The sequence below is a fragment of the Emydura macquarii genome, unplaced genomic scaffold (assembly GCF_026122565.2).
Source record: "Emydura macquarii macquarii isolate MOO-44397 ecotype Brisbane River unplaced genomic scaffold, CSIRO-AGI_Emac_v2 contig_2205, whole genome shotgun sequence".
Classification (NCBI taxonomy): Eukaryota; Metazoa; Chordata; order Testudines; family Chelidae; genus Emydura; species Emydura macquarii.
Window position 1 is genome coordinate 19,982,423 of NW_027132342.1, and position 288,358 is coordinate 20,270,780.

Sequence of the window (288,358 nt, forward strand, 5' to 3'; positions counted from 1 at the left end):
CATATTACATGGAAATCACTTCCACCCACTACTGACATTCATCTCAAGGTCGGTTGTAACATCAAAGTCTAAAGGTGCATAGCAATGTAACAGAACAGTTTTGGATGAGGTGAAATATACTGGAACCATCTGAACCTTCAGGAAGAATTTCACAGATGAAGTAATTATTCAACACATTTATACAGCTGGGTTTAATATTTTCCCACATAAAGAACTTGAACTAATAGGCCCTTTGTCACCTCGAAAGAACACCCTTCAATTATAAATTTACTGAAAACATACTGAGACGATCCCAGGAGCTAGTGAGGAGAACAGATAAGGGTGTCTTATGTGCTGAAGAAAGTTCTAGAAGAGCATGGAGCTAGTCAGAATGGTAGTTAGTGAAATCACAAAGCACTTGGGGAAGCATCTAGAAAAAAAGGGAGCTGCTCAAAGAGAAACTTGCTGTCAGGTATGAAGGCAGAAGTAATTAATCTGTACTAGACCATGGTAAATAAGTCAGAACTGATGCAGCATCAAAAGCCAATGAAATGACATACCAGAAGACTATGTTCAGAAACAACAGAACTGTATGCGGGAATCAAGCTGCCAGCAAAGAAAAGAAAACCAACCCCCAGTGATTCAGTTCCAGTCCCTGCTTTTTGTTTCAACATACATACAGATTTTAATAAATCTTTAATTACAACACTTGAAATGAAAAAAGATAACACTGATAGTGACTGCCAATTTGTTCAAGTAGAGAACGCAGGCTTGTAGTCCACAAATCAAATTCATTTGACTAGCTGTGCTGAAACCCAGCAAACCGTCCCAGTTTAATGGATTTATTTTGTTGTATTTAATTCAATGTTCTGAGCTTTGGTATCACCTTGTATCCCCTTATGAGGCAGCAGAAGCTGGCCAGGGTCCCTTTAATGGTTGCCAGGAGTGAGCAACCAACCAGTCTTGACATCAATGCCAGTGTCACACTAAATTGTCCAGTAGGAGCTATTCAGATGATAAGCAGCTGATACTGTTTCTTCCCCTAAGAATCACCTGCCTAAAACAGCTTGGTTCCATTACAGATTATGGAGAAGGGAAGGAGGGTAGTTATTTGTAGGGGCACAACTGTGCCGTCTCCCAACTTGCTAGAGTTTAGGTGAGCCCAGCGCTAAAGGAGAGGAAGAATGGCTTTGTAGTTAAGGCAGTGGTAATCAGATTTAGGTTGTACTCCTGTCTCTACCCCAATCCTCCTGTTGGTCTAGGAGCATGTGTAATTCCACGGGCAAGTTAATGATAGAAAGATAAAAGGTGTCATTTGATTCATAAAAATCTACAATCATATTTTCAATGGTGTCACCCTCTGCAGCATAGTGGAAGCTGAATCTTTGGAGAACACCACTACAGTAAAACAACGCTCAGTGGTGTCACCAGTTCCCTTCTGTGCACTTGATTCAGACAAAGCCCTAGAACATGAAAACAAAGCAACGAAAATCATTGGGGCGTTGGTGGGTATAACAGCATCCAAATGTTCCTTTCTGATTTTTCCTGATAACTGCAGAACACCATCAAATTTCCAACAAAACATTGCATGTGGCTAGAATGACATCCCCAGAAGTAACCAAGTACCATGTGAAGTCATTAGGTACTGCTAAATGCCAAGAAGGGATCATTTTAAAGTTACAGGATGAGCTTACTCGCACTGATAATCCATTCACATGAGGGACCATAGCTCATTAATATGACGAAAGCAGTCTTTAGTGATGAGATAACTAAAGGTGTTGAATGGATATTTTAGGTCATGCCTTCACAACCCAAAGAATTATCCTAGGCTGTGTCAGTTTATGGGCTCCAATCAAGACTAAAGTTGTGCTCAAATGCAAAGAAAGTCAAGGTGGCAAGGACTGTCAGAGAACCACAAACAGCTCACTGTTTCCTCATCTTTTGGTCATGTCCAGATCTCAGCACGATATTGATCTATGTGAGATTTTGGGAAAGTATGAGTTCTCTGCAGTACCATGATCGATGTTTGAATGTGATGGAACAATGCACGTATGCTGGGCGAAAAGCAAACTAATGTACACCTTGTATGACCTTCCTAAAGCAGGACCTACTGACAATATGATCGGTACTTTATGCCAGCAGGGGCCTTTCAGCATAGCAATTCTAGATGGTACAGCTGAGGCACAAGTTCTTGGCAAACAAGAAACTTAACACTTGCCAAGATTTGGCTGAACACTTCATTATGAGGCTAGAGAAAATAATAGACCTATGACAAAGTGGACCTTGTGTCTGCAATGTACATAGAGGAAACAATTAAAAATATCAGAAAGAAGAGACTCCAGGGTATTGCACCTGTCTAATACTAAATCATTGACTGCACAAACATCTCCAATGTCACAGTGAAAAAGCTATCATCTCATACTTGCACAAAGAACAAGTTAAATGCATACTTTGCAGGAAAAACGCTCTAGTATGTGAATAATTTCATCATCACATGGCATAATGAAGCTGTTGTCTTGCACTGTACAGTGGAGTTTCTTTGTAGTTCCCATGAGGCTGACACTAAAATTAACTTGCATGCCTTCAATGCCACAGATACTACTAAACTCCAAATTTTTCCACTAGGCATAGATGTTTTCTAGTGCTCTGAGATGCTACCCAAGACTTACACAGGATTCTGGTTTTGTGCCTGCTGCTAGGGACAGCATTACTATATATCCCTAAGAAATGTGTTCCCATCACCCGGACCATTAAAAGCTGCTCCACTGCCAGGTTTCCATGCCCTTTCAGCATGCGACTCTCCTGGAAGGTGGGCTAGAAAGTCCAAGTTACCTTACTGGAAGACATTTGATTCAGCCTCCAAAAGATTCTCTCCTCACTCTGAAGGTGCTCATAATGACTGAGACAATCACAGATGAGGTCATAAATGCACTGGAGGCATTCATATGCCAACTTTACCATTTGAAGACCAACATTACAACACTTGCAGAATTACACTTGTGAATGTTTTCCTAGCAGACAAATGGAGAAAGAATTACCACAAACAAGGGTGCATTTATACCTACTATCAAGAAGGAAAATCATCAAGCAATGGAATGGCTCTGTGATGATCGAGCACATCCAAAACTACTCTCCCCAACTGGGCAAGGATGAGCCTTGGAAGATGGACTGATCACACCAGTTGAGTGTGAAATGCCATGTGATCTTGAATCAATCCTTCCGCTAATCAAATGCTCATTTGCAAAGACCAGATGTTCACCGCCCTGCATAAGTCTGGCCAGCACTCTGCTTTGTTCATAAGTGTGAGAGTTGCATGGACAAGCACCAGCATGACATGTCTAGCAGAAGTGCCCTAGATGGACACAGATGATGACTTGAATAAATGTTTTCAGTCCTACATATCAAGGTTAATTTCTCTAGGATTACCAAAGATCAAAGTCTTCTTTATGTACACAACGTATCCCTGTGTTAAAGTATAATTTAAAAAAAAATGTATTTTTAATCATTTTCTCAAATATATATCTACATAATTGTTCTAGGATTTTCATGTTTGGCACCATTGCGTTTGTGGGAGAAAGAGCTTTCAAATTATTCCCAACTCAACCCATTTCTGATGACACTATTATCAAAATTTCCACTAACTGGAGGAGCTAGAGCTAGGGAAGGAGTGAGTCCCTGCTGCTACGCCAGGTGACACCATTGGAATTATGATTCTGTAGATTTTTACAAATCTAATTACATCTCCCCTATCTTTCTCTCACTAACTTACCCAGACAATGAGATTTTCTTACATTATGCTCCAAGATGTATGAGATCCTGGAGAAGTCATACAACCTCCCTTTACTTCATGCTCCTTAGCAGTAAAATGGAGATAATACTTACCCTACCTCACAGGGATGTTGCAAGGATAAATCCTTTAATGTCTGTGAGGTGTTCAGATACTACACTGATGAACTCCATAGTAAAGCCTATAAACAATAAATAAATATATAAGGAAGAGCCCGAGTTCAATCACCCCTTCACCCTTCCCATCAGAATCATCTGCATAGTTTATAATGTAATGTTTCCCCTTGGTCTCTATTACTGGTGGATCTAAGCCAGCGGCTTCCAACCTTTTTGGCTCGAGGGCCACAAACATGATTTTTATAACCCTGAAGTGCCACCAGTCTCTGCCAGCAGCCCCCATCCCCCTGCAGCCAGCGGAAAGGAGTTCAGCAAGGAGGAACTCCCATCCTCCTGGCTGCAGCAGGGAACCCTGCGCTCCACCTGGTCCCTAGACAGCGGTTCCCTTCTGCCACCATAGAGATGGAGGAACAGTGCTCCCCTCTGACTCCAGCAGGGACCCAGTGCCTAGGGACCCAAGCAGTGCGCTTTGCTCTCTGCTGGAGCCAGGAGAGGAGAGCGCTGATCTCTCATCCCCCTGGCTGCAGCAGGGACCCCAGCACCTAGGGTCCCAGGCAGAGCGCTTTGCGGTGCTCCCTACTACAGCCGAGGGGAGCACTGATCTCCCCCTCCCCTTGACTGCAGAAATGAGCCTGCACTGTCTTTCAGCCCTGCAGGAACATGCTGCGCCTGGGTCCTCAGACAGCAGCAGCTCCCTTCTGCAGCTGGCTGGAGGGGAGTGTGGGCCATTTTGAAAGCCCCCGTGGGGCCACAGGTTTGGGAACCGCTGACCTAAGCAGCTAAAGTGTTTCGTTACATTAAACAGAAGTACTACTGTGAGCTAAAATCAGTGAGATAAGAATGAAGTCAGTCTCTACAAGCCATAAAACCAGAGACCCTCCTTCACCTTATAAGAAAGTAACATCTCAGAAGCCAAAGGACATTCCACTAACGTGGAGTGCTGCTGTACAAGATGCAATTCAAACTATCTTATCTGGGTGATGATAGGAGTTGTTTATACCATTACCAATATTGCAGATCTTTAACAAGGATTTAAGGACAGTTATGTTTCTGTGCTAGAGGGACAGATGTTGGTGATTTTGTTTTTACAGTGCACTTGACAGTATAAGCAATTTCACAAAACATTTCTGGAGAAAAATGTATGCTCCAGATTTAAGACTGGTTTTGTGGCATTTTGAAAATTGTCCACTAAACTGCTGTAAAATCTTTAAGTTCCTGAAGTCATTGACTGGAAAAGGAGGGAATGTGCCATGCAGGGCACAAAAACAAATGTCAGTTCCTTCTGAGCATCTATAAAGCTTCTACATATAGTTTAAAATGTACATGTGCCCTGCCCATACTATGTATCTTAGGCTAAAATAGTGCTAGAACTACACTGGGATACTTGGTTAGTACAGAGCAGCTGTGCCGCTCCTTTCAGGATGGAGTATAAATTGAATGATACAGTAATCCAGTAACAGTCACAAGTATGAGGGGGCAAAGACATGCTATATGTCTATGTTGCAAGGGCTCATACGTGCCCTCAGCTTACAGGGTACAAAGGACACACTGGACTTGTTGAACAATGACAGTGTCTCACTACATCACTGTGTAGTTCATGGGTGAGGAAATTCAAACTAAATTCAAATAAATATAAATATAACTTACATTTCTAAAGCACCTTTCATTGTGCAGGATCACTCACTCACTCACAAATGAAATGCAGCTGCCTCTGGGATGGACCATGGATAACATTCTGAATCAGCAACACAATGTTCATTTTAAGGAGGAGAAGTAAAGACTAACTTTTCCAAGTTGAAGCTGCTAGAGGTATGTGTTGGTAACAGCCAGGACACTATGATTTTAAGAGCGTTTGTCTCTTTATGAACTTGGAGTAGTCAGGGTCTGTTTTATGTCTCAGTAGAAAGACAGCACTTCCAGTGGTAAAGAGTTGTACATTTAAAATTTTTTCCTCCAAATGAGAAAGTTCTGTACTGTTTAGTCTTCTCATATAACTGACCTACTAAAGAACATACACAAATAATTAGCCACATTCACCTTGAGAGACCAAGGTGCTCAGTGTTAATTTACCAACAATGCCATTTACTTTTTAATTTTTTTATTTTATTTATTTATTTTTACAATTAAGGATGTACAGTTTACACCCCACAAGAAAAAGCAGAAAAAGTCCTTATGGAAAAAAACCCAAATATACTGAACACATACCAATCGAATGGTACAGATATGGGACTGGCTTTGATTTCAAAATTTCAATAAAAATAAAAAAAAAGATGTAATGCAACAGCTGTTCAATTCCCAAGTCTAAATAGGCACTGTAAAAAACGACATTTTAGCTTTCTCTGGCACACATTCCAGTCTAAATGCTGACTGTAACCAACGCCTAGGTTCCCATACAATCATTGGGAAACATAACCTTAGAATAAAAGTTTAGTACCCACCCGCCCTCTTAAAAAAACCCTGAATGCTGCTGTTTGGACTGGAACAGAATTAGAGAATTTTATAAAGGTCTGAGAGCACCCAAGGCAAGTAGTACAATATAATTTGTTCACTATTTAACTTGTTTTGGAAAGGAGAGTAAAACATTGAGATCTGCACCTTGGTACATAAAACTGTCATCCTGGATAAAGATAAATCGTTCAGAAAAGTTTTACAGTTTGGTCGAAGTCAAGGACACAGCTTTAGGCATCATCAATTGAAGGGGTTCAATTCAGACTTAGTTATAAACACTTTTATATACTGTACATCTACCCTAGTTGGATCAGTGTCTGGAATTGCTCACTGGTGTCCCTTTGAACAACTGTAAACTAAACCATAGTATGCAACTCCATAGGAAGCTAGAGGATCAGGTGAATGTACAGCAGTTATATCTCCCCTGCTTCACGCTCTTCTGAGCTCCTCCGATCTTCTGATCGGCCATTAGCACTTTCATATGATCGTTTCCTGTCTTTGCAATCACGGGGTGATCTCTCTCTTGAGCTCCTGTCTTTGTCACGCGATGTTCTATCATGATCTCTTGACCGTTCTTTGTCTCGGGAAGATCTTTCTTTTGAGGATCTGTGAAGTGCAAAACATTTGAGAATTCAGATTAGTCATGAATTTGTCACTGCCAAAGAACATGTTTTGCTAAAATTTTGTATTTATCCTTTGCAGACAGATCCGAATTGGGTTCAATATAGACAAATATATGAGAAGCCATCAGGAGACACAGCCCCCCGTCTCCAACTTCAAAACAGTAGACTAGCTAGAGGCAGCATTTTTTAAGTACATTTATTATGGAGCTTAGCGTAAGGTCTTTAGCCCAAACAAGAGAATTTTCTAGCACACACTGAGGTAAATAAGACAGGGCAATTTTCAAGTGAGTTTGATATATGAGGTGTTTTTATTTTCTTCTTTTTATGAATAGAAAGCAAACTACTGAATCTTCTAATTTTTAGAATGTCATCCCTCAAGAACAGCTTGGTTTATAGATATCAGAATTGTTTTATTCATTTGTCCTCTCAGGAAAATTGGCATTTTTGAATAATTTTAGGAAGGTTGCATGGTTTTTAATTTTTTTAGATAATTTTACTATGATTATTTGAACATCCAAGAACTCTGCCAGACAGCCACAGGAATTTTCTGGTGCAGATCTGTGGTACAGCTTTAATCAAGTAAAAATCTGTGTCTCAGATTCCCAGTCCTGTACAATGGGGTTAAATACTTACTCCCCTTTGTAAAGCACTTTGAATCTATAGATGAAAAAGCTTTGTAAGTGATATTACCAGTGAAGCTTTCCAATGTTATAAAAAACTAAATGATGGAAGGGGTAGTAGATGTAGTGGTCAAGAAATTGTGTGTAAGTTAAAGTTAAAGAAGTATGGGTTGGATGAATGGACTATAAAATGGATAGAGAACTGGCTAGAGCATAGGGCTCAACAAGTAGTGATCAATGGCTCCATGTCTAGCTGGCAACCGGTCACAAGCGGAGTTCCCCAGGGGTCGGTCCTGGGGCCGGTTTTGTTCAACATCTTTATTAATGATCTGGAGGATGGGGTAGATTGCACCCTCAGCAAGTTTGCGGATGACACTAAGCTGGGGGGAGTGGTAGATACCCTGCAAGGTAGGGATAGGATACAGAGTGACCTAAACAAACTGGAGGATTGGGCCAAAAGAAATCTAATGAGGTTCAACAAAGATAAGTTCAGAGTCCTCCACTTAGGAAGGAAGAATCCCATGCACAGCTATAGACTAGGGACCAACGAACTGGGCAGCAGCTCTGCAGAAAGGGACCTGGGGGTAACGGTGGATAAAAAGCTGGATATGAGTCAGCAGTGTGCCCTGGTTGTCAAGAAGGCTAATGGCATATTGGGCTGCATTAGGAGGGGCATTTCCAGCAGGTCACGGGAAGTGATTATTCCCCTCTATTCGGCATTGGTGAGGCCGCATTTAGAATATTGTGTCCAGTTTTGGGCCCCCCACTACAAAAAAGGATGTGGACAAGTTGGAGAGAGTGCAGCGGAGGGCAACCAAAATGATTAGGGGGCTGGAGCACAGGACTTATGAGGAGAGGCTGAGGGAACTGGGCTTGTTTAGTCTGCAAAAGAGAAGAGTGAGGGGGGATTTGATAGCGGCCTTTAACTACCTGAAAGGGGGTTCCACGGAGGATGGGGCTAGGCTATTCTCGGTGGTGGCAGATGACAGAACAAGGAGCAACGGTCTCAAGTTGCAGGGCAGGAGGTCTAGGTTGGACATTAGGAAAAAGTTTTTTACTAGGAGGGTGGTGAAGCACTGGAATAGGTTACCTAGGGAGGTGGTGGAATCTCCATCCTTAGAGGTTTTTAAGCTGAGGCTTGACAAAGCCCTGGTTGGGATGATATAGCTGAGGTTAGTCCTGCTTTGAGCAGGGGGTTGGACTAGATGACCTCCTGAGGTCCCTTCCAACTCTAATATTCTATCATTCTATGATTCTACTTAACACTAAAATATGAGGTTGCCCTCTTTCCAGTAATGGAATGGTGCTGAGCGTTTGAATTAGGCCTGGTGTACACTGGCAACGGAGGTCAACATAATGTCACTTATGCCAAACTCCTAAAGTATGCATCTACACTGGCACGTTAGTTCCGTCGATTCAAAGTGCGGTAAAAGTCGACCTAATAAAACCACCTCCGCAAGTGGCGTAGCACGTAAATTGAATTTCATGAGTCGAATTTGTGTCAGTGTAGGCAGAGAGTGCCGTAAGTCAACATTACTGGCCTCCGGGACCTATCCCATAATGCCCTGTTGTGACCGCTCTGGACATTCGTGCTCTGCTGTTACGTGGCCACGTAAACAGGAAATAGCTCCCCCTTCAATCCCCGGGAAATTTTGAATTTTCATTTCCTGTGCAGCCAGCATAGAGAGAGCTTTGTAGATGAACTCGTCCTGGCTACTGCACAACACAAATGCACTCCAGCACGGAATCGACCAGAGGTCTTGAATCCCATTGGTCTGTGGGGCAAAGAGTCTGTTCTGGCTCAGCTCAGAGCCAGCAAAAGAAATTTAGATATATATGGGAAGATATCCCAGGGCAAGTTGGAGAAACGGCACAACAGGGACATGCAGCAGTGCTGTGTGAAGATCAAAGAGCTACGTCAGGCATATCAGAAAGCTAAGGAAGCTAAACAGCCGTTCTGGCTCCTCACCCAAAACATGCTGCTTCTATGAGGAGCTGCATGCAATTCTCAGCAGTGACCCCACCACAATGCCGCCACGCAGAATTGATACGTCCGCTGAATCCCAGTGCAGGGAGAATGAGGAGGACTCTGTGGACGAGGAGGAGGAGGAGAAGAGCAGGGTGCACAAGAGTGGGGTGTCCATTCTCCCAGAGAGCCAGGACCTAATCCTGACCCCAGAGCAGTCCAGCAACACACAGGACAGCAGTAACGATCGTGATCCCAGGGATGGCACATCTGGTGAGTTTTTCTTCTTAGCGGTTATGTCCCTGATCCAACTTCTAAAATGGCCTTTTTATTTGGAGGGGAGGGTATTTCTGGGTGTTAGCAAACTTCACTGGAGGATTACTCCTGTAACAGATTATTTATGTGCAGAGGTATGCTCCGAGAATCATCCACTGATATCTCCAGGAAACTCTCATGCAGGTAATCTGTTACCCCTTGCACATGGTTTCTTGGGAGGGCAGCCTTGTTTCTTCCGCCATGGTAGGATACTTTTCCTCACCACACCACAATTAAATGAGCCAGTATCATCACAGAACATAGCACAGCATAAGGGCCAGGCCTGTACCCCGATGCTTGCAGCAACTCTTCCCTTTTCACCTGCATTACCCTCAGGAGACTGATATTGCTCATGGTCACCTAGGGAAGATGGCGCACGTTTAAAGCACCCAAACTATACAGTTGATCCCCTTTAAGCCTCTAGTCCCATTTCTATGGGCATAGTGGGTCAGTTCAATAGTTGTCCTATGGTTTCTGATGCTACAATTCACCCGCAGTGGTGTCCTCTGATCATCTCTGCCCACCTCCTCCCAAGCCGTTCCTCTGCATGTAACCGGGGAGCCTGGTGATCCCTCTCATAGATTAATTTTGGACTGTTGATTTTACTGCTAATTAAGCCTCTCTATAACAGATGAAAGGGTCCCTGGCGTATCATCTCCATTACAGCAGTCCGACCCGACTCTTCTGAGATGTACAGAATGGAATGCGGGTCTGGCTTAGCCTTGTGCACATGAAGGGGAGTACTTTTTACATTGTAGCAGTTGCTTCAGTTCTTTGGGTCTGCTAACAAGGGCAACGTTGTGCTTTTATTGTCTTTCTGTAGACACCTTGGCCTTGGCCCATCCCAGCCAGACCTGCTGCTGAAAGACTTTCCCAGATCAGAAAGAAAAAAAAAATCAAAAAAGAAAAAATCACAGGACGACATGTTCAGTGAGCTCATGAATGCCTCCGCAGCCGCTGAGACAGATCACAGAGCATGGAGGATGTCCTTGTCCCAGAAACTGGACATGGAGCATAGAAGATCTGCGCAGGAGCGCAGTACGCAGCAGCAGATGTTGTGTATAATGAGGGATCTGTCAGACACGCTCAGGCATCTTGTGGCGCTCCAGGAAGAGCGGCAGCAGGACAGAGTCCCTCTGCAGCCCCTCCAGAACGCTCCTCCGCCTAACGCTTTGTTGCCCTCTCCCACCCCCAAGCAGTCTAGGAGGAGACTGGGCACGCTGCAGTATATGGTGCACTCCACCCTGGTCAAGGCAAACAGAAGGACGCGGTGGCTCCGCTAAGAAGTGCAAGCAACAACATTTGCTTACATGTCACTTGAAACTGATTTTACCTACATTTCCCCACACAGCAGTGTTCATAAATAAAAAACTTTTGAGTGTTAAAAAACATGTCTCTTTATTAATTCACAGTTTGGGTGGGGATAGAAGTGGAGGGCGCTGATATTGATGGTAGGAGGGATGGGAAAGAAAGGCACAAAACATACAAACATTACTGCGGGTCAGTGCAGAACCGTTTTTTCAATGCTTCCTGAAGGTGAAGTGCTCTGTGGTTGGCTCTGAGCATACTGCTGGCATCAGGCTGCTCAAAATTTGCAGCCAGCCTTTCAGCCTCCACAGCCCAACCCTGGGGGAAGTTTTCCCCCTTTGCTTCACACACATTATGAAGAACGCAGCATACAGATATAACTGATGGGATGTTCTTTTCACTGATGTCTATCTTAGTAAGGAGACATCTTCATCTGGCCTTTAAACAGCCAAATGCACATCCCACCACCATTTTGCAAGTGCTGAGCCTGTTATTAAAACACTCCTTCTTCCTGTTAAGGTGCCCGGTATAGGGCTTCATCAGCCAAGGCAGCAAGGGTAGGCAGGATCCCGCAGGATAACTATTGGCATTTCCACATCCCCAACGTTTATTTTTTGGTCTGGGAAGAAAATGCCTGCCTGCATCTTCTTGAACAGACCTGAGTTCCTAAATATGTGCGTCATGCACCTTTCCAGACCACCCCACATTGAGGTCAGTGAAATAACCCCTGTGATCCTGAACGGCCTGTAACACCATGGAAAACTATCCCTTGCGGTTTATGTACTCTATTGCAAAGTGGTCAGGCGCTAAGATAGGGATATGCATGTCATCAATAGCCCCCCCACCTCCCTCCAGTTTGGGAAACCCATCATGGCAAACCCGTCCAGTATGTCCTGCACGTTTCCCAAAGTCACTACCCTTCATAGCAGAAGCCTATTGATGGCCCTGCACACTTGTATCACAGCAGCTCCCACTGTAGATTTACTGACTCCAAATTGATTCCCAACTGACCAGTAGCAATCGGGGGTTGCCAGTTTCCACAGAGCGATGGCAACTCGCTTCTCCACGTCAGAGCTGATCTCAAGCAAATATTCACGCGCTTCAGGGACAGCTTTGCGCAAAGCTCAAAGAAAGAGGCCTTTCACATACAAAAGTTCTGCAGCCACCTGTCATCATCCCACAGCTTCATAATGATTCGATCCCACTAGTCTGTGCTTGCTTCCCGGGACCAGAACCGGTGCTCCACTGACTGCAGATGATGCGTGACAGCCTGCAGTAATCAGGAATTGTTCTGCTCTATGGCTTGTAGCAGGGCAGCCTCGGTGACACCACTGTTTTCTGTGCTTTGGCTCATCTCTCGCCTTTGAAAATACTCCAGGATAAGCCGCAACGTATTTGTGATGCTCACAATGATAGTGTAGAGCTGATCAGGCTCCATGTCTCTGCAGCAATACGCGGCATACACAAACAGCGTGAAAACCGTTTCTTGTTTGTTTGGGGCAGGAAGGGAGAGGGAAGGAGGTTGCATCAAGGGACGACGAGAATCTTCCCAACAGCCTCCAGCACTAGCTGCACTGTGGGAAAGCTACCTACAATGCACTGCTTTGAATGTTGACCCAACTGTGGAGAGTGGGGACGTATGAGCCTGGCGCAGAGTGTGATCACGCTCCTGCAACTTCTAAAATTTGGCAGGTGAAAGTCAATTTAAAGTAAATCGACTTCACTCTGCAGTGTAGACATACCCTTAGTGTCTCACTGTCAACTCTTCAAAGGACAAAACAAAGAAAGAAGATCTACAATCTGTTCCCAAGTTTTAAAGCAGACTTCCTTTATGAGCTTGGGCAAGTCACACCCCGAGCTGTTAAACAGAAATTACTTCACAGGAGTCTTGTGAAGCTTAAATATTTAAAAAGCATCTTGTGGCTCTCAGAGGGTGATAAAGAAGTACCTAGTATCAATTACACAAGTAACTCAAATTACAGACCAAATGATTAAGAAATGATGAGAGTTGTTACAACCTGGCCCAGTTATTACTCTGTATGGTCAGTCGGTTGCGAGTGGACCCAATCACTGCATCCCATTGCATTTCCAGTGCAACTGGGTCTGGGTAGAATCTAGTCACTGTCTCTAGCTCTGGGATTATGGATACACAGTCAGGCTTAGACCTCGTTTGACACCCTGCCTTGGGACGTGGGGTGCCTCCACCAAGAGGTCCTAGACCCCAAATCAGTGTCTGAGCCCTACTGAGCACCCTCCACCAGTTGCTTACACACTTCCCAGAGCTAGACTGTGGGCACTCTCAGCTTCTAGTTCAATCCCTTTGGGAAAAACGTGGCAGGAAAGCTAGGAAATGAAGGTTACTTACCTGTAGCTGGATTTCCTTGAGATGAACCTCTGCATATTCACACTTGTGGGAATAATGGCACCTGCGCTGTCAGCTTTGAATACCTTCTGGAAAGCAGTGTCTCTTAGGGCCATTCACCCTCTCTTCTCCACTCACCTTGGAGAGTTCTAAGGGTATAAAGAGAAAGCGGCCCTAACGATTCTCCGGTTCCTTCCACTAATTTGGGAATTCTTAATCTGAGACACTGAAGAAGTAGAGAAGGGATGGTGTGTATGTGCGGGGGTGAATATGCAGAGACACATCTAGAAGAACTCTGGTTACAAGTAAATAACCTTCATTTCTTCTTTGAGTGGCATCTGCACATTCCTATTTGTGGGTGTTTAATGAACAGTACAACTTGCAAGAAGATACACTGAGAAGTTTTAAGAGTTCATTTGTCCTTGTTAACCTAGAAGCAAGCAAGCATCAGCTCTGGACAAAGTGAACAGAGATGACTAAACTTCTCACTTCCTCAAAACAAGTCTTAATGAGGGAAAAATTTTGTTAAAACTACCAAAATAAAACAAATCACACATATAGCTACAGAAGCACCCATAAAACATGGTGTGATGACGATAGTGTGAGGGCATGACATGGATGCTGCCTGTGTCCTGGATGAGGGCCGATAGTTCCAGGAGGCTGAAGCCCTGTAAGATCATGGTAACTGTGAAACACAGTGCATTTTACATGGACAATCTCAGAACCATTAGGGCCTGACTCCTCATGTGTCAGCTCCATCGCTCAAAGAGCTTGGAGATCTTGTAGATAAGCTTTGGCCCCATATAAATAATGACAAAGTTCTCTGAATATACAAAATATGATACCAAAAGTAATTGGCTTGGTTTGCAGCAAGGGACATTTGGGATTGGATATTAGGAAAAACTTTCTAACTAAAAGGCTAGTTAAGCACTGGGACAGGCTATCTAGGAGGCTGTGAAATCCATATCATTGAGGGTTTTAAGAACAGGTTAGATAAACACCAATCAGGGATGCTGTAGGAATATTTAATCCTTCCTCAGCACCGGGAGATGGGGGGTGGGGGAAGGATGAATATCCTACAGTTCTATGATTTCTCCTTGAATGTAAATGAGTCTCAGGTACATATAGACATTCAAGTGGTCTGAAAGAGATGGAAAGCCCGGCATCTCAATTAAGATGGACAGGAGGGCAGTACCACCTGCTCTGTAAGAATGAAACTTAAAGGAGACAGTTTGAGATACAAGCCTAATGACTATCTACACTATCAAGAATAGAGATACAGTCCAGAGAATTATCTGACCAATGTTTAAATGGAAACCTCTGAGTTTTATGAGAATAAAAATTACAATCCCATAGTTCATGCTACATGGGGGCACCTTAGGGTCAGTCAAATGAACCTATTCTTCACAGAATTTGCAGTACATCACAAGCATTACAATGGAAAATTTAGTCTACTTTTCTGCAGCTCTGACAGCACAGTAACTACCCAAGCAGCTCTAGAGGTACACAGAGCAACCCTGTCACAGATAAGGTTATTCCTAGGTGAAGAAAAGCTGTCAGTGTATCAGATATTGGAACAGAGATGACAAATCAAATGGCCTTTGGCAGGAGTTTTTCTTTTTTTTTTCTTTTTAAAATCTCTCTCAAATGTAATAGTCTTTTTTTTAAAAACCCCAATGAAAGACGACTTATGAAGTTCACCCGCTTAGGAACTGCTCAGATAGGGAATCGAAAGAGATTCCTACAGTAGGTCTGACTGATCAGTCTCCTGTTTTTCAACAGTCTTTCAGACATCAGCATAAACATTCATAAATCAAGAGATCCAGCAATATGGAGTCAAGATGTCAACCAGAGAAACTTCAAACCTAGATGGAGACAGGAGACCCAGTGGTTTGGATAGGAAGACTTGATGGATATTGTACCATAACCAAGATACTAAGTGACAGACTTGCCAAACTCTAACCATGATTACTGACAGCAACTTGGTACCAACCTGACTAACATCAAAATCTATCTTGATTCAATAAATCAGGGGCAACATGCAAAAAATGTCCTGTTCTTAGTGCAGGAAAGAGTGCTACATTAGGACTTGCTTGTCTTTGGTTCAGAACTATAGGCAGGAATGTTATCCCTGTTTGGAAAGGACTCTGATAATATTTTACCCATTTGTTGAAAGAAATGCTTCTCAAAGAATCTGTCAATAGACCTTCTTTCCCTGGTAGATGAGACATTGGATCAATTCAATGAAGATACTGTACTTTGTGAACAGGAAATTTCCCTGTCATAATTGGTTAGAGAAAACTCCTCTTCAGTGGTCTGTGTAATACATTTCATTTAATACTGTCCATCATAATTTAGACAGGTGTGGATTTCATGGAGGAAGAAGAGCCTTGCTGGTCAGGGCAGCCTTTCACTCAGCTGCCATATCTTTACGTGGAGCTACATCCTCCATCAAGATCCCAAACCTGGGAGTTGATGGAGATGAAGCTGAAGATTCCTTTCCATTCTAGGACTATTACTGCACACAGCAGGAGTATGATTAATTCCCTGGAGAGCATGCTCTTTCCAATCTTATGAAATCTTGCATCTGGAGAATACCAATGCATTATAGCACAGGTGTTCCAGGTGTCAAGAAAAGGTTAGAGTCATGAAGAGCCCTGCTGAAGCCTTAGACATAAGCTGGTATTAAAGCAACCAAGTAACTGCATAGATAAGAAACCTGTCAATTGCAGAAAAGTTTACAGGTCTGGAATATATCAAGGCTTTAGTGACAACAAATCTTCTGAATATGAAAGTTGTGCAAACTATTAGGGACACTCACAGGGTCAAGTCTACACAGAGACACCCACACATTCAGAGAGAATACTCATAACAGAGAAGCAACACTTGCTGCCATAGAAACAGCAATGGGAAAGGTACAGGTATTACTAACAGAGACCTTCTTCGATTCCAGTCAGAGATACGTATAAAGAAATAAATATGCAACCATTGCACAGAAAGGGAGGGTAATGCTGGAACATTTCTGGAAATTATAAGGAGCTCTTTTCTCTGGAACTCAGAAGTATGTTGTCCCTCAGGCTATTAGTACAACTAGATAGCAGTCTGCCCCATGCCATGTAGTCCTGTTGTCCACATTGTATGATAGATTGCAAACACCATTCACACTGTGGCCAGGAATCAAATCTCTTGCAGCATTTAAGTGTAGACAATGGATATTTCAACCCTTAGGTTCAATTGTCCTTCCAAATTGGGATGAACAGAAGCTAGGTTTACTGAGACCTAAAATGCTGGCCAACTGCTCCATTAGACCAGAATACTCTACTAAAGCCAAGGAAGGCTTAGTAAAGCTAAATATTGGTGCCCATATGTGTTTCTATTACCCAGCTGGGGGAAGGGGTAATGTCAATGGTAGCCAATCCTAGACACTGTACTCCTTCCTTGTTTAGGACCAGAAACTAGGTATAACTGGAGGTAGGCAGCCCAGTAACATTTTAACAGAATTTCCTCCTGCAAGAAGTCATGTTGACTGATCCATGTATCTATTTATGATATCTGATCAAGGAGATATCAGAGTGGGTCTCAAAGCCCATCATATAGAGCTCTAAATCTAAATAGGTCCTGCAGCACTCTATTGTCTCTACAGACCTTTGGCAACATGCCTTTTAACTCCCTGAAGGGATGGGGGAAGGGAAAGGATTTCAGTATCTTTCTTGCCTTTGCATTTGAGGGCTTCAAAGAGGCTTGGAAGCCAACAGGCAATCCTTTCTGGAGCATCAAAGTGATTCTGAGACACCATAACCTATGTCTCCTACAAAGGCTGCACAGCAGAAAAATCTTTGGATCTGTGAGATATCTCAAAATCAATAAAACATTGGTGTATAAACCCTCACATCTGAAGGGAGTCTCTCATTCAGGTGTCACTTCTTGGCCTTTCAGATCCTCAGCATCTGTATCTTGCACACCTGGCTCAGGGCTGTATTTGATGGAACATCAAAAGGAGAAAAACTCTCCCTCAGCCATGCAGAGCATGGAGTTTGTACATCTGAAAATGGCTAAACAGGAAGCATAATGTTTAAAACACTTTCCTTGTAACAGAGATCCACCATCCTGGATCTGATCAGAAGCCTGTTTTTCTTCTTTCCAGTGTTGAGGAAACAAATCCAGTGTGGAAGCCCTCACAAGTCACTATGTTGGATACAGAATCAATAAGGAAAGTAGTTCTGCAAAGATCATGGCACTGGAATTTCAGTACCAGGGCATCAGTGGTATGGAACCACTAGACAAATAACTCTCAATAATCAAAGATGTCAGATACTCATGCTGGCTACATCCCAGGCAATTTGATTTTTTTGGTAACCAGTTCTTCATATCTAGCTGTTGAATCTGGATCCATGTTTGACTGCTAGATCCAAATGCATGCGTGGTTTCTGGATATGTACTTGTCAGCTACGGATCTGTGCTTAGCTGTAAAATTTGGATTTTTTTTTTCATTTTAATCACCACAGGTGCAGATAATTCATATTGCACACAGTGTCCCTCCCCCTCTACCCTTTTCGCAAACTTTAGGGCAAATTTTGTTTGTAGTTAGTCTGTCAGGTTTTTCTTTTAAAAGGAGATGCTTGTCTGACATGCCACCACACATTTGTTAAATTTTCAAATATGCACCTTTGTGCTTTCACCCACTTGGTTGGGAGAAGCTCCCCATAAACTTCCTCAAGACTAACTCATTATCATTATCCTCCTGCAAAACCCTCCTCAAAGCACTCCTTTGCCATGATGCCTATAAAAAAACCGGACAATGGTTTGGCTGCTCATGTACTGAGACCACTGCCTATCAAACTGACTGATATTGTCACACTGTTTCCTTATACTCCTGTCTGTCTATATCCATCTGTTGTCTCTTGTCATAAAACAGACTAAGATCTTTGAGGCAGAAGTTGGATTTTTTTGTTGTGTTTGGACAACGCCTAACACAATGGGGTTCTAGTTCACAACCAGGGCTCCTAGGTGCTACGATAATATAAAAAAATCACAACAGATGGCTCCAAGCAACAGTCCTTCAGTGATGTATCAAACACCTTTCCCAGGACGGGAAGCTGTCTGGAATGCAGTACAATAGGTCGTCAAGCTTATTTTCACTCACAGTACAACATAGAGTTCATAATTTGACAAACATACTGCACTTTGTCATAGCAGTTTCCTCCCACCAAAACAAAACCAAACCCCAAAAAATTAACCTTGTTTCTGTATCACAGTTGATGCTAAAAGAATGACTGAAATTTGGAAATAACCCATAAGGTGTTTAAAATTACCAAGTGTTCTTGGTAAACAATTACATTTCTACCCAAAGTTTTTAGAAACAGTTAGAACTGTTTTCTGATCAGTATATCAGGAAAGGGAAACAATTTCTTTTGCTAGACCAACATTTACCTTTTTTTGGCGCTGCGCTCTCTGCTTCTGTCTCTGGAACTATGCCTGCTTCTCTGGTGGCTGCGGCTCCTGCTGCGGCTGCTGGAGCGAGACCTGTGATGATGGCGTTTCTCACGGGATTTGGAACGAGTTCTTCTCTTTCGTTCCCGGGAGACAGAGCGAGACCGATGTTTGCGGCGATCTCGGGACCTAGATCTGGAAATAGAAACAATTTACAGCGAATGAGGCAGTAACCCAGCTGCTCTACCAATATACCACTATTTAGTACTCTATACATAGTACTGTGTCTGTAGAGAACAGTCTCCAATTATCACAGCTATTATATAATTCTAAGAGAGACAGGCCCGAAGGAGGAAAGGGATGGGGAAACCCTCCAGATTTCCCTGTGACAAGTCCAACCAAATTTAGAGCAGATGAAGGAAAAACTGCATGGTTGGCGCTGTGCCACTACCCTCAGAAAACCTATTTGACAGAGTCTATTTAACAAATAGATAAAGTTACACAATGTTGATGTTATGAAAGATGCAATGACAATGAGCCTCTGGCAGATGCTGTATGTTGCAATGCAGTTCTGTCTATGAAGCCTTGTATTTAAGCACCAGATACCACTGAAGTTTCAAAATAAGAGCTATATTCTTGTTTAGGGCCACTAAAGTAAGACTATTTGAAGGCTCTCAAACCCCTGAAAGTTTATTACAAATTCTTTCCTACTGAAAACACAGCAATGCAGACTAGTGGCTTCTAATTGAAACTTAAGAGGCAAAGTGCATTGCCTAAGCACTGACACCTCTGCATGGATCATTTGTGGGGATTGAATCTGGGACCTCTGGATCTAAAAGCGCAAGTGTCTACTGATTAAGCTAAAGGACCTGAGCCATTAGCTTGCAAGCAACAAGACACTCAAGCTTCTCGACATATTCTAACTACTACAGGGGGACAAAAAAACCCACATTGTATTAGCGATGGGTGAACACACGTGCATATGCAGTCCAATACCATAGTGATGAGTGAAGTATAAATGTGTAGAGAATGGCCATTCTCTACGATGCTTTGGTGGTAAACAAGGAAACTGCAGTCTAGTAATGCTTGATAATGAAATTTATAAAGGCTCTAGATTTTAAAAGCTTGGCTTTAATACTAGTCCCCCTTTCTTGCAGATTACACACCTTCTGGGATTCTTGCTATGGGATCTGGACCTGGAACAAATTGAAAATGGAGATCAGCTTTTGTTATACAAACAAAACGGATACACAACTAAAAATGTAGGAAACTACAGTGAGAAGAAGATAAAGTAATTGATCACTTACCATTACATTTCTTATTCTACTAGTTATGATACAGTTAAGATAAAGGCTCTTTTTAAATATGACTTACAGTATCTTTAGAGAAAGATTTCCCAATGCTACATTGATCTGACTCTTTAAATGCTTCCTCTCTCTTCTTTCTGGGTATAGCATGCCACAAAAATGAAAGGTGACCTGCCCTATTTTATTTAAACTCTTCCTTGTTTTTCATAAAGCTCAGAGAGTTAAGGAAAATACTGACCATCAGTTCTTCTGCTGCACAGAACACTTGATTATATGGGGGATTTCGCAGCTGAGATCTGAGCTCATCAATATTGCTGTAGAAAGTCACTGTGGACTTCTTAAGTCCACAACAAAATACATGCAAACAGCAGTTTAAAAGAGTCTGCATGTGAATTTCTAGAAACAGTGATTGTGTATTTCCCTGGGAAGATTCAGGAGCGCTTCTAAAGGGCCAATCATATACTCAACTTCTTTTTTAAGTCTGGTTTGAGTATTTCAGATACTTTCCAATCTATCTACGCAAGGTATTTTCCCTAAAAAGACACCTAATATATAATTTACTTGTTAATTCTCAGAGAAAATTATGTCTGAAATCCCACTGAAAGGTCAATATTTGGCTCACGTGTATATTCACTCAATTGTATTTATTCCTTATATAGAAAAACTTATATAGAAACAAGAAATTATAGGCTTGAGAAAAGCAGTCAATTAGCAAATAACTTTCAATCCATGTCGAATTTTCAGCAAATGCAGCCTGTTTTGCCACCAAGCATATATCCACACACACAATTATGCAAGAAAATTCAATCTTACATAGATTCTAAAATGGTTATTAAACATATGCTGCTAAAAACAGAGCAGATCTCTACCTCCTTAGCTTCTCCCTTTCTTCTCTCTCCCTCTCCTCTCTGCGTTTCAGGCGTTCCTGATTTCGTTTTTCCTGTTTATCAGCCACAACCCTCTAAAAAACAAAGGGATATTTTCAATCCATCATATATTCAATCCATCATCAGTTGAAAGGTGATATAAAGCCAATTAAATAATTAACATTTGGTTCTTTCCCACTTCCTGTGCATGTGTATCTCTTTTCTCCTCTCAGCAACATATTTGACTTAGTTATACTTTGTTTAGGAAGTGGCCATTATTACAAGAGAACTATAGAGAAGAGACAGTGTTATACCAAGACCTGAAGGAAGAAAAATTATATTAAGTCAAAGTTTCACACAAAAGGGAGTTCTAAAACAGTGAGTCATGATTTCAGTATAAGAGTTTCCATACTAATTCTGTCAACCAGTGGGTGGTAAATCAGAATAAGCAGATCTAGGAATGTAATGAGCTCCCTCCATTTACACTTGTCTTAGTCTGCATCATAAAGGCCCTGAATGGGCTGATGCTTGGTTCTGAGGCTACTTCTCTCTGCACTGTGAACATGACAGTTACAATCACAGAAAGGATGCTTCAACTAGTAGTAGGTAAGTTGAATTCACTTCGGCTAGGGACAGGACACCCTCAGCAGATGGCCCTTAAGTGTGGAACTCATTGCAACTGGATATCAGATCAAGCCCCAACTCCTGCCACCTTCTGGGCATAATGCAAGAGAGACTGATCTCTTTATAAAGGCTTTCTTCTGAGTTGTGGAATTGTCCCAGACCATCCTGATTAGATCTCTGAGGAAAGTTTGACAAAAGAGGAGAGTTGTCTTTTTTTAATGTAAGTGACATACTTCAAAGATTACATACAAGTATGTTGGGAATTTGGAGTAATTATCCATGGACAATTTTTTCAGTTGGTGGAAATTGCCGAGTATTGTACAACAACAATTTATTTGTAATTATTTTTTAATAACTATTCTTGTTTCAGGGAGCTATTTTCATTAATGCCTTCCCTCATAAGTATCACACAATCTCACAAAACAACACTATGGGTACACCAGCACTTTTACTCATGATCCTAACAGAACTATTTTCTGCATTTGGGCTCTACTTCAGGAAAACTTGTGCTTAACTCCTATCAATGTCAATGGGTCTTAAGCACATGCTTTCATACCGTGCTGAATTGCTAAACCACAATTCAGAGATTTTTAAGGCCAGAAAGGACCACTATCATCATAGTCCTACCATCTGCATAACACAGGGCACAGAATTTCACACAATATTTCTTGCATCAAGCCCACAATTTTTAGTTAAGCTAGAGACTCTCTCATTTAGAAAGACACTATTACAGAGCAGGGATAGCAGAGAAAGTTGGGAGTTTTGAGATGGGGTGGGAGCCTGTCAGTTCTGAATTTTCCCCTCATGTGTGTGTGCTGCGATCTCAGGGAGCTCCGCCCCACTAACTGCCTATTGTGTGTTCTGGGAGGACTGTGCTTCTCTTGGGGAGTGTGGGCCCCTCTTCTTGCTCTTCTATCTGAGATGGGATCTGGGGTAGAGGGCCTGACAGTAACATAAATTTAAACATCTGAAATCCAGAATATGAATAGTTAAGATACACATCACTCCTGTGTGTGAGTGTGAGAGAGAGAGAGAGAGAGAGAGAGAGAGAGAGAGAGAGAGAGAGAGAGACCTGCTTTGGAGGAAGGGCCAACTGTGTGGCCCTAGGGGATGGATGGGGAAGCCTGGCTGACCCCGAAGCAAGAGTCCCAGGTGAGAATGGGGGACCCAGCTCAACATGTACCCTGAGCTACATAACCAGAGTAAAAACAACGAGAGTCCTGTAGCGCTTTAAAGACTAACACATTTAATTTCTGCAGGCATAAGCTTTTGCGGGTTGTAACCCACTTATGCCTGCAGAAATTAAATGTGTTAGTCTTTAAAGCGCTACAGGACTCTCGTTGTTTTTGCTGTATACAGACTAACACGGCTATCCCTCTGGAACTTATAACCAAAGTAGTGTGGTTAAGCTGTGGTTAAGCTGGTGCCTGGGATAAGCATACTTAGCAGCACAGGACAGGAGATCGCAAGGAGCAACTTCTTACATGTTAATAGCTTGTACAGTGCCAACTAATGTCTTAATGGAACAGGAAGAGGAAGGGGAACTGGAAATGGCGGTGGTAGAGGTGCTTCATGTTGTGGGCAATGACGGTGTAGAAGGGAGAAGGAGACAGACACACATCAGTCTTCTCTTGTATACTCAAAAGTTACTGCAACAACCATGTAATAAAACTGTCAAGGTTTTGGGACTAATTGGATGAGATTTCTCTCATTGGCCCAGTTAGCAGCTACACATTGCAAACATTTCAGAACGTGACCATTTTCCCCATTCCACTATAACAAAATGTGCAGAGGGTAGGAGCAGTTAGGAACCACAGAGCAATTGTGTAGCCTGCTGGAAAGACCACTAAACTAGGACTATTCCTAACTCTGCCACTGGCCTCTTGGGTGACCTTGGGCAAGTCACTTCATCTCTCTGTGCCTCATGTTTCCTTCTGTAAAATGGACATAATATAAAAGTTCTTTGAGAGCTACTGATGACAAGCACTTATAAAAGCTAGGGTTTTTTATTATTACCTAGCCACAATAGCATATCAACTGCAAATCTAGGTGAGAATTACAACTGCCTCAATGACCACAAATTCTTACCAACAAACATTTCTTTGTTTAAAAAGCCAGGAAATTAAATGGCAAAAGACTTTGTTAACACAGGGTTATGGTTGCATGATAGCTCACACACTTCCAGAATGCTGAGTTCTGCAAAAATTCAAACCTTCCTGAAAACCAGAAAATACAGTCAAGGTACATGCTCACACAACCTTACCACAGCTTTCTTTGAGCTGACAAATGCCACTAGAAATTATCTGCATGTACTCCAGCTGCATTTATTGTGTTAGGTATTGTATTGAATGGAATAAGTTGAAGCAGCTCGGAAGACCTGTGACTGTGATATGAGGAGATCTGGGTCTGAATCCGCCCATATATGTTATCAAAGGAAAGAGGTGAACATGTGTAACTTGGGGTTCCAGTCGGCACCATTTCAATACAGAATTATGTAGGCTGTATCTGGTGCAGGGCACTGGGGTCTTCTTCCCATGGTTACGGACAGTAGTGAGGTGGAATATGAGCAGTCTGTGGATTTGATGTGTTGGGGAAAGCGTAATTTTAGGTCATATCCTGCGTGTGTAAGCGTGAATGGGTCATAAAAGGGTATGAAGTAGTTGTTAAATTTTAGAAATGCAGTATTCTGTTGAGGGAGCAGGCTCAATGTCTGAATACAGTGCAAGTGCAGATAGCGCCTGACCTTTACAGTGAAAAGACAGAGAAAGTGCATGTGTGTGCATCACTAAAAGAGGGGGAAGGTTGTGTTGGCTTTTACCTTAACTCTATTTCCTAGTTTTCAGAAGTTTTCTGAACTTGACATTGTAGAATGGCACAGGCTATCACTAAGAAACCTTAACTCTCTGTTAAAGTTTTTGTCATTTAATTCAATCTTGATTTAAAGATTTCAAGTGATGGAGAAAACACCTAGGGATCTGGTGAAGTTATTTAAATGATTAAGCTACCATTAAAAATTTGCACCATATATCTCATTTGAGTTTATCTAGCTTCAACTTCCAGGCATTGGACCTCGTTATGCTTTTGTCTGCTAAACTGAAGAGCCTTCTGCTACCAACATCTTCTCCCCAAGCAGGTACTTTTACAGGGTGATCAAGTCACCTATTAACCTTTTCTTGGATACGTTGAATAGATTGAGTTCTTTAGTCTCTCATTAAGGCAGGATTTCCAGACCTTTAGTCTTTCTTGTAGATCTTTTCTGGATCATGTCCAATTTTTCAACATATTTTTGGAAGCATAGTCACCAGAATTGGACACTATATTCCAATAATGGTCCTGCTCATGTTGAAGACTGAGGAAATACCACCTCCCCGCTCCTACTCAATATGCCCATTTGTACATCCAAGAATCACATTACCCTTCTTAGCTATAGTATCATACAGAGAACTCAGTTTATCCACCATCACCATCAAGCCCCCTTTTCAATGTCAGTGCCTTCCAGGAGACAGTTCCTCTTTTTGTAAGTATGAACTACATTTTTCCTACAAGATATATGTATGATTTTGCATTTGGCTGTATTAAAATGCAGACTGTTCAAAATGAATCCAGCATACTAAGTGATCTGGATCACTTTTTACAACTGTCCTGTCATTATCTTTAACCTACCACTCCATCAATCTGTAAGATGGGCATGCCTCAAAAGTTTTAAATTTACAAGATGAACAGCAAAATGAAAAAATAAATTAATACACAATAAAAGTTTCCATTAAAATCTTCTCATAAGTGATAAAGTAACGAGTAAAAGAGGGGGGAAAAGAAGCAAGACTGATTTACCCTGAGCTCTTCAAGTTTCTCTCTTATTTCAATAAACCCTAAGTGCAGTTTTCCTCCAAAGTGGTCAGCAAGTCGCCTGTCGTTATCATGAAGACCAAGGTAGGCAGAACACACTTCACAGACACGGAGCTTCTGCTGCTGAAAGCTGGAGGCAGGCATTGAATTCCTGTACACTTCCTGGGGAGGAAGAGACATTATGAGAGCTTCTTACTCTTCAATACATGAAAATATGAACATAAGAATTTCTTACCAGAAGCAACATACATACAGGGTACACATGTCAATTAGAGTCAAAGTAATTCAGGAGTCTATATTAGACCTATTTTACTATTAATTTTATCCATGTAAAGTATAAATCAAATGTCTCTTCATTAAAATACAAAAGTTTCATTATTTTTAAATATAGCATTATTTGGATACTAACTCCAAAAAAATGGGCCATGGACAATTGATTTTGCATTCCAAATAAAAACAAAAGAAAATGGACTTGTTCTTTAATCTCTACTCCAGAGTAGGTTACTTTGGAGAAGTCTGACAATTTTTGTGAGTTCAACATAGCTAATAAATATTAGCAGCGAGCACCATATCTGTGAAGATTGCACAGTGGTTTCCATTGTGAACCTATTTAAAATGCTAATAATATTCTGAAAAAATCATCTTTCCAGTCTTGATCTCTACTGAAGGGTTACTTTTAATTGACCAAATTTGTTTGGCCATCTGAGTGAAAAGATCCTTTCAAGAGCTCCAATGAAACTGGTTTGACTTGTCTGAATTACACAACTCAGTGCAACTCATCATATATAAGGCTTAAAACTAGTCTTCTTACCAGCACAGACCATGGCACCAACTGGTCTAACAATTGTCAGAGCTGTCCTGAGGGTACGGCGAATCAGGGCAACTGCCCTGGGCGCCATGCTTTGGGGGCCCCCACACTTCGACATCACAAGAGTTGCCAAGAGTTGCCAAGTTCTGCCCAAAGAAGAGCAGAAGTACCTCCAAAAATGTGACCAAACCCGCCCAATTTTTTTTTACTGCAATGAAGATGACGACTTTGCATTTCCGGCTCCGATCACGTGGCGCTGGAAGTTGGAAATTCAGGAAGCAACCAGGCCCAAAACATGTGAAAACGATCTGCGATGTTAAGGGGGGCTCACACAGTGTGATTTACCCTGGGCCCTGACAAAACTGTAGAACCAAATGCAATGTCCACAGAAATTAAACAGCTCAACTTAAGTAAAAGCCTCATCTATGGAAATAAATACACCTGAAATAGTGCAGGACTACCTAAAAAAAGTTTTATTTTATAAACGATTGGGAATACCAACAGAGACCCCAATGGACTGAACAGAATATTTTCAGCACTATTCTGTTGATCTATATAAGCCATCTAACTTTGTTGCAAAAATAGCTTTAGAGTTGGACAGCCTCATACCCTGAATCAAAATTAAGGAAGTGCTGCTGGTTGGTAAAAAAAATTGTATAGTACATAGCTGCTAACTAAATTTAAGTTAATTTTTGAATGCACAAATATATGTTAGGTGCCAAAAATACATACCTTCAAGAGAAAAAATTCCTTTACATAAAAGTTCAAGTCAAAGACACACTCAACCATTTCCATTTTGGCAATAAAAATAATACAAGCAGTTTAAAATCTTTCAATATATGCTGAACAATCTGAACCAGATTATTCAGAGAAATATGGTTTAAGAGATCTGATCTTATCTCCTAAGGACCATCTGGAATGAAGTGTCAATGAATTCAGAGATGTAAAAACAACAAAAGTTACCTCTGCTTCTCTCTTCTTTGCCCGGGCTTTCTCCACTTCATCCATTACTTTCTGGGATTCCTCCACATTTCCATCAGCTCCCAGCTGTTCTACTTTGGCCAATAGCTTCCCAATTTCTTCATTCAATTCATGAACTCGTTCAGCCTTGGAAAAACAATGGGGAACACAATACAGGCAGGTTTACAGGCTTTTTACATGTGGGTTTTGCTCAGAGAGGCTAGATTGTGCTTGTTGGGATTAATATCCCGAAGTTATTGCTATATGAAATAAACTTTAAGGCAAAGTCAATGGAGACATGTGGATCAGAGGTATCTTTATGTGAGCAAGTAGTGGATCCCAAGGCAAACTGAAAAAAGGCCCTGCTCACCCTGTGTTTTCCAACTAGTATATCCAGAGTAGGAAATCCCCGCACATATTCACACGTTATGAAATGTATACAGTTGCCTCTGGGACTTTTATGATGGCAACTGTTATGATGCCAGACTCTCATGGCTGCTGAAAGGACTATTTGTACTCTACTTGCTTAGTCTCTGATTATACTTCACTTCAAGAGCATAAATGTGTTTAGAAATCCTGACTAATGCAAAAATTATAAGGTCATTGCTGTGTCCAATAAACAGGTTTATAAAATTAATATTTTATATAACCATTCCTCCAAACACATGTATGCACTCACTGGAAAGAGACTTGGATTTTTCAGTTACAAAAACTAGATGAGACAGCATGAACTACTAGGCTCTCAACTGCTGAGATTCTGGGGAAAAAATGGAGCTATCACTTTTTCATGACATGTGACACCATAGAGACTGAAGTGTCCTGAAGGAGAAATGGATGACCAGTCATCTCCCTGTTCTTCCCTCCCATTTTAGGCAGCGTTTTCCAAACAGTGGGTTGCAGGAAGGTTTTAGATGGGTCATCACATCCAGGGCCAGCTTAACCCATCACTGGGCTCTGGCCTGGGCAAATAAACATTTCTCACAGCCCAAAGGGGAGGCACTGGGATGGGAGAGGCGGTGGCAGCTCCTACCTTGGCTCCCCACTTTGGGAGTTGCAATCTGGCACACAGGGGGGCTGTACCACTCAGGTTTGGCCCAGCTGGAGCATGGAGTCAGGTCCAGCCCTGTGGGACAGGAGTTGCTGCTGTGGGGTCAGCGTGGGACAGATTTACTTTCTAAACTCCCCCCACAGGCCAGGATTAGGGTTGTGGTGCCAGGGTGGAGGATGCATATACGTAATGGTGGGTTGCAAAAAAAAAAAGAACAAAATGCTGTTAGTGGGTAGCCTTAGTAAAAAGTTTGGGAAACACTAATGTTAGGAACAGATTTGGGGAGAAGGAATTTCTCTGTCACACACAAAAATCCTCAGTTTGGGTAGCCTGTCAAAGCCTAAAATTCCTTCCTTATATAAATGGTTCTATTTGCACTAGTGGATAGTCTCAATTGAGTTCACCTCAAGTATACTTCTGCTAAATAAGAAATGGTTGCTTTCTGATAGCGGAAAATCACCCCAATTATTAGTATTTCCTTTAGCAGTCCAAAAGGGCTTTGCAGCATGTCAGGAACCAGTTTTAAATGCTTACTTTAGCTGCAACTTCAGCACTGATCTCTTCTTGGGTTTCTGCTAGTCTTTTCTTAGCCACTTCAGTTCTTCTGTCACAGTCCGCAATGAATGACTGTAGGTGATCCATTGCCTACAACATCAAAAAACTATCACTGCCAGAAAGAACAAGCATTTTCCATTAGACTAAAAACACTTCACTCACTATTGTCATTTTTTTTAAAGTTTCTTTTTAAAAAGGTTCCATTAAAATTCTAAATTATAGGATTGGGGTACCTGGCAGTACCATTATATGATGTCTAGACTAGGTATTAAGGTGTGATGTTAGTATGTGTTCTCTAACATGTTCTAAATTAACCATTTAAAATCATAATTTAGACAAAGCCATAGTTAAGAGAGAGTGTGGAAATTACCTAATAAACTCTTTTTAGGTTCTCTTCACTAGAAAAAAAGGATAATTTTTAACCAGTGTTCAAGTCCTAGAGAGCAGCCTAAGGTTTACCTCAACCAGCCAATATGGGTTAAAACTAAAAATGCATTACAATATGGGAGCTCACAATTTGACTACTCAAAGCACAAATAACCACTATGGTATACAATTTGTTAGCCCAGATGCAAAACATAAATATACTTTTAATTCTGTGTAGCATTCTAAGGCCTCTCCTCAAGACATACATTTGTGATTAGCCATTTGTACACTGAAATGAACAATCAGTTTTGAGACTGGAGCTGCTGTTGGTGGCAACAGTCTCATGACATCCAGACTCATGGGGATAACAGACTCAACGGGAGGCTTTTAACTGCCTACCCACAAACACAATACTCAGTTCTAGCTACACACTTGCAATGCAGACTGGTGCTTAGCTACTCATATGGCCCCACCACTGTAGTATCTAGATATTCATGTAAGAGCCCCAACCCCCAAATCTATAAATTAGTTTTGTAGACAAGATTTATGTTCTCTCTCTATGCCAGTAGTTCTCAAGCCCAATCAACACACAGATGCAGCCTACATGGACATCCTCAGGGCCATACAGAGAGTTATATATTGTGTGGATGTGGCCCACGTAACACCTAGAACTGCATAGGTGGCCCACAATGGTAAACAGGTTGAGAACCACTGCTCTATACTCAACATATTACTGCATAGTTCATCTACTGTATGTGCATAACCAGCAGTAGAGAGAACAGCATATTTTAAGGCAAAAAACATACATCAAGCTCAAAGAAAAAGTCTTGTTCTTTGGATGCAATTTCATAATCTGCTCTTAATGCCAGGTCATGCACCTTCAGACATTCTCCAAGGTCCATCCTCTGAAAAGAGATGCATATGATTATTTGAGGGTGGGACAAAAGGAATAGCTTATTCTATAGGACAAATAATATTATAAATGGAGTTTGCATGATTTTTTCAAGTAAAATATTGGGAAGTGAACAATTTTTCTTTATGAAACTTCAGATAAGATTATTTCAGTATTGCTACAAAAACTATGTGGCATTTGGAATGATGACATCATGCAGTTGACAGAGAAGAAATAAAGCAGAAAAAATGACTAGCATTAAGTCAGATCCAATTTGTGCTGTATGACCTGAGAACGATCATCTCCCACCCTGTCTTAAAACCTGTTTACTAACCAAAGTTCATGAAAAAGATTGAAGTAACAGACATTCTGTATTTAGCTAAACAATTTAAAAGGTCCAAGTCACTGCAACACTGTTTTTAGCTAACTGATTAACAGATAATCTGCAGTGACAGTTATCAGCCCACACTAGGAGATACATGACTTGGTCTTAATCATCCTTGAAACTGCTGAAATCTAAGTTTTATTATAGATAAGCGTTTAGAAGCCATTCCTGGACCGGTTAAATAAAAGGTCTGGATGAAGTCTCACCCCCTTAAAAAAAAAAAAAAAAAAAAAAAATAAAAAAAAATGTTGGTGATGAGTGAACATTCTTTTAAAATGTGCCCATAAAGGTACACACAGCAATTACATTTTGTTTCTAATTTGAAATCCAGCTACAATAAACCATAAAGTTCTAATGAAATCAGCTACCCGTGAGTTTGTAAGGAGGAAAGACAAAGCAAGATAAACATAACCCAATCAGTTCATACTGAGAAGGAACAAAGCACTACCCAAAACTCCATATTATTATGCAAAATGAGATTCTGCAAAGATGTATTTGATTTTTTCCCCATGTGAAAACACTTAACTCAGCAAAAATAGGTTACCAACCATCTTTACTTATTTGACTAAATTCCATAACGATACAATTTTTTAAAAAGAGTAGAATTTTCCTTAAATCAACAATCAGACCATAACGATGAAAAATACTTCAATAAACCATTAAAAGTATCTGAGAAGATGCAATAATTTGTCATTTTTAAGACACTTGTCGGCAGTGGCCATCTTGCTAAAAAGTCACCTCATTCATGCAACTTGTCAGAGACAGGAAATAAGTTACTGTTCTGGTTTAGTAGTGATTTTATAACCAAAATAAAATAGTAAATAGAGAGTTTAAAGCTTTATTTTTTTAAAATAAGCATAGTGGTAAAAGCAGGGGGAAGTTTGAAAGTCACCTGTCTCTTGACTCCATAGAACATCAGCAATTTCACTTTAACAAGATACCCAATGCTTGCCAGAGGTTCATAAATTGTCATTACAAGTTATTCACAAATGTAAACAGTTAACAGAAGTCTCCAGTATCTCACATCAGTGAAAAGCTTTTAAAAATGTTTAAATTTAACATACATTTATGGAGAAGTAAAGAACCCTACATTTTCTTGGTTGGGGTTTTTAACTAAGTTTTTAGTTCTTTAAATACTCTTTGTTTTATTAATCCAAGACGTTTTTTTTTGTTTAGGAATTTATTTAATTGTTGGGTTGAGCAAGAGGATTAGAGTTTTCCCTACAATTGCTACACAGGACTTTGTGACAATCATGCTGGTAAGGGACATAAGCCACTAAGAGCTAGTGGCCAAGGAAGTTATTATATAGGTCTATTTCCTATGCTAGCAGATTCCAATTCTTTAATCAAACTGGAGTTAAAAGATTTGATTATGAGAATGAATATATTTTGACAAATGCAATTAACCAACATTAGAAAGTGCCTGTCTTGCAGCATCAGAAAACACTGTACATCATATCTAGAGCATAGTTAAAATTAGGATTAGGTAAATTATAACTACTTAAAAGAGTTAAAATCTTGGGTTTAAAAGGGAACTACTAAATTTGTCAGTGTACTAGACAGAGTTCCCCCATTCCAGATGCATACAAGACTTTACCTCAATCTGGTTATATGTAGTAATACAAGCGATATGAAGATATTGATATAAGATCTGAAATAGGTCCAGCATGAGCTGGAGATGGAAGTAAATCTGAAATTTTTCCAATTCAGAGACAGAAGATTAGATTAGAAGAAAGATTACAAATTATACTTTAAATGAATATATTAAAACATTGAACAAAAACAATGTTTTGGACTTGAGAATATTCAGATTTAAGGTTCTTAAACCAAGCTCTGCAGGCACAAGCAAAACCAGGCTAGATGATGTTGCAGTTGTTGGTGCAACAGACTTCAGCCAAGTATACTATGCAGCACAAGACATAGGGAAGTCAGGCAAGAGGTATGGCTGTGTTTTTTGTAGCCACATTCACAAGGAGGAGGTCTGCAGCCCTAAAGGTAGCTATAAGTATCTAACCCCATTCTAAGACTTGAATGTCAAATAATATTGGTGCACTGGTCACTCTGAAATACCAAAGAGGCCTTTGCTGAAATGATCAGGTTCTTCACTGTGCTGAGGCACCAAGGCTGGCAATGTCTGGTAACTTCACTGAAGTTAACGACTTCTGCATAGGTTCAGGCACGGATGTCAGGTATCGTGACAAGAAGAAGACTATAAAAACTAGTTTATAGATCAGCTGACAGAGCTGGATACAGCATAGATCAAGTATTTGGAATGGGATTGGAGATGGAGCAAGAAAATGTAATCAGGACAGACCTTTTTATCTTCTGTGATTTGAGGTCAGGACACCTCTTCCCCATGGGGCAAAGAACATGTTGTAGTAGTCGATGTCTTAGACTCTTAAGACTTAGAGGCTGATAAAACTTGAGGTTCCAGATGGTTCTGAAGTAAAATACTGCCATTAGGCCACTACTGAGGGTTTGGAACTGCATAAAAATCTTTTGTCCATCATTAATATAGTGACCTCTAATTGTCCTCTTAACATCACCCTTACAACTCATGATGGTTTATAGAGGAGGGTAAAGCCTAAGGAGGATGACTAGAGCACTGCAAGTCCCTGGCTGAATTTGATTGCAAATTTATAGAATATTTGCAGTCACATGCAGTAACTGTGCAGGAGACAAAGAAAAGTTCTTCACGTCCAGCATAGCATCTACCAACTCTCTCATTGCAAGTTGGATGTAAGTCCTTCTTGGTTAGTGAAGTCCAGTGTGGCAATATTGGTGGAGACAATCAACACATCCATACAGGGAAAAACTTCTTTAAGGACAAATGACGTCCTGTCATGGAGGTCTTGCTTGTCATCAAATCTTGCCAACTATCAACATACGCCAAACTTTCCATTTTTCTGGAAAGGTCACCAAAAAGAATGAAGCAGGTTAAATGGCAATTTCTTGTGTCCTCAGATTACCTCAGATAGTTCCAAGTCAGTCAGGTTTTAGACAACTATTCATCTGTACTAAGGGATCCCACATGTAGGCTATTTCAGGAAACAGTTTTGCCACCCCTTCTGTGTAACATGTACAGGAGGCCATCAGAGTTAGTAAGGAAATATGCACTGCATTGAATTCAGTATACTCAGCTTTTCACATAAGATCCAGCAAGTGCAATGAAATGAATAAACTCAATGACTTTATGAAGACAGAATAGAGGAGGGCAAACTCGATGAGTATTAGTTAAAACAAGATTGAAGCAGTGATGGTGGGTCAGGGAAAGCAACTGAAAGAGGAGTGTAGGAACCCCTGGATGAGGAGACCATCCATCATTTGTACCCCTAACTTCATTTTTGGAACTGCATGATTCACGGCAGCTTCTGGAATTTTAACAATCAGCTGTAGTTAAACAGGTCTTTTCCCAGCATCAAGATCTAGTTTTGTTTCTGTTACAGACCTAACGAATAAAAAATCATTTCTTTGACACCTTGAGACAAGACTGTTGAAAGGGACACTACAGGCAGTTGCAAAAAGAATATTCAGAAGCTGAAGCTAGTGCATAATGCAGATAGCCGTATGATAAGCCAGCCATAAGGCAGCAGCATATAGTATAAATACTTTCAGGAGTAGCACGGCTTCCTGATACATTTTTGAGAGAAGTTCAAGGCGCCTTTTTTTTTTTTTTTTTTTTAAAAGGCTATTGAGTCTTAAATGTTTTGGTATCGGAAGCATTGCACCTTTTGCTTCCTCTATGGCAGTACGGAAGAAGAGAGGTATTCAAGCTGGAGCACCCGTTGCTACAAATGAAAGGGAGTTTTTTATGAGATGTCCTCAATTATGGAATTCACTTTGATCTATCAGAACCAAGACTTTTAATCTTCTGGACACGCTGCAAAGCCTGTATTTTCTTGTAGGCCTGAAAACTTGATGATTTAGGTTATTTTATGAAGTAAATGGGCAGAGTATCTATTTTTTGTGGGAGAGCCTACTAACTGGAAAAACTCATGACCTAAAGTACTAAAGAAAATTTTAGATTTTTAGTTAGGCATCAGATTTAAAATACACATCTAGAGTTCCATATATCTCCACAGAATTAAACACATACCTCTTTAATCTTTCTCCTACCTATACTTTCCTTTGGAATACATGAATTACAACACTGTAGATTTTCACAGCATGATATAGCCTGCAACCAACCTCCCCTACCATTTCAGACATTAGGTGATTTCAGGCTAGTATTATGTATCTGTAATTGTAGGATTTTACAGTCCAGCTGTGTAAAGGGTGATCTTAGGCCGGTCATCTAGAGCAGCGGTCCCCAAACTTTTTATCCCTTTACCCCTGTCCATGCTCCCCTCCCTCCCAGCCATGGTGGGAGCCAGGGGCTGGAGCAGGGCCACAGTCAAGAACAAGGCTGGGGCTGGAGTTGCAGCCGGGCTGTGAGACAGGGGCTGCAGCTGCGGGTTGTCTGGGGCCAGGAGTGGGTACAGAGCTGCAACTGGGCTGTGGTCGGGACCTTAGGATGAGGCTGTAGCTGGGAGTGGAATTGTGGCCGGGCTGGAAGCTGGGTGACGAGCCATGGCCAGAAGCCAGGGGCATAAGCAATGGGGGCCAGGGATGAGGGTGGGGCCAGAGCTAGAGCAGAGTGGGACTGGGTGATGCCCCCTCCCCACCCTACAGTGGGCATTGGCCTGGGCCCCACCGCACACCTCCGAATATTCCCCCATATTCCCCTAGGGGGTATGCCCCACACTCTGGAGACCTCTGACGTAGAGATTGGAGTCTAATCAATATTGGGAAGGTGAACTGAATGTAGTCAAAGCTCTGGCCCATTTAAACAAGAATCTTAAGAATGTACTTAAATTTCAACAAGGTGAGTTGTCCTGTTGAAGTCAGTAGGACTACTCGTACTCAAAATTAAACATGTATGTAAGTATCTTGCTAATTTAGGGCCTCTATCCACATAGTTCTATCCTGAAAGGCTCCTGTAAGGTACTAAGAGCCATGGCTTCAAGGTCTGTTGAAGGTACTCGGCATCTTGTCAGATCAGGCTCACATAGTATACTTTATGGTAGGCATATAGAATATGCAAAATGTGTGATGAGGTGCTCTCTGGCCCATAACAAAAAAAGAAGCATAAAAGGCGGGGCCTCTGGTTCACAAGTTGAATATGGGATAGCAATTTGCAAGACATCATGCAGTATTTTTGTGGCATGTCTGAGTATTTGATGGGGAAGTATGGTCAAGGTTAATGGGGCAGAGTTAAAGTTACTACAGGGAAGCATATGTGAATTTCCTCAATTTCAAGGATTTGGTTAATTTTTTAATGAACATTAATAATTTCCTAAATATATATTATTTATAACATATGTATTAATGACCCTATCTTTACTAAGAATTTGTCTAAAACTTTACTTAGTTTTCATATTTAGTATTCTGGTATTTCACTATTTATACAGAAATTTAAAATATAACATTGTATAGGTATGCGCAGCTTTGATTTGCAAATCTTGTAAAGTATGTAGAGGCCATTACAGTGCTTACTGCAGGCTGCACTTGTGGCCATTGTAAGCTCCATGGCAGCAATTATATGGCTTAGAAACGCCACTAACATTTTATAGAGTTTGTAATATTAATGGGGAAAAAATTAAAGTAAAATTAACCCTATGTACTAGCTTTCATCCGGTTCAAAGGTATAAAAATAAGTTTGAAGCCTTTAGGACAAAGTACTTGAGATATAAATGGTCAAAAAATTGCATGTAAGTTAGTGAGAGAAACATCCCTTTTTTATTTTGGAAGACTCATAATTGGAAAGAGCTGGATCAATTAATCTCAAACTTCCTAAAAGTTCTCCTCAGTCTGAAACGTATGGGTTAAGCCCTTTATCCTATTGCCTGAGCTGACCCCTGCGCCCATATAATCAGATTGAAGGAGTGGGGTATCAGTATTCAAAATGTCAATGTGAAAGAAGAGGAAGATGTCAAAACTAGATTTAGAACAGACACTGTTTTATAATCTTAAATATGGAGTCACTTTTTGTGGCCGATGATAACTAATATATTACATCTTATCACATAATCTAATATTACATGTAAAAAACTCAGACTTTTGAGTATACAGACAGTCACATAGGACAGAATACACCGGGGGTGTTTTTTAACCTTAATTTTAACTTTTGCAAATAGAATCCACTACTCTGGCAATTCCATCAAGGTATTCTCCTACTTCCCCTGTTCCTAGAAACAGAGTATACAAAAAAAAGTTCCTTCTCCCCCTCCCTTCCCCAAATCCCCATAATGCCAGCTTCTCCTGCTGGCATAGAGACAGCTAGCTGTATGACCCAGGCAGTCGCTTTCGAAGTAGAGTTGGGCAAAATTTTCAGATGAATAGTTTATTCACTGAAAAAGGAAGTTTCAGGATGACCAAAACTATTCATGAATATATTGACCAAACCTCCCCACTCTCCCATGAAAAATTCTAAACACTGCAGTAATGTTAAAACAAAATGTTTTGTCCCAAAAAAACTGTTTAGACTTTCAGGCATTTTGACAAAAGCAAAGGAAAGGATGTCAGTAGTTAGGATGTCAGTAGTTAGGATGTCAGTAGTTAGGGCGCTCTCACATGGGATGTGGGAGACCATATTTAAATTCCCTGCTCTGCCTAAAGAGAAGAGCCAATGTGGGAGGCCCTTGTTCAAATCCCTTCACCTCATCAGGCAGAACAGCAAAATGAACTCAGGTCTCACATCCCAGGTGAGTGCACCCTAACTACTGATCTAAAGCTTACAAGGGAGGCTCCTCCTCTGGCTGTTTTGTGAACCCTCTTTTGTATTTGCCAAAGTGCCTAAAAAAGTCTAAATAAATTTTTTGCAGACAAAATGAAACGTTTCAACATTTTTTAAATACTTTAGTTTCAACTTGAAATTTTTTTGGACTTTTCAATTTGCCAAAAATTTCAAAATATCGTTTTCGATTCAACCAGCAACAAATATTTTTGATCTTCTGAAATTGCCAGTGAACCAAAAAATCAATTATTCATCTAGCTCCACTCCAAAGTTATGGAGACAAAATGTTAAAGCAGTATTTTAGTTCTCAAACTGCAGGAATTAAAAGCAGATAGAAAAAAAGGTTTGAATACGTAGTAGTGTGTTCACATTAACACGCTCTCTCGCCAGTTTAATTCTGTGACAGCTCAACAGCCAACAACAGAATCTATCATAATATCCTGGATCTGGCCAGAGTAGCAGGTCCTATATACCAGTGTTTCTCAACCTTTTAAGTAGCAAGTACCCCCTAACTTCAGAAAATTTGAATAAGTACCCCAACACTCAATTTTCCATGGGATTTTATATTTACAGACTAATGGGAGCCATATGTTGGAAGAAATGCTGAGTATATAAGGCCGTGATATCACAGATGTCAGATCTAGTGTGGGTAGGGTTACCATCTTTACACCAGGGGTGCACAACTCAAGTAGAGCTAGAGGTGATGTTGGCCAAAGCTAGGAGGCTTTGAGCGGCATGCCAACGCTGGGGAATATAAAGCACCGCGCCAAATTTTTTGCCATAGATTTGAGAGGAGAAAGGGGTGAGAAAGAGATAGGGAAGGAGGGCGAGAGAGAGAGAAAGACAGGAAAAGAGGGTAACTGGTAAAATCTGGGGCTGTCATAGTTGTCAATTTCACTGTTCAGCAAGAGCATTGAAATGGACAAGTTTTCTGGGCACTGGGCTTTGAGCCAGGGAGGGGGGCTGTCACCTGGGAAGGTTGCAGGTGGCTGCCACCTGACACCCAATCTGAGCTGGGGCAGAGGAGGCTTTTGTGCCAGCTGGGACCCAGGGATGTGGGCAGGCAGCTGCTGCCCGTCTTCAAGACGGGGCACCGGAGGTTGCCCCTCGGCTAGGAGTCGGGGCACAGGTGGCTGCCACCCATCTGTGAGCCCAGCTCACAAGACGCAGGAGGCTACCACCAGGCTCCCACCTGGGAGCTGGGACCCAGTGGGAAGCAGAGGGCTGCTGCCCACCTTCCCCACAAGCCAGCGGCTGCCACCTGCCTCCCAGCTGGGAACTGCGACTGGGCAGGAAGCTGGGGGCTGCCACATTCCTTCCCCAAAAGCTGGCAGCTGCCGCCCGCCTCCCCTTCACTCTGTTTTTCCCCAGGTACCCCCTACCTGTGTCTTGTGTATCCCCAGGGGTACGCGTAACACAGGCTGAAAAACTATGCTATATACAAAAGTTGATGCTACAGGTAAGAATACTAGTTTTATCCTTTCTCCATGTTAGGATCCATCACTCTAAGCACTAGTTATGGGAAATGGCCAGAAGTGCACAAACTCCTTTCCAAAAATATGGAGGGAGATGTAAATTTTAAAGATCCATTGCTCTAATAAGAGGAAGCCAGAAGCAGCAGATACATTTGTGTCTGAGTGTTTTACTTGCTCCCCAATCAAAGCAAGAATGCATGTGATATATGGTGAGACCATTTATAAATGATACGTCTTTGCTTTTGTTTTTGCAGAACTGTGTGCTTATTAGACAAAACTGAGAGATGGCTAGGGAACCCTGCATATGAGAACAGCAGGTCAGAGACAAATATTAAGTCTTTTAGTAATTTGTCAAAAAGAAACAGAAGGCTTTCCAAGACACTACTCTACTAGTTTAGTCATATGAACCCCTGTAGCTTCCTGCTTGCAAAACAAGCAAGCCTCTGGTGGAGAGAGCACTATTTCCTTTCAGGAACTCCTGATTGGCCTTGAAAACATTTATTTTTAAACCATACAGCTTTATACCAAATACAGTTTTATACCCCTTAACCACATGCAGAATATGAAGTTGATATTCCAACCTTAGCAATGAATGAGGGTAGCAATCTAAAATGTTGCCATCTCTTGAGTTTTTATCATGACACTAGCAATTCTTGGTGGGTTTTTGTTTTTTATTTTTTTTCAAGCTCCTGCTCTTGGAATCATTTTATTATGCAAGAATCTCTGCTTCCATATGAAAAAAATAGTTTCTTGTTCTCGTGACTGGGGAGAAAAGCTTGAAGATATGAATTCTAATGGCTCAAAAACAGAAGACAAAAATTTCATGATTTTTAAGCCACTCATGATTTGGGGTCCAACTTATAAATTTTGAATGTTTGCAGCTGGTAAAACTGGAGTGCCCATCCAACTATGGAGAAATATTCTTTGTAGGGGAAAAAATCAGAATTAAGTCTGAAAACCACCTTGTCTGCATGTAGGGTCACTTAAGAGATACATTCATTCACTCTCCTGGCTGAAACAGTGGCCTGTACATAAAGGATTTTAGGGCCAAAATATGGTTAATGCTTCTGCCCTCTGTTCCAAGAATGTCTTTGACAGAGCCCAAAATACTCTGTTTAGGTTCCATTACTCTAATTTGGCTGCCCAAAAGAAGCTCTGTCCTAAGAAATTGCTTTGAGGAAGCAAGACATAAGAGGATGCAAAAGTAGGGTGGAAATCGTGTGCATTGCTTCTAATGCCGAGACTTTGGACTTTCATGAAATTTCATTTTAGAGTTTACAGCTTTACAGGTCATCTGGAATTTCATCTGAAAAGTCAGCCAAAACAGGTTAATCGCCTTGAGGAGCACTAGGGAAACAATCTCTCCAAATTCTTCTGAGAAGCTGAGTGAAGTCCTTTCAAGGTTTTAAAGGAAATCAAGCAGCTCCTTGGAGCAGCAATGGCTCAAAAACACTATCAGTACAGATCCCAGATTATACATGTAGTGATTGGGACTATTCAAAGGAACCTTATCAATGGTCTTTGATCCTCAGGAAAGTCTACATATGTAAATATTTGGGAGACTAAAGTCAAGGTCAGAAAAAGAAATCAGGATGACTAAAGCTTTGTCCTGATTGACCCTTCTGGCCACTTGACTATTAAGACAGACAAGATCATGTATCAAGTCCACAGGTCTGCCCATTGTATGAATGTCAACTTTGCAGGTGGGTTGTGTGTGTGTGAATATTAACAGGGCAGGGGGAGGCGAGGTAGGTGTGTGTGGGGGGGGGGGGCATGAAAATCTACACTTTGCTGATGGATTAGCCACAGATCATTCAATTTAAGGGAGACTCCATCAGGCCACTAATAGCTTAAAGACCTTGTGGTTGAACTCCCAATCCCCTATTGCAAAGCCAGTCAGTGCACAAGTTTGATCTTAGGACATATGCTGCTGTGACCCAGAGAACTTGTTCCTCCAGAAGATTCTGATGGACTTGGGGTTCAGTAACCCTTTCTTGATTCTACCCCCAGCAGTCAGGTATATCATAATTTTCTATTAATTTTCATGTGGACAGTAACAACCTTCTGCAGAATCTCATGGAGCCATTTCTCAAGGGCAATGATTACTCAGACAACCTAGGTTTTATGTTCCCCTTTTAATGGTGCAACAGGCTTCCTGAGATGGCCATTTCTCCAGAACCATGAGAAAGTTAATTTGAACTCTCACTCTGAAAGAATGCTTCTCAGTAAATAGCAAGACAGGTAAAAACTTGCCTCTCGGGATTCCTTTCTAATTGCTCCTAATGAAGGGAATAAGTTATTCAGTGTTTTAGCTGGGTTCAGAGCTCCACTGTGGGAAACTCTTTGTATCTTGAGGATTAAATTTGAATGAGGTGGAAAAAGTGTTGCTGATAAAAATATCTGGGAATATGGAGATAGGCCTTGAGGGGACTGGTTCTCCTTAAATACTGAAGTAGGAGATTAACTCTACATGAAACAATGTAACACTAAACATTTAAAGTACAGAGATCCAGAACAAGGTAGAAGCTTTTGATGCACTTAGTGAGAACGAACACATTTCTAAAATAGACTAAGCTTATTCATTCTTCTCGAACCAGGAAGTTTGGAGTATGGGATTTCAATATTTGAAGCTCATCTGTAGATTAGTGTGTAGACTAGTGTAAACTAGGCCAGGAAGGTACATGTCAGAAGAACTTCTTAGAGATTTGGGAGTGGGAGGGGAGAGTTCTCTGAGCAATTTAGTGTTTAAAAATGCATCCGAATATTGTATCTGTATGCAGAGTTATGCCCCCCATACTTCTCCCAGCTAACGATAGTAAAAGGGATCTGCAGAGAATCATATCACACCATGGACAAAATCATAGAAAAAAAACCCAAAACAAATATTAGCTCCCTCCTCCCCCTTTCTCAATGTTTCCTTCAATAATGAATCAAGGAGCAGGTACAGGTGGAGCTATACAAGTGGGGATCCTCAGACCATCATCACTTTCTAACCTGCTAGAACACAGAAGGATTTGAGAATAAAGAGAAGTGTGCTAGCCATGGTATTCCTCGAGCGCCATATAAAGTCAGGTTGCTGAAACATGCCAAAAAAAGAATGAAATTTGATGCGAGTTAGTGACTTGGAGATCAACTGCTTTATGTTTTTAGAAGGCTTAGGGCTGGGGGAGAGTCGTGGGCTGTTGTGTTCACTGTAGTGTTAACAATGCTCTTCCAGACCAGGACAAAACTTTGTGTTAAAGTAAGGGTCCGTTTTAAGAAATGAGGAAAGACAGATAGCTTCACTGGATTACACAGACATTTGTATTCTAAAGATGTGCTCTGTAAATGGGCCCTTTCTGTTCTAGGATCAGCTCCTTAGAAATACACTTCCTTCCACACTGTTAGAAGAAAGTCCTCCAAGTCAGCCACATTATTTATTTTGCCCTTCATTTTCCTTCTCTACTTCTCTCCCATACCCTTCTATCTCTGCTTTTGTAAAGGTCACTTCAGAAGAGGGAGGGACAGAGCTGCAACTTTTAGATCACCAGTACAGAGAATGCAAGGATGAATAATGGGGAAATCATGTGTGTTCTGTGAGCCTTCTGTGCACCTGAGAATATTGTGAAGAAGAGTCTTGAAAAGATTTATGGCCCTTCCTTAGGAATTAGGGTAAACTGAACCAACCACCATGGCTACCTGGGAAGTAAACTGAGAGACAGGTGAATCAGCTATCAAGTCTACTAATTTTGAGTTCTTCTTTCTTCCAAGTAAGTTTCCAACAAGTCCTTCTGTTGCTTCCAAGCTCCATTTAGGATAATCTCCCTGAATGACATGCTTATTGATGAAAATAGAAGACACAGAATACTAGTGAAGAAATGTGGAAAAAAAATGGTCCTGCCTCAAATAGCAACCAAAGGAGCCTCTTCCAGCACTTGCTACTGAATAGGAGGAGGGGCTGCATACATGTGGCAGACTCTTTGGTTATCACACTGAGTCCTAATACTACTACCACTACTTACAGCACTGGGGAAATGCTGCAGAAATCCACCAGACCAAAGAAGCCCTCCAACTACCCTTCAGTACTTAGCAATAGTTATAAAAGGGAGAGAAGACAGCAAAAATCCAGCCAGGAGAGAGTGAGCAGAGGAACCTCTGGCTAACTGCATGGAGGCAAAAAAAAAATAGGATCACATAAACAGAGCTGTTGATGTGCCAGAACACAAAATGATGGTATCTAGCCTTTAATTTATTTATTTACAAGAAGGATTTTTTTTAACCTCCTCCAAAATCAGTGGAAGTGGCAGAATACTTGGAAGGAGGACACTGTAGTGGATCCTACAATGGAAAGTGCTACTTAGTCTACATGAGACTTCATGCACAATTGACATCGTAGCTTCTATTACAAAATATTCAACATTCAACCATTCATTCCTTCTCTATAACTTTTCCAACGAAAGGGAGGTGATTCAAATGAACATATCTTTATGATATATCAGAAGTGTCATAGTACAGGACACTTTTAGAAAGCAACTAATCTTATAGCTCATGGATGGCAAGTGTGTGTAAGGATTATTTACACACACACACACACACACACACACACACCCTCCCCCATCCAGCCCCACCCACCATTTTGGCTATGTACAAAACTGGCCAACCTATTCAACAAAACTAGAGGCAAAACCAAGGCAGACATTTTAAAAATTGTCAAGTTACCTTTTAGACATTTAAGTTAGGTTGCAGACATAATTAAGATTGAAACAGAAGAGCACATTTCTGTAAACAAAATACAACATTAAACTACATACAGTTCCAGAGAGGACATCATGAGGGCAGCAGTTTAGGAGGTGGCTCTTGCACACTCGGTCATCACTGAATTTGATTCGCTGACGGGTAGTGTCCCCTGAAATATAGAAATGAAGACACTCCAGGTTAGATAAATGGAGAAGCCGGCCTGCTATTGCAAGTTTTATGTTCAAAGTGTTATCAATTCCTTCTCCCCACAATGAACAAAAAACCTAATGGAAGCTAATATTTAAAGGATTAAGTATCCTTTAATTCATACCCAAACATTAACTATGTATTAAAATTTTACATACTATATGCTGCTGTTTAAAAATAAGTAATAATAAGCTTCCACTTTGAGAATTTTTAATATATATGTATTTTTTTTAAAACTGAAAAAGCAGTGTACTAGGTAAAAACACTTTGTTAGGATAGCATCAATGTAAGATGCTTTACAGATATTTGTTCCAGATTTTATGTAAACTACCCTGATGGATTTGTACTTGGCAGTTAGCATATAACAATCTTACAAACATAATAATACACATTTAGATCCTCCACTGAACACCATCTGCCATTTCTTCCATTACTTTCTTCTTGGACGCAAAGCATCCCCTTACTTCTGGAGGGGCAGGGTAAATAGTGGGCAGAAGGGTGGATTAAGTGATTAGAAACCTGAAAGAACCAGTCATACAAATAGACATTGCCTATATGCAACATTACTTTTACAGAAGCTTGCAACCCCCATGTCACAGACCCCCATCTGCTGCATGTTGCTGAGCTGGAAGCATTTTAATTCTATTTTCATAATGGCGTAGCTACTGCATCATAGCAGAAGCATCAACCTGCTTACCACACAATGAGGTCCAATTGCAAGTTTAAATAATCCCATCTGTGAACAAGGTTTAATACTTCAGTTCCAAATAACCAATTATTGAGAGGGTTTTTTATTGCAGGATTTATTTTCTTTAAAAACTCATAATGGAACAGTCACTATTCCATTTCTGGAAGTGAGGTCACTCAAAGATTTTTTTTCCTATAGAGATACAGGAGTTATGAAACATCTCAGAATCTCACAGGGTGTTGTCTATCTGCTCATTAAAACACAATAACCTGCTAAAATCACTATTAAATGAAAACCTACTGGTGAATTACTGAAGCAAGGACAGCTGTTGGAGAAAAAGCACGAGTCTAGTTTGCAACTTTTTCCCACCCCACCATTACAAAAGTATTTTAAAGAGGGTAGATAAATTTTGCAGTTATGAATGCAATCCATTCTAATAAACCTGAAACATCTGTGAATTTTAAACCTATGAAATGGTTCAAGAAGCCCAATCCATTTGTTAACTATACAATAAAACGATGTCCTCCATTCTATTATGTAATCTCATTTTTAAATATCACTGCTATGCATAAGAAACTAAAATGTAACATTTTCAGATGGGCTGAACTTCATTCAAGTTGTTAAACAACTGAAAGTTTCCAGAACAAGACACACTTAATTTGCCTGTAGGATGCAACACTATCTTAAAACCAGTAATTCACAGGCTAGAACAGCTTCAGAGCAGTTCAACAATAGGTTTTCTAGAGGCTAAGTCTTCAGTTTTAATAGGTTATTTGTAAAACTAAAAATTTAGAATAATCCCTTTATCGATCACGCCTGCTACTGCAATAAAGGTTTTTTTGAGGGGGTCCATTTTTTTAAACACATAACTGCGTTTGTTCCACATTCATTAACACATCTGAAAAGTTAGTGATAACTCACGGCTCGGCGAATGCGGGGCCTTTCTGACACTCCCTTGCAGATTGAAGTAGGCAGGCATAGATACATTGAACCTTTATAAATAAAACAAGGGGCCAGATTGTTCAGTTTGTATAGAATAGACTCTGCCAGCAATTTCAACACAGCATCTAGAAATACATGTTGACTGTAAAGATTCTTGTACATAAAAACAAATGAACAAAACCAACTAGTGTTAAGAGAAAGACAGCTGTTGACCTACTAGCACTAGAACTACAGAGACTGGGGAATAACTAAAGGACTTATATTCTTCAGGCCTAGTGATACAGGAGTATTTCAGAGATATCGTTAAACTCCAGAGGGAGCATTCTTTGTACCTTTCCCACAATTAACACCTGGTTGTATAGCAGCAGCATACTCAGTCTCTCTTGCCTTTCCAATTACATGCCATGTGTGGCAAGGAGAATGAGGAAGAAGAAATGGGTCAATACAGAGAAAAACAGGCAACTCCAAAAATGAATGCAAGAGTGACAATCTTAGGAACCTGTTTCACATTTACATTCTAGTCACTATTTATGGAGTCTGTCTTCACTCTAGTACCTAAATGTTTCATGGGCAAGTTAGATCTGCATATAGCATTCTATTCTTCTCTTTTCCCTGGTTATACAAGACTGGTTTAATATATATCTGGATTTTTTTTTTAAATCGACTCTGCTGTTATCATAGGAAAGCTTTCTCAAAGAGAAGGCTCTTGCAACATGCCCTAAAAGGTGGTTAAGCTCTGAGTTAGTTCATCTGAGAGCTCATTCCACAGCCAGATCCCCTGAGGAAAAAAAAAATCCATCTTATTTGTTTTGTGAATTGGTATTGTCCCAAAGCTGCACAGATGTCTTGGCAGGTCATAGAAGAAGATGCAGTCACAGATGTAGCTTGCTCCTAAATCCACTGATGACTTTCTGCTTTGATGGTCCCCCCTTTGAAGGTGAGGGCTCATTTGGTATGTGCCTTTGCTAGGTAAGGTGTGAGAGAAAGGAGAAGGACAAGAAACTATCATATGCCTGGGGCTCATTCTGTTGCAAAGGGAGAAACCTTTTGAGAATTATTTTTTGTAATGCAACAGCAGATGCTACCTCCCAGAGCTTTCCAATGACCAAGTGATTTGGGTGTGAATAAGCCAAGATTCACAAGAGTTCTACTAATCAAGATGAATATTCTTTTTGGCCTGATTGGATTTAATAAAGCAGCCATGGAATTTACTTTAATATTTTACCACATGAAAACAGTCACTAAACAAATCTATTAAATATTTATGAATAAATATAACCTTGTGTTTTCACAAAGGAAAAAAGTAATCTAAATGCAAGCAGTAATAATAAAAGTGTTTTAAACTATCCTAACTGATTAAATACAATGAATTAAACCTATCCCTTTGAAAATAATGCACACTTATGAACAACTGGAGAACCGTACCACTGGCAGCTCAGACCTCACTACATATATCCTAATTTAAAAATAAGTTATTAAATTAGCTCAAAATAGGAAATACACTTAAATAGACTCAGGAAGTCAGTCAATTGACTGACTCTTTCACCCTTGTCAAATATTGTCAAATACTCCAGCAAGAATGTCCTGGTGTAGGTAGTAGCCTAACTTTTTTATTGTACCATGCTGCCATTTTTTTTGTGGGACTTCATTCCCTTGTATTTCAGATTTGTCTGAAATAAAATAACTCAGTTAAGTAACATGTTTTTTGTAATTAGACATAAGTATAGAGATTAAGCCTATCGGAAACCATAAAGTCTTCTTATTTTTTATTACTATTGTTACTGTTCTAATAATTTGTCCTTTAAAATATGACTGTTTTTGACATGTAAAATATCTGACCTGTCAACTGACCAGTTATTTTTGGACCGGTCAAATGCCCAACCCTATTTTGAATTCTGTTTCTGCCAAGTAAGAATGTTAAATGCTTGATCTTTTGGGCTTACACTTATTAAAAAGGTAATTTCAGCACCTATTACGATCCATTTTCAGTGCTCCCAATTAGATTGTATTTGTTAAGAACTCATGCACTGACTGACGGTAGATTTATAGGGAAACTTCAGCTTCAGTTTTATTCACGTATCTGACCCAAACCATATTTCTGTGATATATAACACTGGAGGTGTGCGGGAGAAGAACTTTAAACAGGAATGAAGCTATTCAAGAAAAATAGCCAACTGTCAAGGATACTTCTTTGCTTATCTATCTCATTTACTGATAGGCATACACACAACACCCTGGTTAGTATTAACACACATCAGGAGGAGACCAGACCTCCAAACAATGGCAGTAATAATGCACTGTCATTTTAGGAAACCATTTTGGTACGTTAAATTAAAAAAAATGTTGACTAAAATGCAACAGAAGTCCACAGCTAAAACCAAATTATACTGCTAAGCTTCAAGGAAAATCCAAGGGCTAAGAGCATACTTAGCTGTTTGCTCTCAAGATCAGTCCTTGTAAGTACAAGTCACTTTAAACCCCTCCCCCCAAAAAAATCAAACTTTGCTATGAATGTCCACTATTTTCCTTCAGTTCATGCTTGAAATAATTTATAGTACATTTTGACTGCTGATTTTGGCAATGAGTTTGTATATTTCAACCACCTTTTGCAATAACTACCTACAGACTAGTTTCAGTTCAATCTGTCATCTCCTGTTCACTGTATTGTAATATACTATTAACTGCAATTTATTCTTTCCATTTTAGAATAATATATTCTAACAGGAATTACCATTTAGTGCTAAACCTTAAACTCTAATATCATAGGACAAGTGCAGTGTAACCAAACACAATGGCAATGTGTCCTTGCACTGGAAGGACAAGATTAAACTCTTAATTTTTCTGTATTAAGCTATATTGACCATGACAGGTTAGACTTTTTCCTCATAACTTAAACATCAAAAATTGACATCAGTTTAATACCTACAACATTGTCTTTACCATAGTATATTCTAAGTGCATTATCCCTTATCCTTTATAGTATGGCAATATAAAATTGACAGCTATATGCCATACTCAAACAGTTCATTGTTAAAATTTACTTTTGAAAATGCAATCTATCAAGAAGGGATCATTATTCCCATGCCTGTCCCAAGATGCAAGAAGCTACCAATTTGCTTTTATAGAGATGTTGTTCCAAGAGGGTCTTCAATCCTAGGTCTCAACTCTGCAGCCTGAGATTGGCAGAACTCTAAGTTCTTGAACATTTTTTGTGTTTATTTATTTATTTAAAGAGCAGCAGCAGGGCTGTGCACATGCTAGCAGCTCACTACCCCAATGGCAGATGTATCTCAGTCACTGAGCATGATCACTGCCCAGGGTACCTTCTCATCAGTTCCTGATTATGAAGGAGATGAACCTCCCAAAAGAAACAACCCATCTGATGTTAAAAATCTGCATCAAGAAGTGAAATAAAATTAAGCTGCAAAAAGCAAAGATCACCTCAATAAAAAACCCTCCAAACTCTGAGGGAGAAGTGGGCAAGTGAGAAAAATCCTATTGGAATTACAGCTGCAGAAAAGAATTGTATGTCAGGAATTATCCTTCTCTAAAGATACCATCCAATAAGATTCTCACCAGAAGAGTAAAAAGTACATGGGCTATCCTAAGAGAAAGCAAGGCTGCAAAACACAACAGTAAGTCAAAAAGTAATAATGTGACCGGACAGGTTTGTAAAAACAAAATTAAAACACATAAGGGAGAAGTTAAATACCTTCTACCATCAAAATAAAATAAAAATAAAATAAAAATAAAAAGCACAAAAAAAAGTATGCAAACCTCAAAATCAACTAACTCAAATAAGGGATATCATAAAAGGAAACAACAAAACTTTTTAGGGCCGAAGACTTTGTTATTCTCTACTCTAGAAACAAATTCTGTAGTGCAAAGAAACCCAAATGTGATTCCCTCCTGATAGCTGAATCAAAGCAGTAAAGCTCTGTGAACATTTGGAGAAAGAATGATGAAGATGCCTGTGAGCCAAATATCAGAGGGAGGCAGGAGAGACAAACTTGGCTTGGATTCAGTGAGATTTGACATGACCATCTAGTTCACACCAGCCAGGTCACAGCAACACAAAACAGTCAGCCGCTTTGACACAGACCTCATAAAAACTACTGAATGAATTCTAAATAAAATATTTCCAAAGTTGTTGGGCTTTGTTAGAACTTTGGTCCCTCTCAAGGAAAACTTACAAGAACATTTTAAACATCAAATATATGGAGAAGTGCTTCCCCAGAATGATTTTCATTGAACTGGCTGTTACTTGAATACAATGTGAGAGAGACCCTCTGACACTTGTTTTCACTGGGATTGCAGAGTCACTGAGGTTGTCGCACGTGGAGATGCAACATGGGTACTACAAATCAAGGGCAACAACGGAGTATCTAGGTACATATTTGGTCCCCTTGTTCACTGGAACAACTAAGAACATGGACTCACTGGCTCTGTCAGGAAGAACTGGATTTCCTTCAGCATCTCTTCCTGATAAGGTGCATGAACATATCCTCAGTGGGGCAGGGACAGAGGAGAAGCAATCTGATGGGTTTTCTGAAAACCTAAAGCGGTAGCTCCATTGAACAACTCTCAGAATGCATGTATTCAAGATGAACATGAGCCAATGGGGATAAAAGTTTTTGCCTCAGACAAAGAGATCCTAACAGGATTCAGAAAGTGGTAAACTATATGCTGAAACCTTTTACAACTCTGTTTTTTAGGAACTGTGGAAAAGGCTTTTTAAGCATTATTTGGCTTCTGATGGTCTTGTGAGGCAGAACACTGTGCATAGGGGGTGCTCAGCTCCCTTAAAGCTGAAGACATCAATATGAAAGTCAGGTTAGAAAAAGCAATCTTTCCCTTCTCTCCATTATAAGACAGGCCTGAGGAATAACACACAGGTCTGAGAGAACACAGAGTGACTTTTGTCTCCTCATGCATGCTCCCCAAAAAAGTTCTCTCCATTACAAGGTTGGTCTTTGAATTTTCTCTGCACTTTTTGGTGGAAACTGGAGACCTGAAACCAAATGGATCACAAAGCATCCATCTGAGACATCAGCTCTCATCATCATATTACCCACACTAAAGGCCACTCATACTTGATGCTGGGCCCAGTCTACATCCTTGTGCACTAGTCTCCTGAAGATTTACTTGGGGGAAGAGATTTGATTAGGGTGGAAATCACAAGAACATCTGTATTCCTTCTTGCCATTATTACCTTCACCACCAAGCTCTCATATGAAGAGTGTAGATGTAGCTGGCAGTGTCCTCTGGAAGGATATATATCAATTACCTTCAGACCTTCAAGACAAAACAGCTGCATGAGGTATCTGCCAACCTCTCCCCATCAGAGACTCCAAAACAAAATGCACTGACATAACATTCCCATTGGACAGGGGATCCTAGTTATGGTATCTTTCTACACTACCCCTGGTAGATTTCTAGACTAATATCAAATCAAACCCAGCTGTTTTGTCCAGCTTCTGCAAAAGTTTGAGAAAAGCAAGACCTTCCCCAAAGAGTTATTTTCGTGCTTCTCTGTAATGGAAATACTTGACCTGAGAGGAGTCTCTTGGCTCATCACCTTGATTCTTAGCCTGAACCTACCCAAGTGGCTGGCACTATCTAGTAAATGAGGAAAGACCTGGATCATTGAAACTGTCTTGGAAAGCACCAACTGTCTTGTAGCCCCCAGTGCAAGAGGTACCTATAGCTCTAGTGCCAAAGCTGGAACTTTTCTGCATTGAGAGCACTAACCACAATAGAAAACATACCCCCAACTACATTGAGAACTCTCTGACTGTTCCCAACCCAGGGATAAAGAAATTGTCTGAAGCTAGTACTCAAGACCTTATGATAGCTTCACAGAGGACCTGTCGTGATCTGGCTAGGTTTGCCAACGTATGTCATCAGCGATCCCTCAGAGTTCGAGGATGATTGTCTTCCATAAAATGATAGTCAGTTATCATTGGTGGATCCACAGGTGACTAATGAGGCCAATCCATCATCCACAGATCTTGTCACAAGTGGGGCAGACATTTCCCAATGGAAGGGGCAGATCTGGATTGTTGAGTGGGGCTGAGGCACATTCTTACCTCCTTTCCCATTTCTTGTCTCCATTGGATCTTAAAATACTGGGATCCTTGCCACAAGGTCCTTTTCCATTTTAGTTGGTCAAGGGTTTGGGTTTCCCCTGAGTTTATGTCAACATTACACTTCTTAATGTTGGCTTTGAGGGTGTCTTTGAAGCTCTTTTTCTTGCCTGCCCCTCATCCATTAGCCATGGCTCAGTTGTGAGAACATGACCTGCTTCGGGAGTTGATTTTCTGGTATTCAAAGAATACCAACGGAATTGATGGTGGATGATCATAGCTTCAATGCTGGACGTTTTGGCTAGAGACAGAACACTGATGTTGGTGTGTCGGTCATCCCACTTGATTCGGAAGATCTTGCAGAGGCACCATTGATGGTATCGTTCAAGAACCTTGAGGTATCTACAGTACATGAACCAGGTTTTGGCACCATACAAGAGAAATGGGATAACAATAAACAAGAAGCTTGATTTGATTCTTGATGTCATGATCTTCAAAGACACATTTTCTCAAAACACCCAAAAGCTGCACTGACGCACTGAAGGTGGTGTTGAATTTCCTCATCTGTGTTAGCTTTCTGCGACCGATAGCTGCTGAAGTAAAGGAACTGCTTGATGTTCTACAGCGGTTTTTTATTGACCTGAATTACAAGGAGCAGGATCCTGGTGATTCAGAGCCTGTTGGAGGAGTATTTTCATTTTCTTGGTGTTGAGCGTGAGGCCGAGTGGGTTGTAGGCCTCAGAGAAAGTGTCAACTATTTTTTGAAGCTGTTCTGAGTGGGGTGCACAAGGCCCAGGCGTCTGCATATTGGAGTTCAAGTACTGATTTAGTGATAGTCTTTGTCTTGGATCCTTGGATCAGAGGCGATTGAAGTTGAAGAGCTTTGCCGTCCATTCGGTATTGGATGTCAAGTCCAAACACATAATGGAGCACTGAATCACCAATTCAATAACAAATACAGACATGGTGTGAGGTCTCCTGAACGCAGTTTGGTGTCTGAGACTTTGTCAGCAATGTGTCAGAGCTGCTGATTCTCTTCTAATACCTCATGAATTGACTGGAGCTCAGAATCACTGACTTCAAAAGCTGAGGCTTCCAATGTATGGCAGACACAAGGCTTGGTAGGGCACTTGTATTCCAAGGTGATGGTGTGAGGCACTTCAATGACTGGGCTGCTTCACTGAGCTTACCAGAGAAGTGCTATATTTGAGCCAAAAGAACTGGCACAGACTTCAAGTCCAACAACTCAGATATCTTGGCCAAATGAGGCTTCTGCTTTGAAGATTTACCCTTCGAATCACTCTGGCTCATACTCATGTCAAATGTACATAAGTTTTCAGCGTTGCCTGGAGGATGCATCTCTAATGCATTCTTCTTGTTTTCTTAGAGCCCAAGGTGACATCTGCCAATATATCCGGCACTCCTTAACTTTGTGATTGACTCTATGCGGCAGACAATGCAACAAATATGCTCATTTGTCATTAACAGTCCTGTTGCAAGGATGTGGTTTGAAGCTTGAGAGTGATCTTCCTGGATCCCTATGTCCTCCAGGGGAAAAAAAACCCACACGCACACACAAAAATACACCACCAAGAAATATTAGGCTCAAATGATGCACCAGAGCACTGCAGATGCATCACAAATGCCAGCACCAGGATGCTAAGACAGGCTCCACATTTCAAGTAAACCCCTGGCATTGACACTAAACAACAGGTGCCTAAAATATGAGACACATGCATAGCTGCTTCAAAGGTGTGGAAGTGCAGATAGACAAACAGACAAAGACCATGGCTAAGCACTGACTGAAGTAGCTGGGGCAAAATGCAAAACAGAACTTAAGAGACTTGGACTACAGAAGGCAGAGACTTCACTATGAAATGATATATTGTGTGCTTCAGGGAGTCATGGGGAAAGAGCTAGAGCAATGATTGGAGAGGTCCTTCATTGACCACAGTCCAGGAACTGAACTGAAGGCTCAAAGGCAGTGGTTAAACTCAGTAGGATGGCATGCATCCATCACTACATATGCTGGCCTGTTCTCCCACCAATGATATCCATATGGACTAAATGTCTTCAAGAGCTTGAGAAGTTCTGACAATCTCATACTGAGAAGGTGAGAATCCATACAGATGTTAAGTTTACAGGTTTTGATTTCTATTAACAGACAATTCCACTTCTTAGCTGTACTCTGCTTCCAATTAGATTCCAGTTTTTATGAATGCTTGTGATCTAAAACTACAAAAATAAATAACCTATCGCGCTGTAAAGATTGTTCTGTTCAACTCGTTTTAATAGTTTCTTCTACATCACTTTAATTTTTTGACTTTACATTATGTCATCAAATTGATTTGTACACAAGATAAATGTTATATCCTGAACTATAAGAATACAACTTGCTATGTCACTTCACCTTAGAAAGAAATCAGGGTCCCATTTGCTCAATACCTAACACTGAATGTTTACATGGTCACGAGTACATGTGAAATATTGAAAATAATTAAAAATTTAAATCTATACTTACTGAAAGTACTAAATGACAGTCTCAACAAACAGTTGTGCATGATGGGAATGACAGATCAATAAGAGATTGGAAGACAAGTTTCCACCTTGCCTTAATACTGAATAACTAACATTTAAATAAAATGTTACTGCATACTAATTAAATATTAGAGTTCTGTTAGTAACCAGTATTAAAGCAAAATGAAAACTGGTCTTAACATCTGGACACTGAGCATGTATGGTCATTGTTAATTTTAGTTAAGATCTTTATTTTCAAATATATTTCAGTTTAAAAAATAGCAAAGAGTGCTTACTATCAGGACAGCTACTACCTAACAGTAGTAAGAGTTAGACATGTTTTCTTTAGAAGAATTTAACATGAATTAGAGTCAATCAAATGTACACAAAAAAGTTAGTTTGATAAACTAAGGGCTAAATGTTATCAAACTGAGAGGCTCCCCCCCACTCTCCCTTTTATAGCATGTTTTGAAGTACTTGAGTTAGAATTGGATGCTGATCCTCTCATCCCAATTACTGTTCTGAGATTAAACACAGCATACACAAAGGAAAAGACATACAATTAATGGATACGTAACAAAACTGAGAGATGTATTTCCAGTGCTAAAAAGAAAATATGAACCAGAATTCTTGAAGTTACTATAACACGCGTACTACTAAATTCAGGAAGAGACTGTTTTACTTAACACTAAACAAAAATGTATTTCCGTAACTTCCTATGCTGATATGTTTGATACACCCTCATTTGTCACCAGTAGGTTTGTATAAAACTACATATGTATTATAGACATATAAAGCTCAACCTTCCCTCTCAATTAGGATTACTGGATCTAAGCTTCCATTTTTAAAATAGGGAAGTCTCTCACCCTTAATGCTGCAAATACATTTCCCAGATATGAACCCGATGTAAATGATGTAACATACCATCTGCACAAATCTGCAGATAGTTCCAGTACTTCTGCAGCTGGTCATAGCTTTGCCAAACAGCAGCAAGACTGTGGTTCAGTTTCACGGCTGCTACTCATAACCCTGCGAACTTCAGGAAAACTGACAATGATCATATCAATTTTATGCTGCTGATCCTTGGGAAAGCTCAGGAGGAGGGGCAACGCTGAAATTATTCAATATCTCATCTTTATCTTTCATATCTAAATTTGAACCAATTGGTGTCTGATATTTTTCCAGACCCAGTTTTAGTTTTTCCTGTTACTAGTTTTACTTATTAGTTTTTACTGTTAACTCTTCTAAGCATTCACATTTTAGCAATGGGAATGCAAGCTGGAATGTACTCTGGTTCAGTTAGTACTTCTCTCAGTACCTTAGTTTCAATTGCAGGATTTTTGTTACTGAATTTTCAGAACCAAAATTGAGTTTGCAGGGCTGGCAGTTATACCAAAATCACCCATTTGCTTGTAAACTGAGAACATCTGATCTGCAAATTACTGAGGCACAGATTCATATATTCCAAGGCCAGAAGGGACCAATGTGATCATTAAGTCTGACTCCTGTATAACACAGGCCATACAACCTCCCCAAAATAATTCCTGGAGCAAATCTTTCAGAAAAACATCCAATCTTAATTTTAAAATGGTCATTGATGAGAGAATCCTCACCATGAGCCTTAGTAAGTTGTTCCAGTAGTTAATTACTCTCACAGTTACAAATGTATACCTTATTTCCTGTCTTAATGCAGCTAGGTTCACAGTCAAATAAATCTGTAAGGTTCAACAGCCATAAAGGAACAATAAAAAAGGGAAATTTTCAAATTTAAGTACCTCAAGTTAGGCATCTAAATCTGCAGCTTTCATTAATTTCAGCACCTCTCAAAATCAGACCTTTATTTAGTTGCCTACACTGAAGCATCTTCATCTGTAAGTTTTGTATTAAACATGACTTCATTATTGCACACCTCCTGAGCGTAGTTTTACTCTAGTCATAACTGTGTTAAATTAAGCCAGTTTTATGCTACCATAACAGCACTTGAACTGGTTTTTGTTTTTTTAAATTATGGCATGCTCTACTAACAAGAAATGCTTGATAAGAAATGCTTAAAAGCAGAGCCCCTATGCAATCATCACTCAATACACCATCAAAAAGAGCCTGGGAAAATAGATAAGATTTGCAATGTGTCCTGAAGGTCAAGCTCATGCTCTGTCTGATACACTCTCATTTAAAATATCTAAACTATGTCTCACTGACATAAGCTGACAAGAGAATATTGCACTGTTATTAATAAGATGTTTTAATAAAAGGAAAACTGACTAGGAATCGTATCAGACAGTAGCAATGGAAAGCTCCTTCTAGGGTCTAGTCTCTCTCCTATAGGATCAACCTGCACACATTAATCTTCCGTTTTACCTATCTTACTTCCCATCAGCTCTAATGGTGATGCCTCAGCCACACTAAAGTAAATTTTATTAATTTGATTCTCACTTTCAAAAGTGATCATCATTCCTGCCTGTTGATTGAAATGATGGTTTGGGTCAGACCTCCCTCCGACAGATTATAACGCCCCCCCCCCCGGATCATTGCTCTGTTCCTGACGATTTGAAAGGCTGATTTCTCCTGACCGAACAAGCCAGACTGCTGTATCTCAGTACAGTGAGCTGGAGGGAAGGATTTGCAAGAGTTTATTTGTGAATTAGTGGGCTGTCCTCTGCTGTGCGCGCGGGCGGGCTCGAAGGGCGGCGTGTTCCCTCATGAACGCTGGCTGTTTGCGGACTCTGCCGGCTGCTGGCTCGCGAGACAGGCTTGCGCCGATAAGCAAAAGGAAGGGTGGATTTTTTCCCCCACCTCCTGCCCGAAGGGCGGGAAGGCTGCGGCCGTAGGGCTCGCGCTAGGGCGGCGGGCAATGAGGGTTTCATTACAGAGAGCCCGGGTCCCTCCTGCGGCGGTGCTACACCGACCCGGGCGAGTAGCGGTCGCGGATCGCCACTAGGGGCCCGCAGCAGAGCCAGCCCGGAGCCCCACACAGAGGCTGTAACCGCCGCCCGGCCCGGCCCAGAGCCGCTGATGACCTTTAACCCCCTGGCCCCGCCCCGAGCGGGTGCGGGAAGTGGCGCTCTTCCTGCCAATCATCGCGACCAACCAGCCGAGCTCGCTCGCTCCCCCCAGCCGTTGCCCCAGGCTGTGACCGCAAGGGGCAGCAGCCCCGCCCCCCGGCCGGGTGGCACTTACCGTCCCGGGACGTGCCCATGAGCTGGTCCAGCATGGCGCGCATCTGGGCCTGCGCCGACATCCTGAGCGCGCGGGGCCCGGCCGAGCCGGCGGAGTCCCTATGAGCCCCGCCGACAGCGGCCTACAGTGCTTCGGGCCCGACGCTGCGCTCGCCCTCCACCCCTTACGGGTCCGGGCAGAGCCACTCTCCGCGTCCGAAGGGGGAGGGGGGGCTACGAGGGCGCCTCCACCTCGCGTTCGCGGTTCGGGCCGAAGGGCAAAGCGGGAAACTGCCTCGCACTGCTCTCGCGACTTCGCTTTCCCCGCGCGCGCCCCCCTCACGCCTGCTACAGGCGCGCGCCGGCGGTAACGGAAAGCCGCGCGGCCGCGCGCTCTCTCTGCCTCCCACCCCTTTCGGCGTCAGCGCTATCAGCTTGAGCCGCGCTCGCTGATGAAGACGCTGATAGGGCGAGTGGACGTATGTCTGTCTAGTGACGCAGGATGCTCCTCGTTTCCTGATTGGAGTCTGGAGCCGTTCGTCCGGCTGGACCAGGGCGCGTGCTGATTGGACGAGGGGCTCGGTGGTCGGTCTCCTTCTGTGTATGTGGCCCCAGTGCCCCTTCCCCACTCTCAGTAGAGTCAGGCGAATCCAATCGTTGCCTCTATTCGATAAATACTGAAGGATCCGCTCGTGCCCTTCCCCCCCCGCCTTTCCCGGCCTTTGCGCCCAACCCAACAAACACTCTCGTACCCGCCACAGCGCCCACCTGAGGCTGAGGAGCGTAGAGCGGCTACGCAATGGCCGGCCTGAGCCCGACACGCCCTAGGGAGGTTAGGGGACAGCCGGCCTGTGCGGGGAGCGCAGGTAAGAGCCTGGGCTCGGCTGTGATCCCTGCGCCCGGCCTCAGCACCAGCCACGGGGAGGGGGCCGCGTTACATGCCTAGCCCAGGCATCTGGCACCGCCCAGGGACGCCTGGCTGCGGGGTGGCCAAGCCGGCTCTGTGTGAGCTGCGGGGCTCTGCTCCGGGAAAGAGGCACTCGAGGCCTGCGACGCTCCTCTTAAAGCTGCTGCCAGTGTCGCTCAGGCGCGCACTAGGCGGGTTATCTCGCCATAGTGGCGCGAAGAGCGAAGGCAGGGGCCGGAGTCAGTTGCTCCAACGTGGGGGACAAACCCACACACCAGCCTCCACAGCTTTGCAAACATCACGGGATGTGAGGGGAGCGCCACCAAGCAGGGCTACAGGCCGCACGTAGGGTCATTCTTTCCTGCTAGTGCTCACCAGCCTGCCGCGAAGAATCCTCAGCCCCTGGTCCCCTCGGCTCTGACCTACATGCGCTCTTTCCAGCCCAAAGCTAGCACTGGAGGGTCAAAAATAAAGTAAACCGGATCCCAGCTCTCTACGCCACTAATCTGACAATTGAAGCAAAATGTAGTCTAAATCCAAACACTGACGACACTAGACCAAAATATTAAATAATAATGAGTCCATATGGGTTTGTCTTGATTGAAACACATGCCCTTTGTGCCAAACTGGGCTTTTCAATGCTATTAAATTAACTCGATTGACATATGACATAGTATATGTGCTGCTCCAATCTCCAAAATATGAAAGAATGTGATAACTTGAAATATTTTTATCAGAAGTGGTAATACTTTTAAAATGGGGGAGAAAACCTACATAACTCTAGGAGAAAAGAAAAGCGATGGCTGCAACTTTCAAATCAGGATGGCACAGTAATAAATACACACACCAAATGCTTTTTATATAATTTTCATTCATAGATCTGAAAGTGTTATGGGATCACTAAGGATTCATTTCATGGATATCTTTGACAAAATTTTGTGGCAAGCTGCCAGTTTGACACAAAGCTGCTGCCTTTTGGAGTTGGGATCAGCTACAGCAGACTTGTGTTACAAAAGCAGGTAAATATTATTTGCCCATTTTACAGAAGGCATTGAGAGGTGAAGTGACTTGCTGAAGTTCAAGCAGCAAATCAGTATTGGAACCAGGAATGGAACTGAGAAGTCCTGCCCTGGCTAGATTCTTCATCTAATAGAGTTCTTGAGCTAAACCTGAAAAAATAGCCCATTGATAATATTTGGATGGGCAAAATCTCTTACTGTATATAATATATATATATATATATATATATATATATATATATAATAGCTGTGTGTCAACAGATAATGAAAAGTTATGGTGGACTTTCTTGCAGAATAGTTTAGTAGTAGAACTGAGCCTGTTTTTTATTAGCCAGCAATTTTTGAAAAAATTCCTAATTTGCAGATTTTTGTTATATAATGACTTAAATGAAACGAAACACTATGGTTATTTTTTATTCAACATGTTCATTAATAAACAAAAAGTTGCATTTTGGAATCAGATTAAGGATATTCATTTCAAATCTATCTGTAAAATATATATTTAAACCACTTCTGCCATCTAAATATTACATAATGTAATAGAAATATTTCTCCATGTTTTTGAATTTTTTTCCATGTTACTAATGTTATATGTATGTATACTACATTGTATATGTATGTAGCTAGGTTGGTGAGTGATACATGACACCCAAAATAATACAGATATTGGGAAAACTCAGTTTACTTTCTCTGCATGTGGAGGCTTCTTGGGTTTTCTAACAGTTGGTATTTGAGGCTGCACTGCAATATCAATTATTCTCTGATGTTCCTGCACCAAATATCTCTTCAGGTCTCTTGACGTTATCATATGTCAAAGTTGTGGCAAGAATGCTGGATGGTATTGCCACACCTGACTCATTCTTATTAACCAGCTTCTGTAGACAGAAGGCTGTGTTCATTTTTTCCAGCTGAATATAGGATATCCCATGTGTGACACTGTGTAAAAAATGAGTGACCATTTATCATATTATTGATACCAGTATTATATAATTGTAATTTTTCCATTGATACCTTATATAATGTATTTTGTGCAAGATTTGTTGCAGTTTGTCAAATATGATTATCCTGATTAAATCCATGTATCATTTTTGTATCCAAAGTTATGAATATTGGCTATATCCGTGTATCTCAAATGTGTTTGTTCTTGGGGTGACACCCAAGGTAGTTTTACGTCCATTCTAGACAGCCCAGTGTTGATGAACCATTCAATTGTTGATTGACCATTCGAGTGATGATGGGCCATTAAGGGAAATCAGTTATTCACTAGTTTTTTCTGAGGATGCCTCAGACAGCAAGGAGCCAGTGGCCACCCCTGTGATTCAGCAAAATATGTAAAAGCATGTTATGTGTACAGGTGACCTTGGACTCCATCTTTGTCATAACTTTCCATACGGAGAGGCTGTGAGCTTTGTTTTGGGACAGTAAATTTCCATGTACATGGCAGATGATATAAAAGACCCCAAGACATCTCCATTTTGCCTCTTTTTAGCTCCAACTTTTCTGGACTTACAACTAAAAGGAGTATTTTGAACTATAGTCTGAGGACCTTCCAGTCTTTTGGAAGTTACCAGAGAGACTTTTGCAAACCCAGCAGACTATTCTATCACTGAAGATCTAAAATATATAATTGACGAGGGGGTAAGGTCTGATTCTTTGGGATTGGTAGATGGGTTTTCAGTAGCCTCTCTCCGTATTAAACCAATTTGTCTGGATGGGAGCCATAGGCTGGATTGCCTAAGGGGAACTGTGGTTTTTGCTGCTTGTTAGCCAGTGTGGTGACGCAAGAGCTTGCTTTTGTTACTGGTTTGGTGAAACTAATTATAGAAATAGCCACCAGTTTTGGGGTGTATCTCCCTATTTTATCAATCTGCCTTGAGTTTGGCATTCTCAGTGTGATTCATCCCAGGCACCCGTCACACCATGACCTGGTTGGCTGAGTATCTTAATCAACTCCACATTGCCTGTGAGGGATTTTACTGCCTTGTCCATGGTTACAGGATATGCTTAGCAGGTTTCTGCACACCTCCACTAATGACATATATAAAATCTTGGGAAAAGGACTGTATGAATCATCAAATTTGTGAGGATGGTATAGTCTCATTTGTGTCTCCTGCTAACAACACCTTGAGGAAGTTCATGAGATTTTGGCATTGGGTGTAATCATTATCAGATCTCTCTGGCTGTGGAAGCTATAGTTGATCAGTGTTGAATTTCTTCCAATCTAGTCATATGACCGTGGCACTTCGCTTCAAGACCTCATCAGGGTATTCTGAGATAAGTGAATCCTGCTCAGAGGCCATTCAAGGTCAAGGAGAATATAATATTGCTTTAGACAGGTTGTCTGGTCTCACCACAAGTTTGCCGTAATCTGATATAATATCCAGGTTAATACTGAAGTCTGCTTCTAATTTTCTCTGAACGTGTTTCTTTGTGGCTTGATTTTTTTCGATACCAAGAGAGCTCATATTGGCCACAAATTTCTGTTTGAGATTCACTATTGAGGCAAAACAAGACTTTGAAAACAAATCAGGGTGGCTGTAACTGAATAACGTATCATATGCTGCTTTTTCTTTCACAGAGCATTTCCTATCATCATCTTCATATTAATTACACTTGTGCTTTTCTGTTGGTCTTGCGTAGGCCCTATAACTAGATCTGTGATCATGTGCCTCTGCTGCTACTAACTCTCTTGATGTAACAGCTAATATCTTTCTGTCTGACTCTTTTGCTCTTTTCTGTACATTCCTATCTGATCTGAGATCTACTGCTTGACATAGTGGCATACATGGATACTTTGTTACCGAATATCCAGACTTTTTCATACAGTGTGGTGAATGATGAGCCCATTCCCCTTATTGATTTCCGTGACTCCAATGTCTTCACTATAGTTGGAAGGTTCTGCTTGTTTTTCAAGCTGTTGTGTAGTTTTCTTGTGTGTGTGTGAATATCTTTCTACAATTTAGATGGTAAAATATGTTAGGTACTTCACTGTCTTCATATTGCATAATAGCAGCACATTTTTGGGTCTCTGTGGCTCTTAAGGTTCTTTCATGATTCCAGGTCTCTTGGTTTGGTCCGTTCTGTGAAGGGAGCCTCCACATATCACATGTGTTTTTAGACCTTTGTTCTGTTCATGGACCTTTTCTGGGAACCTCTGAATCAGATTCCATTGTTCATTCAGAAACCACACCTACATCACAGTTAAATCTAAAGCAAACAAAGGAAAAATACATAAAATCAATTTGTAGTTAGTTCTTTTATACAGTAAAGTACTGTGACCTAAGATTTAATGATAGAAAAAAAAGACGTTAATGCCTGTAGAATCAAAATATATTTTCACATGAAGCATGACATTCCCCCGTACACACACCTCCCCCCGCCCCGGTTAGCTTGTTGGCTGTTGCCATGACAACTGGGCATAATTTTCATTATTGTAATGAAAAAATAAACTACCCCAAACTGAGTGAAGATCTTTATCAAAGTATGGCCCTTAAGTGTTTTTCACCTATGCCTACCCTTACATTTGTGGTTTCCATGGAACTATACAACTCTATTTTTAAGCTACCATGCAGGAAAGGTCCACCACCTATTTTTGTAATGTGTATGTATGGACCTTTAAAAAAAAAAAAAGGAATTTGCCCATCCAGATGGTACCAAAAAGTTCCTGGTTTATGAATTAATGTATCTATGTGTGCCAGAGACATAAGATTGTTGCCTTTTACAGTGTGGTAAAATATTTGTATAACTTTAATGCCAATAAAGTATTATTGAATGGAATTGAGTAGGGTGAATGCATAGTATGTGAAAGCACCTGCAACAATGTATGTCTGAGCAATTTTTTTTTTACAAGCTACTACTTTTTTTTTACCCTGATTTTCTTTGTCTGGATGAAATTGAGCATCACCTTAAGGTTCCCCTTTTCATATCAGCATAAATTCAGAGAGTGATCATGTTAAGATGCAGAATGCAATTATAGCAGTGCAGATAGAACGACTACTGTAATAAAAGCAGCTCTTCAGAGACTCCTCCCCTAAAAATGAGGTCCCTATGAGTGTAACTGGCAAGACCAATGGGTTGTATCTGTTGCTTAAGTTTTCTGAACAATGACATAAGAGCCCTGGAAATTAACTCAACAAAAAAGATCTCTAGTATAAAAACCAGACAACTCTGCAGTGGTTATCCCATCCAAGCTCACCAACCTCCCAGCTATTCAGTCCCTAGAACAATGTTGCCAGCTAGTGCCTCAAAAGAGCTGCTGAGATGTTCAAGTCCCAAAAGAACCCCCAACTCTTCTGTCTGTGCCCAGGAACACATTAAAATGTTTTACAGCTGGCTAGTATTGAACCAAAATGTAAAACAAACAAACAAAAATGTAACATTTTTATTACAGATTTGAAGTTCTTGGTAAAAATTTGAGTTGAAAGGGGAAAAAGCATATTGCATTGTTCAAAAATAACCACCTTCAGCCAGTTTAGGATCCCCTCTGCCCCTCTCACTCCTCAGCTGGAAAGAGAGTAATCACTACAAAGATGGGGAAGTAAAGCAGGTATACTTATATGTTTGTGTATGGAGGGTTTCAAGAGGTATATGAGGGACCATTCCCACAGGAAAGAAAAAACTAGGGTGAGAGTTGCTAGAAACGAAAAGATGCTTGGGACAGGGAGCCCGTGCTTAGTGCTAGCTCTGGGTTTCAGCCTCAACACGCTCTGCTTTTCTACCACTCTTTCTATGAAGCACCATCAATTTGTCTCAGACTCATTCAACTAATTTACTTTGCTGTCTCAATTTTGAAGCTTTTGAGTCTGACAAGAAAGATGCACACAATACCGCTATCTTTCATTACATTCATTGGACCCAGAAGCGAGGCAACTTAATAATGCTGTGGAAATCAATCACATTAGTCATTTAAACTCCCAGTGCATATCCATGTTGGCTTTTAACAGCCCATATCAGTCCTGCTAAAATCCAAATTATTATGCTGGGCAGTGGAAAGCATCTTGAAGAGTTAGGAGAGGTTACATCCACCCACACTGTTTATTTACAAATGATGCTTACTTCTGGCAGCAGGCAGTGATCCACTCCCACTCCCAACCCACCCACCACCAAGTGATGAAGAACCATTATACTGCCCTGGCAATAAGCAATGAGGAATCAAAGGTAGAGGAGGAGAAGCCCTGTACCCCCACGGCTGGGATGACTGCAGCCACTACTCCCAGGAGGAAAATGTAGAGTAGTGGTGGTTGGTGACTATCTTCTGAGGGGGACAGAAGCACCCATCTGTTGGCCTGACAGGCATCCCAGGCAGGTATGCTGCCTGCCAGGGGCCCATATCTGAGATGTTACAGAGGGGTTGCTGACTGCTACCGCATGGTACTCATCCATGTGGCTACTAATGATACTGTGAGGTATGACCTTGAGCAGATCTGAAGTGACTATAAGGCTCTGGGAGTAAGAGTGAAGCAGTTGGGGATGCAGGTGGTGGTCTCTTTGAATGTTCCGGGCAAGGGGAGGGGCCCAGGCAGAGACAGATGCATCCTGAGATGAATGCCTGACTGCGAGGATAGTGTTGCCAGGAGGATTTCGGCTTCCGTGACCATGGGATGCTGTTCCGGGAAGAAGGACTGCTAAGCAGAGATGGGGTCCACCTGTCAAGGAAGGAGAAGAGCATATTAGGATACAGACTGGCTAACCTAGTGAAGAGGACTTTAAACTAGGTGAGACGGGGGCAGGTGACAAAAGCCCAGAGAGAATCCAAAAGCAGGGGGACCTGGGAGAAGGGTTGGAATCTGGGGGAAGCATAGGCTGTTCTAGCAGGGATAAGGGAGAGATGAGAGAACGTATGGGGGAAATCAAATCAGTATCTTATATGTCTGCATACTAATGCAAGAAGTATGGGGAATAAACAGGAAGAACTTGAAATGCTAGTTAATAAACAATTACGATATAGTTGGCATCACAGCTGATTTAGTGGGATAATATGTATGACTGAAATATTGATATAGAAGGGTACAGCTTGATCAGGAAGGACAGGCAGGGAAAAAAGGGAGGAGGTGTTGCCTTATATTAAAAACGTAAATATTTGGACTGAGGTTGAGATGGAAATAGGAGACAGACCTATTGAAAGTCTCTAGGTAAGGATAAAAGGCTATCTCACATGACCTCATAAACAAACCAGGGAAATACAATCTAGATGGAGCTACTATAAGGTGGATGCATAACTGGCTGGAAAACCATTCCTAGAGACTAGTTATCAGTGGTTCACAGTTAAGCTGGAAGGGCATATCAAGTGTCCAGAATCAGTTCTGGGTCTGGTTCTGTTCAATATCTCCATCAATTTAGATAAAGGCATACTGCGTACACATAAAGTTTGTGGATGATACCAAGCTGGGAGGGGTTGCAAGTGCTTTGGAGGGGAGGATTAAAATTCAAAACGATTTGGACAAAATGGAGAAATGTCTGAAATAAATTTGATGAAATTCAATAAGGACAATTGCAAAGTACTCCACTTAGGAAGGAACAATCCGCTGCGCACATACAAAATGGAATATGACTGCCTTGAAGGAGTACTGCAGAAAGGGATCTGAGGGTTATAGTGGATAACAAGCTAAATATGAGTCAACAGTGTAACACTTGCGCAAAAAAAAAAAAAAAAAAAAAATAATCATTCTGGGATATATTAGCAGGAGTGTTGTAAGCAAAACAAGAGAAATAATTCTTCTGCTCTATTCTGCCCTGATTAGGCCTCAACTGGAATATTGTGTCCAGTTCTGGGTGCCACATTTCAGGAAAGATACAGACAAATTGGTGAAAGTCCAGAGAAGAGCAACAAAAATGATTAAAAGTCTACAAAACATGACCTGTGAGGAAGGATTGAAAAAATTGGGTTTGTTTTGTCTCGGAAGACAGAGGGGACGTAACAGTGTTCACATATAGTAGAATTTCAGAATTCCGAACATCTGGAATGGAGGTTGTTCGTAACTCTGAAATGTTTGTAACTCTGAACAAAATGTTAATTGTTCTTTCAAAAGTTTACAACTGAACATTGACTTAATACAGCTTTGAAATTTTATATGCAGAAGAAAAATGCTTTCCCTTAATTTTTTTAGTAGTACTGCACTGTATTTGCTTATTTTTATTTTATTTTTTTTTGTCTGCTCTTGCCAGATTGTGTACTTCTGGTTCCAAATGAGGTGTGTGGTTGACTGGTGAGTTCGTAACTCCGGTGTTAGTAATTCTGAGCTTCTACTGTATATAAAAGGTTGTTACAAGGAGGAGGGGGAAAATAGTTCTCTTTAACTTCTGAGGATAGGACAAGAAACAAAGGGCTTAAATTACAGCTAGGGTGGTTTGGGTTGGACAATAGGAAAAACTTCCTAAGTGTCAGGGTAGTTAAGCACTGGAATAAATTGCCTAGGGAGGTTGTGGAATCTCCATCATTGGAGATTTTTAAGAGCAGGTTAGACAAATACCTGTCAGTGATGGTTTAGATAATACTTAGTCCTGCCATAAATGCAGGGGACTGGACTAGATGATCTCTTGAGATCCCTTACAGTCCTATGATTCTATGCTTGAACCCTCCCAAACATTGCAACCTTTGGAGGTGTGGGGGAATGGCTAACCTCCGTTTTCATATAACCACAGAGAAGCAACCAGGTATGCTCTTTCCCATATGCTTTTAGCCAAGAGATTGCAATGTTTCCTCATAGATTCAGATCTGGCTAGAGTGATTTGTCATCTCTAGCTCAGACTACCACAATGAGCTTGGCATAAGACTTTATCTTAAATCCATTTGGAGATTAAACTAAAGTAGAATACAGCAACTGACTTGTTAAGCCAAACAGCTGGGAGTATATTACATCTGCTCTCTAGGACCTGATTTTCAAGTTTCAAACCCTAAATGGTGTAGGACCCTCCTACATGAGATGCCACATCTCTATGATACTTTTATAGTTGAGATCAACAGAGGCATGTGGAAGAGGAGCTGCTGGTAGAGCACTCTCAATGAAGACCCTATGACTTTGGAATTCACACCCTCTCCCTTTAGTCAAAATAGGAGTTTGAGCTAAATGTTTTTTCAAACTGGTACACAACTGGGTGGATCATAAAAAGTGGAAGATTTTCATTTACTGACTGAGAATGCATGGTGCTGTTTTTTCTCCCTGGAGCCTGGACAGGCTTTATTTAATTTTAATTAAACCCAAATAAATATAAACTTCACCTCACTAGCTATGCCGGTTCAGTATATATAGCAGAGATACCAAATATTTTACCACTTTTACACATGCAACAGGTTTGCTTTTCTTTGGTGGCTACTCTTCCTAAATGAAATGAAAATCCTCAAGTCCTTTCTGCAAAAAGTGGGACAACATGCCCTCTCATATCCAAGCCCCTATTGCCTTCTCATGAAAGGAGGCTTTAATGTTCCAGCATGTATGCTAAGCAAAGAATAGCAGCCATATTTACATACATAGTGTACTAACACAAAAATGAGAGTCCTGTAGCATCTTAAAGACTAACAAATTTATGCGAGCATAAGCTTTCATGGGCTCTCTCTCATTTTTGCTGTATACAGACTAATATGGCTACCCCTCTGGAAGTGTACTTACAGTGTCCTTCAAATCACTTTTGTGAAACATTTAAGATATACAACCAATTGAAGACATTAGGAAAAAAAATTATATTCTCTCAAGAAATTAAAAGTAGAAATTCATGATTTAGCAGGTGATGCTTTTCTCTCTGAATCAGTATTGCATGGCCTAAAGTGATAGTAGGTGCAAGTGAAATCTTTCAGATTAAACTCATTTGAGGTCATGACCACTTGTGCTCACATTAGGAATTCTCTGATACTTTTCTTACAAGCTGTCTTCTTTCTTAAAACAGCTGATTACTACATAGAGGACAACTGGAAAATTGTTTGTAGGGTTTAGAAAACACAGAGATTCAGCAGTTTCTAGAAGATGAGACAAACCAGCTCATGTCAATGGGGAGTTTTACCCTGCTTATCTGAACCTTGTCTGTCACATCAGAACCTAGCATCTGATAAGCAAGCTGAGTGTACATGTGTTGGAGAATTTCTGGCAGATTGTGTCTCCATCAGGAGGGAATCTAAGCCTCACAGTAAAAGAAAACCTAAGTGAGGAAACCTAAATAAAGAAGTTTCACTAAACAGACTTTTATTTAACAATAAATAGGAATTGTAACAAAGCAAAAGTCATTTCAAGTCCTTGTGACAAACATTCTAGTGAATTCTTCCCTTGCTATGGATCCCATCCTTTCCCTCCTGGCTGTTGAGGCAGTGTAAGGCCCACAAGGCTAGCAACTTCCTCAGGCGAGCGCTCTCCTTTGCCGTGGTACTCTTGGTGAAGCGCTAGGTGTTCACGGACACTGCGCAGAAGGCAGAGGTAAGTGGCAGCCTGGAAATGCAGCTCATGCTGGGCTCTGCAGAGTTTCTCACTGGTGACCTGTAGGTAGGAGGAAGCCAAACAAACAACTTAGCACGTGCCCTAGAGGCAGACAAGTTCCAGGGCTTTTGCCTGCAGTGTCCACGCAGCGTGAGGCGGCCCCCCTCCACCTCCACGGAAGTCAGCGGCGGGAGGCCTGGGGGGCTGCGTGCCACGTGTTCGTCCCTGTTAGCGCGGGCAGCCCTGGGCGGGAGGCTCCTCTCGCTGCGGAGGGACGCGTAACTCAGCTCTAGTCGGGACTCGGGAAGCCAAGTTCTGCCCCGAGCCGTGCCCGGGGTTGCCCCGCCCAAGGGACCAGCCCGGGTAACCGGCCAACCAGGGCCCGGCCGCGGGGTGAGCGGGCGAAGCGCGCAGCAGCCTGACTTGCCGCTCTCAGGCAGGGAGGCTTGAGGGAAGGCCGGGCGTGGCTGAGGCAGCGGCTCCCTACAGCGGGGTGGGGGTGACTCCGCCAGCGGCGTCCCGCCCCGTACCCGGTGGGCGCGGAAAGCCTCGCTAAGGTGCCGATAGGCCGCCGTATCCCGGTAGGGGCGGCCCGCCTGGGCGCTCACGTAGCGCAGCTCCCGCAGGAGGCTCCGCAGCGTACGGAGCGGTGGGCCCAGAGAGGCCATTTTCTCTCCCTGCGTCCGCGACTCGGCCAATGGGGTGCAGCCGCCTCACCAATCAGCCAATGGGAAGCAGACACCTGGCGCAGACTCCTCCCCATTAGGGGAGAGCAATAGAGCGCTACACCCCCCCCGAAACCCCTGGGAGGCGGCGCAATCGGGCCCTGAATTATCCACCGGATCAGAGCCCGCGATCAGGGCGGGCGGCAGGAAAGAGCACGCGCAGCGCGCCACGCTAGCCAGCTAACCGCCATATGGCGAAAGACCCCCCGCCAGGATGCGCTATGGAGCGCCGAGTTACATGATCGCGCCTACAAAAGGCGTGGGCAGGGCGGGCTATCGAGCGCCGACCCAGGCGGTGGATTTGCTTGGAGCAGGGACTCGGGAGCCCCCGCCGGGACCGCGCCTGTGCGGCGCGCGGTGGCGTTTGTGGCGCGGGTCCGCGCGGCATTAGTGCCCCGCCCCCGCCCCTTTCATTGCCGGAAAGGAGGATCCGCGGCCCGCGTACGGCGGGGGGGCGGGGGCGGTATTTGCGCTGCAGGAGCCAATCCCACGGCGCTGTGGGGCCGCCCCGCCCTGCCCCGCCCCAGCCGGCGTGTTGCGTTGGAGTCTGTCCGGGGGAAGGGTGCGGCTGGGGCGAGGGGAGGCTGCGGCGCGTCGCTGCCTTGGTGGGTCTGACGACAGCGCCGGGGGCCGGAGACCAGGAATTCGCCTTGTAGCCGGCTCCGGGCTGCCCGGCGCCCTTGGTGCGGAGCTGGTCACAGGCCCCGCTTGGCGGCCCCGCGTTGCACGCCTGGGCCGCGTGTTCCCATCGCGCCCGGAGCACGCTCGGCTCCCGTCCTTAGCGTGCGCGGCGCTTGCCGAGCTCCCGTTGTTACAGGCCGCAGCCTTTCGGCGGGAGGGAGATGATTGGCCCGTAACAGATCATCGCCACAACGAGAGCGAGCAGACAGCGGCTCCCAGCACTTGACACTGAGCAGTGGCTCAGGCTCTAGCAGGTCAGCAAGTGACCATGCCGCTACAGGACACGTGGGCTACCCGCTCACTCTGGGGCGCGGACCAGGAATTCATTCATCCGGGTTTACACTTTTTTTTCTTATGTGTTTTACATGAACTTCTAGGCCCCGGAGCTATTTTTAAGCCTCCTTTGCTGTATTTTGAGTGCTTGAAGTCCTAGGACTGATGAGCGGCACTTGAATAATAAATGAATGTTTGCAGGTCTAGTGCCTTGTGAGCAGATCTACAGCAACAAACCAGTGTGCACAGCTCAGTGGTCACACACTGGTCTTAACCAACTTTTATTTGATTTTGCATATTTGTTTTTGTAGGCGCCCAACCATTGGAGTCAAATGAGTACACAAGCCTTTCAGCTTTAATTTAAATTTCGTATGTTGTAGAGAAAACTTAAAAAAACATGAATCCTAAAAGCTAACTCCTTCACTTCCAACACCCCTCCCGAAACAAACAAAGAAAAATACCCTCCCCTGCCTTCATCCTCTGGTGCACAGGGTATTCATCACTTTCTGCCATATATGTTGGTCTGTTCAGGTTTCTGAGTATCATGTTGATGGATCTGGCTTCTTTTTCAATTGTTCCGTGTAATGGTTGTCTAAATCACCTGCTTTTTTGCTTTCCAGGTGGTGGGCATAGGATCACTTGCCAGGGAAGTCATGTTGCTGACATCCTTAAAGTGTCTCCTAAATATGTCCATTGTCTTTTTGCCATAGCTGATATTTTAGATTGGTTTGGTCTACTTAGCATTTCTGATGTTGCAAGAAACTCTTTCCAGTGGACTCTGAGGATCTTCCACAGGCATTTTACTTTGAGTTGACATTCTTATCACCTGCTGTTGTAGATTTCCATGGTGCCATAAAGCAGGACAGGCATGATGCCAGCATTAACAAACAGCAACATATTTTTGTGTGATGGTCAATCATATTACTTTCCCAAATCTTTTCAAGCTTATGAACCTTTTTGGTGGGTTTTTTTATATTTGTTGTGTAACAAATAGCATGGTGTTACCATCATATACATTGCATCCCCTAGCCAGGTAAAGTAACGTCTAGTGTTTCTTCCTCCATTCTAATAGTTGCTTTTGGGACATTGATAGCCAGATATTTTGTCTACCACTTGTTAATGAACAAACCAACTCATTTTGCTGTATCTGCTGTGTTCCCATAGTTGGGGGGGAGGCAATCGGACTCTCTCTTAATGACCCCGAGTACCATAATCAACCACAAACATTAAAAAATAATGAGATTGGTGTCAAAATCATAACACCTTAAAATAAGAAAGTTTGAGTTATTTTTATTTACTTTCTTGGTAAATAAAAAGAACCCCATATTTATTAAAGTCTCATGAGTTAGAAGCCAAACTCATGATATTTAAATACTTGGGGCTGATAAAAATGTATGTTGATCAGGTTCAATAAGACACAGTCGGGTCTCTCCCCCAACCCCTGTAGCAGGTAGTCAAAGACTTACCCTTGGGAGGTTGAGATAGTGTGCTTGAACTCAGCTAAAAGTACCATGTCAAGTATTTAGCGTTCACCCCCTACCTGAAAGCACAGTGTGGAACGACCCCTTAGTAAAGGCCTAATGAAGAGGAATTCGCATCGCATGGATAAACACCATAAAGGAAGGGGGGAAAAAAAAACCCACTCACCCCAGATGGGACTCGAACCCACAATCCCTGGCTTAGGAGGCCAATGCCTTATCCATTAGGCCACTGGGGCCAGTACGGAAAGGTGTTCTTCATTCATATACTTCTGCCTATAACCCCCGCCCCCCGTCTCTGTTTAATGGATACTGATTGGTCAATTTGTCACCACGGGTATCATTGTAATCAGGAAGCTGTGCGCACAGCCTTCTGGGACGTATAGTGTCTCTGCACACCAGCGTGGCGCACTGTCTTCTGGGAATGTCAGCTCTCCCCGCACGGATTACTGGGAAATGTAGTTTACCCGAAGTGGGGCCGAGCGGCACTAGCGCCGCGTGGCTTTCGAACCTGGCCCTTAAGTTGAACTGGGAAGGCCATCGAGCAAACGCGGGCGGCGCCGCTGTCACGTGGTGTGTCGCGGGCGCCGGGAGGACCGAGCGCATGGCGCATTGTTTGTGCTGCTGCTGCTGGAGGTCGAAGGAGGCCTGTGCTCAGCTCCCGCAGGGCCCCAGCACACCCCGGGCCAGGCTGCATTGTGAGGGGGGGGGGGAGGGAAACTCAGGATTCTGGTGCACAGTGAGCAGCAGCTCCTGCGAGGGGGGGCGTTAATTGGTCAAAACAAATCTGGGCCAAATACTTTGGGTTAGGGACTCACCCTTCTGCAGCGACCCTGGCAGGCAGGGAGCGCTCAGACTGACGGGACTATTAAAAAAAGTTTAGGGCAGAGAGCTCTTCAGTGTCAGACACGAGCAGATTCGTTACAGCTCAGGGGGCAGGAGCAAAGCAGAGACTAAGAACCGTTGGTCTGTTGGCCCAGAACCAGCCCCTCACCCAATGCAGAAGCTGGCCTAGCCCTCTAAAAAGTGGGAGGAGAGGGGTAGAGAAAATGTAGTTTAACTTCCCTTCCTCATTTACACCTTTATTTGGTAATAGGCCTCTGCCCCACCCCCACTAGCTGTGAATCTTCCTCACAGGTTGGCCCAGTTTCACTGCTTTCACAGGCAGCAGAAGGATGAGGCCTTTGAGACTATATTCTGCTCCCTGGGAGCTTGATGGTTTTACCTCACCTGGAGGTTGCTCATGTAAATTACTTGGGTGAAGCAGCTGTTAGAATAAAGGCACCTACAGGAAAAAGCTCAGCTAGATGTAAATAGTCCAGTCTTTATTATGCTGAGAAGTTATCTGAAAACCACACCAATGTGCTAATATGTACATTCCTCTTTATTTAATACAGCACAGACACACGACATACAAAAGAAAAATACACTCATGAAAAAGAACCCTGTCACAATAAAGGACAGGAAACATCTACACTGAATTGAATAAGGCTCTTACTTTAGAACACAGGTCTGCTAGGTACACGCGGAATCTCAGAGCAAGGACTATTGCCAAAAAAAATCTCTGCACCCTATTTAGGACAGTGAAAATAGGGCAGGAAAGAATATGTTTGGGATGTGTGAAGCAGGCTCAGTGGATGCAGTTACCACCCTGAGATCTGCAACAATGAGAACACGTGATTATAGGATAGCACTGCCTTCTCTGCTATTTTATCCTCTGGGACCAAAGCATGATAAAAAGAATTAAATGTTGCACCAGCTATTCTTGCAGAATGCCAGATACATGACCTGTCAAAAAATCAGAAATGTCCTGCAAAATACAGGCTGGTCAACCTGAATATTTGTGAGGAAGGGGAAAACATCAAAATATCAAGGCAGAGAGTTTTATCAGAAACCTCCCAGGTGGACAGAGCTTTGCCAGCCACCCTTGGGAATGCACAGGAGCAACACAAGCTTCCCAGTTAAATGGCTAGCATGTATTAAACTGATCAGCATTTGGAACTGATGCAGGCTTTTGTGGCAGCAGCTTCCCCATTTTCCTGCTCCAGTTCAGGATGGAAATTAAGCAGGCACCAGTTCCTCTGGCAAAGAGCCTTACACACTTATTTTTAAAAAAAACTAAAATACAAAAAAAGGGACAAGTGTATTTACAAAATCCATGGCTGGTACAGTACATCATTTTTAAGACACACTAAATGCTACAATCTTTCAGGTCCTGAGATTATTACAAAAAAAAGATCAACGCAAAACTTGTATTCAGGTCCAGTTTTATACGGAGAGAGAAATCAAAAATCAAATCACTTGTTTTAAAATACAGTATCCCTTCAAGTTAGTGGAACGCATCCTTTGTAAAAAACCCAAAACCAATGTAATTGGCACCCATCACCAATAAGTAGCTGCATTTGGTTATTCAGGCCCCTCCCCTCAAGGGCTGTTATACATGCTTATTGTCACAAGGGGAAGCATTTCACAGGGGAGTTCATCAGGTAAGCACATGGCTGTCTCTCTCCTTCACCAAGCCAAGGGCTCTTCCCCCTATTCTGAAGTAAGCAGGTACTAAGGAGCAAGGTGACACGAATTCATGTGGAATAAAATGAAAAAAATCACAGAATCCCCACTGCAAATGTGTTTGCCATCTCACAGGAATTGTACATTTCTTTTCTTGGTAGTAAGGAGGATCACAAAAATCTATATAGTGATAGTTTCTTTTTAAGTTTAGTTGAGGCACAATAAGCACTCGCTTGCCAATTTTTTGTCCTAAACTTGGCAATAACAGTCAGGAAAGTACCCATGTGAAGGGCCCTCAGCCCCTCACTTTACATAATCTACATTCTCAAGAGCACCAGCCAGCCAAGCAGAATTAAGCTAGTTAACTTTCATATATTTTTAAATGCAACAGCAAACAAAGGATACTGCAGCCTAAACCTTTCACTAAGAGGACCCTTGTTGCAATTAGAAGTAGTAGACAGCTATTAAGCTTGGAAGCTCTGCTGTTGAGCATATGCCTTCACTAGGCAGAGGTAAAAGGACTCATCCATGTCTGTTTACAAGGAAGAGTTCTAGCACAGTGCTTTTATCTTTCTGTCTCTTTAGGATCACAGATATTCTCCTAGAGTAAGCACCACTGACTGATAGCCTAGAAACTGCCAGCATTCTAAGCGTTATTTAATCACAAATTGCATTTGACCACCTACCCTCAGGGGAAAGAGGCTGGAAGAGGACTAATTTAACTATTAAAACATAACAGTGCTCAGCAGAGACTTGGGGGGGAGGGGGCGGGAGTAGAGAGGAGTAATTAATTAATAATATCATGTAGTTTACTTTGTTAAATCAATTGTCCTAAGTAAATATTCTGGAGAGAAGCAAATCCCTGTCTAAACCTTGAGAATGTATGCAAGAAAATTGCACCAGTTGCTACAAACAGACTCATTACAACTTTAAAACACTCACTACAGCTCTTGCCTCCAAGCTGCATTGTTCTGCTGTAACAAGTGCAATACTGAGCAGTGGGTGAGAAGGAAGTGGGGATCCCAATTCAGCTTCTATTTAGAAGAGATTCCATCTATCAGAGATCCAGCCACTGACTAGCTGAAATCTCCCCTTGATTAGAAGCAGTCATTTCACTAAACGCTGCATTTACTAAATCCTATATTTCAGTAGTAGGAAAGGGTACAGGAAATCACGCCTCCCCCCCAAATTTAATCTATATATCAGAATTATTTGAGATTGATGTGGCTTCTTGGTCCAGTTCTGCAGAGCTGAAGGTTGTGCAACTATCTAAAAAGCTCTCAGAATCAAACCTACCACCAACAGGAGATTTTAGTCTCCCTTATAAAGCCATTTCATTATACTTCTGATACTAGGCTTTGCACCAGAGAATGGGTTTCTTTCTTTTTAAAATACAAAATTCATTTTCCATGTTAGAAAAAAATACTTTTTTGTAGTACAGACATTCAAAAACTATGCCATGTTTCTTTGGGTAGAAGTTTAACATTTGTTAATGGGGGCAGGGTGAGGAATGTACATAACACTGGAACATGTAAAGAATACTTATCTGCATAGTTGATATTCATGACTACTAATCAAACTAAGGCCTTATCTGGAAAAAGCTGAGAACACAAAACAGTTTCCCTCCCCCCCAGTTGGTGGAAACTAATCAGTCCCAAATAAACTCTGTGTGTCTCACCAACTACTTGGTTTCTCTTAAACTTGATGGTATCTCCCCACTTGTTTCGGTTGGACAACAGATCTTCCTCTCTCACAGCCTTTCCTTTTGGTGCTCGGCCGTCAAGAACACTGTCAAAGTTATCATAGGTAGTGTACCCCACTTGTATCACTTTCATTAGGATTAGAAGTTTATTAGCAGCTTACCACTTTACAGGCAGGATAGGGTGGTGAGGGAAAAAGGAAAGGTTGTCATTCATTTCTAGAAAGATGGAACAAATAGAAAAAAAGACTTTTCATTCTACGAGTTGTTCAGTAGAGTTATAGTTAAAGATACAATTTGGTCAGAGAGATCAGGAATTCCATGACTTTCCAGGACTGCCGTGACTTCTGAGGCAGGGTTGGAGCAGCTGTCACCCCAGGGCCACCGCCGAATAGCTGATCAGCAGGCTGGCCCAGAGTGCTCAACAGCTGATCCACAGCCAGTCTGCTGGAGCAGCTGCAGACACCAGCAGCTCTGTTTTCCCCCCTACCCCAAGGTATTTTTAGTAAAAGTCAGGGACAGGTCACGGCTTCCGTGATTTTTTGTTTATTGCCTGTAACCTGTCCCTGACTTTTACTAAAAGTACCCGTGACAAAATCTTAACCTTAAGTTATAGTGATCACATATTGGATACTAAAAATATAGATTCACATCCTTTGCCTCAGCTAAGGAGAGCAAAACACAACTCAGGTAGGGGGTGCACACATGGCTGTAGGGCACCTGTGTGTTCCCCTCTCCCCCCCAGTCCTGGGATAGGTGCATGCCAGGCTGGTCCCTCAGTGTAAGTTGGAGCAGCTTCATGGCTTCTCTAAATTACTTCAGCTACCAGCTGCTCCAAGGGGCTATGGTAACAGCCAAGGATTGCTGGGTCTCAGGAAGGGTGGGTAAAACAGCTTTGGGGCTAGTTTGTGTTGGCAGTGATCACTAATTTATATATATAGGTTCATGATTTTCAACAGGTTAAAAAAACGCTTTTGGTTAAGTTAAAAACTAAAATTAAGGCCATACCCTATTTTCTCTCACAAAGCCATACCCTGGTATTTGCCATCACCTCGCTCCCCAGATGAACTCTGCTCCTAATTAGGGAGGGGAGTTCTCAACCCTTGGTATGGCTTCTGGAAGGGGAAAGGTCACTCTTCCCTTCCACACTGCAACCAGACCAAGTCTGTCACTACCTAGTAGAAACACCTCACAGAACCACCATAACCTACTTATGTTTATCATCTTAGGTTGAGCAACATTCAGCATTAGTCAACATAAGATTTTGCTTTTGACTAGTTAACACTGATTTCTCTGAATGTTTTTATAGAAATGCAAGCTAGACATTTGTTCAATTATTTTCAGCATACAGCAGAACCTTGCTCATTTGCACTACATCACTTGGAGATCCTTAGCAGATTGCTTATTATATAATGGGCAAAATTTAGTAAACAAATAAAGCATAGATAATGTTCATTAAGTTTGATCCCTGTAGTTAAGATGTATTATAATTCTTTATACTGATAATTAGTAGATTTTCTACAAATAATGATGTCTTAACAACATGAGACCTCACTCCAGTCTTTGCTAAGAGCTGGAAAAATGCACCTTTTCTGGTGTGTGATTTAAGCAGTTTATGGATTATAGCTGAGAACAATATAAGGAAGCCCACTCCATACGTCTATTGCATGGAAGGAAGTGGCACAACTTTGGTGAATTTAAGTACTCATTTAAGTTAAACTGATGGCATGACTAATGCCAGGCAGATGTGGCTAGCAGCATGCAAGCTTCCCTGCAATACATCTCAATTCAGACTTGTTGCAACCTGGTATTTTAGCTGAGTCTCTTCTCCTCAAATATCAGTTGTGGGGAACTGTGCCAAACTCTAGGAGTGGTTGTGAGATGGTCTAATACCTACAGATAAGCCAGACAGACTACCAAACCAATTTCATTTGTGACCTAAACAAGATTCAAACACAGACCTCCAGAGGGAAATGCATCAAATTCCTTTCCTAACCACTTCCTCTCTCTCTCTCTCTCTCTCTCTCTCATGCACACAGCTACTATACTGATATCTGTGTCCAAATGTCCACCTTTTAGTAGGAAAACAGGTTTCTTAGGAATACTGCTTTGTGTGTGAAAGCATACAGAATGAATGCCATGGTACAGCAGCTATAACATACTATAAACACACACACACACACACACACACACTTTTTACAAACGGGAAAAATAGAATAACAGCATAAAGTCATCTTGGCAAGTTTAAGATTTTTCTCCCAAATGCCTCCCAGCACTTTAGGATCTCTGAGAACAGTTTAAGGGGGGGAAGAATAAAATAAAGAAAAGGCACTTAAACAAAGGACAAAGGCCTGAATCAAGTAAGTCATGGAGGGGTAACAGCCATTTCACCAGAGCTAGGACCAATCAGAATCTACCAACTTTTATTTTTAAACTTCTATTAAATTAAAATTGCATAAAGTGTTAATTAACCAGTCATTTACCTACCACATTTATCTTCTGGTTCATTTTAAGAAACCAAAAACAGCAAGTGTCCCTATTGTGATCCCCATCTCAGCAAAAGATGAGAAGCTGGAGTCCTGGGTGTAAACCTTCCAGAGCTTTGCTTGAGTGCAGGTTTTGCTTTTTCCTGCAATTCCATCTTCAAAGAAAGTCCAAAAGTAAAATAGAAGAGGGACCACTATGCCTATAACAATGCACTCAAAAAATCAAACACCCCATCACTCCTAATCCATCTGTGGGCAAAAAACTACTCCAAAAACGAACTGTAAACTAGATTAAAATTCGCTAATAAATACAGCCAAAAGTTCATTTTACAAATGTAGCAGCAAATGTGATAAAGTTAGTTGGAGTCCTAAGAGACAACCCCCCAAAGGGTTAGGATTTGCTCAACTGATGGCATCTTGGGAGAGTTGTGGGATTTCTCTGTTTTCATGTCCTCAAGTGTCCTGGACCAAGTGGAGGAGGAGGGTGGAGAAGTGTCAGGCAGCTGGAATGGGGGGAAGAGAACTAGACCCTGTGTGCCTGTTTCACCCAAAAATCTATGCCCCAAACAGCTTTGACTGGATTCAAACAAAAAGCAGAATCCAGGTAATTAAACTTCTGATTAGTTGAAAACAGATGTTAAACCCACAGCATCCACACTCATGACTTGGTGACTCAATATTATTAATTCATTTTAACAGAAAACTAATAGAGAAGGATGGGCAAGAAATAATTTAAGCTATCAACATCTATCTTGGGGAGGTGGAAAACACAGCAACAATGATCCAAACAATCAGAAATTTTGCAGCTTGTGGTTCACCTAGCCTAGCTCCTTTCTCTATTCTTTGCAAAGTTCTCAAGGGATTTAAAATTGCTACCTCTGCCTTTTGAAGCTTTGGAACATGTAGCAGAAGGCATTGCCCAAAAGGTTTTAGCTTTTGAAGCCTGTTTTTGAAATTATTGCTTGCATTATCTGAGGGTCAGAGTAAGCTTGATACTTTAGCTCACATACAATCCCCAAATTAAGTTCAGCCCTGCTGCCCAAAAAGACAGCTCTACTGACTCTTATTGCTTGTGAATACTGAGGGTTATTTAGTATGTACAACAGCTTATATATTACCAAAGGCCCTTAAAAATAGTTTTCTTGAAAAACAGCTTAAACAAGTTGCTATGCAAGGAGTAGTAAAGTGTATTAGTCTAATTTTGCATTGGGATGTTGCAGATATCCTTCACTGCACATCCACTCATGCTCCCTCGTTCTGCAAAGATCCTGGGAATTACTCCTGGCCTTTCCGGGTTGAACAAGTGGAGAACAGAGAAGGGGGTGGAATACAGAATCTCTCTCCTCTACATCACTTGGTTCCAAAGTGGCTCACCAGATTGGGAATGACTGAAAATAGTTACCCTCTGAGGGCTGTTTCAGTAGCCTATATGAATTGAATTTGTGATCTCAGTCCAGTTGCACATCATGCAACTATTTCCACAACTAGTACTAATATGCCTTCTTGTTACCAATTTCGGCGAACAGGCCAACGATTGAATGGACAGTGGAGAATGAATTCCCCCCTCAATCCTAGAGATGATACCCTCCAGATGAGGCACGCTTGAGGGATAGGGAGAAGGAAACTTGTGCTGTCATTCTCTGTGCTGAAAGGATAAAGGGCTCCAATCTCCAGGACTGTCAATTGTGTACCTGTCACTAGATTTAGAATTTCACTTAAAAAAGTATTAAAATAAAAAGAATGGCAATGAGTGAGACACCTTGAGGAAGGAAATAGAGAGGAGGGCAGAGTTCTCTTGGATTGGGGGTCTTTTACATATATTGCTGCTGGGTGTCTCTCCACTTCAGCCCCCCAGCTACATGCATTATTAGAAGTATGTTGTGTGCATGTTTGGCATGGGTCAAAGAATTCTGGACTCATGATATCTTCTTCCTTCATCCCTTCCTGGGGTAAAAAGATCACAAAAAAGCAAAACTCAGATGCCACCCTCTGCCTTGGAGAATTTTCATCTCACTAGGAATGCCAGGGTCTGTATGAATATATGCACCCTTTTTAAAATTAACCTTGATGCTAAGAGTTGTAATTTAGTCTAACCAACATGCATGCCACCTACAGAATATTTACATTAGCAGAAAAACATATAATTTGCTTAGTGCCACAGGGATGAAATTGGAAACCTAATGGATCTAATTTTGGTTCAGTCTGTCATTTACAGAAATTTGTTGTGCAAAATCCTTTATTGCTGGGCTCAACCCAACATTCATTTGTTTTTATACTATATATACACAATATATATTATTTTAAATTCATGTTTATATATATTTATATATATAAAATTAAAGAGCTCTAAATAGAAAAAAGAATCGTCTGGTCTTATGAAAAATAGTTCACACAGCAAAGAAAACGGAAAGCTAAAAGTTGGTCTAGCAAGAACACTAGAGATTTAATAACCTGGGGTCAAAGTTTGTACTTGGAAGGTGTGCGGTGCCCAGCAGTACCGGAAAGTTCCAGTATCTCTGGATGTAGTGGGTTTGCAAGAGAAAGGGCCTCAAATCAGAGACTGATGTTCCAGATCAGAAGACCCCATACTTTCTTACTTTTACATTGCAATTTCTGCCATGCTTGCCTTTCCTGTTATAGAAAGACAAGGCTCAAGTAAAATTTTAATCTAAGAACCTCTTCTATACTATTGTCAAAAGTGCAATGTGTGCTAAATGTTTCCTAAATTTACGAATGGACTATTCAATATACTGCTATACAAAAATGAAAGCCAGAACTACAATCTTGTATTACCATGGAGGGCAGAGTTCAGGTCATGAGTATCCCAAGCCAGTAGAGGCTGGGAATACTAAAGACAACGCATTCAGCCCCAGGAGGAGAAAAGGCACCTCAGGTCACTTTTGAACGACTCCTCTTTGGCTAATGCTTGAAGCAGTATAGCTTGGCTCTGAAGTAAGCCTCATCCAGCTCTCCTTAGCTGAAGGGTTCACTACAATGTCTGGCTTTTGAGAGTAGCTGGATGGAAGAGGGAAAGGATCCAGCAGAGATGAGGAAGTGCCCCTGTGTTTTATGAAGGATGTGGATTCTAGATTATAATAGTGGAGATGCACAACTGACGAAATGAAGCAAGTTTAAGGATGGAAAACCAGAGTGTCTGTCTTCCAAAAAGTAAGGTGTGAGGAGATAAGAGCTCTGTCTGATCTGAAACAAAATTTAGATTCCATTTTATGTAAAAAAGACAGAATTTTTTCTTTAAATACAAATCACTATGCTAAAATTAACTTTGGAGTAGAGACTTATGGGAAACCCCTTACTCTTCAATATGATTATCTCTCTGAAAGGAAGTTCTGTCTGGGCAGTAATGAGATGGTTCTGTGGCCACAGAACCCACAAAACCAAACAGGGCCTGTATTCATTAGGCTTTTCCAAAGAGGCAATGTCAGACAAATGTCTGTATCAGAAACCATCTGGGGAAAGCTTATTATTATTTATGCCACAGAGAGTGTCCAAGCAGAGACCATCCCTGGTCTGCACTACATATTACTTTCAGGGCCCATGTATATTCTTTTATTGGGACCTTCAGCTTGTTAAAGTGGATGGCCCCCCACCTCCCAGAATAGATGGGGAATTTACTCCAGCTTCCTTCATGCTTCCTCATCATTAGGCATTACCCAGAAAATAAACATTGTGCCACTGTGGGTTTGACAACTGAAGCTTGCCAGTCAGAATGGATTTTAAAAGGCTGAGTTTCTTAGGAAAGCTCTAACTATGATCCATCTGCATGAAAGCCTTTCCTCCTCTTCCTCCTCTATTTGATCAAGTATTTTCTTTTTCTTCTTCCTCTCACCACAGTGCTTGGGATCAGAGTATGTAAACATTGACAGAAACAGCAGCCCTGTGACCATGTAAGCACTTTCCCAACGGGGCAGATTCCATCAGCCAATCAGAACCGCTTCAAGCTCCCTTGCTCATCCAGAAGTTACTGGGTTTTCCGTTGTAACTTAGAGTCCCCTTTACTTTGGCCTCCATCTGGAATTTGGGGGTCAGGGTAGAAGGGGGAAAAGAAGAACAAAGAAACAGATATAAAGTTCTCATGTGATTATATGAGTTACACTATAAATAAAGCAAACTGTACTACAGAATACAGAACTGCATTCCTGTTGGTTGCCCCGAATAGGTGCATTCCAGCAATTAGCGAGAGTGCACAATCATGACTTGCAGTAAATCAAAATACTTGTTTGCACTAAAGGCTGAAACTGACAGACAAGTTGTCCACAGATTGTGGGCGGGTTCTGTTTGTTTTTTAAAAATAAATTTAATTGGCAATGCCCAGCTCGAACACTACTCAAATGTGCTGCCTTCATGGGACGGAGGAATCCCTCATTGTCTTTTTACTAGCTTATTTAATTTGAATTAGAATGGTTGATGCTGAATGCCCAGCACAAGACACTATTCTTGCTGGAAGTAACAGCTAAATTGTCATTTGGGAGAGTGCTATTTCTCTAGCACTCTTTACTTTATAATAAAGCATATAAAATCAACTTATCGAACTAACTGCCACAAGGACTTATTGAAGCATACAGTCGAGTAAGAAAGGTTGACTGTTTTCACAGGCTTTTGAAACAGCCCTTCCCAAAACCTGTGGAGCTGAGCATTGTGTGGGTGGGGCAAGAACACCCCTATCTTAACTCTGCCCACTTGAGACCTCGACTTCCTTTTTGAGCCACAATTCATGAAGTAGCCAAGAAAATGCCATGTCCTAAATTGCACAATCCTTTACAACTATGGGATGATTTTGCAGCCATACTGAGCTTGTGGACCAGAAAAGGTGCAGAACCACTGCTCTAACCAGGGGTTCTCAACCTTTTTCTTTTTGAGGCCTCCACAACATGCTATAAAAACTCCAGGGCCTAGTGGGGGGAGAGGGGCAGGGACCTCAGGGCTCATGGCTTCAGCCACTGGATGGGGGGGGGGGGGCCGGCCTTGGGGCTTCTGCCCCATGGGTGCTGCGGAATTTTGGGCATCAGCCCCACAGGGGTACTGGGGCACCAGACTTCAGCTGCGGGACCTTGCGGCCCCCTGAAAGCAACTTGCAGCCTCCAGGGGCTGCAGCCCCCTGGTTGAGAACTTCTGCTCTAAGCCATACTGCCTTAAAGATCAATATATTTACCCTCTCAAAAGGGACAATCTTCTGAGCTGATCTGTCGGGAGCTTTCAACCAGCTCCTCCTATTGGAAGTATGAGGTGATGTACATATACAAAAGCGTTAAAATAAAATTAAGCAGCTGGCAAATGGAAGTTCACCTCCAAAGCGGAAGAATGGCTCCACAAATAAGTCCCTCATTCATCTTGTAACTAATAAAATAATTATTTACTGGGTACTAGTCATTCTATTTCATTGCAGTCTTAGATCTCTAGCTTCCAGTGCAAGAAAATGCACTACCTCCAATATCTTTGACCTTTTGAGGCAATGGTAGTGACAACTTATGCATGAAAGACCCACCATTCCACTTCCACACACACAACTGCAAAAGCATGTGCACCATTTGCCATTATTGCAACCTGAGAACCTTCCTGCCAGTTCCTCTGTTGTCTTTGTTATCTTTAGAACAACCTCAATCTGATCCCCAGCAAGGAAGCTGAAGCCCAGATAAACTCTCAGGCCAAAAAGAAAAATCTGGCCTTCTAGTTTTTAACCTCTGAGAAAGAGGAGGGAAAAGGATTTCCTTACCTGTGTAAGCTTGCTGCGAGTGAGCAGGCAGAGGTGAATGAGACAGTGTCACTGCGTGCTGAGCACCTGGCTGTAAACCCTTCAGTAAATCTGAAGGGAATGAAAATATTGGGGAAAAAGAAGGAATTCAGACCCAATGTATACAAGAAGGCTGTCATGTTTAAAAACAGCCTCTTATTTTCATATTACAGAACTATGATGATGGGCACTACCAAAATAAGATAGATACACATCAGCACATTCCTGTTACTTTTTTTAAGCCATACCCCAAACCTAAAATAAGATACTAAGAATTACATGATAGCATTGTCATATGTGGGATAAGGGGCCATTGGGTTACATCACCAAAAGTTGGTCCATTCAGCCATGAGTTTATTCAGTATCAGGGCACGTTAAAGATGCAATCCTTTGAACTATTTCAACAAACAGAAAGGCCCTATTGCCTCCAATAATCATCCAAGTGGAAAATCTAAAGGCTTTTTCTAGACTAGGAGATAATCAATCCTGTCATGGTCAATATTCCCCTTTGCAGTTAAAAATGGTTCTTGTATCAGAGGCTCTTTGTGAGCTGCTACTGAGGGGAGCATGACTGGGATCTGACCATCTCTCTATGCATTACCAGTATCTTGATTCATTGCTTTGTAAAACTTATAGCACAGAAACTACTCTAATAAAATTGCATTCTCTCTTCTAAAAAGATGGGATAAATGAATATAAAAAGTAAGTTCAAATCCCACTGTATGCTATGAACATGTTAGTGCCGAGCATTTTCTTGAAGAAAATTGTGACTAATTTTTAGAATCATACACAAATAGAGACTTCTTATATAACACGTTATAACACTCTGTTTTGCTCAGTTCAACTTTAAAGTAACTCAAGCAATGGTGCTTCCATCACTTCCTTTCCCATTTGAGTTTGCAAGTGGTGAAGTAAGGAAGGATGCAGTTACCAATGAATTAAATTGTGGCGTGAACATCTAGCTTCACTTACTCTGAGCTAGGCTGTGGTGGAAAGCCGCTGAGGTAGATCCCGAGGTGGTTGTTACTCCAGCTGTGTCCGTCCCAAGGCCAAGAAGCTCCAAGGGAAATGGGAAGGTCACAGGAACAAGGCCACCCAGCATCCCATAATGAGTCAATGGTGCTGATGTCACATTCTGATTGGTTACAGACAGGGGTGATGTCATGAGAGTCAGAGGTGAGGCATTTGCCAGTAATGATGCTCCTGCTGTTGCCTGTACAGAGAATGGGGTTACAAATAATAAACAAATTTTAAAAATATTACTGTAACACCTAAGAGCCCTAGTCATGGATCAGGACCCCACTGTGCTAGGTGCTGTACAAAACAGAGGGAAAAAAATCAGTTATTGACCCAAGGAGTTTATAATCTAAGCCCTCCTGGGACAAAATCAAGAACAGAAAGTTAACAAAAAAAGAATTAAAATGTTTGTGTTATATCTGGTGTTCCTTAAAATAGCAAACTTAACAGGAAATTCTTAGAAGTATCAGCTGTCCATGTTTGAGCTTTTCCCACATTGTTAGCTTGTTACATAAGAACAGTTGCTGCTTTTATAAGACTCAGGTATAATGACATTCTTGTTCAGCTCTTGTGTTTACCTTTAGTCTAGGCATAACACCACTTCTTTGTTAGTTGTATACCGGGAGGGTAATCAGAGCTCTAAAGAAGAAATTTCCCATTAATTTTTACATTGTTATTTTTAATCTAATAAGAGTAGCGCTGAAATTTTTTTTAGAGGCATGGAACTCTTCCCTTCAAAAAATATACTTTAAAAACACTGAGTCTTAAAACATGAGTAGCTTTTTGATTTCATAACAAGTTCCTTACTATAATGGATCCTGAAAACCACAAGCGTGTATTTAAAAATGACCTCATTTCAAGATATACATGGCACTGCAAAGAAGTGTCTATAAATTACCCTAATGAGAATTTCAGAGGGAAGAGAGAGGGAAAAAAAATTCTTGGTCAGAGAAAATATAATCTCTGCATACCATCTGATATCCAAATATGTTTGTGTTCATTTCATCTCCAGGATGGAAGCAAGAAGAGCCAAGGATATTCTGGTTGCAATACCCTCCAAAATGCATTAATTAGTCTACCATCTAAATACCAGCAACTGTCCAGCTCATTCCCATTAACCAATCTTCCTCCTTCACCAAATAGTTGGCAAATTGATTTATCACTGTTCATTCAAGAATCAAGGTGAAAAGGAAAAAGCCAAAACAGAGAGCCTGTTTGAATGGACAACAACATGAATACGTAACAGCCATCTGAGTCACAGATACCTACTGAATATAGAAAAGAAAGGTCAGTGCTACCTGCAGCCTAGAAAGCAAGGAAATGGAATGCTAGAATATCTGATGTCCCAGAAGGAGACACAAAAAAAAAAAAAAGCCTGGTTGTTTATGGAAAGCTTTATTTGCACTAACAGCCTTAACAGTGAATGATCCTATCTAGATGGAGGCCTACTGCATCCCACAAGAAAAAATAAACATGAACTGTTTTTCGTAAAAGAAAAGCACACATTCCATGCTCTGAGGTCTTTAAAAATGTTTAGAATTCTCAATAACCAATATATCGTATACAAAATTACTTAAGTCAACTGTTCCCTGCTTACATAATTATAATCACCAGTCCTGCAAAGACACAGAAATCATATTACAGTATATAATTCCTCTGCCTGTGGCACATAATAGTTTAGTCTCCTGTGGGTATTTAGTCTAATTTTGGTTGTTGAGTTTAGTGTGTGGGTGCTCGGGGCCTGTGATGTATAGGAGGTCTGGCTAAATGATTTGGTGGTCCCTTCTGACCTTAAACTTTATGACTCTAATGTCTTCCAACTGTTCTCTTGTGAAATGTCTGACAGAGACAAGCTTTCCAGCATGTTCAAAAGTAAACAAATCCAGGCTCTGGCACAGCAAAGGGCAGGGAAAAACATTCCAGGACTGAAGACATTTATAGAGAGAGTTCCAGCTCAAGTGCCTCCTCTGATCTCACCTACAGTTGTAAGGCACAAGGAAAGAGTTGACCTCTGGTATCTCACACCCAAGCCATTTAGAGCTTTAAAGGTCAAAATCAACAGCAGCTCATGAAGTAGCAGTAGTACAAGCTATCAACATGAAGGTCCATGTAAATAATCAGGCTGCCATATTTTGGACTAGCTTCAGCTTTGAATGGTCTCAAGATATAGCCCCAAATACAGTGTGTTATAGTAATTGCATGTCAAGGAGACTAAAGTACAAATAAGAATACTGTAGTCTACATCAGAACCAACCATAGAGGAAAAAGAGTACTTTTCCAACATGGCTGCTAGGTACCACCACCAACACTGCCATAGATTTTATGGCCAGAAAGATCATATTGTGATCTATTCTGATTTTCTACGCAACATAGGCCATAGAATTTCATCAACTGATTCCGTCATCAAACCTATAACTTCTGATTGAGCCACAGCATCTTTTAGAAGGACAGTCTATCTTGATTTGGATACTTCAAGCAACAGAGAATCCATCAATGGCTAATTAATTAGTTTCACTTAAAATTTTGTGTTTCATTTCTAGTCTGAATTTATCTAGCTCCAGCTTTCAGCCATTTTGTCTTTTTATGCCTTGTCTGCTGGATTAAGAAGCCCTCTACTATCAGAAATCTTCTCCCCATGAAGGTACTTAGATAGGGATCAAGTTACCTGAATCCAACTCTCTCTTGGATAAGCTAAATAGACTGAGCCTTAGTGTCTCACCTTAAAACAAGTTTTCCAGACCTTGAATCGTTCTTTTCCGAATCATTTCCAATTTGCCTTTTTTTTTTCTTTGAAGCATGGACACAGAACTGAACACAGTATCCCAGTAATGGGATCACTAATGCCATACATATCTCCCTACTTCTACTCAATATTCCCCAAGTATTGCCTTTGCTTTCTAAGTAGCTGCACTTCACTGTGAGCTCATGTTCACTTGGTTATCCACCATGACCCTAAAGTCCTTTTCTTAAAGTCACAGTTGTCCAAAATACATTTTCCCATCCTATAAGGGTGAGCTAAATTCTTTGTTCCTACATGGATTTAGCTGCAAATGCATGTTTGAGTGAGCCCAATTTACCATGCAATCCACATTGCTCTAAGAACTAACCTGTCTCCATTATTTACTGCTTCACTGATTTTAGTGTTATTTGCAAACTTTACCAACAATGAAGTTTTCTTCCAGATCATTGATAAAGATATTGAATATTTACTCAAGATAGTTAGGTCCAAAGCAGACTGTGAAGAGTTATAAGGGATCTCACAAAACTGGGTGACACGGCAACAAAATGGCAGATGAAATTAAATGCTGATAAATGCTAAGTAATGCACATTGAAAAACAATCCCAACTAAACATACTAAATGATGGGGTCTAAATCAATTGTCACCATTCAAGAAAGATCTTGGAGACATTGTGGCTAGTTCTTTGACAACAACAGAATGTTAGCACTATAAGGAAAGGGACAGATAAGCCAGAAAATATCATAATGCCACTATATAAATCCTTGGTATGCACACCCCTTTAATACTATGTGCAGTTCTGGTCACCTATCCTAAAAAAAGATAGGTTAGAAATGGAAAAAGTATAGAGAAGGGCAACAAAAGTGATCAGGGGTATGGAACAGCTCTCATATGAGGAGAGATTAAAAAGCTTGGAAAAGATGACCAAGGGGGGATATGATAGAGGTCTATAAAATCATGAATGGTGTGGAGAAAGGATAAATAACACTTTCACATAACATACAAACCAGGGTTCACCCAATGAAATTAATAGGTGACAGGTTTAAAACAAAGTACTTCTTCACACAACACACAGTCAACCTGTAGAACTCACTGACAGGAGGTATTGTGGAAGCCAAAAGTAAGATTGGCTTAAAAACAATTATATAAGTTCATGTAGGATAGGTCCATCATTGTTTCTAACCAAGATGGTCAAGGATGCAATCCCATGATCTGGGTATCCCTAAACCTCTGACTGATAAAAGCTGGGACTAGATGATGGGATGGATCAATTCAAATTGCCCTGTCCCGTTCACTCCCTCTGAAACACTTGGCACCAGCCACTGTTGGAAGACAGGACACTGAGCTATATGTACCATTGGTCTGACCCAGTATGGCCATTCTTATGCATAGTATTGGGCCAAAACCAGCTTCCTATAAGGACCCCACTAGAATTACTGCCCCCGGATGAGGATTCCCCATTTTCAATTCCAACACTTAGCCTGTTTTTAATCCATTATATACAGGATTGATTTTGTATAATGCTAATATTTTTAAATCAGAATGTTATGTGGTATCAAGTCAAATACCATTCAGAAGTCTAAGTTACCTGTTACCTTTGTCAACCAAACACCCTGTTTTAATTGATGGATCAGTACAGGATTGTGTATAATGGACTACTGAGGATAGAGTTCAAGATGATTACACTGTTTTTTAACTCCCCTGGATCTCAGACTGGTCACACAAGAAAACTCTGATATTCTCAACAAAAGCTTGGTGGACAAAGGAGACAAAGCCTCCATACTTTATCTGGAGATGCTAAAATAATCAGAACGATCACATCCATGAGGTATGAAGGTGCATGAGCCTCCTCAACTTTTTGGTATCCCTCATGGCTGATTGGTTGTTTTTTGGGGGGGTTATAATGAACCACTACCACCACCAAGTAAAATGTGATCCGCCCTATTATTCTGAAACCTAGTTGCGTTCAGCCTTAAATATTGCAGAGTGGCAAACATGACAGGCCTCTACCTTGAAGGGCTCATCAACTAAAGGCACAAGTGAAAACAAGGGAGGGGAGGAGATACAGTTAGGGCTTGGCCTTGAAGCTCAACTGTTTCATAGAATATATTTCGGCATTAGTACTTTTCTTGATGTAGAAGTTGACAGCAGATTAGGGTTTATTAACTGGAAATAAACCCAGTTATAAAACCTAGTTATTTAGACCCATGAAGTGGTGCAGAAAGCAGCAAAGAACATAGTGTGAGGAGAGGAAGGCAAAAAAAGGTCAAGATGAAATTATGGAGAACCATAAAGGTGAAGAGAAACTTGAACTTTATAAAGGAAAATAGCAAGAATCAATGCAGAAATTTGAAAAGGAAGAGACATGGTCAGGAAAAGGAAACTGCATTTTAGATTAACTAGAGCAGGAAAATATTAGAGTCTGACAAGCTGGAGAGGAGGTTGAAGTAACTATGTTGACATTCAAATGGTCATAATTTAAAGCTTTACATTTCAAGCTAATGTAATTATGCAGTGTGTCTGGATATTCTATTAATAAAATGTCCAGCCTTCAGCAGGTAATAGTTTAATGGAGTAAGCTTCAAGTATGAAATACCTATTTTTCCAGGAACCACAGGTTTATATTCTAGCGACCAACTCAACCAGCCCCTTTTCCTTCTGAGACAGATAAACTGAGTGTCAGGCAGTTTACTGTCTGCTGATCCTGTGGAGAAAACCTTAAAAATCAAGCTCCTGTCTGCTTCATGTGCATGTCAGTAGACATACAGACACCATGTTTTCTTTAGTTGGATTCATACAATATTGTATGTGGTTTTCTTGATTTATTGTGCCATAGCAGCACACGCACGCACACACACAAAAGCAAGATAAAGGCTCTCAACATAAACATTAAGATTGCAGAGGAACAGGTAAGACAATAAGAGGGAAATGGGGAGGCGTTGACTTGTATGACCTGTTATAACGTAGGCTGGAAGCATGAGGAGATGTATGAGCACGTTCAACAGACACTGCTACAAAAACCTTCTGGTACATGGTGCACATGCGCATCCATGATTGGAATACATATAGGGCCCATCACTCAAAGAAGAATGTAGGCTTTGGTTTAATTTCCTCCTCCGTCCAAACTTTTGGAGATAAGCCATCATCATCCTTCATTTTGGATACAGTGGGCATGATTCTCCACTTCTGGTGCATATGGGCTCCTCTGTGCCTCTCTGGCAGTTCAAAACAGCCCTAAAAGATTGGTTAGCCAGCCAGAGGTTGTCCCATCACCCCAACATAAGGAGAACCTCACTTGGCATAAAGCCATTATCTCCCTTTTGGACACTTGGGCAGAGGCAAGGCCAGGTTCCATTATGCCTATGACTCAGTTTATGAGATTGGCTTAAAAATCTGTTTATTTTTCTTCACTTTCTGGTTTCTGAGCCTTTAGGTTACACTCAGGTCACATTGTAAAACTTTTCTCTGCCACCATGAGGGCTAGAAACTTGCTTAAAAATGTAAGCTGAGAGTCTCATGTAATAACGTGACTCCAGAAACTGGAGATTTAAGTAAAATACCTAATACTGTGAGACTCGTGATAAAAATTGTGAGGGTGACAACCCAATGATAGTCCTTGAGGGTCATTAGCAGCTGGAGTAAATTAGAGTGTGCATGTCAGAGACTGGATTGGTGCCTGATGGTCAGAGCTGGGAGCACAAAGCTGTACCCATGTCCCTATCCTGATTTGCATGGAGTTCTCCTTGGCCAGACCCAAAAGGTAAGGGCCAGATGTGTTTGATATGGAAAACATTAGCACAGGGAGTCTGCAATAGGGCCTAAGTCTTACAATGTAATATACTTCTCAAACACAATCTCCTTTATTAAATGGGGATTTCCATGGACCACAAGGATGTGTGTGGGGTGGGGATGGAGGACAATGCCTCAAACCACTCAGCAGCAACTCCTGCAAGTGATTAGAGTTTTACAAGACCAGACTGTTGCTGTGAATGTAAACAGATATAAAGCAAGAAACAGCAATAGGGCAGGGGAATATGGAGGGTTTAAAGAGGAAGTTTCCAGAACCTGACAGTGTGTTGTAGGTCTTCCCATCTGACATGAGGAAGAAGAAAAGACATACGCCTATTCAAAAAAATCTAGCATTTAGGTTTCTTATTAATTAGAGAAGATGACAACATTGTACAGAAGCAAAATGTTTTCTCTACAGTTTTCACCATGGAGGATGTTTGGGAGATTCGGGAAAGGAGGGAGGCCTGAAGTGGGTAATAAAAATGATGCATTGTCAGAGATTGAAATATCAAAAGAGGATACGCCAGAATACATTGATGAATTAAACAAGAAGTCTACAGGACTGGATGGTATATATATATATATCCACAAATTTTGAAGGAACTTAAGAATGAAGTGGCTACATGGTTAACAAAAATATACAATCTCATTGAAATGAGCAACTGTACCTGAGGAATGGAAAGTAAGTAAATGTTGTATCTTTAATTAAGAAAAAGATATTAGATGTCATCCTAGATGTTACAGAACAATGAGCCTTATCGCAGTACCAGGCAACTTGGTTGGAAAGATAATTAAAAGGAGAATTAGTAAACACTTATCAAATTCATCTATGAAGGAACAGATCAGCATAGCTTTTTTAAAGATGTCATGCCTTCCCAATCTACAGGAATTCTTCATGTGTGTTGCCAAAACAGTAAAATAGAGAGAACAAGTTGGCAGTTTATTTGGACTTTAAAAAGCCTTTGGACTTTCAAAAAAGCGAAGTAGCCACAGCATAAATAGTAGAAGTACTCTCATGCATTAAAAACTGGCTAGTAAACCCTTGTCTATATTAAAAGCTGCATCTGTTTAACTAAAGGTGTGATTTTAAACAGATTTAAAGTTAAACTAGAGAATCTCTGAATGTAGGCAAGGCCTAAGAAACAAATATGAACAGCAAGAATAAACTGTCACTCTTTGCTATAGCAAAGGTTTAATCAATAAGGTGCCCCAAAGATTGATACAAGCACTAGCTTTTAATATATTTATCAATGAGCTAGAAAAGGGGCCGAATGGTAAGGCAGAAAAATGTACAAGTTTCACAAATGTATTTAGGTTATTCAAAACATCAAAAGACTGAGGAAAGCTTAAGGACCTACCAAGTGAGGTGAACAGGCAGCATGATGGAAGATGTAATTCAATACTGACAAATCCAAAATAAATCACACCAGAATAAATAGGTTGAGGTACTCATATGTATAGATGCACTCTAAATTAAATGTAAGTACTGGAGGAAAGATACCTGGGCACTGCTGTTGATTGTTCATGAAAACCTCTGCTTCTTGTGCAGCAGTCATCAAAAACAACAAAATGTTAGTACATATAAAGAATGGAAAAGGTAGTAAGATTGATGGTATTATGCCATTATTATTAAATAGATGGTATGCCTTTAGCTGGAATACGGTGTTCAGTTCTGGTCACTCATCTCAAATAGGATACAGCAGAAATAGAAGAGGTTCAAAGATGGGTAACAAATGATTAGAGGCATGGAAAAATTCATACAAGGAGAATGAAAAAACTGTTTAGTTTAGAGAGCAAATTAATACAGCATGATAAGAGTATACAAAACGAACAGCACAGAGAAGCTAAACTGGGGTCTCATTTTCCCACCCATAATAAAAGTTCAAAAGGTCATTCAAAATTAAAAGACATTTACAATGCACAATTACTGTGATAAGATAGCCTTGACTCCAAGAACCTGACAGGATTCAGAAAGAATTCTATGTTTATATGAACAACCTGAACAGTCACAGTTACAGTAAGAGTTTTTTTTTTTTTTAAATAAGATTTGAACTCTCATGCTTCAGAACGATAGCCAATAACTGACGGATGTTAGAAGAAACTTCCACTACAGGCTGGTGATTCTATAAATTGTCCTCTACAAGATTTCTTGCATTCCCCTCCCCGCCCCATCTTCTTCTAAATCTGGTACGGACCATTGTCAGGCAGGATACTGGACTAGATGTAACACTAGTTCAGTCTTGTATGGCACACTACTTTTTCACAAGTCTTTGAATAGTTTTTCATCTTTACTCTGGAATTTATCATTCTGAGAAAAAACACTTTACATTTTAATTTCCCATTGTAAATGGTACCAACTCTCACAGAATGTTGAAAATAAATGTCCCTGATTTTTGTTTTCCTTCCCCATATTTTTAGTTGACTTGGAAATGAACAAATTTGCTTGCTTCTCTTTTTGTGTATTAACATCAATTCTGGCAGAGCAAAAAAAATATGTTCATACACAACCCAATCCTACAATTCTCAACTGGGGTTTAATCCAACTAAGAACAGTTTTAGTTAAATCGCTTCCACTGAGTCAGAGAGCACACAATTTTTTTTTGTTGGTATTATTTTTCAAGCAGCTACATGACATTTTCTTATAAGGGATATTCATTAAAAGAGGAGCTAGTAGCGACCCCTATATTTAGGTTGCCTGACTTTACACTGAAAAACTATCAACTTTTTAAAGAAGCTCCAACACTTCCATTGTTTGCAGCAGGCCTTTACAAATTTGGCAGGGAGAAAGCCCTTGTGACAGAAAAGTATGTTTTCTTTGCCCCACGAAATTCATTCTCTTTTAGCTGATATAAACTATTAAAAATTACCATTTCTCTTCAGTCACTTTCATTCTTCAGGAAAATTTTGACAGCATGCTAAAACATAACTTAAGAAGCATTCTAGAGAACTGGGTCCATGCTGCCCACCAAGCAGCAGCAACAACACACACACCATCCTGGGAAAGCTTGGGTGCTACTTGAGCTCTGAGCCAGCCTCCTCCCCCGGGATGTGAAGAAAGAAAATTCTTTAATTACATGTATTTACCAATGCTAGGAGCCTGGGTAATAAGAGAAATCAGAATTGAACATTTATGAGTATAAATTCAGTATTGCTTCAACCAGATGGAAAGGTTTACATGACTGAATGTTAAAAATCAAAGGTTATAAACTATTTAGGAAGCACTGATTGGGCAAAAGGGGAGGGGTCAAAATGGCATTAACTATTTTTGAGTCACTGTCAACTCAGAAGCAAATGATCTGGAATACTTACAGATCAATATCTTAACAAATAAAGCACAAGATGGGGTATTAGTTGTCTCCTACAGACCACCAAAAATCACACTAGAGAACAACTGACTGGCTCCTTAAGCACTTATCTATACTTTGTAAGAAAGAAAGCTGCATTATTATGGGGGATTTCAATCCAAGTGACATGTATTTACAGTCTCATGCTGCCTGTAACAGGGTGACTGATCCTTTAAGGGAGATGGGACCAGCTGCAACAGTGACACTTTGCATGCCTCCCCAGGTGGAAAAGATTAGTAAAGTCACATGACAGGCAGATCATGTGGCTAAATCAGGCCTTTGGGGCTTACACTATAGAAATTGTAATTCTTTGAAATGCTGTAGTCAGTATGGATTCCATTGTAGTTGCACATGTGCTTCACATACGCAAGACTGGATTCATTAGCAGCAACTGTTGGGGAGTCTCCTCTTACTCCTGCACAAGGGCATATAAGGGCAGGGTGACTGCAACCTTCCTTCAGTTCTCTGGCGATTCAAAGGTCATGCAGCTGAGGACTCAGAAAAGTGAGGAAGGAGGGTGAGTTATAGGATTCTCACTGACTACAATGCCTCAAAGAAGCAGTTACTGTAGGTTAAATTATAGTTTCTCAACCTGTGGTACGTGTACCCCTGGGGGTATGCGAGACACAGGCAGGCGGTACCCGGGGAAAAACAGAGTGAAGGGGAGGCGGGCGGCAGTTGCCCACTTTTGGGGAAGCTGGGTAGCAGCAGCCCGCTTCCCACCCAGTCCCAGCTCCCAGATGGAAAAAGTGTGGCAGCCCCTGGCTTCTGGGGAAGGCGGGAGGCAGCTCCCCCCTTCCCGCCCAGTCACAGCTCCCAGCTGGGAGGCAGGCGGCAGCTGCCACAGTCCCAGGAAGCCTGGCTGCAGCCACCCACTTCCTTCTCAGTCCCAGCTGGGAGGCAGGCGGCAGCTCCTAGCTTCTGGGGAAGTGGGCAGCAGCCCCCCGCTTCCTGCTGGGTCCCAGCTCCCAGGTGGGATCCGGGTGGCAGCCTCCTGCATCTCATGAGCTGGCCTTGGAGCTGGGGGGCAGCCACCCACGCCCCGGCTTGAAGACAGGCAGCAGCCGCCTGCCCACATCCCGGGGTCCCAGCCAGCGCGGAAGCCTCCTCTGCCTCAACTCTGATTGGGTGCCAGTCGCCCACCTCCCGGGCTGGCAGCCAGGTGGCAGCCACCTGCAACTTGCCCAGATGGCAGCTCCTCTCCCGGGCTCAAAGCCCAGTGCCCAGAAAACTTAGAGCAGTGAAATTGACAACTATGACAGCACCAGATTTCACCAATTACCCTCTTTTCCTCTCTCTCTCTCGCCCTCCTTCCCTGTCTCTCTCTCACCCATTCCTCCTCTCAAATCTATGGCATAAAATTTGGCACAGTGCTTTATATTCCCCAGCACTGGCATGCTGCTCAAAGCCTCCTAGCTTTGGCCAACATCATGTCTAGCCCAGGTACATACTTCAGTTGCACACCCTTGTTGCAAAGGTGGTAACCCTACCCCCACTAGATCTGACATCTGTCATATCATGGCCTTATATACGCAGCCCTTCTTCCAACATATGGCTCACATTAGTCTGTAAATATAAAATCCTGTGGAAAATTGTGTTGGGGTACTTATTAAAATTTTTGGAAGTTAGGGGGTACTTGCTACTTTAAAGGTTGAGAAACACTGGGTTAAATAACCATATTTATCTCCATCCCAAAAGCCTGATATAGCCAGTGTGGATCCCACTGTAGGTGGACTGGAAAGCAGTAACCTCTGGATGGCTGGTATGAGGACTATCAGTTGTGGTAATCAAATAAAGATTTAAAGATAGAAATACTGGGTCTTCTGAACCTGGCATTTGCCCTGGATGCCATGTCAAGTGCATAATGTTTAATGAAGGTCACTGAGTTACGCCACGTAGTTGCTTTACAAGTCTCTGCAACTGGCATATTTCTGAAGCAGACTGATGAGATCTCCTGTGCCTTGGTGGAGTGAGACTTGACATTCAAAGGGAGAGCTTGTAACAAGTGGAAATGCACAGTGTAATCCACTTGGAAAGTAGATGAGAAAAGATCAACTGGGCCACTTGATACACCTGATATAGCCACAAAGATGGGAAGGAGAGCTAAGGGCTCAGTCCTGTCTAGATAGTAGAGTAGAGCTCTGGAAGTGTCCAAGGCATGGAGTTTTTTTCTCCTGGAGAGGAGCAAAGTTTTTGAAAGAAGACTAGTAAGGTGATTGATTAACTTAGATAAAAATCTTCAGACTACCCTGGGAAGGAACTTGGTTTGTTCACCACTATTTCCCTGTGAAATGAGCTGGACATCTAGTGTAGGTGTGATTGCCATAACTCTTGGCCAAAATGGCATTTTGACAGTGGCCTTGTTCCATCTGATCTTGGATATTATCCTGGGGATCAGGAGAATCAATGGGAAAGCATAGAAGAGACCTTGAGACCACTCAAGGAGAAAAAAGTGTCTGGCAGAGATCCTATGCGCATGCTGCCCCCCTGAAGCAAAAGGCTTCACATCTGGCACTCTTCTGAGCTGAACAGATCTCTGGTCAGGGTACACCATCTCTGGAATATCAGATCCAGGATGGATTTCTGCAGTGACCATTCATGATTGGTTACCATTTTTCTGCTCAAGAAGTCTGCAATGGTGACCCCTAGGAGAACAACTTGTGTAGGTGGTACCATTCCAAAAACTTGATGGCTTTCGGGTAAAGTGGGGACTAAGGAGCATCTTCTTATGTGTTGATAATAGTGTATCACAGAGACATTGTGCATCAGGATCTGCACTATAGAGTTCCAGATAGGAACACAATACAATACAGGCTAGCCCGATGGCCCTTAGCTCCAAGTCATTGCTGTGCAACTTCAGATCATTCAGGAACCACACTTGTATGTGGAGGTGATTCAGGTGGTCACCTCAACCTGTCCCTGAGGCATCCATAATAAGCATCACTGTCAGGGAGGGAGTTGAAAAGGACACTTCCTCGTCCACAGTAAGTTCTAGTAGACTGGAGGTGGTACTGTAGCTAATCTGTAAGTAGGATGTTTGGCTAGAGAGTACGCTGTTCTTAGCCTGTGCTGTAATGTCTGGCAAGTGACATCGTACACACTGGCATGTGTCCTGGAAGTGCTAGGCACATGCAAACGGTCATAGATGGTCTCATCCTTATGTCATGTACAAGTAACTGAAAGAACCTGAATCTGCCTTTCAGCAGGTATGCTCAACTGCCTGCAAGTTGAGTGGTGTTCCTATGAATTGTCACCTGAGGTGATGAAATATACAATTTTTTGTAGTTCACCAGGAGCCCTAATAGAGAGAATAGGGATAAACTACTTACTCCATGGCTGTCTGGTCTCATCATGGGACTTGTTCCTGATCAACAGCCTGTTGTCCAGGTATGGGTAGACATGAAGTTCCTATCTCCTTAGATGTGCTGCAACCACTGCCAGGCACTTGGTGAATATTCTCAGTGCTGTGGAGAGTCCAAAAGATAGAACTCTGTATTGGTAATGGTTGAGTACCACCATAAATCTTTGGTACTTCTCTGTGAGCTGGGTGAATGGCAACATGGAAGCATGTATCCAGCAAGTCAAGAGTAATGAATCAGTCTTGAGTTTGGAGAGATGGAATAATGAAGGTGTAAAAAGCCTGAATCTGGGTGACGTATGCATTTGTTCAGTCTCCTGAAGGCTCCTTAGGACAAAGACCGCCTTTCTTCTTTGGAATGAAGAAATACCCAGTAGAGAATCATCTTCCTCTTTATTCCTGAAGCACCTCTTCTACGGCTTCTAGCCAGAGAAACAAGGCCACTTCTGTTTGTAAAAGGCTCTTTGAATGTTTTAGTAAGTGTAATGCACTGCCGGTTTTCTTGCTAAATAACTCTGACCCTTCAAATGGCAAATCCTCAAACTGTGCTTTGCACTTTTCAGGGAATGCCTGAAGTCATGATGATGCCTCATGGCCACAGACCTAGCTGTGGTGTCATCTGCATCCACAGCTTGCAGAGACATCTTTGCTACTAGTTGTCCCTCTTTTACAATGCCTTTCCTCTCTAGCCTCATGGGAAAGCTTGCTGATGAAAGACATCACTCTCTCCTCTCCCATGTTAGAAAATCATATTTGACTAGAAGGGCTTGGCAAGCGGCCACTCAGAGCTGAAGCAATACCAAGGTATAGGACTTTCTTCTGAACAGATGCAATTATTTGGGATCTTTGTCTAATGATGTGTTCTTGACCAAATGTGATTTCTCTTGCCTGGGGGAGGCCACTAGAGAGCCAGAGATGAGGTGTGAATAAAATATTCAAACCTGGAATGTGGCACTTGGTATCTTTTTTCAATATATTTTGCCATTGATGGTACAGCAGCTGCTGTTTGCCATAGAGCTTTGGTTGGGTCTAGTAATCCCTCATTTATAGGGTCAGCAATTCAGATAGGGCCTGGAGCTGACAAGATATTGAATAGCTTGTTATACTTCTCTGATGTGAACAAAATCTCAACCTCCAGTATGTCTGCAAATTGTAATAAGAGCTCTTGAAATGACTTAATATTGTCCAGCATCTGTACTGGTGCTAAGGCAACTGCCTCATCAGGCAATGAGAAGAGGTCTTTAGGAGGCAATACTGGGTGTTACTGGGTCTCCACCTCCAGGTCCTATTCTTCTGAGTGTTCTGGTGTCCAGCCAATGAAGCTATAGCAGAGGGAGATCTTTTCTCTCTTGAATGGGGTGAGCAGCTCCTCAATGCATGGGAAGACAGGACCCAGTAGCCTCAGAAGGGTCATGGCAGCATCCCATATAGGTAGGAGGATGATTGATAGGCAGAAGAACCCTTCTGGTAATGCCGCTCAGGGATTGTATGGGACTTTGCTCCCTACTATGTGTCAGAGAGAGGCATGCCTCGTGATGAGGAGTAATGAGTGGTACAGCTGTCAATGCCAGAGCTCGTCTGTACTGGTAGGCATCTTTATGTCAAAGACTGTTCCCCACTACTCATTCTCTCAGTTCTGGGGTCGGTGCTGGCAATGGGGCCTCTGGTACCAGGTCTGGTATTGAAGGAGTCTGCTACAATACAGTTTGCTCCTACTCCTTTTTCTTTGGTTCTGGATGAGTTTTGGAAGATTTATTCCACAATACCTTCTTCCGCATCACTGCACGAGAGGAGACAGAGCTCTTCCTCAAGCTCCTACTCAGATATTCTGGGTGGTGTCTGACAGTGACCTGTTTCAACATCTGAGGAGATGCCTTAGATGTCGATAGTCTCAATGTTTATGCTGATATTGGTGCTTTTTCTTTGCTCAGTATGGACATCTCCGCTGAAGTCTTGGGGGTGTCACCTGCCTACTCAATGGAGCAGGTTTGACTGGTTCCAAGCCTGGATTTTCTGGGTCTGATACTATCCTCCTAGATTCTTCTAAGAGGAGATGCTTAAATCTTGTGTCAAGATTTTCTTGGGATGTAGGATTCACCCAGGCAAAAGGAGGCACCTGTTGTGCCCATCTTTAAGTGGAATAAATCCGTCTCACAATGGCAGGGCTTGAAGCCCACTAATTTTGATTCTGCCATTTTATACAGGGAGATCTACATAGGGGGTTCTGGTCAAAGGATTTTAATCTGAACAAGGATTAAAGAGCCCAAAGGGTTAAAGTAAAGTTTTAAAGGTTGCTCTGGAATTTTTCAGAGGTTTTGATGAAGACATTATGCAAGAGTTGTCAGGAGATAGGGCGGCCTCAAGTTCAGTCTCGCTGCTATGGATGCCAAGAAGGAGCTGAGGGATGGTCGCAGCTGCCCCACCCATTTTGCCCTTGTGTGGGAGCATGAGGCAGTTCAGCTCAGGGTTCATATGCAGCCCCAGACACAGCTAATTAAAATAATTCAGTCTCACATGCATGGATGACGTGCATGTGAGCCTACAGTAGGATCCACCCTGATACATACTTGAAGAAAAGAAAAGACTTCAAGTGAAAAAAAGCCCAGGATACTGTTGCTCAACAGAGACCAGGGAGAGACTGAGCAGAGTTTGGAAAGTGCTCAAAGCTGGGCCCAGAGGGTGCGCTGAAGAGTGTCTGAAACTTGAAGACCAACCCTCAGGAAGAAGGAGCTGTGCCTAGGGTGGAAGACTTTTGTATTCCGAACTCCAGTCTGGACTGTTTGCTGTAGTAACTTGGCCCTCCAATTAAGTAAGTCCACCTGACTCAGCTGGAGGGACAAGTCATTGCAGCAAACAATCCAGTGTGGAGGTAGGGAGATGCAGCCTGAGTGAGAAGAAACTGAGGCAATGGTTACCTGAAAGCCAGACTGGGTAAGACAGTGCTGCTATAACTGGTATAATACATGGCAGGATTAAGTCTGACAAACCCCCTTTAGTAAAAGGAAAAGGATGGAGGACATTCTACAACTCCTGTAAAGCCAACAGAAGCATGAAGATGCCTGGCTTGGGGCCCAGCAGCAGTGACAGGAACACTAATGTGACCAGCAAGAGACAAATGTCCTGGTGTGTTTCAGAGGTAGAAAACCTGGACATAGAAGGTCTGAGTGCCCTGGGTGGCAGTCCGAAAATTGGGAGTGGGCTCAGGGAAGACAAACCTCAGGGACAATAAGAAGGCAGGGACAGAGGGGATAGGGCAGTGGTACCCAAACTTTTTATGCTGCACTCCTTCTTATCCCTGTCAGCGCCCACTGTGGGAGCTAAGGCCAGGAGCAGGGCTGCAGTTAGGGCCAAGGTTGGGGCCGGAGCTGCAGCCGGGAGCAGGGCCAGAAGTGGAAATGCAGGTGGGTCACAGCCTAGGGGCTGGGGCTGCAGCTGGGAGCCAGGGGCCATGGCTGAGACTGGAGGCAGAGCCGGGAACAGAACTGGAAGGCGAACTGTGACTGGGTCCAGGCTGAGGGCAGGGCCATGAGTGGAGTTGCAGCCACAGCTGGGGGCTGAGAACAAAGGCGAGCTGAGGATACAGTGGGACCAGAGCTGAGCTGGGGGCACAGACGGTCTGGTTGACACTCCCTCCCCACCCCTTGTGCAGGCTAGCCCCGGCCCCGCTGTGTGGCCCCCTTCCCTCCCCCATGTTCCTCCACACACCCCTAGGGACCTCTGGATTGCTTGAATGTTTCAGGTGTGAAAAGGTGGAGCACTTCAGGAGGTCTGCCTCTTGAAGTACTGTGACTATGGGAAGATAAAGGGAAATGAACCCCCCAGGAAGAGAGGTGAAGATGGGGAAACACTATAACCTGCTGGCAGAAGCAACACAGCAGGAACAAAAGGACCCTTTCCCTAACCAAGAATGGAGAGAGGGGACTGGATAGAAAAACCAATATGAAGAGGCTCTGCGAACAAGCAGAGGCCATGAAACTTAAGCTGGAAGCTGAACACAGCAAGCTTAGAGAGCTTATGGGGAAAGTAGGGCTGCTGCAGGCTTGGGCAAAGGACACCAAGCAGTGAAGACAACTGGCTAGAGGAAAGAGTGATCAGAGCACTGAAACGTCTGACGGAGTGGGTGGTAAAACTGTAAGCACCAAGACCCTTCATCGGTGGTGAGACGTTTACCCTCTTGAGCCAGCACATGGAGGGGGAGCATCAACTGCAGGAGTCTTGGTTCTGGTTTTTGGAAGCATCCAGGCAACAACAGCATCCAAGAGCCCCAGCAACTAGTGTCAGCTGCCATAGATACAGAAAGGAAAGGAGGCATGGGTGCTGCCAATTGTGTGCACTGATTGTGAGCAAGTGGGACATGAAAGATGGGTTTGCCCTATATAAACAGTGACTGTAAGGCCTGCCTGGCTGCACAGAGCAGCAAGAAAACAGAGGGAGGCCTAGATTACTAAAGATACTGCAGGCAGCAAGGTGAACTGTCTAGTGTCAAAGAAATGAGATTCTGTAGATATCAAGAGCTTGCCTTGAGATGCGCATGGTTCTGGACAGTCACATGACAAGCAGGACATGTTGATAAATCAGGTCACCTGGGGTGTAGATAAAAATGAAACCTGTGAAGAACCAAAGGGAAGAGATGGAGACTTCAGGTAGACTTCATGGCTGCTCAACAGAAAGTCAAAGGAGCAGGAAGGCTGAATGAGCTTCTCTAACACAGAGGCTCTCAGGCACACACAGGTGAAAGTCTGCAGGAAGCAGGAGCCAGGTAGGAAAACTGGAGCATGGAGTGCAGGTCTGCTAGAGGATAGCCTAAGCAAGGACAGGACTAAGAATCCAGTAGTGAGCAAGCAAGGAAGGCTGGGTAGGAATTTGTGCTTCCTTGAGAACTTTGTTAATAAACTAGGCTGTTCTCAGTGGTAGTAGGTGACAGAACAAGGAGCAATGGTCTCAAGTTGCAGTGGGGGAGGTCTAGATTGGATATTAGGAAAAACATTTTCACTATGAGGTTGGTGAAGCACTGGAACAGGTTACCTAGGGAGATGGTTGAATCTCCATCCTCAGAGGTTTTTAAGGCACAGCTTGACAAAGTCTTGGTAGGGATGATGTAGTTGGGGCTGGTCCTGCTTTTAGCAGGGGGTTGAATTAGATGACCTCCTGAGGTCTCTTCCAACTCTAATCTTCTATGATGATAAAACACAGACCCCAAGAAGGGGTCTTACACAACACATGAAAGTCTATGTTAAAGTTATTGGGGGAAACGCAAGAGAAAAACTGAGGCAGCAGCTAGCCCCAAACCAGAACAGGTAAGGAGGCCCTGCTACATGGCCGGTACTAAAAGGTTGCTGGAATTTCTAAAATTAAAGATTATAATTTCTTAACTCAAAATGTGTTGCATCTAACATGGGGAAATTCTATATTAAACCCCATCTTGCCTGATGAAGAATTGATCACAGAAATAAAAACTAGTGATTGCTTAGGTGAAAGTGATCATGACTTGATTGTATTTTTTTTACGTGCAAACAGAAAAAAGTCCAAACCAGTAATACAAATACTGAGTTCTTTAAAAGGCCAATTCACAAATCTGAAATGAATTATGACCCAAATCAGCTGAAAGCAAAAATTTAAAAAGAAAAATATGAATGTTAATTGGGAACTGTTTAAGAACATTTTACTAAATGCCCCAAAATCCACAATATCAGAAATAGAGAAAAAAGACTACACTGGTTTAAAAAAAAAAAAAAAAACCTGTCTCAGAGAGGAAGTAAAAGCAGCTATAAAATAAAATAAATGGAAAAGAGAGGAAGCTGATAGCAATGAATATAAATTAAAAGCTAGGAACTGTAAAAAAAAAAGGGTAAGGAAAGCAAAAAGGACACGAGATAAAAGTCAATGTCCAGCAGAGATTAGGACAGTAAGGAAGAGGTGGTTTTGGGATTGTGTGTGTGTGGTTTTCTTTTTAATATATTAGAAATAAAAGGAATCCTAACAATGGTATTGGGTCCACTACTAAATGGAAATGGTAGAAATGGCAAAAATAATACAGAAGAGGCAGAAGTGTTCAATAAATATTTCTGTTCTGTTTTTTCTCCAAATACAGATGATTTGTTCAGATCATATGATAATGAAATACTTTTTATTTTAGCAGCAGCTCAGGAAGATGTTAAACAGCAGCCACTTAAGGCATTTTTAAATCTGCAGATCCAAATATCTTGCATCCAAAAGTTTTCAAGGAGCTGTTTGCACCATTAATGTTGATTGTCAGTAAGTCTTGGAACACGGGAAAGTTCCAGAGTACTGAAAGAAAGCTATTGTGCCAATATTTAAAAAGGATAAACATGATGACATGAGTAATTTTAGGCCTGTCAGCCTGACATTGATCCCAGACAAAATAATGGAATAACCAACACAGGCCTCAATTAAGAAAGAATTAAAAGACAGCAATATATTTAATGCCAATCAACATGGATTTATGGAAAATAGAACTTGTCAAAGTAAGATGATCTCTTTTTCTGATAAGCTTAAAAGTTTGGTTGATAAAGGTAATCATGTGAATGTAATAGATCCTGTAAGCATTTGACTGAGTACCACATGACATTTTGAGTAAAACTAGAATACAAAATCAACATGGCACACATTAAACATATTAAAAACTGGGTGATCGGTCTCAAAATGTAATTTTAAAAGTGGAGTCATCGAGCAGGTGTGTTTTTAGTGGGATGCCACAGGCATCAGTTCTTGGTCCTATGCTATTTAACAACTTTATCAGTGACCTGCATAAAACCATTACTGATAAAGTTCACAGATGACAGAATGGATGAGTGGTAAATAATGAAGAGGATACAAATACCAAATGATGCAGATCACTCTGTATCAGTGTAAGTTGGAAGAAAGCAAAGCATATGCATTTCAGTAACCAAATGTAAAGTCAGACATTTAGGAACAAAAGAATGCAGGCCATACTTACAGGAAGCAGGATCTATTCTGGCAAGCAGTTTCTCTGAAAGAGACTTGGGGATCATGAGGATGATCAACTACACATGAGCTCCTAGTGTAATACTATGGCAAAAAGGGTTAATGTGATCCAGGGATGTATAAACAGGAAATACTGAGTAGATGTAGAGAGGTTCTATTACCTCTCAATTCAGCATCGATGTGACTGCTACCAGAATATTGTGTCCAGAATTCAAGAAGGACATTGATAAACTGGAGAGGGTTCAAGAGCCACAAAAGCAATTAAAGGATTGGAAAATATGCCCTAGTGAAAGATTCAAAGAGCTCAATCTAATTTATCAGAGATAAGATTAAGGGGTGAGTTGATCATAGTGTATGAGTACCTATGGGAGAACAAATCTTTAATAATAGAGGCCTCTTCAATCTAGCAGACAAAGATGTAACAAGATCTAATGGCTGAAAGCTAGACAAATTCAGTCTAGAAATGGGGCACAAGTTTTTAACAGTGAGGGTAATTAACCATTGGGATAATTTAGCAAGGTTTGTTGTAGATTCTCCATCATTGGAAATTTTTAGATCAAGATTGGATGTATTTCTAAAATATATACTCTAGTTCAAATAGAAATTCAGAGAAGTCCTATGGCGAGACTAGATCACCACAATAGTCCCTTTTGGCCTTATAATGAGTCATAATCTGCAGATTACCCCAGCATCACATCTACTTCCTTGGTGGGTGCACCACATGGGACAGGAGCTCCTCCAACACCTAAAGCGGAAAGAAAGAAATGGGCCAGACTGCCCCATAAACCTCCAGACCCAGCACATGGTGCCTGTAAATCCACTCTTATTCCAGGACAACAACCTTCTCTTGCTGCCGGCTAATGCAGTGAGACCTGTAAATGCTACAAGTCTTCAGCACCTCAGTACAGATTCAGGGTTCAAATCCTGCTGCTGATACATTATCAAGTAGGTCATTACAGATGTACATATTTTTATTTTTTTTTTTAAAAAAAAAAAAAAAAAAAAAAAAAAAATCTAGGACACTATATACAAAAAGCCATTTTAAACTAATGTTATTCAGTTTGCAAAATCAAGCTCCCAAGAAGTTAGGAAAAGCCAAATTTATGGTTGCCCATTCAACTTTAATTCAGCCCATTTGTGCATATGCATTATGACATAATGTTTAATTACATGATCACAAGGTCTATCCTTTCCCACTTTCTTCAGCTCTTCTGGGCAGTAGGGATAGTAGAAGAAAGATGTGTCCTATGAATACATCACACAAAATTGTAAAATCATGAACAGAAGCCTGTGGATTAGTGTGTGGAGAACAATATGCTAACAGAAGGTAGTTTGCGCTCTAGCTTTACTCAAATGTTAACCTGAGAATTGAAGACCTCAGACCTGGAGAGATGATTAATCAGATAATCTGTTTTGCCCAAACCTGCCAGTAACCTAATTATTCCTACTAAGTGGAACAGAATACTCTGGAATTGGTAAATTCTCTTCCCTGGTTAGTGGTACCAGACCTTCCTCAAGGCCTATTTTCAAATTCTATTTAGTATGAGCAATACGTAGGCTAATCTTACATGGCCTATTTTTACTCATGTACAAGCAAATCTTGCCCAAGCCTTTTTTATTCCAGAATATTTGTGTACTACTGAGCATTCATACTCCTTCTGAAAGTATTCCACAGCATACATAATAATATATATTAGCATAAATACTAAAACCATACTATTAGTCCATCAATTTAATAGAGGTCATGCTTACTATTCTAACCCTACACAACTTAGTTCTCATTGTGCAAATCAATCCTGGAAGAATGGCAGCAGACATACTAAACACCCTTCCTCATCAGTGCCAATACAATAAAGGAAATCAAACACAGATGATGATGTAGACAGGGAGAGCCTCGGTCTAACAATGCTTGATCCCACTGCAATCTCCAGAAATACCATTAAGTAGTTGTAGCCTGCAGAATCTAACATCTCTTCTCAGAATTCTAGAGAAGAAAAGCTCTGCTCCCTTACATCACAGACCTGCCAATATATGTCATGATTAAAATTCCTTTACTCTCGAACCTTAAGTTCTCATGATCAGTTGGAATCCTGCGCCTGTGAGGAAACACCCCTTTCACCAGTGTGAAACCATTTCAGCACATGCATTAGAAAGATATAGTTACAAAAAGAAACTTCAAAATAAATCTCATTATGAGTCCCACAATTGAGTCTCATATAAGATACATACCTGCACGCTGGCTGCTACAACTGGAGATCCTGAGGCAGAAGATGGTCTGTGTGGAGTCGACAACTGTTTAGTAGCACCCTGTGTTCCACTTCCTGCTCCCCCAGAGAGACTAGTCCTACTTGCTCCACTTGAATTAGGGTTACTGCTCCTGCTGGCAGGTACATTCATTCCGACTCCACTCAAGTTATTTTTGCCAACAGTCCCAGAGGGAGAAGAGTTGGGCAACTTTGAAGAGGCCTGAGGGTTCTTTGCAGGCTGAAGGCCTGCGGTGCGACTAGACGGCAGCAAATTTATTGTGGGAGACTGCCTGCTGATATTTACTCCACTGGGTTGTTTATGAAGGGGGCTGCTGCTGGAGTGGCTACCCTGGGGTACTAGTGCACTTGAACTGGAAGAAGTGGGTGATGTTGTGGGCCTGGCAGATGAAGTGGATTTAGATGGGAATTTAGATGATGCAGTGGGTTTGGGAGTCACAGAGGGTTTGGATGAAGTGGGCTTGGGAGAGGCAGCAGGTTTAGGGGAGGCAGCCATGGAGAAGGGAGGCTTGAAACCCTGGGAAGAACCCTGCGACACCATAGCCTTGGCAAAACAGTTACTAGAGGTAGAGGTGCTGGATGTTGTCCGAGAAACTAGTGGGTGGGATAGTTGAGAACAACTTCCAGATGAGGGGTTAGACAAGGGAAGGCGGTACACTACTGGCTTATCTTGACTCTTGATAACTGGGGATGAACAGGAGAGTTTGGGATTGCTACTCAGTTTCACCACTGGATTGGTCTGTGACTTACTAATAGTTGCTTGTAGAGGAGTCACATATTTCTGTTGGACAGCTGAATGCTGGTGCACCTTTGTCACTTGTAATGTTGAGGAAGAACCACCTTGACCCTCTGAAGAGGGTACCAGGATAGCAGCATCCTTGCACCTCTGAGCAGAAGTGGAAGTAGCTGCTTGGGCCTTGGAGGAGGAAGCAATATGGGTCTGCGAAGAGGAGGAAGCAGCTTGGATCTGGCTTGACCTCTGTAGTCCTTGCTGAAGTAGTTTGGCTGGCAAAGGTTCTAAGGAAACCTTGGGGTTTTGAATTGAAGAGCCAGCAATAAGGCCTGAAGAGATCCCAGTGTGAACTAAGTCCTGGGGTTTCTTTGGTACTGGTCCTGTGTGACCAGCAATAAGACTTGATGAATGTGGAGTCTGAGCTGGCTCTACCTTCTTTGAGGTTGCTAGAGGCAATTTACTCATGATACTTGCTAGCTTCTCTTCTCTCAGCCCAGGGCGAGGTCTTGAGGTTGGTGTGTCTATGTTGGATCCCACAGGAGAGATCTTGGCTCCATTGTTGATAACTGCCAAAGCATCAGATATAGAATCCAAAGAGGGTGGGTGGAAAGAGAGGTCTTCATCCAGTGAGTCATCCAGACAGATGGTCTCTGGAGCAGGTGCACAGATAGAGCTAGCTAGGGTACTGATAGGTGTGCCAGAACTCAGTGTAGTAACACAAGCTGAAGTCACCAAAGATGTACAGGCTTTCTGCTCTTTCTTTGGACTGGAATCCTGGTGGGGGGGTGGGGAGGATGAGATAAAAATAGAAAAAAATAGGAAGTTACAATGTCCTCCCCAAAGCAATTCAACATAACTTTAGTTCAATGCTATCATTCTGCAAATCCAGAAGTACAGCTCTACCATTGTAATTTTCCTTTAAAGGAAATACCTAGATGCTGCAGTACAGCACACCTTGTTCACCAGGTAGTAGGGTATGGGATGGAGAAAACAGCCTATTCAGTTGCAAGGAACAGGTATACGCTCCACAAGCAATCATATTAAGTATACTGAATGTAAAAATGTGAGCTAAGTGGTAAGGCACTGGGAATAGCCTCCATGCAATCCTGATACAAAATCCCAGATAATGGCCATACTATGAACACAGGCCCAGATCCTCAAAACGTATTTAGGTGCCTAATTCCCATTGATTACAATGGGAATTGGGTGCCTAAATATCTTTTGATGATATGGGTCAATTTATAGAAAACCTATAAAGAAACTGACATTTAGCATACGTAAGGCACGCTCACTCCTTAATATCTAGGCATCAATAAGGTTACACACTGTGGCAGACTGTCCCATCTTTCTCTACCTGTGTGACTGAACACACACAGGAAGAGATCGTGCAGCAAGGAAGCGCTTCTAGGATGCAACATTTTAAAATGGGTAGTTTCAGTCAAGTTCAGTCCTGTGTATATCATGTAAAATAACGTGACAACATGATTTACTGTATCATATAGAATACTGTATCATACAGAATCACATAGTCCCAGAGTATGTTAATCAGTATACCTAGTGTTGCTCACAGGAGCAAGACCTAGAGCTGTAGTTCAACTTGTAAAGAACAGTAAACTGTATTTTAGAGGATTGTGGAGCTAGTCTTCAATACGCAGAAAGTGAAGGCAAATCTGAGCTTCAACTATAACTACAATGGAACTCAGATGAAATACAGTCAAGCCTAGTCACAAAGTCTATATCAGCTTAGTACACTAAACTTGTCCACCCAAATATGCAAAATTTTCCAATGCTCTGACCTAATTTAAGATGAAAATGAAGTCACCAAAGCACATACAGAATTTTTAAAAATTCTGTAACATTTTTAATGCATTTAGTGCCTTCTCGCAGCCCGTTTTCAATGACTATATAACATAAAATTACAATAAAGCCAAATGGTATATTATCCACTTTAAAGTCTATATCATAAGTCTCTAAAGTGGGTAATTGCATGTGGTGGCACCACATGCAATTAAGTGTTGTTTGAACCAAGTAACCCATGATTTTCAATGGATACAAAACAGGATCATTAGCAACATATTCACACTAAATGATTTAGTACATGAAAAAATATCAGTTTGCACAATGGAACCTAACTGGATTCCACTGTATTTCCTCCTCGCCACCAGAACCATGAACTCAAACTCTTCAGAGATCACAATGAACAGGAGGCAGATTTTTAGAAATATACATGTTCTTTTAGGGAGGGTCCACTCAAAGAACCTATATCAAGTGTGCAACAAAAAGAGCTGGTCGAAAAATGGAATTTCTAGCCCATAGGCAATTCTGAGATTCTGAAATTTGGTTTAATCACAAATTGGGAAAAAAGTTGAAATCTCAGTATCTTTTATGACATTAAATATTCTGAAATATTTTGTTTTGATCTTAATGAAATTATACATTTAATTTCCAATTTGTTTTGACTTTTATGTATAGTTTATGTCAAAACACTGACTTTTATATTATATTATGAATTATAATATAAATTGAAATAAAAAGCTTTGACCTTTACATTTAGTTTAATTTTCTGTCAAAAATTTCAACAAAATCAATGTTCCCATGAAACGTTTTGATTTCATGCAGTACACGTTTTCTGATGGAAAACTGTTCCATTGGAAACTTTTCAACCAGCTCTAGTGATTATTCTGTGGAAGGACATTGTTTAACATGCACCATGTTCAACATCATTTTCTACACTTTTGTATGGGTAGCGCCATTATTTACCTTCACTTTGGGTTTAGGTGCCAGAATCACCTTCTTCTTTGACCTAGAGGAAGAAAGAGAGAGACACGCACACACACAAATCAAGAGAAAAGACAGAGCGTTAGTCATTCTAACTCTAGAAGACGTAATCATCAGAGCAACAAGTTCACAGGACTTCCCCTCCCCCTGTCGCCATTTAAATTGCAAAAGGTCCCTGAAACAAAAAGTTCAGTTAAGGATAGAAGGGAAGGGGCAAAAAGAAAGAAGCGAAGAGATAATATGTAGCGCAATATCATGCTTGTCAGGCTTCCCTGTTCTTCCTTAGATACATTGGATATGAAGTTTGCTGACTATCAATTCTGCCATATATATACACACACCAAGTTAAAAGAGGCTCCCTCATTTTGCACTTTTGAGGCAGAGAACATTTTTATTCAAATTTATAGAGACTACACTATTTAATGTAAACTCATATTTCAGCCTATTTCAGTCATAATTGTGTTTGCCTACTTGGTAGTAGCCAGAAGAGCAGCTATAGCTTGGTATAAACTGCAGTTACTGTATTTCCCCATGTATAAGACGCTCCCATGTATAAGACGCACCTTAATTTTGGGGCCCGAAATTTGAAAATAAATGTATTACGGTACATCACCGATAAGTACCACTGTATAAGACGCACCAGTTTTTAGACCCCAAATTTTTCGAAAAAAGGTGCGTCTTATACATGGGGAAATACGGTATCTACAGGCTGGTCTACACTAGAAAGTTTGTCAATAAAAGTCAGCTTTTGTCAACAAAACAATGGACATGCACAGACTAAAATGCTCTTCTCACCTTAACTCCCCTGCTACACTGACATAATAAAACCACCTCAGCGGGAGTTGTAGGGCTTATGTCAGCTTAATTAGGGTGACAGTGTCAATGTAGACACTGCACTCCTTACATCAGCTGTGGGGCTCTCATTCTTGTCAATTTCACTGAATGGCGAAATTGACAAGAAAGACCACCTAAGAGGTGAGCAGCTGGTCTCTGCTCCCAGCTGGAAGCAGGGCCAGAAGCCCAGGCACTTCTCCACCTGCTCCCTGCTGGGAGCCGGGGCAGCCTTGTCAATTTCATCGTTGAGCAGGGAATGCAGAGGGGCTGGCTCCTGGCGGGAACGTGGAGTGGCGGGCGGAAGGGGGGTAGCCCACTGGGAGCCTGAGAGACCAATCTCTCAGCTCCCCACACTGCCCCTCTTAGGTCAATGGAAGTGCTCCTGGTTAGGACACACTTCACCGACCTAAAGAGGGTAGTATGGAAATCAGCCACCGCAGTAATTACTGCATTGGCTGTAAATTGACCTATATCAGATTGACATATTTTTCCTAGTCAAGACAAGGCCTATGATAATTATACTCTTAACTGAAAGTGTGTGCTGTTATACAGATGTGGCAATTGGGCCAAGTAATTCACCAAAGTGCAGTCTCTCTCACATAATCAAGGAAACTGTTGCATGCAAATTAGATGTACAGTAAGGGTGGTGACTGGATGTATTACATTGTATTACACTGTATTGTACTCTGTATTACAGTGATATCACAAAGGTCTAGAATACTTGACATGGCATGCCTTGCTGTTGCACAGGTTTAATTTGTAAAGTCAAAATGGCTGAACATTTAAGAATTGGATGTTAATGGCCTGCAAATCCTAGTGATGATTGAACCTAGTGGTATTCTGAACAAAAAAAGCTCTCAAACATGCCTGTAGATGTTTCCATCACTTCACACTGATTCAGACATTCTAGGCTTCAAAGTGACTCACAGAGTGACAATCATGAAATCTTATTATAGAGATAAAAGTGCCTCATACACTTGTTCTTAGATCCTAGAACAAACTGGCACCTGGGTGTCCTGAATGTTTCAGATTTGTACTTTATTATCAAGCCCTATAGGAGAAATAAATATTAAAAAGGATAAAAGAGCAATAAAGACTGAATTTCTTTCTGATCAGCTTATAAAATAGGAAAATGTCCATAATTAATGTTTGGAACGCTGTCATATTATTGCGGCGACAAGCTAAATAAGATGCAAAAAAGTTTAGACATTTAAATGAACATGAATAGCATCTGCCATTATACCAGCTAGGATAACAATAAGGGCTAACAATCCTCAGCTTTAAAGTTTGAGGAGTGCCATACTTCCACCTGCACCTTCCTCCACACACACACTTTTGCCCATCCATTTCCTTAAAGTATTAACAGTTTAGCGCATTACAGGGTTTTTATGTCCTTCTCTGAAACATTTGGTAATAGCGGCGTTTGAAACAGGATACCATACTTAATGGATCAGTTCAGCTGTTAATCTTACAAATAGTAACACAGAATTGCTTTTTGGTTATTACAGGAGTTAACTTTTAGCACCAGGCAAATTGTAAGTTATAAATTACTATTCTAATTCTGGCTGAACTACGATGATTCCTCACAGACAAAAGCAGCAGTGTTTGAGGGTTAGGAGAGGTCCACTCAAACCAGAATGGATATCTTAATAGATGTGTGTTTGTGGAGTGAAGCGAAGAGAGAAGGAGTTAAAGAGGTATTGTAGCATGCAGGTATTTATTTCCCAGGGGCATTGCGAGGTTTAGGATTTGTAAATCACTTTGAAATCCTTGGATGAAAGGCGTTATACTGGTATTAATATCTGTTACAGCTATTTAACCACCTTACCCTTGAATTACGCAAACCACAGTGCCGCAAGAACTCCAAAGTGGTAGGTCAAAGTGTTAAATCATTAAAAGAAAATTCCTGATGTATTCTAAAACTCCTCAAGCAAAACAAAAACAAAACAAACAAAAAGCAGGAGGTAGAAGCAGTGAAAATAAGCCATAATCCTTCTGAACTCTTAAGGAACAGAGCAACATACAATGCTCGCCACAGCTACCCAGACAGCTGAAGCACAAGGAAGAGATGCCAGTTTTGTACTCACGGAGCAGAAGTGAGATGATTGTGAACACTTCGGCTTTCTTTAAAAAGCATCCTGAAAGAGAGAGAGGGAGAAATAGAAAGACATACAGTGATTCTACATGGGCAACCATGACTTGGTCACCAGCAACTCATTTACCACTGGATTTTCAGATAGGCCATTTGTTTATCTGCCCCCTAAGCATCAAAGCAAGCAGTTTATTTGTACCATTGTCTTGGTACAGTTAAAAACAATCAACCAGCCATGAACAGAAGAATACAGCAAAACAGATTACAATTCACATTCAATATAGATACTATTAAGTTGGCAGAAAGCAATGCAGACAAGTATTACCTTCAGTGGGACAGAAGTATCATTTTTAAGTGTTCCCCTCCCTTTGCCAAGGCTCTCAGTGCAATATATAACCAAAATATGCCATCAATATTTCAACATACTATAATGTGAATACCATGGTCCTAGATTTAAATTAATTGCAGGCACTGCAAGGATCTACACATCATAGCTTCCTTACCATGGGGGAGGAGGAAAGCAGAATCCAAAAGACAAGCTAGGTCCCAAACATCTCAGTATCATGTACACAGAATACCAAAAAATTACTACACACAATGACATCACTTATGCTGCTTCTACACTGTCAAAAACTCACTAATGGAGCCAACAAGTACAGCTCTACCAGTTATAGCAACAGTGGATGTTGTAGTATAGATAGGGTTCTAGTGTCACCTTGTCATCAGATTCTGTTCTGAGAAGAGTCAGACAACATGGTGGTAAAAATGCCTACATCCTGTCTACACTAGAACTTCCACTGTTGCTAATCTAGATAGAGCCACATCCATGGTGAATTATATTCCTCCTTCTCCATCCCTCCTACCCCCTAATACAGGAAAGGTTTTAAAGGTGCATTTGCACTAGGACAATGAAGCATTCTTCTGCACTGCTTCCATCACCAGGCAACTCACCCACTGTCACCTAATCCTGAACAGCTATCTAAACAGCTTCCACCACTGGTAGCACTTTGTAGAGGTGCACCACAGCAGAAAAACATGTTTCCTAGTATACATGAGGCATTGCAGCATGAGGCACTCAAGCAGGTCCAAAAGGAGGATTTCATATATCCCATTAAAAAAAAAAAAAAAAAAACCTTTCCCAAATGCCTTTTCATTCACAGCTCCAAAACCCCTCCTTTCCTCAATTCAATCATTAATACTTTTGATTCCCTTGTTACAGCTGTTCTCTACTCTCACACTGCCTTTCACTTCCATCAATTTTACCAATCTTCAACCTTGTCTCACGACCCATATAATGTTCCTGCTCCCAAGCCATTGAATGCCGCTGAAGAAAGTCTAGGGAGAACACGAACCTTCTCCTGTATAAGTGTTTTGTTTTGTTTTCCTTCATTACTATTATCTTCTTCAAATAGTTCTCTCTCTTCTGTTTCCTCACAATGCCCTTTCTTTACCTTAAATCCTTTCCTCCATTGAGAAATATACCAACCAACATCTGCCTGGACTCTGGGGTGGAAATTAAAAGATTCTCAAGACACAAAGTAATGGGTCTGTATTAAGGGAACTGGAAATTAGAGACAATACTCAAATGACAGAGCAGCATAAATTCTAAAGCAAAAAAAAAAAAGTGGCCTGGAAATATTGAATTTTCTGAGCACAAATACAGTGCTCAAGAATATATAAAAGTTTAAGATAATGAAAATATTCAGTTTAAGACACTCAAAAGAACTCTATGCACTTCAAATTACATGCACTTGTCCAGAGTGCAGCAGGGCTCCCACAACTGCAAAATCTCTGGGCTGCAGCAGAGGATTTTGCAGTTACCTGTTCCTAACAATGGAACAGCTGAAAGCCTCACAACAATGAAAACACATTCTTTCTGCATCCCATTCACACTTGAGGGGGGGAAGGGGGGAGATAATTGTTCCACCTGAAGAAGAAAAAAAACCTATCAAAACACTGAATGTTTATCAATAATATAATTCATATAATGCCTTTCATCCTGAAGGATCCCAAAGCACTTCATCTGTACACATGCACACCAATGAAATAGAACACCTAGAATGGAGTAAGGTAGATGGCATATAGCACATCACAAAATAATGGAATGGGATAGGGGAGTGGTGACAGGTTTTGGCCAATGACACTAAAAGAGCCTACTAATAAATGCCAGGAGATCTTTAGTTTCCAGGCAGAACAGATGATACATGGATTTGAATGTTTCCTCTGACAGTCTCCCTGCACATAGTAAATGACAAGGAACTCAATGTATTATTTAGTTCATAAGAGCAAAGAACTGAACTGAACTGGTCAATCCACAGAATCTTGATATTTCAGACGTCTTGTTTATATCATTAAACCATTCTCATCTGGAATGTCACATGCTTACCCAGCCATACATCATTCAGCGTGAAGTGCCTCATTAATTTCTAGTTTATATTGTTCCTGCTGCTGAACAAACACCAATCCAAAGCTAAAGAATGGTATAAATAATGGAATATACCGAGCATAATCAGAAACACACCAAATAGGCAGGCTGGTTAATCAAAGAGATACTCCACATGTTAAATGCTAATTGCTTATTTACACCACAGTATATGATTAGAGGTCATCTTCACTATTATTGTCAGACCCCAGGAAACTCTCCCTCCCCTCACTTTTTCTTCCCATGTATACCTTTAGGTTAAAAGGCTCCATGGGCAGCTTTCTAAATACAAAGGACTACAAAGTACTCTCTCAAGTCTGCTGATGCCCATTCTTACTTAAAGTAAAAAAAATGTGTTTCTGTAAAAAGGTATTAAAATTTCTTCCTCATAGTCACTACGTACAACCTTGCCAATACTTCAGAAATTGTACGGATAATATCTACCTTGCAGGGCAGTAGCAAGTTGAACAATTTTATCTCCTATACAGCTGAATTGAATTTTTGTTGGCAGGAATTTGTTTACTACACCCATTAGAATATGTTATGGCTTGACTGTTGACCAATCCACCTGACGTAGTAAAGGGAAAAAAAAAAAAAAAAAAAAAATCTCCTGCCAGCACTAGTCCAAAACTTTATTTTTATACAACCATCTCTCCACCCCCCCCCCCCCAAAATGATAATTTATAGCTCAATAAACTGAAATACAAGCCAATCAGAAGGTGATGCACCAAAAATGGTACAACATAACAAGTCATGCTATCACACCAGTATAAATCACACATAATGATGATCAAGTCTATATCAGTTGTTCTCTCTCTTTATAAAGTCACTGGAATGGAACATAGATCACAAGATTAATTTCTCCTGCTCTAACTTAGCTTTTCTTTTCCATAGACTGGTAATTACAGTATGCACCTGGGAGTCAAGAGACTTATGTTCTCTTCTTGTCCCTTTCATTGGCTTGCTGCAAAACCTTTGGCAAGTCACTTAGCATTTCTGTACCTCAATTTCCACATCAGTAAAATATGGACATTGTCTAAAAATCGGTTTTCTGAACATTAGTAAGCACCTCTGTGAAATAGGCAAAGTGCTATATAAGTGCTCTCCCATAAGCATAGCCATATACCTGTCTTTGGATCTTGTCTATTTTGGATATTTGGGTCATCCTGCTGAACTGCATGACAACCTCATGTTTCAGTGCAAGAGCTATGCCATACCTATATATGTCACACCAGAACATTTCCATTCCTCTACTGCCCCTTAGAGGGATGGATTGTGTCTCCCGCTAACTGGTGTAAAGGAATGCTCAACTCACCAAATGCTATTACCATCTCTGGTAAGATGCTTTAGACTGCTTTACTCCTATTAACTTGGTTCTCTCTTGTGCTCAGAGACGACTATGGTTCAATAATAATCTGTGGGATCTGATGCAGCTGGGGCAGAGATTAGAAATGATGGCAGGGAAGCATCCTGAAGTCAGATTATTTCCTGTACAAGGAATTTATGGTGTATACATAAGATAGGACTGAACAAGAAAATGTTCCTTATCCTCAAACACAGACATACCATGATGTACAGTTGAACTCTTTGGTCTACTTAGTTGTTCCTACAGTGAACTATGTTCTTTGTAGATAAGACTGGCTTCAGGTTGGTCTTTCTGTACTCTCTGATTGCACTTTTTCTTCCTGTGTACATATTGGGAACCAGGGGATATCTGGTCTTCTGGGCTCATTAAGATTCACCACTGAGAACTATGACCATCATTCAACTTGACTGGCTTTCACAAATAGTGCAGATATGGTATCATTATCAACAACATGCTTAATAATGGGTACTGGTCACCCTCAATCACATGGAGGTCCATCTCCTCCTCAAGAAGGCATCATTTCATGGTGGAGTGACTGTCAACCAGACAATCCAATTTCTCCATTTTGGCTATTGAGAAAATGGCTATTCAGGTTTATAGGTAAACTTAAAAATTAAAGACAACCTGGGTAGATTGGTCCAATCTTCTTCTGGAGTTGAAACCAAGATTGTGAGAATTCTGCTGGCTTTAGATCAGGGTCAGGTGGTGATGCCGGATCTCTCTGTAATTTTGATATGACTAAAAGTAGGTTGTTTGGTGACTAACACTTCGCTGATGTGTTCTGAAACTACCCAGGAGTGGGTGGAGGTCATATTTAATAGTGATGGAAAACTGTCATGTCTGAGTTGACAGGATACATCCTTGAGGTATACCACGTATCTTCCACATTTTTCAGTATTCTTGGTGAAATAGCTTCTAAATGCAAGTTACAACTGCATTAGTATGTGGATATATAACTATTTATGTCTTGCTCTGTAGACCCAACAAGTTATTTTTCTGTCACATAATTAATTACCAGATGGATACATAAAACTGTTTAGTCCTTAACTCTGATAAAACAGAAATCTTGTTGGGCAGAAGTAATTGAGATGAGGATGCTCTTCTCCTTGTTGCCTCACTTGTTGAGACCACTCTTCTGGAGATAGTAAGATTAAAAATGTTGAAGACACTTTTCACACGTTCATCCCATTGAAAGCCATGTGCCAATTGTGGTATAATGTTTTCAGTAGCAAAGTATGCACAGCCTTTACTTTAATTTATCCTTGGATGACCTTACAACACCACTCAGGTACTTCATTCTCCTCCCCAAAAATCTCTCCAGACTCTCTCACCTAAACTGTTGTCCTGTGTCTTGTCTATCTTAGATTATAAACAATCCTGGACAGGGCAGGTGCTTCACTGTTTGTAAAGAGACAGGTATATTTACAGAACTATATAAAAATACATTACTAATAATACTACTAGAATAGACATATCCATGTGAACATGAAAGTTTATTATTCATTAGCACATTTGCTCACCAATTTAAGATTTACCTTCCTTTATATTCCTTTACACTGGCTGCTTATGAAATGACAGACAGGTTATAAGCTTGTGCTATGGTTATTCATTTATTTATTTACAGCTATAAGTAATGTTGGCTTTTGGCGACATACAAGACCGCCTCCTTGAGTGAGTGTTAAATTATTATCAGAACTCTGACACCAGCCACCTTTTAGGACTCCAACCATTATGTTTAGGCATGGCAAAATTAATTTTTTTAAAATTATTTTGATGGATAATGTTGATGTTTATTTTTAAGCCTTTTTAAAAAAATTTTTTTATTGATTTCAATTTTCAGTTGCAGGAAGTTATGGGAAGACAGTTATTTAACAACAGTAGATGAGATTCAAAAAGTTAAAACATTATAAATGTTAAACAAATTGTCAACATCACACGTCAAAATATATAAAGTAAATATTCTTAAATCAACAAAACATACCTGTTTTTAGTATTCATTTGCAAAAAGCCTAATTCAAAAGTCTAAATTGATTTTGACTCTAAAAAGTTCTCATGAAGCATTTTTCTTACTTTGCCCATCTGTAAATTCTGATAATCATCTATGGAAATATTTTGTTGTTTTGTATTTATAGTGAAAACAACATCTATTAACATTTACAGATAAAAATATTACCCTTCCAAGCATGGGCAACTGGTGAACAGTCAGTACGGGAAAGCTAGACCCAGCCCCGCCTCTTCTGCCCGAAGCAAGCCAGAATACCCCTAGGCCCCGGAGACCACAACCCAGCGCAGCACCGCACCAACCAAACCCCAGATGACTGGCCACGCCCCAGCCTGCCCTCCCCTCTCCTTCCCCCCACCAGAGTGCCACCTCAGCCCCTGGAGCACCAGCCCGAGCACCACCAGCCCCCGGAGCACCGGCCCACCCTGGCCCCAGGATGGCTGAGCGCCCGCAGCCCCTAGAGTGCCGCCAGATGAAACAACCTGAGCGACCCCAGGCCCCAGACTGCTGCCGGCCCGAGTGCCCCCAGAGTGCCAGCCCACCCTGACCCCAGGACTGGCCCAAGCACCCCCAGACCCTGGAGCGTCGGCCTGCTCCAGTGCCAAGCCCCATCCCAACCCACCCCAGCCCCAGGCTGGTCAAACACCGCCCCGCCCAAGTGCTGGGCACCAGAGAGCCCTCCTCTGCCCCCCCGCTGAAGTCCCAGGCCCAGCCTGCCCCAGGGCTTCAGTGCTCCAGGCCCAGAGCACCGGCCCCACCCACCCAAATTCCTCTGGATGGGCTCCACCCAGTTCAGGGGAGAGGCAGCTGGCTGGCTGAGCCAGCCGCCCCATCAGCCCACGCTAGCAGGATGCAGCGGGAGGGGGTGAGGCCTTGAGGCAGGGCATGGGTGGGGCTACACCTGGCTGTCAGGGAGGGCTAAGCCTTCCCAGGCCTTACATACCCAGTGCCCATGCTTCCAAGCCTAATTAGGTCTTAGAATTCGTAGGGAATTTATGCCTTTTCTGTGATGGGGGGCCCCAGAGTATAGAATTCACTCACTCTTTGCCATTTGTCTCTCTTCATCTTTTTCCATTTTTAGTGAACACCTTAGGACTTTATTTCAAATATATGTTTTAGCCTGATTATTACTGTCCTCCTACTTTCTCCTCCCACATTGTCCTTTTGCATATTTGACCCCGCCTCATTGGTTTATTTGGATTTTTAACAAGATAAATAAAGTACAACCCTTTCTTAATGTCACTGCATCTCATCCCAAGTGCCTCAGCAGGGGACAGTTTAGAAATAAAAGTACAAAGGATTATTAATAAAATCTTTTGTACACTCTCACTATAGTATCAGAGCATCGACAAATTAAAATCATAATCAAGAAACATGTTAAATTGGTCAGAGACTACAGAGATAGCTCCAGTTCCTACATCACCCAAACCACCACAGTAAACGTCTCCCTAGCAATCACATATATCACACATGGATCACAGCAATCGCATGTATTTCCCCAAAAAGATGCACTCTAGCCCATGCTCTGAAGGTTAGTAAACTCAATCTGTGGCAGACCACCAGAGAGTAACCCTCTGCTAAAAGCACTCTTCTTCCAGGCTTCAAGATTCTAGGTAAATACAGACACAAAATTTAATTTGTAAAAGATTACCATTTTCCTACAATTATATTCCAGTTCATCTGGCAGTTTAAAGCATGACTGGTCATTTTAAGTGAACCTCACTACTTTAAAAATGTGAGGCCAGAGATGCCTGCCAGCCATCCTTTAAAGGGACACTATCATGTATTATAGGCATAATATCTAAGTATATTTAAAAGAGATTTACAGAACACAACTTTTTTTTAGGAACATTTCATTTCAATTAAGAGATGTGTTACCAAAACATTCCCCACAGGTTTTGACAACCTAAGCATTATAGCACTATATTAATATAAGAGAGTCAAGAAGCGAATCTGAGGTAGCTTCATGGTTCAAACCAAGTGAAATTCAAAAAATAAATTGCATCAGTGATGAAACTTAGATGTTTATAAATTTTCAGTTTCAATGACCTCAAATGTTATCAGTAACAGGATATTTAAGGTATTTTATGACAGCATCTCTTCATACCAACAGTTTGTAGAAGCATGTCACCCTAAGTGAGATTCAAGAAGCTGTTATTTGCTTAGTATCTCAGACTCCCACCATGTATCTTACCTAGCCTGCATCCAGCCTTTGGGCCAGAGTGGTTTCACCTCTGTCTCCATAAAGGTCTTGAGGTAATCCTCAGGAGACTGACTTCTATTTGGCTCCAGGTCATAGCATTCCAGCTTGATCTTGACAAGATTACACAACAGAGCCCTGTTGAGAAAGAGAGAGAAGCCAGGCATGAACCATACAATGAACTGCAAATAGACAATATGAAAGTTCATCAGAAAGAGACTGAGGAATGGAACAGCTGTTGCCATAGAATGAGCTGTTCACTGACCTCTATGAGAAGATCTCATGAATCTCAGTCCACTTTTGTAAGATGGTGCCAATGTAAAAGACAACCATTGTAGCTGGCAGTAATGACCCACCTATCCACTCTCCTCTTAATTCCCCCCCGCAGGCCCTCTGCCCTCAATATCTTCCCATTCTTGTCTACAGGCCCTCTTTTATATGACATCCCCATGTCTGGAACCTCCTCCTTCATCTGGTCTGGCTCCAATTTTATCTTAGAACAGAGGATGTCTGAAAGCTCTATTGATACATCCTATTCCATATCACAATACATTGTTTATTTAGACTGTAAGTTCATCTGGGCAGAGACCTTGTCTTTTTACTGTCACTAAAACACTTGACACATTTTGAGCTATATCAGAAAAATTGCCCTTTTAGGCCTTCATGGACTGACTGAATGAATAGGACAATAACTGAACTCCCTTCTTGATCCTAGAGGTAGTCTCTCTAGGTCAGCCTATGATATATTGGCCATAGGTGTAAATGGGCAAAGACCTCATCAGTGTCCAAGAGCTGTGAATCCAACACCTTTCACTAATGCTAAATTCACTTCACAGCAGAAATTAAGTTTTGCCTAGACTGGGAAATTTAACCTTTTTAAATATTGATTTAGTGAGATCCATTTGCTAAAAAAAAAAATAATTTTCAATAACTTTTAAATTTCCTGGAGTAGACAAGACTTCATTATCTCGGTGAGGTCCTGTGTTGCCCAGAATCTCTGTGATGCTGTGTGATGCAGCCCACCCCCAGCACATCCTCTTATATCAGGGTTTTCAAGGTGGGTCCCTGTGATGCAGCCTTTCAAGTCTCTTCTGAAGATCCTCCATCAGGGATATCCTCCCTTTGGCTGGATACAGGATTTTAAGTAACTTTATGTGGCATAACGGAGCTGGATTGGGGATAAAGTTCCCGCACCCCTCAAATTTCAGGAACAAAGCTGCATGGGAAACCAAGACTCCTTCCTTCAGACCTACCCATCTTTTTTTATAAAGTAATTTTGCTAGTCTCTTTTCCAAACTTCTATCAACTCTGTTTCTGACTGGAATTGTTTATTAGACAGTGCTGTGTTACAGTGTTCCTCCAGACAGATTAAAAAGCTAGAGCAAGTTGAAAATGGGCAACGTTATGTCACACCTCAATGTATCATCCCAGCGAAATTTCTTTCTTGGCCCGACAATCCTCTTTCCTGGTTTCTCATCATCATCTTCCTCTGATCCATTTTTCTCTCGTTCATCTTCTGCTTGCAATCTAGGGACAGAATAATTTTTGTGTGTGTGAGTAAGAACTCAAAAGGACAGATACATGGTCTATTCCCCCAAGAAAGGCATGAATTCTCTTACCAGGCTGTACAAAGAGGGGAACTGCCCTCAGGTTCTCATTATACTTTCCCAAAGAGGCCAACATTTGACACTCCCACCCCATCTCTTCATGTGACTCTGACCCACCTCTGGCTGGCAGGGCAAGTTGCGTAGACTCCTTCAGGTCTGTTCACGGTTAATCTAGTGCTGTGAATGTGATGACAAATGGAGGATGCTCACCAGTCAATTCTTACCCCTCTACCCAAACCCAAGCCCAAATCAGTTTCTCTCATGCAGTGAAGAGGTAACAGGTTTAATAATCAGGACAAAAATAATCAAGAACATAAAAATACATCTCAACTCCATCTTCTTCCTGTTTCCCACCCTTGATACGTTACAGCCTCCTTTTCCTCCCATCCTTAAGATCTTACCTCAAAGTCCCTTAATGAGACTTCCTTTCAGTTAGTTAGTTAATTGACAGTGTTACTTAATTAGCTGAAGGAATCAAAAAGAATACTTTGCACTGCCCCAATTTCGTTTTACACCCCTAGATGGTCTGAATACATTGTCTTCGCATTAGTTACATCCCAGAATTGAAAAACATGGAATTTAACCCATGTTTCCTGCATGAATCCCCTTGCCAAATAGAGGCTATCCAGCCTTCAAAAGTACACACTTTGCATTCTTGGCTTGATTGCGTGCCTGACAGTCCTCCTGATACTTGTATAATTGTTCAGGCATGACGTTGCCGACAGCCAGTCTCAGCTTTTGCAGCGGTTCCCTCAAACGGTCATCCTGGGAAGAGGCAACAACATCAAAGTAATTTTGGTATATGCACTATAAAGGACACATCTAAGATGGCTTGCGAGCTGCTGCTCAGAGATTGCAATCGGGCCTTAGGAGTGATTTCTAATCAACATTCTCATCAAAACATCTGGAAACTTTAGAAGCAGTTCAAGCAATATCTGCTTACTGGCAGTAACAAAAAAGCATGGGAAATTTCAACATGGTTCTCTAAAATGGCACTGAACTACAACAATATGGTTAACAATGATTCAAAACAATGGTATATTTTTAATTGTTAATACAACTCAGATGTTCTTGAAACCAAAAGACAAAAAAGGCAACTACCTAGAAGGAAACATTTCTATCTTTATGCATTTCTCACATTACTTCCTGGTCTCTTTAGACAACCCTTTTCATCAAAAAGAGACTAAAAGTGTTTGATAGAAAAGTAAGATGAATGGACTGAAGTGTGTACCAACACTTGCCAGCACGTATTTTAAGATTAAAGTTGGCAAAAACTCCCAATTGTACATAAGCCATTTGGGCAATATGCAAGACGGCCAAATTTTGAGGAATGATCATCTTCAGAGCAAAAAATCTCCACCAAATGTTAAGGTGATATTATATTATGCATCTACCATTTGCCCTGATCTTAATTATTTTACCTCTGGCCACAGCAACTGTTTACCAAGAACCGTTATAATATTCCTACAACCAGTAAGAGGATGATGTAGCATACAATGTGGCATTGTCCATTCCTTCTTCCCCACTGTACCACACAAGTGATAAACCTTCTACCTCCCTGGAACACTTCCTGGCCTTGAACAAAGCTTGGTCCCAAGCTCTTCCACCCCGCAACCCTATTTATTCACTCAAGTGGCAATACATTCAACAGAGCACCAGGGCAACTCTACTATTCAATCACAGAACACCTTCATTTACTCATCTTCAACAGGGAAAATATATACACATATTTTAAAGCAAAGCAACTGTGAAAATGGAGCATGAAAATCACCTAATAGATATAATAAGCACGAAAGGGGGTTAGACTAGATGACTCTTGTGATTCCTTCTAACCCTGATTCTATGAAAGCAGCATATTCAGACTCACAAAATAGATTAGGTTGTATTCTCCTGTTATGACAATGGCTTATTTGCATGGAATTTTGTACAATTATTACAGGTACCCCAATTATTTTGTACATTCATTGTGTTTTATTAACTGTGTAATCTACTAGTAAACCAGGGCTAGAAACCAGGCACAGCCACAGCCTTCCTGCTTTCTAATCTCATCTAGCCTTCAAGATGAAGCAGTTCCATCTCCATAAAGGTTTTGAAATAATACCTGGCAAACTAGCTTTGCCTTCAGTCTCTCACATTACCTTACCATTACATACATGACTTCTGTGGCAGCCACTCTCTCCCCCTTTTACCTGGATATTGAGGTGTAACTTCTTCAGACGCTTTATCAGTGTCTCCTTATTGCATGGCACAAAAGCTTCAAGGTGGGAGTACACGCTGTGGCGGATGATAGGGCTTATCTCCTGTAACTGCAGCTCAATACTGACAAAAAAACAAACAAACAAGAGACAGCTAACTAATGAGACAATCATGGGTGAGGATAAAAACTTTGTTTAAGGAGCTTTGTATACATTAGTACTCTAGTGATGAATACAAATACATGGAGGGTGGAGTGTATTTCTATAGACGTGTCAGTAAGACGAATTCTTGCAGAGAGAAGAAAGTCCATTAGCTAACAACGAGAGGGTATTGAGTAAAATATGCTAATTAATGCATATTATCCTTGCAATGCTAAACATTGTTCTGTATACCCTTCACATTTGCAATTACTCCGCCGATTTCATGCCATGCATGATTCATGCATGGATGCATGATTCAGTTGTGGCTGTTACATTTATTCAGAAATAATTTGACATTTTCTAAAATATTTCTTTTTCAAATCTACACCATCATATAAACCACACACCCCTACCCACACCCTCCCAAACAAACAAAAAACAACTTCCCACACCAGACACTGGGCTGCAAAGATTAGAGAATTAGAATGGGCTATGTTTTTCCTTCCTAATAAAATCTGAAATTATTTCAGTTTATGAAAACATTGGACTATAGGGAAGTGATGTGCAAACTTCCACAGAACTCTGCTAATGAACACAAGGACATGGGCATTGCAAAAAATGTTACACGTGATGAACTATAGAGATACATCTCTATATTGAATTGGTTGTCACCAGTACATATCTTCAGCTGTTCACTAACTGGCTTAGATTAACTTGTCCGCCCCACTTGTTTAGTTTCCATTTTTTAAGGTCTTTATAGGAGCAATCTAAAGGTAACACCCCAAAACACACAGAACTGAAGAGGTGAACACTTACTCCAGCAGAATATTGTTCATGTCCTGTGTGAAGAATTTCTTCCTGCCTTCTTCATCAAACAGCTTGGCAGCCTGGAAGGAGAGCAATAAAAGTACCAAGAAATTTATAGCACATTTCACCCTAAAGATCTTTACAGACTTAAATGATACATGGTCATAGATATATTTTGCGTATCACCCTCTCCTGAGATACACTCACCATAACAGTGAAACAAACACTGTATGATTATTTAGAACAGAAAATGAAGAATATTACTATATCCAATTGAAACTGCAGGAGTTCAGACAGGCAAAATAACCATTCAATTTAGAATGTGGCCAGGTCTCTGGGTTGGTTCCCATTCTTGATAAAAGTGCTAAAAGACCTTTCAATGAAAAGTTATTAGGACTTTTGTTTAAATGTGTCCTCCAAAAGATACCACCAGCACAGTGACACCCCACCCCCGCCAAAAAAAATTAAAACAAATAAAATAAAATCATTTTGGGACAACAGTTCCCGGTTCATTTGAAGGGAAGAACATGACTTAGTAAATCACACCAACACTGGCAGCAACAGGCAAACCCCTGCTCTCAGCTCATTAAGGGTTCTCTTCCTCCCCGTTGCAGATCCTCTGCCTTCCTAAGGGGACCTGTCTCCACGGCTCCTGATGGAACCCCTGTTGGGACAGGGCTGAATCACTGTATAGTATCACAATGGGCAAGTTTGGTGAGCCCGAGTGCTAGAGGATTCTGGGAGCAGGGCCTCATAGCACTAGACTGTGGAAAATCACTGAAAAGGCCAAACTTGCAGTTGGCATTAATGTGTGTTACAAATGTTTGTCCAGATCCCGTGTAAGCAGCTATGCTGATGTGGAAGGCCAATGGTCACCATCAGCCAATGGCCAGTTCGCCTGGTGTGTATGTTTGGAGGAGTATAATGGCGAATCTGGGGCAAGCTGACCTGGGTCAACTGACCCTATAGAATGACGTGACATCAAGTGCCTGGAGGGGAGTAGTTCACGATAAGTGAATATCAGCCAATCCCTGCAGCCCACTCCCAAATTAACTGGGATATGCCACATAATTTGCTGGCAAAGCATATTTTAGGAATATGTGACTTCTTTGGGAAGAGGGTATAAGAACTGGGAAGATCACATGATAGCTAGCTTTTTTTTTTAATTGATCTCATATATTCAAGAGGGCCAGTGATACTGTCGGACAGAAGAAGGATTAAGATCAGAGGGCCTCAGGGGTAACCTAGACCCTGTTCTGAGGGATCATAGAGCCTCGGGGTAGCCAAGACCCCATTACGAGGGACTCACAAAACAGACCAAGGACTTGAAGGAACATGAAGGAGGAAGAGGCAGTCGTCACCTAGGAGTGGTAGCTATCCCACTTTGCTTACCAATCAGGATACTGTGTGGGGCCAGCATAGTTACGGAGGGTTTGTGCTTGGGAAATTGAGGCTTACTAAAGGAGGGGTATTGTATAGTCCTTTTTATTTGTCTTTTATACCTGCTTTTCAATAAACAATAGCTCTGCACTGAAGATATTGACTTTTTGGTCTTCACTGGTACGGTCACTGCGTGCCCAGCTGGGGCACATGAATTGATGCCTGGCTCAACAACCCTTGTGAAGGAACCATGCAGACAGGCGGAGCATCTACTTCCTTTATGGCGCTGTCCAGTGTTCTCTCTAGCTTTGGTCTTGTGGATGAAGATCCCATCTGTGCTCCCTCTTGCTGTTCCTGTATCTTCCGATGTACCTTCCTAACTCTACGTGGAGTGGGAGGGAAGATGGCCTTGCTCCTAATCCTTCCCACTGATCTTAGTCTACAGTGAAATCAAAGCTGTGATTGGCAGCTCTGATAGACATACCTACGCTAACTTCAATCTACCTATCAGACTCAAACTAGGAGTAAAGACACAGCAGCACAGGCTTCAGCACAGGCTGTATAAGGCAGCCTGGCAATCCTGGGTACATATGTTGCTAACCCATGCGGAAACCCTTGCCACTGAATCTTCACTGCTATTTTTAGCATGCTAAGATGCTGAGAAAGGGTGTGCTTGTGAATGCCTGGAATAGTGTGTGTGTGTGATATTCTAGTACGTGAGACTACAAATAATGTGACAATCAACTCAGCAGTGCAACTGACTAGACAGAGAATGTCAAGCTTTTTAAAAATGGAAAAAGTTCTCCAATCTATTTCCATAGTCAATGTGTTACTGTGACAACAGCAATTAAATTGCAGACAGATGACGTCTTGAGCTGACAATGTTCCTTTAATACTGAAATAGCTGTTCTCATTCTTTTGTAACAGACATGTAGGTTTGAAAGTGAAATATTTCATTGTTGGGATAGTGACTTTTGTACTGCATAAGAAAATTGGAGTTTAATATTCAATAACAACTAATTTTAAAAGCTTTTTGTCTTATGTTTTGTCCTTCAATCATACACAGACAAGCCTATAATAGCAAACTGGTTTAAGTGCTGGGCTGTGTTCATGGCTCTGCTATTGTAGAGTTTAGGAGTCTGGCATTGTATCAGTTTATCCATTTTAAAAGCCCTGAAGCATTGTTAAAAGACTACTAAAAAAAAAAATCCATGAATTTTACAAGTGATTTATAAGGAAAGTTGTCACAGGACAGTAGATTTAATTGTAAGCTTTCCAATCCCAATGTGTCTTTAAAAAGATTAATTTTTTAAAAGTGGATTCCGCACTAAATCTCCTCATTCTTTCTGAAAGCCACTTTCTTATGGTGTTTTTCCTCCCTCACTCTCACCACATTTTCTCAATTATTTTGTATTAATTTATCTTGCATCACTTTTAGCCTTGTATCAGAACAGCTGCAGAAAAAGATTAGTTAGGGTGGATGAGAAGAGTTGAACTGACCAAGAATAACTAAAATAATGATTAACTCCCTCAGGACCTGCTCCCTAGAAGGAGGCACATGCTTAAAAATACAGTAACATCCCCAAACATAAAAGGGTCAAAGGTGATCTCAGCACTGTAGGCCTGCCAAATGGCACATGGTAGTTTTCCACTGAAGAGAAACTTTTAGGAGGTTTGGATATATTTTATCACAAATTTCTCTAGAATAATACTGAACTGTTGACCTGTTGTAAGAATTATATGGCATTTGGATAACTATTCTCACAGTAGAAAAAAAAAACGATCCTGCAGCCTTCCTGTTAGACTGTTTCCTGGTATACATCCTTCTGTTCCACAAAGCGCTAGGCATTCCTGCCCATACCCCGAAAAATTACTGGGAAATGAAATATTATTTGTCTGTCATAACAATGGAGATAGCAGCATGTGTGGGGAAAGAAATTACCTGAATTGCTCTTTTTAAAACAAATTTGGGAATTCAGCTTTTTAAAAAAAAAAAAATAATAATAAAGTGTTTAGTAGAAACATGTCTGTATTGAAAATAAAGTTCATGGTTTTTACAGATAAACCTATGGTAATATCTGCAGACAATGTGATCCATAACTGACCAGGCTAGATAACTCATACTCCTAGAATCTGAATTTTATATGAAAAGATGACTCAGCAAGAACTATTTAGCCTGCTAATAATCTTCAGTTGATGGTTTTCTGAACTACATTTAAAAAAAGCTGTTTTGTAAAACAAATCATTTCTTAACCCCACTCATTTTTAAACTGAACACCAGCTCTTCTCCCTGTCCCACAAACTTTTTTTTTTTTGGGCACAAAAGCCAAAACAAAAAAAAAACCCAACCCTAATACCATAGAGGAACGCTTACCGGGGGGATCTTTAAATAAAGTCGGTGTGAACCATTTTTCTTTGTGCCTTTTTAAATGTTTTTTCTCTCACTGATAATGTTTAAAAAAGGGGATCATATTTCACTGCAGGCCAAGAAAACAGTTTTTTTCAAAAAAAAAAAAAAAAAATTAAAGCACAAATGTAGTTTTCTTTCCGAAACATTAACTCAACTGATGTCCAGGCCACCTCCTATTCCCATAGGTTAGACTCACTCTCCTAAGAAGTCACCACACTATTCAGAAAAACACCATAATGATCAAAAGTGGAAAGATGAGAAAGTAAGAGTTATTTTGAAAAATCTTCTCCAGACCAACGGGGTGACATGGTACAAAAATGGAGGGTCAATTTTGGGCAGAACATCGTTATATACTAGATCTGGACTATGTTTATTTCAAGTTGTAATTTGCCAGAAGGCCTTGACTAAGCCACATAACGGAGCCAAACTTTGCATGAAAATGTAGTAGGCTAGACACAGTATTTATTCACTTTTACCATGATAATTATGAATATTTTAATCACTCATTTTAAAGAAAGAAGTATTAACCAATTACCCTGCACCAAGTAAAAATTTAGTAAACTTAGGCACAGAAAAAGGTAGGGAAGTGAAAGATCCTTAGAAAAATCCTCTCTCCAAACACCAGTTAAGAAAACTCCAACACACTTGGGGAAAATGGTAAATTTAAAAAGGGACTTTCAGGTAATATTTGGTCTAAAAACTAGAATTTAGTAAAGACAAGCTTTTTCAAAACTGAAAGGCCAACAGAAAGAAGAAGTTACTCACCTTGTGCAATAATGATGGTTCTTTGAGATATATGTCCCTATGGGTGCTCCACTGTATGTGTGGTTGCATCCCTGAGCTGCCAATCGGAGAACTCTGGTAGCAGTGTCCGTTCGGCCTGCACGTGCGCTGTCTTCCACCCCATGCTCTGCCACGAGGTCAACCAGAACACGCGGGTGAACCACCCTCAGTTCCTTTTCTATCAGAGAGTCCTCAACAAGAACACTGAAGTAGAGGGGAAGGTGGGTCACGGAGCACTCACAGGAACACATCTTGAAGAACCATCAGTACTACACCGGGTGAGTAACTTCCTCTTCTTCAAGTAGTGTCCCTATAGGTGCTCCACTGTAAGTGACTCCCAAGCAGTATCTCCAATGGGAAGCTGGGGCTTTGGAGTCAAGTCTGTTATAGATGCCAATACTGTGAAGCTGAAAATCGCATCAAAAGCAGAGTGCCCAGTAAGTGCATCATGATCTGCAAAGGTATGTGCAGACGCTCCAGTTGCTGCCCTGCAGATTTCAGAGATAAGGACATTCTTGAGGAAGAAGACAGAGGAGGAAACTGACCTTGTGGAGTGGGTGAGCATTCCGATTAGAGGTACTAAGTTGCAGTGTTTGATACAGTTCGAGACCCATATGGAGAGTCTCTGGGCTGATACTGCTGAGCCTTTAGACCTTTCTGCAATGGAAAAGAAAAGCTTAGGAGATTTCCTAAAGGCTTTTGTCCTGTCCAGATAGAAGGCAAGGGCTCTCCTATGGTCTACTGTGTGCAGTATAGCCTGCCTATTATTATGGTGTGGCTTAGGGTAAAAAGTCGGGAGGTGAATCAGTTGGGTCACATGAAAAGATGAGGTCACTTTGGGAATGAACTTCGGGTGCAGTCTGAGAATAACCTTATCTCAAAAGAATATTGCATAAGGGTGGTCTGCCATCAGTGCCGCTATTTCCCCTGTTCTTCTCGCCAAGGTGATTGCCACCAGGAAGGTCGTCTTCATATACAGGTACGTGAACGAACAAGTAGTCATGGGTTCAAAGGCAGCCTAGTCAGGCTTGTTAGTACTAGGTTTAGGCCCCCTGTTGGGGTCGGATGTGTGGGTTGGGGAAAGAGGTTTACTCTACCCCTGAGGAATAGTTTTGTGGTTAGATGTGAGAGCACTGAGTAGCCCTCTATTTGTTGATGGAAAGCTGCTATGGCTGCTAAGTGAACTTTGAGTGAACTGACATATTTTCCTGAGAGTCAGTATATAATCTAAGACCACTGGGAGAGTAGCAGAGGTTGGGGAAATTGTCTGGAATTACACCAGACCTGAAACCTGGTCACTTTTGCAACTAAGCACGACAGGCAACGGATTTTCTACTGTATATTAACACTTCCTGTACCTCCTCAGAGCAGGATCTTTCTGTCTGTTGGAACCATGAAAGAGCTAGGCCTTGAGTCAGGATATCTGAAGATTGGGATGGAGAGTGCGTCCTTCATTCTGTGAAAGGAGGTAAGAAGTGGGTTGGAGAGAGATCAGCAGGCATGTCGCCAGTTGTGACAAATAAGGGTACCATGTCTGTCCGGCCAGGAGGGAGCAATCAGTATGACATTTGTCTCTTTTTAATTTTTGACAGGACTTTCTATAGTACAGAAACAGGGAAAAGGCGTAGAGAAGGTCCTTGTCCCACAGAAGGAGAGCATCCCCCAGTGAGTGTTATCCTATTCCTTCCCTGGAGCAATAGCATGGACATTTCTTGTTCAGGTAGGTGGCGAACGATCTATATATAGTTGATGTCCCACACAGCCTGAACAGGTTATGTAGTACTGATGAGTTTACCTCCCATTCATGGTCATGTGGGAACTTGTAACTGAGATTGTCCACTATTGAGTTTTGTACTGGAAGGTAGGCCGCTGATATTATGACACTGTGGGAAATGCACCAGTTCCATAGCTTTAGTGCTTCCATGGAAAGGGAGAGTGATCTGGTGCCTCCCTGTTGATTTATATAGTACATACATGCTACGTTGTCTGTCAAGACTCTTGTGTGTGTACTCTTGATTAGTGGAAGAAAGTGGGCACAGGCACTCCTGACAACTCTGAGTTCAAAGAGGTTGATATGAAGGGACATCTCCATGGATGACCACTTGCCCTGTGTCATAAGATTGTTGAGATGTGCGCCCCATCCTGTGAGGAATGTGTCAGTGGTAAGGAGTAACTATGAGGAAGTTTATGAGAAATGGATCCCCGTGCAGACATTTCCTGGGTCTTTCCACCAGTCTCGAGAGTGTTTGATTTTGGTGGACAGTGACAGAGGTTTGTCTAGCCTCTTTGCTCAGCTTGTAAACCAAGCTGAACCATATCCGAAGGCATCTCATGTAAAGTCTGGCATGAGGTATCACGAACACGCCTGCAGCCATATGCCCCAGAAGTTGGAGGCAACGTCTGGCTCATATTTGAGGGCTGATTTGTACTGCCTCTGAGCATAGCCAAGGTGTGGAACCTATGCTGTGACAGGAGTGAGGGCCTGTGACAGGACCTGTAAACAAGTCGAGATCGGCTCCTATGAACTCTAAGTACTATACAGCGGTGAACATCAATTTGTGTGTGTTGATCTGTAGACCCAGTTCCTTGAACAAGTCTATAGCAGTTTGGGGGTAACCAGGCAGGCCTCGTTGAAGGAGCTGGTTCTGGAACAGACAATCATCCAGACAGAGGTAGATCATAGTCTCCTGGGAGCATAGCTGAGCCGCCACTATGGAGAGAACTTTGGAGAATACTCTCAGAGTCAATGAGAGGCCAAAGGAAAGTACTCTGTATTGGTAATGGTCCTGGCCCAGAGTAAATCTGAGAAATCATCTGTGAGAAGGTAGGATTAATATGTAGAAATAGGCATCCTGCAGGTCTAGGGCCGAAAAATCAATCTCCTTATTCCAAAGATAGAATAATTGCTGCTAGTGTGACCATCCTGAATTTCTGAGCTTTGAGAAATGTGTTCAGTGCTCTGAGGTCCAGCATGGGACTCCAACCTCCCTTCTTGGGTATCAGAAAATAAAAAATAGAAACCTTTGCCTCATAAGTGTTGAGGTGCGGGCTCTAAGGTGCCTAGACAGAGAAGGAGATCTATTTCTTGTTGTAATAAACTCAGGAGAAGGGTCCCTAAAGAGGGATGGGAAGGGTGTTGTGGGAGGGAAGTGAAGTGGATGGAGTACCCATTGCAGATTATTTCCAGAACTCATTGCTCGGATGTTATTTGTTCCCAGTTTTTGTAGAATGAAGCAAGGTGATACCCAAATGGGTGTGATGGCCTGGTCACCTGAAGTTGGTGTGGAGGAGAGTGGAGGAGATACTGATGGAGATTCCTGTGTCCGAAGTAAACTTGGTACCAGAATCTGGTACTGAGCAAGGGAGAACTCTGGTATGTCAGATACCAGGAGGTCCTGAAAGCATCTGAATTCCTGCAGTACTCACCTAATTGGTGCCGATGGTGGTTGCTAGTGGGCTGGTGGCACCAAAGGTATCCAGGATCTTGGCCATACTGAGCACTCCAAAGCTGGATGGCTTGCTGTTGACGGTGCTGATGGTGGTGCTCATACCATCAGCGTCTTCTTAGCAGTGGTGTGGTCTCTGTCCTTGCCTTTTGTTGTCAGTATCATTGCTTCGGTGCTGATGCCCATCAGGTTCTTAAGCGTATCAACAGTACCTGCCACTTCAGACCTTTGTGCGCTATGGGTACAGTGTTTAAACTGTCTCAGTATTGATGAGACCAAATGTGCTGGTGATCATTTTCAGCTAGCTTGGGTCTCACTCTGGGGACTCAAGGCTCTTTTTCTGAAGCCTTAAGTGAAGGATCCACGGCTATTTTCTTCAACCCCTAGTCTTTAGATTTCAGGGGCTGTGGGGAATATTCGCACTGTCTGGGTGACTCTTGGCATGGGTCCAGGGAAGGCTGAAAGGCTGCCTCCATGAGGAGGAGTTTCAGTCTCAGTTCTCTGTCATTTTGAGATCTGGACTTGTTGGCAGAAACCACATTTTTGGGAAATGTGGGTTTACCCGAGGCAACGGATACAGCGGGAATGTTTATCTGCTACAGGGATGGCCTCCTTCCGCAAGAGGCACCTCTTAAGCCCAGTGAACTAGGCATATCCTGTGCTGGAGCAACCTCAGACAAAGGAGAAAAATTAAAAAGGTGGGTTTTTGTTTTTTTTTAAAGGAAGAGAAAATAAAGAAAGCTCTACAACTAAGAGAAAAAGGACTGACTAACTAATGAAGTGCTAAGAGAGAGAGAACAATCCGACAAACAGAATGCTAATAGTTCCATCTCTAGCCAGGGGTGGTTGAGAAGGAACTGAGGAGGGGTTTGCCCGCACATGCTGGTTAGCCGTGTGACACAGTCCAAGAGGGTTGGGGGTGTGGGGGGCAGAGCATGTAAGGGCTGGACATTGCTACCAAAATTCTCCAATTGGCAGCACAGGGATACAACCACACATAGTGGAGAACCTATAGGGACACTACTTGAATTCGGATTTCATTTTTGTAACTCATATAAAAACATTTCTAAACAAACATTCCTCTCTAGTATCTGCATCCCAAATATTGCAAAGTTCTTCCAGCACAGGAGAACTTGGACTACAAATAAATGGTTACTAACCTGTTCCATAACTTTTGTTCTTCAAGAGAGGTACTCTTGCTGGAATTCTGCACCACTGCACAATGCAGAATTTGCACAGAATTAATGTTCCCCAGAGAATTTTATTTTTCCCCCACAGATTTGTGATTTCCCCCAACAGTCCTGCCCGCTGTCAGCCCTGGGCTCCCCAAAGCTGACAGTAGAAGCATGATTATATTGTGTTATTCTGACAAATAAGATATACAGAATTTTGCAGAATTTTAAAATAGTGTGCAGAATTTTTAATTTTTTGGCACAGAATTCCCCCAGGAGTAGATGTGTTGCACATATACATTCTATTTCAGGTATGTACATCCTCAAGTGCACTGTTGCAGATTTTTCCCTCGGTGGTATCCATCGGGGTGGCAAGTGCATCCCCTGCTGCCCCTTGCTGCTAGGTGGTGGTATATCAAACCCTCCTCAGTTCCTTCTGACCACAGAGATTTCGATATAGAGGAGAAGGAGGGTGATGTGTGGAATGGATACATGCAATACATCTTGAAGAAGAGGTTTCTCACCTTGCACAGTACCTATGGTTCTTCAGGAGGTGTCCACCTGTGGTTGTTCCGTGTTGAGAGGTGCATGCTCCTCTCAAGTCCTTGATCAGAGATTTTCAGCTAGTATTGTCCATTCAGCCTGCGCATGTGCCCTACGTTTCCTCATGCCAGACACAGAGGCTATATAGGGGTGCGTAGACAATCCACTCTGAGTTCCTTCTCTACCCCAGCATCCCCTAAGGAACAGTCCTAAGCGGAGGGGAAGAACAGTGGGTAGCAAAGCACCAATGGGGGAAAGGAACAGCTCGAAAAAATGCAGTTATTGCACAAGATGAATAACCTCCTCTGTGTGTAATGTCCCTATAGGTGCTTCACTTCTTTTGAGGATACTTCTCCATAAGTCGCTTGGAGGAGGGAGCTTCAGAACAGAGTCCTTAACTGAAGATAGCACTGCAGAACCAAGTGCTGCATCATATCTGACAGCACGGATATGGGCATAATGTTTTGTAAACGTATGCTTTGAAGCCCATGTAGTGGCTCTATATTGTGCAAATTTCTGAGCTTTCTTCAGTTATGTCGTAGATGTTGCCTGAGATCTGGTTGAATGTGCAATCATCCTAAAATGGAGGGAGATTAGGCACCTGTGGATGCCTAACAAGTGAAAAGGCAACCAGATATCCATTCAACAAAAATAGAGAATCCCTGGACCTATCCCACATTGGAGATACCTTTGAAATTGTCTGGTCCTATCTAAATAGAAGGCCAAAGCTCTTCTAACATCCAGGGTACAGACATGGATTCTTGCTGAGAACTATGGACAGGTTTACACGATCACTTAAGTGGATCTAACTTGCATCGCTCAGGAGCATGAAAGAGCCACCCCCTGACTGACGCAAGTTACAGCAACATAAGCACTGTCCATATCAGCGCTATGTCGGCAAGAGATGCTCTCCTGCCAACATAGGTTCCACCTCTCGGGGAGTAATTATGTCGACAGGAGAGTACTCTCCTGCCGGAATAAAGCATCTTAACCAGCCACATTGCAGCTGCACCGATGTAGTGCTTTTAGTGTAGACCTGCCCTATGAAGTTTTGGAAAATCTATTGGTACATTGACGAATTAAGGTGGAAATCTGACAGAACTTCTGGTAAGAATTTAGAGTATGGGCATAAGGAGACCTTATTCTTGAATACCATAAGGGGGAAATCTGTCATTAAGGTCTCTGTTTCCCTCAATCCTACAGACCGACACGATGACAACTAAGCAGGTAGTCTTCATAGATAAATGGAGCAGGGAGCAATTTTCCATTGGTTCATATGGAGGTGTAATAGGGTAACAGAATCAGATTGAGGTCCCAGGTAGGGAAGGGCTGTCTAACATGGGGGTAGAAATTGCCCAACCCCTTAATGAACTCAGATGATGCTGGGTGAGCAAATACAGAGAATCCCTCCACTAAGGAATGAAAAGTTGATATAGAGGCCAACCGTACGTTAGCTGAGCTGATGGAGAATCTCAATTTCTTCAGATTCAGCAAATAATCCAGGATGAACAGACATGTAACTCAATCAGTCCAGAAGGAGTAACAACTGCACCAATGACAGAATCTCTTCCATTACTGTAGATAAGAAGCATGGGTTGACATTTTTCTGCTGTTTAGTAGCACTTGTGCTTTCACAGAGCAGGAATACTTTAACACTGAGAGCCATCAAGGAACCAAGCCTTGAAGCATAGAACAGTTAGGCTGGGATAAAGCACACAATCCACATGCTGAGACAGAAGGCGAGAAATGGCTGGAAGCTTGAACCTCGGTTGGATAGGTAGGTGAAGCAAGTACGGGTACCAAGGTTATCAGGGCTAGGTAGGCACTAGAAGGATAACTCTGGCACTATCCGGTCTGATCTTGTTCATGACCCATAGAATTATGGGTATAGAGGAGAAACTCACAAAAAATACCCTTCTTCCAAGGTAAAAGGAAGGCATCTCCCAAGGAGTGGTGACTCAGACCACCTCTTTAGCAGGAAAGAGGACACTTCTTGTTTTCAGATATGATAAAAAGGTCGACCTGTGGCAATTTCCATCTTTGGAATATGCTGCAGAGAATCTGAGTGCCCAACTCCCATTCATAGTCCTGTGAGAAGCATCTGCTAAGAATATTGGCTGGGGTATTCTGAAAGCCTGGGATGTAGACCGCTGATATATGGATCTGATGGGTTATGCACCAGAGTTTCATAGCTACATGGCTTTGGCACACAAGGAGAGAGACCTTGCTTCCCACTGCTTGTTGATGTAAAACATGAAGAGCATGTTGTCACTCATGACCCTGATTGCTTTGCCCTTTTTGAGGAGTGGAAAATGATGGCAAGCATTCTTGACAACCCCAATCTCCAACAGACTGATGTGCAGATTGGTTTTCTGGGCTGCCCATTTGCCCTGAATTGTGAAGGCACAGAGATGGACTCCCCATCCTAGCAGGGATGCATCAGTTGTTAAAGTCAGACAGGGTTGGGTGACAGAAAGGGATGCCCACACAAACTTAGATTTGCTTTCCTTCCAGCAACATAGGGAGTTGGGTTTTTTTTTTTTTTTTTTTTTTAAAAACACTTACAGAGGAACCATCACCTACCTGTCCAGGATGTCCATCACTGGGGAGTAGGTTGATCAAAGCCAACTTTGGAAGCATTGAAGATGCAGCCTTGCATGATCAGTCACAAAGGTGCAAGCTGCCATGTATCTCAAGAATAGAAGACATTTCCTTCTTGCAGTCCTAGGGCTTCCCTGGTCTCTTGGTGTGGGTCTTTTGAGGGACCCCAGCATCTCCTGGCTGACCCTCCTTAGCTTGTCTTCAATCAGGTCAATACCTGGACCTTCACCTCTAATTAAGGCTAGCAGTCCTTTACTTTTAGAGCTTGCAGTCTGCTTCAGTTTCCTGGTTACTTTCTGGAAGGCAGCCTGGTGGAGGGCTGTTTCCACTTTGTTGTCACAGGTCTTTCTGCCTCTCTTTCCTTCTCTGTACTCCCTCCTTTTTAGCAGGCCTTGCTTTCCCCACTGGTTGTTGCTGTGAGTGCTTATCTCCATGACTGATAGCTTGGCAGCTGTGTGGGGGTATAATCAAGCTACTAGTTTGTAAACAGGAGAGGTTCTCTTCCTCCTCCTCCCACTCACATCTAAGCTCCATATAGGGTGTATAGACCCCATTGTATCATGCCTCAGACCTGATAAAGTTACAAATCTGTCCAAAGGCAGCCAGGCTTTGGCTGTCAAGGAGTCCAAATACACCCCTTTAAACTGTATCCTTTTACGGGTGTCAATGTGGACTTCTTTACATTCAGCTGCAGGCCCAACTCCAGGAACAGGGCAAGGGCCAAGAGAGTGGACAACAGCACTGCTTAGCAGGAACCACCTTTGAGCAGTCATAGCATTCCACCAACGTCTACTGATTAGCAATCCTGAACTGTAGGCCAGCCATCGAATAAAGCTTTCTGCCAACCAAGTCGAGCTTTTTAGCACCATTCGATTTCAGGGTAGATGTCCATTGCCTCTGGAACTCTCATTGGCAGCTGAGACTTCCAGCGACCCTGGAAAGGGGTGGATGCAGAAGTGCTCGAACCCTCAGCCAGCTTTGATGTGAGAGGAAGGAAAGACAATCTGCTTCAAAATCTTGGGGGGCTCCATGATAACTTCATTAATCGGAAGTGCCACCCAAGGCCTGCAGCAGTTAAAATGTCAATCAGGCTGTCGGACAACTCATGAACCTCTTCCACCTGGATATTCAAGGTGGAAGCCAGTCTTTTTAAAAGGTCTTGATGAGCCCAAAAGTCAATAGGTGGGGATGAGGAATCTTTTGAAACCACTATCTCATCAGGTGATGGAGAATGAAGCCAAAACTGGCTGAGGTAGAGAGCCTCCTCTGGCGCTTCAAAGGGGAGATTCACCTGAGCAACGTCCTCCTGCTCAGTACCGAGCCTGGTACTGAACATGGTCTCCTGGTACACTTGGTGGGATGGTACTTGACACCTACTTGATGCAGCAGAATGGGATGGGCGTGGAGAGGTCCTGGAAGTAGGTGGGAATCCTCAAGGGTTCCAAAACAGACGCTGATAAGGCCTAGAAGCCAAATTACTTCCGGGCCATGGATCCCTACAGGTCAGTCAAGACTGTCCCTGCTATGGGTGCCAGGGTGATAAGACCTCAGAGGGAAATGACAAGGTATATGACATGACTGCAAAATGTATGAGCCGACCTCCAAGTCCGAAGATGATTCAGCCTCTTCTGAGGAGGGGAAAGGGGTGAGGCTGTTCCTGTCAGTGCTGGTGATCAGCATTGGAAGTCCAGGGACAATGGTCAAGAAATCCTCTCTGGCTTCCCTCTTGATGGCACACAATGAGGCTCTCAGATATCCAGAGGCACCCATGGTACCAAAGTCTGTACTGTAGTAGCTGGCAAAGTTTGACCTGTGGTCTTTGGTACCAGGCAAGACAACTCCTGCACTGCTTGAGACACTGGTACCAAGAGGCTCAATAAGTCACTTGAAGTAGCATAAGCCTCTGGAGCTGATGCCACCAGGATTGCCTCTGGCTGATGGGTCAATACAGACAGCACAGAGGAGCTTGACTGTGCCACTTCAGTGATTGGATTTGATAGGGCACGTGTCAGATTCGACAGTCCTGCCTGACCAGATGACTGCTTCAGAGTGCGTCTCAGCTTCGAGTACTCTCTACTACCATTATCTGCATGCATGCTGGGATGCAGCCAATACAGATGGAGTGCTCCTCACTGAAGCCAAAGCACTTGTCACCCATTCCAAGCAAGAAGGCTCTAATGGTGGGCGCAGAGCTACTTCCATGAGGAGAAATGTAAGTCTGCCAGCTCCGTCTGTCTCGATTCTAGATTTGAAGTCCCTACAAATTTGACATATGACTCCCCCAAGACACTTCAGGCAGCAGAAATGCAGGTCAGTTACTGGCATCAGTTTCTTGCAGGAACAGCAAGACTCAAATCTGAATGACCAAGACATGTCCTGGTATCAGTTCCCAGTAATGGGAACTGAAGTATTTGGGGGAAAAAATTAAAAGCAAACTTATAACTATCACTAACTACTAAGCTAGTAAAAATGGGTACAAGCTATATATAAAAACAGGACAGAACTGGCAATAACAAGACAAGATACTCCAACAACTGTCATGGGCAGTAAGAAGGAACTGAGGTGGTTTGGGGACAGCTCCACCCTGTATACTACCACACAGCAGTGCAAGGCAGCTGGGGATGTATGTGCTGACCCAATGGGTACCACTGAAGGAAAAAACGGAAATGGAATGCCCTGAAATGGAATGCACATGTTATCACCCAAAGAACTGACTAGTGCATTATTAATCCTTCAAATTGACATGCATAAAGTAAATAGGCAGCATGATGAAAAACTTAATATTTTCAGTTTCAATAAGATTAAGGTGATAATAAAATAACTTAGATTAAAAACAAAAAACAAATCCCCCAAGATTTTAAACCTGACAGTATTTTTTTGAATGAACTTGGGCTCTGTCCTCCTTCCTACTTCTACAAATGAAAGTGTTCAAAACACATTAAAATTAGCAAAAAGATCAAAGTTCTAATAACTACCACTAGAAGAGAAGCTGAGAGGAAATATTTTGAAGTGTCTCATTCGGACACAAGTGGGAAAGTCACTTTAAAAATATCACAGGTTTACTCCTTCCTGACCAAACTCGGCAGGAAGGGCAGGAATGACAAGACATTATTAGCAAAATAAATTAGTAAAGAATTAGGAGTTAATGATGGAAAAGATTTATTAAGTCATCTAATCTATCCAAGCCCAAACTCACTAGTGCTGGATACAAAACATTCAACTGTTTTGTCCAGTCAGTTTAACTCAACGGATGAAGTTACCACTACTTCACTATAGAGAGCATTCCACAAGCTATTGTAAATTGAAATAAACTAAACAATAGAACTTGTTATTAGGAAATATTTCCTTGATATTCAACCTACATCATCTTTGCTCAGTTTCATCTAATTAACCTTACTCATAGCCACTGGGATCAACCTAAACAATTACATTCTCTTCTTGATATTTCTACCAGCCTTTGAAGTGTATGAAGTGGCAGCTTAGGCTGTAACTATTCCTCTTGGCTCTCAAGGGTCCCTGAATGCAAACCCTACCAGCAAGTTTACACTTACTATTCGTAGGTCTCCAATGCGCTTTTCAAGGAGGACAGGCAGACCTTCTGGAAGGGCAGGAACCTGCTTTGGTGTCATGACTTGAGAGGTGTGGGCTGGCTGAGTGGTACTTCCATTCTCTCCTGATGGCTCAGACACTGGGCTGCCATTAGAGGTGCCGTCAAGCAGCTTATCAAAGTCAATCTCTCCCAAAATCTCCAGGGCACTTTCGGTTTCCTGCAGAAGCTCATGCTCATTTGTGCTACCAAAAATGGAGAGGACAGGATCAGTCACCCTGAGGTTCAAGTCGGAGACATCATCTCCCGTGGTAGCAGAGGAGGAAAGGGGTTTACTAGGAGTAGAGGTGGCAATAGTCACTGGGGGTTTTGGATTGGATTCTTTCCTCGTCAGTGCTTCTTTCTCCTTTTGGAGCTTTTGGAGCATGGCTGCCACAGAAAGCGAGTCCTTGTATAACTTCTTCTTCTTCTTTTCAGACTTGTGTGAATTTAAAGCCATTACTCTGCAGAGAACAGAAATTTTTGTTAGAATACATACAACTGCCAATGCAAAAGTCACTTTCTGCAAGTGTGTGGGAATTCACTATAGCTGAAAAATAACCAGTGAGAAGAGCAAAGTCAGCCTTGTGTGCATGCAACATGATACTTTACCCAATCAAAACATTACAGACCTCCTTTCCAAACAAAAGCTCCTTTTCCATGCTGCTCATCTCTTCATCATCTACCACTACTAAATCCTGCACACAACACAATATTAACAAAGTAAAGTTTATCCTAATGAATGGTGAAGAGCAAATTATGGAAGAGTCAGTAGACTCCATAGTTAAGGCTGAATCTAAACTTATATTCTAAAGCTATCTTCTATATTACCCTCCAAATATTTGAATGGTGACCAGTTTGCTTGAGATTTGGTACGTTTAACTAGCATATGACAGGAATTTTTCCTGAGAATTTTGAAAGTGTAGGATTAATATTTATATCCTACTCAATAAAAATGAAGTGTTTTATATATTTCCTCAATTTCTCATGATTTTTGGCACATTATAAGCAATAACAGGTTTTCAGAGTTAATTCTTTGACACTCACAAATAGGTCAGTTTCAGTTCATGGAGAACTTTCAATTTAAGAATCTTTATCTTTATGTACTAGCCAGAGAGAACGGAAAGAATCGAAATAAAATAGTTTACTTACTCTGCATGTTTGTTACTAGTATTTAAGATTTGGGAGGACTATAAAAAAGTTCTCCGGGATCAGATAACAGAACACATGATTTTTCCCGATTGGATAGATATTTTTAAGTCTCAGCTAACAAAGACTACATTGGTAGGAAGGCTGGATATGATGGATGCCTAGAGCAGAAAGGTAGGGACTGAAGAGGTTAATAGGGATTTAACTAAGAAGGGAAACCTGATGTGGCTATGAAATGTAGTGGGAGCAAGCAGGACAGGAGAGTCTAGTTTTGGAAAGAAGTGAAGGTGGATGGCAGGGAGCAAACAGAAGATGTACAAGAGAAGAAACATGGTGAAAAGATGAAAAATAATAGACTATGGTAAAGAAAGGAATGACAACATATAGCCAGGGTAGAAAGAAATAGACATAAAAGGGAATAAACTAAAGTGAGAACATGAATAAGGGGATAATTAAGATTGCACAGGTAATCTTTATTCTGTATATCTTAACTTGAGTGCCTAACTTTGCAAACTTAACATTCTTTTAATGTCTTCACATTATTTTAATTTTTTAAGTTGTGTGTATTTCTTTGGTTTTTAAAAAAGTAAACTAAAAAACACAGACATTTCATCATGTGGAACTATAGTGACACCTACGTAGTTCATCAACAGATTGGAACCTTTAGATTCACAACATAGACCTTTGCCACTTAAACTAACAGCATCAGTGATAGCAGTATCAGGTTGTCATAATGTATATGGACCAGCCCCTGGAAGTGGAGGAGAAACACTGCCAGTGGGGTTCACAAATATTTGCTGACAGCAGAGGTAATGGCAAGATTTGGGAATCTTGGGTTACATTCCAGGTTCTGGAGGGGACTGCACTCTAGTGGTCCTCTCAAGCCTGACTCCCTCTGCCCCATCCCTTCCAAGCTATACCTATCCCATTCCTCTCTTTGCCTTCCGCACCAGCTGTTTGTACCAATACCCTCCCCCTAGTTTCTCATCCCAGTCTTAGTCTTCTCACCTGCTCTAGCCTCCCCACTGAACAGCATGTCAGTCTTCATTCCCGCACCCCAGCTTCCAGTCCCAGTTTCCATCCCCAGGCTCTTCATTCCAGTATTCTTACCTAGACAATCCCAGCCTCCAACCTGCCATTGGCTCCTCATGTGATCTCTCTTCCCCACTGCAATGGCCCTGAGTCCCAGTCTTCCCCCTGAACTGGTTCCCAGTCCTCTCTAGTACCCACATTCACCCCCCTCCCAAACTGGCTCCCAATTCCAGTCCCTCCCCGCACAAGGCAAGCTCTTACTCCCAGTTCCATCCCTGCCCCCATCTCCTTCCATCCCCTTAGCCTAAAATACTCCCTCTACTGCCACCCATCCCAGGTCCAGTTCTCACCTCCTCTGCATTTAAGTCAGAAGGCTTCTTCCTCCTTGCTGCCTGAGTCCCAGCAAGGGGAACACAGACTACAAAGAGAGACCATCTCCTTGCTTTGCAGTCTGTTATTCAGTGCCACTGCAGCCAAGAACAGCAACTGCAGAGTAAGTCTTGCTCAGCCCCTGCAGCCCTGCAGAATTTAGCTGCCAAACTCCAACAAGACACTATTGAGTATGTATGAATTGAGATTTTTTTCAGATCTTTAGAACGTGGCCAAATGCGTGCAGTTTAATCACAGGAACAGCAAAAGACGTATCCAAGACCAGAATGACACCCCTGCCAAATTTTCAGTTACTGCTCCAAAGCATGGCGGCGCTAAACAACTCAGTGAAATGGTTTTTGGATTTGATTTTAACATGGGCAAAGCCAACTTACTTTTCCCTAATCTTGTTTTCAGAAACTGCTGTTCCATTTTTGCTGAAACTTGAAACAAAAAAACTAATAAAAAAAGCCAGCCTGAGGTAGGCAGCCAGCATGGAAAATTTCAGCCCACATAGCTAAAATTTGGCACACTTATAACTAAGCAACTGAAAACAGGGTCTTTATAATGGGAAAGGCTGCGTAACCTTAACTAAAGACGGAACCATTAGTACAATATATAACAAACCCCTTATTGGACTAAAAGCACAGAGAATGTCATAACACCGTATTTCTGTATTTGTCTGTGTACATTAGGCTCTCTGAAACCCACCATGGTATACAAAAGCAGATAGTAATGGATGAGATAATTTACACAAGTATCAGTAAACACAGTGACAATAGCCCTATATCAATGTATATACACCACCTAGATTTACATTACTCTCCAGATTTAAGATTTCATCTTGTAATATAGACTGCTTATATTCCTTATGATAAAAATCATGCTGAAAGAATACTGAAGATGGGAATGGTACAGTTATGGTAGCAATATATTGGCATTTTAAAAAAAAATCTCGTATGTCCAAAACTTCCATTCTTTAAACTTCTTCTTCCGAAGCCTTTAATACCTTGAGTAATACATGTAATTGTACATGCTATTTGGAGAAGCACTTCTCCACTTTAAACCGTAAACCAATTAAGCTGGTTAGAAATTGCATTAAAATGAAAACTGGCAGTGAGAAGAGAAGAAATAAGGCGACCAAGGCCTAAAAACAACTAAGGCCAAAGGAAACAACTCTGGACTGCAAAACTGTCCACGCTTGGCTATTATTTTTTGTTGCTATGGATAGCTAATATGTTATTTTTAATTAACTAGGTACTGCAACACATTAAACACCAGTACTCACATAGATAAGAGATCACTGCAATATGTAGGCAGAAGGGACACAATAAGAGTATATACTGTAAGCACTGGCTTTTTCTGATTTGCATGATGACTTCAATGTCAAACAAAAACAGTAGAAAAAGATTATGAAAAAAACCACAAATGTTTCAAAAGCAGATTATTTCACTTAGATGAGCAACAATCACACTTTCAGATCCATCTACAAGCCTCTCAAATATAGCCAGTCATAACTGTCTGAATCTTTTACCTTTAGGCTGAAAATTGTCCAGGCTTGTTCTCTATCTGAAGGTAATTGGGAAAGTTTGAGCAACAATAGTTTAACTGTTTGATTAGGAGCATGGGAAAAATTAACTCCCCCCATTAGAGAAAGTTATGTTCCTCCACTCCCCCAACTGTTCTAGCACCAAAGCAGCTGGAGTTATAAAGCTGAAATTTGGCATAGAGATAGAATCTAAGAGAACTGCCTCTGAGTGGTCAAAATTGGACTTCATTTGGCAGAGTTATGACCCATTAAAAAAAAAATCACTTCATTCATGCACAATACAATCTGTACTATTTTTAACGCAATGTTTGTAGCAAAGTTAGGCTATGCAGTGCACAAAACATGGCTAACATCTGCAAAGAGAAAGATTTTTAGTGAAGGTGCACTGTGAATTAATGTATTGTTATGGAGAAGCCCTTTCTTTTTTCACTGTGCTTTTTGTGTACAAATGACTTTCATGAACTGTCTGGCACAAAGACTAGTACACAGACGTATAAAATGCCACTCATGTGTAGCTAAGACCGGAAAACTGTATTGTTTGAGAAAGTTTGTGAAAATATAATTAAAGACTATCTTAAGGTATATGGTACAAGGGGTCTAAATTATAATTTGGTATGCAACCTAATTTTTGGTATTTCCTGACTTAATTGCTTAAATGTGCATCCTAATGTTTTTTGATGGATGAGGAACATTTTAATAAACATCTGTATTTTAAAAATAATGTAACCGTAAGTCCGCACTGAAGGAATACATGAGAAATTGGACTTTTTAAAAAGCAGGAACATTATACATACAAAGTTTTGAATTATTTTGGAAGCCAGCTAGTTATAAAGCTGTTTAAAAGAATGTATTTAAAAGAAAGCTTATGTTAAAACTAATTTAACAATCTAAAGTGGTGGTATTAATCAGAAGTAATTCTTAAAACAATGAAAGCTATTTGAATTTTAACAAGTGATGGGACAGAAATTAAAAATTGAAGTCTCCATCTAACAAAGACTTATGCACACGCTTAATTTTATGGACTAGTGAGTAGTCCCATGGAAGTCAATGGGATTCTTCACAGTGTGTAAAATTAAGAACATACATAAGTCTTTGCAGGATGGAGGCTTAAGTTTGGTCAATGAAACACTAGCCTGCACATAATAGATATCAATTTTAGTACAATAAACTGCTCCCACTTATATTCCATTCCTCATCGCTCTTTTGATATTTACACGTCACAACTTTAAGTTTGCTGGGAAGGATTTTTATCAGTAAGTGTCAGCAAATGTCAATTTCATCATAGAAACATTTTTTGTGGGTTTGTGTATCTATAATAATGGAAATTCACAGATAGACAAAGAAAGAAAAATGCAGTTTGTGAACTTATTAAATTTTGATTTAAAGATATTTTCTTCATCTATTTTGACATGTGATATCAAAAAATTTTTTTCTAATAGTTAAAGTTTTAAATCTGAACCTCACCATCTGTCATTAAATTGTTTGACCCGCTCCATTGTCTTACCCTCCATAATTTCCCACAGCTGAGAAAATTTAAATAAATAAAAATCTAAAACAAATGCTTAAAAAAACATTGATACCTATCAAAATTATAAAAATTAAAAATTGAATTCTGACTAGCTTACTTAGATTTATCTATATTCAGCAAAATAGTCCAAGACTGGCAAATGAACTTGACATGGGGAGAGGAGCCATTAAGTTATTGCTTCTCTTGTTGCAGTGAGGTGCCCTCTCCTTAAAAAACCTGACAGATAGACCTACCCCAGCTGCTTAGGAACTTTCATTTTCCGAGGCTTTTTCTCCTTCTCTGTCCCCTCCTCCTTACGCTTGCGCTTCTTAATCCCGCGGTCCTCTCCTTCTTTATGTTTGGATACCTAAAGAACCAAAAAGGTGATAGCATTACCTCTGCTCTTTATACAGCAATAAGTGCTTCATACTTCTCATGTCTGGCAGTTCAGAGCTGACATCATCACTTTTAAGCAATTGGGTTAAAAAAAATGTCAAGGGCACCCCTTCACCTGTTTAGCCCACTAAAAGCTCAAGGCCCCAGTTACACATTTTCTTAGGTATTGTCTTTTTGTTTCTCATCACTTCAGACGACAAATTAGGCATACATATTCTTAGACTAAATTTTCCAAGCAGGGTCATGTTCTTGAACGTAGTTGTATAGTACATAGCGCAAGGTGGGAGTTCCTGATAGCTACTAGAGTGTATGGTAATACTTCAATATTAATAACAAATGCTTTTAAAAATTAAAAAGATACATAATTGAATGTATTCAACAACAGCCTTGGAAAAAAACATGTCTGGTTCTACAACCATTCTGCCAAGTAAAGCAAAATTCCATACAGCAGGCAAAGACATCAGAGAAGGTAGAAAATTCTAGGAAGGACACAGAACTCATGCAATCCAACTGGCCCATCCAATGGGTAGTGTTAACAGATACTAGAATGACTATGTAAATTTTAATAAAGAGCAGTCACTTTTGAGAACAGAACTACAGTTTGAGTAACATTCAAGAGAAATATTTTGGGGATATGTTTCTAAGGCTATTTTGTACAGTAGGAACAATTTTAATCTTGCAAAATTTTGTGAAATTGTAAATGTTCTCTCAAGGAATTTGCATTGAATTCTCTCTTATCAGGAGATGCTGGTTTTTACAGAAATAACATGAGCAGTCAACAAGTTTTAAAAAAAAGTATGGGTCCAATTTGTTTGTCTGCTTTAAACTGCTGCTTAATTTTGGAAGGCTGGATACCCTGCAGAAATCTCAAGTTATTTATGTTAGGAGACCTTGCGACTTCCCAACCCATTATACATGAGCAGCAAGACAATGAGATTGACATCACCTATACCTATTTACCACCAACCTCTTCTCATTTTTTTGTATCTATCTTACGAAGCTTTTCAATCAGCCATACATTCCAAGAGGAACAGAAACTAAGATTACTCACTTTAGGTGGCCTGTGCTTTTTGTCCTCTGCAAAGTCTTCATCCTCTGAATCAGATGCTTGGCGGAACTGCAATGTTCCTGTGTTGATGTAAAATCCTCCATATTTGGTTGTCAGAGATGCGGGAACCAATTCATCATACTGAGCAGGAAATAGAAGAGCCAGGTAATTAATCAATATCTACCACCTTATTAATAGTAAACAATTCACTTACCTAAATACAGTCTCTGAACATGGAGTACTGAACACAAAAATTAAGTAACTTGCTAGATTTCAAATCATAAACATACCAGTGCTGCTGAAAAGTTATTGGCCAGGGCGGTGGAGCGCTAGTGTCACAGTACCAACACACTGCTTTTGAAGTAAGCTAATAGTCATATTTGGGAGAAGGCAAGGGTCACCGCAGTGGTGGTGACACACTACTTATGAAAGAGTGACAGTGGCACACTAAAAAACAGCAACTGTTGAGAAATGTAGTACTTTTAATAACAGTGGTCCATCTAGGTCAGTATTCAGTCTCTGACTGTCTACTACCAGAAGATTCAGATGAAGGTACATGAAACCATGTAGCAAACGATTATGCAATAACCTCTCAAAGGTCAACATAGGATATTTCTTCCCAACTCCATCAGTTACCAGATGACTTATGTCCTGCATTATGAAGGTTTAATATTTAATATACCTGGATTCTTTTCCCCAAAATCCCACTAAGATCTCGGCCTCACCAATATCCACTGGCCACAGACTCCACAGATTTACTAAGTTGAATAAAAATAATTTCTCTATCAATTTTAATACGTTGCATTTCAATTTCACAGAATTGACTCATTTTTCTATTATGAGATGTTGCCCAATTTGCCTTCTCTATACCATTTGTTGTTTTGTATGCCTCTAACATGATTCTCTCTCCAGTCCTCTCTATATGGTCCTTATCTTTCCATGACTAATTATTTTCATCACATGTCCCTAGACCTTTTATTTCTGTCATATTTTGAGATAAGGTGACCACACTGAATGAAGAGAATATGAATTTATGTACAGGTTTCATTATATTTACAATCAATTTATGTAGGGGGTTTGTAATATTTTCAGTGTTAAAATATTAAAAGTATAATACTGAAAGTATTGTATTTGCTTTTTTTGAACTGCTGCTCAGTTTAGTGTTTGTTTCACTGAGCTATCTGCAATGATACCCAGGTCTTTTTCTTGAGTGATTACACTTAATTAAAAAACTCAGCAGCATGTATGAATAGTTAATATCATTATTTACAACATGCTTTACTCTGTCAACATTAAATGCCATCTACCATCAAGTTGCCCATTCAACTGGCTTTGAGGCATCTGAAGTTCTTCACAATCTTCTCAAGTAGCCTACAGAATGGCCACCTGCAAAAGTTATCACCTCACCACTCTCCCAGCTCATGAATGTGTCACATGACACCAACTGTAATATAAAATACTATACTACCCCAGCATTAACCTTATCCCATATAATCATCAAAAGCTAGGGCTGAAAGGAACCTTAAGAAGTTATCAAGTCCAGTCCTCTGTGCCTCACCACAACCAAGTAAACCTAGACCATCCTTGATAGGCCATATTGGTAATTACAGATTTGTTCTTATTCTATTTACCCTCAGCCAGTTTTTAATCCACAACAGTGTTTCTCTTATTTTCTTAAGCACCTACACCATTGTAGTTGATTTCTAGATACAAAAAAAGCACAAATTTTACCTCAAAAAGCTTAGACAAAAAGACGTACAGAGAAAGGGTGCAATATTAAGTGGAATAGTTGAGGTGGTAGCTGGCTATGGTAAGTGCTGACATGAGTGGAGAAGAAAGCAGTGTGAAAGAAGTGGGGTGCAGAACGAGGGCAGGAACTATGCCACAGAAAGTTAGTCAATCAACTAGACAAACAGAAATTTAAAGGAGTTCATTCAATATGCATAAAACGAGCAAAATGTAAACTATCCAGCAGTTCAATAAGCAATCATGCAAATGGCAAACAAGATGACTGAGACACAGATGGACAAAAAGTTACAACATGAAGTTTCAACAGCCACTTGTGAAAGGCTGTCAAAGGGCTTTTTGAAAGTCCGTATAAATTCAGCCAGCTCAAGAAATTCTAGTAGACTTGAGAGGCTTGACGTTCCTTTACTGAAGCTATGCTGGGTCATTCCCATCATATCATGCATGCATAATTTATAATTTTATATTTTATTTTATTTTCAGCTAGTTTACCCACCACTGAAATAATGGTAATTGATCTATAGTGCCCAGGATCACACCTAATGACTTTTTAAAAAATAGGTACAACATCTGCTAACTTTTAATGATCCAGTATATTAGCTGACTTAAATATGATTACATAATCTTAGTAGTAGCTTAAACTACTTCATTCTGAAGCTCCTTCAGAACTCTTGGAGGAAGAACATCAGGGCTCTAGTGAGTTGTAGCTCTTTAAATTATCAATTTGTTCCTCTACAAAGAATATTAATGCAAAGAACCTAAATGATGTCTTTGAAATGTCCTAATCCTCTTGATTTGTTGCCAGGCTAAGGGGAAAATTCTTATCATAGGACCATAGCAGCTAAAATTTCAAATATGGTTGTCTGATGAGAAAGATGAAGAACAATTAGCAAAAGACAAAAATTAACAGTAATTTTTTTTTTTTAAGTACATCAGAAGCAGGAAGCCAGCCAAACAATCAATGGGGCCACTGGACAATCAAGGTGCTAAAGAAGCACTCCAGGAAGACAAGGCTGTTGCGGAGAAACTAAATTACATCTTTGCATTGGTCTTCACTGCAGAGGATGTGATGGAATTTCCCATACCTGAGCCATTCTTTTTAGGTAACAGATGAGAGGCAGATTGAGCTGTCAGAGGTGGTTTTGGAACAAATTGATAAACAGTAATAAGTCACCAGGACCTAATGGTATTAACTCAAGAGTTCTGAAGGAACTCAAATATGAAATTGCAGAACTACTAACTGTGGCATGTACCTATTGCTTAAATCAGCCTCTGTACCACATAACAGGAGAATAGCCAATCTGACAGCAATTTTTTAAAAAGACTCAGAGGCAATCCTGGCAATTACAGGCCAGTAAGCCTAACTTCAGTACCAGGCAAATTGGTTGAAACCATAGTAAAGAACAGAATTATCAAGAAACATTGATGAATATGATTTGTTAAGGGAGAGTCAACACAGCTTTTGTAAAGGGAAATCATGCCTTACCAATCTATCAGAATTCTTTGAGGGGGTCAAACAAACATGTGGACAAGAGTAATCAAGTGGATATAGTGTACCTGGACTTTCAGAAAACTTCAACAAAGGCTTTTAAGCAAAGAAAGGAGTCATAGGTTAAGAGGGAATCATGGCTCAGTAACTAGTTAAAAGACAGGAAACAAATAGTAGGAATACATGGTCTATTTTCACAATAGAGAGAGGTAGATAGCAGTACAGCTCCCCAAAGGATCTGTACTGGAACAAGTGCTGTTCAACATATTCATAAACGATTTGGAAAAAGGGGTAAATAGTGAGGTGGCAAAGTTTGCAGATGATACAATATTACTTAAGATAGTTAAGTCCAAAGCAAACTTAGAAGAGTTACAATCTCACAAAACTGGTGATTGGGCAACAAATGGCAGATGAAATTCAAAGTTAATAAATGCTAAATAATGCACATTGTGTTTTCCAAAATGATAGGGTTTAAGTCAGCTGTTACAATTCAAGAAAGATCTTGGAGTCATCGTGGCTAGTTCTCTGAAAACATTACTGAATATGCAGCAGCAATCAAAAAAACCAAACAGTTAGGAACCATTAGAAAAGGGATAGGTAAGACAAAATATAATGCCACTATATACATTTATAGTATGCTCACACCTTGAATACTGTGTGCAGTTCTGGTTGCTCCATCTCAAAAAAAGATACATTAGAATTGGAAAAAAGTACAGAGAAGGGCAATAAAAATTATTAGGGGTATGGAGTAGTTTTCATACGAGGAGAGATTAAAAAGACTAGCATTGTTTAGCTTAGAAAAGGAACAACTGAGGGAGGATATGATAGAGGTCTATAAAATCATAAATGGTGTGAAGGAAGCATTATTTATCCCTTCACATAACACACAAACCAAGGGCCAACCAATGAAATTAATAGGCAACAGGTTTAAAACAAACAAAAGGATGTACTTCACACAACACACAGTCAACCTGTGGAACTCATTGCCAGGGAATGTTGTGAAGGCTTAAAGTATAACTGGGTTCAAAAAAGAATTAGATAAATTCATGGAGGATAGTTCCATCAATGACTATTAGCCAAGATGGTCAGTGACACTACCGCATGCTCTGGATGTCCCTAAACCTGACTGCTAGAAGCTGGGACTGCACAAGAAGGGATGGATCACTAGATAAATTGCACTGTTCCATTCACTACCTCTGAATCATCTGTCACCGGCCACTGTCGAAAGACAGGATACTGGGCTAGACAGACCACTGGTCTGACCCAGTGTGGCCATTCTTAAGAGTGGTTGTCCCTCTCTTGGGTTGCGAACTCATTCTCAGAAGTTAAAAATGAAATTATTGCTGGTATGACTGTCTAAAGGTAGTTCTTTAGACAATCATGCGCTTTACTCATTCTGTTTTGGACTATTGTGTGAGATCTCCTTATTTTTGTTCTTATTTTTAGCATGTCTGACTGTCAGTCAGAAATATTTAGGTTTGTTTCTTCATGTAAGAGAACTACCAGCATTTCAGTTCTGATGCAGTCTAAATAAAAATTCAATTACCTAAATATTATGGATATCCATTTGGTTTTGAAATCTAGATTTGGCCAAACATGATAGCACTAGTTCAGCCCTTTACTAGTCTACCATTTGTTGTGTCCACAAATAATTTTTCTCATTGTCTCCCTCATTCCAGCTTCAAGACAGTAGAAAATAGCCTGACATGGCAGAAACACTTACACTGATCTATACAGTCACATCTGTGTTAAGTCTTGGAAATGGTTTGGTGTACATATAGACACATGGGTTTGTTTTTGTTAAGTTCACTGAGGAAAATCCATGTTTTTCTACTGCTGTAGACAGTGCTGCAGACAGTGAGAACACATTTCCATCAAGCACAGCTTATCCTGAAATACAGGTGGGCTTGGTGGTTCAAAGGTTTTATTAAACATGCACACGTGATGTCCTTTGTTGTAAATTTTATAATATTAAAGTGTTTTAGAGGTAACCACTGACATAGCACATCCTCCTTTGCCTCCTCTCAATAACAGTGCCATTTTTTTCAGTCTTAGACCTAGTTCACAATCATTAGCTCACCACATGGAATCAAGAAATTGAAACCATGTGAATGGTGGTTGCCGTAGCCTGGTAATCAGTTGCAATGTCAAATATGTAGATCTGATTGTTCTGCAGTTATACCTCTAAAGATCCAGAAACATTTACTTTTCAGGTTTGCTATCCCTAAGAATAAGTTTTCAAAAAATAATGGCCAGGATTGTCTTTCAGTACTATGAACTCCAAGACAGCACTTCTTAAAAAAAAAAAAAAAAAAATTTTAGAAAGATCCACTCCTTGGAAAGCAAGAAAGACCTCAGTCACAGTGGTAGTTATGTCTGTCATGAAACACGTGTCCACTAATCTGCCTGTCTTGATCTCCTTAATTCTGTATCAGCCCCAGCTCAGTTTCTTCAGTATGTTCCATACAGGTCATAATTACAAATTTTGATTCCTGACTTTCATGCAATTGCAAGATCTCTAAAACTGAAGTTGCATTTAGCAATTCAGTAAGCAATGTTAAAAAGGTGACAAACTTCTGGATCTCATGTTTAATTTTACAGGACAGAGCTTTTTTATGGACAGATTGCCATTTTCTGCTTCACAGAGCTGTCACATACATGTAACACTTACAAGAGAACTACTCTTTTCAGAAACACTCATGCATCTGGCACGTTACAAAAAAAATCTCTGATATTAATCTAATGATATTTAGATTTCCATGAATTGTGGAAAGTGTTTAAGTTCTTCATATTGATCGAACATAATCCTCTGCACCACATGCTTTAAGATTACTTGGCCCAGGGCCGTCAGTACTACCCTCTGATTTCAGGATTTTTTTATTTTTAAGTCCAAGGCACTTGGGATGATTTGATGTGTTCCAGACATTTTTCTTTTTTAAAGTCAACCATGTCTGTGTCATTTTTTAAAATACAGATGTTTAGTGTAATATTTGACACCTTATGTTAAGCAATCTGGCCCTGAGAGCAGCAAATATTTCAGCTCAACAAGGTACTTAAACACATGAATAACTTTGAGCCCCTGATGTGTCACATCAAAGTCAGTGGGACTGCTCAAGTGCTTGAATTTAGACATACGCTTAAGTACCTTGCTGAATCTGGGCCTACAATTACTATATTGGTAACTGAAACACATAGTACAAAGGCCCTTTTCCCTTCTAAAAGGGAATCAAATTACACTTTAGAGAAACAGCAAATAATCAAATTGTTTATTATTTTACTACAAAGCCTACTCAGGCTTGCTTGGCAAAAACAACTGCCTTTGAACTATCTGACTGTAGTTTGCAATATAGCTTTATTCTCCATCTTAAACTAAACTCAACTGTCAGCTGCATTTGTCAGGTTCTAGAAGCAATTATACAGCCTACTTTGTCCTGCAGGGGGAGGAGGCGGGAAGGAGAGAAGAGGTTCCTTACTAGCAAGAGCTAGTGAACTCTTGTTGTTCAAGAGACACTTTTGTGCATTCACACTTATGGGATATGGCACTCTTTGGCATCAAGCTGCAGATCTGCCCTGAAAAGCTGTGTCTATTGTGAAGTGCACAAGAGCGCTTGTGTGAGGGTGAGAAAGTGCACTATCTCCCAACTGCAAAGTTTGAGAAATAAAACGTGTTATCAGGATCCAAAGCAATGAGGAGTCCAAGTTAATTGGTGCGGAGGTGTCTAGCTCTGATGGAGTGTGGAGAAGAGGTGACAGTGGTGCTGTTGAAGTGTCTTCAAGGCCCTCATGAGTCAAGGGAGCATTTCCTCCTTTTCTTCAGCTTGTGCCTCTCTTGTGGGGAGATGTGCTTCCTCTTTTCCTTCCTTTTAGCCAGATGGGCCTCTGAGTGGACCTCGGTGCCCAGACAGGCACTGGAGGATAGGTTTGGCATCAGCACAAAGTACAATGGTGCAGAGTGAGGGTAGACACCAAGGGAGTTTCCTGCATCACCACCAAGGCTATTGGAGCCTGAATAGATGGTGGGGATTTGGTCTTTGATGCCACTTTTGGTTTAGCCTGGTTTGGGACCTGACAGGCTCCCAGGACATGGGAAGGGTGTCTACACTAAACTGTCCTATGCTACTCTAAACTAACGATTTTCTTGTAAATATCAAGCTAGACTAAGGGAAGTTCTAGCCTGAGGAAATGAAAAAGTTCAGTTTGCTCTCTGCAGTGGCAATAAACAAACAGAGATGGATGGGGGCTTGCTGACCTCCTTTAAACAGATTAGGGTAATGAAGTTGTCCTCGCACAATATCTCCTGTGCACCTTACAACAAATACTGCTATTCCAGGAAGTTCTGCAACTCAATGCCAGAGGTGATATATACCACAAGCGAGAATGCACAGTGGCCCTCAAACAAGAAATCAACTGTTGTTTGTCTTTCTGGCTACTCTAATGACTTTTAGAGCACATAAAAGCCACTGAAAAGCCCAGACTTAATTTCTGCCCCTCATTAAAGCACTAACCAACACCACATTTAACTGAGGCTTTGCATGATGTATACCAACCAATGCACTTCTCTCTGGTCCAATTTCCTTCTCCTCCCCCCTGGTTAAGACTCACTTCAGTTCTCTTTTCTTCCGTTCTCTCTCAAGCCTTCTGGAACCTTCCTCTATGAATAGCAGCTCAGTACTACTGTGCCTGATATGATTCAGCCTAAACCCAGACTTCCCCTATTGTCCTTGTCCTACAGGCAGAAAACACTACATTTTTACTTGCCTGGATAGCAGTTTACTTATCCTAAGCATCTGGCAATAGGATTTCCTCCAGTCTGTTTGCTCCCTTAATTGCCTGATAATCAATTCCTCTTTTACTGCTTCTGATATACTTAAAAACAAATAGCAGGAAATTCTTTATGTCTGACTAATTTATTTTCAAGTACCCTCTTAGGATATGTCTACACTACGAGCGCTACAGCAAAGTAGTGTAGACACTTGCTACATTGATGGGAGGGTTTTTTTCTGTCACTGTAGTAAATCCATCCCCTGGAAAGAATTCTTCCGTCAACCCAGCAGTGTTTATACCAGGGCTTAAGTTGGCTTAACTACATCTCCTAAGGATGTGAACTTTTCACACCCCTTGAGCAACATAGTTAGGCTGACCTAAGTTTTAGGTGCTGACCAGGTCTTAGCCTTCCTAATTTCCATCTAAGATTTTATCTGGACCTAGTTAATGCTTCTATTTCCTTCATTTCAATTGGATTTCAAGTTTCTGAAGTTGGGGTTAAATAAGACGTTGAACCTTGCTGTTAAACCATAATGGCTAATCTCCAATACTCCTTGTGTTGGACGCCTTGTCCAACATTGAAGTGTTGGAAATCCAAATATACCAGCATTTTGCCAGCATGTGAGACAGTCAAAGAAAACTAGTCTAATTTTACAGTCCAAGCTGATTGAAGCATGATAAAATGAACAAATGGTATCAATAAGGAAGTCAATTTGATTTTTAAAATCTCTGGTTTTAATCATTTATGGAATAGTAACAAGGTAAAGAATTTATTTTAATTTACAGTGTACCTTTGATCTTCTGATGTAACGATACCTGTGAATGGCTATAAAAATGAATACAATAATAGTTTCTTGGGTGCCTGAGGTCATGTGTCTTTTGGATTCATACCATGCACAAAGGAGAGTAAAAAATATGTTCCCCTCACCCTCCTTAGAAACAAGTACTGCTCATGTCCTATTGTTGCTTAAATGAGATTTACTCACAGCTTCAGAATTATCAATGAAAGGGTCTGTTTCATCATAGCCATAACCTATATCGATCAGATCCTGTAAGCGATCCTTCCGATGCTTGTGAGACTTCACACTCTGCAAAGAAAACAAAACTGTGTTACATCAGTCTGAGAATCACACTGTCCTGGTATCAAATAAAGTCTGTGAAACAAAAATAGGAATCCTAGAGTGATGGCTCAATTTAGGGGACTACTGAGATAGAGATTTTCACCTCTTGGCAATCTAGGACAACTCTGAACTAATGAATATAGAGACTAAAAGACAAAATATAGCCATCAGATATTAACAACATGCAAAAAATGAATTGCCGGTATGTGCAATTCTTTACGACACCCACACCAGAAACCATGAACAAAGTTGACATTCATTAGGCCCTTTGTTTCCAGTCTCAACAGTGTGACCCAGATCTGAATGAACCATAGACAGAGCACTGCGCAGATACAAATCTTGTATCTGCATCCGATCAGCAAAAGTGGTCTGCAGTTATTCACAGATTTTCAGAGCTCTAACCATAGAGACAGAAACTCTCTGCTCCCATTTAGAAGGGATTCTTCAAGACAGGTTTGAGATATGGTGGAAATGAGTAATGTGGGTCGGAGAATTGGGAAAGTACAGGGAAATCTTCCACTGCCAGTACTTTACTTGGTCTCTACAAAGCTTGCAGTAACATTAAGTTCTCAGAAACTATTCACACATGAAAATATATAACCATTTCCCTTCTCTCCTAAAAGTAAAGCTTGAGTTATACAGAATTAACTTAAAGTTGAACGTACATATTACACCTGCAAATGTTGAACCCACACATCACAAGTTCCAGGAAAGTTGTAGTTATTCATGTCACACTGCCAAAATTGGAGCAAATAGTTTATGACCATTAAAATACAACCACAGAGGTGAGAGCTGCCACTTCAGTTGGTGGGACCTGAAAAAGTACTCTGAGTAATTGTTAAGGACAGAAGTCCCCAACAGCTCCAGTTTAAATAACAAGTTTGTTCACACCCGTCTAAAAGGCAGCCAACTTTAGAGCAGAATGCAACAGCTTTAACAGCATACAACAAAAGTTACACAATAGTTCAAGTGAGACAAAATACTATATCCAATGACAAGTGGGGAAAATTTAGGAAAGCAAAATGAAACTAACTGAATTGGAATTGGTCTCCAACACAAGGATAACTTTCCAACCCCTGCTTATAGCATAACTATCTTTAAAGACTACAAGTTGACAGTCTCCTCCAGAAGACATCACCTCCACTGGAATGGTAACCTTTAGCAATATATTATAGCATTAATTTAATATCAAGAAGAAACCAACCTCTCTGGGATCATTAACACCACTTCCTGCATTCCTTGGGATTTCCAGGTACAACCCTACTTAGTTTGCAATACCCAGATACATCATCTAAAAGTGTTCTATCTGCAGGCAGACACTAACACATAAATGGGAACAAGAATGAAGTTGTGTGTTTTGTTTTAAAAAGATGAGATGACTTGAACTTGTCCGTTTCAATAACAAACAGCAATAAAGGGGGAAAAAATGCAAGGGAAAGGTTAACTTTTGGTTGGAGCTTTCAAGTTTTAATTTTGTAACACCTTTCCTAACTCCTCCTCCATTGATAGAGCATGTCAAAGGTCAGAACAGTTGCATGTCACCACACATACAGAACATTTCTCAAAGTTCTGACAGGGAAATTAATTTTCTTTAGAGAAGTACAAGGTATTATTACAGAATTCTCACTCATGGGTCTCTCTTGTAAGTCATTCAGGAAAGTCCCCTTTTAGATTTTTGGCCTTCTGAGGCACCTCTAAACTGGCTCAAGAGCAATGCCCTTCTAAGCATGCTTCATTCCCAAGTATCTCACTCACTGGATCCAACACACTTCAACAGTTCCTTTTAAGAATGGGAAACAGGAGCACCCTAATGTTGAATTGTATACAAAACATTGTTTGTATACATCTATATAGATACCATTGCCCTAGTATCTGAGCACTTCACAATCTTTAATATATTTATCCTCACAAAACACTGGACATAGGGAAGTATTAACAACATTTTACGGATGGGAAACTGGGGCACAAAAAAACTAAATGATTTGCCTAAGGTCAGACAGGAAATCTGTGGAAGAGCATGGAACAGAACTCAGGTATCCAGATTAAATATTTATATATTTGTAGTCAACCATTTCCTTCCCTAAAATACTGCCATGGCAGAATTCTTCTTTTGGAAGGGAAGTAGATTGAGGAATGTCCTAACACTGATGAAATAAACATCCCAACTGACAGGGTGGACAGGTCCAAGACCAACAGATAAACATATGGAACAGGACCTCAATGACTGCTTTGTGTGTGTCCCCATAATTTAAACCTTTCTACAGAAAAAAATGGAAGCTGTCTTGGTTAAAGACTCAGAGCCCTGACATTTTCCTTAGGATCAGGCCAGCTACATCACTGCACAAAGAAATGCCATCAGGCACTAATTTTAATATGGTCTTCTAGCAATATTACAAGGGAAAGATGCCAAAAAAAGTTGAGTAGTGCTTCTAAGGCTTGTCATCTTCTCAAAGTAAAATCCTAATGGTTTTTCAGTATGAAGGGGAGGGGCCTTTTCCCAACCAATTATGAGGATACAGACATAGGAAAGTGCAAACAAATTAACCTGAAATCTTGAGTGGAATAAAACAAAACTAGGGAGCAGGAAGTTTACTCCTAGGGGAATTCCGCACCACTGCACAATACAGAATTTGCACAAAATTAATGTAGAAGAGTTCCAGAGGGGTAGCCGTGTTAGTCTGTATACAGCAAAAAAACAATTTGAGTTCTGTAGCACTTTAAAGACTAACAATTTTAATTTCAGTAGGCATCTGAGGAAGTGAGCTGAGGCTCACGAAAGCTTATGACTACTGAAATTAAAATTGTTAGTCTTTAAAGTGCTATAGAACTCAAGTTGTTTTCACAAAATTAATGTTCTGAGTGGAACTGGTGATGCAGAGCTACTGACCGCCACTAGAGGCCACTGGACTCAGCAGAGCCCAGCTCCTCAATAGAAGACACTGTTAGGGCAGATAGACGGAGCTGGAGGGATCCCGACAACTGCAGTTCCCAGCATGCCCTGAATGAAGGAGGCATGCAAATCCAGGATCCAGCATCAGGCTGTTTCTCCCTCAGGATCCCTGAGTTCTGAGGGAGAGGGGGCGTGAGTGTCCGACACCACAGCTGGGCTCTGAAGGAGGGAGCGGAGAAACAGGAAATGTGTTATCGTATGGGTTTCTTTAACTCTATTCCTAGGGGAATCTTTTTCGTTGTCTGTATTGTTACAGACAGTTGCTGACAATTATTTTGAAGTAAGTTACCAAAATAAGTAAAACTGCTGTGATTATATAATGCTATTTTGACAAATAAAATGTACAGAATTTTAAAATATTGTGTGTAGAATTTTTAATTTTTTGGCACAGAATTCTCCCAGGAACGTAAGTTGCACGTAGATAAGTGAAGACATCTAAACAGTCTGTGCGTGCTTCTCATGGGCATGTTTGCGCTCTGTTGCAATCAACTATAAGACCTACTGGGAGACACCACCTGAGACAATGGAGTCGTTGAGACCTACTTGTGGATACTGTATGTACCCAGGTGCACCTGGCCCTAAGTTGCCAGAAAGTGGACTCTTGGGTTGGAATGAAGTGAAATATCCTGACACTGAGACACTAAGAAAAATGCTTGATACTCCAAGATATCATTGGCACTGACCATCCAGAATTTTTTTTTAAAGTAATTGTTTGGTAAAGAAATATAAACATTAAAGTTTTCACATGCAAATTTATCATCTGTACCTGTATGAATTAAGACAAGATGCAGCAATATATTACAAATACTTGATTATTTTTGAAATTCAGTGTAACAACGTCAAAGAAAAATCCCTTATCAAAATCAAGGCCATTCATGGAAACAGTCAAAGATAACAGCCATTTCAGCTAATTCAATCTGACATATTCATCACTCTAGGTATTGTCTATGCCTCTCTCAGAGGGACATCGAGACACCACCTACCAATATAGAAATAAAGATGGTTCTTTTAAGATGCACAGAGACTGAGCTTAGATAAGTTTCAGAATCAGAAGCTTATACACTTTTAGCAGCAGATATCAGCAACAGTTGAAGAAGAAGGGCCACGTACCTTTCAGCTCATTACTCTGTTTTTTTGGATAGTAAAGAATGCACGATGTAATTGTGTCTTTTCATCATATTAAATGTTATGTACAGAAAACCATGTACTGAATTATTTTGAACACAAAGATACATGCACTGCAGACAATGAAAATATTTCACTGCACAACATGCACCCAAAACTTCATGAGCTGAATCGTGCCCGATGTTTCCTTCCTTCTAAGAGATTTAAGCCTCTCTATCCAAAAGAGAGAGTAAGGTTCTGGGTCCACTCTCCCTACTATCATCTGTAATCTATGTGGTAAAAACTCAGCATGATTTTAGAAGAATTATATGGATTGGTCATTTGGGTAGTAACGTGGACCAGGGACCACAGACTTGATTTAATTAGAGAAGGGATGGCTGCATGGATCAAATGGAGAATGGGGACCATTCAGAGCCTACTTTTTGTGTTGAAGTCTAATGTTTGCATGCGTCAATCCACCTAGAAGGCTCTGCCTGATCAAACTTGCAGCTATGTAAAGATGTCCCTGTCCAAAATCTCACACTAAGTTTTATGCATCTACTTTTATGGCAAAAATTTCTACTGGCATACTTTTTTCTTCATCTGCTTCAGTGAAACTTATGCCTGATATAAAAATACTAATTATGCACGCGCACGCACCTGCTTGAAAACTAGCCTATGTACAAGATTCTGATGCAGGCTATTTACCAGCTGGATCACCAGGATTTTCCGGTGAAACACAGCATCTAGATACTTTAGTGACTGACATTATAAACACTCATAATTAGATGATTTAACTCCATTCTTAATTATACAAACACAAATATTAACCATTTAATTTTCCAAAAATAATTAGTTTTTAAATCTCTACAAACCAGAAAATACTTTAAGTTTCCAGAAGAAAATTCTACTTCATTCTGAAGTAACTTTTTGTTTAGTTACAAGTGGAATGGGAGGTGAAAACTGAGCTCATAATGGAAGTTTAGTTGCACCTTTAAATATGGATAAATTGTCTCTCCACAATATTTCAGTACATTACCAAGGAAATACATTTTATAACGTAATTATATATTGTATAAAATATTGTTTTTATCAGTTTTAAATGTTTCTCAAGTTCAGTGAGTGCCATCTTGCTCTTTTATTATTTGATATAGAAAAGTATTCTAGTATTATTGTTTACTCTCCCGGTCATTTTATGCACCCATGTCATCTCTCCTCATTAGCAATCTCTTCCCCCAAAACATATGTCTAAGGTATTCTGTCTAAATCACAATTATCTCCATACAACATATTGACATCTAAGATAGAATGTTTATTATGCTATTAAGGAAACTTGCCTTTTTTATAGGAAAAGTTCCAGAGACATCAGATAAATCAGTTTACATAGGAACTTTAATACCAAAAGCTGTTTTGCTAATGAAAGGCACCTCACTAACAGCCCTGGATACTGAAGTCCTCTAAGTATAATGATTAAGTTGTTTTTATTGCCAGCTCATAATTTCTCAGCTAAGCCTTGCCATGTGAATTTAGGTAGCCAGCTGGGTGCGGTCTTATCTAACATCTCTTGGTTTCTAATTTGGCATTTATTAGTTGAAGCTTGTTTCAGGGTGGATTATTTAAAAATCAAAGAAATTCAAATAAAGTGTAATCATGATTTAAATCAGCAAACAGGGAACCTTGATTTAAACAACAGATTTTAATCTTGCTTTGCATTTGTACTTTTAATTTATTTTCCTAAAAAAAGTTGCTTCTCATTTATTGGTGACCTTTTCAAACATGTTTATTTCAGTAGTTTTGTACTAACCAGGAGGATATATTATATACACATTTTTATTATATATAGATATTTTCAGATTCTGAATTTTTTATTATGTTAATAGATTGTGAGTAATGATTTCTTAATCACTAGATTATAATTAATTTTTACTTGTGATTTGTGTCAAGTTCCATTTTGATTGAAATTTAAAATAAATGAAAAGTGCACAAAAACTGCATTTGTTTTTTTATTAGTTAAATATAATTTCCTTAAAGATGCTAAACACAGGAAACAAGTTTAATTAAAAGATCTTTTGCATTTTAAACTAAATGACTTATTAAACAAAGAAAATATCTGTGATTAGTAAACTGAAATGATTGTTTCTGGTCACTGTATCCTTCAAGATTTTAAAACTAGCAGATCTTATCTTCTCATGCTTAGTTTTTATTCACACATTTGAAGAGGAAAACAAGCTTTCCTGCTTTTTCAGTTCCACTCAGTATTTCAACTCTGAATGAACAACTCACTGAACTGAACTAATTGAATTAACTGAAATGAGAAATATTCTCTGCACCTTCAGCTACTGCTGTCAAAAGCTGGTTTAGTACTTCAACAAACTCTGGTTGCAGGTACTTAGCCCATGACTTCCCCTAGTTCAGTACTTGACTTCCTTGAAAATTTCAGCAGCAAACGTACTGCTTAATATTTAAATGATTTTAATAGATGATAGTAAATTTAGGTCTTTACATAGGTTGCCATAATTTCACATACTTAAAAAGAAAAAATTATTTTGATTTAAATTTTTTAAAAATCACTGATTTTTATCCATCCTGGCTTGTTTACATTACTACCCAGTGTTCAAATTATTCTCAGTATTATTTTCCTCCTTGTCCCCAACAGCCTGCAAGCTTTTTGTGATGTAGCACTGTCTGATAAAACTCATTCAATGACTGACATTTCTATTATACTTTCCAAAAAAGGCATTCCTAACAAACATAGCTGCGTCTTGCTGCATTTACATTTGAGGTGGAATGTAGTAGCTATTTAACGGAATACAATACTACTACACAACAATTCAAGAAAAGAGAATATGGTATCAAACAGGGTTCATACGTTTAGTTTTAGGAAAAAGATCATGAGTACAGCTATGATTCTGTCATGGATTCTGTGATTTTAAGAGATGGAAATGCCAATAAAAGTATTAGATTTGAGAAAAAATGAGAAATCATTTATTTCCTTTAAAATCTGTGGTACAAGAGTCAAAAACACAGTTTTGTGAACGGTTGTTGCCAGGACCAGCACAAGGGGATAGCAAGCAGGGCAGTTGCCCAGGGTCTCATGCCACAGGGGGCCCCGTGAAGCTAAGTTCTGAGCAGTGGGGCTCGGGCTTTGGCTCTGGGTGGCGGGGCCTTTCAGAACATGGAAAGCTCTGTTAGTAAATGACCATTTTACACTCTAACAATTAATCTTGTCAGTAGATCTTGTCAAAATTATGTAAGGTTTAATAGGCAATTTAAAAGCTTCTGTACGGATGTAGTGAAAACTGCATTAAATGTGTGTACATTTCCAGGATTGTTTATTGTCAGCACCCTGTCCACGACTTTTAATAAAAATACCCATACCAAAATCGTAGCCTTAATCATGAGATCATAGAATAACCAGTGGTCAGTACCTGAATTTTTATCTTTCTTCCAAAAGACTGCACCATCAGAATTTTTTTGTGTGTGATGTGGCAGCTGAAAAAAGGCACTAAATAATGACTGACACTTCTGGAGAGTAGGGTCTGGTCTACATTGCCAGTGGTGTCGACAGGAGATATGCAAGCTACATACTGAAACTTGCACATCTCCCATCAACTTACTAACATTCCCTTACCATGGCATCTCCACTGTGCTGCATCAACAAGAAACACCCTCTGGTCGATACAGCATTACTCTTTTCGGGGCGGGAGGGGTGGATTTACTGCATCGGCCAGAGAGCACTTCCAGGATCGATTGTGCGAGTCTTCACTGCCCGCTCAATCGATCCCGCTGTATCAATCTATGGAGCCCAACACAGGCCCAGCAGTGCAGACATACTCTAGGAGAAATGGTCTGGGATGAGAGCATGGTGAAAAGAATCCTCTTACAGAGTAGTCTGCAGCACTGGTACAACAGAGAGAAGAGTACAATATATTGTCACCATCCCTGTATTCTGCAGTACATGCGTTTTTCCTCTGATTTCCCATCCAGTACTGAAGAGGTGCAATCAACATTTTCCCTGAGAGATCTATCAAGAGTACAGACCATTGAATAACAAGTGCAGGTATTTGCTTAGGGAACTCACCTAAGGATATGTTTCCAGGCACAGGTAATATCTAGTCAAGTTTTTTTCAGAAGTAGTATAGCCTTATCAGACAAAGTGTGTATTGCAAACTAAGCAAATTAAGAAAGACAAGAAGCTTGACTGATGTAGGTATAAGAATCAGCTGTGAAGTCACAGTAGCAACCACACTCAGAAAAAAAAACATCAACGTTAGCAACAAATATTACTAATAAATGGGATGTTACAGTAGCTCAACTAACATACTCACATATTTTGCCTCAAATTTCTTGGCTAGCATTTCCACTTCATATCGCTCACGTTGTTCATCATTAAAGGGATCTTCTGAAAGGGTAGGTTTCTTCTGAGAGAAGAGAGGTGGAAATTACACATTCATTCTGTTGCATAGAAAGACATGATGAAATGAAGCCTTATTTAATATCAAATTATGCACTGATTGTCTAAGAAGTCAGAGTTTAACCTGCAAAAGAAAAAAAAAAACCCTAACCAAAAAATACAGATGGACTTTTCTGCTCCTAACAGCTATTAAACAGGAGTTAGAACTATTCAGATCAGTCGAAGAGCTACAGCAATTGCCATTTTACTCATTTATCTTATACTTTACTTCTTAATTCTTTTGCTGGTGCAGACATATTCTAAGCTACAATATACCTATTTGCCCAAGTAATCCATAATTACCCTACCTGGCAATCATCAGCATTTGGCAAATATGAGAGAACTACTGTTTGAGGGGCAATGGAAAAAAGAATTCCCACCAACCAACTTTACTAATTTATTGTGTATCAACATCATTTGGATGTGATATTTTGTGATGATAAAAAATGAATCGGGTATGTTTCCAACATGGAAGCAGTGCAAAAGAACTACGATGCTCAGTAAACCATGGCCAAAACAGAAAAGAGTTAGTAGAGTACATCTTGTCAGTGTTAAAGTAAAAGCCTTGACAAATGAATTCCTCCATCTATCCAGAAGAAAAACAGAACAAGGGCGGCATAAATTTTTGGGCTTTCTGCTGATTCTGCCAACAAGGGGTCAATTACAATGACATTTAAAATTACACACGCATTCTCAAAGGAAGTTCTATAAGACAAAACTGTGAAATGCCCTTCCACTTCTTGCAGTAATCATCTGTCTCTTGGGGGTTTTCTCAGGCTACTCCAGTTCCATCAGATGCTGTAAGATGGAAAGGCATATTCCCTATTCTGTTATGCAACACCAAACTTCCAATGGGAACAGTTACAGATTCACCAACTGCTTATAAGTGAATGGGGAGCAAACAAAAGCTTTCAAAAAATAATCTCCCTTTGTGCAATAGCAATGTGTAGAACTAAACAAGTTTATACAAAGACCTTATTTTAAAACCGGATATATTGCTAAAAATTATGCTAAATTCTAAAAGCCAAAACTACTATTTTTAAAAAAGAAAAAAAAAAGATATTGAAACTGCTGTTGGCAGCCTATCTGCTGGAAAGGAAGAAATAGGCCTAAAGAAATTCTATTGAAAGACCCATAAAGGACAAGGATATTAGTTCTTAAGCCTCATTTTAATAAGTTTATTTTCCCCATTGCATTAACTGGCAAAGTGTTAAAGTGGCTCTTCTACACGACAAATGTCGTCAGTTCTCTCTTAACACCACAAAAGCCATTTCCCGGATATTTTAGCTTGCTTTGAAAAACTATAACTGTAACATATCCAGAAAAATGAGAAGTACCAGACTGAAAAACAAAAGGGCCAAAAGCGATTACTATAATCCCAAGGTCTACCCCCTTGTATATTACAGGGCTGCCCTCTCCTCTTATAGCTCCCTGATTTAAGTGAAAAACTCCAAACAAGTAGCTACAGAGTCACAATTGTGCCTTTATAATATGGCTGGATGAAATGTTTTCCCCTTTGTTGTTATCCTCCTTTAATGGAGTAAATTTAGGGCAAAAAAACAGGACTGAAATACTTTTTTTTTTAAGCCTCTACTGTTCAACAATTTCAAAAGAGGAAGAGAGGAATGAAAACTCAAAAGGACCACTTCAATCAAATGGATGGAGGCTCTTTATGGGAAAAATCTCACCATTTGATGGTTTCAGATGTTCAGGGGAGAGATGTCTTAGAGTGTGTATAATTCTTGCTTTTTCCAATCCCTAACATGAAACTTGTTCCTTTTTAGCCCAGTGGTACTAAAATCCACTAACCTACCAATATTTTTTAAGGTCTGGTCTACACATGAAAGTTGTACCGGTATGACTACATCAGTGAGGGACATTTATTTATTTATTTTAAGTATAGGTATACCCCAGGGTGGACTCGGACTGGTATAGCTTAGTCCCATTCCTTACAGGAATAGCTATACGGGTGTAACACACCTTTAAATCAGTATAACCACAGGCATACTAGTAGCAGTTTACACTTTAACTATACAGGCATAGTTAAAGCAATACGACTTTTTAGTTTAGACATGGCCCTTGTCAGCACGATCACTAACAACAATGGCCAAATCTCATCTTTCATGCTCTCTTGCTTTCAAAGCGGGAAAAGGGATGGGGAAATGAAGTATATCAGAACATCACCTACCAAGCAGATATGAATATTATATGTTACCAGAATTAAATATACTAAGACCTTTAGAGAAAGCTGGACTAAAGAAAAGTGGGCAAGATAGCAACTTCCATAGACAAAACCTCTGAGCAATTAACACCAATTTCCAAACCCCTTTCCCAAAATTACTTAATGTTCATACAGGAATAGTAAACAAAGATGGTAACTATATTCCACACAGCCCCGTTTACAATATACAGGTTTCCACCAAAGTGCAGACCAGCCATCTAAGTAACTTGAACTGGCATTGTATGTTCACAGTAGCTGTAGGAAGGGACCTCGCTTTGAGAAGCAGATCCCACACAAATAATTAGGAGTAAAGTTGTTGATTTTCTGTAACCTCTCTATATTTGAAGGCGGAAACGATGCTATTCCTCCAAACAGAGCAGAAGATAAAGGGAGTAAAATGTATGGTTGTAGTACCACCTCCTTGAAAGGCTTTGACTGAGAACCCAGGCCTTTTCTATCAAATGCTCTGGATTTCCAAGTCTAGTGGTGCTAATGACAATGGCATTTAAGCATTTTGTAATCAGCATATCCACCATAAACAGAATGCCACCCCTTTTCCTTGCCCACCCCACAAAAAGAAAACATACCCCAGAATTTTCTATATACAAAAAGAGAGAAAAGCCACAACTACACGAGTCCTCTACCTCACTACTGCCAGCATATTATACAAAAAGGTGTTCAGATATGGTGATGGGCAGCATACAAAACTCAAGAATTGATAAGGACAGGACAGGCCTAGAATATTTTTTGGGTGGTGGGATATACAGAATTCAGGTTTGTTATTTTTTCCATGAAGTTTTTAGCAGTTCTAACATTCCAAATAAAACCAAGTCTACAGTGATATATCTCCAGCACTGCTTCTACTAACACTGTACCTTTGCCAAGCCAAGAACCTCACACAGCTCTACCTCGATTTCATCCTGCTGCTCAAAACCTTGAGGACAACCCTGAAACTGACAGGCATTGTCAATTTCATCCCGCAGCTTTTTGAAAAGCTCCCAACAGCAGGAAAGGCAGCACTTGACCCATTCACAGGGGAGAAAGACCTGGGAGAGGCATGTAATAAAGGAAAGGACTCCCCCAGGCACTGGGGCAGCAGACTGGAGCCTAAGGAAGGGACTTGTGGCTGACACCAGCCAGCAGGTGCGGAGATGGAGCCCTCTCCTCCGCACAGGGGCACATGCTCTCCAGCGGGCCCTACCCCCGGGTTCGGAGGCACCCAATGACCGCCTTATCTGCGCCGCCGGGGGGTTGCAAGTGCGGCTGCCTCTGAGCTAGGCGCCCCGCTCGGCGGCGGCCGTAGGGTGGGCGCTGTGCGCGGCTCCCCGAGGAGGGGCTGGGGTCCCGTACCCGCGGCTCCCCGCACAGCAGCAGCTCGGGGTAGCTGAACTCCACGCAGCTCTCCTCGGTCGGGTCCTTCAGCACCACCTCCAGGCGGACCGTCTGGTGCGGCAGTGGCGCCTCCTGCGGCGGCGACGGCTCCTGCCGGTTGCTCTCGCGCTGCGGCGGCGGCGGCTCCGGCCGGGGGGGCTCGCGCTGCTGCTCAGGCCGGCTAGTCTCGCGCGGCTGTTCTGTCCGGGGGCTGGTCTCGCGCAGCGGCTGAGTTTGTGGCTCCAGTCGGGAGATCTCGTGCTGCTGCTCTGGCGGCGGCGGCACCACCTCGCGCCCCACCAATTGCTGCTGCTGTTGCTCCGACTCGCGGCCCCCGGGCTCGCGCTCCAGCGACGGGCTCTCGCCCTCGCGTCGCCTCACGGGTGACAGACTAATGAACGGCACCCGGCGCGCCTCCGCCATCCTCCGAACCCACCCCCCACTCACCGGCCCCCGCCTCACCCGTACGGCGACACTCCCCCGCCGGCTCCTCCTCCCGCTCCCTCCCCCCCACCCGATCGGAGCTGCCCCCTACGTTCTCCTCGCTGCTACCACCGCCGCCATCTTGGAGCCCCCCCACATAAATAGAAGCAGGCCGCTGGGCCGCGCATGCGCAAGAGAACGTCGGCCACGGGCGAACCGCCCCACGTCGCTGTTGTTATTACTCATTGACTGCTACGTCACGGCAGCCCCAGCGCCTACAAGCTGCTGACGTCAGCTCCCGCCCATAGTTGCCTTGGAAATATGCACGCTGCCTGCGGTAAGGGTCTTAAAGGGCCACGACTTCACCAGCGGAGAGAGGTGACGGTCACGTTGCTTGCGAGGGCTCCCATAGAGGCAGCCGGACGACGGCAGCCTGCTACCGGTCCGCAAGGCCTGCGTGCGACTGCAGCGCCCTATGGGGCTCATCGGCGGAGGCTGTAGCACGAAACGTGGGGCCCGACTGCCCGGGCGCGCCGCCGGAGGCGTCCCCTCATCCTCCTTCCCTAGGGAGCAGCGGGTCCACCCCAACGGCTGGCCCGTTCGGTGCACTGCTGGCGCGTGTGACGTGGCCGGGGAGGGGCTGGCTTCTGACCCGATTCACTCAGGAGCTGCCCAGAGCGGGCCTTCCCCATGGCGCCACCAGCGGAGGCCTGGAGCCTGGAAATGCTTCTCCCGGAGCACCCAGCCGAGTCCTACTCCATCACGCCAGCCAGGCGGCGGGGGCGGGGGGGCTCAGCTGTCATCTCTGAAGGCAAAACAGGAAAGTAGCTGGCTGTAGAGGAAAGACAGGAGAGAATGAGATCAATATGGCTGTGGCAGGAGCTCTTTAATAACCAGAAAAATAATCCTACAAAATTGGAAACATGGCCAGATTGCCAGGATGAGTACAAAGGACTGGACTATGAAGTAGGGACAAAATCAGAAAGGCTAAGCCACAGCAACGAGTTACAACAAGCAAGGGACATAAAAGGCAATAAGACGTGATTCTGTATATTAGGAACAAGAGAAAGAGGAAGGAAAACATAAGGCCTCCACTTTGTGAATAATGGATGACACCAAGAAGGCTAAGGTGTTTAATTGTTTTTTCCCAGTCTTCATTCAAAAGGTTGTGACTAGATGTGTAACACTATGTTAACAACAAGGAGGAAGGAACACAAGCCAGAATAGGAACATAACAGGTTAAAAGTGTTATGATAAATTAGATTTATTCAAACGATCGGGGCCTCATGAAATTCACTTCAGGTTACTTTAAGGAACTATGTGAAGCAATCTTGGAACCATTAGTTATCTTCAAGAACTGAATGAGCACTCATATCTTCCCCCTTTTCGTCGTCTCCTTTTGTAAACTAATAACAAAAGAGAAGGGTAAAAAGAGGGAAGATATGACCACTCATTTAGCACCAAATCAAAATGTTGAGGAGAAAATTAATCAAGGAACCAAAAGATGTGAAGAGAAGAAATTCTTTCATCGGCTGTACACCAATACTAGGAGCCTGAGTAAAATAAGAAGAATTAGAACTCCTAATTTATGAGCCCAAGTTTGATATAGTTAATATTACTGAAACCTGGTGGCATGAGTTGCACAATTGGAATATTAAAAATAAGTGGTTATGAACTATTTAGGGCTCAAGTGGGCAAAAGGGGAATGGGGGTGTCAGTCTATCAAAAAGGACATTATCTGGTTCTCAGGTACTGATAATTCGGAAGAAAATGATCTTCAATGCTTATGGCTTGAAGTCTGAACAGATAAAGCACACAACGGAGTATTAGTTGGTGTCTGCTACAGATGACCAATTCACACTAAGGAACAAGATGACCAGCTTCTTATGCACCTCTATAATATGTAGGGGGAGAAACTATGTGATCATGGGGTACTTCAGTTTGAGTGCTAGAGGTCTCATGGTGCCAGTGCTAAAACATTCGTACATGGGGAACACATTTTTAATAATGGGCTCTTCAATCTAGCAGAGAAAGGTATAACATGATTCAATGGCTGAAAGTTGAAGCTAGCCAAATTCAGACAGGAAATTTTTTAGCAGTGAGAGTAATTAACCATTGGAACAATTTACCAAGGTTCATGGTGGATTCTCCATCACTGGCAATTTTTAAATCAAGATTGGATGTTTTTCTAAAAGATCTGCTCTAGGAATTATTTTGGGGAAATTCTAGGGCCTTCATTATACAGGAGATCAAACTCACTAGATTATCACAACTTTCCCTTCTGACCTTGGAATCTATGAAAACTCACGGAGCATGCATGAAAGCCTAGAGGACTGAAGAAGAGCAAACAAAGTACCTGTCTTTAAAAGAGGAACAAAGAGGACCCAGGGAATTCTAAACCAGTCAGCCTGTCCTTGATATTCAGAAAGATACTGGAACAAATTATAAACTAATCAGTTTTGATAAGCAGTAGCTAACATGGATTTGTTAAGAACAAATCACGCCAAACCAACTTAACTTTCTTCTTTGATGGGATTATTTGCCTAGTTGATGGGGCTGGGGAGAGTAATACGTGTGATATTTCTTGATTTTAGTAAGGCTTTTGACACAGTCCTACGTGACATTCTAATAAAACTAGGAAAATTAGGTCTAGACAAAATTACTAGAAAGTGGTTGAAAAACTGTACTCAGAGTAGTTATCGATGGTTCACCGTCAAACTGGAAGGACATATCTATTAGGGTCCCACAGGCGTCTGTCCCAGGTCTGGTACTAATCAATATATTCATTAATGACTGAGATGATAGAATGGAGAGTATGCTTATAAAATTTTCAAATGACATCAAGCTGGGAGGAGTTGCAAGGACAGAATTAGAATTCTGTTTTGAGACAGAATTAAAATTCAAAAGGACCTTGATATATTGGAGAATTGATTTGAAATCAACAAGATAAAATTCAATAAAGACAAGTGCAAAGTTCTACACTTCAGAAGGAAAAAAATCAAAACGCACAAATACAAAATAGGGAATAATTGGGTAAGCAGCAAAACTAGAAAAAGATCTCATAGGTATAGTGGATCACAAATTGAACATGAGTAAAAATGTGATGCAGTTTCAAAAAAGACAAATGTTCTATATCTTGTGTACTAATAGGAGTGTTGTATGTAAAACATGGGAGGTAACTTTCACTTCATGTGGCATGGGTGATGCCTCAGCTATGTCCATGCTTTAGGAAAGTTGTGGACAAAGTGGAGGAGTTCAGAGGAGAGTAACAAAAATTATAAAAGGTTTAGAAATCTTGACCTATGAGGAAAGGTTAAAAAAACTGGTTATGTTTAGTCTCGAGAAAAGACTGGGGAGGACCTGATAACAATCTTCAAATATGTAAAGGGCTGTTATAAAGAGGATGGTGATCAATTGTTCTCCATGTCTACTGAAGGTAGGACAAGAATGGTCTTAGTCTGCAGAAGGGGACACTTAGGTTAGATATTAGGAAAACTTCAACTATAAGGATAATGGAGTATTGGAATAGCTTATCAAGGAATGTTGTGGAATCTCTGTCATTAGAGGTTTTTAAGAACAGGTTAGACAACCATCTGTCGGATGATCTAGGCATAATTGATATTGTCTCAGTGCAGTGGGATGGAGTAGATGACCTTTCAAGGTTTCCTGCTGCTCTACATTTCTATGATCCTATTAGCCGTTGAGATCTGCTGATACAAGGGGTTAAGCAAGAACTTAGGATATTATGGAAATAAAGCAAGGAAAAGAGAGTCAGTTATTACAGGAGGAGAGGGGGAAAACCCTGACAGCCCTGGTGGGGACATACAAGTATGCCAAAACAAAAACCAAACTACAAACTCTTTCAAATCACTAATAAGGAGCAAAGCATGAAAATAACTTGTGTTCATACATTCCTGCCCAGAGCTTCCCTGCAGCTTCATTGTCACCATCACTTAGATATAAACATACGCTGGAAAGGGAAAATCACGGCCTAAGAGACAGATACAGAGTTGTAGTAAGAATAACTTTTAAAAGTTTGCCATGCTGGTGATCAGAGAAAGAGAGTAGGAGTCTAAAATATAGATTTTAAGAGGCAATCAGCCACACATTTTTCAGGGTTTTGCGCAACATATTATGCTTTCTTATTCTGGATAAATGGGGCAGAGTGACTTGTCCTATGTTTTGAAGATGAATATTGTGAAGGATGGATTTAGTTCCCAATTTCCCTTACAAAGAGTAGTCCTACTCAGCTATCTCATGGTTTTTCAGTTGCATTGAACTATAATAGATTAGCCATCGTTTTTTCTCTCATCTGAATTCAAATGGCTCGATCAAAAATAGTGCAAATCATACTTTTTTATTTGAAAGTGTAAGCCTTTCTTTGTTTCTGATTAGAAAGAAGTAACAGGAAAAACCACTGCGGTTGAGCTGTAACTCTGAGAAATATAGGTTTTCCTTTTAAGCATGGGAAGCTTTGGCAAGTCTTGCTATCTAAGAGGACTTCTCAGCCCTGAAAACTTGCATCTTTCATCAAGGTTTTCCTAAAAGCAGGCTGTGTTTGGACTCTGTCATTATAATGAATAAAACATGATTTCTAAAATCACTTTCCCTCTGTCACTTTCTTGAAACTTGTATCTGATGGGCATAGGTGTGTGCAGCACATTTCATTTGGGTGTGCACCCAGGGAATTTTCATTAGGGTGTGCACTCAGGGAATCTTTATCAAGGGTGTGAAACTCAATGCTGCCGGCAGGCGACATTTGAATTACCTACTGGTGGAATTCTCGCCGTGTCATAGTCTCGGCCGAGAAATGATGTGAGAGAGGATATTTCGGCAGCAGATCGCATCTGCCGCAAAATCTCGCAGCTCCATCCGCTGAAAAGATTGCACGCCCTCCACTCTTTCAGCAGCAGCTTTGAACACAGCAAGACGGTGCCACGGGCCACGTCAAAAAGGTTCACGGGCCGGATAAAAAAGGTATGTATGATACCCCTGCATTAGGGTGTGCCTGGGCACACCCGGCACACCCCATGCGCACGCCAATGCTGATGGGGTCAAATGGCATTGCTCTACTCTCTGGATTGGCACAGAAGACATCAAATCAAGATCTACTGACCCTGCCAGCTTGAAATTTTAGGGTTCATTACATTTTGTGAGATTAAACTCCATATTTCATTGAACCTTGTACTGAAATGTTAATCTTCTTTACTGAGGGAGGAACTTGGTGCTCAGGTAACAGAGGTCCTATGAGGGATCAATGGAACTTTAAGCAATCTGCTGTGAACCCCTTTTGCTGAATGCTTGTTTGACGGGAATGTGAGAGCCAACAAAAGCTTGTTTTTATTTAGAAAAAGGAAATCATGAATATTATCCTCTAGGTTGGGCATAGACACAACTCATAACCATGAATCTGAAGACAACCCTTAGGAGGCTACCTACTGTAAAACTAAGTTATTGATAGGAAGGTAGAGAAATCACTGGTAAACTTGCTATCTAGAATCACGGCATTAAGAGAAATAAATGCAGAACAGCTCAAATTCTTATTCTTTTGTTGGATACAACAAAGTATCTGGAAAACAGTACCTTGAATTTGTGTTCAGTGTGGAGGTGGATGTAAAAAGGCATATTTGCATACACGCTCTAGCCAGATTTTGTGAACAGTGTCTGAATATTTGTTTCGATAGGAGAAAACAGGAAATAGCACTGATGGTAAGTAATTGGATTACAGGCAAGTTAGTTAGAAGAAGTACTTCTTGTAAATAGTCTCAAACAGCTACTTGTTCCAAATTATGCCATCCTAGACCTTCCTGAAAGCAGCAGTCTTCTACCTGTGAGGTTCTGGCAGGTCTTCATTGTTTTGTTGTCCTTCCTCCCCCTTCCCGAGTTGAGTTACATGATAAATTTACTATTATTATTTGTTGTATATGTCTAATTTAAATTGTGAGTTTGCAGCAGACATATTTCCTTATTCCTCTGGCACTAGATAATTGTAACCTTAGGTCTGGATCTTTGATTGGATTTAAATTGAAGTTACCAAGCACAACAAGTCAACTTATTCTGATGAGGACAGTGGTCTGTTTTGTATAAATAGGACTCCTGGTTTGGGGGGGGTTTATTAATTTCATATTTCAGGGTGTAATTTTTTAGCAATTTTTGAGTTTTATGTAGATGTCCAAAAATTGGGGTTTTGTGGGGCTCTTTGTATATATGTGTGATAAGTCCCCCTGGGGAACAGCCTGGGACTGGGGTACCACTGTGCCCCCTTAACTGTCCAGCCTGGGCTGTCTCTTACAGTGCTTTGCTAGTGAGAAACAGCAAACCCCTCCAGGCACTGTTATCACTCAGCACAACAGCATGTGGAGCCCTACACACAGCTAGATTGTATGAATGCTTCCCAGAGCCACTCATGAATCTCACAGAGAAGAGCACCGGCCAGTTCACCCCAGCACCCTAGTCTTATCCCCAAAGATGTACCATCCTGCCCCGGTCAGAAGCCTGACCAGGATAAGTTTATTACCCAGTCCATCCCTCCTTCAGTGTGGAGAGGACATTTAACAAGCCTTTGTTAAAACTGAGTTGAGATTTTCCGAACATTTCAGCTGAAACACACCACTTTAGTTAAAATATAAAACAGATTTACAGTATTAACTACAGAAAGATAGATTTTAAGTATAAATGGTAGGTGTAACAGATCAGAGATAGGTACCAAAGAAAATAAAGATAAACGCACAATCTATCTTAAACCTCATAACACCAGGTAGTATCTAGACTAAGCAGCTTTTCTCACCCCAGTAGATGTTATAGTTCTTAATACACAAGCTTCTCCCTGAAGCTTGGGAACCAGTCTTCTGTTGAAGTCTCTGTCACTCAGCACTTGCATTGCTTCCAGCATAGGTGGAGGAGGAAAAAGGCCAAGGCATGCAGCCCTGTCCTTTATTTTATATATGTTGACCATGTGCCTAGTAGAGATTAGTTCAGGCATGTCCATGGGCTCTACTGAGTCACTAGGTTGCTCAATTCCCTCCCAGGTGTCGTCTCATGCGACTGAGTCATAGAGTTGAGCAACCTCCATTGTATAGTCTTGTGCAACTGTCATTGTATTGTAAATCCTTTGTATACCATTATAGATTCCCTGCTGGATAGTAGTCACTTAACAACTTCTGGACAAGGACCACTGCCTTTGTCGAGGAGACTTACATTTACAGCATATTTCGCTAGCAACTATACAGCAAAATCTCATAACTTGATATACACTAACAATACACATATTCTGACAGCAAAAGGGGTTTTAGCAGATTATGATCTTTCATTAGATATCTTATATGCTTAGTATGAACTATTACAACCATATAGGAATGATGAATATGGGGTTTACAGGGTGCTGCTTTGAGATACCATCTGTCACACTATGGTAATGAGCAATGTATATTATTATTCATTTCAGTATCGTATTCTGTAAGGAGTAATCTCTTTGAGATGTTTCTTACTGCGCTTTAATGTACTGCTATTTCAAACAGCACTACGTTAAAATGCACTAAGGAACCTTTAGTGCGTACCAGCAGGGTCTATACAGACCAATTAATGTGCAACATGTTAGTGTGCTTTAGTAATCACACCTGCATAAATCTGCATTACTGTTCTGCGTAGACAAACTGTTAGATAATCATTTCCAGAGTTTATTGGATAAACACCAATTTCTTTTTAACTGATGGTGTTTGATGCTGAAAACTTAAAGCCAGAAGCCTTATGTATAAACCAAAGATGAAAGTTCTTCTCTTGTCTTTCAGATTGTCTGAAAATTTCTCAGATTAGTAGTTTCATTAATGGATCTATACAGGGACTCTCCTAAGAATTTTACACCATCAGAAAGCGCAGAAGTGGTGAGGTATGGTGTATCTAGTACAGAGACTGAAAAGAAGAAGACACTTGGCAGCAAATGCAAGAAGAGTGGTCACTGGAATCAGTTGCTGCATGAAATAAAAACAGAACACAGCTCTTTGAAGCAATTTACATATTTCTTTAAAAAACATTTTTTTTTTTTGGTTCTTTAGAGATTTGTTTGAAGGCACCAGCAGGATATTCTGGCTGTTTACCATACAACAAAGGAGTTTGGAAAGAGGAATCAGAAGCCTCTCTCAAAAGGAGTTACGAGTTTTCTATTTTGTCATCCACTCTATTCTTTGGAGTAAAAGTCCTGTTGCGGGATACATTTTCTTTGCAAGTTGCAAGATAAGCATTCATTGTAGAGACATAAACTATAAAAGACAAGTAAATGTACATTTTTTTCTCCTCAGAATACAACCACTCAAAGTCTACCATTTAAGTAATCCAGTACAGAATACAGATGCCCTTTTTTTGCTTCTTTGTTTTGAAGGTTTCCTGTCTTCATAAAACTTAGGCCTGGGCTACATTAGACTTTTGTCAACCAAAGTCAGTTTTTTGCACCAAAACAGATGGTGGACACACGGCAGTTTCCCTTCCCTGCCAACCCAACTCCCCTGATTTTGCAATAAAATAAATCCACCTTGACGAGAGACGTAGAGCTTTTTGTGCCAAACGTTTAGTGACAAAGTGTCAGTGTAGACACTGCGTTTGGTTATGTCATGGTAAATAGCCTCCAGGAAGTGTTCCACAATGCCCATCCTGACCGCTCTGGCCCTCAGTTTGAACTCTGCTGCCCTGCAGCCATCCAACCTTCCTCCTTTAAAGTCCCGGGAATTTTTGAAATTCCACTACCTACTTGGTTGGCGTAGACAGTTCACATCACATCTTCCCAGCTGACCATGGTGGCTCCACGCACCAAACACTCTCCTGCTTGGAGCACACAGGAGCTTCTGGTTCTGATCAGCATTTGGGGAGAAGAGGCTATGCAGTCCCAGCTCCATTCCAGCCACAGGAACTTGGATACATAAGCTCAAATTTCTCATTTAATGGTGGAGAAGGGCTATAAATGGAACACACTGCAGTGCCATGCAAAAATCAAGGAGCTGCACCAGGGGTACCAAAAGGCTAAGGAGTCAAACGGTTGCTCTGTTGCAGAGCCAAAGACCTGCTGCTTTTATTAGGAGCTGGAAGCCATCCTCAGTGGCGACCCCATCTCCACCACCAAGAAACCCATGGATACCTCCGCAGGCCTGGAGGCAGCAGACGCTGGACTCAGCCCCAACGAAGAAGTCATGGGCAAGGAGGTCAAGCTGGAGGACAGTGTAGAGCAGGGGACCAGGTTGTTTGCTGACATGGGAAGCCAGGACCTCTTCTCAACCCTGGAGGGTTTAAGCCAGTTTCAACCCTCCAGCTCTAGCGTGCAGGATGCAGGAATGGGGAACTCGGTGATTTTTTTGAGCTGATGCTGCTCGGTTTCATGAGGTACATCTGTCCTTTGCTTTGTTGCATTATACATCTGGTTGAAGGCATAGAAATGCACAAGTTACTGTGTTTGCATATGCTTCACATTCCCTGTTCAGCTAGGCAGTGCTGAGGAAAGGTGTGTTAATGCACACGGAGATTTCATGGGAATCTTCCAGAGAGATCTCTAGGAAACTGTCCTGGAGGTACTCTCCAATCCTCTGCCGGAGGTTCCTCAGTAGAGCTGCTTTGTTTCTTCCCCCTTGTAGAAAACTTTCTCCATGCCAATTAGCAATCACTTGTATAGGGACCAAAGCGGCACACAGGCGAGCAGCACAGGCACCTGGTTTGAAGCTGCTCACATAGAGGAGATGCACCGTAGCATCCCTGCTTACTCTCAAGAGTATAAGCTCCTTTGGCTCCCACCTGTGGAAAATGGTGGCACAATTTGAAATTTTTGTCCCTATCTACCTGAATCAATATCCCAAACAATCACCGAGAACCTTTTCCCCAACTTGAGTGCCCCCTCCTTCCTGGCACAATCCATTATGCCTTGGTTGATTGTCAAGCTGTGTGCTCACTTGCCAAGACACAGTGAGAAAGGAAGAGGGGTATTTTACAGTAATGCATCAGTGCTGTTATTTCACGCACAATAATGCTTCTGTTCATTGTTTATTGTGCTTCTACAGATGTCTTTGAGGGGAAATCCCCCTCCACACCTGTCGACCATCTGCACCAGATAAGAAAATGACCACAGAGAAGCAAAGAGACGTTCCAAGAACTTCTCCACTCCTCTGAGGCAGAAAAAAAAGAAAAAAAGGCATGGAGACACACTGTGTCCAAAAATCAGAAAATTGATAGGCAGAAGAGGAAGGAAAACCAGGAGTGAGTGACAGCAGGTCACAAGTGCATGATAAAAGCCATGGAGGAGCAAACGGAGATGCTAAAGTCACTCATAATGCTGCTGACTGAATTAATGTGTGCTTGACCACCCTTGCAGCCAATACAGAACTGCTTTCCATGCCCTGCCAAACTCTATCCACACATTCTTACCAAACTCCCGGCCTGTCTCAGTACCTGTTCACTCCATCCCTTCAGACAGCTTCCAGAATGATAGCTGGACTTATACTCAGCTGTCAGAGCTCATACTGCCCCTCAGTGTTTCACCCCGCCAGCCCAGCTTTTCGTATGTGTTGTGAATAATTGTTATTTAATAAAGACATAGTCTGTGAAGAATAAGCAATCTTTATTTATCTTTATTTGTCTCACAAATCTCACCTCACATTGATACACAGTGCAAGCTGGATAGCAGTCATAGCATGGCACAGAGCTGTTTACAAAGACACCTTATTGGTGTTCATTGTCAAAATAGTTCCTCAAGGCATCCCTGATTCGAATGGTCCCCTGTTGTGCCCCTTTAATAGCCCTGACATCTGGCTGTTCATATTCAGCCACAAAGTGATCCACCTCTGCACTCCACCCAGGGGGAAACTTTTCACCCTTAGCGTCACAAATATTATCGAGCACACAGCAGGTGGCTATCACCATGGGAATATTTTACTCATTTAGGTCTAACCTGCCTTAAAGGCATCATCAGCAAAGCTTTTAATCTGCCAAACATACATTCAATGGTCATTTGGCTCAACCTGTTATTGAAGTGCTCCTTGCTGCTATCCAGGTTGCCCGTATAAGGCTTCACGAGTCATGGTAGTAAGGGATAGGCTGCGTCTCCCAAGATCACTATGGGCATTTCAACATCCCCCATTGGAACCTTTTGGTCTGGAAAGAAAGTCCCTGCTTGCAGCTTTCTGTACAGGCCAGTGTTCCTGAAGACGCGTGTGTCATGCACCTTTCCTGACCAACCCATGTTGATGTCCGTGAAATGCCCACGGTGATCCACAAGCATCTGCAATACCATAGAGAAATACCTCTTTCTATTGATGTACTCCGTCGCAAGATGGTCTGGGACCAAAATTGGGATATGCGTGCCAAGTATTGCTCCGCCACAGTTAGGGAATTCCAACGCTGCAAAACCATCCACTATTTCACGCACATTTCCAAGAGTCACGGTCCTTTGTAGCGGAATGTGATTAGTGCCCCTATACACTTGCAATAACACAATAAGTCCAACGGTGGACTTCCCGACTCCAAACTGACTAGTGACTGACCATGTAGCAGTCTGGAGTTGCCAGTTTCCACATGGTGATCACCATGTGCTTCTCCACCGAGAGGGCAGTTCTTATTCTGGTGTCCTTGCACTGCAGGGCAAGGGCAAGCTCTGCACAGAGTTCCATAAAGGTGGCTTTGTGTATTCAAAAGTTCCACAGCCACTGCTTGTCATCCCGGACCTGCATAACGATGCGATCCCACCACTGTAGCCTGATTTTTGGGTTTTAGTAATTTGAATGGGGTTATAGGCTCACCAGCTGATCTGATCAGAAGATAATGAGGCTCTTGTCCCGGAATCACGATCCAGAAGAGTTTTATAGGGACCCTGGAGTGCATGACAGGAATGCTCACACTGATAGCCAAATTTGTATAATTTTATAAGCTTTTATTAAGATAACATAAAATGATAAACAAATGACTGATTAAAAGAAAATGCATAATCAAATAGATAATGGATAGGATTACAATCTTATTTTAGAGACTCATGATATATATTTTTTTATGGTATGCTTTGGATTAATATACTCACACCCTTCCCTGACGACCTGGTTGAGAGAGATGTCCGGTTCCTCAACTCTTGAGTAGAGGAGTGAAGTAGGCACTAAGTAGGGCTAAGGGCTGTAAGGCTAAGACTAACACTACAAATAATACTAAGTATAAACGAAGAACAAAAATCTTAACACTAACTAAAAGAAGCTTCAAGAAGGAGTATTGTAGAGAAGGCTTTAGAGACTGAAATATTCAGTGCAGTGGGCAAGCCTTTTGGAGGGCGTTTGAAGTTCTCTTCTTGAAGGAGGCATCTGTTAGATTATAAGAAAGAAAGAGAGTTTACCAGCCCTCAGAAGAAAAGTAATTTTGAGATAAATTTGTAAAGTTGTCTGGAATTTTTTTGATGAAGGTGAAGTAAAATAATTCAGAAGGATTCTAGATAGATGGAGAGATATCAGACACTGAGGAGTGGCAGAAAAACAGCATTTAGCCATGTATAATAAAGATATACTTAATAAGAGTAGCAGTCCAAATAAAATAATTATTTCAGGGCAGTGGCTATGAAACATACTCCTCTCCTCCATACAAGGTTCTGTAATCTGTAGTCTGGTCACAGCTTTATTATTTGAAGGAGGAAGTTTGGACCTATGGCTCACTGGGCTAATGTCAGAAACCACTTGACAACTTCTGGTTAGAGCTCAAGTCTTCAGTGACCAACAAGTAGTTCTGCAAGTAACAGTAGTTTTCATGACTGCACAGGTACTGTAGCTTTAAAACACATTTTACCATTAGCAGTGTATTTATGTTTAGCTGCTTCATTTGCCATCTTGCTGATGTCAGGGAAGGCACTGCAGTATCACATTGGTGCCTTGGGATGACACAAAATATGAGGCAAACAGCACTGGTAAACGGTAAACCTGTGACAGAAGTAGCATCTTTGCTGTTGGATTCCTCCCATTGATGAAAGATAAGCTCCAGGAGGCCAGAACAACTCTCTATGGTAAAAAGTGACAAGAGGTTGGAGGTTTTTTTGGTTGTTGTTTCTGTGAACAGTAGATCACTGAAGACATGAAACAGACCTGTTAACTAAGGTTCTTTTTGTTTCCCTTTGAGGGGTTAAGAACAGGTCATCAAGGAGATCAAAAAGAAATACGTAGAATACAGAAAAGATTCTGCAGAGAAGATCCCACTAATCTGAAAACATAGAAAGAAGAGAAACATTTAGTTTAACAATAGCCTTTAGTAAACTGGCTAGCTGATAGAGACAGTTAAACTGAACAACACATGCCTGTAAGATGCTGATTGTGACCACTTGTGGTGCTAAAACTCAGCTGAGCTGCCTATGTAATAGGTGGACCTTCATATTGGAAAGACATGTGAGTCAGACTTAGGGTATGTCTATACTGATGGCAATTGATCTTTCTGGATCAACTGAGCGGTCACCTGCTCAATCCATCAGGAAGTCGACGCAGTAAATCCAGGGCCGTTTAAGACCTTCGTAGGCCCTAGGCACACTTGCCTTCATAGGCCCCCAACCAAAATAACTAATTTGATTTTAAGCTATTAATAAATAGTTTTTTAAATAAAAATAAAAAATTATATGTAAAAACGTTTTTCATAGGCCCTGAAAGTTTCGTAGGCCCTAAGCACTGTGCCTATTGCGCCTAATGGATAATACAGCCCTGAGTAAATCCACCCCCTCAAGTGGCATAGCGCTGCGTCGACGGGAACGCGGTTCCCATCGGTGCAGTGCAGTGAAGACAGTGCACAGAAGGGAAGCCCAGCAGTTGACAGGAGTTACACAAGCTACTCTGCGTAGCTTGTGTAACTCCCGTCGACTACCGCTGAATTTCCAGGTAAATGTAGACCAGGGCTTATTCATTTTGCAGTTTAGAAACACCAGATCATTTTCAGGGACAGAAGGGATTGTGTCCTCTGGAGTTTTGTGTTAAATGCTGTTTTGCTTATTTGCACTGTTTCTTTAAAGAAGTTTGCCTGAATGGGATACCTGATTGGTATAAAAAGCTGTTTCATCAGGCGAACAAATCTAGAGGCACTAAGATTGCCAATTTATCTTTGAAATGTTGAAGCCAGGTTATTGTGCCTGATTTATATTCACAGTCAATCTTAATACAAAAGTTACATGGGTCACAGTTTTGTTTTAAGCAACCACCACACCGATTTGTAACTGGCCAAGTGTCTATCTTATGCCTAAACTCCAGTGCAATCCATGAACCAGGGGAAAAAATAAGAGTTCAGCTGCCTAACTTTTATGTAGGGCCCAATCTGGGAGGTGTGTTCAGAGGCTGCCCGTTGAATTGTGTCCCATGCAGAATCTGGCCATTGGATGAGATGCTGGTGTCCACCTCAATAACTTTTATCCCAATGTTTAGAATACTAACCTGGGATGTGGTTCAATTTCCCCTTTAGGCAGATTGGAGAAAGGATTTGAACAGGGGTCTCTCAGTTCTCTGCTCTAACTGCCGATCTATGGGATATTCTGATGTGAGGCTCCCTTAATTTCTGCTGTTGAAGCGCTTCCATTGTGTATAAATACTTAGTCATTGAGTTTGAGAATGACTCTGTAGTCTGGTGATTATGGCACCCAATTGGGAGACCCAGCTCCAATCATCTTGCTCTAATTATTTATGTACAATGGAAAACCTTCAACAGGAAACAGTGAGGGAGCCCCACATGAGAATATCCCATATTTTAATGCTTACAGCACTCTCCTGAGAGATGTGGGAGAGCCCTGTGCAAATTCTGTCTCACGCTTTGCCTGAGGGAGGACTTGAACCTGGGTCTCCCACATACCAAGTGAGTGCTCTAACCACGGGGCTAAAAGTTATAAGGGTGGCACTACTTCCTACAGCAGTTTTGTATGAAGTGAGGCATAAGAAATAACTTAGGTACCTAAGATGCCTAACTCCAGCATGTGGACCATTAGCAGAGATAGGCATCTCCCTGCAGCTTGGATTTAAGGACACACCCCTCTTGTCCGCATCTTCCCTTGGCTAGTTTAGGTGGTTCTCTGTCTTGCATGCTGGCTTTTGTGGATCCCATTATTAGGCACCTATCTCTCCCCATTAATGGTATAGGGAGCCTACATGCCTAACTCAGGCTTTGTAGATAACAGTGTGTTCTTGAGATTTTCTAGGAACCTAAAAGTTAGGTGTTGTGACACCTCAGTCCCTTTGTGGATCCAGGCCTAAGTGTATATTATCACTTCATCACTGGCAGCTATGACAATGATTGCACAAACAATTACTGACATTTTTATATTCCTGAGTGCTTAAAATCAGAACAGAAAAGAAGTATAATGTTCATGCACAGTTCAGCATTTTCATACATTAATTTTATTTCCAAACCAAATTTCTTTCAAGAAGGCAAAGCACATAATCATCAGTCAGGACTACCTATGTATGTCAAGCCTGAAATTTCAAAACAATGCTGTTTTTGAGTTACCAGGGCATTAAAAATATCTAAAAAATTACATTACTTGTAAAAAAATGTTTTCCCACACTTGAATAATTCAAATAGCCAAACAGAATTTTATTAAACTCCTCTCCCTCCATCCACATCCGCAAAAAATTATGCTCTGAGACCAAATATGAAGTTTTAACCACACAGCTATCTTTTTGGGAAAGTTGAAAGCAACTGAAAATTAGAGTTTAGAATGGAAGTGACAAAGCAAGCTTTACAGTGTGGCTACTGTGATGCTAGAAAATAAGGTTGGGAAAAGTAGCTGCTTTTCAAGCACAACTGTTGTTTCAAAATTTGTCAGTTTTTCTATACTTATTCTCTATTTTCTCTTCCATCATTAGTGCTATTCCTCCAGGAGGAGGAGGAGGCAAACAAAGCTCTCTTATTTGCAAGAAGTAAATATCCTGAAGGGTATGAACACACCAAGGACCAAATTGTTAACCCCTTACATTGGTAAGCAGTTGCACACACAGTCAGAATTAAGTCAATGGAACTATTCACATAACTGCTCACCATTTTAAGTAAGTGGTTCACTGTCTGACACTAATGAAAGAGAGGAGTTATTTAATACATCACATTTATATGCAATCTTCCATGTGAAGATCTCAACATGCTTTACAAATAATTAATAAATAAAGCTTCAACATGATACCTCTGTGGAGTAGGGCCAGATAAGCAGAGTGGGTTTTCAGATGAAATTTAAAAAGAGAAAATTTAAGCTGATTAGCAGGAAACATTTTCTGATTATGAGATCTATTCAACTTTGAAATAGATCATAAAGAAAATGTTGGAAGACCCACCACTTCAGCAGGTAATTTATAAACAGATTAGACAAAGCTGTGGGTTGTACTATAGGAATAATCAAATACTGGTGGATAGAGGAGAAGGGAAATTAATTTAACTGGAAAGCTAAGGTGCAGAAATATCTTCATGCGACTCTGTGACTGAAACAGAAATGCAAAATAGACATATTGTATAAAACCTGTCCTAGAATAACTGGATATATTAAGTGGGAAAACTTGTATAACCGTCTCATTGAGTTTATTCAGCATGTGACCTAATAGATCTTTATGATTGTAACAACAAACTTTCTGTTCTTTCTCAATTCATTGTATTTATGACATCAGTGAATAAACAGGGTAAGAGTAAGAGGTGCTTACTTAAGGAGTGCCATTTTACATGTAGATACTGTAATAATCAGCAATGATAAGAAAGACATACAAACTTAAGGATCATGTTTGACAGTTTTGGTAACAACATTTTTCTAAAGTTGGCTTGAGTGTGGCAGTAGTTTAAGGATTAATTTTAAAGAGATTCATTTTGTGCTACTTGCTTAAATTCATGAATCCTGCAAGATTATACCTTTAAATTTTACATACCAAGTATGGTGCTTTTCCACACAGCAAGATAGTGCAGTTACTTTGCACTATATGGTGCATGATGTTCCACAGAATATTGGTCATTTGAGAGTGATAGAGTATTAAAGAAACAGATGATAAAGGCTGAGGGTCATTGTCCTCCTGCAGCCACTTTAAAATGTGGTTTGAAGATTGTGACTTTGTAATGTAATTCCTAGATCCAGGGAAGTACAGCTCAGAGACTGCACTGGATCAGTTGTCCCATTTTTCAGCTAGGTTTGATTGACACATGAAATGGTGGCTATGTATGAACTATTTGTATACAGTATCTGAATATTTCCTACCCAAAATAGCTCACATTCTTTTTTCTTTTTAAAATCCAGGTAAAAAAGAAACAGCGTAGAGAGGTGTCAAGGTATTTATACAGCACTGTTTATCCTGAAGGATTACAAATGGAAATATATTATGGACCCAGTGGACACAAAACTATATGTAGGGTTGAGTTTTACATTTAAAATAGGAATTCAGCCTCTTTATGTATGTGTCTTCCCTAAATTTACAACACTAACTAATACAGAATGAATTTTCTGAAAACACATAAATAAATATTAATATAGCCTTTAAATTAAAATAAAAAATAGGCTCTCTAAGAATGTCAGTAATTGTCTCACTGGTCAAAGGTGTCAGACACCTGGCTACTTGATGTGCTTGCATGGCATATTCAGATTGAAAATGAAAGCTTAGATGTTGCACAAACAAAAAGTTAGTTTCTAGTTCTTGTAGTTATCTTTATAACTTTCCAAATATGACGTGAAAGCAAATCAACTCAATGTCTTCCTGAGTCTGCAGAAAATCTGAAACAATGGTTCAGGAGGTATGAACTCCTCCATCTTTACTAATCTGACTGAATCCTGTATTGCCCCAATCAATAAAAGAATTAAAGGATAGAAATAAAATTAAAGCCAGTCAGCATGGTTTTATAGAAGACAGGTCTTGCCAAACAAACCTAATTTTATTCTTTGAGGAGATAGACAAGCTTGGTTGATCAAGGTAATTGCATAGAGGCAATACAGACCTCTGAAAGGTGTTGACTTAGTACCACATGATATTCTGATAAAAATTACCACTTCACAGTATCAATAAAAACACACTTTAAATAGATTAAGAAGGGGTTAACTTTGACAGATCTCAAAAAGTAGTTGTTAATGGGGAATCATTACTGATTAAAGATATATCTAGTGGGGTTCCTCAAGAATTGATAATAGGTCAGACTCTAGTCTACATTTTCATCAATGATCTGGAAGTAAATATAAAATTACTGCTGATAAAATTTGCGGATGATACAGAGGTTGGCAGATCTGGTTGCCCCATCACAAAAAAAAAAAAAAAAAAAAAAAAAAAAATTGGAATTGGAAAAGATATAAAAAAGAGCAACAAAATGATTAGGGGTATGGAACAGCTTCTATATGAGGAGAGATTAATAAGACTGGGACTTTTCAGCTTGGAAAAGAGACAATTGGGGGATTTGATAGAGGTCTGTAAAATCATGATTGGTGTGGAGAAAGTAAATAAGGAAGTGTTATTTACTCCTTCTCATAACACAAGAACTAGGGTCACCAAATGAAATTAATAGGCAGCAGGTTTAAAACAAACAAAAGGAAGTATTTCTTCAGACAACACACAGTCAACCTCTGGAACTCTTTGCCAGAGGATGTTGTGAAGGCCAAGACTATAACAGGGTTAAAAAAGGAACTAGATAAATTCACGGAGGATAAGTCCTTCAGTGGGCATTAGGCAGGATGGGCAGGGATGTAAAACCATGCTCTGAAGGATCCCTAGTCTGTGTTTGTCAGAAACTGTGAATGGGCAACAGGATGGATCATTTGAGAACTACCTGTTCTGTTCATTCCCTCTGAAGCATCTGGCATTGGCCACTGTCAGAAGACAGGATACTGGGCTAGATGGACTATTGATCTGACCCAGTATGGCTGTTCTAATGAGTGGTAAATAACTATGAAAACAGGACATAATCTGAATACAGGAGTAATCTGAATCTCATGCTAAATCAGACCCATTCAAACAAAATATATTTTAATACAGTCGAATGCAAGTTCATCCATCTAGGAACAAGGAATGCAAGCCATACCTACAGGATAGGGGACTGTATCCTGGAAAGGATTTAGGGGTCATAGTGAAGCAACTCAACATGAGCTCCCAGTGCTAGGCTTTGGCAAAAAAGACTAATGTGATCCTCAGGTTCAGAAAAGAGTCACAAAAATGATTCAGGGCTGGAGAAAATGCCTGACAGTGAGAAACTTAAGGAGTTCAATCTATTTAGCTTATCAAAAATAAAATTAAGAGGTGACTTAATTATAGTGTGTAAGTACCTCCACAGGGAGAAAATACTGGGTACTAAAGGAGTACAGGGGTAACTGGGTGAAATTTAATGGTGTGTGACATGTAGGAGGTTATATTAGATGATCTAATGATCCCTTCTGGCCTAAACTCTATAAATGTTAATTCTAAAGCCTCTTGATGACACTTCAATGTCAACATTAACTACTTAACAACTGATCATTTTAATGGATGAAATGGGGAAGGGGCTGGAAGTGAAGCCTAGAAGGATGAAAACTTGTTGTTGCTGCTGGGAAGGAAGTGCAGAGGTAAGAATAAAGGCAGAAGAGAAAGAGAATTGGAAGAGAACAGAGAAGGAAGAGAAACAAAGGGTAAAAAATGGAGATTATTTACCTGTAACTGGAGGTTCTTTGAGTTTGTGTGGTCTCTATCTGTATTCCACACATGGGATACACATGTGCACCACGTGCCTGAGTCAGGAATTTTTAGTAAGCAGTATCCATTGGTCCACACATGCACCATAGCTCTCCTCATGCTCCAAATCAAGGATTTAAGGGACAATGTGGGCCAACACCTCTCCAGTTCCTTCTCTTACCACAAATCCAGATAATCCACAGCAGAGGGGACAGAGGGCAAGTCATGGAATATAGAGAAGGACCATACATCTCAAAGAACCTCCAGTTACAGGTAAGTAATCTCCCTTTCTTCTTTGTGTAATGGTCCATATGGGTATTCCACACGTGGAAGATTAATAAGTAGTGGTCAAACAAGGGTGGGTGCAAGGAGAAGTAAGTGATAGCTGACTGTAATACTGCTGTCCCCACAGCTGTATCTGTAGTTGAAGACTGGATCAAAGCATAATGTCTTGCAAAGGTATGCAAGGAGCTCCATGTAACTGTCCCACATATTCCTAGTAGAGGTACGTCTCTCAGAGATGCAGCAGAGGTTCCTTGTGCTCTGGTGAAATGAGCCCTCACCTCCTCTGTGGGAGGGATGTGAGCTAGTTGGTAGTAAAGAATAATACAACTAGAGTGAAAGTCTCTGCACAGAGGTAGCAGAGAGATTTAGGGATCAAGCTATGGAAACAAATATTTTAGATGTCTTTCTAATAACATTTGTTCTTTGTAGATAAAAGGCCAGTGCCCTTCAGACGCCCAGAGAATCTCTTCATCCAAGGCAATTCCAAAGTTTGACAGCCTCAGCATAGAGGGAGGGGGAACTTTCCCCTCTTTGTCGGTTGATGTAGAACATGCCTGGAATGTTGTATGTGATGACCATTATGTGTTTGTCCCTTATTAGTGATAGAAACTACAGATAAGCATATCTGACAGCCCTAAGTTCCAGGAGATTGATGTGCAGCGTGGTCTCTTGAGGATCCATCTGCCCTGGGCCATGTGAGTGTTCATATGTGCTTCCTACCCCAGCAGATGTGTATCCATCGTTATGACAACTGTTGGCAAAGGGCAGGTGAAAGGGATTCTTGAACAAACATTATGGCTCTTTCCACAAACTGAAAAATTCTTTATGAAGGTGGGTATGGAAAGTAGTGTATTTAGACTGTATGTGTTCAGTGAACAAACAGTCCTGAGCCACCCCTGAAAGCAACACATTTGGAATTTTGCATGGTCGACAATGGAAGTGCCAGCTGCCATGTGCCTGCAACAGCTGAAGACAGTCCTTGGCCAGACTTTGAGAGCTGATCTGGATTGTGTTGACTATGTTGGATGAGGCCATGAATCTGTGCATTGGGAGATAGGCTCTTGCTGCTACTGAATCGAGATGAACGCTTGTGAATTCTAACTTTTGCACAGGAGGAGAGGGGGGTCAACATGGATTTTTGAATGTTCAATTATAGGACCAATTTGAGGGAGAGGTCTGTGAAATTACATCCAGGGAGTGACCTTTCCGAAGCCAATAGTCTAGGTAAGAGAACACCAGAATTCCTTTTATGAGGAGGTGTGCTGCTACTGCTGACATAATCTTCCAAAAGACCCTAGGGGCAGGTGATAGGCCAAAAGGGAGCACCTCTACTGAAAATGGTCCTGACAGATAGTAAAATATAAGAATCGTGTATGAAATGGGTGGATCACTATATGGAAATATGCATCTCCTTGGTCTAGTGATGGAATTATTGCTGCAGGTTTCATCATTTTGAATTTTTGTGCCTTCACAAAGGCGTTGAGTATATTTAAATCTAGGATGCGTCTCCAACTGCTGTTCTGTTTTGGAATCATGGAATATCTGGAATAAAACCCCTTTCCTCTGTGCTTCATGGGAACTGGTTGTACAGCATCCAAGAGTAGGAGAGACTCTATTTCTAGTTGCAGCAGTTTCTCATGAAAGGGGTTTCTGAAGAGGGCTATGATAGGGGGGCTGGCAGGCAGAAGAGAAGTAAAGTGATGGAGTACCCTGTGGAGATGGTCTCCAAAACCCACTTATCCATAGTGACTGACTCCCAAGCCCACCAGGAGTTGTAAAGGCAATCACCAAAGGGAGGAAGGCAGGTGAATTGGTGCAGCTAAAAAGAATGGGGATGGTAACTCAGGACCTTGACCAACCCATCAAAATTGATGCTTGGAGGTAGAAGGCTGCAAGGTTGAAGGTTGAGAAGTGGGTGGTTTTCTTCTATGAAACCTGTCTCTTATGTTGAGGATCATGATCTCTAGGAGCTTGATAACTGGGTGGGACAGGATCTCTGCACTGTCTGGGACTTGCTAAACTTTATCTTGTGGGCAGGTGTATAGAACCTGAGAGAACACAAAGTGGCCCTAGAGTCCTTTAACATGCAAAGAGATTCATCTGTGCTGTCCATGAACAGTTCAGTACTATCAAAAGGTAGGTCTTCAACCATATTTTGGACCTCCTTTGTAAATCCTTAGAGCTGGATCCAGGAGGCCCTCCTCATAACTACCACTATAGAGACTGAATGGGCAGCACTATCAGTAGCGTCGAGGGAAGCCTACAGGGATGCTCTGATGAGCAACTGTCCTTCTGCAATAATTACCTGAAATTGCTCTCCATGTTTAGCTGGTAGGTGCTCAATAAAAGAGTTAAGCTAGGTGTAATTTGTGTGATTGTACTGTCACCATTAATGCCTGGTAATTGGCATTTCTGAATTGTAAAGCAGCTGACAAATACCAATTTCTCTCAAACTGGTCAAGGTGCATATGATCCTTGCCAGAGGGTGCAGAGTTAGCATGTTTGTTAACCACGTCGACCACCAAAGAGTTAGGAGATGGATGAGAAAATAAAAATTCTGAGTCCTTAGATGGAACATAATATTTCTTATCCACTCTCTTGCATGTAGGCGGAATTGTGGCTGGAATGTGCCAGATAACAAGGTCCTACAAGGCAAAAATTAACTAGCAGGGCAATGTAGGCAGATTAAGTTTTTTGGAGGATGTCAAGCAGCTTTAACCTCCTCATGAGGGATTTGCAAAGAGTCTGCAATTCTGCTGACTAGTTCCTGAAACTGTTTAAAATGATCCACCAAGGATGGAGGCGGTGGTATAACTGCTTCATCCGGGGATAAAGAGAGGTTGGTTGATGGAGAGATGTCTTCATCAGCTCTAGCTTTCTGTTCCTCAAAGGTTTCTTCCTGAGGTTCTGGTCTCCTAGAGAGGGAGGGTGATGAAGGCTGTCTATTTCTGTGACAAGTGGTGCTAGAGGCCCTACGAAATTGTGGATGATAGGCTGCCCAAGGGTCCCAGTATGGCTAAGGAAGTGGTACATATGACATGGGTGGAGGCATCCATGGGTATTCATACCCTCACGAGTGGCACCAATCTCTTTAGAGGCTTCTGGAAAGGGGCCTCTATAGGAATGGAGAGGAGAGCCCTATACAAATATTTGAGAGTGAGGCAAGATCTTCATTGGAATCCATCTTTTCCAAATCACTCTGTAAGGGTGAAGCACTGGAAGAAGCATAAGATGAAACCATTGGTACCTGGAGAATATCTGGAGATCTGGAAGTCTGCGGTACTGAGAGTACATTGGAGCCAAGCAGTAATGAGTCAGGCATCTCAGATGCAGCAAAGTCTTGAGGAAAGTGAAACTCCTGTAGTACCGAGAATGTTGTTGGTACTGCATCCATTGCCTCTGCTAAAGTGATAGTGGCTGAGGGAGTTCCCAATACCATGAATCTTGACTGCTCCGAGGGGAGTCCAGATGAATCCCAAGTGGGCTTTTTCAGTACCGAGAAGAAGTAGAGCTCTTTTTGCTGCCTTGTCCTCTCGGAGCCCAAGACTTTACAATCTTTAGGTCTAACAGTGCCCTTGGTACCTGAGGAACAAGCAGCTTCATGGGTACTGGGTCAGAGAGCAATGAGTGTCTAAGTGGCTGGAGTCATTGGAGACTGTAACTTCTTTGAGATAGAATCCCTACCTGGAGAACTCAAGGGATGGTCTTTGGGAGTCATATGGGAGGAATCTTGGGTTTTCCTCTTAGATGCCCACGATGAGTGTGGCTTGGAGACAGTGGACTTACTTGGAGACTGGCATATGGTGGGGAGAGGTGGAGGGGAGGGCTGGAGGTTCCTTAGTGTGGGTCAGAGGCTGGGTGCAATGAGCTCTCCATCATGAGGAGTTGAAGTTTGACCTACCTGTGTTTTCTGGCTCTAAATTTCAATAACAGATATAAGTTGAACTTTTAGAAAATATCATATTCCCCAAGACACTCACCTAGATTGCCTACCTGCATGACAGGCAATGTTTGAAACCAGGAGAACCAGATATATCCTCCCAGTAAGGTAAAACTCCCAGGAAGGAAGAATCCATCTATCCATTGATCATCTATCTACATAAAATATGTTTTTGTAAATTAAAAAAAATGCTATAGCTAAACTACTACTTCTTACTAACTACTACTACTATGAACAACTATAATAAACAAACTACTAAAAGAGCTAAGGGAACAGAGTTGAGGTAAAACAACGTGGACAACTGCAAAGGTTCAATCTTAGGCTGAAATGGTAGAGAAGGAACTGAGGGTGGATCACCCGCACAGTGCTATATAATAACAGCACACTGCATGAGACTGAGCAACACACATGCAAGGGCTGAATGGACATTGCTATGAGAAATATCTGATCAAAGGCGCAGGGAGTGCAAGCACACCTAGGGTGGAGCACGCATAGGGACGCTACTTGAAGAATAACTTTCTGAACTAAATCTTTCAGGTCTTCTTTATACATTATAAAGTAAAAAATAGAATCCCTCCCCTAATTCAGATCATCTTTAATGTCATCACATAGACTTGATCTACACTGGGGAAATGTATTGTGTTGGAAGCCATGTTTAAGTAACTTTCTTTTAAACAAGTGAAATTCTTCTTAGCGAGTACTGTAAACAAAGACCAGCATGTATCAAAATGTTTTAGTTGGTTATGGATAAACCCTAGACAGTCTCAACCAGCTAAGACATTTTAAAATAAGAAATATATAAAATACAACTATTATGGAAATTCTAATGAAGCCACAAAAATTCAGCTCTTAAAAGAACTTTTAAAATTAGCCCATGAGCTCACATTACCTGACTGCGAGGATGGTGTTGCCAGGAGGACTTCAGCTTCCTTGACCATGGGATGCTGTTTCGGGAAGAAAGGCTGCTGAGCAGAGGGGTGTCCATTTATTCAGGAAGGGGAAGACCATACAATATTTGGAAACAGACTGACTAATCTAGTGAGAAGGGCTTTAAATTAGTTTCGATGGGGACAGGTGACAAAAGCCCACAAGGTAAGTCAAAAAACATGGAGACCTGGGAGAATGATCAGAATCTGGGGGGAGCACGGGCCATTATAGCAGGGGTAAGGGAGAGAGACGAGAGAACATAGAAGGGAAATCAAGTCAGTATATTAGATGTCTATATACTAATGCAAGAAGTATGGGGAATAAGCAGGAAGAACTAGAAATGCCAGTTAATAAACACAGCTATAACATAGTTGACGTAATAGATACTTGGTGGGATAATACACATGACTGGAATATTGGTATACAAGAGTACAACTTGCTCAGAAAGGACACACAGGGAAAAAAGGAAGGAGGTGTTGCCTTATATATCAAAAATGTATACACTTGGACTAAGGTTGAGATGGAAATAGGAGACAGACTTGTTGAAAGTCTCTGGGTAAGAATAAAAGGTGTAAAAAGGGTGATGTCATGGTAGGGGTCTACTACAGAACACCTAACCAGGAAAAAGAGGTGGATGAGGCTTTTTAAAAAAAACTAACAAAATCATCCAAAGCACAGGAGTTGGTGGTGATGGGGGACTTCAACTATCTGTTGGGAAAATAACAGAAGGGCACAGATTATCCAACAAATTCTTGGAATATATTGGAGACAATTTTTTGTTTCAGAAGGTGGAGGAAGATACTAGGTTGTACTAGATTTGATTTTGACAAATAGGGAGGAACTGATTGAGAATTTGGAAGTGGAAGGCAGCTTGGGTGAAAGTGATCATGAAATGATAAGAGTTCATGATTCTAAGGAATGGTAGGAGGGAAAACAGCACAATAAAAATAATGGATTTCAAGAAGGCAGACTTTAGCAAACTCAGGAAGTTGGTAGGTAAGATCCCATGGGAAGCAAGTCTAAGGGGAAAAACAATTCAAGAGAGTTGGCAGTTTTTCAGAGACATTATTAAGGGCACAAGACCAAACTATCCCACTGCATAGGAAAGATAGGAAGTATGGCAAGAGACCGCTCTAGCTTAACCAGGAGATCTTTTAATGACATGAAACTCAAAAAGGAGTCCTACAAAAAGTGGAAACTAGGTCAAATTACAAAGGATTAATATAAACAAACAAGTTAAGAATGTAGGGCTAAAATTAGAAAGGCCAAGGCACAAAATGAGATTAAACTAGGTAGAGACATAAAGGGTAACAAGAAAACTTTCTATAAATACATTAGACAAAAGAGAAAGACCAAGGACAGGGTAGGCCCATTACTCAATGAGAGGGAAAAACAGTAACAGAAAATGTGGAAATGGTAGAAGTGCTAAATGACTTTTTTGTTTCAGTTTTTACCAAAATTTTTGTAGTGATTGGTCATATAACATAGGGAATGCCAATGAAAATGAGTTAGGATCAAAGGCTAAAAAAGGGAAAGAAGTTAAAAATTACATAGACAAGTTAGATGTCTTCAAATCACCAGGGCCTGATGAAATACATCCTAGAATACTCAAGGAGCTGACTGAGGAGATATGTGAGCCTTTAGCGATTATCTTAGAAAATTCATGGAAGATGGGAGAAATTCTAGAGGACAAAAAAAGGGCATATATAGTGCCAATCTGTAAAAAGGGGAATATGGACAACCCAAGGAATTACAGACTAGTCAGCTTAATTTCAGTAGCCAGAAAGATAATGGAGTAAATAATTAAGCAATCAGACTGCAAAGACCTAGAAGATAATACGGTGATATGTAACAATCAGCATAATTTGTCAAGAACTAATCGTGTCAAACCAACCCAATAGCTTTTTTTGACAGGATAACAAGCCTTGGGGATGGGTGGAAGTGGTAGATGTGGCATATCTTGACTTTAGGAAAGCTTTTGATACTATCTCACATGACCTTCTCATAAACAAACTAGAGAAATACAACCTAGATGGAGCTACTATAAGGTTGGTGCATAACTAGTTGGAAAACTGTTTCCAGAGAGTAGTTACCAGTGGATCACAGTCAAGCTGGAAAAGCATATTGAGTGGGGTCCTGCAGGGATCAGTCCCAGGTCCAGTTCTGTTCAATATCTCCATCAATTTAGATAATGGAATAGAGAATATACTTTTAAATTTTGCAGATGATACCAAGTTGGGAGGGGTTGCAAGTGCACTGGAAGTTAGGATTAAAATTCAAAATGATCCGGACAAACTGGAGAAATGGTCTGAAGTAAATATGATTAAATTCAATAAGGACAAATGCAAAGTACTCCACTTAGGAAGGAACAATGAATTGCACGCACACAAAACGAGAAATGACTGCTTAGGAAGGAGTTCTGTTAAAAGGGATCTGGGGGGCTCATGGTGGATCACAAGATAAATATGAGTCAACAGTGTAACACTGTTGCCAAAAAAAAAAAAAAAAAAAAAAAGCAAACATCATTCTGAAATTTATTAGCAAGAGTTGTAAGCAAGACATGAGAAGTAATTCTTCCACTCTACTCCATGCTGATAAGGCAAAAATCGGAGTACTGTGTCCAGTTCTGTGCACCACATTTCCAGAAAAATTTGGACAAATTGGAGAAAGTCCAGAGAAGAGCAACAAAAATGATTAAAGGTCTAGAAAACATGATCTATGAGGAAAGATTGAAAAAAATGGGTTTGTTTAGTCTGGAAAAGAGAAGATGGGGGGACATGATAACAGTTTTCAAATACATATAAAGTTGTTACAAGGAGGAGGGAGAAAAATTGTTCTCGTTAAGCTCTAAGAATAGGACAAGAAGCAACAGGCGTAAAATGCAGCAAGGGAGGTTTAGGTTGGACAATAGGAAAAAATTCCTGTCAGGATAGTTAAGTACTGGAATAAAGTGCCTAGGGAGGTTGTGGAATCTCCGTTATTGGAGGTTTTTAAGAGCAGGTTAGACAAACACCTGTCAGGGATGATCTAGATAATAGTTAGTCCTGCCTTGAATGCAGGGGCTGAACTAGAAGACATCTCGAGGTCCATTCCAGTCCTAGGATTCTATGATTATTGTCTACCAGCCTATAGTGCCTTAAAACTTGTTGCAGGGGAAGAGTCATCCAACATGTAAAATGATTTGCAATGGATCTGGAGGCTCATAGGCTTTCCTGCTGGTTAAGCATCAGTGAACAGAATAATTAGCTGCATTTAACATCTGTCACAAAGCCACCACATTGATTTTTCTGTAGCTTTAAACCAAGGCTCAGAGCAGCCATTCCAATCTGTTTCCAAGTTAATTAAACTGCAAAGGAAAATAAAAATCTCTCTTATAAATGGAATATTTTATGTAACTATTTTTAATGACAGCATTTACTGCTCCATTACCTGGTCTCTTTTTGCAACATGGTGACCCTGCCATTGTTCCCATCACGGTTTGAGGGACTTATTCCTGTCGCTATTATGATGGGGTCCTTAAAATGGAATCTTTCCTTCTTTTCATATAAAAGCAAGTGGTCTATCAAATCATGCTAGACATCATACTGGTGATACAGGTGGAAGTTCTTGTTTGAAGACTTTGGCATGGAGAAAAACAGGGTTACTTACCAGTAACTGTTGTTCTTCGAGATGTGTTGCTCATATCCATTCCATTATAGGTGTGTGTGCACTTCGTGCATAGATTCCCGGAACTTTTTTCCCTTAGCAGCCCTGCAGGGTCAGGAGTGCCTGGAGTGCCGCGCTCATGGCGCGGTATATAGGATGCTGCCGACCCCGCAGGTCCTCAGTCCCTTCTTTTTGCCGACTCCGACAGTGGGGACGGAGGGTGGGTTTGGAATGGATATGAGCAACACATCTCGAAGAACAACAGTTACTGGTAAGTAACCCTGTTTTCTCTCTTCGAGTGATTGCTCATATCCATTCCATTATAGGTGATTAAATAGCCATACCTTGGAGGTGGGTAGGAGTCAGCGTTGAGCTACTCTCGCCAGTACTGCTCTGCCGAAGCCCGCATTCTCTCTCGCCTGTTGTACGATGGCGTAGTGGGACGTGAAGGTGTGGACCGATGACCAGGTCGCTGCTCTGCAGATGTCCTGCAAAGGCACTCTTCCCAGGAAGGAATCTTCTGTGACTGGGGAGGATAGAGATATGGAAGTACGCATCTTTGAGGTTGAGGGCAGCATACCAGTCTCCTGGATCTAGGGAGGGAATGATGGAGGCTAGGGAAACCATGTGAAACCTGATGCGTCTGATGAACCTGTTCAGACGACGGAGATCCAATATGGGCCTCAGACCCCCCTTGGCCTTGGGGATTAGCTACCACGGCCATACACTTCGTAAAAACTCTGGGGGCCGACGAAAGGCCAAATGGCAGGGCTGAGAATTGGTAGTGGGAGCCCGCTACCACAAACATGAGGAACCTTCTGTGACTGGGGAGGATAGAGATATGGAAGTATGCATCTTTGAGGTCGAGGGCAGCATAGCAGTCTCCTGGATCTAGAGTGGGAAGAGATCAAGGGGCAATGAAGGAGTGCCACCCTCGTGTACACCGTCAAAACTGTTTATTCCCATTGTTGCCCTTGCTTGGGCCTTGTTGGGGCCCCGCCGAAGACCCCTGGCGGTCACGGCAATTGGGCGTCCTGAAGCGATCCCAACCCCTCCTCGGTTGAGCGGGTCTGGGGCCTGGCCTGGGAGGCGGTGGTGGTTGCCTCTGGGCCTGAGGCCAAGATTGACATCTCGTGGCCTGGGGGCTGTAGAGCCCTAGGGACCTAAAGGTGGCCCAGGAATCTTTTAGGGCATGGAGCTTCTCATCTGTCTTTTGAGAGAAGAACCCTTCCCCTTCAAACGGAAGGGTATTGCTTGCTGGACCTCCTGGGATAATCCTGAAGATTGCAACCAGGAGCAGCAGCGCATGACGATAACCGAAGCCATCACCCTGCTGGCGGCATCTGCCGCATCGCTGGCTGATTGTAATGCCGCGTTCGCCACTGCCGCTCCTTCCTGGGTCACAGTGGTAAAGTCCGTGGCCTGATCTGGTGGCAGCGCTGACTGGAACCTTTGTAGTGAGGACCACAAGCTGAGGTTGTACCTCCCCAGGAGCACCTGGTGGTTGGCGACACATAGCTGCAGTGCTGCAGTAGAGTAAACCTTACAGCCAAAAAGGTCCAGCTTCTTACTGTCCTTATCTTTTGGGGTGCTGCCCTGGCCACCCTGTCGGTCGCGCTGGTTGACAGCATCAACGACCAGTGTACCCGGGGCAGGGTGGGTATACAAGAAATCAAACCCTTCCTTGGGGACATAATATTTTCTCTCCACGGCTTTGGAGGTAGGAGCCACGGAAGAGGGAGTCTGCCAGAGGGCCTTGGCGAGTTTCATAACCCTCTCGTGCACCGGGAGGGCAACATGCAATGGCCCCGCGAAGCCAGATGACCCAAAGAGAGGGTCTTCCTCCTCGGACATCTCTTTGAGGTCTATGCCGAGATTGTCTGCCACCCGCTTTAGCAGGTCCTGGTAGGCCCTGAAGTCAAAGAGGGGGCCCTTACGGTCCCTAGCTGCCACCTCATCTGGGGAGGAGGAGGACAACTGCGGGAGGGGCCCCGTGGAGGGACCCTCCTCAGGGTCGGAACCCTCATCAGAGGGGTGACCCTGGACTGGTTGTGCCGGAGGCGGGGATGCTGGCTGGGCCATTGAAGAGTGGATGGACGCAGTGCCCTGGCCCATCTGGGTACCCCATGGCCCCCAGTACGGCCACTGCCAGGGGCCTTGGGGCCACACCGTTGCCTGCACCGGTGCTTGCAGAGGCTGGCATGCCTGAGATCCGGAGTCGCTAGACCGTTGTTTGCGGCTCCGGGCTGCTGAACAGCCCCTAGATGACGATGAGGAGTGCCGGTGCTGACGTCTCCGATGTCGTCGAGGGGACGAGCTGCTGGAGGAGTGGGATGTAGAACTCCCCCTGCGCCTCGACCTTTTCCGGTGATGTTTCCCACCTCGGGAGTGGGAGCGGTACCGCCTATGACTCCTCGAGACAGAGCGAGAGCGTAGTCTACTCCGTGGTACCGAGACGGTCGGTGCCGAGACAGGCGGAGCCGGTGCTGGAGCCAGTGCCGGAGCAGGCGGTGCCAAGGCAAGCGGTGCCGGAGCAAGCGGTGCCGAGGCAAGCGGTGCCGAGGCAGGCAGTGCAGCGACCTTCTCCCGCGTCAGAGACGGTGACCGTTCCAGGCTACGCACCGGAGTTGGGGATCGGTGCCGAGCGAGGCTCCGCACTGAGGCATCGGAACTGGAGCTGTGATCCCACACGAGGCAGAAGTGGATTGGCACCGCCTTGCGCGTTTGCCTCTTGACCGCCCTCGGTACTGCGGCGTCGAGGCGCTCGACAACTCAGAGTCGGAGCTAGGAGGGGAGCATGCACTCTCAACCCTCCTTGACTGTCTGGGGGGAGATCTCGACTCCTGTCTCCTCCACCCACCGGGGCAACCCAGTGTGGGTTTACCCCGAGACGTTGGTCCCGGAGCCCTCAGCCGAGGGGGGGACGGAAGCATGGGCAGGCCCATGAGGGCGCGTGCTGCCGCGAAAGCCTCCGGCGTCGACGGCCTTTGCAGAGGCGCTCCCCCACCCCGAGGAGTCGGGGGAGGCTCCCTACGAGGAGATGCCAGTGTTGGAGTAACCTCCACGGCACGTAGCTGGGGCATCTCCTGTGACGCTCCTTGCTGTACCGGTCGCAGGGAGGAGCCCATATGCGCGGTCTCGGGCCGTTTCTTCTTCTTCGGCACCGCTGGCTTTGGTGCCGGTGCTGGTGCTGTTGGGGCGCTCCGCACCGAGGAGATGCTTGGTGCCGCCGGTGATCTCGATGGCTCAGAGTCCGGCCGGAGTGCGGACTCCATCAGCCTGGCATCCCGCTCTTTTTGGGTGCGTGGCTTGAAGGCTCTGCAGATTTTGCACTTTTCTCGTCTGTGCTGCTCTCTGAGGCATCGGAGGTAGCAGTCGTGAGGATCACTCACGGGAAAAACTTTAGCACACATGGTGCAGGCTTTGAAACCAGTGGAGCCAGGCATGGCTCTAATGTAGCCCCTAAGGGCGCTTGCTTACTATCTACTAACTGCTAAAGAGTTGTAAATACCACAATCAACAAACAAAGAAAGCACTAAACGCTAAGGGAGGCTACTTGCGATATGCAAGAAGCAGACGTTCCACCAACCGTCACAGGCGGAAAGAAGGAACTGAGGGTCTGTGGGGTTGGCAGCGTCCTATATACTGCGCCATGAGCGCGGCACTCCAGGGGACGCATGAGCCGATCCTGCAGGGCTGCTAAGGAAAAAACGTTCCAGGAATCTGTGCACGGAGTGTGCACACACCTACAATGGAATGGATATGAGCAATCACTCGAAGAGAGAACACCTTTGTCTCTGCTGCAGTAAGATGATAAAAGGTAAATGAAGTTCCTGAGCTCCAGCAGAGAGGCCTGGTGATTTCCCCAGAGTTAGGAGCCTGTGTTCCTTAGAAGCTGGGGAGAATTCACAATCTCTTCTACAGTAAGAAAAAGCAGAACCAAAACCACTTACAAATATAAGGGTTATCCAGCCACCTTCATTTCAGGATCTAATATCAAAGGTCAGTACGTAGGCCCCTGGGCCAGGTTGTGTTAACACGGTTCATCTTCAGTTGATCATGAAATGATGATTTGACAATCACAGATCCACCCACCTCAGCAGTTAAATAAAGTTGCCATCTCAATTGCCAGCCACATCATAATGAGGCAACAAAGCCAAGCAAGAAGTTAGACTGAAAATACAAGTATAAGCTTTAATCAAGATACAGACATCATAGGGTTCAATGAAATATCTTCTCACAAGGTACAAAAATACTTTGTAAGTTAAGCAATTTTATCTTTTACAAATATGTACAGATATTATGTACTGTAAACTCTACAGTGCATTTCTATATCATACTTGTGCCTCTTTTTATACTTTCATCTCCTTTATGATTAAATGTTGTGTTCTATGAAGGATTCTCCCCAGTTCCCTCCCCTTAAAACACAGCAGAGTATTTGCTGGGCAAACTGTCAAGCAAATGCACAGTACACTGCTGCCGAAGATAGTGATTGGCGAAGGGCCTGATCCTGTAAACATATATGAATAACTTTATCCATGTGACAGGTAAGCTGGTGGGACAACTCACATGAGTAAAGTTACTAACATGCATAAATGTTTGCAGGATCAGACTTTACAGTAAGAAACAGATCAGCCAATCTGAACCTCATGCTTTGAAAAGCAATCCCCCCAAATCTTGTCTCTATCCTCCTTAAAAACAAGTAAGCCATTTTGGGGCCCTGCATTTGTGGTTGATTAGCCTCATGTTCAGAATTAATTTGACTTTGGCCAAGGGATAGCAAATCATTTTGGACAAAAAGGGAAGTGATAAAGAGGTTATAAATTCATCAGCAGGATCCATCTCAAAATGGATGTTGCTCAGGATCTGGTGGATTCTACCAACATGGGCCAGGAATATTAAAAACATGTTAACTCTTAATGGTAAGTCAATCACTAAGATATCAAAATCCTTCTTCTATTTGCCATCACCACTCTTGTGCTGAAGCAGATTGGGTGAATCACTTTACAAATGATTCTTTGGAGGTCAGGAGAACTATTTTAAAATATAAACCTCTCCAATTGCCACAGTGCATCTTAGGTAGTACTGTGGGAGCTGGTGCAAAGGAGTCTGGAGTACATCTGAGGGGCAGTTTGAGTTGCTGAATGTTGGAATCAAAGTATGAAAAAGGTTAAGAACTCTTTAACTAGATGCTGCTATTGATGTAGAACAGAAAAAACACAACTAGGATCTGGGTGGGAAGAGCATGGAATTCAAACCCCTTCTGTCCAAAAGAATTTCTTCATATAAAATTACTTATATAAGTTTTCTGCAGTCCAACTGCAGTACTCTTCTTGCTCCATCTGAGGGTTAGGCAGTCTCTTTAATATTTGATAATAGGCCAGCCCTGAAGAAAGAATATAAGGAAGATGGGGGATGTGTGTGAAAAGGGGGCTAGGTTCCATGCCCCCAGCTGCACAAAAAAAGATGGCAGCTGACTTGGTTTTCTTGGTGGTGCTGACTTAGACAGGCACTCTGTTCTCTTTGGCCCACTTCTTCATGATGCGGATGATATATTCTACCTGAGGGTTACCAGTGCTCCTTAGGAGATGTAGCACTTCCCGCAGGGTCTCTCTGAGAAGATGGAAGACAAAGGTTTACAGGAGAGTGAGGATCACTTGACTAGAAACAGCTGAAATTTCTGTGCAACTTTACATGATAAAGGATTGAAAAGCACAGATTCTAGGTATGCAAGCTACTTCACCTACCGCTGAGGAGGAAGGTGACAGCTAACACCACAGTAAAAATACACAGGTGTATGGGTATAGAAATAAAGTATATTGTATCTATGTGCAACTAGAAGGGGAGTTCTAAGTCAGCAAAAATGATTACTCATACTGGACTTTGGCCAAAATATAAAAATTAACATTCCTACTCTTGCAAGAAGTGCCACAAGACATTTAATGGCAAATTGTTAGAACCTCGGTTTTTCAGGCAATCTGACAGACACCTTCAACAGCATAGCAAAACCTATCTCAACACAAACGAGAGTCCTGTAGCACCTTAAAGACTAACAAATTTCTGCGTGGCCCACAAAAGCTTATGCCCACAGAAATTTGTTAGTCTTTAAGGTGCTACAGGACTCTCGTTGTTTTTGCTGTATACAGACTAACACAGCTACCCCTCTGGAACTTATCTCAACACAGGAGTACTGCTCAGCATAATTAGTCAATGTGTTTTGATCACATGAGCATTATGTATTTTTTTTATTATTAAGAAAGAAACGTGCTTCCTTCAGAAGCATCATTCCCTGAAGTATCTTATGTTTTCCTTGAAGGATTCCCATTCAGCTACCAACCAGATCTCATCTTGATTAGCTAGAGATATCTGATGAATTAATTCATACGGGGAACAAGATTTGACATAACAAGTAAATCAGTTGCTTCTCAGATGTCTGCTATCTCCATGTAGAATTCAGATCTTATGGAAGGATTAACTCAATTCCAGTTCAGAGGTCTGAGGTGCACTACTTTAATAAGGAGCACTGTTAGAAAATGGGGGGCAGGCCAGGGAAACAATAACAGATGCCAAGGCTATGGGTGCTCCTGTTTTCTTGAAAGGTGTGCATTTAAGAAAGTGACTGCAACTCCTCCTCCATGTGGCCTCAAATGGGAGTGAGGGGAGAATAAGAATTCCAGAGATGATGTTAATCTCAACCACAACGTACAGGTACTCTGCCAGAGGGAGAGTTGGATGGTTCATTAGTTAATGTTGCTGCTTGGTTACCCAGTATCACAGCAGACTTTTTACTAGAGAACAGGAGCAGAAGATATCCCCTCTATCCTCCCCCCATTCAGTGAGATAGGCCAAAGGCAAAACAATAAAATCAATGGGAAGGACCATCTTTTCTCTTGGAGGATTAATCAAACCAATATCCAATCTAAGCTTGGATTGAACATTTTCAGAAAGAGAGATGAGCCTTTGCTAAAAAACATTCATTTACTATTCAGAAATATATTTGTCGTCCCTCCTGGAATTCTGAGTAACCATTCTTTTATTTTAATTCTGCCATCCTTGGAATTCCAAGACCAAGGAGAAGTGGATAGGACTTCCATTCACAGGCCATCAGTACCTCTCCTTAATCAGTGAAATGAGGTCCTACCTCCCTGCCTTTAGGGAATAAGCATGCTGTGTCTGTAGTTTAGCTCTTACGAGCACAACGACCAGCAATCTATTTGTGGTCGCTACAGTGCAGAGTATTAGGTGATGGACTATCCTCAACAATATATCCTGTCCCTGTTGGGCTGGAAGCTAGAGATAAAAAATGGTTATTGAGTGTGCAACTACTGGGACAGCACTGGTCTCTTTCAAAAAAAAAATTGGTGGGGTAAGGGACACCTGTTCCTGAAGTTGTGCATCTCTTCACAAAAACAACTGTGATTGTGGTTCTAGCTCCAGCTAGCTGAGAATGGACGGCTAACGACTAACGAGAGAAGTAAGGATACATACTTGGGTTCTCGGCCAGCTAAGATCATTTGGAAGATGCCTACACAGGCACCCCTCTTGCCTTCCCAGTATTCAGGGTTAGGGTCTAGTCTCTCCAGAACATCAAAGGCTTTGGCTGAATAGTAAAACTGGCCCATCTGTATAGGAAGAAAAAAAAACATTACACACATCAGATCACAAGACTGCCTATACAGAATGAAATTCAAAGTTACAGGCTGGTTTTGATGCTATTTGTCTGGTATTAGCAAGAGGAACAAGTTCTGGGAACAGCATGCATTTTCCTGCTCTTCACAGGTAGTCTGTAACTAGAACAGATACATTCCGTTCCACATAAACCATATATAGACTAGGAAAATAGATGATGTTTTATCTAACATGTTTTTAAACAGGACTTTGAATCTAGCATAGACAAACCAAGTTGTGACCTTTATTAACTGGTTGTGATCAACTCTAGGCTCCCCTCTAGGTAAACCATATTCAACCAACATGAACTAATAGACCTGATAAAAGATGTCATCCTTATTTTTATATGCAGTGTTGTTGTAGCCGTGTTGGTCCCAGGATGTTAGAGAGACAAGAGGGATGAGATAATATCTTTTATTGGACCACCTTCTGTTGGTGAGAAAAATAAGCTTTCAAGTTTACACAGAGTCAACCTGAAGAGCTCTGTATAAGCTCAAAAACTTGTCTCTCTCACCAACAGAAGTTGGTCCAATAAAAGATACTACCTCACCCACCTTGTCTTTCTAATCCCCTTATTTTTGTCAATGTCAATCTTTTTCAACCAGCCCTAGTTTTTATGCATGACTTACCCTGTACACACGAGGTGCAAAGTGTATAAAAGTGTTTAAAATCATGTTAGTTAAAACAAGTTAATCCAGAAGTTTTAAAATATTATAAATTTTCCTAGTCTAGACATGGCCATAAAGACAGCTCTGAAAACTTTTGGGGTGTTAATTCAGAACTAATTTTACTCCTTACTATAAAAGTAGAAGAAAAATCAAATGCAGTAGAGTTGCAATTCATAGCTATTCTTAACCTAGGGGAAAATCATATACACCCAACTATTCCACCTCAGTTGCCCACTTGTAGGATGGGTCCAGGGGCACCTGGGTTGATACAGATGGGTCATTCTCATTTCTTCTCTTGGCCCTTTTCTAGGGTAGTTTTAAAAGATATGATGTTAGTACGTTAGCTAACGTTTTAAAAGTCTACTGTACACAAGGCAGTTTATACTTTAATACATGATACGTTGGTCAAGTTAAAGACTAGGGCAGTTTAGCACACAAAGTACTTGCTGCCTTCTCTACACTAGATTTCTAATACCTATTAGTTAGCTAACACATGCTAATAACCTACTTTTAAATCCTAGTCTAGACAAGGCCTTGGTTGTAGAGGGGACGACGTGTGGGAAATTAATCAGGAAACCGAGCCTCAATTTCCTCAGATGGTGTCTAATCAGAGAAGCATTTAGCTTCAGATTTGTTCTCATAGGAATAGCAAAAAAAGGTTAAATGTGTGCACACCAGTCCTGGGAGAGAGACCGTTTCCAACAATGCACTGCTGCATTATCAAAGGACAATTATCAATGTGCTTTTGAAATCCAACACTCATAAAATCTTGCATGGCCTGTATCTCAATCTAAAGGACTAAGCAAGAATCCCAGTGCTAGAGACTGAAGATGGTGATCTCATCAAGTAGTTTGTTGTACCTACTCTTGATGGTGGAAAAACAAACAGCAGAGTATCTGTGCTAAGACTGACAAGGTAAGTAAGGTAATACCTTTTATTGGACCAACTTCTGTTGGTGTAAGAGACAAGCTTTTGAGCTTCACAGAGCTCTTCTTCAGATCTGGGGAAGATAACTGGAGTGTATGAGCTAAATATAAGTTGGGACAGATTGTTAAACATAAGGGGTTCACACATGCTGTAAGAGACCTCTTAAAAATGAAGTGGACAATTAATGGTTAGCAGGTAGTAGGGTGAATAGCAAATCATGAGTCATAAAACGAGTGTCTCAGTTTAGCCCATGATTTTTAGTGTCTAGCAGAGTTATTAATTTAAATTCTCAAGCTTGTCTTTTGAAGCTGTTGTGAAGGCTTCCTTTGAGCATGAGGACTATGAGGCCAGATATGGAGTGATCGCTGTATGAAAAGTGTTCACCACAGGTGATATGTCTTATATCATTTTTCTGTGTGAGCTCATTCAAGAGTGTAGTCATTGTCTGATGTCACCCACATTGTTGTTGTTGGTGCATATGATGCACTGGATAAGGTACACACGTTGTGCTAGGCATTTGTAGGACCCCTGGATCTTGAAAGGTGTGTTGTGGAGGGTACTGATCAACATAGCAATGGAAATATATCTGAAGGTTTTGCATATGTTGTTCTGGCAGGGTCTTTAAATTGGTGGGTCCTGGTCTTTGGGAAACTTGCTTCTGATGATCTTAATGAGATTGGGGAGTTGTCTGAAGGCCAGAATAGGGGGCTCAGGAAAGATTTCTTTCAAGATGTGGTCCCCATCATGTATGGACTGTAATTGTTGATGACATCCCATATGGGTTACAATGTGGAGTGGCAGGTGACAATTAGGGGGTGTAGTCAGTGGTTTTTTTTTCTGTATTGAAGAAGGTTCTCCTGGATATTTGGGTGGCCCGTTCCACAATGTGATCTACTTCTCTGGTGGAATGTCCTTGTTTAGTGAAGGTGGTTTTGAGTGTGATTAAGTGTATTATATTGTGGACTTTCTCTTTGGAGCAAGTTCTGTGATATCTGAGTGCCTAGCTGTAGATAACAGATTTCTTGGTGTGTCTGGGTGGTTGCTGGATCTGAAGAGTAAATGTAGTGATCAATGGATTTCTTGTATACAGTCATTTTTAGGGTTCCATTATCGAAACTGATTGTGGTATCCAGGAAGTTGATGCTGATGTGGGTGTTTTCTAGAGAGAGTATGATGGATGGGTGGTGGTTGTTGAAGTTGTGATGGAAATCTGAGGGAACTGAGGTCATCTGTCCAGAGGAGGAAAACATCACTGATATACCTCAGATATATCATTGGTTTTGTGGTGCATTTTTCCAGAAATTCTTCCTTGAGGGGGCCCATGAAAAGGTTGGCATATTGGGGGGCTATCTTAGTACCCAATGGCTCTTTCCATGGTTTGGAGAAAGTGTTTGTTAAATGCGAAGTTGCTGTATGTGAGGATGAATTTGATGAGTTTGGTGATGCATTTAGGGTGGATTTTTGAGCACTGTATATTATCTTGTAGGCCTTTGAGACAGGTAGTAATGCAGTCATGGTGAGGAATATTGATGGATAGGGAAGTGACATCCACGGTGGCAAGGATGGTGTTCTGGGGGAGATTGTTGATTCTGGAATTTCTGGAGGAAGTCTGTAACATCTTGAAGGAAGGTGGCCCTTTGTGTGGTGGGTGGTTTGAGAATGGTTTCTATGAGTCCTGATATTCCTTCAGTAAGAGTGCCGTGGCCAGATATGACGGATCTACCTGGATTCCCTTGTTTGTATATTTTGGGAAGCATGCAGCAGGTCCCTGGGATGGGTTTGTGGTGGATGAGGTTGTAAGATTCACACTCTGGGTTGGAAGGGCAGAATCTGCTGTCCCAGAAAGAACTCCAACTGTAGCCTCTGGTTGTCTACATTAGATTTTTCTCTTAAAATTTCATATTGCTCCCACCAGTAAAGCTCTATTAGAGGTAGAAATTGTGATTAGCACTAGTGTAGCCCAGCATTTTAACCAGCATGTTGTCTAACCAGAAGACATGCTGGTTAAAATGTTGACAGATCTCTACCAGCCTGTATACATTGTGGAGCTTCACTAGTGGGAGCAATGGTGAGTAATTTTAGAAAGAGGAGACTGCTGTAGACAAGGCCTCTCTGTGTAGTGCCCCAGAATTAACACATTAAATACCAGGCCTCAAAGAGAAAACTCACCTTGTAGCAGTCATTTGCAATGAGTTGCAAGAGACTGAAGGACTCTCCTGAGGTTTCCATCTTCAGGTAGAGCTCCCAGGCCAGTCGAGGCTTCTTATTCATAATATCTACAATGAGAATAGAAAGTTGAAGAAAGTGAAGAAACACCATAGTACACTGCCCAATAACAACTGCAGTAAAATGTTCATAATCCTATCACTCAATTCACCAAAGTGCCTGCCCCTCTACTGAAAACCATGGGGTTACAGTGAAAACAAACCACCTCCTCAGCCACAAGAGTGATGATGGGAAAGTGCTACAGTTTGCAAACATAAAGAAGAGTTCTGAAATCCACACCACCTCAGGTTTATATTTCACAAAAACAACACTTACTATGCGGCAACTCAGTGGTCCATATAGTCTGGCATCTAGCCTGTTGGCAGTCCACTGGACTGATCAGTCTACTGTTATAGCTAGTCTGGTATTCTGACCCTGACTGCAGAAATACCAAAAGCTTAACAGGATGAGGAAAAAGCGGATGGAAATAAAACCCAAGAGAAATCCCATAACACATAGCTAGTTATACAATGCTATACCTGGAGGAAACAATTCCTGATCCCCATTTTATGCTTTGAAGCAGGAATTCATATTGCTTTCATTATCTATCTTAGTTTGCACACAACAACTATAAAATCAAACAAGTCCTAGTCACCTAAGTCTCCAGAGTTTTAGACTCAAAGTTATCTACAGCTCAATACATGAACCTCTTTAGTTTCACATAAATAGTTCTAAGTTTCATTTCATGGCTTTGCTCTTGGTTTCCACAGCTTCTGTGCAGGGGCAGGATAAAGCAGCATTCTTTGAAGTGAGCATATTCTCTTGGAATGATGGATTTTAGAGATGACATACAGTACAGACAGGAAAATGCCTAGAGTATGCTTTGTACTTGTGTTCAATAAGAATCTATAAAATAAGCCTTGTCTATACTCAACACTTAACTAAGTTTGTTACCAGATAGTAGCAAGGTTAATAGTTAAAAACCACAGCAGCTAACAGTGTTTCACCCTTGCCAGAGGCCCAGGCTGACACTGATCAGCACTGGTATTTTGCAGTGTTTACAGGATGCTCTAGTGGTGTTTGTATCATGAGTCCTCCTCCTTCCCAGAGCTCTGTGCAGGAGGACAGCCAACGACATATTTCCTTGCACACTGACACAATATCCTCTGCTGGGGCAGTAAAGGAGAGCTACAGCTACCCGAGATTTTTCCAGACTGCACAATTATGAGTAGGCAGCATCAATGATGAAGATGCATAAAACTTGACTGGAATATGGTTGTATTAGGGAGGTGGCATGATGGAGTGTACTAGGCCCTGAGGCCCCCTCCTGGAGGCCTCGTGGCCCTGCCACACCCCACTCCAGAAAAGGGCAGTGGAGAGGGTCCTCTAAGCTGCCTAGAGTGGCTGTGTGGGACACAACCAATCAGAAAAGCAGCTGTCAGGGAGCAGCCAATCAGGAGCCAGCAGGCTAGTATAAAAAGAGCTGCAAGGCCAGAGTGAGTGCAGTTACTGTCTGGAGTCAGAGGAGTGAAGTTGGTACTTCTGGCTGGCTAAAGGACTATGTACAGAGCAGTTGCTGGCAGGGACTGGGGATGTGAAAAGGAGCTCCTGGCTGGCTGCTGGGACTCAACCAGGATAAGGCCTTGAGGTAAGGGTGGAAAAACTTGCTGGGGCTGTGGGGAAATGGCCCAGGGAATTATAGCAGTGATGTAGCTTAGCCAAAGGGATGTTGCAGATAGCTACTATCTGTAGAGTCTCTGGGCTGGGACTCAGGTTAGTAGGCAGGCCTGGGTCCCTCTGCCCCATAAGCCACTGGGGAAGTGGCTTGGACTTTGATACACCCCAGAAAGGGAACTGAATTGTTTAGTGACCCTGCTGGAGAGCTGGGACCAGAAAGGGCAAAGACATTGCTTCCATGGAGGGAGCCCCAGGGCACTACACCATACCAGAGCAGGGACAATTTGAGAGAGCCCAGAAGGGGCTGAGATAGTTTGAACCAGGATACTGTGATAGGTCCTGATTGAGGATTGAGTCCAGGGACAGGGCTGCAGTTAAAGAGACATTATAGAGGGGACTTAGGCCCCCTGTTGGACTTGTACCCCTGAAGAGGTTTGATTTTTTTATTTAACATACAGACTGTGTGAGATTTGGCCAGAGGGCTGAGTCGCCGAAGATCCACCACAAACAGTGTGTGCAGGCACACATAGTTAGACAGGGTGTGCTTGTGAGAGCTGAGTGCCACCTCCATTACTCTCCTTTTATCCTCTTACACATGGGTAAGCTATTCACTGGACACAACTCAATCATGTTTGTTGAACAGTCTAAAGAGTTTGTATCTATCTTGCAACACATACATTAGTATCTATTTCATTTAGACAACAATTAAGCGACTGAAATTCAGTTAAATCCTCTTATCGCTTCAATTTTGGGTAGAGGCCATGCATTAGGTAGAACAAACCACCACAGTTGAAGTCCCATGATTTCAGAGATTAAGGAACAGGGAGTGGAGAATATTGAATAAATAAAAAAGGTATTTCTTATAGGGTATTAGACTATGACACCCTCCTAACCTCAAATCTGTTCCAACTGTGAGATTTAATATTCCCAATCTCATGATCATGGAACTGAATGTCCTGAATGCCTGGCACTCACCTAATTTTAAATACTGACTCCCATGGTTCTTTTTGCTCTAAAGGAAGATAAAAATATCCACAACATCCATGCCATTTTGCTTCCTGTGAGGAAATTCTTTCCAGATTCCATAGATCTTGTGGCTACTTTAACAGTGCGTACATGAGCAAGAATTGCCATCAGCCTTTAACCTGCAATATCTCTGGTATAGAGCTTTTCATGAATTCCAATAAGGGGGTTTCTTCCAGTACTTTTGAAGACTGAAAAGTCCACAAACTGACTCTAGGAGGGTAAGAAAGTTGTTCTGTGCATTTAACCTAAGGTTTAGCTTGTTAATTCCAGGCATGTCCCAGTGTTTTCTTATGAGGGGGAACGCTCCTTTGATTAGGTGTCCACCTCCTCGGAGTTCCACCAGCTACTCATTCTGTGTACTGGCCATTAATGTGGGGAAAATTCCTGTGCTCTTCAAGGCAGGGGAATGTTTGACATTATGTGCACAGAAGTCAAGTGGAGTAACAATCATTGCCGACATTAATCAGATTTACCAGTGTAAATCCCTTCACACTGCACTAGAAATGTACTTCAAAGTAGTTTTGCTGCACAATCAATCTCTCTAATTCTATGTAAACTATAATCTAGGGGTAATGAAGTTGAAAATTACAAGAACTTTTCATATTTCTAGGCATAAACTGTTCACCAGCTGGAGTCAGGAAGAAATCCACCCTTTCTTCCTAACGTACATGTTATAGTATTGTATAAGTAGGTGCATTACGGGGAAGTTAGATCCTCGTCTGAAATGTCCTGCAATGGCCACCATTGGAGATACTCTAATAAACACCTATTCTTATGTACTCCCTTGGTATGGCAGAAAGTGAGATACCAGACTAGATATTTGTTTCTTCAGTTTCAGTAGTAGCACACTCAGAAGAGAAGACACAGGTCTTAACCCCACATATGATGACCTGATGTCTGAGCACTGAAAACCTCACTAACCACTATTCCTGATGACAGACCAATGCCTTTATGACTTGGCAACAACTAGCAACCTGTCTGTCCAGAGAAACAGAGTACCATGCTGGAAGATGAAACAAGAATGGCTTTTCACCTCCTTTTCAAGATAAGATCTAAATACAGTAATTGATACAATAGCTCAACCACTAATATTACATAGAGCCCTGAATCAGTTGCATTTCCAGCATCTCTAGCCTCCTGCAAATATTCTAGGACAGAAATGTGAAGGCCAAAAGTATAACTGGTGCTGGGGCATTGGAATTGGGGGAGCCAGGGGGCCATGGCCCCCCAACTTTTAAGATGGGTGTACTAGCCTTGGGCAGGTGCAGTCTGGGGCTCCCCACAGCAGCCTGGGCTCCCTGAGCCACTCTTACCATGGCCCAGTTTCAGCTTCTGGCCTGGTTAAGGGGTGGGGCCTCAGGGAAAGAGAATCAGGAGATGGGGCCACAGTTCCAGCATCACTGGTCCCCTCACTTCTACACAGGTTCTGGTACTCCTGAACTGGAGTCAATAAAGAATTAGATAAGTTCATGGAGGATAGGGCCATCAATATTTAGGTGGGGTTGGCCCTGCTTTGAGCAGGGGTTTGGACTGAATGGCCTCCTGAGGTCCCTTCCAACCCTCATGTTCTATGATTCTACGGCTAAGCCCCTGACTGCCCGATGCTGGGACTGGGCAACAGGGGATGGATCACTTGAAAACTGTCCCATTCTGTTCATTCCCTCTGAAGCATCTGGCATTGGCCACAGTCAGAAGACAGAATACTGGGCTAGATGGACCATTGATCTGACCCATATGGCCATTATGTTCTTACAATATCTACTCGTACTCAAATGTGTGTGCTATAATAATTTACTTATCTATAGCACCTTTCATCCAGAAAGATCCTACAGTAATTTACATACTTTGTACATAAAGGGATAATTTCACCCACCACTGTAAGCAGCTGTCCCTGAAATAAGATGCGACAACTGTTTAACAGCACATCTCAACACTTTAAGATTTAGAATACAGCAACTCTGCTGAAACTTCAATGGAAACTTAGCATGAAGAAGATGATTAGGTATGTGAAGCTTTAGTAATGTACCCAAGAATAATTAACTATTCTTACGAAAGTTCTATGGGATCTTCTAATGACCACAAGGATTTTACAGTATCCCTAGCACCACAGTAGGGAACTGCTTTAGTACAGAATTAAAGGGAAGTGCACCACCTACTGAATTAGCACTACCATTTCATTCTGCACCTTAGGTTCTCTCTTCAGAGTAGAACCTCATTCATGGGTAAAATCACAACATAAAATTCACAATAAACAAATATTCTACATTTATGGATTCATGAAGTAAGAAACTGAGGTCCTAAAGCAGAATCAGGGGTGAGTGGTCAATGTGTGGTATGGAAGTCTCCAGTTACCTGTCTTGAAAGGTCATAGCACAGATGGTGACACTACCTCTAACACAGCATAATGAAATTATTGTTGCTGCTCTAGAAGTCACGGGGGTGGGAGGAGGGCAATATAATGAGCATTCTTACTGTTGTGCTGAGGCTATGATGAAAGAGCTGTCTCAGGATAAGTTTCCAGAATTGAGCTGCACAAGCCTGTAGCAAAAGCCATTGCTGTAGTACTCTGCTCTGAAACAGTGGTACTGCCCATGTGCTCTCAAATTGACAAAATGCCACACAAATTAAGTAACATTGGCAAGCAAACATCACAGTGAAAACCATCATGTTCTTTATCTATCTAGGTACTTTTCACCAGAGTACCTGAACATTGTACAATCACTAATAGATTTTATCTTCACAGCTTCGAGTTAGGGAAGTACTCTCCCCACTTTACAGATGGAGAACTGAGTCACAGGTGTAAGCGACTTGCCCAAGGTCACTTGAAGCCAGGTCTCCTGACTGCTAGCTTGGTGCCCTATCCATTAGACCATCTTTCCTCCCACTAGTCTATTCCTATCATCTACAGTTTTATACTGTCATCACCTGTACATTAGCACCTCTTCATGAGAGATACTTTGGCTCAGTTTATACTAACGGCGGCAAAATTGCCGCCGCCAGATCCATCTTTCAGGATCGATTGAGCGGGTCTCACTGACCACTCAAATCGATCGGGAAGTCGACTGAGTAAGTCCACCCCCACAAGTAGCGTAGCTAAGCGCAGTGTGAACAGCACGCAGAAGGGAAGCTGAGCAGTCGACGTCAGTTACTCTGCGTAGTTTGCGTAACTCCCATCAACTGCCGCTGAATCGCAGGGTCAGTGTGAACCAGCCCTTTGTAAAAACTGGAGAGAAACAAATCTTAAAGTAATAGCAATTAATATAATTATAATAATTGGCAATATCTACTCATACAATGTACTGGACTGGGAAGAACAAGGTCCTACAGCTCAGGAATGAGGTGCGTTGGCAGAGCTATGTTGGGGCCAGAACTGAAATAGGAATGGTTATGTAGAGCAAAGATACGCTGCTTGCACAATACTTGCTCACACTATAGCTGTCTAGACTCAAGCCTGTGCTATTTACACTTCTTTCAGATGTACTAAATACACCCCCAACATTAAAAGTTATTAAGGAGGGTGGACGGGCAAGACTGATGCAAAACAGGAGGATCCACATCCTCCAATCTTGCAAGTAAAGTGACTCACAGCAACGAGCCAGCCAGCTAAGGTAAACATAATCATTCTTTATCTTCTCACTCTGGATCAAGAGGAACACCTGCAGGAAAGAAGGGAAAAGAGAATTAGGTGCATCTGCTCTACCATATACACAGTAGGCCTGTCCTTGTTCCAATATGTAGCCAAGGTTCAGGCCAGAAAAAACTCAACAGCAGCTTGATGGGAAGAGTTAGGGTGTAAAATTGCAATCCCGAGGAGAGGTAAGAGGGGAATTCAAAAAATACAAACGCTTATCTGGAGCTTTAAAATGCCAAATTATGGCATGGCCTCACTTGAACAGCTGCCAATGGGTGTTGATACATAACAAGCCAAGCATAAATGAAGACAGAGGCTGAAGGAAGTGACTAGATTGCATAGACAGCGACTGACAATGCATTAATTTAGAATGCAGTGCAAGGAATGAAATCAGCGTCTTTCTGAAATACCAGAAGTCTCACTGTAATGATAATCTCTTCCCATCCCTCTACCACATATTGGGTGCAACAGAGCATTCCTGGACTAGCAGTAAAGGCCCTTAACCATTAGTTTTATCAAGGCTCTGTGTCAAAGTACTAGCCTTTTACAGCATATGGTGGAGATAGTCATTCCACTTCTAAGGGGAGCTGGGAGTGATCTTGTTGAGTTCCTAAGGCCTGGTCTACATTAAAAAGTTAGGTTGACCTAAATTGATTTGTTTTGCATCTGCCCCCACCTAAATTTGTATCCTGCTGACAGAGGCACCAGCAATATCGATGTAATAACAACCTCCCAACAATAGAAAGCCAAAGTCTACATTCTTCCATCCATGTAGTGCTAGTATAGATACTGCATTACCTGTGTCAACTCTCACAGTCCTCCAGCAGCTGTTCCACAATGCTCTACTCCCCACAACTGTGGCCACTCCTTTCTCTATTTTGAGCTCCACTTCCCAGGGTTCACAGATACCAGAAGCCCCTCTCTCCCCTTTAAGAAACCAGCGTATTTTTAAATGCTTTTTCCCAGTTGCCCACCTTGGCAAGCAAACCTACAAGCCCACATTTGCAAGCATCCAACTATGCCAGCTCAGCACAGACAGAAAGCTATACCTAGACACACTTCTGCCTAGAGCAGGGCAGAAGTCCTGGATCTCCTTGGCCTATCAGCCAATGGGGAGAAGAGGCTGTGCAAGACCAACTAATGAAAGGAATATAAATATCTACCTGCAGATCACACAGGGGATGCTAAACCTGGGACATGACAGGAATGAGCAGCAATAGCAGGTGAAACCAAGGAACTTCGGCAGTCACATTAGAAGGTGAGGAAGGGCAACAACAAATTTCAGGCTGGCACACAGAGCTACTGCTTCTACAATGAACTGCATGCCATAGTTGGCAGAGACCCTACCAGCACCCAAAATATGACTGAACACTTGCAACAGTCAGACACAGAAACCACAGCAGCAATGCACATATCAAGCTGCAGGAGGAAGCTATGGTGGTTGGGGATGCAATGGAAGACACAAACCATGTGGCTAGCCAGGAGCTCTTTCTAACTCCACTGGATTAGTAAAGTGAGAATAAAGTGTATTCCCAGTGCTGGTTTTACATTTGCAACGCCCACCATCCCAGTCTCATGTGCCCCCTACGCAGGGCAGGAGGGGTCCCCAACTCCCACCAGATGGCGCCACCCCCTCCCTTCCCCTCCCCCTGTTGCCCCAGGGAAGGGGGAGTCTGTATGTTCAGGGGGTGGGGAGGGGACACATGCCACATTCTTCCTCCTGCACCCCAGGGACTTTCTGGCGCTCCTGGCCTCACACTTACATGCCACAAGGTGCCTGCCTCTCCCACTCAGAGCCTCCTGCATCCCCCATGTGTTGTGGAGGGCCTGGCCAGCGCCCCCCTCATGCTAGCGCCCGGGGGCCTGGCCCCCCGTCAATATGCCACTGGGAGGGAAGGACCATAATTCTCTCCAGGAGGAATACTTTGTTTATCTGAACATGGATGTCCATTTTATTCTGTGAAACAATCTCAATGAAACTTTCATGGAGATACTTTGCAATCCTCTCCCAAACATTTTTAGGGACAGTGGGAGGCCTTGTTTCTTTCCCTGCAATAGGAGACATTCCCACTCAATTCTGCACCACTGCCTGTGAAAATACTAGCAATAGTCACTACACTTTCCCTACACTCTCATATAGGGGTATCCAGCATCTAAACCTTCCATATAACAGTTCCCCTCCGACCCACGAAGCTAGTCCATACTCACCATGGCCTGAGCTGCAGAGTAGTGCTGTAATGAGGTGCTCAATCACTAAAGTGACAATGAGCACTTTTTATTAAATGTCTTGATGGGAATAATGTAAGAGTTTTGAGTCTTATCTTCTCCTTTGCACTGCAACTGTAACTCTAACAATGTATCTGCCTGTTTTAATCAGCAGCCTCTGCTATGGTGGTCTGGAGGGCTGCCCCCTCCAAGTCTGCTGAACTCATAACCCAGATCAGGTGAAAGAAGCAGACAAGGGTGACCACATTCTGAGAGATCCTCCAGTACCCTACAGCTGCTGACTGTGAACGTAGGGATTGGATGGCCAAATGGATGAGAGCAAGGAGAAGGATCAGGAACAGAGAGATCAGATGCTGAAGATAGGCAAAGGGATAGAGAGGTGCACTGGGAAGTGCACCAGGACAACATGGCTTTGCTAAGGCAACAAACACAGATGCTGCAGAACATTGAGCTAAATCTGGTGTTGCAAACTTCCAGAGCATGACTGCCACTTGCTTTTGCACTGTCAATACTGCTCTTATTCTGAGATACCTGTGCTGAAGGGATGGGGCAAGCTTGGCACACATCCAGGAATGTGGCTTTTTGCATCCAAAAGTTCTGCAGTCACTGCTCTCTGTCCCAAACCTGCATTATGATGCTATCCCACCAGTCAGTTTGTTTCTTGGGCCCAGAAGCACTGATTCACTATGCGGAGTTGCTCTGTGAATGCAAGCAGCAACCTAACATTTATTTCTTCTTAAGTGCTTGCTCATGTCAATTCCAAGTAGGCATATGTGCGCTGCGGGAAAGTTTTTCCTCAGAAGTATCCATAGGGGTTGGCTCTGGTGCCCCCTGCAGTCGCACCTCCATGGTGCTCTATATAGGGGTCCACAACCATCCGCCGCCTCAGTTCCTTCTTACTGCCCATGCTGTTTGAATGTTGCTGCCCTTGCCTAGAAAATGCTTCCCTCCTTATCTCGTTGCTCTTAAGTACCTGTAAATAGTTCATTTAGATAGTTGTAGTTTGTTAGTGTAGTTAGGTTAAGTGCCCTGCTTATCAGGGTCGTTAGCCTCCCCTTCCCTGTGGGGACCGGGTATGCCTGGTTTCAAGCCCTGTGAGTCCTGCTTGAAGCCTATGCCAAGAGATGACCTGCACTTGGCCTGTCTGAGATGTCTTGGGGAGTCTAAGAGCTGTAGAGGCTTCAAGCCTAGGACTCAGAAGGAGTGCAGTCAATGACTGACATTCCTCTTAATGGAGGCTACCCTTCAACCTGCAAAGCAGAGACCATGCTCATTAGTGTCAGTGCAAAGTGCTCCAGCCTCTGTGAAGGAGAAGGCGGCAAGACAAGAAACTGCACCGACATGCTTCCCCAGCACCGAAGGGCCTGACACGGTCGGGGCAACAGCACTGATCCTATTTCCCAGTGCTGCAGAAGAGGAGCAAGGACAAAGGGCGCTCTCTGTTGCCTAAGTCTAAGCCAGCGGAGGCTAGCAAGGTGCAACCTGTGCCAGGCCACTTGAGCCCCCAGCCCTCTACCTCAGTACTGTTGACTCTGGGCCAGAGAAGAGTCTTGTTGAGTTAAGTACCGGTGGACTCCTCACGCCGGGAGAGGGAGAAGGAGGACATTCAGCATCCCTCCACTCCAGAGACATTCAGGGCAGCCACAGATCTTATTGAAGAGACTGCTCCTCCACCACCATCTTGCCACTCTCGGGATCGTGATCTGGTACCGAGGAGACTTATAGTGCCATCCAATGGCAAACTGGCCATGATGGCTAGGTCAAGGTCCCCATGGCGCCAGTCCCTGGCTCCGCCCACCATCCCCCCCCCTCCTCCCCGAGGTCACCGAGGAGTGAACAGCTTTCATCGGACTCTGAGGCAGAATCATATGCCTCATGGAGGAGCCAGCACCGCAGCAGACAGTGCAGATGGGAGACAGAGCCTTTTGTGGTACCGTAGGCCCTGCAGTGGCAGATGCCTTCTCAGTGGCTGTTTTGGACACCGTGGGCATACTACCAGGCCCAACGGTCCCTCTCAGCAAGATCCCACTCAATTGCTTCAGGGGCAAGAGACCAGCCTCCCACTCAGTGGCAAGTGCTTCACATGGAGCCATAGGAAGCTTGGACCCTGGCACCGGTGCCGACATTGTACACGATCCCGGCACTGAAGATGAGGAGCCGGCACAGGGTGACCTGTTGGGAACACAGGATCCGGGGGTCAGAGTCATCCTCTGGTGGCAGGGGCCATGCTTGTGCCAGTTCCCGATGACAATAAAACGCACCAGGAACTGCTCTGCATGGGTCGCACGGAACATGGGCCTGCAGGAGGAGGAGATTGACGAGGGAATAGACCTGATAGTTGATATATTAACACCTGAAGGTCCTTCTAGAGTAGCACTCCCTCTAATCAAGACCATCAAAGACAATACTATAGTTTTGTGGTAGACACCCGCCTCTCTGGCCCCAACAGTCAAAAGGGTTCAGAAGAAGTACTTTGTTCCCTCATAGGGGCATGAGCACTTCTATCCGCACCCACTCCCTGGGTCGCTCGTAGTGGCGGCCGCTAATGAGAGGGAATGTCAGGGGCAGCAGGGTCCCACCCTGAAGGTGAAGGAGGCTAAGAAGTTGGACCTCTTCGAGAGGAAAGTATATTCCACTGGAGGGCTCCAACTTCGGATAGCGAATCAGCAGGCTATCCTCAGTATATATGCCTTCAATTCATGACAATCTATGGAGAAGTTCAGTCTCATTGCTTCCTGACTCCAGGACGGAGTTTATTGGACATGTTAAAGAGAGGAAGGCAGTTTCAAAGACCTTACTGCAGGCAATGCTGGACAGCACTGATGTGGTCACTAGGACAATGTCATCTCGGGTAGTGATGAGACGGAGCTCTTGGCTAGAAGCTTTGGGACTCCCACATGAGGTGCAAATCACCATCCAGGATGTCTCATTTGAGGGGCTACCCCTCTTTTCTTCTCAGATGGATGAAAATCGACAGAGTCTGAAGGATTCCCGAGCCACCCTAAAATCCTTGGGGCTCCATACGCCAGCGCCTCAAAGGAGACCATTTAGGCTGCAACCCATGCTCTGCTTCTACCAGAGCTCATCCAGGCAGTCACCTAATTTCTTTCCTATCCCTCTCCTTCTGTTTAATAAGAGTGGTTTAACTGGCCAAGAATATATATTTTGCAATACTGCTATAAGCCTGTGACCAGAGGGGCAACTAACAGCCCGATGCTGATACAAGTTTGCTAAGTTTGAGCGTGGCTGATAAGACCATGTGCTGTGCCTGTGTTTTTTCCAGCAGTGAGGTTGCAAGTGAGATTCAGCACCAAAGACAGAAGCTGCATTTTCTACCTTTGCTAGTCTTCTCACTCATTTTGTGCGTGTTTGTCTTGTTTTGTCTTCTTAGAAAATGGTATCAGATTTTAACAACAACAGCAATTACAACTGCTCCGGGCTATCTCAACTAACTTCTTCTCTTTTCCCCAAAAAGGACATCTTTGATACCATCTAAGAGGAGGGGTCCTTCTAAAAATTCTCTCCAGTTACAGGGAAAAGGAACAAGGGATGTTGTTAAAAGAAAGCCTTATTTAATACTTTAACTATTTTTCCTTTTTTTCTGTTTTTTTTACTACAAGGTTAAAAGGATTTTTAATGGTGTATTTGCCATGGCACTAAGCAGGCTGAGATCACTGTACACCAAATCCTGAACCTTGCTTAAAACTGTTTAATGTTGGACTATGTTAACACCTTTGACTCTTTGGGCCCATATATTCCATCTAAATTAATTCAGCATTGTCCAGGATGTTTTTGCAGCATCAGGTGTTTCTGCAGCCCAGCTGCACCTGCTGTATACTCAGAATGCTATCACTCTCTTGGTCTCTGGCTCCCTTTAGGCTACAATATGACCCACTAACATGGCTTCAAATGTGTTAGCCTGCATCTTAACAAGCAGTAAGAGGGCTTTTCAACTGAGTCAGATTAACTCACTTGAGCTAACATGATTAAAAAACACATCCTTTTTGACTAGATGTTTTGGACATCAGAGAGACAAGGTGGGTGAAGTAATATCTTTTATTGGAACAACTTCTTTGGGTGAGAGAGGCACAACACTGCATACAACTATCAAAGTTTTGGACATCAATATTTTAAACTCTCTGACCAAGTATCGTAATTTCAGATAATAGAAATTAGAGATTAAATAAAACCTGTCACCATAATGCTCCTGGGACTCAAATTTAAAAATCAAAATATAACCATTTTTTTGGTCTATAAAAATAGGATTTGCTTAAAATAAAATCACATAGGTAGGTTTTTTTGGTCTGTCTTATGATTTTTTTTTTAAACCCTTATGGGAAATCTCACTTCCTTCTTCCCAGCAGCCAATTGCTTTTGTGCATTTCAGGGATAATTCAACTTCTGATACAAAAAAAAAGTGCTGTGTGTGGGGAGAAATGAACCTTCTTAATCACTAATGGATGCTGCTGAATAGGAAGGGGAGCATTTCCTCTTTCTTTCCTCCTCCCAGGGGAGGAAAATACGTTTATCGCACACCTCCTAGGGGGACACCTAAAGCTCTCACCTATCTGGTCTGTGTTGCTCAGTGATCCCTACTCTATCTGAACAGGACCTAAGTATGCCTGTGGTCTCAAGCAGCGTGCACAGAATACTGATCAAGAGAGCATACCTTGATCAGTTAGAGACAGCTGGGAGTGCACCACTCACAGTATGATCCCTACAAACTCAATGGTGTGAGGTTAGCAGGACTCTGCCTCCTCTGAATTAGGTTAATTGAAAGCAAGATATACATCTCAATTCCTGCAGGAAGCAGCAGCTCCTTTTCCACACAATATGCAGAATAACAAAGGTGTGGGTGGTGAGTTGTGTGGCGTATGTAAGAAAGAATTCCACTGTTTGTTTTTTAAGAAAGCAGATACATACCTCCTCACCCTCGCTGGTATTGCCAGTGGCAGCTTTAGCTTGGGCGTAGTTAAAGTTAAAAGTGTCATCATTGTAGAAATAACTCTGAAAAATAAGCCAAACAGATAAAAAAAAACATGGTATACAACATTAAAAATAAAGACCCAAAATCTGAGTCAGCCTATATCAAAAAACAATAAAAAACCCAACCCACACACTGTAAACATTAGGCATTTACAAACAGTGGCTACAGAATTATGGAAGGGCTTTTGATCCTGAGTTTGACTGCAAACAAAACTGAAACATTCCAGGGTATTAACCGTGGTGGGTTTGGAGAATATTCCAAGCCAGAAATTACAGGGTGGCAGCTTTTGTTGGGTTTGGCTTTCATTCTGGGCATGCTAAGACCTGCTATGAGGCTATGGCTGCTTCCTTCATGACCCCTCAAATATCCCAAACACCTTAACATCTGTGCTGGTGAACAGGGAGCTCTGACTCCCCAGTAATTTAAGAGGATGAGCAGTGGGGCTCTCTTGCTTTGTGAGGCTAGTTAGGTGACACAATCATAATACTGTGCTGAGTGTTCTCCCTCACAATGGTTTTGTCAGAGTTTGCACAATAGCATGGTTAGGCAAACTTGGTAAGTAGGAAGCTAGCTTCTTTGCATCACCACTTCCTTTTGTATAGACACAGCCAGCCTTCTCACTCAAAGTTCACTTCTGAGCCCTTCAGCACTGGATGCCAGAGAATTTCACTGCTACTCTTCCTGTGACTTTACATCTCAGAATTCTTTATGTTGTGGGAATCAGCACAAATAAGGCTATGTCCACTCTACAACTTTTAAGAGAGTCTGTAACCAGATTAAAAACTCTGATAGCAATTATGGACAGCTAACACCATTTCACCCTACCTAAGCTGTATCTCTACAGAAGTGAATTAAGTTGTGGGGAACAGACAGTGTGTAAGTACTAATGCTGTATGAATTCACACTAGCCACGTTTGTCTGGTTATAGAACAGACACATTTTCTACCTTACACTAAACCTATTATTATCTTGGGTCTTGTAGAACTGGACCTTAAGTCCCTTGATTTTTTCGTAACACTGCTTGCTCTGAGTAATGTATACATCAGCTAGCTGATCAGACACCCAGTTGTACACTGTGTTCCTTATGACCAGAACTTATCTTGGCCTAGATGATCAAATTTCCCCAGATGGTCATCAGTGCCAGCACCTAGGCCTCAGGCCAGCTGGCACACTCATAGCAAGGCATCCTGTGAGACATGCAGTTTTAAATCAGTTACTGATGAAGGTAGTGATTACTGAGGAAATATAATGCAAATGAGACCCATAGCATGCTTAGCTCTTTTTGTAAAACTAAGTGGCTTCCTGCAAAATTGGCCTCTGTGCAACAAAGCATAAAAAGTATATTGGGCAGGCCACCTAAGACCCGACTGGTAGGAGGTAGTGGGAAAATTATTTGTACCATTAGGACTATTGGAATATAGGAGTCGCCAGACTGGCTTAGAACAGTGGTCCATCTAGTCTGCATCTTGGTTTAGAGTGGCCAGTTTAGGGTGACCAGATGTCCTGATTTTATAGGGACAATCCTGATATTCGGGCTTTGTCTTATATTTGTGCCTAATCATTCTCTAATAGAATTACTCTAACTGAATGGACTTTGCTAACATCTACCCTCCCCATTGTTGTTTCTTATCCTTGGATGTGTATATATATATATATATACACACACCCCCTATCTGATTTCTATTTCTTGCATCTGACAAAGTGGGTTGCAGCCCACGAAAGCTCATGCCTGCAGAAATTAAATTTGTTAGTCTTTAAAGTGCTACAGGACTCTCATTGTTTTTGCTGTATACAGACTAACACGGCTACCCCTCTGGAACTAATCATTCTCATTACCCTTCTCAGAACCCCCTCTAATTCTGCTGTCCCCTTTTTGAGATGGAGTGAGTGACCAGAACTAGACAGTATTTCAGTGGAGGGTGTATCAACAATGAATATATTGGCATAATCTTTTCCATGTTAAGCTGTATCCCATTCTTTATGCATCCTAATTTTATTTGCTCTTGATGAGCACATTGGCACTGCACTAGAGGAGACTGATAGAGGTAGACTACATGGTGGTTAATTTTGCTTGAAGCATATCTAATCAAAACAGCATTATGATCACTTGCATGCCATTGGAAACATGTACATGTGCAGACGTGATTTATTCCATGCATTCTTGGGGGACACTAAGAAGGTGGGAGAGACAAGTGATTACAAGTGCACCAAATTTCTCTGAGATAGACCAAGTCCCAGAGTTCTAGGCTGGCAAATGGTGGGATTCCTTTATCCAGTTCAGTACTCTTTTTTACAATGTGGATTGGACATTTCCGTTGTAGTCATATAACCAATTTAACCTGCCCTCCTTCCTCCAAGCTCTCTGACATCCCAAAGTACATTGTTCCACATGCTGCTGATGCTGCTTTGTTTGCATGCCCTCAGCCAGTCTATTGCCTGTGGAGGCACTACAGGGTAGTTGCCCAGATTTTCCCAGAGTGCACTGATAAACATAGTTAGATAGCATTGTAAGAGCAGATGTACAAACAAGGCTCTTAGAGCAGAAAATGTACCCTGGTACATGTATCCAATCAAATTGCCGTGGCCTCTAAGTGTTTACAAAATCATGGATAAAAGTGGTAGGGCTGAGAGGGCCTAAAAATTATTGGCTGTTTTATTTGGGAGAATCAAAGTATTATTCTCTTACCTGCCCGTGTTAATGTTTAGACTATGCCTAGGGCCACATCTATCATCTATAGATTGGGACATTTAGACTCTTTTGTGAGCTCTTTCTGCTTGAATGCACTGGCAGTGCATGGTGTACAAGGGGTTAACCTACACACCCTTGGGTTGGAATGTATGAAGGGACATGGTGCCAACTGGCACCAGGCCTTAGTCAGCAGGGAATGTTCAAGCACTTGTAGGCTGGGTTATCAGACTTCTGGAACTGACTTTGTACAGCACACTATTTCTCAGGCACTCCTTAGCTGCCCTTTAATCCAACAGTCACTGTTTGTCAGCTTCATTTTCCTAGTGAGTTTATTTTAGTCATCTCATCTGAATGTTTAATTTCTAATTTGCTTTCCTTCTCATCCACTTCCCTTTTCTACGGTTACTTCAAACTCTGCTACATTATATTGAGATAATATAAATAATACCAAATAAACGACAGGGACTGTTTGTACACATTCCAAGTGAATTATCAAAGGTCTGGGGGAGGGCGTGTGTGTGTGTGCCTGAGTGCACTACTGTCCTCTAGTGGGTGGCCCATGAAAGATCTCCTCATGTGCAAACTCTTCACCGAGCTCAGGAAGCTGCTCCTTCAGGCATGCAAAAGACAGACAAGTGTAAATATGTGTGTGTGCAATATTGCATTGTGCTAGATGGATTGGGTTATTGACTTTGGACTCATGATTTGATTTTGGAAGGTTTATGTTTAAGATCAAATTATAACCTATATGTTAGAGAAAGTTAAAAATGCATAATGATGTTGATGATAGAAATAATTAAAGCTGTAATGCAAGTAGGGAAAACAAATTTAAAACTATGTGTGATAGGCACTACAAAAGTATGAGACCTAGATAGTTAGCCTAAGTGCTTGACTTAACATTATAAAATTTAGTAACATGCATCTTGTGATAAACAAATAAATCATAAAAGAGCAGTTTAAGCTTAAAATAACAGATTTTATGGGGATTTTTGGTATATGTAACCATCAGGTTAACCACATTAATGTGCTGGAAATATTGAGAAATATATTGACACAAATATCTTATGTCAGCAATCAGAACCCCAATTATGATTTCCCAGAAAGCCACACACTGACAAGGACTGATAAGCAATCTAAATATGTTTACTGGATGCATGACGGATATAAGGAAAAAGGGTATAAAAGGGTTGCCAGAACAACCCCTAGTGGACACATCAGCATGACAGGATGGTGGAAGTTTGGATTGTCACATCTCACTTATGATGTTCTCCACTTACTTTTCCTTCCATCCTCTCCTCCTCCGATATTTTTGATGGTCTCCAAATGGTTGTGAGAATGCATAATGCAGGGGATTGTTCTGTTAAACTTATTTTGCTTTTTTATGATTGATATTATACTTGTATGTATTTAAGTACTAATAAAGTCCTCATGTCTCTGTGTGAGATTCACCAATCTCATCTTCTTTAATAAATTTATATAGCTGCCTGAGTAAAATAACCTGTTATTAGTGACTTGGTCAATTTGCATGCTAAATTAATCAAAGGCAAAGTCAGGCTTTTCCATGCACATATCAGTTCCCTCTGTTGGTTGAATTGGGAAGAAGCCCGGCATGCTGCTCCTGTCGCTGAACCAGTAGAGAATGCTAGTTTGCAGCTGAAGATACACCTCTTGATGTTATGTGTATCAACATTATATACAAGACTTCTCCATTGTTTTCACTTCTCCAACAAAAATAAACCATGTAGAAAAAAGATCAGGCACGCAAAGAAGGTTTCCCACCCCACACAAGTAGGATCTCTTCTTCTCTCAGTAGGAATCATGCATACATAGGCTGGAGAAAATAAGCCCTCCTGCAGCTGGTAAATACAGCAGTAGTTAAGGTGCTCTACTCACCTTGACTGAGTTGAGGTAGATCAGGACATCATCAAACTGCCTGAGCAGAAAGAAGCAGGAGGCCATGCACTGTCTCCCTGGGATTGTATCTAAGTCACAAACAGGAAAAGGCAGAGATTTAAAAATTGGTGGTAGTGGAAAATTAACTCAGATATCGACCTCCCAAATTGCCAGCAAAGTCCCAGAAAATAGCATAATCTGCCTCTTTCAGACAGGGGGCTACACTATAGATGGAGAATAGCTACTCGTTCATCTTGTCATCCTTCCCTAATTCCACAGATAATGCAAGAAAATAACTTTTCTAAACCTAAAAAGTTTGCATATTTGAAGTCCACTATATTGAACTCTACACCAGGCCTAAAATAGAGTGCTATGTCCCACTGGAAAACTGTTAATCTCCCTTTACAATGATATACTAATAACACAATACACTTACATAGCGCTTTTCATCAGTAGATCTCAAAGCACTTTACAAAAGGTCAGTATCATTGTCCCGATTTAACAGATGGGTAAAACTTAGACAAAGAGAGGTGAGGTGATTTGCTCAAGGTCACTCAAACAGCCAATGACAGAGCCACAAACAGAATCTGCATCTCTTGGGTCCCAGTCCAGTACTCTATCCACTAGGCATATATAGCTCCCATTTCTTATCCTGCAGGGACAAGAGATAACAGGATTTGAAGTTGTGGTATTTTTGTGACAGATGTGAGACCATGGAAGTGTGGAAATCTCAAAATCTATTGTATTGAGATGAGCCAGAGGTTATGGACTTAGGGGATATCCATCAGCTATTGTATCAATAAGCGCTATATGTATCTCTGTGTTCCTGGCTCACTGGATGAGGTTCCTGTGCAATCAGAAATCACTTGGAGGGGGGATGTGTACAATTAATGCAAATTCTCAATGCTGGTTATGCAGATATCCAGACCTGTGAAGCTACATCCCCTGGAGGAAGTATCATTGACTTCATTTACCTGATTCAGGAGGCCTAGAAGACAAAGGTCTCAAATTGTACAGAGTCAGCCTGATTTGATTCAGGATAGACCCACTCTGGAACAAAGAACTGATAAATTTGTATATGGACCTAGGATCTCATGTGGATGATGGGTAATACCTGGTACGATTAGCATGTATGTAGATTGTTTATTGTTTTATGTTGTGTTTTCTCTGTAATGCTTCTGTCATAAATAAACCTACTGTGCTTTGTGAAAGCTGGCTGGTCACTGATTAACTGTTATTGTCCCTGAGAAACAGCAGAATTGCAGGTGCTGAAATAAAGTCAGACCAGCTGGGATAAGCATAGGGAATTGTAAAGGGACTGCATCTCTAAAATTTGGGTCTGGAGGGAGAGGAACGCTGGTTCCTGTCCCAAAAATGGGTACAACTAGAGGCTTGAGACCTAAGGGTGTGCCCTTGAAGAAGTCATGAAGGGGGCAAATGTAAAGTTGACCCCAATATTATGTCAGTTTTCAAACATAGAAAATCCATCCCTAGCTGAAGGTAGTATCTGGACCTTGGGCAGGAGTTTTGGAATGGAAAGGGAAAAAGTTTTGTTTTTATTTTTTAAATGAAGCAGCAGGTTTAAATTGTTTGGGGGACTTGGAACATTAGAATTAATCCCAGGGATATGGATTAGTGGACAGAAGATTAGGAGCCAATCTAAAGTGTTATCACATGGCCCTCCAATTTAACACATAGATATCACCTCTATGTGTGATGTGTTTATATGAAACATATGCACACACTTTGGTTGAATGTAAAAACAACAACAACTTGAGTGTTTAAATTGAGTCCACTAATGGGGAATGTAAGAAACTATCTGAAAATGGGTATGTTTTTGCTCCCCTCTATCCATAGCCAGACTCCAATCTTATTGTCCTTCCTGGTAGGATTGCTGTAGTGTGGTTACTCTACACTCTGACTTCCCATGTTAATTTGCTATGTATTATATTCTAGTATCTACTTAGGAGCAGAAATTGGCTTGTGTGTTTAATTTGCCTTTTGCTTACATGTACGCTCACTACTACATGCATCTTCATGTATCAGGTCAACAAGTTATATACACCTCATTGTTCTTCCACTCCTCCTCAGAGCAATGGACAGCACAAAGAGACCCAAAAGAGACCCCCCCATCCACCAAGATATTCAAGTTCATAAACTCATAGCAGTTTATTATTCAAGATCCAAACAAAATATAAAGAAATACTTAAGGAGAGTAAAAGTTGAGGATATATTTTCTTTATAAATTAATCAAGGTAATGGAACATTAATTTATAAAAAACAGAATGTTCAAAAGTCAAGAAATTCTCCAGTAAGATTTATTCTTTTAGCCACATTCCCACTCATCTTCCACTTTCTAGTAGAAGATTACCTTATCCAGCATGCTCTCCTCCAAACAGCTTTTTTTTTTTTTTAAAGTTGCTTTTTATTAAAGTAATAGCCATACATCTCATAAAACTCAGGCTAATACTACACATTTCCAAAACACAGTCAACTGGTGCATTAATCTTAGAGTTCTAGTTTTTCCCCATCATAACACCCATATTCATAAAACACAGCCTCCCATTGAACTTTCGGAATATAGCCACAAACATCCCTTTTTCCCTTCCTGCAAACTATCCCCTAGAAAATTCTATATACTGGTTTATGAACTCCAAATACACAACATGTAATGGTTGGAGACCTGGACTACCTCCCCATTAATGGCCAGACACCATAACATCCTGTATGTTATTTCCATATATATGTGCCAGACATACCATCCTGTCCCCATCCATCATTACATGATGAGCTGAATACCCCACTAGACCTAGTTCACTTTCCCCATAAAGATTACAGACCTCACTAACTCATGTTATTTCAGGTAATTATACTTCACCCATCACTATAGGATCGGAGGGCCTTACAAATTCTAAAGAAGACTCTATTTCTCTCTCTCACACTCTTGGTAGTTTTTGTTATTGTGGGAAAACTAAGTGGAAGAAGTGATGGTGGCAAGGTTTGTGGTCATCCTGATCTTCTGCAGCAGTGAATTCCACAGTCAGCCAGCTGCCAAGAAAGTTTTGTCATTCCTGTTCAATAGCTTCATTCTTCTTTGGTGGGTGACTGAGGTAAGAAAAAGAGTCCAAAACTAAACTGAGATTTTCACCATTATTATAAAGACACGTAATAGGTAAGAGGACTTTAGGTTATGATCCAATCAATCACATCTAAAAAAAGTAATTGGTCCTGATCAGTCCTTGGGGAAACATCCAGAGGAAACCCCAGGAAGCAGTGTCTATTAGGGATGTAAAAGGCTAAACGTTTAAACGGTAAGCAGATGTTTAAATGTTTAAACATCTGCTTACCGTTTAAATGGAGGGGGGAGCAGGAAAGCCGCAGCTGAGCTCGGCTCGGCTCCCTACGAGCAAGAGATGCCCCGCTGTGGCTCTGCATGCGTAGGGGTGAGGGGGATAGTCGCAGCTGGCAGTGAGGAATCATGTGTTTAAAAATGGAACGTTTAAACGGATTGTTAATTAAAAGAATTTTTACATTCCTAGTGTCTATAATTCAGAATAGCATATTCTTTTCTTGGAGTTAGTAATGAACCAAAGACCCAGCATTGTTTTGAGGATATTGTGCTGCTAGATAAGCAATCTTGGGATAAGACAAGCTGCGTCCCTGACTAACTGTGGTCATAAAAAAATTCAATGGCACACTTTGAAAGTCTGTTTGCTCCACTGTTCTGTCCAAATTCCATGTTAAAATATAATTTTACACAGCCAAAGTGCAATGATCTATGATTTCACTTTAACAGAATATTATTCTTCACTCCCTGTTCTTAGCTATAAGTAGCATTCCTGTGCTTTATTAAATATCTGACCAGTATTGTGCTGGTACAGTACCAGTGTTGGATGAAATATTTCCTGAATAATGATAGTTCATAGAGTGCTTTGGGATGATCACTATATAAAATATGGTATTAAACAGATAATAAAAAGAACACAAAATAGCCATTCCTAGGTGCCACTATCACCAACCCTGATTTACCATGGAACCTACTCCTTGTTATGACAGGAGGTGAATGGGTGACTTTGCCTTAGTTCTATTCCATGCTGAACAATGACATGGAAATAAAATAGGAAAGTTGGGATTTTATAGACCAAATCCATCCCATGTGATTCATACTGAAAGAGGAAAAAACCTCATTTTGAGAAGCTCCATACTTTGCATAACTTAAAGTGACTCAAATAGAAGGCAACATGAAGTCCAAAAAAAAAAACTTTTCCTTCAAGTGATGTGATGTTTTTCCTTTACCAAATGCTAGATTTGGTCTTAAAACTACCAAATATGAAGAGGTGGTGCTAACTCCCTGTTATTTTGGCATACTGTGCAATTTGTGTGTTCCAGGAGATAGAGCTACCAGCTGTAGATGTGGCAGCAGTAGCCACTTGAGAGGGCTAGAGGTTCCACTCATACTAAGAATTAAGTTTGTCTAATGGGAACTGGGTACTTATTAGGCGTTACGCTCAGCCACAGAAATGATACACCATTTATTAAGTGTTAAAAATGTGGCAATTCACTATTTTTCCCCCTTCATCCTAGTTCTCCTTTTACTCTCTCCAAGGAATCTGATCCTTGTTTCATTTTCCACCACTAAGCTATGAAAGATGAGCCTTTGGGACAGATCACTCAGAGTACAGGCTTTAACTGTCAGGAGTATAAGGGACAGTAACCCCATCCCCCCCCAAAAAAACCAAAAAAACAAAACCAAAAACCAAACCCCTAAAACCTCTAGTACCCTCATTTGCAATGTCAATTCCAGTTTATGAGCCATTGGTGATCAATAGTTTTAAGCAACATTCTGTTGTTACTTTTTTTTCTAGCTGAAATGCTGTTGATTTTGGGCAGGTTTTATTGCTGAGGAAAGAAAGATGCTGGCTGATAGATACTGGATGATTCTTGGGTTTTTCTGAAGCCACACAATAATTAAAAGTCACCTCATCTAGACGTACACAGCTCCTGAGGGGAAGGATTCGTACCCTAACTCTGCTCACTGTGTATTTCTTAATTTTCTAAGTCAGTAACCTAAGCATAAACAATAGAGATCTAACTGCTGACCCCTGTAAGACTTTGCGGAATACTTGACATAATTCTCATAAACTACCCTGTTCTTGACAATTTTTTAAACATTTTCCATCTCTTCCCATTGTCTGGTCCTGGGATCTCTGTGGAGAGTGAGAGACATAGAAAGACAGGGATGGGAGTAGAGAAAGTGCTCTGCTTTTTCTGTTTGTTCATTGATCTTTGAAAATCCCCAGTAAGTTAAGAGGCTTGTGTAAGTGCTATCAATCACTTCTGTGGCTCCCTTCCAAAAAAAAAAAAAACCTAACAACACTAAAGCATGGTTTTTCCTAACTTCAACAAATACAAACTATTATTTCTTTCTAATTTTGTGAAGCAGTTAGATATCTCCATGCAGAGCACTGTATAAGACCTTAAACAGACAGACAATCTAGTGGGACTGGCTCTTTACTCCTGGGAAACCCATCAAGGACTGGCAATAGAAGGAAGTGTTGGATTTTGACTTCTAGACCCGCTGTGTAAGGAAGGGCCCTCATACAAAGGCAGCAAAACTATAATTCCCATCCTAAATCTAGTGAAGCAAATACAAAATCCAACATTAGAGAATGACCTTACGCAGGCAATAGAATGGCTTGTATGTTATAATTACAGTATAGTACAATTTGGAACACTGCACTGAGAGTTCTTATTGTTGCTATTTATCAAATGCCATTAGCATGTGCTGCCTTGAACAAAAAACTATATAAAGTATAACACTGTCTCTGCCTCAAGGAGCTTATAGTGTAATTTAGATAAAAATATGTTATATGAAGATAGTACTGTACATTTGGTGTATCACTGCACCCATCTCTAGCTCAGATATTGTTAATGTGACTGTTTTTGATAGAAGTAGCATTTTACATTGATAGAGATGCTGTTTTATTACAAACTGATTTCTCTAACTGAAACAATGTAGGTGTATATAACACACTCAAAACTGTGTGTATGTGTTTTTCACAGCATATCCTCAGATTCATATGACAACAGATGTACTGTGTGGAAATATTCCCACATGCTAGAAATGTTCCCAGCATAACTACAGCAACACAATGCCTAGCACTAGACATGCTGAGAGTCAGCAACTGCATAGGCACTATTATAGGACAGTATATACTGTAGTATCAGAAGAAGAGCGTTTACATAATGGAGGAAGAAAACTTCAAACGTACCACATTCACTGGCTGATCCTCCAACCAGCTGGAAGAACTGCTGAGCAATTTTCAGATGATCCCTCTTGGAGAGAAACAAATGACATGAGATCCAGAGTATGAAGTGGTGCCATAATACAGAATGAACCCATGTTCCAAGGGGAGTGGGTAGGGTGAAGTGGAGCAAAGCGAATACTCATATCGGGGGTGGGGGAAGATGGGGACAGAGATACAATAAACAAGAAAATAAGTAATCACTGCAAAAGGGAGCAAGGCTTTTGTAAGCAGAGTAGAGAGGCTCAGTTCAGTTTGGATGGGTCTCAGGACTAGTAACAGAAACTCACAATTCACTCACTCTTGACTATGAATTATGGAGAGAGAGGATGAAGGGATTCAGAAAGCATGGGACCTGAGTGTGAAACTACCACCTCTTTCCCATTAGCTGTATTTCAAACCCCACATTTCTTTCTCCTCTAGCACTAATGTAAATGCTGGAGCACCAGTGCAGTTTTACTCACCGAGCCCATTTCCTGTCCGAGGGCTGCATTCACCACTCCTTTGAGTATGTACTCCTGCAACGAACAACAAGATCAGAGAAGACAAGTTAAAGAATTCAGAAGATATACAACAGCTGCAGGCACCTTAGAAATTATTTTCTTCCTGCCCATGCCAACTCTATTCAAACTTCATTTTATTAGCAGTCATATACAACAGCACTTCAGCAGTGTGTGTAATAAATAATGACCAAAAAAAACCAAAACAAAAACCTGCAGGTGAGTCAGTTGTTTGTGTGATATGAGCTAGGGTTCTCAATCAAGCTCCTAAAGTAGACAGCAACAATATAAAAGCCACCATCAAAATTGCCAGGAATTGTCCTGCTGTTTACAGTCGCAGCAGAGGAGCCCAAGTACACTGACCTCCCCTTTCATTCGTATAGGCAATCCCTCCAGGGAAGAGGCTGTGTGTGTCTGTCTCAGAGTATGGAAGTTTGCATTGCCCCTGTCAGTATTATATCTACCCTGTGGATAAAGAGAACTTGGGTCTCCAGGGTTGTCAAATAGACTAGCATCTTTCAACCAACATGAAAAAGTAAATTTGGTGTTGGTAAAAGATATTAGATTGACAGCATTGGAGGTTGAAGTCCTCTGTCCATAAGTCAGGTACAGCCAGGGCAGAAGCACTGTAAGCTTTTCCACACTCCTCTATATAGTTCCTCCACTCTGTCCTGGAGAGAGGAACCTCTGAAGCCTCTGCAGTACTTGAACCCCTCTGCTGAGATGGCAACAGGAGGACAATTAATGCCAATTGTGATTACAGTTTTTATGAGGTGGAACTTACCCATTATCACAATGGTATGTTACCAATAATAAATCAGAGGATCTGGACTGAGACAACCACCACATTTCACACAGGCCACTGGACCATTCTGCCAGAATGCATGTGCTTTATTAGATAGGTTCATGGAGGATAGATCCATAAAGGCTAGTCGCCAAGATGGTCAGGGACACAACACCATGCTCTGAGTGTCCTAAGCCTCTGACTGCCAGAAGCTGGGACTGAACTACAGGGGATGGATCATTCCGTTGCCCTGTTTTATTCATTCCCTCTGAAGCACCTGACATTGGCCACTGTTGGAAGACAGGATACTGGCTAAATGGACCATTGGTCTGACCTGGTCTGGCCATTCTTATGCTTATGAATATACTGTATATTATCAGCTTCGTAGCGAGTACCAGCATGTATGTGAGGAATGCATTTATAAATCAGACACACACACGTAAGTCCTTCATGTGGAGATGGATATATCATTCTTAATCTGAGGAGCTCCAGTGACCTTTTCAAAAAAGCCTACCAGAGAAATGTTTCCTCTTTTCTCTGAAATATGAATTTCCTGCCAAACACTGAGGAGCAGGACTTGATAACACTCAGTCTAGAACCAGTGACAGATTTACAGTCATAGAAGGTCCCCACAGGGATAAATAAAAGTTTATACCCTTGCTATAGAAAGATTTCTATTTTGCCTGTGGGAACCAGCATTTGATTCTAGCCGTGGAAGGTCCTAAAATGTCAGATGTTAAAAATTACATTATTTTTGAAAATACTGTTTTAGGTAATATTCAGATCTTTCTAACATTTATTCATTGTAATTTCTCTATCTTAAAAAGCCTGCACAGTGGGACTCATAACTAAGGGAGCCTGGCTTTACAGGCAGAAAGAAACATTTTTTCTGTAATATATATGGTATATGCACAATTACCAATGGTTGTGGTGTGGTATAAAAGATTAATTGATACTCATTTAGGATGATCTGCATAATTTGCCTGTAGTTTGCCATTCTTAACTCATGTTCATATAACATTTACAGTACACCCCCATTACCAGTTAATAGATATAGAACACATGAACATAATGGCGTGGTGAGGACAAAAGGTTTTATCAACATGAGTTTGGGGTGACCAGCATTATCTGAGTGGCAAAGCCATCAGTTGCTGCCTTGACACTATCAAAACTAGGACTCATAATTCACTGCCGGTGAACACCGTCAACAATGGTGTAAGTTGTGGGGTACGCAGGTCTCAGGAGTTTTAGTCACTGTATCACCTAATCTTCCAGAGCACTCCTTCCTCAATGTCTAAAACAGACATTTTCTCTTGTTCAGATCCACTGTATTTATACAATGCACGATGTATGTGTGTCTACGTGGGCTGGAGAAATAAAATGCAGGGAGAAGCAAGACTGAAGCTGGCCCAGCAGCTGCAGAAAGCAGTTCAAACAAGTAGTGTTGCATTGGGGTGAGAAGGTAAAATGTGGCCCTCTTTCCCCTAGTGCCTCCCAGACCCAGACCTATGCAGAGGACACCCCCATCTCCTCACAAGGACCCATGAAGTCTCCCCTTTCCTCCCCAGCCAAGTGAAGAAAGAAAATGCTGGGAAGTGTCAGTCAGAGATGGAACAAGTCAGCCCAGCAGCTGCAGAAAGCAGTTCAAACAGGAGCCAAGGACATAGCAGTTTTCCTTCCCCTGTGCTGACTGGCTGTGCTCCAACACTTCCCGCCCCCCACTCTTCCTTTCTTTTTCCATCTAGCTTATCCACCTAACATAACCCAACTGAAAGAATTTAAATAATAAAATTGCAAAATTAACATTACTTTTGTCACCATTACACTGTTGATTCTGTTTGTACATTCTCTCTTTCCCCTACTCTGTGTCTGTCTTGTCTATTTAGACTGTAAGCTCTTCGGGGCAGGGATTGTCTCTTATTCTACATTTGTACAGCACATCTATGTTTGCACAATGAGGCCCTGTTTTCCACTGGCCCCTACACACTATCATAATAAATATGATAAATAAAATAATATGTGCTTGTATGTAGATCTATATTTCACACATACAAAGCTTTAGCAGTAGTGAAAGGTGGTGGAAGGATGAACGCAGAGTGTTAGAGGGGCTGAATCCTCAGGGTACTGACTTGGATGTGGCAGATTCCACCCCAACTAATAAACTCTCTCTTTATGTAACCACGCCATAAGCCTCAAATTACCTGTGGAGTTGTAGGTTCCAGGTCCTTAATCAGGTTATAAGCCTCCTGCACATCATCTGAAATACCAGAAGTTACAATGCATGACAAACCACAGTGAATTGTATTGAGACAGCCCATTCATCCCCCACAACATCCTTTAGCCAATCACAGATAGATAAAGGAGGGGAGGAGTAAAGGGACTATAAATCAGTGTAAATTTATACCTTGCGGGTAGTGGCTTTTTTGAGCCTGTATAACAAACATGGGTTGAGTAATAGCTTCATTACTATGTTTTCCCTAGTACTGAGATCACTTGGCCTCTTGTTCATAGTCCAGTGGATGACTTCTCAATAGTAGAAGGTCAAGATAATAAATCTCTCATCCTCCTGTCTCCCCCACATGTTTATTCCTCCCTCAGGGCAAGACAAGGTTAGATGCTTTTGAATACAGAATTTACAGTTTCTTTATTAATACCTCAACATTTGGTAAATTGGTGTATCTGATCCTAATTCTCCCATACACAAAGCATTGTTAATGCAAAAGTTAATTAAAGAATTTAATTCACACACACAAGTTATATACTAAAAAAGAAATCCTTCTAAATAAAGGATTCAGTCATAGAACATCTTAACTCCATCCCCCTCACATGTACATAGTGGCATAGGGTTCTTTTGTCACACAATTACCTGTCAAAGCTAATTCACACTAATAACCAGGAGATTCATTATAAATTACCAATTGCTGATAATTAGTAAGCAAGTAAATTTGATTTTTTTTTTTAAAAACTAAGGCACACTATAACAACATATTTTTTCGGGTACATTGACAAGTATAGTTTAACTTTAATGATATTTCATTGTATAATACTTATATACCGCTTTACATCTTTAAAACATTATAAAAAAAATCAAACCACACATACTCATATGAGGTACTGAGATACATATGTGGCCAATAATTTTTTTTAAAATACTTTGCTCTTCTATAACAAGTATTAATGGTTCACTAGTACCTGTATTTTAGTACAATTTGTAAAACTAACGAAGTCTTAATATGACATCTTACTGCTGATCTCTGGTATTAAATCTTTGATGAGAAATCAAGTGAAATTGCCATATTTTGTGAGAATTAAGGGGCTTGTGGATAAGCATAGTGATATTAGTGAGATTCTCCGTAAGTGAGCTATAACCATTTATGGCAATAGGAAAAGAGAAAACATCTATGCGTACTAAAACTCCAGGTTCCCCATCCCTGTAGTGAATCCACCTGCCCAAGAGATGGTAGCTAGGTTGATAGGAGAATTCTTCCATTAACCTAGCATTGCTTATTGGGGTTAGGCTGGCTTAACTACGTAGCTCAAAGGTATGGATTTTTTACACCTCTGAGAGACGGAGCTATGCCAATACAACTTTTCATTGTATAACAGTCCCAATTCTAGACAACCAGATGACAAAGTAGTAAAGGTTACTAGCTGAAGTAGTCGACATCATTACAACGTCCTTTTAAATACAAAAAAAAAAAAAAAAAAAAAAAAGAATATGTGGGACTGAACCATAAAGACAAAGGAGATAACATTTATTGCTTTAAAGTACACTGCTCTAAATAACTAATCATGGAGAGGTGATGAAATACCATGAATAAGGAAGTCAACGGATGGAAAAGTGATCAACATATCCCAATATGGAGTTCCTGCAGTTAACACCAAACCATCAATCAATCCACTACTGAATGGAGAAATACAGTGGTGATGAGTATGTGGGGACAGAGAGGCAATGTAACCTGTACCAGCAATAAAACACAAATAAAAAATACAAAAGGAGCCCAAAAGCAAAGACAGAAGTGACTTGGAAACACAGAAAACTCTTTTCTGCTTCCCCGGGCAATCTATCTAAATTCTTTAACAGTTGGCAAATGTGTGTGGAATGGATGGGTTTTTTTCACAAACTGCAGCCTTGTTTCTGGTCATTTTGGTTCACAGCCTGTTTGTGCCACATTTACAGAAATAGTTTTCACTGCCTGGGTGGCAATCCTGTCTACATTTTTAACATTTTAGCAGGCTTAAGGGGAAGTGTTCCACTAGTCTTAAAAAAAAAAAAAAAAGTCTCTGATCTTCTGCTGAAGTGGATTTGTTCAACCCTTTGCAAATGGTCTTCATACAGAAGCCAGGAAAGTATGTAAGACATTAGCTTATTTCCCACAGGGTCACTGATGAAACAGTGCAAAGAATGCTGTGGCCCATTTGAGGAAGGCTAGTTGTGAGATAATGAATAGGTGTCATAGAAGAAAAAAAGTTTTTAACCCCTAGATCTAAGAGAGAGTCAGAGGGAGATTTCTTTACCCTGCCGGAGATAGTAAATCACTAAATTCAATCTGGCTTCAGGAATAACATCAACCAGGGGAGGCAGAACCTGCAGAGCTCCTTCCCCTCCTCGGAACACCACCTGCAGAAGGAAGCACCCATCTTGTTAGTCCTATAGTGTGTTCCAGTCTGTGGTCTCATAATCATCTTTGAAATTTTTACAGTAATGACAGGTTATAGTCTATGGAATCAGCATAAGCTGGACCCCTCATTTATTAATAATTATAAACATCTCACATTTTTATAGTGTCTTTATCCTGAGGAATCTGAAAGCACTTTACAAAAATATTTAACCTATCAGTAAATGGTAACTATTTCTGGAGCAGAACAAATCAACAATTCAATGTTTCAAAGCAACAACACATAATATCTTTGGACAAGTGAGGTACTGAACTGAACTGAAACTGCCAAGGGAATATAGAGGGAAAATTACAATTGTCTTCGATTGTTACGATACCAAAATATTAGGACTAATAATCCTAGACATGTGAAAAGTGTTGCGTGATCTTTAAATGACCAGAAATAGTCAGGTCTTTAGTTTCACATAACAAAACCCTCCTCCTCCAACACCACATGGGACATTGGTTCAGATGTGACTTGGGAGGGAAGCATACCATGCTGAATCATTGGTAAAAGGATCAAAACAATTCCATCAGTCGAGTCAGAAACCAGATTTAACTCTTGAATGCATAATATGTTAGAAAAAATTATGGATAAGCTTGTTGCAACTGGCTGAACCACAAACCAAATGTGCCATTTGGATAAGTTTGTCAAATCACGAGGCAACTTACTGACAAAAAGAAGAGGGCTCCCAGCCTAGTGAGGGGTGGGTTTTAGTGGCTCCCACAATGGGAAATAGCAAAAGGAATGTCCTGAGAGATTTCCAGCCCTCATAGGACTTTCAGGGTAAGTTGGAAGTTTTATGGGATTTGGCACAAGATTTGGAGCCATGATAAGAGTTGTGCTCAGAACCACACTTCCTGTTTGCTGATTTCCAGCAGTCAAATAGGAACAGAGCAGCTGGATCATAAACAGCAGTCTAACAATGACCAAAACCTGTTTGATTATGTAAGGCATAATATGGCTGGCCAGCTGCAGGGCTGGAACCAAGACTCAGTAGGGCAGCAGGATGGGCTAACAGATCCATTTAGCCAGTTGGTGCAGGGGGCTGTGTGTTGCCTATTCCAGACCAGGAGGCAACCAAAAAGGTCAGGAAGGAGACAGAAAAGAGCAAGAGGCCAGGAAGGGAACCACGTCCTAAGTGGCCAAGAATAGGGCAACTCACGTAGATGATGCAGTCCATTTCGCATCAGATCAGAGCCATGGAAAATAACAGTCAGACACAGTGTGAGTTCCTAAACAGTTGGGCCCCAATGGGAGAGCAGGGGAAGGCCCCAATGGTATGGCCCCCTCAGTGGTTGTGTTTGATTTCAGAACACTCACCCTAGTCAGCTAGTGTGACCATATTGTCTCAGGCAGGCAGTTCTGGTGGGAGCAATGGTCTGGGCTCCAGGTGGCTTCAGGGTTAGGCCCGCAGAAGAGCACATGCGGAACATGAACAGGAGGTTATAGAACAGGCCATATGCCTGCAGGCATAGAGGTACTCTCCCCAATGCCCAGGTCCACACCAAGCTACTGTCCCTTCAACTGCTGGCTCCTCAGACAGTAGACTTACAAATTCCGGCATTACAGCCACTGGTCACATAGCCCATGGCACTACAGTCTCAGGCATATAAGAGAATGAGTGCAACCCTGAACCCGTCCCTGCACTGGGGTAAAACTGATCAGGAACGATGACCAGAGTGCATAGTTCAGGGGCACCTGTGAACAGGCCTTTACACCAATTGTGTCTATGTAATGGTAAAGTCAGGGTGTGAAAGGAGCAATGGAGTTAGGCTCAAGGCACCGATACTTGACCAGCTGAGGCTTTCATACTGAGAGTACAATGAGACAGGGAAGTGTTTTCATGCATACTGTAGCTTATGGCATGAATGTGGGCATTGTGGAGGCAGGCACATGTCTTCAGGCTACCCATGTTTTAAGTGCACTTTCTTCAGAAGACATGGGCAGCAGCCCAAGAGTGCATGGAATGGGGACAGTGCCAGCATGCCTGAAAAAGGCAACATCTCCAATTAACTTGAGTGTTTTAGCCCCCCTTTTAAGGGATTATTACTCCAAGAAGGAGAAGTCCATATATTTGTGGGAGGGTTTTGTTCAGGGTTTCAAGATCCTGTATAAGGAGAGGGTGCATATAATTGCAAATAACCTCAGATCTGTCAAAGGTATGGAGAGCACAGCCAGGGACAAGATTCAAAAGGAGATTCATTTGGGCCGGGTTGTGGGTCCTTTCCAGCAAATGCCATTGCGTGATCTCCATATTTCTCCATGGGGTCTTGTCCCAAAGAAAGTACCTGGGGAGTATCGCCTCGCTCACCCCCTCTTGTACCCAAAAGGGGGACTGGTAAATGAGGAAACCAACCCCAGGCCGTGCACCGTTTGCTATGCATCAGTACACATGGTATGCTCATGTGGCCCTGCTGCCTTGCTTGCAAAAACAGGGTTACTTACCAGTAACTATTGTTCTTCGAGATGTGTTGCTCATATCCATTCCAATATAGGTGAGTGCACGTCACCGTGCACTGGTTCCCGGAACTTTTTTTCCCTTAGCAGACCCCGTACGGTTGGCTCAGGCACCCCCTGGAGTACCGTGCTCATGCCGCGGTATATGAGGCACCGCCAACCCTACAGGCCCTCAGTCCCTTCTTTCTGCCGACTCCGACAGCGGGGACGGAGGGTGGGTGTGGAATGGATATGAGCAACACATCTCGAAGTACAACAGTTACTGAGAAGTAACCCTGTTTTCTACTTGCAGTGATTGCTCATAACCATTCCAATATAGGTGATTAAAAAGCCATACCTTGGAGGTGGGTAGGAGTTACCAGTGAACTGCTCTCATCAGCACGGCTCTGCCAAATCCCACGTCCTCTCTCGCCTGCTGCACGATGGTGTAGTGGGACGTGAAGGTGTACACCGACGACCAGGTGGCAGCTTTGCAGATGTCCTGCAGGAGCACCCTCTCCAGGAAGGCCGCAGATGAGGCCTGGGCTCTGGTTGAGTGTGCTGTCACAGCTCCTGGGAGCAGCACCTTCGCCCGCTCGTAGCAGGTCTTGATGCAGGCGGTGATCCACGCGGAGATGTGCTGGGTGGAGACAGGTGAGCCTTTCATCCGGTCTGCCACTGCAACGAACAGCTGCGTAGACTTCCGGAACGGCCGTGTCCTCTTGATGTAGTAGGCCAAGGCTCGTCTCACGTCTAGCGAGTGCCATCTCCACTCCTCCTCCGACCCGTGCGGTTTTGGAAAAAACACAGGGAGGAAGATATCTTGGTTATAGTGGAACTGGAAGACCACCTTAGGCAGGAAAGCTGGATGGGGTCTCAATCGCACCTTGTCCTTATAAAACACGGTGTATGGGGGCTCCGAGGTCAAAGCTGTTATCTTGGAAATCCTCCTACCCAAGGTAATGGCCACCAGGAAGGCTACCTTCCAAGAGAGGACGAGCAGCAGGCATGTAGCCATGGGCTTGAAGGAGGGCCCCATTAGTCTGGAGAGGACCAAGTTTAGATCCCAGGGAGGCACCAGGTCACGGACCTGCAGGTAAAGCCTCTCCACCCCCTTGAGAAACCTGACTGACATGGGGTGTGAAAATAAGGATCTCCCCTCTAGCGGCTGGTGGAAGGCTGAGATAGCCACCAGGCAGACTTTCAGGGAGGCCAGCGCCAAGCCCTGGAGTTTGAGGTGGAACAGATACTCGAGGATCACCTGGATAGGCAAGCAGCTCGGCCGGATGCCCCAGGACTTCGCTCAGCAGGTAAACCATCTCCACTTGGCCCGGTACACCACCTGAATGGTAGGTTTTCTGCTGCCCAGCAGAATTTGTTGGACCTACGCCAAGCAGGCTCTCTCCCCCTCTGTCAGCCACAGAGCCTCCAGGCCGTCAGGTGGAGGGAGTCCAGGTCCGGGTGGAGCAGGTGACCCTGGTCCTGGGAGAGCAGGTCGTAACACCTCAGGAGTTCCACGGGCAGGGTGATCGACAGGTCCAGCAGCATACTGAACCAATGCTGTCTTGGCCAGGCTGGGGCAATCAGTATCACGTCTGCTCTGTCCCTCTTGATTTTCAAGAGAACCTTGGGTAGGAGCAGAATAGGGGGAAACGTGTACATGAGGGTCCCCTTCCACTCGATGAGGAATGCATTGGAGATGGAGCCCGGCTCGCAACCCCGGAGCGAGCAGAACCTCGGGCACTTCCTGTTCCAGGACGACACGAACAGGTCCAGTTGGGGAACACCCACTTGCGGAAGATAAAAGTCACCACTTCCGGGTGAAGTGACCAGTCGTGGTGGGGTAGAAACGACCTGCTGAGGCGGTCCGCCTCATCATTCCTGACCCCCGGGAGGTGAGAGGCAGATAAATGAAAGTCGTGCCTCACTGTGAATTCCCACAGTCGAATGGCCTCCTGGCAGAGAGCTGAGGAGCACGCTCCCCCGTACCTGTTCATGTAAAACATGGCTGCTGTATTGTCCATCAGGACCTGAACCATCCTGCCCCTCAGGAATCTGAGGAACGCCTTACAGGCCAACCGGACTACCCTGAGCTCTCGTACATTGATATGGAGCCTCTTCTCCTCCTCTGACCACAGCCCCTAGGTGCTCAGGTCGGCACTGATGTGGACCTCCCACCCCATGTCCAAAGCGTCTGTGATCAAGGTGACCGATGGGGCCAGATCCTGGAAAGGAACTCCTTTCAACACCTCCCCGGGAGTCCTCCTCAAGTTCAGTGAGGGTAGGACCCTTGGGGGAACCATGACCACCCTGTTCAAGGGGTGTCTGCTCAATGCATACACCGAGACTAACCATGCCTGGAGAGGCCTGAGTTTGAGGCGAGCCACCCTCACCACATAGATGCAGGCCGCCATGTGCCCTAACAGCTGTAGGCAGTGCCTGGCTGTCGTCGTGGGGCACCTGTGTAGCTGGGCGATTATCACGGCCATTGCCTCAAAGCGAGGCTGTGGGAGGAAGGCTCTGGCCTGGGTAGTGTCCAGGATGGCCCCAATGAACTCTATGCATTGCACCGGGGTAAGAGTGGACTTCTGCTCATTTATGAGCAGCCCCAGTTTGGTGCATGTCGCACAGGTGAGGGATAGGCTGTTCTTAACATGGGACATGGACCTGCCCCTGATCAGCCAGTCATCCAGGTATGGGAAGATCTGCACCCCTCTGCAGCGCAAGTGGACCGCCACTACCGCCATGCACTTGGTGAATACCCTGGGGGCGGATGAGAGGCCAAAGGGCAGGCTGAGAATTGATAATGGCAGCCAGCTACCATAAACCGGAGGAAGCGCCTGTGGCTGGGAAGGATGGAAATATGGAAGTATGCATCCTTCAAATCGAGGGTGGCATACCAATCTCCTGGATCTAGAGCGGGGATAACGGAGGCTAGGGAGACCATGTGAAACCTGAGATGCTTGATAAATTTGTTTAGTCGGTGTAGATCTAATATGGGTCTCAGGCCCACTTTTGCTTTGGCGATGAGAAAATACCTGGAGTAAAATCCCTTCCCTATTTCTTGTGGAGGAACCGCTTCCACCACCCCCAGGAGGAGGAGGGTATTCACGTCCTGCAAAAGGAGTTGCTCGTGAGAGGGGTCCCTGAAGAGGGACGGGGTGGGGGGGAGGGAAGACTGTGAACTGAGGGGCATATCCCGAGAACTACGCCGAGGACCCAACTGTCCAAGGTGATATTTTGCCACTCGGCGTAGAACGGTCTTAGCTTGTCTGCAAATGAAAGGAGTGGATCCGGGAGAGAGGTAGTGGTGCCACCCTTGGGCGCACCATCAAAATTGTTTTTTGTGGGTGGCCCCCCCTTAGAGGGTCCTTGCTGGGAGGTTGTGGACGAGTTGGAGCGGTTATGTCGTCCGAACCCCCTGCTCCTTTCTCGGCCCCTACGGGGCTGAGAGGGTCTAGGCCAGTGGTTCTTAACCTTTCCAAACTACTGTACCCCTGAAGCCTGAGTCCCACCCCCACGGGGCTGAGGCATGTAACTTAGTTTCATGGCGCCCCTGTGGCTCCAGGCAATTGCCTTTCTTGCCACCCCCAATACCAGCTCTGCACTTGCGACCCCTCTAAAACCCCAGGTTGAGAAACACTGGTCTAGGCAATGGCCTAGTGGGTGGCTGTGCCTGGTGTTGGGGCTGCGGCTGAGACTGATGTCTCGAGGCCTGGGGAGTGTAGAGTCCCAAAGAATGGAGCGTGGCTCGCGAATGCTTAAGAGCGGGCAGCTTCTCGTCGGTCTTCTCCGAGAACAGGCCTGCCCCGTCGAAGGGCAGGTCCTGTATATATTGCTTCACCTCTTGGGATAGCCCTGATGACTGCAGCCATGAACACCGCCTCATGGCTATTGCAGAGGCCATGGCTCTGCTAGCGATGTCCGCAGCGTCACTGGCAGTTTGCAACGCTGCCCCTGACACCGTGACGCCCTCTTCTAGGACTGTGGCAAAGTCTGCCACTTGGTCCTGGGGCAACCCCTCTGCGAACCGCCTCATGGACTCCCAGAGGTTAAGATTGTACTGCCCGAGGAAGGCCTGGTGGTTCACAATCCTGAGCTGCAAAGCCCCGGTGGAGTAAACTTTTCTCCTGAATAAATCAAGTTTCTTATTATCTTTGTTTTTTGGCGTGGTGCCTGGGCCACCTTGCCTGTCCCTCTGGTTGGCCGCATCCACCACCAGAGTCCCCAGGGCCAGGTGTGTAAACAAAAACTCAAACCCCTCTGCCGGGACATAATATTTTCCTCTCGGCACCCTTGGATGTAGGGACAACCAAGGCAGGGGTTTGCCACAGGGCCTTGGCCAGCTTAAGGACCCTATCATGTACAGGTAGGGCCACCCTTGATGGTCCTGCTGACCCAACAACCCCGAAGAGGGGATCCTCCTCCACTGATAGCTCCTTGAGTTCTAGGTTCAGGTTGGAGGCCACCATTTTCAGAAGCTCCTGATGTACCCTGAAGTCTGGGAGGGGCACCCTGTGGTCTCTGGCAGCCACCTCATCTGGGGAAGAGGAGGAGGATTGTTGAGGGGGCCCCGTGGAGGGTCCGTCCTCAGGGTCTGATTCCTCCTCCGAGGAATGGCCCTTAGCCTGTTGGCTTGGTGGGGGGGAGCACCAGCTGCACCACTGAGGATGGGACTGACAGATTCCCCTGTCCCATCTGTGCCCCCATGGGCCCCAGTAAGGCCACTGCCAGGGCCCTTGCAGCCACCCCGGTGCCGGCATCAGTACCAGCTGTGGAGCATCATGAAGGCGGCGGGTGCCCTTTTCTTTGCGGGACCCGGAGCCGCTTGACCAGTGCCGACGATGCCTTCGGCTTTTGCTGCTCTTAATTGGGGACCGGCCTCTTGATGACCCCGACGAGGTAGAAGAGCGTCAGTGCCGCTGTGAGCGGTGCCAACGGGAGGATGTGCGCCCCGACGAACTTGATGATGACGCCCTCTGCCTCGGCACCGAGGACTTCCAGTGCCGCTTGCCCTTCGGGGACCAGGAGCGGTGCCGTCTGTGGCGTCTTGGTGCCAAGCCCAACTCCGAAGACCGAGATCGATGACGGGTTGGAGCAGCCGGGTCTTTCGGTGCCGGGCTTCGCGCCAGAGATCAGGACTGGTGCCGTGCTGGTGAAGGGCTCAGTGCCAGGGTGCGGGAGCAGGAACTGAGCCCACTGTGCGAGGCGGTCTTGGAATGGTGCCGCCTCGAGTGCGATGCCTCCGTTGCTGGGGACCGATCTCGGTGCCGTGGCGAGGACGAGCTTGACTACTCCGAGTCAGAGCTGCGAGAGGAGATGTCGCGCTCTACCCTCCGTGGCCATCTGGTGGGAGACTTCACCCCTGACGGGAGTCTCGACTATCCACCGGGGGCACCCAGCACAGGTTTACCCCAGGACACCAGTCCCCTCTCCCTCGGCCGAGGGGGGGACAGAGGTGTGGGCATGGCCATCAAGGCCCGTGCCGCGTGGAAAGCCTCTGGTGTCGACAGGCCTTGCAGGGGCGCTCCCCCACCCCCAGGAGTCAGGGGAGGATCTCTGCGTGGAGATGCAGACTCCGGAGCAAGCTCAACGGGCTGTGGCTGGTGCATCTCCTGGCTGGACCCTGGCCGTGCAGACGGTGTGGGGGAGCATGGGCGCTCCACGTCCTGGCGCCGTTTCTTCTTGGGCACCGGGGATGGGCGTCGAGTAGACTCCGGTGCTGGTGGAGCGCTCCGCACCGAGGAGACGCTCGGTGCCAAGGTGGAACGCAGCGGTTCGGAGGCCAGTCGGAGCGCCGCCTCCATCAGAATAGCCTTTAGCCGAATATTCCGCTCCTTCTGAGTCCTCGGCTTGCAGGCTTTACAAATCTTACACTTGTCCCTCCGATGCTGCTCTCCCAGGCACTTGAGGCAGCGATCGTGAGGGTCACTCACTGGAAGGGCTTTGCCACAAGCGGCACAAGACCAGAAACCAGGTGAGTCGGGCATGGCCCGGCCCTAAGCCCCTAAGGGCTTCTATTCTAAAGCTAACTAACTTTAACTACTTAACACTAAACTATTCAAACAATGATTAACAAAGTCAGTAAGGGGAATGCTACTTGCGATAGGCAAGAGGCAAGAGACGTTCCAGCAACTATCATGGGTGGAAAGAAGGAACTGAGGGCCTGTAGGGTCGGCGGTGCCTCATAACCGTGGCATGAGCGTGGTACTCCGGGGGCACCTGAGCCAACCCTACGGGGTCTGCTAAGGGGAAAAAAGTTCCGGGAACCAGTGCACGGTGGCATGCACTCACCTGTATTGGAATGGATATGAGCAATCACTTGAAATAGAAGAGCAACATTAAGTCAGCTTTCCGCCTCCTCCCAGTCCACCCAGCAGACTGTGACCATTTTCCTTCAATGGTCAGTTTTATGTGGACAAAGCAATGCCCCTGGGCTGTGCTATTTCGTGTTCTGCCTTTGAAAAATGCAGTACTTAAGAAAATAAGAACGGTCATACTGCGTCAAACCAATGGTCCATGTAGTCCTGTATCCTGTCTTTCGACAGTGGCCAACGCCAGATGATTCAGAGGGAATGAACAGAACAGGGCAATAATCGAGTGATACATCCTCTGTTGTCCAGTCCCAGTATCTGGCAGTCAGAGGGTTAGGGACACCCAGAACATGGGGTTGCATCCCTGACTATCTTGGCTAATAAGAATTGATGGAGCTATCCTCCATGAAGTCATCTAATTATTTTTTTAACCCAGTTATACTTTTGGCCTTCACAACATCCCTTGGCAACAAGTTCCAGAGGTTGACTGTGCATTGTATGAAGTACTTCCTCTTGTTTGTTTTAAACCTGTTGCCCAATAATTTCATTGGGTGACCTCCTGTTCATGTGTTATGTGAAGGAGTAAATAACACTTCCTTATTCACTTTCTCCATACCATGCAAGATTTTATAAACCTCAATAAAATCTCTCCTTAGTTGTCACTTTTCTAAAATGAACAGTTCAAGTCTTTTTAATCTCTCCACATATGGAAGCTGTTCCAGACCCCAATAATTCTTTTTGCCCTTCTCTATACTTTTATTCAATTCTTGTTTTTTTTTTTTGAGATGGGGCAACTTGAACTGTATGCAATATTCAAGGTGTTGGCATACCATGGATGTATATAGTGACATTATGATATTTGCTGTCTTATCTATCCCTTCCCTAATGGTTACTAACATTCTGTTAGCTTTTTGAACTCCCGCTGCACACTGACTGATGTTTTCAAAGAACTATCCACAGTCACTCCAAGATATCTTTCTTGAGTGGTAACAGATAATTCGGACCCCACTATTTTTTATGTATAGCTGTAATTGTGTTTTCTAATGTGCATTACTTTGCATTTATCAACATGGAATTACATCTGCCATTTTGTTGCTCAGTCACCCAGTTTGGTGAGATCCCTTTGTAACCCTGCGCAGTCTGCTTTGGACTTAACTATCTTGAGTAATTTCACATCATCTATAAACTTTGCCACCTCATTGTTTATACCTTTTTCCAAATCATTAATGAATATATTGAACAACACTGGTCCCAATACAGATCTTTGGGGGACCCCACTACTTACCTCTCTCCACTGTGAACACTGACCATTTATTCCTACCTTTTGTTTCCTGTCTTTTAACCCAGTTATTGATCCATGAGAGGACCTCTCTTCTTAGCCCATGATTGTTTACTTTGCTGATGAGCCTTTGGTGAGGGACCAAAGGCCTTCTGAAAGTCCAAGTATACTGTATCAACTGGATCACCCTTGTCCACATATTCGTTGACCCCCCCACCAAAGAACTCAAATAGCTTGATGAGACATGTTTTCCCTTAGCAAAAGCCATGTTGAGTCTTCCCCAACAAATTGTGGTCATCTATGTGTCTGATAATTCTAGTTTCAACCAATTTGCCTGGTATTGAAGTTAGGCTTACCAGTCTGCATTTGCCAGGATCATCTCTGGAGCCTTTTTTAAATATCAGCATTACATTAGCTATCATCCAGCCATCTGGTACAGAGGCTGATTTAAGCATTAGGTTACATACCACGGTTAATAGATCTGCAATTTCATATCTGAGTTCCTTCAGAACTCCTGTGTGAATACCATCTGGTCCCGATGACTTATTACTGTTTAATTTACCAATTTGTTCCAAAACCTCCTCTATTGACACCCCAATCAGGGATAGTGCCTCATATTTGTCATCTAATGGCTCAGGTGTGGGAATCTCCCTCACATCCTCTGCAGTGAAGACTGATATATAGAATTTATTTAGCTTCTGTGCAATGGTCTTGTCTTCCTTGAGTGCTCCTTTAGCACCTTGATCGGCCAGTGGCCCCACTGATTGTTTGACAGGATTATTGCTTCTGATGTACTTAAATTTTTTTTGCTGTTATTGTTTGTGTCTGTTGCTAGTTACTCTTCACATTCTTTTTTGGCCTGCCTAATTATATTCTTACACTTGACTTGCCAGAATTTTTACTCCTTTCTATTTTTCTCAGTAGAATTTGACTTTCAATTTTTAAAGGATTCCTTTTTGCCTCTAATCACCTTCTTTTATTCCATTGTTTACCATGGTGGCATTTTTTTTTGTCTTTTTAATTTTGGGTATACATTTAATTTGAGCCTCTATTTATTATGTTTTTTTAAAGTTTCCATGCAGCTAGCAAGTATTTCACTCTCGTGACTACAATGCTGGACTGGGCTGTCAGGAAGTGTGCAGGATGCCAAAAGGAGACACACTAGTTGGACAATTTTCTGTTTTCGGGCAGGGCCAGGAGAGGCAAGCATAAGGGACTGCTTCAGATTTTTCAAGAGCTGCAGGGCAAAATGTCCCCCCTCCGCCCACCACCACCACTTGAGGCTGATTTGCAAGTCCACTTGGTTGCAGTGGGAGGGATAGGTTTTGGTTTGTATTTCAGAGGGCACTGGTGTGCCGATGAGTGGCACCGTGAGTGGAGGGAGTCTTGAGTTTTGAAAGACATCACATTCCTGGTGTTTTTCACCATTCTGGTGGCAGTCACCTTCTGGGATGGGGAGTTCCAGGAGAAGAGGGTCACATTTTGGTGCAACAATCAAGAGTTCATGCAGTAAATTCTCAGTCCACTAAATCAGCCAGAGTAATAAGTTGGTGAGGCCTTTCATTCTCCGTTGCCTTAAATGCTGTATTCATTTCACTGCCAAGTACATAACTGGGCTTAACAACGATATAGCCGACACTCTTTCTTGATTGCAGGTTGACTGATTCTGAATGTAAGCATTGGAGGCCACAGTGGTGCCCAACCTAATACCTGCAGCCCTATGTAATCTTGATTGCTAAAAGCAGTATCTGGAACCAAGGGATCACTTGCACTACAAACTTTTTTGGCTTATATGATGGTGTTTGAGGAGTTTCAGGCATCTAGGGAGGCTGTGGGTCTACACAAGGCCTGGCCTATACTAGGACCACAAATTTGGTAGTTTATGGTCTTGCTACATAGGTGGGGGCTGGCACCACTGGCTACAGCTAACTGGTTAATTGGGGTGTCCTTTTACTGCAGGTCATCTGTACCCGTGTCAGGGATTCATAGCCGTAGGATGCTGAAGGGTTGGGCCTGGGCTGCCGGAACACAAAACAACTTTAGGGAGCCAGTGACCTTGCAGGTCCTTAGACAATTAGTCAAGGTTCTTCCTTGGATCTGCCATTTTTGGGTGGAGTAGGGGGGTGAAGCTATACTCTTCAAGGCAGTCTTTCTTTGGGGCCTTTCAGGTCAGTGAGCTGGTCCCATCAGCGAAGGGAGACTTCAGGGCGGGCTCTCAAATGACAGGATGTGCAGTGGGAAGTTGATTCTTTACGCAGCTTAAAAACCAGTCAAAGAGGGGTCAACGAGGCTATTGTTCTGCACCACTCTGGTTGAGGTGGACCTGTGTCTGGTATGAGCACTGCAGGCCTGATGAGGGTTCCGTTCCTGCATGGGGAATGTTCCTACATAACCAAATTACAGTTTGTGGGAGTGTTTAGGAAACGGCTGTCATTCTTGGGCTTGCCATCTGGAGAATATGGCTCCTACTCATTGGCGGGGGGTGGGTGGAGCACACAATAGTGGCTACCCAGTTGGGTGTGTGTGCATCAGAGATTCAGGCTAAAGGACACTGGTGAGCCACAAGTTCTATATGCAGTGCCTGAGGGAATGCCAATGCATGGGGTGAGCCATAAGCACCACAGGTTTTAACCATGTCTGCATCCCTCCCCATGCCGATCACACAAAATGTATCACAGCACACACACAGCTGAGGATATGGACTGTGGGCACAGCACTGGGCACTAGATTTACAAGATAGCATGTCATATGAGGGACATGATTTTGTCTTGGCACAGCAGCCAGGACATGTACTGGGACCAGCTCATGCCCCTCTTGCATGGGCTGGCACATGGAAAGGACACACTGGACATCATCATTATCCATTTAGGGGAGAATGACCTTGGAATGTGCCCTGGCCTCAAAGTGATTTTGATGGCTAAGCGGGATATTGGACTGCTGGCAAATATGTTTCTCAGCATGGGGATAGTATGGCTGGAGATGTTGGCCCGTAAAGTTTGGCAGATTACAGTACACCGGCAAAAGATGGACAGGGCCTGGAGGAAGGCCAATCAGAAATTAGCAACAAGGCTGGAGTCCAAAGGTGCTTCAGTTATCAGACATGGCTGCATAGTCCAGAGTGCATCTGAGCTACATCGAGGATGGAGTGCATCTCTCTGATACATGTGCCAGTTTGTTCCTGAATGATACTGATATTGGTTTGACTGAACTTCTAGGTAGCCTGTACTGGGTGGGCTGGAGACAGCCAAGCTAAGAGCAGGAATTCACTGATTTAGGCTCCAGACACAAAAAGGTAACATAGTGAGCATCCAGAGGGCATTGTGTGTAACCCCCAGAGGCAAATGAATCAGGGACTGGAGCATTACTCCAGAGGACCACCCCCCAATGCACTTAACAGTGATACTGGCCGGTGGGGGATCAAGACCCCCTCTCACTTTAACCTACAAGAGGGGGAGGGATACTAGTGGGCAACTGGAGGCACGCAGAGACCCTCCTAGTGTGATGACTGGCTCCCCTTGCAGAGAGAGCCCCAAAGAATTGGTAAAGGATCAATGGGGTGCAAGTGACCATGCTGAGCTGTCCCCCAATAGGAACTTTGGACGTAATTTGACAAATAAAGTTGTGGCCTAGTTAAAACCCATACCACGTGTCCTTGCCTTCTTCCATTTAGTGAGCACACCAAACTAAGCAACTCTCCAACATCAAATAAAAGCTAACTACTATAAACATTAGTCATTCAAGAGAGTAGCAATAAAATCACTGGAATGGAATGTTGCCAGATGCTGCCAGTGTCTCTCCTATTTCAAACACAAATATTTTGATTTTGCCTCAGTATCTGCCCACCATGAGTTCCTAGTCATTAACTTTGCAAATAGAGACCATTATTTTGAGACATTTTAATTTGACTGACACTGTACCCTGGTTAGATAACATTGTTCAGGGTCCTCATCCATCCTGATTTTTGCACAACAGTCCTGATTTTGACAGGGCTGTTTCAAGTAGGGTTGGTGATTTGACCAGTCCAAAAATAATTGGTCAAATAACATAAAAAATGGTCAAATACTTTAAAGCACTACTTTATTAGAAAAGTAACAAAATGAGTCAGACTTTATGGTCTTAGAAAGATACCTATACCTAATTACAAAAACAAGTATTTAACTGAGCTATTTTAATTTTAAAAATGTGAAATACATTAAATGAAGTTCTAAAGTATGAAAAAATGGAACTATGATGTAATTAAAAAGATAGGCTGCCATCTACATATCAGGGCATTTTTGTCGGAGTATTTGACAAATATTGACCTTGATCAAATCATAGGCAGTCAGTTTACTGCCTAATCCCAAGTATCTTGCAAGGATAGGCTCACGAGATATTTAAAGCATCCTAATATACCTGTGAGGATAAAGCAACATATTTTCATGACATGATAGCAAGCTATGAGAATGTAAAAATACCACGATGGTGTAATGCAACAACTTTGCCCCAGAAGACAAAGTATAAAAAGTGACAGCCCGAAGGATAGGAATGCAGGTTCTTTTCTTGAACTTGGCATAGAGACAAGGAAAGCATCAGAAAATGAAACTGATTAAATAAAAGTGGGAGGTATATTGATCAGAGTGCCTCCATTGCTTATATGGTGACACTTATGGATTTACATCATCTCTTAACACCCCACCTTCCACTGCTCAATTCCCAATTTTCAATGGTGTTCCATCAAGAAAAGCTCCATAGACCACAATTTGAGATCCACTAGCGTAGACAAATCCATTACTCACCAGATTGTGCTTAATGAGCTCCTTAGCAAACTCAAAAGATGACGAGGCATTGTCCATCAAGCTCTTCAGTTCTGCCTGAAATTAAATATTATACCTATAAAAATCTTAGCAAAAAAGTGCATAACCATACCACATCTGAAACTGATGGAAAGCAACTCCAGCTGTGATGAGCTGGGTTAGTGGAAGAAAACAAAACACATCTCCACCCTGATGACTGTTCCAAATGGATAATTCATACAAATGTAAAAAAAAACTTGCACTGGGAAAATGGAAAGGCCAGCATATGATCAGAAAACCTAAGTGCCCAACAATGTGAGAACTATAGGGGGGTCCTCCTCTGAGGGAGGACACCAATATGATAAAAGGCCATTTGTCAATAACTGTGAAGGAAGATAATAAAATAGGGAAAATAAACTTGCATGGGACCTCAACTGACACAAGCCAGAAGGGCTTTTCAATGCATACCTCAGCAGCCTTGCCATTGTAAAGTCGGAAGTGGTTACAAGCCTTGAGGTTAAGAGCTATGGTGCTGTCAGGAACTTGCTGAAGGTAAACAGCCAGCACCTCTTGCGACACATCATAGTAATCTAGCTTGTAGTAGCATAAAGCCACATATACGTTGAGAGCCAGGTATTCCCTAAAAGGCAAAAGAGGAAGAGTTCACAGAAGCATTCATCTCCTATCAGAAAATTGAGCTGAAAAAGAATACTAAAGTCTGTTATGCACCCTCCCTTACCTTCCCATGTTCCCTTTACAAATACTGAGTTTCTGAGAACAGCCTTATATATGACTTTCTAGATTCAGCTTCTGCTACAGACAAGCAAAAAACTATTCAGAGATGCCAACTGTATCTGTCTGACAGGAGGAAATAATTGTGTTGTGACATTTGCATATGTGAAGACATTGCTCTGTCATGCACTGACACCATGAATCAACATGTATTGAGTCAATGTCACAACACATTATCCCAACATCATGAGGGTAAAAGAAGAGCTGGTTTCTTCCAAGCACTAGTGCACGCAAGAATGACCTGTGAAATTTGGGGCTTGTTATTTTGGGGATTGGCGATAACCTCATGTGAAGGAACGTAAGAGAGAATGCAATAATTTTTCATGGACTGACGAACTAAGGTCCATCCACAAAATGTACATAAGGCAATTTGACTGTTTTCCTTTGCATGCATACAAAACTTCAAAAAGATTTACTTAATGTCAGTATTTACTTTTATGTCATGTATAATTAACCTGTGAAATTCACTACTGCAGGATATCAAGCCAAAAAGGAATAGCTATTTACAGGAATAAGAAAAACATTTGCAGTGACAACAATTTATAGTATAACTGTTACAAAGCTAATTATATGCAGTGTTGTGGTAGCCATGTCAGTCCTGTTATATCAGAGATACAAGGGGGTGAGGCGATATCTTTTATTAGATCACCTTCTGTTGATCTGACCTGAAGAGCTCTGTGTAAGCTTAAAAGCTTGTTTCTCACACCAACAGAAGTTGGTCGAAGGTGGTCACCCATCTTGTCTCACAAAGGTTATTGATCTTCATGTTTCAGGGCATAAGCTCATCTTAGCCTAGGGCAATGGTTCTCAACCTTTCCAGACTACTGTACCTCTTTCAGGAGTCTGATTTGTCTTACGTACCCCAAGTTTCACCTCATTTAGAAACTACTTGCTTACAAAATCAGACATAAAAATATAAAAGTGTCACAGCACATTATTAATGAAAAATTGCTTACTTTCTCATTTTGTCTGTATGAAATTTGAGTTTGTATAGACTTTGCTAGTGCTTTTTATGTAGCCTGTTGTAAAACTAGACATGTATCTAGATGAGTTGATGTACCCCCTGAAAGACTTCTGTGTACCAATGGTTGAGAACCACTGGTCTAGGGACTGTCAGGCTGAAATTTCCTCCCAAAGCATAGAATTACAGAATGGAGGTGTTTCAGCTTTCTCTGAAGCATTTGGCATTAGACCCTGTCAAAGGCAAAAGACCATTGACCTCTTCCAGAATAGCAGTTTATACATTGCCAAGATCTCCTTTGACTCCTGGACCGTGTTTCCCAGACCAGCAGCATCTAGAGAATATTACATAGGCAGCATGCTAAAGATGCATGTGAAGATGTGGTTGGGGGAAAATGCATGCCTTGTGCTGCTCAACAGAATATCTCCAGCCAATTAAAGAATGGTTTGATTCCTTGTAATCTCCTTGGCTGACGTTGGTGGCTATAATGTGGAATCCTGGGGCAGGGTTATAACAGGATAAATGGGAATGGATAGAATCCTCAGAGCTCAAAGGGACACACAGGATCCCTTGAATAAAAACAAGACTGAGGACTTCTTATGAAGGCTGGCTCGTGGAAGAGAGTTCAGTAACTAAAAACCAGGGCCAGACAGGAAATCAGCCAAAAAAACGAAAACTAAACAAAAGAGACAGGTGCATGCTTTGTATTGTGGGTAAGACACACTCAGAACATTCTCTGTTCTGCTTGTAATACTGTAGCATCTCATAAGAAACAGGAGAGAGGGTTCTCAGGATTGGTCACGGAACAAAGCACATTAAAAAAGGGTATTGGGGTGGACACGTTTCCCTTGTGCCTTATTGGTATAACAGTTCTGATTCCAGTGACAAACCAGAGATGGCTGCATTATCCCCTTCTCACAGAGGGAAGGGCACAAAAAAGATAGTTAGTTACCTTGTAATTGCAGTTTTTTGAGATGTGTTGCTCATGTCCATTCCATTATAGGTGTGTGCACGCCTCTGTGCACGGATACCAGAACTTTTTTCCCCTTAGCAGACCCCGTAGGGTCGGCTTTGGCACCCCCTGGAGCCCCGTGCACATGCCGCAGTATATGAGGCACTGCTGGTCCTATGCCCCCCTCAGTCCCTTCTTTCCATCACCTCCAGCAGTGGGGACGGGGGGTGGGTCATGGAATGGACATGAGCAACACATCTCAAAGAACAGCAGTTACAAGATAAGTAACCATTTTTTCTTCTTCGAGTGCTTGCTCGTGTCCATTCCATTATAGGTTACTCACAAGCAATACCTTGGAGGTGGGCTGGAGTTATGGATGAGCTGCCTGCAGCACTGCTCTGCCGAAGCCCGCGTTGTCCAGTATCTGCTGGACGATGGTGTAGTGGGACGTGAAGGTGTGTAGTGACGACCAGGTGGCAGCTCTGCAGATGTCCTGCACAGGCACTCTCGCTAAGAAGGCTGTATACAAAGCTTGAGCTCTGGTTGAGTATGCTATGATCGTGCCCGGATGTGGCACCTTCGCTTGCTCGTAGCAGAACTTGATGCAGGAAGTTATCCATGACGAGAGCAGGAAATTATCCATGATGAGATGCACTAGGCGGAAACAGGTAAGCCTTTCATTTGGCCAGCCACCACAACAAAGAGCTGCGTCAACCTCCGGAACAGTCTCATGCGCTCGATGTAGAATGCCAGTGCCTTCTTACGTCTAGCGAGTGCCACCTTCTCTCCTGCGAACCGTGGTTTGGGAAAAAACATGGGGAGAAAAATATCTTGGTTATAATGAAATTGGGAAACCACTTTGGGCAGGAAGGCTGGGTGCGGCCACAACTGAACTTTATCTTTATAGAATACAGTATGAGGCTCCGAGGTCAGCATCCTAATCTTGGAGGCCCTCCTTGCTGAGGTAATGGACACCAGGAAGGCCACCTTCCAAGAAAGCAGGAGTAAAGGGCATGTAGCCATGGATTCAAAGGGGAGCCCCGTGAGCTGTGAGAGGACCAGATTGAGATCCCAGGGAGGCACCGGGTCACGGACCTGTGGGTAGAGCCTCTCCACCCCTTTCAGGAACCTAATTGTCATAGGGTGGGAGAAAACTGATCTCCCTTCCAAAGGCTGGTGAAACGCCAATATAGCTGCTAGGTGGACCTTCAGGGAGGCCATGGCTAGCCCCTGGAGGTTTAGCTGTAGCAAATACTCCAGGATCACCTGTATTGGAGAGAGACCAGGCGGGATTCCCCGGGACTCTGTCCAGCAGGTAAACCGCTTCCATTTAGCCTGATACACGACCTGCGTGGAAAGCTTCCTGCTACCCAACAGGACTTGCTGGACTTGTGCCGAACAGGCTCGCTCATCTGCGCTCAGCCACAAAGCCTCCATGCTGTGAGGTGTAGGGAGTCCAGGTCTGGGTGCAGCAGGCGACTGTGATCCTGAGACAGGAAATTGTGCCTTTTTGGAAGCTCCGGGGGGGACGACACGACGGGACGGGACGGACAATCGATAGGTCCAGCAGCATGCTGAACCAGTGCCGGCGTGGCCAGGCCAGTGTGATTAAGATAATGTCCACCTTTTCCCTCTTGATTTTCAGCAGGATTCTGTGAAGTAGGGGAATGGGTGGGAATGCGTACATGAAACTCCCTGACCACTGCAGAAGGAAGGCATTGGAAAGCAACCTGGTCTCCCGACTGTGGAGGGAGCAGAACTACGGGCATTTCTTGCTTCACGCTGATGCGAACAGGTCCACCTGGGGAGAGCCCCACCTTCAGAAGATCAAAGACACCAACTTTGGATGCAGCGACTAATCATGGTGGGGTAAGAACAACCTGCTGAGGCGGTTCACCTCATCGTTCCTCACCCCTAGGAGGTGAGAAGCTATCATGTGAAAATCGTGCCTCACCGCAAAGTCCCACAGAAAAATAGCTTCCCTGCAGAGGGCTAAAGAACCCCTGACTGTTGATGTAATACATGGCCACTCTATTGTCTGTCAGCACCTGCACTACCCTTGCCCACAATGAAGGGAAGGAACACTCTGCATGCTAGTTGAATAGCCCGCAGTTCTTTCACATTGATGTGTAAACACCTCCCTTCCTTTCACCAGACCCCTTGTGTGCCGAGGTTGGCGCTTATATGGGCCCCCCACCCTAGATCCAAGGCATCTGATATCAAGGTGACCGAGGGGACTAGCTCTTCGAACAGCACACCTCTCAACATTGCCCGGGGGAGGTCCACCACCAGTCTAGAGTGGCTAGGATCTGGGGGGGTAGGGGAGAGACTGTGACCACCCAATCCAGGGAGTGCCTGCTCAGGGTATAAATCAAGGCCAGCCATGACTGAAGCTGTCTGAGTTTTAGGCGAGCCAGCCTCACCACATAGGTACAGGCCGCCATGTGGCCTAACAGCTGCAGACAGTGCCTGGCTGTTGTTGTAGGGCATACATGCAGGTGAGCAACAATGGTGGACATTGCCTCGAAGCACGGCTGAGGTAGGAAGGCTCTGGCTTGGGAAGCGTCCAGGACTGCCCCAATGAACTCTATCTGCTGCACAGGAATTAATGTGGACTTCTGCTTGTTTAGCAGCAGGCCCAGTTGGCAGCTGAGGGCACATGTCAGTTTTACACTGTCCTGAACCTGGGACCTGGACCTTCTTCTGATTAGCCAATCATCCAGGTAGGGAAAAATTTGGACACTCTTGAGCCTCAGGTTCACCACCACCACTGCCATACATTTCATAAACACCCTTGGAGCCGAAGACAGGCCAAAGCTGCAAACTGGTAGTGGGAGCCAGCCACCATGAAATGAAGGAAGCGTCTATGGCTGGGGAAAATAGAAATGTGGAAGTATGCATCCTTGAGGTCGAAAGCGGCATACCAGTCTCCTGGATCCAGGGACGGGATTATGGAAGCTAGAGGGACTAGGCAAAACTTCAGTCTCTTGAGGTATTTGTTGAGACAATGCAGGTCTAATATGGGCCTTAGGCCCCCTTTTGCTTTGGAAATGAGGAAGTACCTTGAGTAAAACCCTTTTCCCTTCATGAACCTTTTCCACGGCCCTCAGGCTAAGAAGAGTCTCTACCTCCTACATGAGAAGTTGATCATGAGAGGGGTCCCTGAAGAGGGATGGGGAGGGAGGGCTGTTGGGAGGGGTAGAAACAAACTGGAGGGCATAGCCCGCTGAGACTAAGCCAAAGACCCAGTGGTCCAAAGTAATTTTTTCCCATTCAGACCTGAAGGGAGCTAGGTGTTTCAAAAAGGGACGGGAGGGATGCAGGAAACAGCCTGGAACGTTGCCCTCAGGCGCACCATCAAAATAACCTCCTTTGGTTACCTGACCACCTAGACGACCTTTGCTATGGGGCTCAGCAAGAACCTGGGGGTGGTTGGCATCTCCTAGACCCCCCTATTTCTGTCCCTCTGTCTATAGGGAGTGAACGGCCGTGGCTGATACCTCTGCTGTTGCTGGCTCTGAGGACAGAATTGACGACTGGAGGTCTGGGGCGTGTAAAGACCCAGGGAGCGGAGCGTGGCCCTCAGGTCCTTCAGACCATGCAACTTTGCACCCGTCTGGTCTGAGAACAAAGCTGACTCATCAAAGGGGGAGGTCCTGGATGGACTGTTGGACCTCCTGAGACAGCCCCGAGGATTGTAGCAACGAGCACCTACGCATGCAGATGGCGCATTCAGCTCTGCCCACCAAATCAGCTGCATCTGAGGACGCCTGCAGTGCTGCTCTAGTTGCCGTGGTACCCTCCTCCACGATGGTGTTAAAGTCCAGCACCTGGTCCTGTGGCAGAGCATCCGTGAAGCGCTTCAGCAAGTCTCAGAGGTTAAAATTGTACCTGACCAGAAGAGCCTGCTCACTGGCAATTCTAAACTGCAGGCTTGCCATTGAATAAACCTTTCTCCTGAACAGGTCCAGTTTTTTGTTGTCTTTGTTTTTTGGTGTGGAACCAAGCTGCCCCTGCCTATCCCTCTGGTTGGCTGCATCTACCACCAGGATCCCAGGAGAGGGTGGATAAACCCCAAGTTGGAGGCCACCCTTTTGAGCAACTCTTTGTGTGCCAGGATGAATAGACTGTCCAAAATCATCCAGTTGGGGCACGGACTCTTTGTGTGCCCTAAAATCATCCAGGGGCACGGAGTGTCCCTGGGAAACTACCTCATCTGGGGAAGAGGAGGAGGATTGGAGGGGCGCGGTGGGAGGCGGCACCCCCTCTCGCTGACTAAAGGTCCCCACAGAGGTCCCTTCCTATGGGTCCGAATCGTCCTCAGAGGGCAAACAATGGCCCTTCTCCAGTACCAATGACACGGACTGCACCCCTGATGACTTAAATGACTGCGGCCCAGGCCCCACCGGAAATCCCCAGGGTCCCCAATATGGCCATTGGGGTGGCCACTGTTCTTGAGGCCATCCAGGGCCTGCCTGCACTGAGGGCTCCAGCACCTTTTGCTGGTGATGCCTCGCCTGGTGGCTGTGCTCCCAGGAGGTCACCAAGGCACTATCAGACAGCCACAGCAGGGCTTCCTTAGAGGCTCCCATTGTACAGTACCAATCTGCAGAGGAGCGATGACCTGATCGATGTGTGGGTGCTCCGTCGCTCTGGAGAGCGGCCTCTCGGCGTCAACGATCTTGAAGACAAGACTCGGTGCCGATGCTGCGACCAATGCTGACATGTGGAATCATGCTCCAATGAGCTTTAACGTCCAGAGCGTCGTCTGGGCATCGATGACTTGCAGCGTCACTTCCCTCTCGGTGCCAAGTCAGCCTCTGGTGACCGGGTTTTACGCTATCTCGGTGCGGGCAAACTCTTTGGTGCCAGGGAGCTGGAACGGTGCCGGGTTCCTTCCGAGGAATGGACCCCTGCAGGCGATCCAGACAGGTGCCGGGTTTCTTCCGAGGAATGGACCCCTGCAGGCGATCCAGACAGGCATCGCCTTCTGGGACAAACTTTTCTTGGTGCTGGAGATCATGACCAGCGTCAGGAGGGCGATTTCATTCCCTGTCCCATTGATGCGGGGCGCTCTGGTGACCATGACCTGGAGTGACTTCTAGGGGAGCGGCGTAGTGATGACTGCTCCACCCTAGGTGACCAGCTTGCCGGAGATCTTCCTCCTGTACCGGGGATCACTTGAGCCACTCAATGGGTCCTAGCTCGGGCTTCCCCTGTGACACTGGCCCCTTCTCTCTAGGCGGAGGTCGAGGCGGGGACAGCATGGGCAAGGCCAACAAGGCTCTTGCTGCCTGAAAAGCCTCTGGTGTTGACAGCACCAGTAGATGCAGAGGCGCCCCTCCACTCCCTGGTGCGGTCCGGTACTTGACCCCACCTTCTTAGACGGTCCGGGGGAGTGTCCACGTTCCGTGCGCTGTTTCTGCTGCTTCTTCCTCGGTGGGGATGAAGTCCATTGCTGAGGCAGAGCCAGAGCCGACAGTGCACTCTGCACCGATGCCACGCTCAGTACCAAGGCGGAACGGGTTGGCTCGGAGGCCGGTCTAAGCGCTGCCCCCATGGGTAAGGTTTTCAGGTGGATTTCTCTATCTTTTTGAGTCCGAGGCCTGAAAGCCTTGCAAATTTTACACTTATCTTTATCATGAGCTTCCTCCAGGCACTTCAGGCAGTTATCGTCGGGGTCACTCAGTGGGAAAGCCTTCCTGCAGGAGGAACATGGTTTGAAGCCCAGTGACCAGGGCATACCCTGCTCCTGGCAAAGTCCCAGCCGGGTCTATCCTAAGTGACTAACTACTACTACTAACAGTACTTAAGGTCCTAATCTACCTAACTAAAACAAACAACAAAGGATTAAGTTGAAAACAAAGGGAATTGAACACTTGCGACTGCAAGCTGAAGCAGTTCCAGCAACTGTCACAGGCGGAAAGAAGGAACTGAGGGGGTGTAGAGCCAGCAGCGCCTCATATACTGCGGCATGTGCGCGGGGCTCCAGGGGGCACCAAAGTCGGCCCTACAGGGTCTGCTAAGGGGAAGAAAGTTCCGGTAACCATGCACAGAGGCATGCACACACATATAATGGAATGGACATGAGCAAGCACTCGAAGTGTTGATACCACTACAAATAAGTTTTTAGAAGCCAAACAACTACATGGAATGGAAACACAAATTCATCTGAGATACTGCAGTGAGGTTGAGAATGAAAGGGGGGAGAAAAAGAGACACCAACCGATTATCAAGCAGTATGCGTTTGTAGATATCAATTGCTTCTTGGTAGTGAGACCGCATGTAATGAATAGATGCCAGGCTGAGCTGATCTTCTGTGATGTCCTGCAAATTCTGGTGGAAGCTCATCAATTTCTTTTCATCACTGAACTAAAAAGAAAGAGACAGACATCCTCCGAAAGAATTCAACATGGAAAACAAGAGCAATTAGTCAGTTAATCAGGAAGGGCACAAAACAAGTAGTAAATGAGACTGAACTTTCTAACTTTAAGACTTGTTTTACTAATGGAGAAATTTGTCAAGGGAAAAGGTACAAAGCCGTCATTGGAAATAACTGAGCCTAAGGCTAAACACACAACTGTCAGGTATGATTCAGACATAATAGAAGCTGATTTGCCATGATGTAGGGGTACCAGCAGGGAGATGGACTAGATACTCCATAATCAAAATAAATCTGTAATACAAGATTTTACTACTATCATTTGAGCAAAGAAAGATTTCCTGTTTTTGGATCCAAAGCTTAGTTCTCAGGGACAGACACCCTTTCTCATCCCTTGCCACAAAACAAAACAAAAACAAAACAAAACCTCTTGCTGAGCAAAAGCCTATTGTAAAAACAATTCCCACAGTACCTTTTTGTGGCATTGACCAGTTCTCCCTTTCTCCAGGCCTCACATCTCCAATTTCTGTGATTCCATACGATGTAATGTAATAGTTTCCATTTAAAAGAATTGTTGCATTTTACATAACAAATGTGCAAATGTAAAATGGAGGGTGCATAGTTAAACAATTTTGCAATTGTATCAAAATTATAAAGCAGCCAAGAATATCTATTTAATTGGACCACTCAAGTCACTTATCAGTCCAATGCTTCCCCTTCTTATATAAGTTACTGCTAGCAATGGTAATAATGAACCCCCTCTATTGCTGTTAGAGGTAGAATGTGTTTTTTAAATTAGGGGAGGTTTGTTTGTTTTTTTAAAAATTGATAGGTCTCATATTTAAAATATCTAGCTGCTCATCTTTGCTTGATATCTCTTTCTCTCTTGCTTGAGCTGATCACACAACAACACTCCATGCTCAAAAACAGTAATTTTGTATTTTCATAGTATCTTTCGTTCCAAAGGCTCCTAAAGTACTTTGCAGACTATATGCATAGTGATTGTTTAGTCACCATAGTAGTGTGGACAGCTCTGGGTGCCAATTTGTGCCAGTGCCACTACACAACAGATTTTAGGCAAGGACATTAAGAATTATGTTTTCAATTAACACAGCAGAGAGACTTAGGTAGACAGAATGCAACTAACCAAATTAGAATTTGGCTGGGACACCAGGGTAAACAGGAGTTTTTGCAGAAAGTGCCAGGATCTGGGTTTTCTCTCTTACGCAAAACATAGTGTCTCTCTAAGTACAGAGCCCTTTGCTCCATGTTGGAACAAGGCACAAACATGAGTCAGAGGGAATAATGCATTACTTACTGATGCCCACACCCCTAATGAGGATCCAATCCAGCAAAGCACTTAAGCATATGCTTAACTTTAAGCATATTCTGAGTGTGCCTTTCTCACAATACAAAGCATGTCCCTGCCTCATTTTTTTATTTAGCTGGTTTGTCTGTCTGATACCCCACTGAAGTCAATGTGACTATTTATGTACTTAAAGTTAAGCACATGCTTAAGCACTTTACTAGATCCAGGGCTTGAATAACAAATACCACTTCTTGCAACACTTCAGCTTTCTGTGACCTTGCTTTGCTTATAAGATCTCACAAAAATCACAGCGTCATACATATGTAATAAAGACTTTTGCTGGGAAAGAGAGGGATTAGGACAGTAGCATTTTATCTGTTCTTTTGTCAAGTTTAAAAAGCCACTCTGAAAGACAATGCAATTTTATCAATACATTTACTCTGAAAAAAGTGTATCTTGGTGTTGTTGTCTTCTTAACCTTTGATGTTTTTAAATGGACAGAGCCACTTATTTGAAAGTGGTTCATGCCATGGACATAAAAGCTCCCTTGTTAGTAATAAACAGTGATCTATTTATAGAACAAAAGCAATTCCATTAGCAGGCCAGAAGTGAAGGAGCTCTCATTAGTGGGCTAGGATAAGACAGATCAAGTCCTCTAAAATCTGGTTCATTATTCTTGAACATACCAACATGTAACAAAGTGAAGGTGGTGCTTCAATCATTGCTGAAATGAAATCTCCCTATAATAAACAAGACTGTGTTTTGGAGGACTGAATAGCTCAGGAGATTACTAACAGATATAGGTCTTTTCACTTAAGTTGTTAGTTCCAAGATGCTCCCAGCTAGGAGGAACTAGAAATGATTTTAGAAGAACGGAAGTGGAAGTAGCTGCTTTCCATGTTTCTGATTCTAATCGGGTCCTAAGGTGGCAATAGCCAAAAAATATCATCAGACTGTTTCAATTAGGCCTATGTGAAGTGAACTGGCAGGTTTCACTAGTACCTAGCAGACAGGTATCTTCTCTGAACTCCCCTCTTACACCTCCACATGGTTCCTCTAAATCAAATTTATGCAGTTGTGTTGATAATTGGGAAGATTTGTTCTGCTGTTATCCATCTGATGCACCTATTGTGAGGACTCATTCTGGAAGGTTGTCAATCCAGCACCAATCACAGCACAAAATTCAGAAAGAAACATGAAGTGTGAGCAAAGAGACATACGTACCTTATGTGCTAGGTGAAAGAGCAGACGATTCTGGAGTCGACTTTTAGGCGCTAGAAGGAAAATCCAACAGTAAGTTACAGGGCCCTGGTACCAACTCAAAGAACATTTCTAATTCAAGATTTCCCTTGTTGTTTGTAAGACACCTCACACACACCAGTAGCTTGCCCAAGCACACCTCACTGACCCACTCACACCACAAGGCCTACAGCTGAACCTTTTATTTGCAACTTCTCACAATCGTGCCACTGTTTAAGAGTCTTTCTGTATTTCTCATCAGCTCTCCATTTCTTTTTAATTCTCTGCTGAACACACATTTTCTCCCATGCCTTTGCCTTCTGTCTTCCTTAACTCCATAGCTTCACTACTTCTCTCTAAAACATTTTGTACATTTAATAACGTTTGTATGGAAGATGCTATACAAAGCATGCCGAGCACAATGCATCTCAAAAGAAATATAGGCAACCAACACTTAATCAAGGCTCCAAGGCCACAACTGATGTAAATTATGTGACAAATCCCTTAAAAATTACCTGGCAAGATTCCTGGAATTATGAGGCAAGGCCTGGCACAGCAGAGAACCAACCACTAACTGCTAACACAAATCAGCTCTAACCTACTGCATTAATTTAGATGGAATAAATGGGCTCAAAAGAGTCAAAGGTGTTATTACCCAGTCACTATCCAACATTAAAGAGTTTTAAATAAGTTTTAGGGTTTGGTATATAAAGACTTTGGCCTGCTCAGATGAGATGGGCTGGAGCTATTATTGCTGCTGCTGTTAAAAGTTTGATCCCATTTCTAAGAAGACAAAACAAGAAAAACACATAGAAAAGGTGGTGATGGGGGGGAAGAACAGAAAATACAGCTTCTGTCTCTGGTGCTGACTTTCACTTGTAACCTCAATGCTGGAGAAACGCAGGCCCAGCACACAATCTTATAAGTCACTCTGAGACCTGGCAAACTTGAACAAGCATTGGGCTTTGTAGGGCATTGATTATAGTTGCTTCTTTCTGGTGACAGGCTTAGCAGTGTTTCAAAATATGCAGTCTTGGCTGGGTAAACCAGATTTCTATTACACAGAACGAAAAGGAAGAGAGCTAGAACAGAGAAGAAATAAGGTAGGGGAGAAAAAAGGATACATAGGGCAGGGGAGATACAAAGTCCCAGGTGATGTTCAGGTTTCAGCCAAACTTGATGGAGGGAGAGATGTCATATGGCTCCCTCGCTATGGCCTGGTCTTGTCAGGACATCTTTCAGGATCAGGATGACAAAGGTGTGGGGTCCCAGGAGATGGTGGGGGTGGCAGCCATCATGGTAAAGCTTGCTCCAGTAGCCAAATTTTCTCTCAAAGTCTCTTTTTAAGTCCCCCCAAAATGGAGTGATGGGTAGAACAGCCCATTTCCTCATTATGTCCACCAATTAGGCATAACATCCAGCACACTAATTTTGGTTCATTGATTTCTGGCTCCACATTCTTCCTGTTTACCAAGCATGATCTTAACACAGTCCTTAAGTTATATTTATAGCCCTTTTTGATTGGAGTAATTTAGTCTGTCTCGCTTTTGCATCTTTTCTCATCATTTGTTGGTATAGGTTATTGTGACATCTTATGAATTTATACTCACTTTTTACAGTTGAGCTCACAATTAGAGTAAATTTGTAGGTTTAGATACCACAACAAATCACTTTTCCTTCTCTGTGGAAAGGGTATGTGGCAGCAGTTGAGAGGAAGAACAGGGAATCTTGAGGAGATTGCAAGCAGCGAGCTGTTAATGTTCAAACCAAGAAGTGGAGGGAAGTTTACAGAAGACACCTCCTCTATAGAGTACCTAATCTTCACTGCAGCAGAGCCCTGCTCTACCAACATTAAGATCTCCATAGGGCACACCCAGCTCTGGAGCTTGTAAGATGTACACTTTAAAAGCACCACAACTTAAGTTTCTTATCTACAGAGCTACTAAGCTCTGCTGGGAAAGTCCTTCCAAAAACCTTCCTTTGTTGGCTGTATTTTCTTCAGTCTCCCCAGCTAATGAGTATCCCAATGTCTATCCAAGCCACCCAGCTGGCCATTAATGCACCATATAAGTGAATTTATGTGGCACCTCTACAAAAAGGAAAATTATGCAGGTACTGTCCCTGTGTGGTCACAAAAATGAAGGATAATTCTATTGACATCCTAAACCATAAAAGCAGAGCTCAATCCAAAATGTTCCCTTCCCAGAGATGGAATTTACTTCTATTAACTTGTAGATTTTTTTAAAATAATTCAATGGGTGATTTTTAGATTCACTCTTATCCTTCCCCTTACTTTCCTTCCTCCCAGCAGGAGTTCCACCTTCTGCTCCGTCTCTCCTTTACCAAATAAGAGACCCCACCTTGCTAGCCCTTCTTGTACACAATGCCACAAAACAACCCATTCCCAACGGGCTGTCAGCCTCATGGTGCCTGCCCACATCCTCTTTGTCACTGGACTTACCTTCCCCCCTCTCCTGTGCTGTTATTTCCAGCAGCCTGCCTCCCCCGGCCAATTCCGCTGGGAGAAGGAAGGGAGATCTTATCTTAAGAGTAGCCCTGTGGTAATAAATTGGACTCAGTTCTGATATCAGATATCGGCCCCATGCTGAAGACATCTCCAGAAGTGATCTAGGTGGCTCTGTAAAGGTATATCTCAGGCCCATAATCAGCAGTGGTTGGTGCTAGAATCTTTGTTGGTACTGATTTGCTGAGTGTCAGTCTCACCTCGGCAAATACTTAGACTCCCTATCTCTAGAGAAGGGCTGTTTCTTTTCCTCCTTCTAAGATGTTTTTTCCCCAGTGTTTGAAGACGTGACTAGGCTCTGTTTGGCTTTGCCTTTCAGCCTCACCCTTCAATTGCATGACCAGTGCTACCTCTGATAATTAAGTTGTCTGTGCTAGGGCTGCTGGAGTTCAGGCCAACCTAATGTCAGCTGGCCTCAGTGCCAGTCTAATGACCAGTGCCACTGGGCCTGGTGCCAAGGTGGTTGGAGTTGATATAGCTAGTACCAATTTTGACAGCATTTTTTTCTTGTTTTCCCATCACTGCTCAACTCTATGGTGTGTTGTCAAATAGAAGAAGCATTCACTGAAGAGTACTCTCTTTGTTCTTTGGAGGTAGTAGTCTCTTCCAGGTCCTAGGTGGCACACATTGATTGCTCAAGCAAGTGCATTTTTAGCCATGTGTCCCTCGACCTCTGAGTCCTCAAGAAACATTTACAAACCACATACTTATTTTGGATGTGACCTTCCTCCAAACAGAATAAGTAGCAACTATGTCTTTCAACTAGAAAGGATGGTCAAGTCACAGATCAGGCAGGGTTTAAACCTAGAAGGTTTGGAGTCTGCCATAGCAGTAGGCAAAGTGTGCCTAGCCCTGATGTATGAGGGGGAGGTGTTGGTTTTGGAATGTCCAAACTGAAGAAAAGAAAAAATAAAAGGGTGAATATAGATTTTGTCACTGAATAGCTTGAAAAAAGATGAGCTCAATAGGAGTAGTGGATCAGAGTCTCACTGGGTTCCACCTTGCTGCTATGGGTGGCAAGAGAGAACTGAAGGAGGGAGAGTTGTGGCCATGCTGTCCTCTATGCCCTTGCACAGGGCACATGCACTGCTCCAATAAACACTGCCATTCAAAAAAAAAATTCAGATCTTGCACAAACCAGGAGCATGCACACCTACTGTGCGGTCCTCAATGACGCATACCTGAAGACCTTCTCTTTCAATTGCTTAGGATTTTCTCCAACATATTCAGTAGGGGTTGAAATTTTCCTAGTTGGTCTCTGCCCAAAATGCTTTTGTTTTCTGAGATGTAGATTTGAAAAAAGTCAGTTTAACTGTTTTTCCAGTTATTTAGGCATAACTAAAAATACACTTTTTATATGTTTCAATCTGGATAATTTAGAAATAACTGAAGGAGAAATTGTCAGCTATTCCTGTTTTGCAGCTCTCACTGAGTCTTAAAAAGCAAGATAAGAAAATAGGCTTAGTCGTGTTGAAGCTATGCACATTTATAATGGCCATTCTTATGTTCTTGTTTAGGGGTGGAGAAAGTGGAATGACATGGCAATCCTTGTTTTATCTTGTGTCTGTGCCTAGATAACTCACAGGGTTTTTCAGAAGTATTTAAAATGTAGGGATTTTCTATGTAAAATGCATTCATGACTCTTTTATGAATTAATCTTTAACAGATTTTATTGTTAAACAGTCTAAATCTTTAATTAAAACAATAATAAAACAAAAATTCAAAGTGACACAGTGCAGAACACAAGGGGAAGGAGGTAAGTCATAGAGAGTATATGCCTGGCCTCTGTCTCTTCTTGTTCTTGGGCCTTCCAGTGTTGAGTGGTGAGGCTCCAAGTTATCAGGGTTGTTAGGTAGCTCAAAAGAGCTCAGCTCCTAGGAGCAACTGTTCTCACTTTCCTGAGCTTGGATCCATGAAAGGAAAGGCCTCTGGTATTCCCAGTATCCTATATTGTCCAGGGACTGCAGGACATGGCTGGATCCTGGCGTAGAGCACTACATTGCCTGCTGTCGTAACAGCAGCATGTGCTGCAGCAGAGCATTCTGGTTCTGTACTGCCTATGCATCTTTGTCTTACTTCATAGTGTCTTTTGCTATGGTAAAACTGTCCCTGGTAACTGTGACGATGTTTTTGGCCACTCCAACTACTTCTCTGGAGAGGTCCATCTTTTTTTCCCCTCCGACCTCAAGTACAACCTCCACCTCTCTATTGATTTCAGGGTTTTTAAGGAATCTGGAATTAGGTCTGTGAACATTTAATCCTGAGTTCTCCATTTCTGTTGTCCTATCTGGCTAGCCAGCTGCTCAGCTGCTGATAAAGGTCCTGTCCTGGAGGGTCTGTCTTCTGCAGGTGCCATGGCTCAGGGACTAAGAAAAAAAAAGCAGTTATTGTTCATATTCCAGAGTGGCTATGCTAACATTATTGCTATATACATTCCTGTTTTCCCATTCTGAGATTTTTCCAAGTCTGGGGGAACCTCAGAGATGTTAAGTGGTGTGTGCATGAGAGGGGCTATACTGGGATTTTTGTCTGTGCGGTACTTGCTGTTTGAGTTTGCTGTTGTGCCTTGAGGCTGATGGTGTTAGTTGGAAATTATGATCCTGGTTAGGATTTGCAGTTTTGCTGTGCTTTGGAGGCACTTATATGTTGACAGAAAGGTTATAGGGATTCAGAGAGATTATTACACTAAGGCAGGTAACCAGGAGGCAAAGAATGATCTTATTCAAAAAAGCAATTTACTCTGTGAAATTATTCACCCAGAAATGTTGCAAAAGCAGACAGGAATTGTGCTATACTGAGCGGGAATGACCATGCAGTTATCCTGAATAACATCTGGACCAAAATCAGGCAATTTCTCAGTCTTAGACTCTGCTGAGAAAAATAGAATTCTGCACTGCCTGAAGAATTCATATTCCCAGTCTTTCTATGTAACCCTGTGAAAAGCCATTAAGAGCCTTGCAATGCCTAAGGTAAAGCTCTTTTCCTGTAAGAATGCATGTTACAAGGCACTTATACCTCAGCAGGGAGCTGTAGTGTTTGTGGGCATGCAATGTCCACCTCATGTAAAGTGAGAAAATTAACCAAACTTCTTTTCCTGTGAGCACTGTCTCAATAAGCTGTTGAATTTCATACACCTGAATGTGTTCCGTATTCGAATCTGCCGCAGGACAGGAGGTGGATACAAGCTATGGCAGTGCCATGATGCCAGCTGCCAGTTTGAGCTGGCAAGCCAAGTTGGGGAAGGGAGGGATGACATTTGCCAGGTAGGACAGATGTGGGAGGGAAAGGAAAACAGGTAGATATGCACATGCTGTTCATGGTGTGGGCTTCAAAATGGTTGAAAGTCAGGGCTTTAGCATGAGACAGAGGCCAACTGCCCATTTGGAGCAATCACCATTTTGAAAATGCATACAGGTGGGCCAAATGGAAAGCATGGGACAAAGGGAGGGAGGGATGGACACTCATAAAGGCTGTCCTAGCTCACATCCACCTAAAATGGCTATGGCTGTCAGGCACCCAGAACAGAAGCTACCACAGTATTATAGCATAATTAACAAAATAAATAATAAATATAATAAATGACAAAGATAGACACTTACATGATGAGATTTCTTCAATAGGATCTCAGTCCCAGGCTGGGTTTCTGGCTGGGAGCTGGATTCACTTCCTACCCAGCCAGCATCAGGGTCCTGAGCCCCAAAGAGATCCTGGCTTTCTGGGGACAGCTCTTCACTGGCTTCCTTGTGTTCATCCTCTGATGACTCTTGCTGCTTGTCCTCAGGGGTTCAGGGGATGGGAGGTTCAGTAATGTTGTAATTGATCAAAATCCTGTCCATCTCCTCAAAGGATGGACATACCACATTTCTACTGCTAGACCTTTTCATGATATCCTTGGTTTAACGTACATTCTCCTGATCTATTTGCTCTTTATCCTGCATCAGTAGGCGTTATGCCCCTTTGCAGACATCTGCTTAACAATGTCCACAAAACCATCTTTATTCCAGTGGCTGGTCAAAGGAGCTTCCTGCACTGATGATCCTCCCAGATGGCAATGAGAACTAGGATCTCAGGAGGGCTCCAAGTGTCTGCTCAAGGTATGTAGTAAGGCTGATATACTCAGATTCATGAGCAAACAGGCAAATTCTGGCCTGTGCCAGTTTTAAACAGGGGAAGGGACATCTGCTCATCTTGACACCAGAGCACTGGAGAGCACACAGATAGACAGATCATCTTAACAATTGCCCACAAAGCATTGTGGGATAGCAGTTGGACTGCCAAAATAGTGCACAGCAGCACTGCATTGACACAAACAGACTGAACTAACTCAATTCGCATCAAACTTAGTTCATTTTGAAAGAGGATTCCAAAGTTTACGATAAATGAGCAGTTAGGACACCTATAATTAAGTACATCATGTGTATGCAAGCATTTTCAAACCGGATTAACTCGACTTTCTGAATCAAGTCTGATCATTTTTAGGAAATGCTGTAAAATCTTCCTCTTTGAAAAAGTCTTTCCACCAAAGCAAGAATGACACTTGCAACCACTGACACCCCATAACTATATGTAAGGCAGGAAGAGATCTTGAGAGTTCATCTAGTCCATCCTGCCACATTTGAGGCAAGACCATCAGAGATCTTGAGAGTTCATCTGAGGCAGGACCATCCCTATTTGTCCAACCTATTCTTAAAAACTTCCAATGAAGGGGATTCTACAAGCTTTCCTTGGTAACCTATTCCAGTACTCAACTACTTGTTAGGAAGTTTTCCTAATATCTAACCTAAATCTCCCTTGCTGCAGATTAAGCTATTACTTCTTGTCTTACCTTCAGTGGATGTGGAGAACAACTGGTCATTTATAACAGCCCTTAACATATTTGAAGGCTGTTATCAGGTCCCCCCCCTCAGTCTTCTTTTCTCAAGATAAAACATGCCCAGTTTTTAAAACTTTCCTCATAAGTCAGGATTTCTAAATCTTTTATCAATTTTCTTGCTTTTCTCTGGACTCGCTCCAGTTTGTCCAGATTTTTCTTAAAGAGTGGCACCTAAAAACTGGAAACAATACTCAAGCTGAAGCCAATGTCAAGTAGAGCAGGAAAATTACCTCCTGTGCTTACATACAGTACTCCTGTTAATACATCCCAGAATAATGATATTTGCCTTTTTCACAACTGCATCATATTGTTGGCTCATGTTCAGTTGTGATCCATCATAATTGCTAGATTTTTTCTGCAGTACTACTACGTATTTCACATTTTGTTTTTATCCATTTGATTCTTCCTTCTTAAGTATAGTACTTTGTGCTCATCTTTACTGATTTTTGCCTTGTTGATTTCAGACCAGTTCTCCAATTTATCAAGGTCATTTTGTATTCTAATCCTGTCCCCAAAGTGCTTGCAACTCCTCCGTCTTAGTGTCATCTGTAAATTTTATAAGCATACTCTCCACTCCATTATCCGAGTCATTACATAATCAGGAGAAATTTATTTCTAATAGATCATTTCAGTTTCAGTTGTTCAACTTGGCCGAAACTTTCTTACAAAGCAAGAGACATTATAACCCTCTTGTTAAGTGAAAAAAAGAACTTTGAACACAAGCTTAGAATCCCAGAATCATAGGGCTAGAAGGGACTACAAGGGTCATCTATTCTAGTTTAACCCCCTGCCAAGATGTAGGATAAATCAGCTTCCTGCATTCTTGTTTCAGATCTTACTTTCCAAAAGCTTACAATACTTTCTGCAGGAGGCATTGGAAGGGTGTTTAAGTCACCAAAAACTCCCTCCACAGTCAATCCAAGAGACACACCTCACCTTTCAAGCCTGCTTGTTCAGCTTGTGTATACATCCCCAAGAGGAAGTAGGTGCACGCTAGGTTCACCCAGACATCAGGGTTGCAACCTGGTTGCTTGGTCAGAACCTCATACTCCTGAAAGACAGAAGATTTTTGAGATACTTTCTCTGTGATAACCCAGACATTTGAGAGCAAGACAAGCATTATGTAGACCAGAGGTTCCCAAAGTTTTCTTATTCCTTACCCTCTTCCAGATCTACCAGCTGCCAATGTACCCCCTTCCAGATCTACTAGCTGCCTGTGAATCCATCCTACCTTTCTCATCACTGGGAGCCCAAGGAGAAATGAGGATGATACACAGGGGACTGTGAGAGAGAACATAAGACAGATTCATACCAACACCAGGAAGAGGCAAATTATGAGATTGGGGACTCTGAACGGATCAACGATAAGTATGCTAGGCTGGATAAGTCACTTAAAGAAGCTCAGGTGATCTTCAGTGGAATACTTCCAGGCCCTAGAGAAGGGTGAAGGAGTGACAAGATAATGAAGATCAGCAGATGGCTCAAGGTTTGGTGGTATGAGGAAGATTTTCGGATGATCAGTCATTAGGAGACGTTCACAGAAAGAAGACTTATTGCGACTGATGGACTCCACTTGGGTACCTACTGTATTAACCTTCTGGGATCAAGGCTGGCACAACTGATAAGAAGGGCTTTAAATTAGGAGATGATGGGAGAACATTGAGAGAAACTTATGAAATGTCCACACCTGGCTTCAATATACAGAAAGAGGAAAATCAGTTAAATGAAGATATAATAAGGGATAAAAGGACACTAGAAAGTAAGAGTATGGACAACAAAAGAAAAAGTATGCAGTCTCTTAGTGAAAGGACTATACCTAATTTGGCTAGAAAACTGGGGGAGGTAGGAAGGAAACAATTGAGATACTTGCACAAGAATACAAGGAATTTGGGCAATAAAATGGAGGAACTGGAACTACTGGTGGATGAGGTCAAACCGGATATTATAGGGATTTGAGAAACACAGTGGAATAACAATCATGACCGTAATATAGATATTAAAGTGTGTGTGCTGTTTAGGAAAGATAGAAATAAAAGTAAAAATGGTTGGGTAGCACTGTATATCAACGATGCAGTAAAATGTACAGAATTAGGATGTGATAGCATGAACAAAACAGAATCTGTGTGGGTCAAAATCACTTTGGGGAAGGATTATTAAAGAGGTTCTATTGGGATAGTGTTAGAGGTCTGCTTATAAACCCCCAGGGATGGACTGAGATATGGATAGAAATCTCTAATATTATTAGGAAAGATAAATACTACCAGAAACTGTGTCATAATGGGAGTCTAACTTCCTGGATATAGAATGGAGAATAAATGCTATTAATATTGATAGGGCCTAGTTATTCCTGGATGTGATAACAGTTTTCTTCATCATATAGTCACTGAACTAAAAAGAGGTGATGCAATTTTAGCCTTGGTTTTGGTAAGTAGTGAGGACGTTGTAGAGGAGCTGGTCATGGGAAGTAACCTTGGATCAAGTGATAACAGTTGTTTAAGTGGAAGTGTTTAAATGGAAAGAATCAAAATCAGGTTGTCAACTATCAATTTTTATTTCAAAAGGGAAGACTTTGAGAAATTAAGGGAATTAGTTAAATAAGTCAACTGAACTGAAGAGCTTGAGGACTTAAATCAGTGATATTCAATTAGATCTACCCTTGGACTAATTTGAGAATTTTATGACAAGAGGTGGGACATTTGCACAGAAGGCTGACAAAATAAATAATAATAATAAAAAATTCAGTTGCCAATAAAGACCTTGAATGCAATATAAGTATTAGTGTTTCTATCTTTTAACAAAGTTTATAAATCAACATTATTATCTGGCAATCTTTAATGGGAGAGGTGACATCGACAATCTCTAGCAAGCTTTGTGAAGAGTGATGTGTAGGAGTTCAGGGCAAGCACTGGTGAAGATACTCATCTGTCAAGTGATAATGTTCATGGTAGAAAACCCAGATTTGCAGAGATAAATTGATCCAAACATCATTAAAAGATAGATGGCTAGATTCTGGTTATTCTGAAACAGGTCAGCATATTGAGTCCAGAAATCACAAAGTCCCACTTCTCTGAATTTTGCCTTCAAGACTTCTAAACTCTGGAGTCTTACAATTTCTAATTGAAAGACACCTTTCATCAATTGAATCAAGAATGTTCTTTGCTTCAAAAGGGCAATGTCCATCAGCAAAGATAACAAATGGATCATGAACAAATAAAAGCAAATCTTTTGGAATTTTAAAATTCTCAAACTGTATTTTAAAATTTTTTATCAGTTTGTTTAGGAATTCTTGCATTATTTTCATCCAAGTGTCATCTGTAGAAACAACATGCAATGTGGGAAAGTGCAACATCTTTCCTGTTAAGTCTGTCTGAAAAATTTCAAGATTGCTCTGAAAGACACACACTTTTTCAAACAGATCCTCAAACACAGCCTTGGAGTTGCAAGTTGAGGAAATTCAAGTGACCAGTAATATCACCCAGAAAAGCTACCTCTGACATAGAGGGGACATAATTCGTAAATTCCAAGAACTCGCAAGCCTTGTTGGTCTTGAGTATTTGAAAGAATTCTATTATTTCTTTTTGAAGTGCAAAAAACCTCTCTAACACTAGCCCCTACTTAACCAGCAAACATCTACTGTATTTGACTGAAATATCTTGTAAAAGAGCTATAAATACATCTCATAAATACATCAGGAGGGTGAACACCAGGAAGGGTGAAGAGCTGTTTAAGTTAGAAGTGATAATGGCACAGGAACAAATGGGTATAAACTGGCCATGAACAAATTCAGGGAGGAAATTAGGTTTCTAATCATCAGAGAAGTGAGGTTCTGGAACAGTCTCCCAAGAGAACTTGGGGTGGGGGGGAATGGGGACGGGGGGGATGGACGACTTAATTTTGAGAGACAGCTAGACAAATTTATGTGTGGGATTGTATGATGGTGATGGTAGGGGTCAGGACTTGGCAGCCATGGGGGGGTCCCTTCCAGTTTATGTTCCCAAAGGCTCATGTTTCAGAGCTTCAGCCAGTCACCTGCAAGGGTCAGGAAGGGATTTCCCTCATCCCCAATATATTCTGGGTTTTTATTTGTTTGCCTGCTTGTTTTGTTTCCTTCCTTTGAAGGATCAGTGTTCTGAGGCAGCACTCAGCATTCTCTCCCTCACTGGCTTAGCTGGCAGGTTTTTGGTCAAGCTCATGGTCTAACTGATCATATGCAGATTTAGGAAGGAATTTTTCCCCAGGTCAGATTGGCAGGAACCTTCAGAGTTTTTTATCATCCTCTGCAGCAGAGGATGCAGGTCACTTGCCAGGATCTGGCTAGATCTCATTTAATCATTTTCCTGCCACTGATATACTATAGACCCTCCTATTCTTTGCCTGTGCCACATAACAGTTGATCCTCTTCTGTGCTGTAATACTTTGGTCTAATTTCAGTAGCTGGATTTAGTGTAAAAGTGCTGGATGGTGTTGGTAGCCTGTTACATACTGTACAGGAGATCAGACCAGGTGATCTGGTGGTCCCTTCTGGCCTTAAACTCTATTACCTTTGTTTCATATTAGATTCTAACATAGAATGTGTGTTACTGGTCCCTCCCAGTCTACTTTATAGAATAAGTCAATAGAATGGACAGTGGGGGACCAGTAACAGTACAAAAGATAACTGCAGGGCTATGTAATATATTCTGTGTCCCAGATAACAAGGAAAAAAGGGACACCAGCACAAACAACTTTTTTCTAACTCTATGAAGTTCCCTATTCCATGTCACACCCTACCATACACTGTTTTGGTGACATTATATCCACCAGGAAACCCCACTCGATATATATTGTGGATTCTAGTAAATATCTTTCTAAATAACTGTAAGTCATGGTTTAGCACAGACTAAAATATGAGCATAAAAAGACAGTATTAGGAATTCCATAATAGCAAAAATAAATAAAATAAAATCCATGTTAAGTATTACATCATCACTGTTGGACATGGGGTCCAAATTTCAGATTTTGAAGTTATCAACCACAGTTATGCAAAGATATTGGATATGTAATATCTCACCTCTAACTTCCTTCCACATTTATGTTCATTCCACACGTTTGAATGTTGCCATGTAAACCATTTAATTTCATCAGTAATTTGTGTAGAACAAAAGCATAGTATGTTCAGCACCTTTAACAGATTATTTTTTTATTCTATTTATTTCGGTCTTGTGAAAAAGGAGATATTGGCAGCTGTGATTATAAAAATCATTGGTCAGCAGAAGAGACAGAACCCCGGTAATGGAAGGTGTAGAGGTTCCATACACACTGCCTTTTTCACCCATTTGCCTCAATCCTGACCTAAAGGCATCCCTAAATGATCAAGGGGGCTTCAGCCTCCACAGACCATTCAACTGTTGGTCACAATGCTTAGACTACTGACAAGGCTGGGATAGCGGGGGTACAAGAAGTGCTAACTCTGGAAACTGACTGAGACCCTGTCTACAATTACCTCTGAGATTCGGCGGCAGTTGACGGGAGTTACGCAAGCTACGCAAAAAACTTGCGTAACTCCCATCAACTTCTCTGCCTCTCTTCCGCGCGCTGTCTTCACTGCACTGCACCACAGCGCTACGCCACTTGTGAAGGTGGTCTTAGTACGTCGATTTCTGAATCGACTGAGCGGGTCTTCACTGACCGTTCAGTCAATCCAGAGAAATCGATCTGACAGCAGAGACTTTGCTACCGTCAGTGTAGCTATAGCCTGAGACCCACCTACTCATTTCATACAGGCCCCTGAGCAGACTTTAGCTATTATGATTCAAATATTACCACTGTGGCCTAAATTAAAACATTAAGAAAGATGAAAGGCTCTGTATCCTACCTCATCACCGTGAGTCAGGACTACTGAAACCTTGTTTAGTCACATCCGGAAACTATCTGCTTGTGGAGGCGGAAAGACACTGCAGAAAAAAAAAATTCCAACCCACTTTCCATTTTAAGTTAAAAGCTGATTGTATGTACATATACACACACACCCCAGCTCCTAATGCCTCCAGAAGAAAAGATGAATATTGATATGCGCACTTTTTAAAAGCCTGGATCAATAACACCACCTGGTGGTGAAAGAGATTTACACAGATTGAATTATTTTATTTATTGGTGGGTCAGGTCCTCTTTTTACTCTTGCATCTATAACAACGAGAGTTCTGTGGCACTTTAAAGACTAACAAATTTAATTTATTTGTAGGCATAAGCTTTCGAGAGATTTCAGCTCTCTTCTTCAGATGCAGTAACACAGAAAATAGGAAACACAGAGGCATCTTATAGATATCCAGGTGCACTGAGAACAATGGGGGAGGTGGAGTCCGGTACTTAAGACCTAAGGATGACCATTGAGTAGGAGGTGAGAATGGGTGAGCAAAGTAATTTACCTTCGGTAGTGAGATAGCCACTCCAAGTCTCTGTTTAAACCCAGTTTGAATGTGTCAAGTTTGCAGATCATTTCTAACTCAACAGTTTCTCTTCGAAGTCTGTTTTTGGACTTTTTTTGCAGAAGTACATACAGCTACCCCTCTGGCACTATCTTGCATCTATAACAGTGTTCAAAATTTAAAATCCACCCTTGCTTTCCTTCTAGTAATGTAAACCCTTCAAAAGTATTCAACATAAACAGACTAAACTTAAAATGGAAAGTGACTTGGAATCTTTTTTACACACATGGAGAGAAGTCTCAATTTTTTTTTACTGAATGACTGTCCATCTCCACAAGCAGATAGTTACAGGATGCAAACTAAAGAAGGTTTCAATAATCTCGACTCACGCCCTTTAGCCTATCCCATTCTAACACTTAAGGTGATGGAGAAGGCTGAGGTCTATCAATTCCAAGCATCCCTAGCAATTGTAGAGAACAGAATTAATCAAGTGAGATATTTCCACCTGCACTTAACAGATGTCCTCTTCTCATTGTTCCAGAATAAGGGGAAGATGAAACATTCTCAAGAATCTTGCAAACACATTCAGGGCTGCTTAGGAAGGGAAATTCCATCTCCAACTCAAATCTGGAAACCTGTTTAACTGTGTACATGTGAGCAAGAACTGACATCTATTTCCGTAAGGGAAAAAATCATCATAGTTCCAAAGCATATTTCTCTAAAATTATTAAGGGAAATTTTTTTCCCCTGTGGCCTCCAGTTCTATGAATTCACTTCTTTAGTATTCTTCCCAGTGCTAAAGGGAAGTGTGAGAATGGGAGACTATAGAGAAAATCAACCGACTGTGAAGGCTCATTTCAAAATGGCAGAAAGCAAGATAGTTAATAAAAGCAGATTTAGGTTTGCTCTTTGTCAAGAGAAAGTGATGTGTGGGCATACGTGGGTGGGCTCAGTGACCAAGGATTGGCAGCAAATTCTATTTCAGAACGGGAGAGGCACATGGCTCATTGGGATGATGGTGGGGAGAAGAAGGTAGGATCGCACAGGAGCACCTTCTCACGCAACAAGAGTACAATAGAGGCACTATATGATGCAAGCAATTTGATAATTTATAGATTATTTGAATAAATAACATATTTTCTAATAACCTTAAAAACTTTAGGGGAAAAAGGGAGATTTTATTTTTATAAATTATGCAGACATCAGAAGATTCATAGAAGAGCAACAAAATCAATTAAGGGGCTAGAGGGACTGGGAAAAAAAGATTTAAAAGAAGTAAATATGTACATTGCCACTTGGTTAATTGATGAAGATTGGGATATGATTGTGTAGCCCTTTTTTAACCTGAATGGGTAGACAGAGTTCAGGGCCATGGGGATGTTTCTGCTGGAAGTATTAAAGATGGAATCTGGTATTTTCTGTGTACATTTCTTGTTTATTTACAGATTGCATCAAAGTTCTGCTTCTCTGAATGCGACAGTAACCAAAGGCAAAAGGAGTAGTTTCTTAGCTTACAGGCCCAACCTTATTTTCAGCCAGCACCACAAACCCTGAACCTCTCCCTAAATTTATCTCGCTTCTGCTTCGATTTCTCCAGGTAGTCTCTGTCTCTCCCTTGTCTTGTGCGTGCACACACACACATGTTTTGCCCCCTGCCCCACACAAAACAATACTTAGCAAAAAAAAAAAAAACCCTGCCCACAGAGTCCAAACCTCCTGGATGTGTTCACATAACCTTTTTTGTTTAGATGGGGGTACTGTGATTAAATTAACATTACAGTTATTTTAACTGAAGAGTGTATTCACACCCATCAATTGCAACAAGGTTTTAACTCAATTCATAACAAGGTTCCACCCAGCTCATAACAAAAACTTTCCACATATTATGTCCTGAAGGTGTAAACACCAAAAAGGGGAAACCATGTTAGAACAACTGTGATGAAATTAAGAAAATAACTATTTAGGCTTTGGGGCAAAGATTAGCTAGAATACTGGATCAATAGACTGTTTCAGTATGGAAACTCCTATTTCTCTAATCAAAACTACCTTTCTGTATAGCTTGCTCTATTGCTGCTGGATTTATACACAAATGGCCTGGCCCATTTCTTCAGCACTATCAAAAAAACATCTCTCTTGCCTGTGCCACAATTTTAGGACAACATCCTGATTCCCTCCAGCAGGAAGCAGGATTTCCTTATCTCACCTCCAATGCTCTCTTGTAGTCCCCCAGGTGAAAGGCACAGTATCCGATCCAGAGGTCAGTATCCTCATCTTGTTCCCCCACATGACGTTTAAACTTCAAAGAAAAAAGGATGCAAAAATGACACCAGCTGTCAAGTTTTGTTAGATTTTCTCATGTAAAACAAATCAATTAAAAAAATTAATATTATGATGATTTTTGCTGGCTTGACAACCATGGACACTAAAGTCAGATGGTGTCAATATCATATCTTCAGGATGAGGCAGCTTCTATCTAATCACAGTCTCTGTACAAATATTTGAAAGCTGTAAATGTAAAGGAGGGCAAGTGATTATTGAGGCTGGTGCAGAAAGCATAACTAGGAACGAGAAAGAACAGAAAAGGCACATTAGTCAGAATAGCTGGAACATTTTCCAAACAGGGAGCTCTATGGGACTGGGGAACAGTCTGTCAGAGGGAGCCTCATCACCTCAGACTTTGGGAGAAGGGACTGGGCAAGGCCCATGGGGCTGTGCCCTGGGCACCAATCTTGCACTGGTTGGGGGTGGGGTGGGGAGTGTATAGGGGGTCCCAGTGACCTGGCTGCCGCCTCTCCCGCCAGCACCCCGGTGTCTGGGGGCTGGGAGGCTTTGGCGCCGTTGGCTGCTGAGCTGCGAAGGCGGAGAGCCCTGTAGGCCGGGCCCTGCAGTGACCCCGGGGCAGGCCCCGTTACCTCCAGCAGGGCGATGGCGCCGGTGAAGTCCCTCTGGACCAGCAGCTCCTCCAGCTGCGGAACTTTCTTGCCTTTCTTCTTCCGTTTGTCGCCCGGCGGCGGGGCGCCTCCACCCCCCACGGCGGGCTTGGCCCGGGAGAGCATCTGGACGGAGCAGAAAGCAGAGGGGAGACGACGGGGTTAGCGCGGGGGGAGGGGCCTGTGCCGCCGGGCCGAGGATCGCCGGGAGGCACTGGGAAGGTGTCACACCTCCCCACTCCTGGGTCCCCCAAGCTCCGACCCGCCAGGGGCAGCGCTCCCGTCCCCGTCCCACACTCACCATCTTGCCGTTGGGCTCCTAGCTTCTCCAACGATTCCCGTTACCCTGGTAACCCCGCGGGGGGAGGGAGGACTGAGTAAGTACGACGCCGAATAGCGCCCGGCTGGAACTTCCCTCCCCGCTCCCAGTTCCGGCCCGGAGGCTCGCGCGGAAGAAGGGTCGCCTCCCGATTCCCCGCAGTGGCGGAAGGAATTTGAGAGGGCCCATTTCCGGTGTGGTGTGCGCGTATCTCCATAGCAACCCCAGCAGCAGAGCTGGGAGTAATTTTATCGACCCAACGTCACAGTATTTGATGGGGGTTTTTTTCGGTTCATGTCCAGCCCAGCCTTCATTTAAAACAAAAAACGCAGCCGTCGGGGTTATGTAGAGAAGCTTGAAAACATGACCCGAGAGGACACTTGAAAGGCTAAACAAATCAGGAAAGCAAAGAGAACAGAGGTTTGGTGTCTGGCTCGTGATTTTTCAGTGCCTGGGGTCGGCAATCCTGTCAGGACAGTGCCATATAACACCAATGCTTTTGTCAGTCATAAGACGCGAACATAGTCACAGCCTTTGGCAATATGCACTTACAGGTTCTATACATTACATAGGATATAACATTAAACTGTGAAAATCAAAACAGGGAGCTACTGATTTTGGCCCAGGGAACAAATGATTCAGTGGTGATGTCATGAAGTATCAGCATGTTGTATGTGGCATTATCACTGTACTCTAGAGTGCCAGCAGGGTGCACGGACCATTACAGACAGCTCAACAGATGAGTTCGTCCCCCACGTGGCCTGTTAACACCCCTTCAGTCATAGGGAGGAAAAGAAGGGGTGGGTAAGCAGCTGAGGGAGTTGTTAGTGAGTTGTAGCTTGTTGTCCTCATCCTCAAAGGAAACCTATACAAAATGGTCAAAAGATGAGCTTGGAAGTTAAATTTTTAACTTTGCTAGACACTAAGGCTTCATCTACACTAGAAAGTGTTGTCAACCTAAGTTACAGCGATGATCAAAAAGCACTGTAATTACAACACTTGTGCCTGTCCACACAGCATGCATTGTGTCACTGAAGCAAGTCCACAGTCGGTGTTCTAGCATCGACAGTGAGAACAGTGCACTGTGGGCAACGATCCCACTGTGTAGCTCACCACTTTGTGCCACTAGGAGTTGTAGGAAAGCAGAGAGGATCTCAGTGCATTCTGGGTGTGGGCTCGACATCCCATGATGTAGTGATTTCTGTTCTGTCATTCTGTGGGTTTTCGACTGTGTTTCGCATCATTTTTCAACGGCCCGAGTTTCCTCGGCACCGCCCTCTCTATCTGAAAGAATGGGTGTAAAGTTATTTTAAATAAAGAATTTGGTATAATCCTATTGTCCTCTTACTTCAGTCAAAATACAACATTTCTGGCATCAAAAAATGTTTCCTTCTTTGTTTAGCTCATTTTGAATTCTATGTGCTGAAAAGTGACTCAGATGTCATTATTTCTAGCTTAGCCTACATAGCCAGTTGTTCCATTGCAGCAGTGGCAATTATATTTCCCTAGCTACTTGTAAGCCATTTGCAGTGATAACTTTTCTGCAGAATGAAATAAAACTTGTATGAGGCTTTGTGTGGGATGTGAGGGGCAAAGGGCATTGTAAAGTATGCTTGTCAAGCCAGCTGCTTTTTCTGATTCCACAGACATTGATAAAGTAATTGTGGTATCTGGCAAGTACTTTGACTTGCTGATAAATGTTTTGGCGGAACATTATTTTTTCCATTAGATAATAGAAAACCCCAGAAAACTGACTGCAGGATATATGACTGCATTATGTGAACTAGTCTCTACATACACGTTTGATAGTTTAGCTGACAAAATGATTCATAATCAAATAACTGAAAAGATCAATAATTCTAAAATTAGAGAATCATTGTTTATGGTGAAAGCATTCCTGACAAGACTATTGAGTTAAAGGAAATGTAACAGCCATAAAAAATGCAGAATCATTGGCCTGTATCATCTACCCCTTAAATGATACCTGGAAATTCCCTTTGCATAAAGGAATCCCCATTGATGGCCTCCCAAAGGCCTCATATAAAGTGCACCTAGATACCACAGTGAGGATGCCATAACATAATTTTTAAAGGCAATGAGTTAAAAGTGTATAGTTTCTCTCAAGTTGTTCCTATTTTAGGATGGAAATTCCAGAAATCCCTGCACATGAGGCTTCTCTCTGACTAAAATGAACCAGTCCTGAATACAACACACTGCAATGCTTCAGATACTGTAACAAAGAAGGTCCCAGAAGCATCTTTAAACTTACAAGAAATTCAGATATTATGTACAGTTAAAAAGTATGCAACCGCTATGTGCCCAAAGTAAGAAATACTCCACTCTCAAAAAGAGGGTACTTAATTATGGAAACACAGACACTGTAGGTCTCCCATGATATATCAGTGAAATTACTTAGACCAAGCTGTCTGATAACATACATGAAACCACAGATTAAGTAGATATCTCCAAAAGTTGTTGTACAAAAATCCAATGAACAAATATAAATGTTCACAGATATGAGAAGCTTGTACTCTTGTAACAGTGCATTGCCATCCCTTACTAAAATAATTGAAATGCTGAACAGCCTGAAAGATACTAAAGTGTTCACTTAACTGGAATTATCTGCAAATCATCAGATATCTGCTGAATTGCCAGGGCGTTTTTATTTAAGTGCCTACATATGGCTTTTGGCACCTAAATGTGAAAATAATGGTCAAAATGAGAAAGCTCAGAAAGAAATAACATCTGCACCATTTACTCAAAGGGCTCATGGGGAAATACAGCCTTTGAGATGAGATCAGTTGATGATCAGGCGGTAACTCAGAGATATCAATGTTTCTGGCCATGTCCTCAATTTCTATCAGCACAGAAAAAATCATACATTTCATCACAAATGTTTTTGCAGGAAAAAAATTGTCTTAAAGAAATGGTAACAGATAATGGAGTACAACCAATCTCCAGGAAAAAGGAAAGCCACTGGATGATGAATAATATAACATATAAGAGAACTTCTCTTTACTATCCAAATGCAAATGGATAAGCCAAAATATGAATAACTGACCAAGAAAGGTCTATAAAACCAATGAAGCTAAGCACTGGAAAGAGGCCATATAGGAAAGGTTGTTTGCTTAGAGACTGATTCTATATTTAGCAACTGGTATAATAAACTTTTATTTTTTTCAAAGAAAGAGGAAGTGTTGAATCTAATGCTAACTGAATACTGCAGGAATGACTACATATCATACCTACT

General features: G+C 42.3%; 4 protein-coding genes and 1 non-coding gene across 13 annotated transcripts; all 5 read right to left on the reverse strand.

The window, feature by feature from the left end:
* Positions 1-5,963: 5,963 nt before the first annotated feature.
* LUC7L2 (LUC7 like 2, pre-mRNA splicing factor) lies at positions 5,964-57,953 on the reverse strand. 5 transcript variants are annotated; one of them, XM_067559645.1, is made up of 12 exons: positions 57,195-57,821; positions 45,394-45,464; positions 44,177-44,303; positions 43,652-43,746; positions 30,141-30,239; positions 28,948-29,058; positions 27,369-27,512; positions 25,583-25,759; positions 21,131-21,222; positions 20,121-20,150; positions 18,955-19,149; positions 5,964-6,936 (listed from the first exon to the last, which is right to left on the reverse strand). In XM_067559645.1, the coding sequence occupies exons 1-12, from the start codon at positions 57,253-57,255 to the stop codon at positions 6,744-6,746; spliced, it is 1,395 nt and encodes a 464-aa protein (XP_067415746.1). In that variant the 5' UTR covers positions 57,256-57,821; the 3' UTR covers positions 5,964-6,743. The 5 variants fall into 5 exon arrangements, with proteins under 5 accessions (XP_067415746.1, XP_067415745.1, XP_067415744.1 ...); XM_067559644.1 differs by lacking the exons at positions 44,177-44,303; positions 57,195-57,821 and adding an exon at positions 57,941-57,953; XM_067559643.1 differs by lacking the exon at positions 44,177-44,303 and having other exon boundaries at positions 57,195-57,783.
* Positions 57,954-67,927: 9,974 nt separating this feature from the next.
* On the reverse strand, positions 67,928-69,219 carry FMC1 (formation of mitochondrial complex V assembly factor 1 homolog). The gene is made up of 2 exons (XM_067559647.1): positions 69,030-69,219; positions 67,928-68,559 (listed from the first exon to the last, which is right to left on the reverse strand). Exons 1-2 carry the CDS (start codon positions 69,165-69,167, stop codon positions 68,356-68,358), a joined length of 342 nt encoding a protein of 113 aa, XP_067415748.1. The 5' UTR covers positions 69,168-69,219; the 3' UTR covers positions 67,928-68,355.
* Positions 69,220-71,822: 2,603 nt separating this feature from the next.
* Positions 71,823-71,895, reverse strand: TRNAR-CCU (transfer RNA arginine (anticodon CCU)). The gene has a single exon. It is a non-coding gene; the product is annotated as a tRNA-Arg (tRNA).
* A 1,065-nt stretch (positions 71,896-72,960) lies between these two features.
* Positions 72,961-171,364, reverse strand: UBN2 (ubinuclein 2). 4 transcript variants are annotated; one of them, XM_067559650.1, is made up of 18 exons: positions 170,921-171,364; positions 167,225-167,314; positions 158,708-158,809; positions 149,726-149,863; positions 148,533-148,645; positions 142,638-143,136; positions 126,761-126,831; positions 125,798-125,927; positions 124,255-124,373; positions 123,726-123,785; positions 123,415-123,528; positions 121,996-122,139; positions 114,007-114,057; positions 111,068-111,110; positions 107,540-109,081; positions 85,071-85,311; positions 84,081-84,170; positions 72,961-82,378 (listed from the first exon to the last, which is right to left on the reverse strand). In XM_067559650.1, the coding sequence occupies exons 1-18, from the start codon at positions 171,362-171,364 to the stop codon at positions 82,329-82,331; spliced, it is 4,041 nt and encodes a 1,346-aa protein (XP_067415751.1). In that variant the 3' UTR covers positions 72,961-82,328. The 4 variants fall into 4 exon arrangements, with proteins under 4 accessions (XP_067415751.1, XP_067415750.1, XP_067415753.1 ...); XM_067559649.1 differs by having other exon boundaries at positions 167,225-167,317; XM_067559652.1 differs by lacking the exon at positions 123,726-123,785 and having other exon boundaries at positions 167,225-167,317.
* A 32,587-nt stretch (positions 171,365-203,951) lies between these two features.
* Positions 203,952-285,229, reverse strand: IFT56 (intraflagellar transport 56). 2 transcript variants are annotated; one of them, XM_067559653.1, is made up of 18 exons: positions 285,091-285,229; positions 284,772-284,915; positions 284,063-284,155; positions 276,392-276,506; positions 268,044-268,093; positions 265,355-265,500; positions 256,892-257,063; positions 256,427-256,501; positions 241,479-241,581; positions 239,162-239,217; positions 236,141-236,194; positions 235,644-235,707; positions 229,372-229,460; positions 224,726-224,809; positions 217,532-217,601; positions 211,207-211,313; positions 207,263-207,396; positions 203,952-205,387 (listed from the first exon to the last, which is right to left on the reverse strand). In XM_067559653.1, the coding sequence occupies exons 1-18, from the start codon at positions 285,091-285,093 to the stop codon at positions 205,276-205,278; spliced, it is 1,671 nt and encodes a 556-aa protein (XP_067415754.1). In that variant the 5' UTR covers positions 285,094-285,229; the 3' UTR covers positions 203,952-205,275. The 2 variants fall into 2 exon arrangements, with proteins under 2 accessions (XP_067415754.1, XP_067415755.1); XM_067559654.1 differs by lacking the exons at positions 203,952-205,387; positions 207,263-207,396; positions 211,207-211,313; ... (1 more) ...; positions 224,726-224,809; positions 229,372-229,460 and adding an exon at positions 231,512-232,476.
* Between the last annotated feature and the right edge of the window lie 3,129 nt (positions 285,230-288,358).

Excerpts from the sequence above, each read along its gene's own strand:
- FMC1 (XM_067559647.1), bottom strand. The coding sequence starts at position 69,167 with ATGGCCTCTCTGGGCCCACCGCTCCGTACGCTGCGGAGCCTCCTGCGG. Across the intron at positions 68,560-69,029 it reads AGGCTTTCCGCGCCCACCGG|GTCACCAGTGAGAAACTCTG; the intron begins GTACGGGGCGGG and ends TCCTACCTACAG.
- UBN2 (XM_067559649.1), bottom strand. The coding sequence starts at position 171,364 with ATGGCGGAGGCGCGCCGGGTGCCGTTCATTAGTCTGTCACCCGTGAGG. Across the intron at positions 158,810-167,224 it reads AGAAATTTGAGGCAAAATAT|AGTGTGAAGTCTCACAAGCA; the intron begins GTGAGTATGTTA and ends TTTTCTTTGCAG. Across the intron at positions 123,786-124,254 it reads AATCAAGCCAAGAATGCAAA|CACTAGATTAACCGTGAACA; the intron begins GTGTGTACTTTT and ends TCACATTCACAG.
- IFT56 (XM_067559653.1), bottom strand. Across the intron at positions 284,156-284,771 it reads GCGCCATCGCCCTGCTGGAG|TTTAAACGTCATGTGGGGGA; the intron begins GTAACGGGGCCT and ends TTTTCTTTGAAG. Across the intron at positions 235,708-236,140 it reads TCGGACAGGAAATGGGCTCG|AGGGATCATCTGAAAATTGC; the intron begins GTGAGTAAAACT and ends TTTCTCTCCAAG.
- LUC7L2 (XM_067559645.1), bottom strand. The coding sequence starts at position 57,255 with ATGTCGGCGCAGGCCCAGATGCGCGCCATGCTGGACCAGCTCATGGGC. Across the intron at positions 45,465-57,194 it reads CATGGGCACGTCCCGGGACG|GTTCAATGTATCTATGCCTG; the intron begins GTAAGTGCCACC and ends TTATTTATAAAG. Across the intron at positions 20,151-21,130 it reads GAAAGGGAGAAGCTAAGGAG|GTCCAGATCCCATAGCAAGA; the intron begins GTAGAGATCTGC and ends AATTTGTTCCAG.